This window comes from Carassius gibelio, chromosome A20 (genome assembly GCF_023724105.1).
Source record: "Carassius gibelio isolate Cgi1373 ecotype wild population from Czech Republic chromosome A20, carGib1.2-hapl.c, whole genome shotgun sequence".
Taxonomy (NCBI): domain Eukaryota; kingdom Metazoa; phylum Chordata; class Actinopteri; order Cypriniformes; family Cyprinidae; genus Carassius; species Carassius gibelio.
Genome location: NC_068390.1, coordinates 13,577,279 through 13,865,636, shown reverse-complemented (window position 1 = coordinate 13,865,636; position 288,358 = coordinate 13,577,279). Strand labels below are relative to the sequence as shown.

The following is a 288,358-nucleotide window of genomic DNA, read 5'->3' as shown; positions in this document are numbered from 1 at the left end:
CTTTCAAACCATCCAAACACACACTCACAACCCCAAAAGGCAGGTGATTATCCCCGAACCCTGACAGTGATCAAGTCGATTCCATATTATTGCATATAACAGATTGGCCTATTAACATACGGCTCGACACTTTCAGCCTTTTATAGCTTTACTTTTTGATACAGGCAGTGTCAAAATGTGTTTTTGATGGATCTACAGTACGATCAGCTAGTAAGATTCATTTATCACAGTTGATCACACAAGTGAGAGACTGGTCTGAGTCTGTTCACACTGAAGCTGGATTGATGGGTTTAATGACAGACTGAGTGTCTATGTCCTCATTATAAGTATGGTTAGAAACAAACTGACAAATGCTAATCCTCTGATATCATCAGACCAGCCCCAGGGCAGTATGATTTTGCATAGAGTCAAGATGGGCTCTAATGCACTTATGCCTCCAAAGCCCATCTTGCCTCTGGGTATTTTGCTCCTCTATTACTGCAGCCATCAGTCAAACCTGTTCTGAACCACCTGAACCAATTTCTTCATCTAGCACTGCTGGCACATATAGTAAAAATATACACCTTAACCAAACATATTGAGTTCTGAAGAAGAAAGTATCAGGCTAGTAATGTATATATCGCAGAAGATGTATCTAATGTAACATATTGTGCACCACCTGTTTTTCAGAGCAAACCAAACTGTATTCCAATTATCACACTTTAAAGGGGTCATACGAAGAGGTTTAAATTTTTCCTTTCTCTTTGGAGGTTTACAAGCTCTTGGTGCATAAAGAAGATCTGTGAAGTTGCAAAGACTAAAGTCTCAAACCTTTATATTCTTTATGAAAGTTAAAACTCGTCCACACCCCCCTAAACCGGCTCATTTTAACACGCCCCCACATGTCTAAGTCACTGTGTGGAAATATTTGTATAACGCCACCCAAATGTTCATGCAAAGAAAGAAGGTGTACCTTTTATTCTCTCTGTTGCCACCGCTGCCATGTCATGGAGTCGCTGTGTGTTTCGTTGTGAGAGTGAAACTACGTGTTTGGCCCTTCCAAAAGATGGCACAACTAGAAATCAGTGGATAAGTTGTATTTCAACACTGTTCCAGAACACTCCAACCTAAATATTCAGATGTGTGCAGAGCATTTTATGGAGGATGAGGACTGTTTCCTGAACCAGTAGCCTGCAATCTATCTGTGGCACAACAGCTGTTTCTATAAAGTTGGCCAGTTCAAACATAGCAAGGACAGTCTGGCGCTTCTGACTCACAGCTTGTAAATACATTATTTATATTTAAATAATTTGCCAATAATGATTCAAATGTGAGTTTTAAGCAGTGTAGAGTAGGCTTGTTTGTTGTTTCTCAGATCACAAATGCAGACATGGTTTTATGTTGACGCAGCGGGATACTCAACGCAACATGTAAAAAGATTGTATAAATCATTATAATCAGTAATTATGTCCCACCTGGATGCAACAAATGCCTTGTTTGTAATGGGTTTTATTCGTTTTGTCTCGTCTAGTGATGTCCGGATCGCGAATGAATCTTTCTATTTAACTGGATCTTCTTAGTGAATCGGTTAAACCAGTTCACCAAATCGAACTGAATCATAACGTTTCACATTTCCAGTACGCACTAATTCACAAATTACATAAAGTATTTTGTTTAAAAACATGCCTGACACTCCCTCTAACATCAAATAAACCAATATCCTGAGTTATTCAAATACTCTTAACAGTACATTGACTGAACTGCTAAAAGAGAACCGATGAAGGGATGTGCTCGATCAGAGCAGCTAGACTGATCTCGTGCTACTTGGAGACGGCATAGAATATTAAGGGGCATAACATTTACATCACACGCTTGAAGATTTCGGCGAATCACAATGCACTGGATAGTTGAAAAAATCTATGCGTTTCAGAAGGCAGGGCATAGAGGAGAAACAATAATGTGCATTATATGGAAAATAATTAAACTGCATACTGTCCAAACAACAAGGCTAAAACTATGAGTGATCTGGCTTTTTCTTCTTTGGCTCCTAAATTGTGGAATTCCCTGCCCTCCGAGATTAGGAATGCAGAATCCCTTAGTGTTTTAAAATCGTCCCTTAAAACTTACTTTTTTAGGGTAGCTTTTATGTGATTCATGTGATTACTTTGTTTGTTATTATATTGGCTTTTTATTTTATTGTTTGGTTAGTTTTTTACGGCCTGCACTGTTATGTGTATCTTTTAATTTCATATTTTTTATATTTAAATGCTTGTAGATGCTCTTTTAATGGCGCTATATAAAAAAAAAAGTGTATTATTATTATAGACACATTGGATTACACCAAATACACAAAATAATTTTCTTTTTAGCAGCATCATATGACCCCTTTTATGTTACACAAAGCCGAGCTACAATCACATCGTCTAGGTCTGTTAATCTCCAAAATCCAGACTGATATGACTGATATAATAAACAGAATCCAGACTGATATTATTTCAGTTGAAATAAAGGGCTTTTGTGAAACAGTTCTGAAGCTGACCTTTTAAAATATCTGTAAACTTTACTGAAACAGTGAACTGGTGTTAAACATAACAAATTAAGGTGCTGAGTAATCAAAATTTCAGCGCTATTTTGTAGGCATCGTGCAGCAAATTATATGAAGCACAGCTCACACAGAAGTCACTTTCTAAACCAACAAGCTGCATTCTGGAACCCATTTAGCAATCTGCATAAATCAACAAATTTTGATTATAGTTCAGTCTAGTCTGGTTTATCTACAACCCTGCCAACTTCCATGTAACATGGATGCTTTTAAACCAACAGAAACTTATCACAAGCTATGTTTTCATCCACATATTTTTAAGCACATTTTGAGAGATTGCAAAAAAATAAAAATACTAGATGGAAACTTCAAGATGTGCATAAAATCTCAGCACAGTTGAGGAGGAAAGATGTTTTTTTTTTTTTTTTTGCTGGTAAGAAAGCTTACTTTATAAATTTTCTCTGAACAATATGAGTGCCTCAACAGATCATGTGATTGGTCAACTGTACTGACCAGCAAACCATTCACATTGCACACCATCTCAAACAGTGTTTTAATCATTCTGAAATAGAAAAGAGAACTACATTCTTCGCCGTTTGCACTACACTCTTAAAAAAAAATTCTAAACAGTACCAGAAAAGGGTTCTTCAGCTTGTAACACTAGCAGAACACCTTTTATTGCTAAATATAACCCTTTTTATAGGGTTCCATAAAGAACCATGCTTTGAAAATGTTATAGGACCTTAATGGTGTTATAAATAACATTTTTAATGATAGTTCATTTACATTAATATTAGTATATTAACATACTTATATCATTATTAGTATTATTTGTATATATTATTTATTAATATAGTTTTTTACTCCTCTAGCTACCTGATATTACAATATCCTGCAGTGTCTGTTTTCTTACTTATTGGTGAAGTGGATAGAAGTATCCTTAACTGAACAGGGCTGGTCACACTTGCATGTTCTCTTAAATTAAAAAGAGAAAAATACATGATTTGCAAGAAACTAGTTAAAATTTGAAAGTTAAAAATTATAGACATTTAAAAAAATAATAATAATATACCTGCTGAGAGTGTGTTGACAGTCTGTGTAGTTGGATAGCTGAAAAATCTGTATCCAGAAACTCCAGAAAATACAATCTTTTTTTAGATTGTAACCTATGTTAGTAATAAATAAATGTAAATTTGCAACTTTGGATTTAAACATAGCTATGGTCAGTTCTTTCATGGTACAGTGCATTTCGAAACTACTGACTGATCAACTGGCATGTACTGTACATTTCAAATATAATTCTCACCAATGAATATGTTCACAAAAGAAAAAGTGATAGAGACTTTTAAGAGTAAGAATACCAAATGGGCTCCTCAACTTCTGGAGCTGCAGTGTTTCACCACCTTCCAGAGGCTCAGCAGATTCATCGGATTCAAGCTGTGATTATGAGCACATCATGGGAAACAGAAGCAATGCTTTTATTTTGGGGACACTTAAGAGAAAAGAAGCATGATAAAGAGATAAAAAACACAAACGCAGCGTTATTGAGATATTTTCTTTGTCATTTAGAGATTTAATGAATGTTACACAACATTTGGCCACAGAGATTTATGGAGAGCATCTGCTTTGATGCATCTGAGTAATCTGTTTAAATAAGCCTTCATTTATTTTATGCAAAAGTAAGTGTTGCTTGACCCATAAAAACAGACAAAGCAATCAAGGTAGTTAAAAGCAGTCAGATCTCCCATGAATCATACTAGACAACCCAATTAATAAGGTAAAAAAAGGATGCTTTATAAAAAAAAAAAAACAAAAAAAAAAAAACAAGAAGAATACACTGCAGACAGATAGCATTAAATCAGTTTTGTGAAACAACGAGGCCTCTTTCTACCTTTAGGTTTTAAATTTAATTTTTTTTACATATTAATATACCCAGGGCTGGAAATGGGTGGTAGGGTGCAGGAGGAAAAAGTCAATTTCAAAGGGGATGGCATTTCATTTCCAGCTGGTTAGGTTTATTTAGATATTAAACTGATTTCTATATTTCATCCATTTAAAATACTATGAAAGCGATGCCAGTGCTGCAAATAAATCTAGCATTATGTATTTGTGTCTATGGTTTGCTGTGCAATGCTGTCTTTTGTGAGTTGCCATAATTCCTGCAGACAGCAGGATATTTTTACTGGAAAACAACAAAAATAGAAAGAAAATATGTTTGCAGTGTATATGACACAGGCAAATCTGCAGAACATTTCCAGCTCCAGCAAGAACATACTTTATATTGAGATCAACATTTCCATTCAGTAAACTTAGAATTATATTTTCTTTTCTTTTTTTTGTGCATTATTAATTATTCAGCATAGTTTCTCAGCTTGTAAAATAAGATGCCACTCATCAAAACTTCTACACACACACGAGTCTCTGCAGGGTCCATCTCACACTCTGTCATCTGTCCTATAAGGCTGCCTGGGTTACTCTTCTCTCTCCATCCTCAGAGCCGTAGGGGGAACAGTGGACGTCTTAGCTCAGGCGTATCATGGTTAATGCCACATGTTGTGATGCGGTAGCCCTTGCTGAATTGAGAAAGGAGAGAGAGAGAGAGAGAACGAGATGGAGAGAGAGGTTGAGTTCTGGTTTAGTGGAGCCCGGGGAGCTCTGGCATCCCCATCATGGGCAAGTCTCCCTGTACCTGACAGCTTGCCTGCACTGCTTCAACATAACTTTAGCAGCTTTACTGAGATTTGCTCTCCTCAGGGTTCAGCTCATTCATGCCCAAGAATCCAACACCCCTCTAGTTCTGCTGCAATGTCAAGAGGCTGGGACAGAAAATTGGCTTGTGGTGAGAGACTCTGGGGTTTTGCCACGAATTCTTAGAGATACTTTTGTGAGACGAATGATCCCTTCATCATGGAGACTTAAGCAACTCAGAGTTTCTAGGCTCACAGTGTGGACTTTCTGGATCAGAGATACCCAAACCAGGGACTGCTGGCCAAAGTCCTAATTTTTTTTTTTTTTTTTTTTTTTTTTTACATTGAAATGTAGAGACTTTAATATTTTTTATATATAGTTGGATGTAATACAACATTTATTTTTTAGCCAAAAGCCATTCAATATATTTTATTTTTAGCCCTTCTGAGTAAAAAATATGATCAACTTTGTTCCACATCATAAGGACCCAAGTCATTACTATTACTGCAAAACTTGCCTTTGTTCTGATTGGTCAGTCTGCAGTCAAGTTGTTTTCCCCAAAGTTAGAATCTTGAGAAATATTGAATGTATAAATTGAATAAAGAAATATTCAATTAGAAATAACTAAATAAATAATCTAGCATGAATGTGCCTCCATTTTTAGGGGTTGTTCACACAGGATATGCTTTTGAATTCCATGGTGCTACTTTTCCATTGTTTTTCTATGTAAACATGTGCCAGACAGACATCTTTGACTATCACATCTTTTGTCGTCTAGCACATGACATGGTGTTCCAAAAACACGGTGCTCAAGTTCAGCTTTTCAAAAAATGTGTCAGAGCCTTGCAGTTTTTAATTCTAATTCAATTTTTAATTCTACTGCCCTACAGTATATCTGTTGTTTTTATATGCAAAAATGTGTGATTGGCTCCTTACACTGTGCATCGTTTGAAATCCGCTAAGCTATCCGGTCAGTAAAAATTAATTCTAGGCGCATTTATAGAGGTTCTATTTTTTGTTTGTTTTAGAAACATTTAAGATTTGTTCTTGATTTTTTTTTTTTGCCCAGTTGTGTCTAATGACCAATGCTGAAAACAAGTAATTAAACTGTGTGATCATAGTTTTGTCCATAGAAAGTTAAATAAGACAGATCTCCTTCCTCTAAAACCATGCTCTTGATCTAAATCCCCTGTAACAAGAAAGCAAACAAATTCCACAAGCTGAATAAATAATGTGTTGCCATTAAGTGAGGAAATCTGTTGTTTAACCTAAGGAAGAGTTAGCTTGAACCAACTTCTTATCATGGTGATCTTGCCCACTCAGGCAATTCAGCTTTCCTGCAGGCTGTGCACAAGGTGGCAGCCAGGAGGCTGTGTGAGGAGGAGGCACTGGAGGGCACTGCTGGCATTAGAGCCAGGCAGATTCAAGTCTTCAGGGCCCAGTGCCCAAATGTCGCCCCATATTGGTGTCTGGCAGTGGAGTGGCAGCAGGAGGTGGCATGTGAAAGGCAAGCATGTTTGTCGCCACTCTGCTCCACACAACGCAGACAGATGTCTTCATTATCGTAAGGAATAATTATGAAGGGTTTGGATTATGATTTGGCAAATAAATGGGAAAAATACAGATGGATACGAGCAGGAAACTGAAACACACATGCTCTCCGTGGTGTGCACAGACCTCCGGAGGGACAGGGGAGAAGTGGCGTAATTAGGGCACTATCGCGGTCCTTTAGCATTGGCGATTAAAGGGGCACCCCTGACACCCTTGACATACACTGATGGTCACAATCTTTCTCCTGTGCTTCAGTGTTTCGCGACCTTTATATCTGGGCGCCTGACAACCTTACCAAAATGATGTCCCTTTTCTGAATCTATGCCATTTTTAAAGCAAAAATAGTGTGATTAGTGTGTTCACACAAAAAAAAATCCTAAAAAGTCAAATTGCACTTCAAATACCCAAATGCACTTATTTAGTAAAAAAAAAAAAGACATGTGAAATATTGGACTCTTCATGAACTCAGCTATCACAGATTTAAGTACATACTTGAAGGTTCTATCAGATGCTGATGTTAGATGACAAAATAAACGTATATAATTCGTAAACTAGACCGTAGAGTACATTGTGCTTTTAGTAAGAATGTATAGTATGTCATTTGGGGACAAAATAAGGCTGCATCTTAAATCAGCTCCTATTATACCCCCAATACCTGTTACATTAGTCCACTAATAAGGTCTGCCGAATGAGTAAATTCAGACACTGTGGGAGCCTGAAGTGCTGCAGATGTCATCTTCTGGCAAGACGGCAGGAATTCAGTTGATGTGATGCTCACAGTGTATCATTATTCTCTAGCTAGCAGCTAGGTGTTCAGTGTACATCGGTTGTGTTTTGAGGTGCAATGTAGGACTGAATGAGTGCACTACACTATGGACACTATTTCAACTAAAACACATTTCCATTCTTGTCTCATTGCCTTTATCAAAGACCCTTTCACGGATAGTTCAGCTACAAAATGCAACTCATTTACTCATACTCGCTCTCATGTTATTCCAAACTTAGGTTTTTTTTTCCCTCTCCATACAGTGCAATCATTGGGGTTCAGTGTTGGTCTGGACAATCTTAAGGTGAGTAAATGTTGGCAAAATATAAATTTTTGAGTGAACTGTCCTTATACATTAAGACAGTTTACTTGGCAGCCATCTTGATTTTCCCATTTAAGTAGTGATTACCTATAGAAAATAGTTTAGCATTTGGCTACACAATGAACTGACCTGGAGTGAAATTAGTTAAATACTAAACCATTTTCTTTGGATAATTGCTACTATAATGGGAAGAAAAAAAATCCACTACCGTTTGTCACGATTGTTTCAATAGAATATTGCAAATCATCAATAAAATCTCAAACGTTGCTTCTTTTGCTCAAAACAAACTAATCTAGTACATCCTGGAGGCTATTTTAACTAAAAGGCGGGATTTCCATTTCTCCTCTTTGTTTTTCTATGAGTGGTTTGTCTTCTCCGTCTTATAGACTCTCTTGTTCCAACTGTAGACAGCATCCGTTTCCACAGTGTAATGTAAAAGTGTGTCAGGAGGAGACCCACAGAAGGCAGTATGAGGAGAAGCCATCTGCCGCTCTGCACCGTCTCTCCATCCTCAATTAAACACTCACCAATACAGGCACATTTACAGATACCCGGTGAAATCTGAAACACCCTGACCTTAGTCGGGATGCCATTCAGCACAATTAGCAATGCCAGTTAGTCTGATTCCATGTGTTCCCCATGAGTCAACTCAGTTAATAATGAGCCATATCATTTGGCAGCAAAGTGACTTTTGCTGAATACCAAAAAGACCTCTGTGACCCTGGATATTCATATTCGACACCAATTATGCGGTCCAAAGTGTATTGGAGCACTGGTGTCCCTCATAAATGGATAGATCACCCAAAAATATAGTTTCATTACCATCATTTATCCACTGTCATGCTGAACCAAACCTGTATGGCCTTCTTTTTCTGTGGAACAAAAAAATTATTGGAGTGCCTGGACATGGATTATTTTTGTTTCTTGCAATGGGATTCACTTTTGTTAAAAAAAAAAACAATAATATTTTTCAAAAAATGTCTTCTGGTTTTTAATATGTTTGTTTATTTTGCCCATTCAAGTCATTGGAGAATATCATTGTATGGACAGAATATATTCAAAATATCTTCTATTTTATCTATCCCTTTAAGGGACGTAGACACAATGCAGTGTCAACAAATCATTAACTTTCAATGTGAATTTGTGATTGATGAGTAGAAATGATATAAAATATTATAGAAGTACTTCCCTTTGTTTGTGTTTTCAGCCTTCAGCAGCTTTTAGCTTAGCATAGCATAAATTATCAAAAGTTATTTTGATTAGCTAAAGCAAGTCATCACAATAACACTGTTTCTGATCAGGCAGAACCAGAGGGGATATGATTTGCCTACTTGCAACCAACAGCGATCTTGCCATCTTCAGCAATTAAATCATTGTCAGTGTAAACAGGGCATTACAGTGAGCGAGTGCTTCTCTCTCCAAATTTCTTTCCTTCTTTCTTTACATATACTGTTAACAAAGAACAGCAGATGGTGGCAGAGAACTAGGCTGACAGCTGGTTCTGTACATTACATCATACTCTTAAATAACAAATATAATCATGTCAGCACTGAGGAAAATGTTAACCGTGCATACAGAGAACAGAGAGCCCCTGTCCATGAGTAAAAAAAAAAAAAAAAATTATCATAGAGAATAATATGACATAAAATCTGCCAGTGCCATGCTTGAAATTGTCAATTAACCTGCAAGTCTTATACAGGTCTTGCGTTCCTTAGTTATCCTTAGACCGGGGGAACTGACTGGGGATCAAAATACAACACCACATACCAGGTGGAAAACACAAGAAAAACCCTTCATATAATGAGCCGCCATATATCAGGGACATAATCAGGAGTTAATTTGAGATTTGGGGTGTGTTTACTCAGAATTGTCTGAATTGTGAGATTTAAAGTCACCATTACCTTTTTTTTATCCCACTGCAGAAACAAGGTTACATTATATACAATACATATATTTAAGGGGGTAAATAAATAAAATAAATGATCTGTCAAAAAATGAAACAAATTGTTTTTTCTTTTGACATGAGCAGTCCTGGGTTCAAGACCCTTTTACAGTAATAAACCAAACAAAATTTCTACTACATACTGTATAATTAGATATAGAAACTAAGTGCATTTGAACTTTAAAGGAACATACAGTAGATGAAATGGCATAACAAACATGCCATAATATTTATGACTATTTATTTTATATAATAAATATTATTACATATTAGAATATTTAATATGTGTCATACATATAATAATAATGAATAATTCCTTACATTTATATAGTGCTTTTCCAGGCACTCAAAGCACTTTACATTGTCAGGAGGTATCTCTTCATCCACCACCAGTGTGCAGCATAAATAAATAAATATGTCATACATACAGTTGTTATACATTACATAAATGAATTATATACATGTGCACAAAGCTTTGTTCAAACGCTTTGTGCAGACTTTCTATAAAAAAAAACTACATCTAGCATTTGTGCCACACTATCTGCTCGTTCATTATATATGAAATTACTCAAATGTGATCCATGCATTCTTCTGCTAAGATAATTGGTTGGTATCTCAATAATTAAAGAGCCATTAAAGGTGCAACAGTCCTTGCTCTCCTCATTAAATGACACAGTAAAGTAATGATGTAGGTGATGTATGCATGACTCAGACGGTTGTGTAAAAATATGAATGGTTATATGGAGAGTGCAAATTGTGGTGAGGATTGCGTATTCACAGCCTGTCAGCTATGATACAAAATGAGCACCTGATTATATGGCCTAGTTATGATTATCATAAACTGTAATTGTAATTATTTGTGATATGCTTGAATAAGTAGGCCTGTAACCAGCAACAGTCAGATGGGCCTGTTTGAATTTAGATTTTTTTTCTGTGCATAAAATAAAAATAAAAAAATCTATTACTGTACTTTTATAAATGTATATATTGATTTTTTTTCATGACTGCGTATATTAAATAAAATACACAACAAAACATTTGAATACACAAAACTCAACACTGTAAAAAACAACATTTTGAAGTACATTTTAAAAGAAAATACTGTCTGGTGACACATATCTTTCTACTTCAAAATGTCATGTTTAATTTAGTGTTACTTGGCAATTATGTAATTATTGGTGGAATTTACCAGCAATTGATTAATACATTTATTTCAGAATAAATCCTACAAATGTTTAGTTTGTTTAAATAAGTGAACTGTTCACATAACATTTGGCTCATTGCCAATTTAGCCCGTGATGGTACTGTAGATGTTTTAACTACACATTATGGGGAAAAGCATCTTTCCCCATCTCAACTGAAGGCCATTCATAAGTAATCATTTATTCTGACTACATTCATTTTTGCAGTCAATATGTAAATCACATATATTTCATTGTAGCGGATGTTTTGGAGGGCAGCTGAGCTACTGTCATTGAGATTAATAAAATGCGAGGATAGCTTTCTCCATGTATCACAGACCTCCTTACGTACCCGGAGCAACTCAAGCATTTTAATGCAACAATCAAAGTTCAAACAATTTCAACTTTGACCCCATTTGCTGCTGACCTATTAAAGCGTGTCCAGTGATTATCAGAGAATACGCAAGATGTATGAAACCTCCTTGAAGTGACTGCTTCCACCTTCCCTCTAGAGCAAAAGCATTAGTAAATATTTTAAAACAGTAAATATCCATGAAGAGATTTCAAATACCTCATAATGTTTTTTTTTTTTTTTTTTTTTTAGTTCAGAAACTAATTTAAATTCAATAGAATCCTGCATAGTTTTGGCTTGTGATACCATTTATTTTTAAATTCAAATACATGTTTTCTCTGCTAACTGGTTAGCAACACTTCCTGCTTTCCAGCTATTTAGAAAAATAGTAAGCTGTCTGCTATGCTTTTCATAAGGAAGTAAAAGCACTACAAGTTGTTTGAAAGGGCCTTAAAAGTACATAAAAGGTGTGTATGCTGAAAATAAACTGCAAATTGTATACACTGACACTTTATGAAATCTCAGCATGTTTAGGGCATTTTAATTTTCCCTCGCTTCCCTGTAATTTACACCAGTGTGATTGTGTTATACAATCGAAGCTTCCCTCTGTGACTGATTCAAAGTGGATTTTAAAAAAATAATTTGTTTTTAATTTTTTATTGTATTTTCTTTTATTAGATATTTACAGTAGCCTATGTTTCCAAAACAACATCAGAGGGAATTAATGTAGACAGTCCACAGAATCTATCTTTTACATATAGTCGGCCAAATGTTTGGAATAAATACAATTTTATAATGTTTTTATGTCTTATGTTTACAGAGGCTGCATTTATTTAATCAAAAATACAATAAAAACAGTAATATTGTGAAATATTATTACAGTTTTAAACAACTGCTCTTTAGTTATATATACTTTAAACTGTTTAATTGTAGTGTAGTGCTGTAGACTATATATAATGCAAAATCTAATTAGTAAACCTTTATTAAAAAAGAATGCAACCTGATTGTTAAACCAACAGGTTGCAGACACTAGAGATTAAGGCTTATAAAGTTTTACATATGGATATTTTTCTTACACAAATGTGTCACTTCACTTCAGAAGGCTTGTATTAACCCCTTGGAGTCATGTGGCCATGTGCAAACTTTTTGTGATGGATGGATGCACTTTTTTGGCCTTCAAAATCTCGGCCATTATAAAGCTTGGAAGAGCCAGGCCATGTTATAATATAACTCAGATTGCAATCGACTGAAAGAAGAAAGTCATATACACCTAGGATGGCTTGAGTGTGAGTAAATCATGGGGTAATTTTCATTTTAGTAAGTGCAACTGCAGTCAATGCTTTTTAAGCCACACAGCCTCATATATGGTGTCCAGCAGAACCCCTGTATAGAGTGTGCCCATCTGTTGCATCCCGCCCTCTCTGGTCTGTGCAGGGCTCACCTCTCCACCTGCACTTCATAAAAACACTCAATATGACCTCTATTGTTCACTTCATGTCAACACAGGGCTGAAGGTCAAAGTTGGGCCTAGGTCACTAAACCCTGCTCTCAGGAGACATCTGAGAGGCCCCACATGGAGTTGCCATGGAGCTAGACTGATCAGAAGTGAACAAAACAGACACGGTGTGTCTATGAGGGTGTATGATTAGAGTTTAGTGTCTGGATCTGAGGATTTACCCAATCTAGGATCTGGCGACCAAAAGGGACACAGTGAAGTCAATGGCCTCAGGGGGCATTTAAGCTCCGGGGCGCTTAATCTATTAATGAATTCAATAATAACACCCACAGCTTGGCACAAATGGCTGAGAGATGTCTAACTGGCCCAGAACTTTACCACAGAGATTGATGCATACGCAGGATTCTCTTTCCCCAACAACCAACATGAAGGGCAACATCAAAGATTAGCGTTAAATAGTATATCTAAAACACACACACACACACACACACACACACACAAACTTTATATATATATATATATATATATATATATATATATATATATATATATATATATATATATATATATATATATATATATATATATATATATATTATATATAGTTGGGACACTGTACAAATTGTGAATAAAAACAGAATGCAATGATGTGGAAGTTTCAAATTTCAATATTTGATTCAGAATACATCATAGATGACATATCAAATGTTTAAACTGAGAAAATATAATTTTAAGGGAAAAATAAGTTGATTTTAAATTTCATGGCATCAACACCTCTCAAAAAAGTTGGGACAAGGCCATGTTTACCACTGTGTGGCATCCCCTCTTCTTTTTATAACAGTCTGCGAACATCTGGGGACTGAGGAGACAAGTTGCTCAAGTTTAGGAAAAGGAATGTTGTCCCATTCTTGTCCAATACAGGCTTCTACTTGCTCAACTGTCTTAGGTCTTCTTTGTCGCATCTTCCTCTTTATGATGCATCAAATGTTTTCTATAGGTCAAAGATCTGGACTGCAGACTTGCCATTTCAGTACCTGGATCCTTCTTCTATGCAGCCATGATGTTGTTATTGATGGAGTATGTTGCCTGGCATTGTCATGTTGGAAAATGCAAGGTCTTCCCTGAAAGAGACGAAGTCTGGATGGGAGCATATATTGTTCTAGAACTTTGTTTTACCTTTCAGCATTGATGGTGCCTCTCCAGATGTGTGAGCTGCCCATGCCACATGCACTCATGCAACCCCATACCATCAGAGATGCAGGCTTCTGAACTGAGCGCTGATAACAACTTGGCTTGTACTTGTCTTCTTTAGTCCGGATGACATGGTGTCCCAGTTTTCCATAAAGAACTTCAAATTTTGATTTGTCTGACCACAGAACAGTTTTCCACTTTGCCAGAGTCCATTTTAAATGAGCCTTGGCCCAGAGGAAATCCCTGCGCTTCTGGATCATGTTTATGGCTTCTTTTTTGACCTAAAGAGTTTTAGCCGACAACGGCGAATGGCACGGTGGATTGTGTTCACCGACAATGTTTTCTGGAAGTATTCCTGAGCTCATGTTGTGATTTCCATCACAGTAGCATTCCTGTATGTGATGCAGTGCCGTCTAAGGACCTGAAGATCACGGGCATCCAGTATAGTTTTCTGGGCTTGACCCTTACACACAGAGATTGTTCCAGATTCTCTGAATCTTTAGATGATATTGTGCACTGTAAATGATGATAACTTCAAACTCTTTGCAATTTTTCTTTCTGATATTGCTCCACCATTTTTTGCCGCAGCATTGGGGGAATTGGTGATCCTCTGCCCATCTTGACTTCTGAGAGACACTGCCAGTCTGAGAGACTCTTTTTATACCCAGTCATGTTGCCAGTTGACCTAATAAGTTGCGAGTTGGTCCTCCAGCTGTTCCTTATATGTACATTTAACTTTTCCGGCCTCTTATTGCTACCTGTCCCAACTTTTTTGTAATGTGTATCTCTCATTAAATCCAAAATGATCCAATATTTGGCATAACATTTCAAAATGTCTCACTTTCAACATTTGATATGTTATCTATGTTCTATTGTGAATAAAATATAGGATTCATAAATTATTCCATTACTTTTTTACTCACAATTTGTACAGTGTCCCAACTTTTTTGGAATCAGACTTGTATATAGTAAAATTAAAGCGTACAAATAATAATAAAAATACTATAGTATCTCAATGACATTGAAATAACTCTGCTATGGGTGTGGCACTAGTACTGTTTTTTGCACCTGCGTGGCTAAGCTAGATTGCATGTAGCTAATGAAAAAGATGCAGGTTTTTGCAATGAAATAGTGCACAAAAAGAAACATAACTGTTTCTGAATTCACACTTGAATAGTAATAAGCAAACATCACTCAGCTCAGCCTTTTTCAGCTTAAGAGAACATCTTGTTATCTTAAAAAACAGCTGACAGAAAACACATGAACCCCACAGGAAGGGCAATTTTTGCACAAAATCTGCCAACACAGAATTCATTCTCTTGGAAATTACTCTCAGACCATAGGGTGGTGTTGAGAGAAAGGGTAATTTAATAGTGACAGTGCAAAAAGGATGAGAGCTGATCCAGGCAAAGATGGAGGCACTGATTTATGAGACCTGAGGGGGGAATCAATGCTAACCTCTGCCAAACCTCACTACTGACACCACAACCATCCAAGCGTTCCTGAGCCCTAACACTGAGGTTAAGAAAGGGATGAGGGGAAAGTGAAAGTCAATGCTGAGTGAAAGTCAATCGATGGAGGAGCCAGTGCCGATCCAGAAGAGATGTCTCTTTCATCTGCTTCTCCTCTCATATTATTCAATCTCTGTTTCCAAACACTCACACACACAAGCTGGAATGCATTTCCAACATGCACATATGCTGTTATAAACATGCTTAATATGCAGTGACTATAAAACAGTCTGTTTAGTGTCTCCTTTGGTCTCTAGCATTAGTCCTCCAAGGAAAGTCATTGGAATCCTGGCAGCTGATTTATTGGCCCTGCGCAAGATGGAAAAAACAGCAAATTCATTTTCAAATGGACAACAACAACATTTAAGCTATGGTCTGCCTGTTGTTTGAGAGGTGGTGAAAAAATGCATATTTTAGTAGTGGGTTATGTAATGTTAGGTGCATCAATACATGACTAAAATGTAACATTTTGAGTCTACACATCATAGCATCCAATTCCATCATACAGACAACAAGAATATGTTGCAACAAAAAGCCCGGAAATTTTCCATGAAAGCCAATCAATTTCTCAGCACACGTCTGTTCATGTTGTATAGTGGCTTTATTACATTTAATGCAGGAAGGTTGTTAACATTTTAAGTTTTAAAGTACACCATGTATCAAAAACTAAAAATAATTATCATTTGTTTTGTTTTAATTATATTATATTATATTATATTATATTATATTATATTATATTATATTATATTATATTATATTATATTATATTATATTATATTATATTATATTATATTATATTAATAGGGTTTTCTGAGAAGCAAAGTAAGTTAGGGTTAGGGTTATAATTATACAACACTTTGCTCAGTCTGTACGCCATATCATATCATTTTTCTACAGATTTTTTTTTCTTGCACTGACACATGCTTTTATTATATGGAGAAGAGCAGGGTGAACATCCATTAAAATATCTCCTTTTTGTTTTCCACGGAAGAAAGTCACACCTGTATGAAACAAGTGCAAATTACAAAATTGAAGAGGGTGAATTGTGCTTTAACTGTATCCTTCTACTGCTATTCGACCACTAACTGCTTTGATATATAACTAATTTCCATGGAAAAAGGTTTTTATTCACACCCAATGATGCAGGTGAATTTGGACTAGAAGAGGATGATAATTAAGTATTTTTGTTCCTTGTATCTGAGTAGATCTTCAGCTCAAAGAATAACCCAAATCAAAAACAACTATTTTATATCTCCCAAAAATGAAGTCAAAACGAAGCACTTTTACCACATGTTAGAAATGTTTCTTTCCACACACAAAATGAAAAGGCCATGGATGTGTTGTTTCTATCTGATTAGACTCTTTAGGAACAGAGGAGACAGTAATAAATAACTATGATGAAAAACAGCATCAATCATGTTTAACCATATGTACAGATAAAAGCTGCACACTTGTTGCCATCATTTACATCAGTTTATCAGCACTTGGGACTTTATTTGCTAGCGTGTATATATATAGATGTGTGTGTGCGTGTTTGCACTTTTGTGACTGAAGGGTGATGATGTGTTATGACTGAAGTGATGAATTGCCTTAAAATTGACCCTGATTCTGATTATCACATGGAGCCACATGCAGCTGAGCTCCTATTAACTAAATTAATGGTGTTCTGGGTGGGCTGTGTCTCTAACAGTGCTGTTGAGGTATCTCAAAGGAACATAAGAGATAAGTATTGGTAGGCATATGTGCAATCCACCAGAGAGTCCGAACACAATGAATATTAGTAGAAAAATAAAGCCATCCACAAGAACTCCATACCAAAGACTGATACACGGTGGGACATGAAGTGATAAGTATAAACACAAGAACCAATGTCTGATGAAGAAAAACAGACAAAAAGGAACAAAACAAAAGATAAACAAACAAGATTTGATATGAAATTCTGCAGTTAGTAAACAATTTCATGCATCCAGGCAAATACATTTCAGCCCAAAAACGACTAAATTCTTCAAATATTTATATGGGAGAGGTAGTCTGTCTTTTTTTTTTAAAAAAACTGTTTGGAAACATTTGTAACTTGAATGTGTGAGTCTTCCGATGATGGCAGCTTCCAGTTATTTAAGCTGTACAAAAACTGTTCATTTTACTGCTTGATGTTGTAAATTGTTTTTTCTTACCATATTATTTTGATTTATTATCATAATCATGAACACTAGTTTGTAATGCAATAGTTTAAATGTTTACTGCACTAAATTATTCTAGTTATTTACCTAGGGCCTAATGAATTGAAAGTCTTGCACATTTAAAGGAAATAGCTATCTGCGTTAAAAATAAGGTACAGTAGATAATATATCAGTTTCTAATTTAACATAAAATCACATTTCACTGCTGTTAGTCTTGCAGAGGCTAAGGACCAGTCTGTTTCACATTCAAATTCAGATTGTTTTATTCAATTGTAATGTTAGGAGTCAACAATACTCGAGTATCCTACCGAGTGCTGAGCATGACTGTAGCTGTGAGTGGGTGAGACAATTAAGTCTGCTCAGAAGTGCGCCGAACAATTCAAAGTCAGGTTAAATGAAGTGTGCTACAGTCTAAATTGAATAGCCAGAATGAAACACATGACTTCCTAAGAACTTTCAGTAAGTTTAATATCAGCCGAACATTTGATAAGTTTATCAGCTTCCCCCTGTGGTCCTACTTTAGTTAGGACACTCAGGCATCTCTGTTCAGCTCTGAAATAAAGCATACTGTACCTTTAGGCTTTCTTTAACTAAAACAAATAACTTGATCCAACAAAACATGTTCTCAGTTTAGCGTGTCAGGCATATATTGCCTGTCTCGTCATGGTTACCTTGTCTTGATGATAAAGAAACCGCTGTATCATTTACAGGCTGAAGAGTCTGATGGTGAAGAGGTTGCTGTAGGCTTTGATGATCAAAAGCAACATTGTGTCATGATATTATAACAGATGAATGGGACTTTCCCAAAGTGTTTCCCAGATGCTGCTGTTAGACATACTGTATGACAAGGAAGAGCACTAAGACGAAGCCAAGGTAGCCGAATTGCATAGTTTTTATACTATAACGAAAGGTTAACCATCATGTTCTGTTTTTGCCAGAGACACCAAGTTCATTCTGATCTAAAATATACTTCGAAAAGGATATCCCTCCCAAAATGTAAATTTTGTCAACATTTACTCAGTGTTACTTATTTTGGTTAAAACTGGAAAAAATAATTGGACAATGGGAACTAAGAGTGTTTGGCTACCAAAATTCTTCAAAATATCTTCTTTTGTGTTCAACAGAAGAAAGAAAGGCAGGTTAGGATCAACATAAGGTTCAGTAAACAACGACAGAGACTGATTATACACATAATTTCAATACAATAGCAAGTTATAAAAAATACTCAATTTGGGGTCTCAGATACTCTAGTTATGAAACATAATATGAAAGATTCTCTGATAAATATCCTTTTATTTATTTATTTTTTATACAAACTATTTGTGGTTGGGTCAAAATGACCAGAAAAAAGAAACAATTGCTGAAATGCATACCAGCTGCAATTTAGAAAAAAAGGTGCAGTATGTCTACATTGTGGTAAACCAAAATATAAAAAAGTAAAATATTAATATAATCATAAATTTATTATGATAAATTAATTTAAATAAAATATTAATATATTAAATACAAATATAAAAAGAACTTGAATACTAAATGTTAATCATGACATTACTATTATTATTTAATATTTTCACAACTGTGGGACCCCAAACATAAAAAGAGTCAATTCTTTCTCAACAGAACACGAAGCTTAATCTTCGTTCAACAGACTGAAAGGCTAAAAATGATTTCACCAGAAAAACCAAGTCCACCCTTAATGAGCATGAAATGCACATTATGAGAGAAACCAACCAAGATATAATTTGATGTAACAGATGTAAAAATAGATGTGGAAACATTGCTGATTTAATTTGCAGTCTTTTCATTTACAGACTGCTGTAGCAAATTACATATGCAAACCGTTTTGACATTTACATATTTTTAGAGAAGTATTTTTATTTAATAACATTAAATGATGTAACCATGTACAATTGTGCAGTGACACTGCAGCTAATATCACATGTTGTCCACCGGTGTGTTATTACACTGCTTAATGTGCATGTAACATTTTATTGTCCACACTTTTGGGCTTTTGTACATCATTAAGAGGCCTCCCTTAGTGAACAGCTGAGCAGTTAAGGGATGCATGGAGCACTGCCCCATCACCAGAGCGTGTTAAATTTAGCAGAAAACAGCACAAGACAGCTCTGCAGGGAATAATAGTGCAGAAGATGTTTTCTACATAGTGTACCATTACAAGACGGTGATCATTTGGAGACGTGACAGCATCTCTGTGTGTCGGTGTGGGACAACCTCTGAACAGTTACATAATTGGTGCACTTCAGGAAAATAGAGATAGGTTGCATATTTCTCTATTTCAGGCTGCAATAACTCAGAGATGTAGAGAGACATGAAGAGTATGGCAGAGCTAAGGCAAATGAGAGGATGAAAGGAAGGAAATTCAGAGACTTACTATTAGAAATGGTAAACATGACAAAAATACTGATTAATTAGGGGTCGTTCATATAGAAAATGTGAGATGCAGTGAAGAACAGTAAAAAACATAAAGTATGAGATATGCTAAGGCAAAAAAAAAAAAAAGAATATAATGGAAAGAGAAGAACAGGAGCTATTTCCACACATGCTGGGGACGGTTGCCCCACCCTGGACTTTTGAAACTGACAATGATTAGTGCACAGTTGAACTTTTAGCTTTGTAAATTTACAATATTAACATGATACCACAAGAAAAAATTAAAAACTTAAAACACTAAAAAGTCAAAATATGTCAGCATTTAAAAAAAGATACAACACCCCCATTGATAATGTATTTTTGTAGACCAAACCTTAAAGTTAGCATTAACCTGATTCCCTTGACAAAAAACCTAATAGGATTTCCCAGTGCCTTTTGGATTATTAAATCATATCAGCTATTACAACAAACCAACAAAAGTTTGATTCTTACACATTTCTTTCATCATGATCTTCCCAGCTGAACACAATGTTTATGAATTGTAAATCCTATAACGTCCAGAAGAGAAATGTCTTTTTTTTTTTTTTTTTTTTTTTGAAGGTGTCCTTGTTACAATGTAATTATACATATAAGTACTGAGTAATATTAATTAACTACATGTACTTACTGTATGGTTAGGGTTAGGATTTGGGTTTGGCTTAGGGTTACTCACAAGTACTATAATTATACATAATTAATTCTTATTATAATAGTAATTACATGTTACGTGTTACAAGGGCACCTTAACATAAAGTGTTAACGAAAGAAGCCATAGGCTATAACTGAACTTCACCAGTTGCATGACTTCATTGTCACAATCATATAGCCTTCAACATCTCTTACACCCTTCATATTTTCCAAGAGTGATTATAACAATTTATGAAGGACTGCTGACTTGTTAAAAAAAAAATTCTCAGACTCCTATTAGCACATTACCACCCACGGCCCAAAATAATTTATTCCTACATATCAAACTTATAAGTTCAGACGTTTTGCAAGCATGCATGAAGTTTCTAGACTATTTTTTAGTTTATGTGGAATTTAGTATCAATAATTGTGCAAGATTGGTGTGTGTGTGTCTGTGCGAGCTTTCCTTTCATATCCCATGATTTTTATTTGATTTATTTATTTTTGGAGCTGTACTGTATATGCTTATGATAAGTTTATATGTAGGCATGGCCTGAAGAAACATAGTGAAGATCAGTGAGGTCATGTTTACTCTCACCTGAGACCAATGGAGTGACTACAGTCAGAAGAGACAGATGAGCTATCTGCCAGCACACAGAACACAGGAGAAGCGTCATATTATATAAATCACACAGCCCTCTACCCTCAACCAGGACACAGCTGGCCTGTGGCTCACAAGAAAATAAATATGCACGATCTACAGACTTTACCGTAGCTCGAGGCAAAGAGCAACTCAAAACAGCATGTGTCTAGGAAGGGTGCAAACAGCATAAAACGTTGCATTTGCTGTGAATTCTTTAGGGACTGTATTAATCACTTACTGTATTCATCACAATTATCATCACCATCATTGTATTTAATGAGTGTCGGAAGACATTATCATCCATTATTTTCCACTTAATGTCTACAAGAAGCATCTGTGGCATGATGTCAATTACCAAAAAGAGTCATTTCAATTCATCCCTCAGCTGTAGTGAAGGACAAAAAGAAGCACATGAATTCTTAATGGGATAGTTCACTTAAAAAATTTACTTTTGTCATCATTTACTCACACTCATGTTGTTCCAATCCTGTATGACATTGTTTCTTCTGTGAAGCGAAAAATAAGATATTTTAAGGTATGTTGGTAAACAAACAGTTTTGGTTCTCATTGACTTCAGTTACATGAACAAAAACAATGCAATGCAATTAAAGTCAATGGGAACCAAAATAGTTTTGTTATCAACATACTTTAAACATCTTCTTTTATATAACGGGAAAAAAGGAAGTTATACAGGTTTGGAATGACATCAATAGCCTCATAAAATAACACATATATAAAATTCTAATAAAAAAAAATGTTGCTCTCACAGAATAAATTAATCCTAACCTAAAATGAATGAATAGGGTGTTTATGTAATGGTAATTGAAAATGATGATACATCCACACCACTAGGTGTCAGTATAACTGATGTGTCATTCACCAAAACATAGTAAACAGAGTGCACCGTTAATTAAAAACATGTTGCTTATTCAAAGTTACCTAAATCGCCTTTTTAAGTGGCACTACCTAGGGACAAAGTCAAACCTACAAGAAATTTAACGAAGAAAATGCACACCAACATCATACTAGAGAGTTGTGGGTGGTTTCCTGGGTAGATGTTTAATAGCCCAAGTCAAAATACCCTACTTTCTGTTCAACATATCGCTCGCAATTATGAAGCACAGTCCAGTGATAACTTGCGGTTATCTATGGGATGTTAAAATCACAATGTTGACCTTGCTCTGAGAGGACTGTGTGAGTAATATACCAGCCTGACCCTAACCAAAGTCGGTCTGCAGCCAGACAGAGTGGGAAGCTATTTGAACACAATGCTTTGAAGAACTGAACCCGATACAGCTGTAGTACGAGGGCATCCTGAGCCTGCATCTGTGGATAAATCAAATCAGATGAGTGACAGGCTGCAGTACTGCAGAAGCAGACATTATAGTGTCTTTTACCTTTCAGTCTGATCAGCAGAGCGGGTTAAATGGGCTGCAGTCTCTCCGTACTCTCGAAAGCAAACACATCTTAAATCTCCAGGTAGCTGCATGATGCTTTGCCGTGTATGAATACGGCCTTTCACACAGAGAGGCTGATGGTGGTTTAGGGGTAAATGGTTCAACTTGATCTCTCTCTGTCATTCTAATGATTTATCTGATGATGAGCTCTGTCAGGGTATATGAGCCACAGGCAAAGGCCATCGCATTCATCTGACCGCAGACTCATAAAATACATATATCATTAGCCATTACAGTACTCACAATGAAAACCGGTTTTGTATGTTGCAGCTTTTGTGGTTCTTGAATGCTCGGATCATAGTCACACAAAGACATTAAGCTTGATTCCTCTAATGTAATTCAGGAAACACTGATGAATCGAAGTCTTAAACCACCTTGACCATGACTCCTGAACAAATCTGATTTGAGATATTAGCAATTGTATCACAGACGTGTAGCATGTGGGAAGTGAGTCAAACTAGGGTTTGTGAAGGAACTGCAGGTGGTTTTTGAGTTAAAGAAAAGCTAATACTTAATTCATTTAGTTATAAAAATTACAATCAATTAAAAAATCTAAATAAAAAATGCATTAGTTTACCTGCATGTCATGTGACCATTAACCAACATCAGAGAACTGTAAACATGAGAACGTGTTGTTTAATTATTTAAATATAAAATCTTGGGGTACAAGCTTCAAGTAAATATTTCAGGTCAAAGGTGTTTGGCTGGCAAAGAACAGTGAAGAATTTCAGCTCTAAGGAACTACTGTACAGTACTTGCTTGACATGAAAAATATAAAAAGAAACAAGAAAGGAAATATTCCGTAGGAAAAACATCTGAAGAAATGAACTGAATTCACAATTTAAATGATTAGTGCTACCACAAATTTACAATTCTGTTGTCATTTACTAATTTGCTGTCATGTCGTTCAAAATCTGTAGGACTTTCCTTCTTTCTTCAGTGGAACCTAAATGGAGAATTTACTGATGTCATTCTTGTCCATTGAACTACAATGAATTTTAAACTTCAAAATGAAAGCAAAGGCAACAGAAAAACATAATTAAAACATCCTAAACATACATTAATTTATTTACATACACATTAAAATGAGTTCTTAGTTGTGTACTATGGAATCCACATCTGATGAAAACGGTTCAAATGAGGGTCATAACATTGCTGTAAAATACATGAATATTTATCATAATCCAATACAGATGAACATTACTTTTTCATGGAATTAGGAAATATAACAGTTCATCTAACAAAATACTATTACATGTACATATATACAGACATAAAATTGTTAAAAATAAAAAGTTAAAACACTAAAAGTGACAATTTCACAGCTTCCTACTGTTTATGTACAGTACAATCCTGTACAACAAGTGTAAATTTACAACAGATCACTATTACATTTTGCCAAAATGCATTCAATATTATCAGCAAGCTAAGCAGACATCAATATGCTCACCTTTGAGGAATTACCAACAGGTTCAAATCCTGCACCCATGAAACAAATTCTCTGAGACATTTGGGAAACTCCTATAAAGTTTCCAGTCTCTTGAACTTTTAGTGGAACACGAACAAAGAGCTAAACTGGTTTTATGTTCTTCAGTCTAAAGCTGCCAGCCACCTTCTTCCATTGTAGCTCATTCATCACACAGATGCTGCAGTTTAACCAGTCATATAAAGCACTGTCAGGGAGAATGACCCTTCATAAACGTGCAGCGTATTATAGGTGTCTCAAATGTGCCTTAATTTCTCCTCTCCTCACTATACCGGGTGGATAGTGGATAGGAGGATGAGAAGAACAGTCTAAAATACCTCCTCTTCTTCAGCCTCACATCCGTAGTCTGTAAAGAGAAAGGTTGTCATGAATAGTGTTGTTTATGGATACATGTTGAAAAAAAGAGAACGGTAAAGATTAGATATAAATTATATTGGTAGACTGCTGCTAGGACACTACTGTGATAAGCAACTATTTGTAGATGTATGACTTGCAGAGGAGAAGAGATAGGAGCAGTTTATCAAGATGATAAACACTTCAAATGTAGTCTGCCACGAATGCTAGAGTTACAGCACACTTAGCATTACACAATTTGTCAAAATGAAGAGTCAGACCTTGGAACTAATCTAGGAAGCTCTTGATCACTGAACCCTTGAGCCGTGACTTTCATTATCCTTCTCAGCGACATGACTACAAATTCGCTGTGACATACTGACCATTTCCACCTATCAGCTCCATGGCGCTAATGCAAGACACCTCTGCCTCTTCCTCATTCTCCTCTTCCTCCTCAGCGGGTTCATCATATGCCACAGGCCCACTTTCCAACACGAGGGGAGGGGTGGGGGCTGGAGGGGGCTCTGGGGCTGCAGGGGGCAACATCAGGGTGATGCTGGGAGTGACCTGAAATAGATAATGTTTTAGAACAGGACAACATATTAGTTTATAAACGAACAATGCTTCCGTGAAATTTTACTGTCAGATATAAAATGTGCTTGCGTTGGTGATTCCAGTTCGAATCTGGTCTGCAATCTGTCTTTATCCCATCTAACACGTTGAATTGTGCTGCTCATGTGGGTAATGCAGATTTGAATCTGGCTTGCAACAAGTCCCGATCCTATTTGCTCAAAATAATTTCCATAATAATGTTCAATATACGGATTCTTAGTTAGCACCATAGTGTGGAGACTAGAAAATATGCCTCTGACGTTTGAAATCATGTTCATGTGGGAAATGCAAGTTTGAATCTGGCCTGCAACACATTCCAAGCCCATTTCCTGTTTTTCCCAAGTAGTTTACATAATAATGTTTAAAAAAGGATTGTTAGTCAGCACCACAGTAGCTACAATTTGTGCACATAACATAATAAATCTGCTCATATGGGCAATTCAGGTTTGAATCTGGCCTGCAACAAGTTTTTGTTTAATTTCCATTTTCCACAATCCAATTTCAGATTCCAATTTCCACAATCCAATTTAAATGCTATTTTAGTTAGCATCATAGTGTAGTGGCTAGCATACATGCATCTGACATGTTGAATCATGGTGCTTATGTGGGAAATTAAGGTTTGAATCTGGCCTGCAACGCGTTTTTGTTTAATTTCCATTTTCCACAATCCAAATTCCGATTCCATTTTAAATGCTATGTTAGCTAGCATCATAGTGTAGTGGCTAGCATACATGCATCTGACATGTTGAATCATGGTGCTCATGTGGGAAATTAAGGTTTGAATCTGGCCTGCAACAAATCCTGATGCCACCCCACCCCCCCTCTTTTTACAAATATTTTCTATAGTAATGCTCAATGCTGATTCTTACTCTGCACTATAGTGTAGTAGCCTGCATAAATGCATCTGACATGTTGAATCAAGCTTATGTTGGAAATGCAGGTTTGATTCTGGCTTGCAATGTGTGCTGATTCGAAAAAGAACGAGCCTAAGTGAATCAGGGCTACATTTCCCAGCAGGCATCTGTGTAAGGAAATACAGCTCAGGGGAAGCAGAGGCCTAAATCAATTATCATGTTGTGAAAACGAGGAAGAGCATGAAAGTCTCGGTGGTAATTATAGCACAGACTTGCCGCTGTACCGTGAGGCCACTCTTCAGGCAGTGCCAGTTAAGGGGAAATGAGCAGCAGTGGGGTTCTTGTAATAGGGGCTGCAAACGCCTAGAAGACTCCCTGCAGCTCACCTGTAGGTTATACCCAGAGTGAGTAACCCAGGCTGGAATCACAGACAAGCAGAGGCCTAATGGCTATAGAATCTAGGCTGGGGCATTAAGGATCTCATTAGGAACAAGAAAATTAAGGAAAAGATAACATAATATTCCAGCACTTTTCTGTGTAATGCTGTATAATTTCATTCTACGATTCATTAGTAATATTCATGACATCTGAACTAAGACCCCTTACGCATGTCTAAAGCACTGCAAAACAACAAAGGGAACAAAGGGAGAATGGCTAATGTTTCTTTGTTAAAAATGACTCTCTTCTGAATCACTGAATCAATATATAACACTGATTTATTTCAGAACATATTGGCAGCAACCTGGATGGGGCAGAGAGCAAAGTTGACCCATGCAATCATGTTGTGCGTGATTTTTCCCCAACAGCTATTTTGTCTGTTTGTACACACACTTCATTATGGTTGACTTAAGGCCAAATTGGTGCTTGATCAAGCCTTGAAGAGAGACACTAAGATCCAGCAACCACAGAGGCAATCCATCAACTTGGCTTGAACATTATCACAAATATTGACTTTCAATTAAATGTATATGCCATATTAACCCTGTATTGTGAAATATGCTGGTTCGCTATTTACTGCCGTGACATTTAGCTATGAAGTATTTGATTATCATGATGGATTTAACACTGAAGTCAAGCAGGGTTAATCAAGTGAATTTAAGCTGATATTTATGAATTATTGTTCATTAGGTCAACAAGAAAACAGAACACAAACAATTCTGCACTGAGATGCCATTCAGTAATCACATTAGATCTTGGGTTTTGAAATAAGGTGCAGAGTTCAAAAACATAAGAGAACATTTTTGCTATGTATTTAGTTTTTAATGTCCAGGGCTATAGGTCCAATCAAACTGGTTGCAACAAGAATAACCATAGTAATGTACCAATGTAAAACAAACTTTAAAATTGAAAATAAAACATTAACAGTAATAATACAGGGCTCTCATTCAACCTACCGGTTTGGCTGCTGTCCTCTTCTTCTTGGGAACGGATGATATTAAGGGGCGGAGTCTAAAGAAAGCAAGGCAGAAATGTAAAATAATTGTTTAGTGAATCTTCAGTGGCATCCAGCTTCTTCAGAGAAGCTTACACATTGACATGAGCTCAAGAACTCATAACCAGACTAATTTTTCTTCTAATAATATGAAAATATGAAGCATACTTCCTGCCCCCCTCTTTTACTCCCACCCCACAGCAGATTACTGAGGCATACAGTATCTAAAGCAATAGATTTACACTGAGACCTGCGCTATTGGGGCTAAAGAAGCCCTGTGGTGCTGATGAAATCCTTAGCTTACACTTCCCAGCAACTGGATTTAAACATCAAACACCAGCACTATTTTGGGCTAATATTAAAGAGACCAGTATAAAGCATTAATTAGTTTGATGGGGGGAGGAGAGCGAGGAGGAAGGCCACTTTCTGAAATGAGAATGACCTTGATCTGGCTTCATGTTAGTCCAGTGTAAACTGTGGAGAGAGACTGTTATTTATGTCACAATTATGATAAGCTGGTTTAGAGCTTAAAGTGGTACAATTGCAGCTAAATGTTTAGTTTACTTCACGACTGTGCATTTTTATACATATAAGAGAGAAAAAGAATATGAAGGCAAGTTAGTGGAGTACAAAATAAGTATATGCATAGATAATTAATTATACATTTAATTTGTATAGCACCGTTCGTAAATAAAAGTATAAAGCAAGAGGAAATAATGTTAATATAGTAATATGTCAATGTATTAATAATTATGATAATTTTATAATTCATTTGTACGGCACCTTTAACACATAAAATGCAACTCAAAGTGGAGAAAAATATTTAATAATTAATAACAATAATACTCTTATCAAAAGCTAACAAAAAGATTTGTTTTCACCTACTTTTTGTAAATGTGAATGCTTGGAGCTGGCCTAATTTCAATTCCAATCAATTCATTTCAAAAGTTTTAGATTTGGAGGCATAATGTCTAAAAGCAGTTCTACCTGATCTTATATGGTTCACATTACAGTACGCCATAAATCAGCAAAAACAGACTTTGATGTTCAAGGTATCTGTAAATGCCAAAAGGTTCACCTGAATGTGCTAGAATGGCAATGCATAAAAAACATCATTAAACTGGGCACTCACTTATATAATGTACAAAACAGCACTGACTGTTGATAGAAAGTTGCCTCCAAAAGATTAAAGGTGAGTGAGTTCCACTGAAATTGTAAGCAAAAAAATCCACAAATTTTGGAAAGATTTACTAAGACAGACATGATTCATTCTGTTATGTTGCAAATACATTCTTATGTTTACATTTCTGGTGTACTTGTAAAAGTATTGTTGAACGCTGCATATGCAAATACAGCTTTCACATAGAATCTCAATATTGTCTGAATACACAGAACAACCCACATAAACACAGACACTCACACAGGCATATAGACACAAAGTAAAGTCCAAAAAAAATCTGGGCAGTGACTGCGCCTCCCTGGTGAGATCTCCCCAAGGACTTAGTGAGAGCACTTTGTTGGCCGATAAGGCAAAGTACTGCTAATTAATCTGCTTAAGGAAAAGAGGAGAAGGAGGAGGAGGAGAGAAAGAGTGAGTGAGAAAAAGAACATACTGAGAAAGGGGCTTCCTTTGTTGTATCTCATTAGGAGTGCTGGCCTACATTAGCCATCTGCAGCATGCTGGCCAGACAGAGCCCAGTCGAGTCTGTTCTGGCCAGATCTGCTCCATGCACCAGTGTCCTGGCCCTGGCACGCATCCTCAACATAACTCCAGCATTAGGATTATCCAACACATTACTGGAAAACACAATCACCCCCAAGCGGCCTCGCAGAGTGAATAGTCTTGGGAAGAGGCGCAGATCTACAACCCCAGTGTGACTAATACACTTACAAATCTCCAGCCATGGAAGTGAAATGGCCTCCAGTTAAATCTAGAGCTCATATTGTGCATCGGATCCCTCTGCTTGTGGGGACTGAGAAACATTGATAATCTTACAATACTGAACGCACAAGCTCAGCTGAAGTGAGTGAGGATGCTGCTAAAAATGAGCCAAGAAGAAAACCCTGAGCAGAGAGTTCAGAAAGGTTGTTTTTCTTTCTTCACAGGCAAGTCAAAAGTCCCAAAAATCCTCTCATTTTGCTATCCAGATATCTATAAAACAAGAAATATTAATTTGAGAAGCAAATTATGTAAAATAAGACTTTTTTTCAAAGAATATATATTAAACTAACTTCCACCACTGAATTAGACCACCCATCTGTACAAAGTCCTGTCCTCCAAACCCAATGTCAGCTAACCTGGCTTGAGTATTTATTACACAGCGGAGTGCCAACAAATTTGGAATTTGCTCTCTTCTGACCAATGTAATCAATCTCTCAATATTTCTTCCTATTTTGAAAAGTCATAGATATGCTATCATGGACTTATTCCTTTCCTATTAGTGCAAAATGGGAATGTAAAAAATACATTTATTGTAGTTTCTATTCCATGATGACTTCTGCTTCTAAGAAATGTGAAATGGGTCTGTTGTGGGTCAAATCTTGCTGTGCAAATAATCGTTATAAATCAGGATGTTGCCTAACATGTACTAAACAGATGTGATACAACAAATAACTGGCCAAATAGCCAACTGGAATATATTTAATGCGTAATGTGCAGTTACGTGATCATTGTGATTTCACAGTCAGTGGTGTAGAACAGTGGTTTTCAACCTGCGATGATATTGCAGGTGGGCCGCCAATTACTAATGAAAGAAATAATAATATTGTTCATATATGTTAAAAAGTCTAAGTCATAACATAATAACATCATTTCATATATATAATTAAATAAGAAAACATTTATCTGATATTTTTGCTGCATATGCTACAGAACAACAGCAGTTGTGCCAAGTGGTGCCAGCCCGAGTTATTTTCAGTTCATAGCCAGATCATTCAATAAAGACAGTTACTAATCTAGCTTCTGAGTACAAAGTTATTAACCCAACAATAGCGGGGCCAGTTAATTTTTTTGCAGTGGGCCGCGCAATCAAACGTGTTTGGTTGTGTGGGCCGTGAGTTGAAAAAGGTTGGGAACCACCTGTGTAGAAAAAAAAAATCGTGGCATGCCCTGGTTGAAACAAAACTTAGAGTTAAGATGCTATAACATTTACATGATTACAGTGAAATTGCACGTCATTGTAATAGGAATCCACAGGATTTAGATTTTTTTGAACTATTAAAATGTTAATTTATTGTTTTCACCAACAGAATGCTTTTTGGTGTGGAAGTAAGTGAAGTAAGCAGTGTTTAATGCATCACTACACCACAGACCATGTAACTACCTGTGTCTACAAAATTTCACTGCAGTTTCGCTAATGTGATGGCGCTATTACATGAAAGAGATTAGAACACTGTGTTTTTGAAAGCAGCAGCCTATGAAGACAGCAGACAGCCAGGCAGCTCATCAAGATTTGGATCCGAGCCATTAGCTCACAATCTGATGCACATGTCAGACATTCCCACTCGAACACAGACATACACTGGCTCCTGAGTACAGTGAACGCTGACCCTCCCATGGCCGCCGCTATAAATCACTGTTGCAATTTATGACAGACCGTCTGCTCTTCTCCAAACAATCAGCCGGCTAGGCACACAGACAGCACGAGGCCTTTTACCCGGGCAGAATTAACAGCCACAACTCCAGTGTCAGATGGGCAAAACACTGTAAACACATCCAATTATTTTTCAAGAGCTCATTTTTGCCTTTAATAGCGGGCATCTGCAGCCTGGTGATGTCAGATCAGTGAGTGGCAGAGAGAGAGAGAGAGAGAGAGAAAATACAAGATGCAGACAGAGAACCGTTCAGATGTGTATCTCGAGGACAAGCTCTAAATATGACCGTTGAACTCTGGTCTTCTCTATCTCTGTTTCCACAGCACTGCTCCTTTATGCCCGGCAGGGGATGACCACATCACAAGCCAATCCCCCATAAGCCTCCTGGGCGCCACACTCACATATTACACACATGACTGAGAGTGACACTGAGCTGAACGGCCTCTGGCATGTGACCTGGGCCACTGGGTCCTGTGGGGGCCCTGCATGCATTTGGAGGTTAGATGTCAAAAAGGGTCCTGTATAACCACACATTCAGTATTGTGTGTGTGTGTACTCTGAAAAGTGAGGGGTATGTGAGCGATGATGTCAGTAGGTGTATGTTTGCACTGTGAGCTAAGTGTGATTTACAGTGGAGTGTGATGCAGTGGTGTTTACTAATGCCCCTTGCTGGGCAGCTGGTCTGCCAAAAGCAGGGGTCACATTAAGGCCACAAACCATGTATGACATGAGATTAAGAACTAGATTGATTGAATTTACAGAGTCTTTTAATTTAAATTAAATTCCAGTTTTTGTATGCTAGGTCTCATTATTTACCTATGAATTAGAGTATTGTGCATACCAATTTGGGTCCAGGCAAGGGTCATGATTCTCTGTACACTGAGACCCTGTTGACATGAAAATGTTACCGTCACTTATCAGCAACATCACTGTAAACCACTGTTCAAAGGATTGGGTTCGGGAAGATTTTTTCGTTTTTCTTTAGTCTGTTACGCTCAGCAAGGCTCTCAGCCTTCATGTCTGTTGGTTTGAGGCTGAATAAACATGATGGCAGTTCCAGTTGGTGAACATATGCATACTGAGTATTTTTTAGGAGTGAACAGGCTGTGAGATCTTCTTAGCTAAGACTTTGGTCATGACTGACAGCACCGACTGGTACAGTATTTAAAGTCTTTAGAGTCAGTGTTCATTCTGACATCCTTACAAAATTGAGATGATGACTGTGATATTGTTAAAACTTCATCTAACTGTGACTAAGATATTGTGAAGGTGATTAATCAATTTGCATATGTGAACCAAAGCTTTCAATTCTGTCCTAAGGCAAAATGAATCTTTTATGATCTCCGAAATGTCCCTTATTCCACAATCGTGGCAAAAATCCCATTGAGCACCCAACTCAAAGGATTAGTTCACTTCCAGAATAAAATTTTCTGAAAATGTTAACATATAAATATGCATATAAAAGAAATATATGTATATAAATATATATATATATATATATATATATATATATATATATATATATGTATGTATACTTTTTAACCACAGTTCAACCCGTTGGCCACCATTAAAGAGCATTACATGGAGAAAAATTCAGTAATGTTTTCCTCAAAAACCTTACCTTACAGAAAGACAACATCCAACATCTTGTATGGAATGGGGATGAGTAAATTATCAGGAAATGTTTATTCTGGAAGTGAACTAATCATTTAAAGAAAGAATGATCTTTCAGCAGGACCTAAACAGCTGAATCTGAATTAAATATGACAGAACAGAAGGTTCTATTTAATACACTGGGAAATTAATTTAATTACACTGAGATAAGCCTACACTGTAAAAAAAAATCCCGTAAAAAAACGGTAAAATTCCGGCAGCTGGGGTGCCGGAAAAATACCGTAAAATAACAGGCACATTACATAACAGTAATTTTCCGTAATTCAAAAATACAGTTTTTTGCTGTAATTTTACATGAGATTTTCTGTATTTTCTTCACTTTTAATGTTCAATAAGATGTTTTACATGAATTTTGTGGAAACCATTAAATTATCATGAAGTTATTTTTTTAATCAAAATTATTTAACACTGCTTTAATTTAAATAATCAGACATAGGTGCAAGATAGTGTTTTAATAATTTATTGCCCTATCTGCAAGTACATACCAATACATTTTGTTCAAAACTGCAATTTACTCTTAATATTCTATATTCAAGACTGCAACAATATACAAGTATAAAGATTATTATAGCACAAGTTCAATGATTTTCCAATAATCATAACTTCAACAATATTACAATTCATTTTGTTCATGGCCAAAACAGAATAAAAATATTAAAAAAAAAATCATAAACGCAACAGCACACAGTAAAAACAATTTTGGTAAACACAACAATTTATACTAAAATTGTCCTTTAATTTAACTGAACCACCTGTGAAGAAATTATTCACCTCGACAACAGATATATGCTCTAATAGTGTAGAGATGATAGTAAAGTAACACTCTGACGCTCACAACTCAATCCTCAGACTGATCCTCAGTGCACTAATAACATCAGTCAGATGTGTATGTGTAGCTGTAGAGTTCAGGAAGCATCCGTTCTACACAGAACAGAAAGAGACGACTCCCAGACAAATGGCATCTTAACATCAGGGATCTCAACCATGTGCTGTCATATGAGTGTGTGTGTGTGTGTAGGTGTGTGTGTGTGTGTGTGTGTGTGTACAGACAGCAACAAATAATTCAACCACGAAAGAAAATTATCAGTATTTTAAGTCAATGGAAGATCTGACACTTAAAGTTTTTAATCCATCCATTCATAGTCTGCAATTTTGCTAATCAGTGAAAGAACCTTTGGACTGACTGCTGATTGCTTTCTTGATGTTGTCTTCTCCACTTTTGATCCCTTCTCGGGGTTCATCTTAAAAAGGCATCTGTTGAATGGAAAAAAAAATTACTTAGTAATATAACATGGACTGTAACATATGCTGTGAATATATTAAAAATAAAAGTAGAATAATAAGAACTTGCCAAGGGCCTGCTTGTGGTGGATTTTTGCTATAAAGACGTGAGAGGTTGTGTGTGAGGCAGACTGAGAGTGTTATGACTATGTAAGAGAGTGTGTTGTGTGGCGATGTGAGTGAGGATGCATTTAGGGCTTTACAATTAATCGCATGCAATTGTCAGATGCATCTGCAGATGAATCGCATTCGATTATGAACTTGATCATTCTCCATTTGAAAACAAGTGATGGATATGTACTACTAATCACAGGACCGGCTTTACTAATGAGACAGGCATTACAAATGCATGCAATTAATCATGCAGCCCTAGATGCATGTGTGACAATGTGTATGTGAGTGTGTGTGAGGATAAGTTTGAGAGAGTGTGTGAGTGTGAGGATGCACGCGTGACTGTATGTGTGAGTGTGTATGTTAGGATGTTTGCATGAGGATGTGTGTGAGTGTGCGAGGGTGATGATGCATTTGTGGGAGTGTATGTGAAAATGTCTAAGTGTGTGTGTTTGTGTGAGAGAGTATGCTTGTGAGAGTGTGAGGATGCGTTTTTGAGAGTGTATGTGAAAGTGTTTGAGTGTGCGGATGCATGTGTGAGTGTGAGGATGTGTGTATGAGAATGTGTATGTGAGAGTGCGAGTGTAAGGATGCATTTGTGAGAGTGTGTATGTTCACTGACAAGCTATGCAATATCACATTCATAATCATTTAGTATATGTGAAAGTGTGTGTGTGTGTGTGTGTTTGACTGCATGTGAGAGTGTGCTAGTGTGATGATGTGTGTGTGTACTTGTGTATGTGAGTGCATGTGTGACAGAGTATGCATGTGAGAGTGCGTGTATGTGAGTGTGCGAGTGTGAGTTTGCGTTTGAGAGTGTGTGTATGTGAGTGTGAGGATGTGTGTGAGAGTGTGTGTGTGTGTATGTATCTGAAAGTGAGTGTGAGGATGCCTGTGTGAGTGTGTATATGTGAGAGTGTGTGAGTGTGAAGATGCCTGTGAGTGTGAGGATACCTGTGTGAGTGTGAGGATGCCTGTGTGAGTGTGTATATGTGAGAGTGTGAGTGTGAGGATGTGTGTGAGAGTGTGTATGTATCTGAGAGTGAGTGTGAGGATGCGTTTGAGAGAGTGTTTGTGTGAGTGTGAAAATGTGTGTGAGAGTGTGTGTGTATCTGAGAGTGAGTGTGAGGATGCGTTTGAGAGAGTGTGTGTGTGTGAGTGTGAGGATGTGTGTGAGAGAGTGTGTGTGTATGTATCTGAGAGTGAGTGTGAGGATGCCTGTGTGAGTGTGTGTATGTGAGAGTGTGTGAGTGTGAGGATGCATTTAAGAGTGTGTGTATGTGAGTGTGAGGATGCCTGTGTGTGTGTGTGTGAGTGTGAGGATGCCTGTGTGAGTGTGAGGATGCCTGTGTGAGTGTGTATATGTGAGAGTGTGAGTGTGAGGATGTGTGTGAGAGTGTGTATGTATCTGAGAGTGAGTGTGAGGATGCGTTTGAGAGAGTGTGTGTGTGAGTGTGAAAATGTGTGTGAGAGTGTGTGTGTATCTGAGAGTGAGTGTGAGGATGCGTTTGAGAGAGTGTGTGTGTGTGAGTGTGAGGATGTGTGTGAGAGAGTGTGTGTGTATGTATCTGAGAGTGAGTGTGAGGATGCCTGTGTGAGTGTGTGTATGTGAGAGTGTGTGAGTGTGAGGATGCGTTTGACAGAGTGTGTGTATGTGAGTGTGAGGATGTGTGTGAGAGTGTGTGTGTATCTGAGAGTGAGTGTGAGGATGCCTGTGTAAGTGTGTATATGTGAGAGTGTGAGTGTGAGGATGGGTGTGAGAGTGTGTATGTATCTGAGAGTGAGTGTGAGGATGCGTTTGAGAGAGTGTGTGTGTGAGGATGTGTGTGAGAGAGTGTGTTTGTATGTATCTGAGAGTGAGTGTGAGGATGCCTGTGTGAGTGTGAGGATGCGTTTGACAGAGTGTGTGTATGTGAGTGTGAGGATGTGTGTGAGAGTGTGTGTGTGTATCTGAGAGTGAGTGTGAGGATGCCTGTGTGAGTGTGTATATGTGAGAGTGTGCGAGTGTGAGTTTGCGTTTAAGAGTGTGTGTATGTGAGTGTGAGGATGCCTGTGTGTGTGTGTGTGAGTGTGAGGATGCCTGTGTGAGTGTGAAGATGCCTGTGTGAGTGTGTATATGTGAGAGTGTGAGTGTGAGGATGTGTGTGAGAGTGTGTATGTATCTGAGAGTGAGTGTGAGGATGCGTTTGAGAGAGTGTGTGTGTGAGGGTGAGGATGTGTGTGAGAGAGTGTGTGTGTATGTATCTGAGAGTGAGTGTGAGGATGCCTGTGTGAGTGTGTGTATGTGAGAGTGTGTGAGTGTGAGGATGCATTTGAGAGTGTGTGTGTATCTGAGAGTGAGTGTGAGGATGCCTGTGTGAGTGTGTATATGTGAGAGTGTGTGAGTGTGAGTTTGCGTTTAAGAGTGTGTGTATGTGAGTGTGAGGATGTGTGTGTGTGTGTGTGTGTGTGAGTGTGAGGATGCCTGTGTGAGTGTGTATATGTGAGAGTGTGCGAGTGTGAGTTTGCGTTTGAGAGTGTGTGTATGTGAGTGTGAGGATGTGTGTGAGAGTGTGAGGATACCTGTGTGAGTGTGTATATGTGAGAGTGTGTGAGTGTGAAGATGCCTGTGTGAGTGTGAGGATACCTGTGTGAGTGTGTATATGTGTGAGTGTGAGGATGTGTGTGAGAGAGTGTGTGTGTGAGTGTGAGGATGTGTGTGAGAGAGTGTGTGTGTATGTATCTGAGAGTGAGTGTGAGGATGCCTGTGTGAGTGTGTATATGTGAGAGTGTGTGAGTGTGAGGATGCGTTTGACAGAGTGTGTGTATGTGAGTGTGAGGATGTGTGCGAGAGTGTGTGTGTATCTGAGAGTGAGTGTGAGGATGCCTGTGTGAGTGTGTATATGTGAGAGTGTGCGAGTGTGAGTTTGCGTTTAAGAGTGTGTATGTGAGTGTGAGGATGCCTGTGTGTGTGTGTATATGTGAGAGTGTGCGAGTGTGCGAGTGTGAGTTTGCGTTTGAGAGTGTGTGTATGTGAGTCTGAGGATGTGTGTGAGAGTGTGTGTGTATGTATCTGAGAGTGAGTGTGAGGATGCCTGTGTGAGTGTGTATATGTGAGAGTGTGTGAGTGTGAGGATGCCTGTGTGAGTGTGTGTATGTGAGAGTGTGAGGATGCCTGTGTGTCTATGAGGATGCGTTTGAGAGAGTGTGTGTATGTGAGTGTGAGGATGTGTGTGAGAGTGTGTGTGTATCTGAGAGTGAGTGTGAGGATGCATTTGAGAGTGTGTGAGTGTGCCTGTGTGAGTGTGTATGTGAGAGTGTGTAAGTGTGCCTGTGTGAGTGTGTATGTGAGAGTGTGTGAGTGTGAGGATACGTTTGAGAGAGTGTGTGTATTTGAGTGTGAGGATGCGTGAGGATGTGTGTGAGAGTGTGTGTGTGTGAGGATGCCTGTGTGAGAGAGTGTGTGTGAGTGTGAGGATGTGTGTGAGAGAGTGTGTGTATGTATCTGAGAGTGAGTGTGAAGATGCCTGTGTGAGTGTGTATGGGAGAGTGTGAGGATGTGTGTGACAGTGTGTATATGTGAGGGTGTGAGGATGCATGTGTGACTGTATGCGAGTGTGTGAGAATGCATGTGAGAGAATGTGTATGTGATAGTGTGTGAGTGTAAGGATGTGTGTGTGTGTGTGTGTGAGAGTGTGAGGATGCATATGTGACTGTGTGTGTGTGTGTGTGTATGTAAGAATGTGTGAGTCAGTGCGTGTTGAAAAAAGTGTTTTGTGTGAGTGTGTGTGTAAGGACACAAGTGTGAGTGTGATTGTATGAGTGTGTGTTTTTACCTTTGCACAAACTCTAGCGTTCCTCCTTGGTCTACTGGGTATGAAATGTTCAAACAGTAATATGAAGCAAACATCAACTTCAGAGCATCACAGAAGATGGTGATGTGGCCGTTAACGACGACTTGGTCAACAGAAAACATGAAGTTCTCTGCGGTCAAAGGTGAACTTCCTGTTGTTATGCATAAGAAAAAGAAGAGATCAGTAACACTGTGATAAACTTACTGCAAATATTAAATAGTTTTTCTTTAAAAATATTCAAACATACCACACACAATTATGCAGGGTGTACTCGGAAGTTTGGCACAGTCTACTTCAGATGGCAAGGTTGTTTGATCCACTTTATGGAACATCTGGTCCTCTCTCTCGCTGAAGTACTTGAGAAGTAGCTGAAGAAATCCAGCAGCGTTGATATCATCCAAGTTCTTGCTTGATTTTTCCATTTCCCTGAAGATGGTCTGCATCTTTGCTGTCTTGTCAGTACATCTGAAGTATGAAACAACTCTAGCACACTTACTTGCTATAGTTTTGTCTTCAAAGTCTATCGCAGTTAGCTCTTTAAAGTGAGTCATCATGCCAGATGTTTTAAACAAATATGGCCATTCGTGCAACAGATCAGAGGTTTCAACCCCATTTATGATGTCTTTTCGCTGAGTAAAGAAGGTGGCCCTCATCATATTCTCAACAATTTTGGCATCATGGAACTGTTCTTTTTTCATTTTTTTTTCATTTCCTGCTTTACAGATATCTGGGTGTCAGGCGTTTCATTAGCTGGTAGCTGCACTGGTTGCCAGTTTTTACACCCGTAGCTATCTAGTCTCTTCTTTCTACACAAAGTATCTTCTTCACTGTTGCCAGCTGCTTGTCTCTTTAAAGAAAGTGATGTCTTTCCTCTCCTCACATTGTCCAGCCTGTTAATCAGCTGTTTGATGACTGAATCATACCCACTTCCAACAACTTCCCCTTCAATAATATCTTTGAATGCTTCAGGATAAGCCATGGCCATCTTCCATGCAATCTCAGTGATGTGTTTTTTAACAGGTGTTGGACATACTGTTAATATTTCACTCACTACCAGTCTTACAGAAGTTATCTGTAAGGAGAAAAAAAAGCATGTAAATATATGAAATTTTAGCCAATCTACAAAAATACAAAAAAAAATATTGACAAATGTATTATATCTATAGTTCTGAACCCTGTCTGTGTCACCTGTGAATTCCTATCAGCGAGTCCCTATCAATAATCCCTATCAGCTTCAATAACAGTGCTTTAATATAGAAGGTTGATTAAAAGTGTCTTAAAACAGAAGCTGCTCGAAGAGGGAAAAGTGCCTAAGAACATAACATTACTAACGCTTCATATCGTCCTCGGAGGAGTTCAGTCACTTTAAGCGCTTGTTCTCATGAATCTGATTTTGAATTCAGAATTTTCATCCAATCTCGCCTAGGAAAATAAAATATTTTGAGCTTTTAGACGACGCCTACGATTATGAATCGTAACTTAACAGTTAAAGACTTAATTTTCCTCAAAGCCATCCAGTTTTCCCTCAGGGACAATATAGCTTAACAAAACCTACAACTACAAAAAGTATGTGGTAAGATTCGGATAAATTCTAGCAAAAAATAATAATAATAAAAAAAAAAAAAAAAAAACGACACAATACCCAACGTTATATTTGAAACTTTTGAAGATTTTAAATGACTAATAAGGGCACTGGTCAAAGCGCCAAAGTTTGAAACGCTGGTTTAAAGATTCAAAAGGGTAAACATTCTAAATGCTAGAACTCCGATATAGTAAAAATAACATATAATAATGACAAAAATGATAAAACATGAACTTTACCTGCTTATTTTCATCTCACATCGAAGATTGACCGTTGCGTGAAACTGAAGGTCGAGTGATTCCTTTGGCGCGCGCAGCAGCCCCACTGCGTGCTTAGATGAGAATGTATCCTTGCGCTAGGGCGGGAATTCCTTCAGTTCGAATATTTAAAATATATATATATATATATTTTACAATTAAATATCAGCTTATTATATTATTATATCACATTATGAAACGATACTGTGAGAATAAATGCGTAAAACACTAAACTGAGCAGAACTACTTTGACAAGTGGAAGAAGATGTGTTCAGTCAGTTGACAGAAGTATGGAAATACGATTCTTTGATCGAATTGATTCCTTTGGGAAGTAAGTTTTCAACAACTATGAGTTGTATAACTATAAGTTTCATAAACTATGAAAACACGTTAAGAAGATGACAAATCCTAGGTTAACGAGTTATTGAGACTCTGCTTAGAATAAGCTGACAAAAGAAAAACCTGTGTTGGCTTGAGACAAATAATGGAAATTCAAGGCGTAATTTGAGAGTGTGATGACATGCCTGCACTGCCTTTTGCCAGGATCCATACTTTTGCAATCAATTTGGAAACATCTCACACCACAGACGTATATTTACATTTCAACAGGGACAGTTTGGTTCCTTTGTGTTAAAAACGCGACAATCCAGCGTTGCAATGTCCTTTTTTTTAATTTATTTTTTTATAAAGATTAAATAAAAAATAGACCTTCGGCTACATATAAATGTGCTGATCTGTTTATTTATAAAGAAATGTCTTCATTAAGACATGCTTTATTACAGTAAATAGTACTAAATACAGTACCTCCTGATAAGCTCAGTGAACCTTTGTACAGCTGTTATATATATTTTCTAATAAATATGAAATTATATTATTAATGTCACACACACAAATAAAAATATATATAGCACACTGATTTTGGTGTGTTATGTGGAAAAAATCATCAAAAAATATTTTTGGGCCATTATGCACATTTACATGTTTTTCATTTTACATGGGATATGTACATTTACAGTCTTTTTCTGTAATTTTACAATTTTAAACTGTATTTCAAAATTACGTGAAAAAACTGTAAAATAAAACAGTAAAATTCCGTAAATTAACAGTTTTTTTTTACAGTGTAGCAAAATTAAAGTAAACACTGCATTATCTTCAGATATACTGTACACAGGAGGTCTGAGGTACATTCACACACTACTCCATCAGGAAGCATCAGTGCATTGATTCCCCCTAACAGGATTTTCACAGGTGCCTGGAGCCAGGCAAAAGTGTGAAGTCAAGATCGGTGCATCTGCAGGACAGAACTGTGACATCTTAACTGAAAATAAATAACCAGAACCAGATGGATGACCTGCATTATTGAACAGAGTGCTACATTTTGGGTGTCCCTCTTGTGACCTCTCAGGAGGAGATAAAAATGGGCGAATCTACAGGTCAGAAGGGGTGCCCTCAGGGCTGAATGGGTGAGCCTGGTGTAGATGCCCAGTCCTTATGCCAGGCTTCACACTCCCCCCGGCAGCCTGCTCCCGCCCTGGGCCAGATGGTGAATGAACTGGCTAATGGAGCGAATTCATGCCAGACAAATTTGCCCACTTAACAATCAATCCTAACACTGCTCTGTCATCAATAATTTCCTAGGATCTCCCAGGACTCTTTCAAAGGCAGAATGAAGCACTGATGTAAACACCATCAGGTCTATGAGAGATAAAGCTTTGAATAAACTAGCAAGCAAACAGCTTATACAATTGTACAATATGCTGTCCAAGAAATGTTTTCAATAATATATAAACATAGTTGAACCTGGATGGATTTATTAGTTTAATGTATTAAATTATAGATAGATTATTATTATAATTGTAAACAATTTCATTTGGTGTAAGATTTCTATAATCATACCACAGAACCATCTACTCAAGCTAAAATCTCTCATGGCTTTTTGCTTTAATAACATAGGATAAAAGCTATGGTACTAATTTACACAGTTGCTTCCTCGTCCTACAGCCACAGATTAAGCATTTATGTAATTCTAGTAACAATGTAGAAGTATTTGAGTACCCAAGCTAACAGTCTATTCACATATAACACGTTGAAGGCTGTATGGCAGAAATCAAACACTTCCACTATTACTGGTGTGTTCTTATGTGCTTTGTAGCTAAGCAACATATTTAAATGGCTCTTAGTGTGATCTCATTAAAAAAAAAAAAAAAAAAAAAAGAGGCTGGCCCATTTCAGAGGGAGCACTTCTGTTCTGTCGGGCCCATATGCCAGTCTGTCAATAATGCATGTAGATGAAATCTGACAGGGGGAAGTAATATTTCTGTTGAGCCAATATCATATAACAGCTGGCTTTCTGTAAATAAATCTAAGGGGGGAGAGATATGTAATGGGTGGAGGCTCTCCACCAGCTTCGGGTGCCACTACGCAGCTGTAATCCCTGCTCTCCATCTGGGGGTAGAAGCATTTAAGTTTAAATTTAAGTTGTGAATTTTTACTGTAGGGGCAGTCAGAGAGCAGATTGAGTGGTAGGTCTAAACATAAAATTCAAATATTCATAAATAATTCAAAATTAATGAGCTAAAATATACATTTGTCAGGGCTCTGTAATGGCGCTAGAATGAAAATAAAAAGCCGTAAAAAATAATACACACCAGCATTTTGAACACGACATGAGCCATAATGTCCGATTCACAAAAATGCCCGTAATGAACCAGTTCTTTTAATTAGTTGGTTTAAAGGAGCAGGCAAAAAAGGTACATTGTGTGTCCTTTAAAGAAAGAAGCTATACACACGATCTTTATAAGGGAATTCTGTAATTCTTTGACTTAAGAGTCATATGGCGGTTTCATTTTAAAAGCCAAATGCTTCATCGTCATTCAACAGCATTTATGATGCTCGAAACAAATACAAACCAAACGTTAAACCTTTATTTGATAAATAGCTTCTAGCAGAAACACAAGAAATGTTCCCATAAAAAAGGTGAAAAGGTGAAGGATAGAAGGCATGTAAACAAAACCAAACCATCAGGAAATGGAGTTCAAATCACCGTCTAAACTACTTTACAGCTGGTCTCCAATGACCTATAATAGCCAAACCCACTATTACTCCTTTAGGAGTGAACCTCATTCCTCCTCAAAGTGGTTGCACAGCTAGAAAAATATCAGTTGTAACCATTAAATATCACTGAACTCATATAAATCAGTGGGGAAGCGTGCAGTGGGGAAGCGTGAGAACAGCAGCAACACATTCCAAAAAAAGCTTCCCCTAAAAATACTTACAAAGCATCCTCTTTCTGAAGGACAAAGCCATTATGCATTCAGCTCCTTCTATCAGATCTAGGATGAGGGAGGAGAGACAAAGGAAAGACATGCAATCTGACCCTGGAGGAGGCAACAATTAGGGCCCAGTGGATTCTACACCTCGTGGTGACAAGGCATCTTATCACACTTCCTGCAGGCCACTGAGGAAGGCCCCCAGGGGTCTGACTCGGGGACAAGGCTTTGAGAGAAATAAAGATCCATGGAGGAGAAGAAAGGTGTGATTATCCTACTTATAACTCACCCTCCAGCAGTCCAGAGCAACAGAGGGGAGGTGGGATTTGTCCCTGATTTCACTATTGTGACTTTGTTCAGCATTGTGAGTGATTCCACCATGTCACACAGGCACATGAATAGAAAGTTCAAAACAAGTGTTACTTTTCATTCATCAAAGTTCTTACTGTTTTCTGTTCAAATAAATCCTGCCTTGGATTCTGACCCTACACTTTTTAAAAGTAGTCTATACATTTTCAACAGACACCCAAAAATGACTTGCAATAACTTGCAATTACTGCAATAACTGTACACTCAAATGTGCATTACACTAAAAGTATCCTGTAAACTGCCTCCAACACTCATATTATTCACAGTCACCAGCCATGGCACTGTTGAAGCGACTTCTTGATCATTGCCTACCACAAAACAGTGTGTGGGATTGAGAACGCCCTGAACCGAAAACACACGAAGAATGTGACATGGAGGGAAGCCTACATGGAACAAGTAGCAATTTTCTTCTCATCAAAGGGACCGCTGCTTAGAAACAGCTTTCGCCCAGAACCTGTAGCGCTTTGTGTATGACTAGGTGATCAAAACCTGGCAGTGGCAAGGAAAGTGCACAGGAGGTTCTATCACCTGCAATCACAATAACACCTGTGCATGCATATCTGCCCCATGGCACCAAGAGAGAAAAGTTTCCATTAATGGCTTCCAGTCAGTCACAGGATGAAAAGTGTGCTGTGACTGTGTCAGTCTCCCTCTGTGACTCTAGTGCACACGGAAGGGAATAGTAAGAGAGCTCGCAGCGTTTTTAACATGGCCTCTCTGCATCACCTGCAGATCTCTGGCCTTGTAACATCTGCTGAAGTGAGTGATGGGTGTGGAGGAGAGTCGGCGGGAGGCCCATAGAGCACAACAGGCAAGTTTTGAAAGGAAAAAACTCATACATTTTCTACATATTTTAACAGAAACGTATAAACCTTTCAAGACATGAGATATGAGATTATTAAGATTATATATACACTACCGTTCAACAGTTTGGGGTCAAATAAATTAAATTATCTTTTAAAATATACAGTATTCATAAAGAAAAGTTATTTTCAATTGCAATAATAACTTTTGAACGGTAGATGGAAAGAGTTTTTTTTAAATACTGTGGATAATATTATGGATAATGTGTTTATTTTCTATGATAGTCTAAGAATTATGAATTTCCCTCCCTTATTATTGCGATTTCATTAGAGCCACTCTAAAATCCAGAGTTATTTTTATTTTAAATGAAACAATCCAGCTGTTTCGCCTCGACCAAACAAAATTCCCATCAGCAGGATGTGGCTCCATTACTCCCACAACCAGACATCCTCAGGACTAACAGATCTTAAACCACTGATGAATGGCATCCTCAAACAATGGAGAACTCCATGCTGAGAGACCCGGCCCAAAACCCTTTGACCAAGCTCAGAGGTTGAGAAAGAGGCACAAGATGAAACTAGGAGGTCCTTCCTACCGTCTTATCTCACTTAAGCCTATGAGTACAACCACAAAGTCTTTAGAGAATAATTTTTCTATACAGCCAGACGGTTCCACGCTGGTCCTGTGTCAACGTGACCATGCTAGGAACAAACAAAATGACTCATTCTGATGTTTTTGTTGCTAGGGGGTGGTGAAGGGTTTATGGCGACAAGGAGCTCCATTGAGACGGACCAAATGACACTCCACAGTCGGTTGCCTTGGTTTCCTGCCCTCTAGAACACAAGTCGATAGGGACAATTGACAATCGAAGCCTTCTCCTTAACAATGAGCGAAAAGCCATACTGCTGGAAGTGGACTAACGTCAGGATGGAAACAATGACATTTTCATTTTGGAAACTGAGTTGGGTCATACAGAATGGGAGGATCTGCAAAATGCATCAGGGCACCCAGGCTCATAGGCTATTTCCGATTGTGCCAGGCAAAGTAAATGAGAGGCGCTGTGAACTTTACTCAGTGTAGGCCTGGTGGAAAGCACATCTCAGGAACAACTCTAACTCATACAGTCTGACCTTAAGCTAACATTTACAAATCAATCTCCACTCATGTTGTCAAGGGGCTAAAAAAAACAGCCTGGACCTGGTAGACAGCACAGATATTTATACTTCTACACTCCCAAATCCTCAGGGTCGATGCTGCTCCTCAAATGATGTGTCTGATTTCAAAGCGGTAGCTGTTACTGTAAAATGGGGATCAGAAACAGGATCAAGCAGCACGTTCTGTCGGGCTTTCACTTTTTCTGAGGTATGCCGAGAAGGGAATCATAGACAGGTCATCCTCAAGCAACAAGATCAGATTTACACTTCAAAAAGCAAATTCCAGCAGTTTTAAGAATGGCAAGCCTTTACCAAAAGACAAGGATATAAAAGGAAAAGGTACAGGTTAACACGTAAAAAAAGGGGGGGGGGGGGGGAAGAAATGACAGAACTTGAAAGCAATTATGTTCGTATCTTATAGGAGGAGTGCTTCACTGTTTCTGTTAGTTTGGAGGTCGTGCAGAGGTTCAATCTGGCAGCTGGTGTGTGAGGCTGGTAAAGGGGGAGGGGAGTTATCAAACTCTACCTGGTTAGCAGAGCGTCTAGAAGGGGTCTGTTAGCTCGTCAAGGCAGTGAAGAAGAGCAACAACAGCACCCATATAGACAAATATGAAAATATGTTTGAAGAAATGTGCTTTGATCAGTTGGAGTGCGAGTTTTCTGACAGAGAGCACTGCATGCATTGTGAACTATAGTATGAGCAATTGGGCAATTGTAGACATTTATTTCTACAAACTTAGTCCACCCAGTAGAGAAAAGGGGCTACTGGCTCTATTAAACCGTTTATCTCTAAGAGTACGGTGTAAAAAAACTTAGACAGTTGCTATTCATGTTGCAAGTCATGGAAACAAAACTAAAACTCTTTGCCCCCCCATGACAGCTCATTACAAATGTTCCCATGTTTCAACAGGAGTGGGAGCAAGCTCTTTCAACTGAAGCTGGAAGTTTATCGTCCAATTTGTTCCACAGTGTCAGCAAGCTATGATGATTTAATATTTTTACACTGGCCTCTGCTAGTCTGCCTGCTGATGGTGCGAACAACAGTTCAAAAAAAGACTACAACACTAGAGGATTTACCGGAATTTACTGACAAATACTGGCATTGAATGAAGTAAAAAAATAAATAAAAAAAAAAGACTTAGAACTATAAGCCTAACATATTGTCTTCAACTCGGAATTCCTGAATAAAATAGGGAAAAAAACCATCATTACCGTTATATTTGCCACACAAATATAACACAGCAGAAATCTTTTTAGTATTGATAATAATAAGAAATCAGCTTATTAGAATTATTTCTGAAAGACCCTGGAGAAAATTCAGCTTCTGAAGATTCATCACAGGATTAAATTACACTTTAAAAGATATTCAAATAGAAAATTATTATTTTAACTATTATTATATATTATTATTTAACTATTATTTATATATATATATATATATATATATATATATATATATATATATATATATATATATATATATATATATATATATATATATATATATATATATATATATATATATATATATATATATAAGTATGCATTATATTATATAATTTATATAACAATTTAAATAAAAAATTCAGTTCCACCAGACAAAGCGAGGGATAACACGAGCCGACTAAGTTTTTATATCTTCAGTAAATCTCAAAGGTAATAAAAGAAATGTGAGAGTTGTATAGTTTGTTTCAAACACATTCATGATTATACGATCGAAAAGAAAGGGGTCAGTAAATTGCCTTTTGGAAGCTTGAGGATATGAGGTCTCCGACAGCGTTCATATGTCTGGTTCATCATCATCTCACCATTCAGTATGAAATTAGTAATTATCATTAACGAAATGGACTGGAGGAAAGACATCACACAATGAGAAATGATCTTTCAGTGACAAAGTGTAGAAGTCATGATCTTTCGCTCCGTCTGTCGTATATTCATTACTTCTCTCACAGGGACGTTTGGAGCCCCAGAGGACTATTAATCGGACAAGGGGCAGGCTCCCAGCATGCACTACAGGGTGCCAGGTGATGGTAGACAGACAGTCCTGGCACCGAATTGATGACAAGCTTTCTCCTGATGGAAAAGACTGTGAAGGTCAGCCAAAGGAGCAAAGCAAAGTCCGACAAGAAGAAAAATGTAGTCCTCCAAGGGCAAAGGAACAGCCTTTTTGATCATATCCTTTGTCTGAGGAACAAAAGAGTCTCTATGCCACTTGGAGCAGTTCTCTGTTACTACATAAAGACAGACTTGGAGGTTTCACAAAGTGAAAAAGTAAAAAAAGTTGAAAGCGCACTGTGAGCCAACAGTAACCAAGTGAAAAAGAAAAAATAAACAACAGATTCACTCTTCACTAAATCCTCACCTCTTGCCCATGAGGCTTGCAGGTTTAGCGAGGCCAAGATTGCTCTTGTTTGGCTGCTTCTTGCGGCGGGTCAGCTTCTTGCGGCCAGAGCCACTGGCAGGCACATCCTCAGCTTGCTGGGTGGTGCTGCTCCCGCTGCCTTTGCTGTTGAGGTCCCGCAAAACATCATAATTGATCTTACTGGAGATCTTTTTCTGCTCCAGCATCTTCTCAATGGCCTCTCCCGCAGTGCTGGCCAGGATCGGTTCTCGCTTCTTGGATGACTTCTTTGGCTAGACAAATGAGAATAGGAGTTGTTCACAGTAAAAAACAAACATTGGAGTCAGAGCTTGGATGGCTCTTATTTATAGAGAAGAGTCCTTTGGCTTTCTAAAAACATTTCTGAAGGGTAAAAACAAACTGGTAATCACACAGCATCTGGGTATCATTTAAACAGTGCGTTTTCCTCACTAGGCCTTGATATACTGATGTCAGGCTAACAGCTGTCAACAATAAAATGACAGAATCCCATTAGTAGCCTGGGAAAGCTATCGAGTCCATCTGATCTGGTCACTGCTGACCATGTAGAAAAGAGGAACAAGTCTCTTCACAGTCAGCAAGTGGACTAGTTTACCTGAAATTGCTATCAGGCTCAAGGCAGCTCATTAGAGGTGCAGAGCAGGACAGGGCCAGTTAATCTAACCCCGACTGGGAGTCACGGTGCAGATGTCAGACAGCAGACAGGTTAAGGACAGGCAACACTGAGAGCCCGGGGTGAAACCAGAGGAGCAAATGAAGTTAAAATGGAAAGTATGCGGTCACTTAGGACATGCAGCTGCCGAGTGTCTGAAGACCCAGGCATGGGAGGAAAGCTCTTGTTGACAACATAAGAAAAAGGCAGATGTGCATTTACACACACACACACACACAACTTACTCACCTTCTCCTTATAGGTCCCTTCCTCCTTCTCTTTAGCTATTCTCTCCTCTTTTTCTGAAAAAAAAGTAACAAAATTTGAAAACACAATGGCTTTATCAAATGGAGTGTTTTAGTCTAGACACAAAAAGCATCTAAAAAAAATAAAGGGCTTTTTAAAAACTCAGAACACTTGCTGAGCAGATTAACTTTAGGAGGTGAATCTTTTATTTTTAATTTTTTATTATCTTTTTTATTTTTTTATTTTAATTTAGCAAAGTTCAATCATGGGATGAAATTGCAGTAAGTAGTTCACTGTGCCAGTATTAAAATAATAATAATAATAATAATAATCCTTCCTTACACTTAATTTTGTATATTTGTGGCTGAGCAGTCTCTTGGTAGGACACATGCCTCTGACATCAGCACAGATCACGTGGATGAGCTTGTGTTAATAAACGCATTAATCTCTTCTTCTCCTATTCGCTTACCTTTCTGTTCCTTCAAATACTCCTCGTTCTGTTTCATCCACAGCTCTGTCTTGGCCTTCACCTCGATCTCGTTCAAAATGTACTGCAGAGAAGATAACAGGCCCATGCTGATAAGTAAGGCTAATAGGTGATCATTTGTAAATCTGGGATGCAGAACATCAGACAGTTTTTTGAACTTCACATACGGTGGTAACCTGCTGAAGTTCAACCGAAGTTTCAAGCTCCATTTTCAGAAAACAACGCCGTAATGTGTTAAACTGCAAAAACTTTCTTTCTTTCCATAAGTATGTTTGCCTTGTTTTTCCACAAAAAAAGACTTACTTGAAAAGCTACATAAGACATAACACATGCTTTCAGAGATTATTAAACAAGCAAAAATTTAAGCACAAATCCAACATTTTGTGAGATTTATGTCTTATTACCTAACAGAAAGTTAACCCACAAATCCATTATTAACTTACATACATACTGTACCTTTTCAATCTCTTCTTCATCAATCCCATCCAGATCTAGTTCCCCATTTTTTGATTTATCTTCCACTACAAAAAGACACAAAAATTAATAAAGTAAGAAAAACATATTAACAAAAGAGTCTCATTTTGGGGGGAATAAATAGCATGCAAGCTTTTCCGGTAAATTTCCTGCATGACTGGAGTCTACAGATGTCTGATGGTGCACTACACAGGAAGTACTTTGGTGGTGTTCTCTCAATAAGGCACGCACTGGCAGCTCTTTGTTGTGTAATTGCCATTAATAGGCTTAGCGGTGATGTGAAAGGATTTTGTGTTCCTCAAATACTTTCCCAAATTGTCTTAAAATCCACAGTGTCATATTTACTAATCCCTAAATTAAAATCTCATATCGAGGTAAATATGAAGAGCAATGCTACTGTATGCTAATACAATGGCCTGATGTAACCTCAGATTCACATGTGTGTTATAAACACCACCATATGTCTGTAGGAATATATAAATATAAATAAGATCAGGGAAAGACGAGATAGACATGATGAAGGAAAACAATCACAAAACAAAGCGCATCTCTGCCTGTAAATGGGAATCTAATGGGTAGAGAATTGAAAACATATGTACATTTGGAATGCAATAATCAATAGTGTTTACTCATGATGGATCAAGAATAAACTATCTAGATAACACAAAAGAAACACTCTGATGCTGATTATCATTTGTATCATCTGATTATCATCAGTTTTGCGTGATATGCATGCTAACATTTTCAAAAACCTAGCCAAAGGATTGAACTAAAGCAAACAATGACACACACGCAAACCTTTCTCTGTAAGCGACTTGAAAGATGGTTTTAGTATGAAGACAATGCTTTCAAATGTATAGAGCTGAAAAAGACAGCCTGGGAAAAGTGTGATTGGATTGGTGGAGCCTCTGTGGATCAAGACCAGATGTTCATTGACTGAACATAGAGAGATCTGAATGCCTTCTCTACTGTAGCCATCCGACTCGCATTCACACGCTTTGACGTTCTCACAGCGAGACTGGCCAGGGAGAACGGATTTAAATATCTGAACTGAGACAAGAAAATAGGTCACAATCTGTCCCCATCTCAGATTCTTACACTTGCATGTGTGAGGTTTAAGACACTTCACACTACTTCAAAAGCTGTAGTGTCCAGTATCATTTGAGTTGGAGACATCAGAGGCACCTTCTAAAATTTATAAATCTAACATTACTTCAATAATAAAATATGATCACTTTAAAAAAAATTATATAGTATTATGTAGAATATAAAACCATGTCTTTATAAACAGTGTGTTGTCTTGTTATAATATCATTATTAATTTCTTACATTGATCATTATACATGAAAATATGCAGTTGCCTTTATGTTTTAGTTAGTGGGTACTTCATTAAAGGAGCACATCTGTAGGTTCTGGGTAAAAACAAGTTTATAGACCCATTAAAAAGATTAAACTGTTGACAAATTTATAGCTAGTTTCCTAAATAACAACACATCCAGTTTAACATCGGAAGGTATATCTGTCCTCCCAATGTTGGTCAAGCAAATGTGTACATATGTACTTATGTACATGTTTTTGTCCTAACTCAAAATTTCAGTAAAAGGCCAGTTACTCATATAAAATGTTTGTGTTTTTTCTTGCTGCTTTCTTCATACCATGTATTACATCTTCTACTATCTCCAACAGCCCGCTCCTCTAATACCTGGTTTTCAACTGGGAGGTGAATTCGAAATCTTTAGCAGGACTTTAATTGAATCCAGGTATCTCTTCCATAAGACGGAAATAGGTACTTGCTCAGGCATGGACCAACATGGGCATACTGGTCTAAAAGGGAATCATGCTTGTTTGCAGGCAGCTTGGAGTGGCTGTCACATATCAAACCCAGTGGAGCAAATCACAGAGTTTCCCCAGAGCGACTGCACAGCCGGCTTGGATAGAAGAGAGAAAGAAAAACAACATGGCGAGATCAAGTTTCTGCTCTTTGGAAGGTTGGAGTATGGCTGATTGCGATTGAATAGATGATGGTAGCCTCTTACAAAGAGCTCCAATTTCAAAGGAGTTGAAAACCGTGAAAGGAGTCACCCAAAGGTCACACAGGCAACCAGGAGGGAATGGTTATACAGCCTCAAGTCACCAATTTTAGTAAAATTATGCAGCCCAAAAATTAAATAAATCAATCACATTGTCAAAAAAATTGTCTGCAGAATACAGAAATACAGAATGTAGCACTGTTCAGTCACACAGAAGTTACTTTCGAACTAAGCAGCTTTCTGTTTGTAATTGTTGAATTTGCGTGACCAACTGAACTCAAAACAAAATCGAATGCTCATAATTAGAGTTTGGAACCGAGAACTGTGAGCAATTTCTACATTTAGTTTCTAAAAAAGGTTTTGGTGTGACACGTGACTAAGCACTGTGAGCAGTCTTGCGCTGGTGTTCTGATGATTCAGCGTTTCCCCTAAAAGATGTCACAAACTGAATAAAAGAAAAGTCAACCAGCCTGCGTCTTTAACTGCCGAACACGTTTTTTGTGAACTGTAATATATGTTGAATTTGCCAACCTTTAAATTAAGTTGACAGTAAGTAATAAACAGCATTGAGCATTGAGTAGGTGAGTATTGTGCATTTTTCTTTACCACTATTTTTTAATAGTTGTTTAATGATTTTAATGGAACCGGAACCGGAATCAGAATCGGAACCGGAACCGTTAGGTGGAACTGGAACCAGAATTTTTTTTACAATTCCAAACCCTACTCATAATGCAATATGCTCCAACATATTTCAATGAGAAACGAGCCTCTAACATGAGAATGCACTTGACTGAACATAATCCAGATTACATAATGAATCATATGAATCATTATGCAAATGAACAGATCAGCTTGATGCTCCACTGTGAAATGCCACAGAGATGAATGAATACTGGGAGCAACATTTGCATTTTGAGTTTGAAAGGATGAATGTTTGTAGATTATTTTAGAAGTCATTATATTATAAACTACAACCTGTGAATTGCTGCAATAAATAATAATACTGATTATTAAAATAATCTATTTTTTTCCATTTAATCAAATTTATTTAAAGTACAACTATTGTTTTAATTGAAAGGATGAATTATTAGATTTCTTACAATGCCAAAAAAAGACGACTATGTTATGAAGACCCACTGAGATTTACTCTAGATCTAAACTAACTTCTTTTGCTCAAAGCTTGAAAAAGAATTGAAAAATCTTGTGGACTGAACATGTTTCAAGCTCATACAAAAACCAGGACAAGGTGGAAAAAAACCCTCTTGCAATATGGCAAGATAACCTCTGAGGGCCTTTTCCAACCTCACCACCTGCTCACTCTGACTGTGCCATGGGCAAGCAGCCCAAGAAGAGAAGAATATATGTGTCTGTGTGTGTATTATTGTCTTTGGGTCAGCTACACTATCTTTTAAATCAGACTCTATATCTGCCCTAACACATTGACATTCTGCACATGCCGTTAACTACAGATGTGGATAGACTACAAAAGAGCCTTTTGCTCTCTGCTATCCCTCAGCGTGTTTTGATCATGTCAGACACATCTGCTTGAAAGGTTAAATGCTGTATTTGCCAGCAGAAGCTGTGCTTTCCCATGTGTCATTCAGTGAATGTCCTCCTAGACTAACTGTCATCTCCATCTACTCTCATCCCCCAAGCCATTGGTCAATCTAAATCAAGCACAACTGTCTGACTGCATGCAGGCCATTAGATCGATACTTTACACATGCAAGCAGGAGTGGTATTAACAGCAGAGAGAGGAAGGGACAGCACTCAGAGCGCACTGGACCATAAGGCAGCATCATCACAGCCAAAGCTCAGTGCAAAACAGGAAATGCAGTGAAGCAATGCAGTATGGGACAAGTTGCAAGCAGGTGTAATAAATCAGTGTCCCTGCTGCAGTAAACTCATGGCATGCCCCTCAATAAATACAGACAGGAGAATTTCACTTTTTTTACCCCAGGAATAGCCGCTTTAAACTGTGAACTTTAGGGGCCATTTACTTTATCTGTTTATGCTGTTTTTTAATGCTGGTTTTTCAGGGACTCAAAGCATGAGCTCTGAAATAAATAAATGCCGTGTCTATTAAATGCCATCTATAATGTCCCTTTTTACAAGATGTAATATTAATCTTATGGCTCTCCTGAATGTGCATGTGAAGTTTCAGCTCAAAATACCATACAGATTGTTTATAATAACGTGTTGAAAAATGTCTTTTTTGGGGTGGGTCTAAAAATGGCTGTTTCGGGGGTGTGTTCCTTTAAATGAAAATGAGCTGCAACTTCCTGCCCGACTCCAGAAGGGGGCGTAGCCAAGCAGTCTCTACTTTGCATATGGCAGTAAACAGAGAGGAAAAGCAACATGAGTGAGAGTGAGACAACCGGTATTCAGCCGTAGATGTACGAACTGGACTCAGACCCAGAATAAGAGGAGACTACAGCAGAAGAAACAATGCGAATGAACCAGAATGTCTCAGAATGTTAGTTTGAATCATTTGTGTACTTGTAGTTTTTCACAGCCGCCCTGTAACGATGGATGCGACACAGCCTATTGCACACAGACAAAATAGAGGACATGGCACAACACACTGAGAACTGAGGTTATATTAACACACACCTGTCAGTCAATAGCGGTGGGCTATTCTCAATATGATGTCATATCGCAGACAGGGTCCAAATAGCTTGGTTTTTGATCTTGGTTTGGTTTTATGAAGATTAAAAAAAATAAAATTTTCATTCTAAGATAAAATTTGTACACACAATACATACATTTCTGTCCAAACTACTTGTAAAGGTAAAATGCAAAATAGGGCCCTTTAAAAGAAGTTAGAAAATTATCACAGCATTTTAATTTAAAGTATGAAAAATGGTTATTCATTTTGATATTTCCTAAGATTTTACATTGAACAAGTGTTTATAAAGATAAATTAGTGTTAAATGACGACAAAGCAGTGCTATTTTAGTGTTAGTTATCTATTGTTATAGCACTTACTATTTTGAATAAACTTACATTTTTCCATTTAGTAAATATGCTTTAGTCATTTTAGTTTTTAATTATTAATATTTAGCTTTAATCTATTCTATAACAGTTTTAGTCATTTTCATCTAATATTTATATTTCATTTTATTTCAGCTTTATTTAAACAAACTAAAACTATTTTTATTAATAGTTTTAGTTTAACTTAACAATGATAATACAGTAAAAAGGCAATATAAATGTACAGATTGTACAACACTTAATAAAATAGATAGATATTGGCTGATACAGTGGAAACAACTCTAATATTGTCTGATAACTACTATGGTTTCTGTTATATTATAAATCCCTAGTAAAAATGCATTGTGTGTGAAGAGCCTGCTGTAAGTCCACGAGGGGCTGAGGAAACTCATTAGTATGCTTATTATAACGCCATTAGTGTACCACATACTAATTAGGTTTAAACCAAAAGAGTCACATAACTGTCTTCAGTTAGATCAATATGTGTCTTTATTTTTCCAAATTTTATACTAGCCTTTTTTTCCACTTACACTGAGGGAAAAGAGAAATGGGGAACAGGATTGTTAAATGTCACAAGCTGGATACAAACTGTTTCGCCTACATGAGCACCATAGGTCAGCATATGAGCATGTCTGCTAACTGCTTGGTTCCAAAACAGTAACAGTAGTCATTGATGATTCAGAGAAATGTAGAAAACTTGATGAAAAACACATGTTGTCCGTGCAGGGGAAATTAAGATTCTTTTGAAGCCAGAGCGTTCAATTCTCTTGGTAAAGCTGCCGTTACTGAGATTCTCAATGCTCCAAGATTGCAAAATAACCTGGATCCAGGAAAGCTTTGTAAAAACAGGAAGGCTTCTCGTTTGAGGAAAGTTCCTCTCTCCTCTCAAGACATGTTGGATAATGCCTGGCATTTGAAATGGCAAAGTTTAAACAAGGTTCATAAAACCACAGCAACCCCAAGGGAAAATCTTTCCCGTATTTTTATCTTTTCTTTCTTTCTCTCTCTCACGCAAACGGAGTCAATCTGAAATGCATTACCCAAGATCTGGTGGCCAGCTCTGTATGGGGCTGCAATATACTAAATAATGAAAAACAAAAATTGATAATAGACTCCCAAACCCCTTTATCATCATCAGAATAAAATTCATATTTCACTGCCCTTGCTGCTCTGGAAAATATATATGAATTAAATAAGCGGCACTCCTCAGATGACTTTGGAGGGAGATTTCTGGGTTAAAATGCCAGTGGGAAGTGAACCTGTGTGGAACAGATGCTATTGATGGAAAGGAGGCTGTGGAATTGGCCAGTCGCTCTCTTCACTTCACTGACAGTTAGAGAGTGAAAATCTCATGTATCCCCAGAGAACTGAGGAGACAGACAGTCTGAAAGAGTGAGACACTTCAGTACCAACAGCCTGTCAGAGTGAGAGAGGCATCTGCCAGACCTCACACACACACACACACACACACACACACATTCTTGGTCACTTGTTTTCTACCTCTCTCACTCACTTTGTCTCTGTCTGTCTCATGTTCCCTATTTAGAGAACACAAAATGTATACAGACCTGTATATTACAGCAGTTACTGCTGCATTTCAGTTCCTACTACACTGGAATATGCCTACTCATAATACGATTATAAATACTTAAATAAGCGACTTACAAAGTAAATTTAAATAAAATACAATAAAAATAGTATTGGCTAACTATCCATGGTGTTACCCTGCCTGGGGCCACAAATGCTTAGATATACAAAGCTTAAAATTTTTTTTTTTTTACAGTTTTTCTGTATCCTTGCGTTCGCACACAAAAAAAAACATATTCACAACCCAATATTCAGAGTGGCCAGCAGTGCATCTTTGGCCTTCATTGTCTGCTGTGTATTGTTGTGAGTACTGAGAGTCACTCATGTTGAGTGGAACCCCATAAAGCCGTCTTTATGAGCGACTAAGAGGCTTTCACTCCTGCAGAATCATCACCTTCTCCTGCAAAAGGACAATGATGATGAGGGAAATGTATCAGCAAACTGCCATAGCAGAATTAGAAGACAGAAAGCCGCTCAGACAGCATATCACATTCTAAACTGCTTTAAAATGAAGCAGCTCGGCTCCAATCTCCTAGGCTGGCCGGGTGAGACACATGCTGCATTCAGATAAACCACCGCTGCTTGTCATTTTGAGCTGCAGGGAACACCTAGGTCGAGGAGTCGTCAGGGGTCAGAGGTCAAAGGTTAAAAGGGAATGGCCCGAGTTCAGCTAGCGAGCAGGTGCTGAGGTCAGAGGAGTATTGCTGAGCCGATCTTGTGATATTCTGTTGGGTCCTGTGACATTTTATTTTCAGAGTTGTCTTTCAATAATCTAAAGCTTTTTGCAAATAAAGTGATCTGCTGCAGACAGCTGCAGCCATTGATTGAATGCATCCTGACCAAAAGATGTTCTTAACAATGGGCTCAATGTCATCAATACTTTGAATATTAATACTGCTTAACCTCACTAACATAAAAAAAAATAATAACAATTAAGAAATTAATACTTTCATTCAGCAAGAATGAATAACTGACACTGAATATGAATACATAACATTGATAACAATAATAAATATTTCTTGAGCAGCATATCAGATCATGTGACACTGAAAACTGAAGTAAGGGCTTCTAAAAATCACAGGAATACCTTTCATTTTAAAATATATTAAAATAGAAATCAGTCATTTTAAATTTTAAGAATATTTCACAATATCACAGTTTTTTTTAGATCGAATAAATGCAGCCTTGGTGCATGAGCATGGAAAACATTACTGTAGTACAGGCATTATTTTTGTTTAAATGAGCCCTCTCATATTGCTTTAACTGAATGACAATTAAATAAGGAATACAGTCATCTGTGCAAGTAAAACAGGACAGCATTTAATAACCTTGGAGTAAAGCTCCATACGTTTCTGCCTCTGAAATCATATGCTCTCTATAAACTGAAATGAGATCAGCATAAAAACACTATAATGAGAAAGTACATCTGTGGCTTTTGCTCTGCCATACAGCATGAAGCGGACAGATTGGAGCAGCTCTTATAAAATGTCTTAAAAGGATTTCAAAAAGCTCTAAGTGATTATGTCTGGCAGACCCTCCATCGGAGCGCTGACTTTCACAATAGGAAAGGGTTAAAGCTTTCCTAAAGATTAAACATTCACCACATTTCCTACAGTCATCTATCTTATTACAAAGAAACCCAGTGACTTTGAAGACTAACTTGAACTAATTCTGCTTGATATAATCAGGAAACATTTTGCTTCATCAGACAAATGGATCACAAGAGTTTGGACCTTTATAAAAATGGGATAAAATATTATTCATAATATAATATTGTTATGAAATAGTATTTCAAGCAATTCAAATCATTCATAAGACTAACGGACCCATACGTTTTATGTATTTATTTCTTAATATTTAAGTCAACGTGAAATGGAAACTGAAACATTTTAGCCCCCATTGTGAGACGTATATCCAAATGAAAAGGCTTCTCAAATGAGAAAAATAATGTAAGATAGGACTTAATTTAGTCCATCAGGAATTAATTTGGACAGCGATCATTTCATGTGAGTGGCAGGTTGCTGGAGGGGAGGGATGGAAACTTGGCTGGCTTAGTGAGCCACTATTGGCCACTCATCTTGGCTATTGATTATTGTTTTTGATGTAAAATTACAGTTGGTACTTTTTTTTTTTTTTTTACTCATGATATATATGCAATGATGAATTCTTTAGAATAAATGCTGCAAATTCCATAAAAAGAAGAACTGTCAGTTTTACTTTCATGATGAATTTAAATAATGTTGCTAATCTGATGACCAATAATCCTACATGATTCCTGAACCCTAAATATCCATTAATTCTTCAGTCGTCTGTGACCAGAATTCATTTAGTCTATTTTCAAGATTTTTTCACGACCCTTTGAGAATTTAATAATTGCTGTGTGCTAGGCCAAACCAAGTCAAACTCATATTCCTGATATTTCCACGTTTCCCAGTACTGTGGGAACCCTGGTAGACCTTTGAGCCATAATCAACACCTTTTACTATGTTTTCCCTTAAAATGCTAAAAGAAAATGTGAAAAAGGTTTGCAGATTTCATTTAGAACTTTGGTTCTAGACTTTCAGAGGGTCCCGCCAATCATTTCAGTCATAGAAGTGGAAGAAAAATTTATATATATATTAAATTATTCTTAATTAATTTTGCCAAAAGCACTATACATAAAGATGTACAAGATTAAACTGACAGCCTATTTTTCAGTTTTTTTTTATTTTATTTGTATTAATAATTTAATACTAAAATAATATAATCAGTTTAGATAATTGTAAGTAATAATGTATTGTCTTGGGAGTCTCTGAGTCAAAACGGTTAAGCTACTGTACTATTGACTAAACTTATTTTTTCACAAAAAAGCATTATTAGAAAAACAGGAAATGCTGAAAGTTGAGTGTATACAGTACATAACTCATAATTTATCATATAAAACAGCAAAGAAAGACACAGTATGTTATAATGAATGCTTTGTTTGGCCAAAGAGAACATCATACTGTGCTGAGGAAGTGGCACACTCACTGTTTGTTGTGTCTTCTTCTGTGATGCATTCCCGAATGGAGTCTGTTAGACCAAGGCTGGCCGCACTGGGCAGAGGGCCGAGGAGGGCTGTCATTGGCACGTGTGTGGCTTGACTGGAGAGCGGTACTGTATTCCTGCTCCCCTCCTGATCCTCCGTTCCTCCCTGGTCCCCCTGCTCAAGCACCTGACTGAAGAACTCGTGGCTGAGATGTTGGGCTGCTGCCTCCATTTCCTCATCCTCTATGTCTTCATCTCCAGTCATCCCAGAGTCCAAAGACACACAGTCATCATCTGAAAGGATGTTACAGCATGAAACAAAAAGCTATATCTACACGTGAATCAGCATAAAACTACACAATCCTCTCCATTAAGAACAAAAGGCATCAGCAAACAGTGCTCAGATGAGCCTAGGGGTAATAAATGATGCAGAGCACTTGATTTGATCTACCTTCTCTTGCGTAGGAGGCATAAATCCCTCTCAGTTTGGTTCTGCTGCTCGCTGCCAGCTGTGTCTCAATCTCATCGCGGTATGAGTTGATCTCACCTGCAGACAACGTACACACACATACACATTAGCTTGATGTCTGATAGACAGTTTGATTTCTTGTCTGAAATATATTCAGCATTCAACATTGATTCCTTGGTAGAGTGTGTTCAATGTTCAGATCATGTATGCTAATGGCACGTCAAGTAATGATGTATAGTCCTTAAATATGGAGGTGTTTATGGAAACAGCTGCTGTCGGTAAGGTGGACAAGATAAGCCAAGATAACCGCACTACAGAGAGCATTCAGATGCCATGTTGAGTCAATAGCGAGAATCAATATCTCATTCCAGGAGGACAGACTAACCTTGGTATTCCTCAAGTTTCTTGGTCAGCTCCTGCTCCAGCTGAAACAATGGCATTTCAATTAAGAGAACCATTTATCCAGAGTCTCATATGGCTGAATCTTATATTCATAGCTTCATATCATGTCACACACACACCATTGTATTGGGTAAGTAAGATTTTGTAATGTTTCTGAAAGAAATTTCTTATGCGTACCAAGGCTGCATTTATTTAATAAAAATTTTAAGTAAAAGCAGTCATATTTAAAATAGCATTTTTTTGTATATTTGATTTTAAAAAAGTAATTTATTCTTTTGACGGTTAAGCTGAATTTTCAGCATTATTACCCCAATCTTCAGTGTCACATGACTCTTCAGAAATCATTCTAAGAGTTTACTTCTGAAGAAAAATGTCTTATTATTATCAATGTTGAAAACAGTTGTGCTGCTTAATATTTTTGTGGAAACGGTGAAATATTTTTTCAGGATTCTTTGAATAGGAAGTTCAAAAGGTCAGCATTTATTTAAAATAGAAGACTTTTGTACATTTATTTATAAATGGCTTTTACTTTTGATCAGTTTAATGTGTCCTTGCTAAATATAAGAATAAGTTTCTTTCAAAAATAAATAAATAAATATCTAAACAGCAATGTGTCCCCCATGTGTACCTGCTGCATCTTGAGTTTTTTCTTTCCTGCAACAAAAGACGGAGGATCACATTCTTTCTCAAGGTCCACTCGCATGAACTCATCGATGGTCAGAGCACTGGTGGGGGTCTCCTCAAACTCTGTCAGCCTGGTTGACACAGTTATTCAATTATATTTAATAAAATTGACAAGATATATCTAATATTGACTGATACCAATATTGCACCACTATATATAATCTACTGTGACATTAAATGTGAGGTATTTAAACATTATGTATCAAACATTGGTTGGGACACTATTTGTCCTTGGGTGACAAAAGCAGTTAATTTCTCTAAAAATCTGCTCAGATCAGCCATGATATTCACCTTTTCCTCAGCGTGGCCTCACACACCTTGACGACAGATATCACCTCCTTCACCGTACGACGGAATTCATGCATACGAGCAGCTACGAGCAGAGCTGGGAGGACATGGGAGAGGAAATGAGGATAAATGTCCATGGACAAATGTTGCAAAATGTCCCAAACAGTATTGTTCTCAATTTGCATGACATTTCACCACTGTGCAAAATATACAGTGTATCTACCATACAGAAGTGTTGAGAGTGCATTTTCTATAGTAAGGGAGCATTTGTAAAAAGAATCTCTGAAGATACTGAGGTGTGTTGTGCAATATAATAACCTGGTTAGTAGGCATTATGTAAATTGTGCTGCGGAGTTGTGTTTAAGAGAAAAAAAACAAAACAAGACTATACAATCCTATTTGCATTCACTGTCAACATAAAACCAAATGCCCATCCAATATATTTAGACAATATTTCTATAAGCAAACAATATATTAATTTACTAACACTTGTGTGGGTTTTTTCTTTTTTAATCCTAAAGCACAAAAAAAAAAAAAATTCAGATCACTTATTAAAATGTTTACTAACATGAATTAAATTAAAAATAAATGTATGCATTTAGCAGACGTTTTTATCTGAAGCGACTTACAGTGTTATTAAATTATTACAATTTAAAATGTGATTTTATTTGAATAGATTTCAAAATTGTAATTTATTCCTGTAATGCAAAGCCGAATTTTCAGGAGCCATCACTTCAGTCTTCAGTGTCACATGATCTTTTAGAAATTATTCTGATATGCTGATTTGCTGATCAAGTAACATGTGGAAATGGTGATACATATTCAGGATTTTTTGATAAACAGAAAGAGAATGGCATGTATTTGAAATTGAATATTTTGTAAAAGTTTGTACTGTCAAATGAATCAATTAAATGAATTAAAATTAACTGTATCAGGGGTTAAAGCAAAAAAAAAAAACTTTAACATTTGAAAGGATACTATGGCAAAGTTATTGCTTTATTTATTCAAACTGACTTTCTTTTTCACGAATATATGATTGACCTGCAGAAAGAAAGCTGTATCATACACTTGAAAAATTATGAGCTATATTACCTCTTATCGACACTAGGGGTGTGGTGTGACAATACACTTAGCTCACGAGATGAGACAAAATACAGATACTTATTTTGCACTATTTTTAAGAATTCTTCAGTGACAAAATACTTATCTTTTAATTGCAAAAAGTAAATATTTAATATTTAATTTAGAAATATTTTTACTAATCTAGGGCTGTAACTAATGATTATTTTGGTAATCAAGTAATCTACTGAATATTTTAACAATCTGATTTTTTAACAAACCAACCTAAGTGAAAAACAGGCTTTAGTATGACTATTTATATATAAGCTAATGATGAGGCAATAATAATTGGCTTAAATAAAATATAAAAAACAAAAAAAATTACATGATTACACTGAACAAAACTGATAATATACATAATTTGGTATGCCTACACATAATATCAACATAACTTAAGTACATTATCTATTAAAACAAATACCTGCAGAGAGCATCAACAGCCTGGTGACGTTTCACTTTCAGCGTGATTAAATGATGTTTAAATCCATTACATTTTAATGTTTGGCCACATGTAGAAACTTTTCATTTTAAATAGCGATGTACAATACATGGCAGATTTAGACATACAGGAGGTTGATGTATTCTCCTGTGTTGGCAAGGGTTTTTAATTATTTACTTAACAAATCTAGTGAAATAATGCACACAGTTTTCCCAGAAGAATTTTTTTGAATGAAATTCAAATGAAGGGTTTAGACCCTGTCACACCTACAGTCTTCACTGGTAAATTACCGGTAAGTTACTTTTAATGGATCATGTGTGAACAGGACCTTTTCAAAAATCATGTTAAATATGTTCTGCCAATAATATCATTTTAATGTAGATGACAAGATTACTTTGAGCTGTTTACAAAGATTTGCTTCTTTTTAATTAGTTATTATATGTAAATATGCACTTTATGAACATCTTTGACCATTGCGCCTCATAGCTTTTTGTCGAGCTTCTCCATTCATCAGGGCTGCAATTGGATACTATTATGCGTGTCTCGTTTTTATAAGAGCAAAACATTCTGATTGGCTAGTAATGTTGGGTGGGTTGAGAGTGAAAGCTGCCCCTCTCATACCATTTGTAGGCGAACTCATGGACTCAACGTGATAATCAACAAGTTTTTTTTGCATTTTTTTAAATGTAGCTTTATTTTTTTCACGCAGCCAAACTAAGCGGCAACCTCCAGCTCTCTCTTGTGAAGCCAACAAGGAAGTGACTAAAACTGCAATTCATCGACTGGCCGCTTGAGGCTGGCTGCAAAAGAGAGTCCGACCCATAGACTCCCCATATTAAAATGGCCAACTTTACAGCAGAAAAAAACATGTTTACAGCCTGGTGCAAAAAACGAGTTTGGTCTATATAGCTAATTTTGCCCTTCATGACAACTGTGAGGGGGGTGAATTTTTTTTATAACTCATCCGTTTAAATTATATTAAGCCTTACATTTCCGCATAATTAAGGGCGTGGTCACTTGAGTGACAGGTGGATTGCCGCTGCAGCTGACACTGCCGTCGCGCTAGCTGGGCATGGCTTCAGCAACCAGGTCCCACCTTTTTGGCCATTTTGGATTGTCCAGGAGAGTCACGTGGTGGCGACGGCTTGCTTTACAAAGTTTAAGCTTCAAAAACGCTCTTCAGGAGTCTACGGGTGATGTCACAGACACTACGTCCATGTTTTTATACAGTCTATGAGCCAAACACAGTGCCAGAGAGCTTTAAGCCCTGTTGTATACTAAATTCAGCAAAAATCGAAGTGCAGACTTACTGATGAATAATAATTTCTGAGTGAAAGCATTCACACAAACACAAGTGCAAGAAGGCCTTTTGCTTTTATCTTTGTTTTTGCAGAATTCACACTTAGCCAGAAGGTGAAGTGTAGTTATGTTTACTCTCCTCGCTCTAAAACAATCAACCTCAATGCAGAAAACTGACATTTACACTAACCATATTCCCCTGAACACTGTGAATGATTAATGATGAATTTTCAATTATTCAGATATTGCAGCAGCGGATGTTAGATGGGAAAAATGAGACGGTGAGAGAGGGCTGAACTAGAGATGCAGTAAGGAAGTTTGCCTTCTATTCCTGAGCAATCAAGGGATCTTTCTGACGACAGAGCGCAGAGTCCAATGTGTTCTGCTTCAGATCGAGGGCACTGGTGGTAAAGCACTTGCCATGATCTTGTTTTTATCCTTGTTCTGGAACTCACTGCTCCAGTTCCCAAGTCAAACTTTTAGCACATTAAGGGATTTGCTTTATGATCTGACAGATGTGCAAAACTGATGACTGAAAAAACACATAGACTATTTTCATTTTGAGCTGACAAAGATGGCTTAGTGAATCTTTTATCAACTCAGAGATTAATCCGAAACAGAGGACTGAGGTTTAAACAAAAAAAAAATGAAGATTGTGTTATGATTTACGGTTCATGATGGTTTGTTTCAAGTTTTCTCAATTTGATTTAAACCCTGCATTCATCAGAAGATGAACAAGGATTTCACTAGGACCTCACAGACTTTTATTGCATGGATATAAACAGTTGAAACATTCTTCAAATAACTTCTTTTGTGTTTCCCAGATAAAAAAAAAAGAAAATTGTACAGGTTTGCAATGCCATAAGGGGGGGGGGGGGGTATGGATGGAATTCTAATTTCTGGATCAACAAAATGTTCAAGAGACCTCCAAAAACAATAGTGTTTATCATTAGAACAGTAGACAATTTACCTGCACCACACAAGCCTGATGGTCGCCGTCCTGTGTGCATCCAGTCTCTTTTCATCCTCTGCAGCAGTCTGAGAGCAGTCATCGAAACCTCATGAGTCTTTTCACCGAACTCCAACATGTGGGCGAATCGTGGAATGTACAGACATGGATCTATAAATAAAAAAAAAAATCAACAGATCTGTAATCAGTGACTGGACACGAACCTGAGAACATAACCTAAATTTGTAACTCCAATTTGAAAACTGAGTTTGAGTTTATTACAAATCAAGGCTTTTCATCTCTGTGCACCTTGTTTAGATGATGCCCTTTCAAAAGATTTTAAAAAACATAATTTTTTGGTTGTTCTCCGTGACTCGATGTTGAATCTAGAATACAGTCCTCCTATGGGAACCTTTAAAAGAGGCCTGACTTAGAGTCACTCTGTGGGAGCAAATATCCCTCACTTCCACCTACTTCTAAGTCCTTGGGTAAACTCATTCTGCTGGCCCAATAAAGCCCAAACATCACTGCTGTCCTAATAAGAAGGAAATGAGCTCAGCTAAGGAAAGGGACATCTCCAATCCTATCTAAGTCTACACTAAAGGACTGCACCTGCACTTATGAGACATAGTAGACACTGTGTCAGTCACTGGCCTTTTTATACTGCTAGGCAGTTTTATTATAAATTATCATATTTGTTGATGCAATACTAGAGCAGAGCAGATGACAGAACAAATATTCAGTGCTGTCTGTGAAACAGGAAATACTTTAAGTCGTTTAAGAACAATTTAATTTTCTCATGTAATATTCTTTGGAATTATCCATACTGCTCTGAAAAATAAATTGATTTTCAGACTTCTATTTCAGTCGTGGCTGTAAAATGATCTGATTTGTGAGACTGTGGCTGTCAGAGCTTGATTAAGGGAAAAGTGACAAATGAATACAGGGAGAAATAATCAATTAGATCTGTGAGAATTGTTGGTGGGGATGGGAAACGTGGCTTTGCAGAAAAATATGCCTCTTGGTGAGGATTGTAGACAGCAGTAAATTGAGGAAAAATCCTTGAGAAAGCCACATTCTGCATATTCCAACAACAGAGACCCTATTTATGGAGGATGCTTGGTGCTAAAATAGGTTCTGATCTAGGTTGAACAATCACATCCCTTAGAAAGTGCATTGAGGGATCAGACGTCTCAAACTCATTCTCTGACCTTGTCTTTCACTTGTCTGATGTGTCTGTAATTGTTAAATCATCATTTGCTTGGGGGAAGCTTGATTCTGACACAGTGGGAGTGCTAAATTGAAAGCGCTAATCAAGATCTTTTGAAAGTAGCACATGGCAGAAGTGGTATTTTCAATACAGTTAGTTCTGCAGTCCAAAGTGGAAATGTATAAAAACCCACATAAAACTATAGAAATGCAGAGAACAAAATTGAATGAATACTACACAACAAAAAAAACAATGACTATGAAAAAACGATCATCTAATGGTAAACTGACAGTATTGTACTGTTAAACTTGAAATAGTTTTTATATCATATACACTAGAGACATGTGTATACAGTATGTGAACAGAGTAATGTCCAAATTCATAGTATTTACAAAAGAGTAGGCGAAACGTTCAGGATGACTTACTACTTCCTGTGAGAGTTACAGAACTTCTCGTTCATTTCTATAGTATCTGACAACAGTAATAAACTGTCACATTAATGACTGTTGCTGCTACACAGCTGCCTATTATGCTTCTTTTTTGACTAATTTGGTTTGAGTTTTGTTCACTTTGAGCGTTTGCTAAAAGCGTTATATCCACCTAATATTTAATCTAAGGCCTGGTTCACACGGGACGATTTTAAAATTGTCGGCTGATTTTCCAAATATGAGAGAACCCACACACAGCGATAGAAAATCACGGGTCTAACAGTTTTGGTCGTTCTGTGTGTGGTGTGCAGCCACACGGCAATATCAACACATCACACACAAACCGATTTGACTCCCGAGCATTCCCAGGTCAGACGGGAAATCTTGCAAAATCCTTTGAGATCAAACGTGACTTCAGAGTAAACAATCATGGCGGATAAAGAGGATGCAGTGGCCATAGTTTGTGCTTTGTTTTTAATGGAAAAAACGTAAGAAAAACAAGAAAAGGCGATGGTCAAAGAGGTGGAGACAACGCGAGCATGGACTATACTTGCTATATCATAAGATGGAGATAAGTTGTTGTTTTATCTCATAGAAATGTTGTAACATACTACAGAGATTAATAACCGTTGAAATAAACGTTCATATATTCGTTTCCATGTACTCTGGTGGACTGCAGTTGTGGATGTAGTTATGCCCATCAACTTTATTTGTATTTGTTATATTATATACGCCAGCTGTTTTGATTTTGTTTCCCGGTACTATCACTGCCTCGTCACCTCGCTTTCTGATTGGCTACATGCCACAGTCCACATGCTGCGTGATTGTTTGTCCTCGGGGGACACCACACACGAGAAGAAATCGGGCAAAATAAATCCAACATGTTTGATATCCCCGATTTGAGATCGGAGCGGTCTCGAAGTTCTTCCGAGCAGAGGAGAGCAGTCTTAACACACCACACACGGCAGGAATATTTGATCAGATTATTTTACGATAATCGGAGCATCCTAAGATTGTCGGAAGGGGTGAATCGGGGCTAAATCGGCCTAATTATCCTGCCGTGTGAACACGCCTTAAGAGTGGGTGCAGCCATTAGTAAATTGAATGTGCAAGGCTTCTGGTGTCTACTTTTTTTTTTTTTAGCTGTACAAAAACAGCTGTTAATGTTTCTTGATAATGCAAACAATTTCTTATCATATTATTTTAATCTATTATCGTAATCATAAACACAATGTTTTTGTGCAAATGGTTTTAACATGTAATGCTCTGTTTTGTTCTTCAAGTTATTTCCCTTTACCAGTATATACTGCCATACACAACTAACACAGCCGTGTCCATGAGTGGACAACTACTTCATGTAGAATAAACACAGCTTTTTATAAAATATGGATATGATTGGAGCTGTCATCTTATGTGAGTTTATGTCATTTCAATCATACTTTCTCAAAGAGGTTATTAAATTCTCTTAATGATAAAACTTTTTAATTAGCAATACATTACTCAGTGCACCTTTAAAACCTAAACCAGCCTCTCTGACCCAAAGTGACTTACTGGAAGTAATTTACATGTTTCACGCACTTTGTCTTGCCAAAAAAAAAAAAAAAAAAACTTAATTGTATAAATTGTGAGAGATAGATAAGCCGCTTATCTTAGGCGAGGGATCTAGTTTCCAGCGCCGGAGCCCTCTGTTGGAGATCCGGGAAAGCTGTGCAAGCCCAACCCCTTCTCTCTCTCTCTCTCTCTCTCTCTCTCTCTCAATGCACACTGTAGATTTAGATTAACATGGCTCCTGGCTGCCAGCGAGCCTTCAAACATCAAACCTGAATGTATTTTCCTGGCAGCTGCTCTTCGGTCGGCTCAGTAAGGTAAAGAACGAGTAATGGTGTGCTATTTAAGTTCCTCTCTGGTTACTGTTGTAATGAATCGCGAAATAATGATTCATCTTACTTCGACTAAAGAGTCCGTTTCGGTGGACAAATCACTGCTGACGGTAGCTCTGCTCTGCTGCTACTTTATCTCTTTAAAACGGTTTGTACAGATCGCTCGCGCCATTGATCGGACATGTTAATTGTGGACGCGGACGATATTTCTACCGACCACATCAAAGATTTGCTTAGTAGGTTGAGCACTTGGTTGCAGATGTTTATCCCCTAATGAGACATTAAGGCTGCATCAGCAAATTGACCGATCCTATGAAGTTGAAACACTGCAACTGAAGCTGATGGTTGTAAAGCGTTGTTGAGTTCTGTATTGTGCGTTGGTGGAAAAAGTTACTTTATGAAATTAAAAAACAAAATCCATTCAAACCTTTGCGTGAGATTTCATATTAAGCTGATCAAATCTGGCCTCAGGTCATGATGATATGTGACGTTATATAGCACTGGAATGCGATACATTTTGATTTTTTTAGTGTTGGTGGAAGTCGTGACATGAAAATACATTGTAAACAATATCGTGAATTAAACGACTCTGGCTATTAGGTCAGATTCAACTAAACATAAATAAATTAAATAGCCTACAAAAATAGTTCCTAACCCTAAAAACAATGATAAAAAAGGGTTAATTCATCGAGAGGGGGCCTGGCGGCTCGGCTGTGGGAGGCGCCTTTGGGCCACTGACGTCCGATTTACTCGTAGTTTGATTTGTCAACAGAGAGCTGGGCGTCGTCGCCCGTCACACAAAACGGGCTTTACAACACAGGGTAGAGACGCTTGAGAGGGGATACACCACAGATATTTAGAATGACAAGGACCACGTAGCATTTTCCGTGGTCGATTCCGGACCTCTTGATTTATTTAACCGACCGTAGTTTGCTTTAGTGCATCCTGTTACATTCACTGTACAAAGTCCGAGATGAAGGATCGCGAGGATGCGATGAGAAAGAGGAAAAAGGCTTCGAGCTGGAATATTTCTGCTGGACGGTTATGTTTGTTTTTTGTGAATGTGTCGAAAATGGAAAATATGCTCAGGAAGCGCGTGTAACTTACTTATGACTGAGGCTTCTAATTTCTAATTAAATTAAAGGGAGCTGTTTTTTTCCCCGCTACACCTGCTTTTTAATTAACGTTACTCTGCAGACTGGTGGATAGACTTGCTGATGCCAACAACGCCAGATTGCCTATATGGCAGGATCATGAAGTTTTTGACGTTTTTCCTTTTGCTTCCAGAAACCATAAAAAGGACAAGAAAGAGTGGGAAACAGCTCAGCAAGCTGCCAGCATGCTATGAAATTGTGACTTTGTCCTTGAGGAAGAAGATGGCTGCAGAACTCTATCCTGCCAGCATAAATACCAACCTTCCCAACACTAACAGCACAGCAGTCACCGCTGCCAGCAAAAAGACCATCGTCCAAGTCACTCAAACGGTGACAACGCCGACTACAACTGCCACTCAGCAGAACATCAACAATAATAACGTCGAGACTGCCAGCTGGCATTCCACTCACCCGACGCTACGAGAGAGGTAAGGGCGCTTTCGGCTTGCTTTTCGAAGCATCTACGCTGTTAAAGGTCCATAAACGAAATATTCTGTTGCATTTTGTTCTCTTCAGGAATGCTTTGATGTTCAATAACGAACTCATGGCAGATGTTCATTTCGTTGTGGGTCCGCCTGGCGCAGCCCAAAAAGTTCCAGCACACAAGGTGAGCGAATCCTACCGAGTCAAACGCATCTCCAGTGCCTCTTTCATGAAGCGTCTCCTTGACCGCTTTTCTTTGGCTTTGTGCTTCCAGTATGTGCTGGCAGTGGGGAGTTCTGTTTTCGGTGCCATGTTTTATGGAGATCTAGCAGAAGGAGAATCTGAGATTCATATTCCTGACGTGGAGCCTGCTGCTTTTTTAATTCTTTTGAAGTAAGTTCTGCACTTAATTTATGTGTCATTAATGTGACACTCAGTTTCTTCCTCTTATTAATTCCTGAAATTTCAAAATCATGGATTTTTTTTTTTTTTTTTTTTACAAATGCAAATTAATATTTGGGAAACTTTTGTCCAGCAAAAGTCATTTGGTGAAACCAATGTGGAAGAGAAAAATGTTAAATAGTCCCTCCTCAGGACGATAATTATGAATCCGTAATATGATGTTTTCTTTCTTTTATTTAAAAATCAACAAAAAAAGTGTTTTTCAAATGTAGTCGAGGTGTAATGCAAAATGTTATTTTTACTTTGTTACAGCACATGACATTTTTCAGAATTAACACAACATTTTCTTGACTGTTGGATTTATATGGTTTAATATGAATACAAATAGCAGATTTCTAAGATGCATTTCATCTTTCCTCATTTTTTAATCATGTATTGTTGACCCATGACCCCATGTAACTATACACTCAATCACTGCAAAGCTTAATGCTTGTATAACAGCTATTAAAAAAGACATTGTTGATTTCTAAGTCCTTTTTCTATTCACTTTCAGGTACATGTACAGCGATGAGATTGAACTTGAAGCGGACACAGTGCTGGCCACTCTGTACGCTGCAAAAAAGTATATAGTGCCTGCACTGGCCAAGGCCTGTGTCACCTTTCTGGAGACAAGCCTGGAGGCCAAAAATGCCTGTGTGTTGTTATCCCAGAGTCGACTGTTTGAGGAGCCTGAGCTGACCCAGCGGTGTTGGGAGGTCATTGATGCTCAGGCTGAGCTGGCGCTTTGCTCTGAGGGTTTTTGTGAGATTGATCTTCAAACGTTGGCGATCATACTAAAGCGAGAGACTCTCAACACCCGGGAGGCGGTGGTCTTCCAGGCGGCTCTCGATTGGGCTATTGCTGAATGCAAAAGGCAGGGACTGGGACCAACCTCTTGTAATAAAAGGGCAGTGCTGGGCAAGGCTCTCTACTTGGTTCGTATCCCAACCATGACCCTGGAGGAGTTCGCCAATGGAGCTGCACAGTCAGACATTTTAACACTGGAAGAGACTCATGACGTCTTCCTGTGGTACACGGCTGCCAATAAGCCTAAGCTGGAATTCCCACTGCAGAAAAGAAAGGGTCTGACGCCACAGCGCTGCCATCGTTTCCAGTCCTCTGCTTACCGTAGTAACCAATGGCGCTATCGCGGACGCTGTGATAGCATCCAGTTTGCGGTGGACAAGAGGATCTTCATTGCAGGGCTTGGCTTGTACGGTTCCAGTGGTGGAAAGGCAGAGTACAGCGTCAAAATTGAACTCAAGCGCCAAGGAGTGATACTGGCCCAGAACCTAACAAAATTTGTTTCGGACGGATCTAGCAACACCTTCGCTGTATGGTTCGAACACCCTGTCCAAGTGGAGCAGGACACCTTCTACACAGTCAGTGCCATATTAGATGGGAATGAACTTAGTTACTTTGGACAGGAGGGTATGACGGAAGTGCAATGTGGAAAGGTGACCTTCCAGTTCCAGTGTTCCTCGGACAGTACCAACGGAACTGGAGTACAGGGGGGTCAGATCCCAGAGCTGGTCTTCTATGCCTGAAAATGTCAGGACGTCCATATTGCAGTGCATTCCAGTCACTGGAATTAAGATTGATTGAATACAGGGTCTCGTGAGGCTCTTGCCTTTTATTATGTAGCAGCAGTGAACTTGATGGTAATGGCGCTTTAGAACCACAGTGGACTCAGATGGAAGGAATGTTCTTCAGCTTTATTTATTGCAAAAATTCTATATTTGATTTAATTATTGATGCTGCAGCAAGCAGATCTCTATATATATATAAATGAAGAAAGTTGAACTGCTCTGATAGTTGATGGAAGCCACTAGTGTGTCATGTTTTGTACATAACCTATTTGTTTTCAGCTTGACGCTGACTGACAAATAAAATGTCTTGTATTAGTGATCAGCTTCCAGAACTGCAGATTATAAATGTTTTTGTGACTCAAATCCAAAGTTTGTTTTCAATAATTTTTCATGGACTTTTATGAAATGCATCAAAGAATGTAATGATGTCGTTCTGTGCAATCCCAACTTCAGAAACGAGGGAAGTTGAACTGAATTGAAATTTTTGATTTATATACATTTAAGTGTCTTATATACACTTTAAAATAAAACAATTTAAATGAGGTAATATAAGCAAATGAGCTATGTAATAAGATTAATTATGTTCAAACTGAAATCCAAAAACACCACAACAGCAGTGGTGTAAATGAGACCGTTATTGTTAAATGTGGATGAAATATTCATCTTGAAAGGTCACAAAAAGAACCTATTATATCCCCAGCGGGCTGCATGAGGAACTGAAAAGGGAGTCTGTTTGAATTGAGCCCATAGTATCTGCTGCTCTACCATTTGCATTCTAATTGAGGGTTTAGTAAACATGGAGCAGATGCAGTTTGGTAAAACAGCAGATTTTTGACCTAAAAAACCCCCACACAAAAACAGATGAATGTGGAATTATGACACATGGAGAGCTGCTAATCAGACTGCATTCTTGGATTATGCCCAGTACGTTAACATTGGGATGCTCCCTGGTGTATGCTTGAACCATTTTGTCTCTGATTCGTCTAATTAGATGAGTCTTTAAAAAAAAATTGCAGACCTGTTCTGTCCTCACAGTGTGCACAGAAGGTGGAAAAGAGTTGTGGTGTATATGATGGACCATAATGGATTTTTGGACATGTAGCAGTGCCTCCTAGTTACATCTGGCTAGACTGCAACTCACTATGAATACAATTTCCAGATGGGTGGAAACATTATGAACCTGTGCCTGAAATATCTTAAATTACAGACTACTGCAGGAAATGTAGCTCAATGTGTGGATGAGGGTACGATAACAGCAAATCTTCTTCCTTCTGATGCAACCAGGAATCCATAGGCCAAATCAAATGAACAGAATGAGTATACTTGTATTGATCTAACCGCAGTGTATTATCGATAACTAATTTAGCAAATGAATTGTTTTGAGAGATCCTGCCTGTTTTATTAATGAGGTTCATTCAAAAGCAATGTTCCGGTCAGCTGAATTACATTAGAGATGTCATGGAGAGGTCATGAGGGAGACTTACCGACGGCTGGAGCGTTGATACAGAGCTCTCTAGCCAACAGCAGGAAGGTCTTTCCCAGAATGTAAACATTAACCTACAACCATAAGAAATAGAACGAAAAGCTCTGAATTATTCAATGGGAACAGTTTTCGATGTTAACAAAAGCTGATTAAACATGTTCCATAATTAGTCTTTAAAACAAAGTCGGTTTGCGGCCTCTTATGCGCACAAAGGCATAAACAAAAATACAGTAAAAAAAAAAAAAAAAAACATCAACATCTTCCCCAAAATATTTGAACAGTAGTATGTGTATATATGTACACATATATTTACAAATACACACACACACACTAAAAACACAGTAACCTGTTAATATGTGAACTTCAGGCACCCCTAATAATGACGAGGTGTTATGACTTGAGCACTTGGTCCCTAGTTAGCCTGGCATCCAGGTGGGATAAATTGGGGTCTCGTCAGATTTGGGTGTAGCAACACTTGCTAAAAGATTCATGACATATTTGAGCCTCTGCCCCAACCATCTAGTGTCTGTTCTATAGCAGTTCTAGCTCAGTGGAAAGCTGGGGAGTAAAAATAACATTACACCAGTGCTTAAGCACATACATATCTGGCCATAAAATTACTACTTGTAAAACTATAGAGTCATAAAGACAGGATTGTGTATTGTTTCACAAACAAAATGTAGCCTAATATTACCTACTTGCTGTGTTAAAAGATGTGCATTGCAGAAGTTTTATGCTCTTGATGTAAAATCACTGTTCCGTAGCCTTGAATGTCTTAGTGATTTATTAAATAATTATAAAAAACATAATTCTATATGTCGTTAAGTGTTAGCATAATAGAATTGTACATTAATTATCCAATCAGATTTAAAACATTTTATAAATCACAACTTCCAGCATTTATATCTGTATAAATCCCTTAAATGTTAGAGAATTATAGAGAATCTATGCTAGTATATGAGATGAACTAAAGCTGGAACTATAACAGAATTTCTCATATTATTACCCAACATTGACATCTGCTTACCTGGTATGTCATATGCAATACCTCATACAGTATTTCTTCCATATGGTCATATGGAGGGTATAAAATATTATTTCAAGGTTTAACATCATGTGAGTTAGCACAGCCGCTTAAGTTGCATCATGTTATTCAGAGTAAGTATTGTGGAAAAAAAAAAATATGAAAGGAACTGAAATGAAAGAAAGCCAACCTGTAAAAGATCGCTAAGGTCCAGGAGCATGTCTGTACATCAAGTTAAGGGAAGAATACAAAACAGCTAGATTTAAAAAAGTGTGATAAAGATCTAAACATCTTTTTCTAACCATACAGCTAACAGTAATAAATCAATCTAGCTCATAAATCAATCCCGGTCACAGTGATTCATTTAACACGGACAGCTCAGTAACTGTTACTGATCATCTTCACATCAACGGGCTTCGGCATGCAGGATCTCCTCATCTCTGCAAGAGATTCACCCTGACAATCTGTCATTGCTCACCACAGCAGCACACACACACCTGAGGCATGTGTCTCCACAGTGACTAATGCCCCCTTTAGCAAAGAGATTAGCATCACTACAAGACAAGCTAACCCCACTTTATCAGGAGTCTGACGGCCTTAATTACGGCCTGCCGTGAAAGACAGAGAGTATTTATACTTATATGACTGACATCAATCTTTAACTTTTAAATGCTACAAGAACAGATATGAACCACTGTCAAAAACTGCTGATATACTTTAATTCAATAAAATTATACTGATAACAGCATCCTTAAAAAAAAGTAATACAAAACATTATATATATATATATATATATATATATATATATATATATATATATATATATATATATATATATATTCTATCTTTATGTAATTTATTTTTAGTACATTTCTTTAAAGTTCTTTATGAACTGAATTTGATGTGATTGCACCTTATTCCTGATTAATGCTGTTGCACTTAACACATTGTTCAAAACCTATGAAATTATGAAAAGCTTTTATCATGCTTATGCACATGGTACTATGTTTGTAAGATGCATGCATTTGAAGGGATCCCTGTTTTTAGAACTGGGCATTTATGTAAGAAATGTACCACTAAGCAAAAACACTAAACAAAAACCAAGAATCTGATGATGAGCATCTGAAATCATAACCTGTCTACCCAACAATTGTCAGATCAGGTCAGTGAAGCTCGCTGAATCAATGTTTGCAGAACAACAGCCAATTTTCACCTTAAAGGACCGGTATAAACAAGCTGTGAGGCTGCTAGAAACACTCCAAAAGTATGGAAACACTGGTAAATGGCTAGACTGAACAAGAAAATTCAGAAATTTGAGAATGCGGAGATATTTTAATAATGCTCAAATTAAATAATTCCAATATTTAAAAGAACAAGTCAAGATACTATCTATAAATACTTTAGGAAATAAGAATTATTTTAAAATACTTAATTTAGTTGAGCACTAAAAATTATATAGTTGTCCAAAAAATTGTGTTTATTACATCACAACGATATGATAAATGCATGGATGTTTGATGAGGCAAAGATGAACAGTGCACGTTTCAAAACAGGACAATATTTGGAATGGGTGTGGCGGTCTGTAAAGTAGTGGACTGTAAGCGCATCAGGACTTTTTGTGTCTGCTCTTCAGTGTGAAGTACCGTATCTTAGCATGCATCTGAAAGAGCCCCATTCAGAGACAGGTAACAATTCTCCTTTGGTAACTCTAAACGGCACACCAGGTACCCGGGCAGGCCTGACGCTACACAAAAGCAGAGTGGAGATCTGGGTGTGACCCAAAAAGACACATAGGATGGTTCATGTCGTGTGTTTGTGAGAGTGAACGCAGTGCTGTAACACTATCCAGACGCTCAGATGTTGTAACACAGGTGTGGCGAGTCTCAAACACACATAATCTGAGGACAGAATTATGACAGGTTGGAGGAAAAACTCAAATGTGGGACAGGGGAGTGATATTTCCTTCAACTATCACTTAGAATTTTACTTCAGTCTCTCAAACAAGTTTCACATTTTCACAACAGTATTCACAAGGAAGGGTCAAATAAATGTCACTTCAGTAGCTGTTGTACACAACCAGGACAGAGACTGAAAATCTGGGCTGTTTTCCATGATTTACTCCAGGGAACATCCTCTGAGATTCAGAAAGGTGGAGTAAACACTCTTCCCCTTCCTCTCTTTCTTCTCTCACAGCATATTGCAGCACTATTGTTTTTACATCCTGACACGTCCCTTCAGACACTAAACCAGGTTTTCCCTAGGGATAGTATGGACTGATAAAAAAATATATATATATATCTTAGACCAGCATGAATTTTTATGCTGGTCCAGGTTGGTTTATGCTGGTTTGGTTCTGGTCCAACTTCTGATGAAACTGGCTAACCAAAGAAATCTTGCTTAATAATTTAGTTGCTTTTAACAGTAACCAAAACATTTTATTACATACACACAAATACATATATAAAGGTATATATATAAATTTCACATTTTATTTACATACATTGACCCCATGATTACAAGATTGAGCTAAAGGATTCTTGCTGTTAAAGACTTGAGATTTACTCTTATTTTGGATAAAGTGCCTAACCCTATTTCAATTGTGCACACTTTCTTCCATGGATTATCATTCACAAAGTGTTTAACTTGGGTTTCACACCCTAGGGATCATTGTGGAAGGATACGTGGCGTTCCCTCTGTCCTGCAGACCAGGTAGAGGCAGGCGGCTATGACATGTGTCATCTTTCGCCCTCTTGTCAAGTGCTTGCTCACCACCATCTTGAAGAAATTAAAGGCTGTGTCCAGACAGTGCTGGTTCAGCTGCAGCTGGCTGCCGAGGTTGTGTATCTGTCGTTTCCCTAGAGACAGGACACACATATGCATCAGATTGAGCAAACATACACAGATCCACACTTGCACGCTCACGCACGGAGGCATGACTTCACACACAGGTGTTTGGTTTTCCAGTAGCACTGATGTCATGAGAACGGCGCACAGCCAGACAGGCTTTTAATGGAGCCTGGAGGTGAAAACGGGAAGAAAGACAGCTGTTTACCGTCCCATATGAGGCCACGTCCCTCTCTTCCCTTCTTTTACAGTCACTCATACATTTACTCCTTCGCAGAGGATCTCAAAACAGGTCCAGTTATAATTCATTGGACACAGAATAAATCAGTCTGCCCTGAAATCCCACGTTGGGCTAGGATGTGTTTAACATATTCAAATCCACAGTCCAGTGTGCTATCTGGCAGATTTAACACATCACTTAGCAAAAGACCTTGTTCACCCACACAGTGGAAGTTTCCCACATTGTAAACAATGAGAATGATTTAGACTGCTTTACCATTTTATACATGCAAAGTTGTTGTGCTGTGCAGAAAGGGTACAGATGTGATGGAGTTGATGAGTTTGGCATGTTCCAGTCATTCATTATGCTTGAAACAGCTGCTTTCATCAATCTGTCCTCTAAATGTGCACATTTGTGATAATGAGTTTAGCAGATGCATAGGTGCATTAAACTTTTTACTTAGCCCAGGGATTTTCAAACTGGGACCCAATGATACCCAGCCGGGGTGACAAAGAGGTCCTTGAAAACCTATTTGCCTTATTTTGCTTTTATAGATAACGTTTAGGAATGAATTTAATTCATTTAATTGGTAAACAACAGTCTTTATAATCACACTTGAACAAACTATTGCTTTGCTTTGCTTTTTACCAATGGTATAAACAGAAACACACATGTTAAATTGGATGTTTGACTTTTTTGTTCCCCAACTGCGGAGCCCAGAAGCTGCAGTGTCAAGTGTCATGTTGGCAGGCCAAAAATAACTCTAAAAGCTTTTAAGAGCATAATCCTTCTATTCTGTCTAATACCAGAGGTTTTTTTTTCTTAGAGCACATGCCATTGGAGTATCAGCCAGGTCACTGAATGACAGCAGAATTACATAACGACCACCACACTGCAGGGACATGGGACACCTTATTTAATGAATGAAATCTTGTGTTTGTGACCACAGGGACACTTTCATAAATCAGAAATCTCTATCAAAATCATTTAAAACTAAAACTACCTGCCAGACAAATTCATAAGCACTATTATGTGTCACTCATTTCAAAAGTTTTTGATCTGTTTTTGATGAGAAGCTTCTGTGAGTCTGAAATTGAATCATGTGTTTATACAATTGGTGACCTTGATTCTAGAAGCTAAAATAAAGCCCAGAAAATGCATCAGGACAGAGAGCTGTAATTGAGCAATGTATAATATAATGCTACAAAACTCATTGCTCTCACAGCCCCTCTGATTCATATACACAAGTACATATTTATTCAGTGCTATGTGTTATATTTGCTAAATCAACACACCTGGAAACCAAAGACATTTATCAGGCAGCTCAATGAAAGTGCAGATGCATATTATGTAAATTTAATTAGCACTTGAGTTGTAACTAGGTCAGAAATTAATGTAAATAATTAACTAAAACATAATATTAAAGGAATATTCACCCACAAGAATAATATAGCCTCTGTAATGCATCTAATGGTACTATATATGATGCTAATTTAAATGATAGTCCATCATATGGTTTTGTTCCAGAAGATAAAGAATTTAGTGCAAGAGCAATATGGGCTATTTTATTTTACACTTATGGTCCTTTATTCATTTTTGGTGCTTGCCAGTTCCCATCCTCATTCACTTTTATTGTATAGAAAAGAGTGGACATGATATTCTTTACAAATTCACCTATTTTGAGTTTAACATAAGAAAAAAAGACCTTTCAATTTAAGATGAACTGTGATCTGCAAGTTTTATAAACCATGATCATTCAGTGACTAATGTGACTAATATAAACCAGTGCCTACCGTTCTGGAGTGTCTGAGCTCGTGATTCTTTTCCCAGACTTGTGTGGAACCCACTGCCTAAAACCGGAGCTTTGGAAGTACCTAAAAAAGAAACAAAAAATACTATTTATTGTGTTAAAGATGAAGGCCAATCTGAAATAAGACAAATACATTAAATATGAATAGTTTTGGTTTATAGTATATACACAGGTGTATAAATAAAAGCCTGTAATTTACCAACGACATTTTGAGGCTTTAAATACAGCTCTAGCGCACCCCAGAGGATGTCTGTGTAAAAACAGCATTATCATTGTATGGTTACTCCAGTGACACCTATCGGGTGCCAATATCTCTACACAAGTGTTCCTATAGCAACCAATAGAGATTGATTGACACACCTGAGACTGATAATCAAGTCAGGGAGCTCGGAGGAGAGTGACAGGACGATACAAATAAACCACAACACTGCTGGCTTTCCTCTTAGTAGCATATTGCTCAATTATATATATAAAAAAAATAGTGTTTTGTCAAATCATGGATGTTATCTTCTGCTTTGGGTAACTTTCTATGACCAATTTACTGCACATTAATATGCAAAGATGTAAAACAAGATTTTGAATCTCAAAAACTGACATGCAGAACTGATATATCACAGGCTTCTCTTCCTGTGCTTCCAACTGTGCCAGATGAATGGAAGTTATATTACCACTGATCCAAAAGGTCTGTTTATAGTGACATTTTAACATATTGTGGTACATCTTGTTAAATCCAGAACCTTAATGAATTTTAATGCTTCAGGTGCCATTGAGACCGACTGTCGTGATCGATATTTCTGGGTGTCTGTTGATGTGGGCTTTACAGGCCATGTCCCAAGATTTGAGGCTGTAGGTATGGTGCTGTAGATTGACCATGATCTCTACCATAAATGATCACATTAGATTTTAATTCTCATATCAGCACATATTTTTTTAAGTTGAAAATGGGGTGCAAATTATTAATGAGGATCATGCATCCATGTGTGGCTACACGTTGAACAACTTGAATGGCCTGGCATCTCTGAGAGCTTCCTATTTCTCCTGCCACACCGAAAACAAGGCAAGAGTTTCTTTTAAAAAAAGTCCTAAGACAAAACTGCATTGATTAGTTCTAGAACCATCAGATCCATGAGTCTTGATTATGACTTTGAGAACATTGTTTTCTGTTGTATGATGTCTTGTAGAATGACAGCAACTTCCTTTTCAAGCTGAATGTTGTTTTGACTGACCAAACGGGGAGAGAGAAGAAATACTCTCTCACAGAGAACTGCACACTGCCGGTTGACTGGTCCTCAAAAGAGATCCTCTGTGAAGAAAACTACATCGAGGTAGGACTGTGCAAAGCGGTGTTGTTATTGTTAATTAAAACTATTATGATTTCTGTTCATTTTTAAATAAAGCTGGAATAAGATAAATATATATTTGATGAAAAACATAAAGAGAATTTTGAAGAAAAAAAAGGTTCAAGTTAAAATACTAAAATTACTTAAACTCAAAAAGGTAAACATGGGTATTAAAAAATAAGCACACAGGAAAATGACAATCTTAAATTGAAATGAACTGAAAATATGTAAATAAAAGCTCATTTAAAATATTAATAAATACTACAGTTGTACATGAATAATATTAAAGCTGGTCAACAATATCTGGTTTTCTCTAATCTAGGTGACTGTGGCGAGAGATGCACCCTGCAGATCTGATAAACACAGCACTCCCTGGCTGTCTGCTCTTGCTTTCGTAAAATCTTGACGCTTTATTTATATTTATTTAATACGTTTTTTTTTTTTTATCGACACTTTACTTGCGTGTGAACTTCTGCGAATTTGAATTTTTTTATTGCCAGCTCTGCATCTCCACATTTAGGCCCAGAGATCTGCCATCTCCGAGTGGCAGATAATGTTCATGAATCAGGACTTGCAGAGCTTGGATGCGATGTCTATCTCTGACGCCAGGCGAATGGGATACATGCTGGATTCCACTCCAAACAGGGTGGTCTTTCGTTCTGCCTACAATCAGACACATTCAACGATCACAGAGGCAGGTGAAACTAAAAGAGATAGTTGACATCGAAACATTCTGTTACTATTTACACACCCTTAAGTCATTCTAAACCAGAATGACTGAAGCTCTTAATGGAATACAAAAAATATTCTGAAAAATGCCTGAGTGTGTGTTGTATATTCTACCGTTCAAAGGTTTGGGGTCGTTAAGATTTTAAGTTTGTGTACTGTCCCTTTAAATGTTCATTGTGCAGGTTACCTCCATGATAGTATTTGGGTATTTTTAACATGTAAGCTGAAACCAGCCTTGTTTCCTTAGATTGATGGCATTGCTGTAGAGGAGATTCACGCAACAGTGTTTTTCAGGCAGAAATGGGCTGTAGTGATGCTTGACACATCTGCGGCATGTACGATAGGTAACTCACTGGCCATGTTCAATTTCTGATACATTCTAGAAATAATTGTTAGTAAAGTAATTGCACATATAATATCTTTATTGTAAATAACAATTCAGGCTGTCATAGAGAATCCTTTTCTCTCAGTGTTGCATATTTATCAGCCCCTAGCTCATTTGATGGAGTGATTTTGCACTGGAGGACTCCTAAATTCATGAGCCCACTGGTGCAGGACTTCTCTAAGTTTGTAAGCAGGAGTATTGAGCTGGGTGTGCATGCTCAGCTCTTGGACGAGGCCACCAGGAAAACCATGGGTTACGTACTTGGAGAGGATGGGCAGGTGGTGCACATTTCAGTGCCTTTTGGTGCACCAGGAGGTTACAGAATGGTATGTTGTACTGGACAAACCAATAACTAATGTGTATTTATGCAAACGAGAAATAAAGAATCAATATTTTGTCATGTTTGTTGCAGAGCTTAGTCGAAAATAATGTCTATAAAGAGAGTTACAAGGCTTTCCCGTGCTATGAGCACATCTATTCGCATGTGTTTCTGGATGATACTGAAATAGAGATCAGACATCGCCAGCTACGAGTTATGAAGACACCACTAGTTCCTCGCATTCCTTTCACTATAGATGGTGAGATTATCATCATACCATTATAGAATAGACTGATATTGATTTTATGACCGATGCAGATAATTCTGATAACCAATAACAGCTTAGTGACATAACTAAATGACTTATAACATACAAAAAATTTCATGTGTGTGTGATTTAAGAACACCTTTTTATGTTTTTTTTCTGATTATTTGATCTAGATGATTGCAAGTGTATTTTAGGTGTTATTTTAATTTTGTTTTTTTTTCCCCTCTAATAGAAACTTTGCCTCATGAAGAAATGTTCACTGTATATCTTGGTAGTTTTGCTTCGGATGTGGAGCTCCTTGCAATCAAGCTGAATGAGAACTGTCTGTCAGTAGCAGATGCCATTCAACAGCATTACTCCATCACAAAAATCCCCCACATCAATGGGACCCACGGCTTCATCGTTAAGGTTCCTTTTGAAGATAAATCCGTTAACAAAGTGGTGAGGGTTTTTCTTTTATTTATCATTCCCACTGTACTACTGTATATTTATCCTATTATTAAAAAAAATCTCATTTCTAATTGACAGTATTTGGGTGAAGGACTTCTCCAGTACTCTGTAGAAATTAACTACACTCTAAATATCATCGAGCGAAACGACACATTTTTCCACAATGTTTCAGTTGTGGCAGATGTTAATGATGCTTGTAAGCCTTAAAGAGTTAATGACCTTAAATTACATTTTTTTAAAAATGCAAGTGACCGACAATCTAAGTTTTATTTGTTTCCCTCTCCTTCAGTCCCTCCTGATGTCAGTGCTGTCTGTACTGCACAGAGCATAATATTCAGAATAAATCATCCGAAGCAGGCTGGACTTTGGGAGGTCTGTGTGGGGCATCAAGCCCTCACATCTGACTTATCCAGACAGGAGGGATACATACTGAAAAACGACAGTCAGAGTATGACTCTGGAGGTCCCACTCTACACATCGGGCTACATTTATGAGGTAAAGAAAAACTCGCCGTTCAAATAATATGTTGACTTTCATAATGTCATGGCAGTCTTCATTCAGATCTCCTTTTGTACTTAACATAAGTATAATAAATTTGAGCTATAACAGCATCTGAAAATAATTTTGTGTGGGGGAAAAAACGTAAATGCATTAAAAATTGAAGTTTAAAAAGGGTTAAATATTAAATAAGTGCTTCAAAAATGATTATTTAAAACCTAGAACATATTTTTAAAGCTAACATTTTAGGTTCCTGTTTTTCCAGAACATCACATTGAGAAACTTTGTTGGCTCTTTTGAAATTCTTATAAGAGACTCAAAGACTCTGGAGATTCACAAGAGAATGACAAAGCGCTGTTACTTTCAGAGTGAAGAACTAACAGGCAAGACACCATAAAAAGCCAACAGGGTTTATAAGCTTTAAGATGGTATCTCACTAATAAACAATCATTTCTATTGTTCTAGTGTGTTCCACAGATGGACTGATGACTGTGGTGGCAACTACTACAAAAACCTGGCCAACAGTGCCACCTAACAGCACAACCCTTCTAGACAGAAGCTGCACACCCAAGGCAACCGATGAGACACGGGTCATCTTCTCTTTTGGTGTGGACACATGTGGAACTAGATTATTGGTAAATGCATAAATTGACATATATAACCAACATATAAATATCTATACCTGTACATATATTTAAAATTGCATTTTATTCCTATGATGGCCACAAAAAGTTCAAAAGGACAACATTTAATTATAAATGTCTTTTGATCAGTTTAACGTGTCCTTGCTGAAAAGTATGAATAATAAAAAAAACTTGCTGACTTTGAAGCAGTAGTGCTTATCTGTTCACTGATGAATATGTAATCTGCATCCTTGTGTAGTTTGGTGATGGCTACATTGTGTATGAAAACGAGGTCATTTCTGATGGAGGTGTCATAATTGACCAGGAATCAGCCATTACAAGGGAATCAAAATTTAGGTATTTGTCAATATATGAACATTTTAATTGGGCTAAATACGATTGATCTTTGAAAACAAAAAAATTCTGATCGGCTCATCTTTTCCTTCTGAATATTTCAGGCTCACTGTGAGATGCTTCTATGCACTTGACTCTGTTAAGAAGATTTTTACATCCAGATTGTTTGAAGGACGTGAATTTGCTACGGTCAAAATCACAGACACTGCAGGTGTAAATGGTTAGTACTAACACTTTCTATTACAGGAAAATTCACCAAAAGAATTGCTTTAACTTTTTCTTTTTGTATCGCTGTGTGACCTACAAGGAAACCTTAGCAGCTCTCACACGGCCTCTGTTTTTGACCCTAAACCGTGGCCAAACAACCTTCCTTCTGAGCCTGTCAGAGACTGCTGTTCTACAGATAAGACACCATTTCTGCAAAGAGGACTTCCACACCGTGCAGATCCCTCATCAAACCAAGGCAGAAAGACATCAGAACAGAGACCCCACGCCAGCAATATTCCCGATCCACACCAACCTGGTGCCGGATTTAACCCTCAAACGATTCTCAAACCCACTCCATCTGTGACACCTGCAGCAGGCCAGCAGAACTCTGTTGATGGCTTGTTTAAAGACTACAAATCTTTCCTGGTTGGCATCCCACAGAAAACTCCTAAGAAAAGGAGTGGTCAAAAACAAGACCATTTTGTGATGATTGCTGACGACGGTTCTGCTTCAGCTTTCTACAGAGGATCAAAAAATGCATCACTCGTCATGAATGAAACCTTGCCTTCCATTTTATATTCTCTCATTGCCATCAGTAATCCAACAAACTACAATCCAAATAGCAATGAAGTGAGTGACCAGCTTTTCCTGAAAGACTACATGGACAATTGCAGTCCTGATGATGATTTTCAACACTCCCCTGATCATCTGAATGAGTTGATTAACAATCCATCTACAAAAGATTCTTCTCTCTACACCGAAAATATTATTTCTAAAAAACTTGAAGCAAGTAGAAGTGAATGGGGCCAAAAACATTTGCAAAGTCACATACTTGCCACTGAAAGCAGTGCTCAGCCATTTAAAAAGCACGGATTGGAAAAAGTAGGCTTTTTAAATGTAGTAGGCGAGCAGAACAATTTAATGTGTGAGGATTACAACGATAATTCAAAGAAATTATCTTTTTTGCATACACAACAGCAAAAAGAAGTTGATGATGGCCGTATTCTTTGTGATCACAAGCTTTTGGCGGTAAAATCATCATATGACAAATTGAGAGGGACCCTGTTCTTCCCTGGTAGCAGAAGCCGTTATGGTTCCAGCATTCATAAAGGAATAATAAAAGGTAATTTTCCATTGCTAAATTATGTACAGTTAAGGAACATGATACTACATTAAATAAGCAATTTGTTAACAATATGTCATTTTAAAAAGTTGACATTCTAATACTGAAACCACACATTCTTTTCTAGGATGACCATGGACGCTGTAAAAGAAAATCGATGATAAATGGTGAATCCAAATGATTCACATTGTTTCTTGTCATGATGAGGAAAGTGCAATGAGATTTGACAAATAACATGATGGGGCCAGGTGGAAAAATCCAAGCCCATTCAATCTGCAGGAGTCCTGGCATACTGCTTTTGCAAATAAAATGCATTGTGATCACTAACTGTCAAATAAATTTGCTTTTATTTTTCCTTAATTAACAAAACAACAACAACAAACTTTAAAGATCAGATTAGTACAAATGCATGCTTAACCAAAATGCTCATTTTACACTTAAAGCTGCGGTAGGGAACTTTTGACGCTCTAGCGGTTAATAAACAGAACTGCTTGCGTCTTGCGGAAGAACATCATAGCCGGAGCTACTTCTCTCTGTTTATGTCTATGAAGAATCACAAAGGTACTGGGTTACTCCGCCGCGGTATCCCCGAAGCAATCTAAAATAGTCCGAATATAAACACTTATTATAGGTGCACCCTAGTGATTCAGGACAAGCTAAAAACACGGTTTGGAAATGGATTAATGGTGTACTTGCTTATTATATACATTTTTCTACATTTAGAATACAAACAAAGTTACGTATCGGACCTCTGATTGGTTGTTTCTTACAGGGAGCGGATGAATTTCTGCAAATGGCAATAGGACCACTGGGAGGAGCCAGAGGAGATTGATTTTTTTTCACAGATTATCTCTCTCATATTCTACTGTCAGGACATAATGACAGGTTTAACAAATATATAAAAAAAATTTTTTTTTACAAAAGTTACCTACTGCAGCTTTAAAGGACGAACTTCTAAATAATATTGACATAATTTACAGCCTTGGAACTAACCAACCTGGTGCTGACCTGGAAAAGTATCACATGAAAAAGTTTTTGGGGATTTGTCCATTTAATAAACTACTTTTTACTAAATAACATTTAAAAAAAATATATATTTTTTATTAAATTATTTGAAGTGTAATTGATCGTGAGTTTGCAATGTATTAGAAGGATGTGGTACTGGCCTCTGCTAACTATGATCAATCTGAAAAAGAACATTTTTACATAATGTGACCCTGTTGCTTGTCAAATTTCACAGATATTTTTTATTTATTTTTTTTGTGAAAGAAATTAATAATATATTACATCAGTCAAATTGGCTAGCAAACTTTTTTTTAAGATCATTACCACTGGTGCCCCTCAAAAGGTGAATGATGTGATCCCAACTGTGTTTAGGTTAAAGAGAACAGCTCTTACCATCAGCGGACACGAACTGGCCAACGGCTGAAGACACCCCTCCACTGTTTTCCACAAACTGAACCTCAGATACGATGATATTATCCTCCAGAACCGAGCCACAGGCTGTGCAGACCGCACTCCCCCGGGCCGGGTCTGTGTCGATGTCTGCTCCACCACAGCTCTTACACTGACGACTCATGCTGGCAGCAAGATTCAGACCTGAGGAAGACGACATGAGCACCTTTACTGAACAAGAAACATTTGAATAAACACACATTTCCTTTTTTTAACGTCAGTTTATTATTATTACGATATTACATGAAGATACTTAATAAAATCGAAGAGAAACTGGTAACAAATTCGTAAACCATTTAGTAAACAACACAAAGCGTCGAGAGCGGGATTTGAACCCGGGTCTCCAGATCATAACACTCCCAAACATGCAGCTTCGCCATAGAACGATACACTCGCCATTCAACACAACGCCGACTTGAGCCTGTCGTTCACGTATTATTTTTGTTTTGACGTTACATATTAGGATTATTTTTATATTAAAATGATCTCTATTGTATATGTCTAGTGTTTATAAACCTTGCTATGCTAACGTAATGTTTTGATATGTGCAAATATGCTACCAAATGAGAAGCTAGCTTGCATAAGATCTGTGATACAAATGTAAATATAATGCAAACAGTCCGTTTTATACTTTTATTCTTTATTTCATATCATAAAGACGCGCATACATGTAACGTTAACTTTAAGAGATTAACGCTAAACCTTCAATAGCAAACCACTCACCGGTCAAAGGAAGTAACGACTTTAGATCAAACACTATCAAGCAGCATATAGTGTACCCAATCCAATTTATTCACAGTTTTTCACAAACTGCATTCATTGAGCAACATGTTTAAAAAGTACTAAACTTATTTTTCTTATGATAATATATTTCATTTCATTCGTAACACCTTACTGTCTTGACTGTCTATCAAACTGCGAAATAACATTGCGGGCTGCTCTAGAAACTGAATATAGAGGGGTGGCCGTTACGCCACAGCTCTTCTTTTAATTGTTTTAGCTTAGTCTGTTCGTCTAATATGTGTCCTTTATGGCAAAACACAGGTTTTGTGAAATAGTTATGATAAATGTATATTTTATAATCCCAGTTATTCGACTTCTTTAAAACACTTTCATTAATGGCACCCCCATTTTGATAATGAACTGGGCCGGTGGCAGACAAGCGGGTTTAAAGCGCGGTTATATGAAGGGAGTGTGTTTAGCCTTTGGTTTAGCCTATACGCTATCGCCCTCTTTCTTTTATTGGCTTGATAAAATAAAGTATTGTTCGTAATATTTGCAGTCGCTTATCTGTCCTTAAAATATAAACAGCACTAGGTTAAAAATAATAAAATCGTTAATCGATTAAATTTAAGACTTTGATTTTGGCAGAGTTGCTGACCGGGAAGTAAATGTTGTGCAGTTCAAAATGTGTGAAGATAGTTTTAGTGAGTTAAAATAACACTAAAAGTTAATTTATTAACGTTTCGCTAATAAAATCTTGTGTAATATCATTTTATTTTTCAGCCAGTGAGCTCCTCTGTCTTTGGTCCAGATTTGCAGAGGCTGACGCGCTTGTCAAAGGCTAATGTTCAAGTATTTGTAGCAAAACTGTTGCAGAATACTAACCAATTCCAATGGGTTCACATACTAGTTCCTGCCACTGTATAAAAGCTCAGCTCATTTAAGAAGGTTTGGTGTTATTACAAAACTGAACCAATCATATTTTGAGCTTCTGAAGCTCTATAATAAGTTTTTTTTTTTTTACTTCTTAAACACAGGTTGGTGGGCAGGAAGGTCCTTCCTGCATTGGGCATTGCTTGGGCCAGGGGTAGGCAAGTTCAGTCCTAGAGAGCCGCAGTCCTGCGCCTGTACCGTAGTTATCCTGAGTGGATTGATAAACTTGTTCAAGTGTGTTTGATTAAGGATGAAGCTGAACTCTGGTCTGCAGCTCTCTAGGACCGAACTTGCCTACCCCTGGCTTGGGCCAATCAGGTAATGGTGAGACTCATGCTCAGGAGACTGGCGGGGCAAGCACAATCAGACAGCTGTAGCAGTGCTCCTCAAATTGTAAGTGGTTAAATGCTAAATGCTTTTGAGAAATGCAGCCCAGGTTGTATTGTTCTCCCATATCAGTAAACAAAGCAAATTCCGTGTTTTCTATAACTTTCTGGAGCCCAGACACTCTTTCTCTCAACACCTACAGTATAACACACATAAAAACAAGGACAGATAGCATTAGTGCAGACTAGGCTATTATAACCTTAAAGGCAAATACTGCATTTTCTTTCTTTATTTCCTAGACAAATGGACTGAACATTGTTTTCATGCCATGGTGTGCCCCAGGGGTAAATGCTAAGAGTGTGGCAAAAAGGGTCATGTGACAATGGAAAACTCTAATTTTGTCACATCAGTTTATTTATTGTTGCACATGATCCTGCTTAAGTTGTTAGCAGTCACTTGTGACTATTTATGTTGTGTTGAAAGCCGTTCCCACCAGCAGAGGGGGCTGAAATCCAACAAAACCCCCTGTGCACATGCCACATGGGATTACCCTAACACAGGGTTTCTCAAATCCTCACTCCATTAGCTATGTTAACCTATTAAACCAATTAACACTGACTGCCATTAAAAGTTCACATGTATTCATATAAAATACACTACCATTCAAAAGTTTGAGGTCTTGTTTTTTTTAACTCCCCAATGCTCACCAAAAAACAGTAAAAACAGTAATATTGTGGATTATTATTATAATTTAATATAACTGTTTTCTATTTTAATATATTTCCAAATGTACTTCATTCATGTGATGCATTGCAAAAATTGAATTTACAGCCTCATTACTCCATTCAAAATTGTCAAAAGATACTTATTCTAATTTGCTAGAAACATTTATTATTATTATTGTCATGAATATTATTATTATCTATATTAAATTTAATTGAAATGTATTGTCATTCCACTATATGCCAGATCTGTGAAAACCCGAGTCATCCAACTCCTGGTACATTTCACACTACTTTTCACAGTGCATTTAAAACAGGATTTTGCAATGTACATCCTCTTCAGTTGGTCATTTCAAGATGCTTCTAAAAGCGTAAGTGCAAACAAGCAAAAATGCTTGGCAGTGATTAAAGTCCATCTACACAGAAAGGGTTTTTTGAATAGGCTATAAGCTACATAACACACACACACACACACACACACACACGTTGAGCTAGTCTCTTTATCAACATCAGAAAATAATGAATGTTGGTACACATAAACAAACACACTCGTATGCAACTAAATGCTGTGAGCAAATACACTGCCTTTGAGCTCATCCTGTCACCATGGTGACAATCACATGGGCTGTGTGTCCCAGATTATTTGACCACCCCCACCCTCGACAAGACAAGCTCAATCTATCGCACTGCAACCTCAACTAAACCCCCCTCCATCCCCTGCTGCAAACACACACACACACACACACACTTTCCTCCTTACACTCAGCTGTTTACTGCTGCGCTGATGAAAACCTTGTTGTGTAACTCTGCTGGTCTTAACGGGCTACACACACACAGGCTTTCAGAATACATAACCACATCTGCCACCATCTTCAAAAAAATTACGGCCAGGCTTCGAGAGCTCCTCACATATCAAGCAGTCTTAACCCGGACTCTGGTTTGTCAGGCAGGCAGGCGTCTGTTAGTATGCATCCCACGTCTACTCGTCTCAGCCAGGACATCAGAGAGATGGATGCAGTGACTGCAGGCTGCAAGGCTCTCTCTCTTTCTGTCATACAAAACATGCATATACGGCCATCTTGAGGAACAGGAGAAAAATGGATTCTTGTATTGGCCTGAGGAGAAATGTGGGGCATAGGAACACAGCTGCAAAAACATAACACATACCTCTTAGGTTGCATACCATGACATTACACCCCCAGCCCCCCTTTTTTATGAATATATATATATATATATATATATATATATATATATATATATATATATATATATATATATATAAACATGCCTCATGGAATATATTTTTAGGGGAATATTTACAAGTCTTTTTTCTGTTTTGTATCAAGTTTTTTCTTGTACCAATTCTCTCTGTTACCTACAAAATCCAAACAATAATATCTTTCATTCTTTCTTTCTTTTATTAAATTATTATATTTTTTTTTATAATAACTTTCACTGTTTAAAAGGGGTCATCGGACACCCATTTTCCACAAGTTGATATGATTCTTTAGGGTCTTAATGAAAACATAGTTTGTTTGATATTTCTCAATGGTAGTGTAAAAAATTCCTTTTTCACCCTGTCAAAAACAGCTGTTATCAGAGCACGCAGTTTTGTAGCATTTTCATTTATATGTTTATGAGCACTGCTGACCCCGCCCCTCTCTTTCAAGCCGTTCTCAGAGAGACTGTTTACTTAAAGCCCCGTTCACACCTAGCACGATAACTATAAAGATAACGATAAAGATATTGTTCTAAAATCGTTCTCAATATTAAAGAATAGCCGAGTCCACACTACAACTATAACGATAAAGGCATAGAGAAACGGTATCGTTGGAATCATTTTCAGAATGATTTTTTTCCAGCTGATGAACGATACAAACATTCACATCCAATCAGAATCCATCCTGCTATAACGAGCTCGAGGATTTAAAGCGGTAGAAGGCATGTGGGCTCAGAATAAACAGACGATATCGTTCGCTGGTTTGGATGCCAATATCGTTATCTTTATAGTTATCGTTCTTGGTGTGATGGTGGCTTTAGCCGCATTCATTCTAAAACTTGCTAATTAGCACACTATTAGGAAAGGTGATATGCAAAGATTCATTAAAAAAAGAACCTTATACTCTTATACTTTTTCTGTTGGTGACGCTGGATCACAAATGACTCGTGCAAACATAGACACATTAAGATAGGGGGCGCATTCCTTTCAAAAACAAACATAATCCATATGTCTTCAGCGGCTCAGATGTCGGAGGTAAATGACGACTGCTATGTCATTATTACATCCAACAACAAAACTACTCAATTGCTTAGGAGACATTCTTGTCTACATCTGCTCCAGCAGTGAAAAAATGGCACACTGATGATGACAGCTCACTCAGGGCGGGTCTAACGTAAGACGCCAGTCCAGTCTGTGCTGAAACACCACTGTCAATCAAACTATCATGGGAGGGGCCTGTCTGTGTGACGTCACAAAGACAGGCATCTGTGATCGGCTTGATTAGAGAAAGGGGTAAAGATTTAAAGAGTTAAAAAAAAAAACTGGGTGGATTTTTATCATTATAGGGTGGTTGTGAACACACACTGCCAACACACATTTCAGTTCAAACAGATTGTAAAAGTGCACGTAGCATCTGACAAGCCATATAAGAAGTTGATTGTGCACACATTTAGTGCTTTAGAAGATATTTTTTTAATTATATATATATTAGTTATAGAATAAAGTATGCACCGTTATGTGGATGAATATGAAAGACAGTGATTAGTACAAAAGACAAAAAGAATAACGAGAGTCTGAATGGCTTTTATGGCAGGAGACAGGCAGCAGCTGGTCGGTTGCTAAGACAACCAAGATTAGTGCTGCGTCACAGACTCTTTCTCCAGGAGGTCTGAACTCCATCTCACCTGGATAACAATACTTCTGCCTCAAATCAACATTTATATCATTTTTGTCAAAATATACACATTTCATGTAACAATTATTGTGATGCATACTGTACCTAAGCACAACTTGATAACAATATTGATCTACAGAAACAGAGAACCGATAACAACTCAGTGTCTGGCATAAGAGAGAAAAAAATGCTTGCTGGTTCAACATATTAGTCATTTATGACACTGTAATAGAGAAAAGCAAATGTAAACAACCCGAGAGCGAAGGACACGAGAGTATGACATCATCAGCAGTGATGCAGCAGGGTGCAGTAGCAGAACGTCACCACAGGGGGAGCAGTGGGTTCAAATTGATAGTGATGACGATACAAGTTACACAATTCAAAATAAAGAGAATTTTCACAGTAATGCCATAGAAGAACCTTTTTGGATTCCCCAAATAACCACTCAGTGTGCAGTTCTTAAAAAAAATCTTTAATTTAGATGCCCAAAAAGCCTTCTTTTTTAAACATGCTAAACATTTAATCTTTTTCTTTTGTTTCTTGTTAGAGGCTTTAAAGTGCTGTAAAGTTGCCTACATAGAGTATCTGCCACTGAAACAGCACAAAAAGCATAGCTAACACATTTATGACACAACAAACAAGTAATTCCAGCCTACTGTGTCAATCCAGACAAGATTCAGGCAGACTAAAAGAAGTCCACATTAAAACTGACCTCTTCTGTTGCTTTCTTTTTTTTTCATATTAAAAAGCTAAACTGGTTCCAGCATGTGAACAGGCATATGAACTACTGACTGAGAGTATTGTCCAGTGGCAGATGAAACAGTTTCAGATACACAGTAGTTTAATTCAGAAAAGCATGCTGGGTTGACCCATTATGCAGATTTTGTAGAACGAGGGGGTTGCACTCCGAGACCCTCGTTACTGAACTAGGTCACACTTTGTCATAAAAGCAAAGAATTTCATTGAAAAGAAAATAGAAATTAACAAACAACACTGTCTGCAACTTGTGCATGTTGGACAAATATTTGATTGAGTTGATACTGACTATGCACTGCTTGATAGTCCAAAATATATTGAATCCTCTCTCTCTGTCACACACTCACATTTTCAGGCAAGACCAGACTTCACTTCCAGGACATTTTGGGAAGAATCTGTAATGAGACGGAGGCATTGTGGAAAGGAGGCATCTCCATGGTGACAGGAAGCCAAGCTGGAAAAGGCACACAATAGTCAGCAGCAGTGGGAGGTAAACCTGAGAATACACAGAGAGGGGTTTGTTGGTGCGTGAACAATAAGTAAAACCGATGCTGAGCTTCAGAATATCTTACATTATGAAATAATAATGACGGCAAATGGTTTTAACATGATGGTCCAGGACATAACGCTCACTTTTTTGTTGTTCGGATCATAAATACATTAAAAAAGGCATTTCACATATAATTACTTTCCCCCAGAACACCTCTTCAGTGATGTTTTTATGTTTTTTTATACGCTTTCAATTTCTGAATTCACCAAAGAATGAAATACATTCTGCATTATAGTCTAATTCTCAAGTTTCCGAATTAAATTATTTTAGATATTTTGGGGGGTCATAAAGTAAAATGTAAGGATGATATAACTGTCTTGGTATCATGGTGTAGAAAAAAAAGTCTTAAGAAACATTAAAAGAATGACATTCTTGAAAATAACATTTTATTCTATTATTTGGCATAATCATTGTAATAATAAAACCTTCCTAAGGTAAAAGTACATTTCAGATCAGTGCCTGCTTTTAGCAACGCCAGGATTATGACTGACTCCCTCCTGCCTGTTCCCAATAGTGTTATGTAATGTAATAATTTACCATTTTTATTAGACGTACATATCAAAACGGCATTAGGAGGGAGGGATGTCAGTGATCCTGACATTTAAATATTTGGAGATATAGGGTAGTATGTTTTTTGTATTTAATTATCATATATAATTACACTGACTGTAGTGCACAGGCCATTTCAGTGTCACAAAGGTCATTTCATTACTGAAAAGCAATCACAGGGGTGCCATAAACTACAACATGATGACTGATGTACTGCATGAGCTAAAAAGGGCTCCAAATTAAACGTCTAGCATCTTTTGTGTTTTTAATATATTGAAGTGTCCATGATTGATTAGTTCTCTGTGGATCCTGACAAACCCATCATGCTTTATATGAATTTGACCTGAGGAAACCTTGGAGTATCTGCTCCAGTGTTATATATTTTATTTAATTTTTTTTTATTTTATATTTGTACACATTTTGTCCTTCTTCTGTTCTCTCTTCCTTAGCCTGTTAACTGTCATCCCTACGTTTACTTCTCTATATTACAATTAAATCCTAATCTAATCATGACAGGTCTAAGACACCTAAATAGATATTTTACTATTTTTTTATTATTATTTATTTTGTTAAAAATTATGCAGGAAAAGTAATAGATTAATTTAGTGCACCTCAAAAACCTCCATAATAACAGGAGTTCTGACCTTTGCAAAAAGTCTTCTTTGTTGCCTTTTTCTCCATCACACTTTAGATATCATCAGAAATGATATATCACTTAAAAACTTAAAATCTTAAAATTCATCCTTAGAAACCCATTTTACATTTAAACATTGCATCACCATGAAAATGGTACATCAAATTCATGTTACAAAATGTTTTCAGTCATGAATTATAAAAATGTAGGTTTGGATCATGCATTTTCAAGTCTATGTTCAAAGACGTGAGTGACAGTTAACAGGTTAGATAATACCTTCTGTTTTAAATGACCTGGGGACAGAGTACGAAAATTGTACACAGAGACCATCTGTGATATCTGAGTCCTTTTTATACTATTATGCGTGGTGAAGGTTATACCTGGAGGATAGGGTCCTATTAAAGGAATAGTTATCTCAAAAATGAAAACTCTGTCATCATGTATTCACCATCATTTGAAAACCTTCCTTTATTACATTTTTAAAAAGAAAGTTTACAAAAGTAGTTTTTTTTTCACAGCGATTCCATTTATGAACCACTCTGAGTTCCCCAAACAAGCTTTCAGTAAAGAAAAGAACCATTTTTAAAAGAACCTCATTGGCACAAAAGCAGCTGTTTAGTGGAACACCAAAGCTGCTCTTTTCCATACGGCGAAAGTAAAAGGTGACCGCAGCTCAGACATTCTGCTAAACATTTTTTTATGTGTTCTGTGAAAGTACTGAATTTGATTACGTAACTCTACGCTGAATCGATGTGCCACCTGCCAGACGAGAAAGATTTACTGCTGCAGTAAAACACTTCCAAACCTAATTACTACTATTTGACATTGATTCAGGCTTAACTCCCCAAATAGAATGACGTGCAACCAAACTAACTGCAAAGACTAAGTACATCTGACCATCAGCCGGATGTTTTCAAGGACTAGCCATGACTGTAAGAAATCCGCCCCGTAATTACGCTCCCATTGAGAGTGAGTGTTTCTCATAATCCTAATTACACACAATTACAAACAGATACATCACTGCAGTCTGTTACAGTATGAGAGATGACCACAGTGATTACTGCGAGTCCTGACTCAGGAATAAACTACCAGACAACAATTCTCCACTAGCAGCATTTCTGTTTGCCCTAATGGGTTAAAGTGATATTTAGGTATCAGGCTCCAAAATTAGTACTTGCCCAGCTTCCAACGAAAACCCATGGTTTCCATAAAATAAATGTATATATCGGCAGAATATTAGAATGATTTATGAAGGATCATGTGACACTAAACAGTAATGGCTACTGAAAATTCAGCTTTGAAATCACAAGAATAATTCACATCACATAGAAAACAGTTATTTTAAATTGAAATGCATCCTTGATGAACATATGGGAGATCAGATATTTAAAACACTTTAAAAAAAAACTCACCTACCTATTGAATAAAATATATATTCTTCTATTTAATTATGTTAATTAATGTCAATTACAGTCCGGGTAGTGTTGACAGAGTACCAGTTTCACATTGTCATAGCACATTTAGCAGGGGCCAAATGAGGGTGTTTTCTAACAGTGTGACCGTTTCTCACAGGACCAAATGCAGGTTAGGAAGAAGTTAAACTATTTGAGAGCAACTAGTCATTGACTGAATACTAAGAGTGTTAAGCACATAGAATAAATGTTCAGGCGAAAAAAACCTGCCTTTCATTTACAACCATTTTTGTTCCCCATCACACAGTGTTCACACACTCACAGGCTCAGAATCTGTCCTTCAGCTCACATCTATCAGTTTATTCATGCATGTGAAGGGGTATCAAAAAGCTGTTAGAAAAAGTGAGAGAAATCCTTTGTGTCTGGAGTGAGAGTCACGGGGGGGAGTGAAGCAGACAGTCTGGACATCCCAATCAGGAACAGACTGGGCTGCTTTGCATCTTAAATATACTCCAATAACCTACAATAGGTTAAAATTAGAAAGACATCTATTCCACCAAAGGGCATTTTGAAAATATTCATAAGTCTGGTCTACAATCACAAGACTGACTTCTAAGAACACAGACTTGACTGAGTAAGATGGTTTTAAGGCAAACCTACACTAGACTGTCCGTTAATTTCTATAAAGAGTTAATAGAATCAGTGGTTTATTTTTTACCACAATGCACTGGGATTAAGAAATATTGGAGACATTTAGAAGGAAAGTAAAAGGGGAGGGAATTGAATAAAAAAAGCGGATGTTGAGGTACTGTGTGCATCTTTAACATGAGTGTGTTTGTGTGGGTATGTGGGTCGGATTGAACTTCTCACCTCCTCAAGTGTTAAACACCCCAGGAAGGCTCTGCTATAGGATACTGAATATAAAACAAATTCATATTTTCAGATATAGGACATAACCTGTTGGGGGTGGCGGGGGGGTCTGTGAGTAGATAAAACATCTTTTTGTAGGTAGTTTGTAGGTGGATTGACAAAAAATATTGTTATTATTATAACACTGCTATACTTCGATGATTATAAATAAAAGAAAATGTCATTACATTTTAGTAGTATGAGAATAATGATTTAATGTTGTGCGTACTCGTCTACACATTTGGGTACCATCCACATTTGCAAAGAATTAATGTAGTTGACATTTACAAAAAATATAGATTATATATTTCTGATGTCTAAATGGACCATGGAGTCTTACCTCTATCTGTGAGGAAGGAAAGGTGTTTGGAGGAGAACTGTGGCTCTGTACTGACCCCTGAGACTGATAAACACAGTCCAGATGGGGACAGAGGGGCCGCCCAGCAGGACTGACCCGCACCCCACAGTCAGGGCTCCATCCTTCCCCCTACAGATACCTCTCAAGTGTCCTCTATAAACTCTCTCCATTTTCCTCCCACAAAGTCCATATGCATAAAGGTTTGCAAAGCATGAAAACATAAAAAAAAACTATTTAAAAAAATTGTTCACATCTCAAAAAGAGAAGGTTCTGAAGGTTTCAGAGAAGTGTGCAGATGGAAAGCCGCAGCTATCAGCATGGTCATGATAAAGACTATACACAGTGGCAGGCGAGAAGAGATTAGAGCTCTTTAGAAGGGTGATAAAAAGCTCTCTTTGTTTGAGAAGTATGTGATGAGTGCTAACTGTGTGCAGCCATCAGAGCATTCAAAGCCAAGTGTGCGGTTTACATGTATTTTTCTTGAACTTCCATGAAATGCAATTGTACAAAAAAAAAAAAAAAAAAATAATAATAATAATAATAATAATAATAAAGTGAGAGTTTGGATGAAAAAAGAATCACAAAAATAAAGAAAGAAAATCATGATCAATAAAATTCTGTGCTTTTAATTTTGATATCTGGTTATGGATATTAGGCTTAAGAAATGTATTGAATGTTATTGACACTCAAACCAGCTTAAGCTATAATAATAATAGACCATGGCAGTGTCTGCATTAGTGCATCCTGGTGTGATGATTTATGAATAATGTAATGTCAAACTGACAAACCACCCCACTGCCAGTCCATCTGTACACACAACCACTGACACACATTCACATTGCATTAAAGCAGCTTTAATGTGATCTTTAGACATACACCGACCATCTGTCCATCATATACAGCCCATTTTCAATCTGCTTCCCCTTCGCTAAGACATGTGAAAGACTAAAAACACCCATTTTATGTGTGAAAGAGAGCTATAGTGTTACGTAAGCCCTTGAAGTCTTGACAAGCGTCTGTAGTATTCATCTGTGCCATCAAAGAAAAGTCCTCTCTCTCTGTGGATGCTTGTGCGGTTTCAGATGCCTGGAATCTAAGGCAAGCTCCACAGCGCTGCATCCAGGGAGCTATTTCTGGCATGCCTCGCTAACTCGCATCGCTGATGACTCTTTAATATGTTCAGTCACTAAGCTCTTTCCAGGAAGCTTTCTGAATCTTTAAAGTCTTTAAAGAGAGAAAAGGCAGATTTCACTATTCTATTATATTATCTGTCAAAGAACCTAAAGAATAGCTCAAAATAAACAACATACTTTTATAGCTCCATATTGTATAAATATTTGATACATATTATAGCTTGAACATGAGACATACTGGTTCATAATATCTCTTAAGAAATCTTTTATAACATGTGAGCCTGGACCACAAAACCAGTCATAAGGGTAAAGTTGTACCCTTTTTTTTTATATCTATATCTATGAAAATCCGGAATCTGAGGGTGAAAAAAATATCTAAACATTGAGAAAAATCACCCTTGAAGTTGCCCAAATACTAATAAAAAAATGTAAGTTTTAATATATTTAAAGTAAGACATTTACAAAATATTTTGATGGAGCATGATCTTTTCTTAATAACTTAATGATTTTTGACATAAAAGAAAAATCTATCATTTTGACCCATACAATGTATTCCTGGCTATTGCTACAAATATACCCCAGCGACTTAAGACTGGTTTTGTGGTCCAGGGTCACATATGTCTTTACTATCACTTTTGGTCAATTTAATGAATACTATGTTGAATCAAACAAAACATTTTTTTCTAAAGCAACAAGAAGCTGAGGATCTGGCATTGCTGGTGATTCTGTGAAAGCAATTATTATTATTATTTTAGGTAATTAATAACATTAATTTCAACATTGTGTAATTTATAGATACAGTGGGTACGGAAAGTATTCACACCCCCTTCAATTGTTCACTCTTTGTTAAATTGCAGCCATTTCCTAAAATAATTTAAGTTATTTGTTTTTCCTCATTAATGTACACACAGCACCCCATATTGACAGAAAACACAGAATTGGTGACATTTTTGCACATTTATTAAAATAGAAAAACTGAAATATCACATGGTCCTAAGTGACCCTTTGCTCAGTATTTAGTAGAAGCACACTTTTGATCTAATACAGCCAGGAGTCTTTTTGGGAAAGATGCAACAAGTTTTCACACCTGGATTTGGGGATCCTCTGCCATTCGTCCTTGCAGATCCTGTCCAGTTCTGTCAGGTTGGATGGTAAACGTAGGTGGACAGCCATTTTCAGGTCTCTCCAGAGATGCTCAATTGGGTTTAAGTCAGGGCTCTGGTCAGAAGAAATGGACTGCACATGAGTTACATATATATGAGTGTCACAGCAAAGGGTCTGAATACTTAGGACCATGTGATATTTCAGTTTTTCTTTTTTAATAAATCTGCAAAAATGTCAACAATTTTTGTGTCTTGCAGGCCAGAAAATAACCACAGTGATCAAGTCATCACTTGGCATGCATGTGAAAAATATGCCGTTTTCATATACTGCATGTTGTGCTGTTTAAGCGTTTGTGTGTCCACTGATGGAGCAAGGCTTTAGATAAGAAGATAAGGCGGGTGCAGAGCAGTCTGACAGACCAGTGTTTTGTCTCCTGTCTGCACTGCAGACATCCCAATCCACTTTACTCTCACCCGAACACTAATGTATTATAAGTCACTAAGATCAGGTGTGCCCAACTTGCTGCACGCCATCTGTGGATCAGCCATGATGTGTGACTGAGAGGTTGTTTACGTCGTTGAGAGGTAGTGTGTGTAGGAAATAGAAGTGGTGAGATTGCATTCCTTCTAATCCTATGATCCAAAAGCTTGATGCAAGCTAATCGTCAATTAAATACATAAAGAGATCCTTTCATTTAGCCAGGAATATAGCAATTAGTAAAAAAAAAAAAAAAACGTTTTAATCAGTTAGCATCAGTGCTAATCTGCATCCTACTGTAAAATCGACATTAAATAAAAATCTATTTTCTATATGCATATTATAGATCTTGTGAACAACTGATCTGCACATATTTTTTTCACTGACCCCTCTATCTGTCACGGATCGGTGTGTATAATAATCTGCAGGCAGGCATGATGATTCAAATGACAGGAGAACGCTACACATCCACGAATCCACAAACCGACGAGACCAGACGTACAACAGAAACAAGAGGGGAGTGTAAGTGCCCAGAAGGTAATAACTTAATTAAGCCAGGTGAAACAAATCAAATCACGACACATGAGGAGAAAACTAGGTCATAGAAGACACAAACACAACAAAACCGTGACGTCCTTGCACCAACAAAGAGTTTAGTGTGGAAGACATGAGTGTGCGAAGAGATGGTGACCAGTGACCGGAGACAGAGAAGACAGGATTGGGTGAAGAGAAGACAGGAGATGATGAGGATGGAGCAGCCAGGACATTAGTAATAGTAAACTTTTGTGTGATGCTGAATTCACAACTGATGATTGCAATGCTATTGATTATCTTTCTCTGGAAATGGATTATATGTTCATTTAGTGGGAAACACAAACACAATAGTCAATAAATCAAAGTTTTTGACAAAGCACTTTGAAAGTCTAGAAAGGAAATGAGTAGGCAGGAAATAAAACAGCAGGAGCCTTGATGAGATGATGTGAACATACCAGTGTTTACGGTAATGACATAAGAACATAATTACTGATTTGTCTTTTTTGGGCTATTTTTAAAGCAGATTACAGGCCTCACCTAGTTTACTTTCATTAGATTAATATTGTGAATTTTAATTATGTTTCACAGTAAAATCGTATTGGGATACGGGAGAGGATTAGGGCTAAAGAATAAAAAAAAATCTTGAGATTAAAGTAATTATAATGCAAGATTAAACTCACAGTTTTTCAAGAAAAAAAAGTTGAAATAAAATGTTAAGTATGTCAATGTTTTCACTTGGAGTAAATAGCATTTCACTTTCTCAAAACTGTCTTTTTTTCTCATAAATTCATGAGCTTTATTTTTAACATTCAACATTTTATTTAATGTAAATTAAGGGGATATTTCACTTTCAGTTGCTGGTCCCCATTGACTTCCATAATATAAAGAAGTAAAAAAAAACATGCCATGCAAGTCAATGGGGACCAGCAACTGAAGGTGAACTATCCCTTTAAAGAGTTTCTCTATAACAGACTTACAGCAGAGGAAACAAAACATCTTTAACTGCAGTAAGACCCACACAAACACTGGCCCATGAGTCCTCACAGCACAACACAATCTGTCTGGTGTTAAAGGCTGGAAGATGAGAGATGACGCTGATGTGGGACATGCTTCACTGTTTTCAGAGGCTGTGAAATCCTGAATGGCATTGATGGAGACACTGAGCCTGTTGCTGTGGTAACAGGGCAGCTTTTGAAAAAGGGACTGACAGCTTACTCAATTCAGCCATATAGCCATGCAATGGGCCCTAAATTCGGGGAGACCTGGCTAGACCCTGCGTTCTCTTCAGATACACCACTGTCTCAGCTAGAAGAGATTGCATTGGCATTGGAAAAGCATTGGAAAACATTCTCTAGGACTTTCAGATCAAGGCAGAAGCTCATTTACTTCCAAGAACAACAAATTAAAGCACCAAATCTAGCCTTTGTTTACACTTGCGTTTTAACAAAGACAATTGGAATTTTTTGGATTTTATTCCATGTCTGTGAGAGTATGTTTACACGGCAAGATCCGTTTTTCCGTTTTTGAGAAGTTTCACGCACAGAGGTTGTCAAAACAATCCCATTCACATGGATCCATCCATTTTCGCTAATTTGCATATTTGTGTTTAAACTGAGACGATAACGACATTGTTTTCAAAAACTTGCACTTTGAAACTCATTTGTAGTTGAAGACAGTGTCATGTAAACACCCCCTTGGTGTCATCTTCAAAATATTCACTTGTATTGAATATGTAATATGAAATGTACAGTCTTTTTCTTATGGGGAAAATTAATCACTCATCCGGCAATACACAGATTTTTGCCCAATCGGATGCCGACGAGACTGTCCCGCCCCCAACACCAGAAAATAGAGGAAAAATACAAAATTAGAAACTTTTACTGTATACTTTGACTTAAATTGCATTTAAATTACATTGTATGTAGTATTTTAAACACACACTCACACACACACATACACATATGCTGTACTAACAATATTATCACAATCTGTTTTGACAAGGCCAGTGAAGCTTCTCTGAGCACAAGCCATTTCTGTTCAAAAGGCAAAAATTCAGAGCAGTGGATGACCCTTTGACTGAGGTAAGGCAGTGTGGAGCACACACCCCTCCATCCACATGCCTCCATTTTGCTGCTGAGGCTGTTTCACATGAATGAATGAGTCTTGCAGAGCTGAAGTGAGACCACAATGTGCTGCAATGACACCTGCAATAACGTATAATGTAATATCAGCTGCTGTATAACGCCACATATGCTGTTGTGGGTTATTTTACACCTGCACCCAACTGTAAACCCGAAAAACTAAAAACCAGTTCAGAACCTCTATGACATTCTTTCTTCATGAACACAAACAAAGATATATTGGTAACCAGATAGTTTCAGTTCCCACTGACTTACACTGTGGACAAAAACACAATAGACGTCACTGGGAGCCAAAACTGTTAGGTTATCAACATTCTTCAAAATATCTTCTTCGGTGTTCAGCAGAAGATAGAAATCCATACAGATTTGGAACAACATAAGGGTGAGTAAATAAGGACAGAATTTCCCTTTAAAGGAATTGATCACCTGAAAACGCAAATAGGGAAAGAATATAAGACGAGAGCAAAAGATGTAGAGCAGACGTGAGTTGATGAAGAGCACCGCAGCAGGTGAGCAGAAGGGGAAGCTGGAGGAGGGTTTATATGTGTAACGGGAGAGTGGCTGCAGTACTTCTCTTGCTTGTCACTGCTATTAAACTTTAATGTAATCAGAGTTGCACGGCTGGCAGTGAATGGCCTTAGACCCAGGCATGCATCAGAGATGAGACTGGTAAAATGGAGTAATACAGGAACAGCTATAGCAGAAGAAATATGACACCATGTCTCCTCTTTCACTCTCTCTGACCCTCTGTAATGCTGACTTGTGTCAATAGCCTCCTTTGAATGTTACAAGGTTGTTTTGACCCTGAACTATTCAAATTGGAAAAAGCTTTCCGCTGCTAATAAAAGCTTTCCGCTGCTAATATCCTGAAAGTTGTGGTTCATCTCTTCTTTTATTTTAATCGTATAATTTCTGCACAACTAATCTCATCAACTGGAAATGAAAATCAGATTGAAAAAGAGCTGTTTTCAGACAGATTTTCTGAACACCCCTAACATCCTCATAGCATTCATCACGCCTTGTGTTATAAGTTGTTATTTATTTATATACATAGTTTATGAGCTGTTTATATATTATCATATTATTTATATTATTTTAATTGGTTATTTTATATTTCTAAAATGTACACAGCCTTAATTTATACTTAAATAGATGTGCATATATGTATGTATATATATATAGACATTTGCAATACTTTAATATATACTCTTGTAGTGAAATTTAACATACAATTCTTATATGAACATATATTAAAAAATAAAAAATACTAATAATTATCCAAAGCATGTCATATTAACCAGCTTGGTGGCAATGTTATATAAGGGCACCTTACATTAACCAGCATCTTCCTTCATCTGCAGTGGAACAGTGTGTGACTGAACTGTTTGAAGAAAGGACAAGTGAATTAAAGTCCTAACAGGAATGAAAGATGCCCAGGTGCATCATGGGAGACTGCAGCACTGCAGCGTTACCTGCAGTGACTCCTCCTCCTAGTGTTTTATACACACACACACACACACACACACACACACATCAACAGGAAAACAACACAGAAGGAGGAGTCTCGATAGGCACTTGGAACAGGTATGAGTGGACAGTGACACACTCTCTATGTACAAATCCCACATGCAGCCTAGTAGATGAGATGTTAAATCATTCATAGCTCAAGGCAGACTGTGCCTAATTGCTGTTTCTAACTTCTGCTCTGAAGAAAAAAGCCTTCTGTGTCCTGCAGTGCTTAAGCCTATTCAGCAAATAGAGCTATCAAGCATAAAACTTAATGAAAAAGAGAGCTTTAGCCTTTAGCTTGGTTCCAAAACTCTTTTGGTAACTGAAATAAAGCTGAAGTAAAACATTCTATACATTTTAGTTGAAAAACTAAAATGAACATTTGAAATTATTTCTTAAAACCTGTACAAAACAATACATTTATAAAAAATAAAGCTAAATAAATATGGAAACACACACACACACAGATATATATATATATATATATATATATATATATATATATATATATATATTACTATACTATATAAAAATTATATAATCTATGTAAAAATACTAAAAAAAACTATATATGCTAGCATTATTTTTTGGCTACTGTTTTTATATATTTTCAAATATATTATTAAATACATTTTGCCATATTGGCAAAAACATTTATGGTCGTTTGTTATTTGGATCAGTGTTTTACCCTGTTTTACCCTACATCTATGTAAGCAATAGACAAAAAGGCATTTCACTGTGTTTTAGAGTTAACAGAAATGTCCGTAAAATTAACGGATAATGCCCCAATAATGAGCTGCAGTAATTTTTCTGTTACTATACGGATTAAATTTTTACACTGCAGTAATGCGCTACACACAGTAGGCAATGCAGCAAAGCACAGTTTAAACTGTGAGAGTAGGTGGAAAATGAGCAAAGACACTCAATCTTTCAGACAGGTGGGCTGCAACCTCCCCTCCTCTGCCCCAGTTCCTCAGTTCCCTCCATCCTCATAGCCTTTTACCCATAGAGAGAGTGAAAAAAGTGTGTAGTGTGTAGGTTTGAGCACAAGCACCATACAGCTAAGACCAGGCGAGACTAAACTATAATTACAGTCAGCAGACAATTGCTCCCATCATGTCCCTGAAACACTTTAGCAAGCCTTTGTGAATGCATCTTGTCAACAGTGCTTTGAAATAGTGTCAGATGAGAAAGGTTTGAAGAGAATCTTGCTTTGAGAAAAACACAAAACAGCATTGCCACACAGCCTGTTCATGTGGGGATGAAAGCCACAGTACAGTGTTCCTGTGTTGAACAATCCCAAAAGGGGCAGCAGGAGCTCCAGAGGTCTCTGAAAAGTAAAGACAGGTGCCAAGCCAAACAATTACACCTGATCAGCATTGTTTGAACAGATGCTCTTTTACTCAAACATAAATCATGATCATTACCTCATCAAGGTGCTGCATTATGGTTGAGATGAAAAGTTAAGTGTGGATGTTAAATCAAAGTTGGATAACCTGAACACAGATCATTGTTAATTTTTCAGAAGAATCCATTTTAAAGGGTATGCAGGCATAACTCCAATATGAGAAGTTTAGGTCAATAAAAAAAACTACCATTCTGAATAAAAAGTATTTTAAAAGTCTTAGGTTAGATATATATATTTTATCATTATTATTTTTTTATTTATGATAAATTAAATTGATCACAGGTTATTGTAAAAATATTAGTTATTTCAAATCAGTGTCGTTATTGGAATGAGCATATTTCTGAAGGATCATGTGACTGAGTAAGACTGGACTATAGCCACTATAGGAATAAATTACATTTTAAAATATATAAAATAGAAAACAATTATTTTAAATTATAATATTTTTTCTGACTATTAGGTTTTTTACTGTATTTTTAATAGATATTCACAGTATTTTTTCTAGCATGAGAGACTTGCTGAGCTCAAACTTTTGAACAGTAGTTTAAGTCAACTTTTAGGTTTTGATTTGTTTTTCACAGAGACAAGATACATCATTCACACAGGCTGTACAAATAAATGAAGGTACACAGGAGAGCCAATCAACTTGTGTTTTTTAATAGGAAGATTCTTAGGAGGAGGATGCTTATGACAGTGAGCGATTCTGGGTAATAAATGTCCTAGAAGTTGTTAGACTAGAAAGATGAATGAAACTGAGGTGGGGGTGATGTTAGGGTTATGACATATTGTCAGGCCCTTCAGAAAGTACACAGAAATTCACATTAGGGTATCAAGAATGACCATTTAAATATTTTTTATAGATTCTGTACACCAGTGTATAATTATTTTTGGGGCTGTTTGCATGTTGTGCTCAAGCAGATTATCTGCTGTTAGCATTTTAGCATTGGGTCGGTTGTTTGGCAAAGAGCTCTTAGCTCAATCAGTATAGAGATGAAGGACACTGGCATTAAACATGATTATATAACACTCTTATGGAAGTGAAATTCACTGCATGGTGGGATGAGAGGGGAGAGTGGGGAGAATGACAGAATAAGTAAGAGATAAAGACAAGCTTTACACTACATATTCACTGATGTGGAATAAATCTGCGTGAAACTGCCCAAAGCCCCACAGATGTGTAAAGCCAGTTTTCTGCATCTAGAAATGCACCGATATCACAATTCTGTCTTATAAATATACTTAATGTCTGGTCAGTAAGTGATAATTAGCCATTATTAACATTCTATATTCAGTCTAAATCATGGGTTCCCAAACTTTTTTGTTAGGCAAGTCCCTTAAACATAAAACATTTACTTGAAGTTAATATTTAAGTAAATTGACAACACATTCTGATATTCACTGTTCTCTGATGACAGACAATGGCAAGATTATATGAAAGTAAAATGAAAATGTTTTAATATTTTTAAGTACGTGTTTTTATTAAAAACATTAAAGGAAATTCGTATTATTTCATTTTTAACTAATTATAAAAAATGAAGACAGAAATATATTGTACTGCACAATTGTACTGTAAAGTAAAAAATATATATTTAATATTAATTATAACGATAGTTAACTAAAAAGTAATGTTTGTCTTAAATTCTTCACTTTCAAACATTTAAAATCCTTGATTTTTTTGTTTGTTTGTTTTTTGGCACTACTCTGTAAACTTTGGTCTTCAGAAATTTTGAAAATTATGTTTATTAATTATGTAATAAATATGTGTTTATCCATTTTAATTTTACATTTGAATTAGCTTACAAATGCCCTCACAAACATCCTGGGTTTTATGTAAATACATCAATTTGCTAAAATATATTGAGCATCACTTGCCCCTCAATTGCATAAAGTTGCAACCTCCAACAACATTTCAGTCTTTTGCCACTGTAAGAAAACTCCATACAGAAATGAATCCAAGCAGGGCAATTAACAGGGCGACCAAGCCAAAACGATTCTATATTGCATGTTTTTTCAAAACCTTTTGAACAATGAACAATGACATGAATCGGTTTAATGAATGATGCTGAACGATGCTGAATGATTATGCGCTGGCATCCAGTCTGTGCAGATGCCTTCACTCATAATGAGCTGCTCCATGAGCCTGCTGTGTCCTCTCAGCTAATCTTCCAGTGTGAAAGGAGCACAACGACATCATCGCCACTTTTGTCTCATGGCAACAATGGAGGCAATGTTTCATTAATACAGTAGCCATGGCATTCATATGCAAAAAGGAGTCTGTGAATGAATGTCCAGCACAGTATCCAGCACTGGTCTAATGATAGCTGGTCTGCAGGAGCCAGTGAGAACCACAATGACATGTAGGCCACAAGCACAGAGTCCAATTTTGTCTCCTAGCCCAGAAATCAATTACAGCGCAGAGAACGGAGGAAAAATAACTCTACAGTCTTGACGGGGCCACACAGCCGCAGGGAGAACCAAACGAGGAACAAACAGATGAAGGTGACTGGGTTTTCCCCTCTCCATCATTGTCTCTAATAAGTGGTTGTGTGGAACAGCAGCAGAATGCATGAACACTTTTTAAAGATGCATAACAAGATAAATGAGACTTTCCCTTTCATCCAATCCAGATGAGACAAATCCACTGGAGCTGGAGGAGGAGGAAAGAGAGAGACGAGAGAAATATAAAGAAGGGCTCAATGTTAGCCATGTTCCATCACAATGAGGAGTGAACTGAAAACGCCAGAATTAAAACTTTAAAACCATTATAGAACAGAACAGAATATAATTAAGTAACAATAAAGATAAACTCATGTTGCTTATCAGATAGATTGCAAAAAATAAAATCCAATGTCATTTTGGTCTGAATGAATTCGGACATCACAACATTACATTGTACAGTATAATACTCATTTTTAGATTTAATAAAGTTTACATTTAATGGTGCTATTAAATGTTTGTTTCAGATAAACATTAAAATATATATTAATGACGCATTATTAGCTTTGTTAACATTAGTTAATAAAATTGGTTAATATCAACTAAAAATTTAAATTCTTCTAAAGTATTTATTCATCTTAGTTGTAGTTTTCAACATTTACTAATACATTATTAAAAATCATAAGTTACTTTTATTATTATTGCTAATATTACTGAATATTATTTAATGGACCTGAGCTAAAATGAAATATCTATGAACAGTCGTATATTTATTAAATTACATTAACAAAGATTTCAAAACACTGCAACAAATGCTCATTGTTATTGTTAATGCTAATGCATCAGACTTCTTTGTTGTTAAGTGTTACCAATTTATTTTTTATTAAGTGTTAGATGACAGTGGTCGTGTCATCAGACCTTCGGCCATATGTCTTGGATAATCGGGTGAAGAGAGGGGCGGAGCTGTCAACTGATCACCACCTGGTGGTGAGTTGGATCCGATGGCGGGGGAGGAAGCTGGACAGACTCGGCAGACCCAAACGTACTGTGAGGGTCTGTTGGGAACGTTTGGCCGAGCCCCCTGTCAGAGAGATCTTCAACTCGGCAGAGCTTCGACCGGATCCCGAGGGAGTCTGGAGATATTGAGTCAGAGTGGACCATGTTCTCCACCTCCATTGTCGCTGCGGCTGCTCGGAGCTGTGGCCGTAAGGTCTCCGGTGCCTGTCGAGGCGGCAATCCCCGTACCCGGTGGTGGACACCGGAAGTAAGGGATGCTGTCAAGCTGAAGAAGGAGTCCTATCGGGCCTGGATGGCTTGTGGGACTCCGGAGGCAGCTGACAGGTACCGGCAGGCCAAGCGGACTGCAGCCCGGGTAGTCGTGGAGGCAAAAACTCGGGCCTGGGAGGAGTTCGGTGAGGCCATGGAGAAAGACTATCGGTTGGCCTCGAAGAGATTCTGGCAAACTGTTCGACGCCTCAGGAGGGGGAAGCAGTGCCCTACCAACACTGTTTACAGTAGAGATGGGCACCTGTTGACCTCAACTGGGGATATCGTCGGGCGGTGGAAGGAATACTTCGAGGATCTTCTCAATCCCACCGACTTGTGTTCCATTGAGGAAGCAGTGGCTGGGGACTCGGAGGAGCACTCCATCACCCGGGCTGAAGTCATCGAGGTAGTTAAAAAGCTCCTCGGTGGCAAGGCACCGGGGGTGGACGAGATCCGCCCCGAGTACCTCAAGTCCCTGGATGTTGTGGGGCTGTCTTGGCTGGCACGCCTCTGCAACATCGCATGGCGGTTGGGGACAGTACCTCTGGACTGGCAGACCGGGGTGGTGGTCCCTCTTTTCAAGAAGGGGGACCGGAGAGTGTGTTCCAACTATAGGGGGATCACACTTCTCAGCCTCCCTGGGAAAGTCTATGCCAGGGTACTGGAGAGGAGAATTCGGCCGATAGTGGAACCTCATATTCAGGAGGAACAGTGTGGTTTTCGTCCCGGTCGTGGAACACTGGACCAGCTCTATACCCTTTCCAGGGTGCTGGAGGGTTCATGGGAGTTTGCCCTACCAGTCCACATGTGTTTTGTGGACTTGGAGAAGGCATTCGACCGTGTTGCTCGCGACATCCTGTGGAGGGTGCTCCGGGAGTATGGGCTCGGCGGCTCCCTACTTAGGGCTGTTCGGTCCCTGTACGACCGGAGCAAGAGCTTGGTTCGCATTGCCGGCAGTAAGTCAGACCTGTTCCCGGTGCATGTTGGACTCCGGCAGGGCTGCCCTTTGTCACCGGTTCTGTTCATAATTTTTATGGACAGAATTTCTAGGCGCAGCCAAGGGCCGGAGAGTGTCCGGTTTGGGGACCATACGATTTCGTCGCTGCTTTTTGCGGATGATGTTGTCGTGTTGGCATCCTCAGACCAGGACCTTCAGTGTGCATTGGGACGGTTTGCAGCCGAGTGTGAATCGGCTGGGATGAGAATCAGCACCTCCAAGTCCGAGGCCATGGTTCTCAGTCGGAAAAAGGTGGATTGCCCACTTCAGGTTGGTGGAGAGTTCCTGACTCAAGTGGAGGAGTTCAGGTATCTTGGAGTCTTGTTCACGAGTGAGGGAAGGATGGAGCGTGAGATTGACAGACGGATCGGTGCAGCTTCTGCAGTAATGCGGTCGCTGTACCGGTCTGTCGTGGTGAAGAAGGAGCTGAGCTGTAAGGCAAAGCTCTCGATTTACCGGTCAATCTACGTTCCTACTCTCACCTATGGTCACGAGCTGTGGGTCATGACCGAAAGGACAAGATCCCGGATACAGGCAGCCGAAATGAGCTTTCTCCGTCGGGTGGCTGGGCGCTCCCTTAGAGATAGGGTGAGAAGCTCGGTCACTCAGGAGGAGCTCAGAGTAGAGCCGTTGCTCCTCCACATCGAGAGGAGCCAGCTGAGGTGGCTCGGGCATCTATTTCGGATGCCTCCTGGACGCCTTCCCAGGGAGGTGTTCCAGGCACGTCTCACCGGGAGGAGGCCCCGGGGAAGACCTAGGACACGCTGGAGGGACTATGTCTCCCGGCTGGCCTGGGAACGCCTCGGGGTCCCCCCGGAAGAGCTGGAAGAAGTGGCTAGGGAGAGGGAAGTCTGGGCGTCTCTGCTTAGACTGTTGCCCCCGCGACCCGGCCCCGGATAAGCGGAAGATGATGGATGGATGGATGGATGGATGACAGCAAAAAAAAGCATTTACAAAAAAATATATAAATTAAAAAAAAAAAAACTATTTAAAATAATTTTAAAAAAAAACATAACAAAACAATGAAATGTCAACAAAAAAGTAACACTAACTTCACAAATTTAGCTTTACTTCTTTAAAAACAATGATGTCCCAGCCAACCTCAAGGCATTAGTTAAAAAAAAAAAAAATCTCCTACACGTTTTTTGTGATGAACAGTCACACACAAAACGTAGATTGTTCCAAAACATTCACAGCATTAGATGAGGTCTGCTGTATACAATGGGAAAACTAAATGCTACGCCTTCAAGCAAGTAAGCTGAGCTGTCATGCAGCATCATATGCATGCCTCCACATGTGACCAGCACAGACACAAGCAGAAAACAGAGAGACAAAGACCCCACCCACTACACTCCTTATGAAATTCAGATCATATTTCACATCTCACAGCAAGACACGATTATCGTCATCAATACTGATTTAGAGGAGAGCGGGCGTTCTCCTTCCTCGGTGTATAAATATGCTACACACATGATATTCTCTGATACACAAACCTATCCTGCTGCATAGCTCATGCACGAATATCCCTGTGATGCTGCATGCTGTGTGACTCAGTGAGAAACAGTGTGTGTGTGTGTGTGTGTGTGTGTAATGTCAGCGAATTAGACAATATGGGAGTGTGTTATTTAATGCAGTGTCTGATGCATGCTCCATCCCATCTGCAGCTGAGAGCTGTTTTTCGGTCAGCTAAGTGCACTGCATTAAACAAATCATGTCTTTCTATAACACTAAACAACGTACTGTACATGTTATGGACTCGGAAACAGGTTACTTTTACTGCAGAGCTCTTCACAAGCACTAAGCTTAATCCCTCTCAAAGTCTTACATTCACTTGTGATCCATTATAAGAGGGGGTCTGAGTACTTCACGGTTTAATATGTACATCTGGTACTAAAGAGACCAGCAAAGCATGTTGTTGCACGGTGCTTTAATCAGTCCTGGCGTCTACAAGGAATATTTCAGGTCAATTTTCAGGTTGTAAACAAACTAAAAGTATTTTTTTTTTTTCAAAACAAAAGGGAAAATGATGTTAAAGAGATAATTATGATATTAAAAAGTCAAAATGACAAAAAGTCATAATTTTTACAAAAATAAATTAATTATGAGATATAAAGTCAGAGATAAAAATCTAAAAATCTATATATAAAAAAATCATAAGTATGACACATAAATTATGAGATGCAATATGACAATTATGAGTTATAAACGAAATAATGACTAAATAAATCATAACTACGACAAGTCAAAATTATGAGATACTCAAATGTATAAATCATGATTATGACAAAGTAAAGATTATGACAACAAATAAATATGAGATTAAATATAGAAAATGATAATCATTTCATCATGACAAAATAGTCAAATTAGATAAAAGTCTCATTTTTATCATAACATGACTTTATCTTTTGTTATACTTCTATTGCTAATATTTAAATACAGTCAGTAGAGCTTAACTTGTGCATAGTCATGAATACTCCTTCAAGATCACACCAACATGTGTGTTAACCCCCATGAGGAAGTTTGGTGCTTAACTCTACAGTGTGCTCTTGTCCAGCTTCAGTCTCTCAGCTGAATACACAGTTGTTTGGCGCAGCAACTGAAGGGCAGGCTCTCAGTCTCCACTCAAGGGTGGGCTCGGTCACAGCAGGAGGGACGGCAGTCTAGATTTATTACTCAAGATAATTGACCTCTTATGAAAGCCGATGCTGAACTAAATTCATTTGGCTGGTTAAAATGTAAATGGCCTCTACCACTGCCAGCCTCTGTGATCACATTAGGCCAAGAGCAAAGGCGAAGCCAATTTTTACTGGGCACTGAATGGAGGAGCTGGAAAATTGGCTGCTGGTACAATAATGCTTGCCATTTTGCTCGAAAGACTTGGGCAATCTGCCATGGGTGTACAGTTGTTTTTCAGTATTACATTATTTCATGTACTAGAACTGCAAATCTTTATTATCTTAGCTGTTTATTATTCCATATATACAATGTATTTTTATTGTGAAGTAGTTCTGCTTAACAGGAGTCCCTAAAAGTGCTCTATTCGTATGAATGCGACTAACAACTATAATATGAATGAGCTTTCTATTTATTCTAGTGCAATTTTTCAACCACTGTAATGCTGCAAACACCCTTATCTTTATATTAAGGGACTTTTATAGTCACAAATTATGCTCATTGGTTCAAAAACTATGTGCCATAGTTGGTGCTGCTGGATTGGGCAATAGAGAACATATGGCTGCTGAGTGGTCAGTGTAAGTGTAAGTGTAAGTCAATGGAAAGCAATATAATCAGGGGTTTTTATCCCTAATCAGATTAGCTGCTATAGATATCTTTAATCTACCTGGCTGGGATGCATGAATTTAAAGTGTGGAAAACAGCCAAGCTGAGGAATCCTGTTGACCTTCAGCTCAATGTCACTGCACACATGAGCATTCTGAGGCAGGCCAGATAGAAATGGCTTGACTATCATTTGAAGGCGATATGTAATATATGATGTGCTACATTGACTTATCTCACTCCTGTGAATTTAATTAGTCCTGGTGGTGTGTATATGCAAACAATTATGCAAAATAGCCTTTGACAGACATTAAAATTAAATAAAGATTATTAAAGTAGTCATATGATGTTTTCCTTTCTCTTTGGAGTGTTACAAGCTGTTCGTGCGAAGATAAGATCACTCAAGTTGCAAAGACTAAAGTCTCAAACCCAAAGAAATATTATTAGTAGACGGCGATAATAGAACTGGCCCCGATGTCACAAGCCAAAAACAACAGTTTCGCGGTCTACACGACAACACTGCAGCAGGATTTTTTGAAAATCCTCACCCTGCCATGCGTTTCCAAAAATTTTTCGTTTCAGTAATCTGGTGCTGCGTTTGCGTGTGAACGAATGGCCAAACCGTGTAGAAAAAGCTGTGGTTTTAAAAATAAATGCGTTCATGTGGACAGGGCATACAACTCGTCCACACCATCCTAAAATGCCTTGTTTAAACACGCCCCCACATGTCTACATCACTGTGTGGGAAGATTTCCATAACACCGCCCAAATGTTCATGCAAATAGGAAGGCATAACTTTGATTCTTGCTGTATTGTTACCGCTCCCGCCATGTCAAGGAGACGCTGTGTGTTTCATTTTGAAAGCAAAACTACTTTGTACCTATAAAGGCTGTTTCTTTGTGAAAGTGGGGCAATTTAAATTTTGCAAGGACAGTCTGGCACTTTTGACCCACAGCCTGTAATTTGCCAATGATGATTCAAACGCTCAGACTTTTGAGCAGTGTAGAGTAGTGCTTGCTGCTTGACGTTTCTCCAATTACAAATGCAGACATGGTTTTATGTTTATGCAGTGCGATACGCAACATAAAAAAAGACATTATAAGTCATTATAATCTGAATCATGTCACCACTGGATGCAACAAATGCCTTATTTGTAATGGGTTTTATTGGTGTTGTCTTGTCGCGCCAGGACAAGGCATCACAGTTTGTTAAGGGGCGTAACATTTCTGTCACACGCTTGAGGTATTCGATAGCTGACCAATCAGCGTACACCTCGCTTTTCAGAGCGATGAGCTTTGTAAAAATCGACGTGCTTCAGAAGGCGGGGCATAGAGGAGAAATGTACAGTATATGGAAAATAATGTGTTTTTTTTTTTTTTTTACTTTAAACAGCATACACATTACATTTCACCAAATACACAAAATAATGTTATTTTTAGCAATGTTATATGACCCCTTTAAATATTGTCATCTTTATCCAACAAACCTCCATATTGCATGCAAAAGTTGTATGTTTTAATGCATGCAAGTCCCTTACGCTTAAAGGTTTTTTGTTTGATAAAAAATAAAGTAAACTGTAATATTGTAAAATATTACATTTTAAAATAGCTGTTTTCTATTTGAATATATTTTAAAATGTTATTTATTCCTTTGATGGCAAAATTGATTTTACTTACTCTTTAGTATCCTTTGGTAATCTTTCTAATTTGCTGATTTAGTGCTGAAGTGTTGCAAATAGCTGTGCTGCTTAACATTTTTGTGGAAACCATGATACATTTCTTTTCCAAAACATATTTTGTAACAAATGGCTTTAATGTGTTATTGCAGTATAAAATAATTATTTGAAAAAAAGAAATCTTACGGATCCCATCTTTTGAATGGTAGTGTAAATAAGCTACGCACTGAGGTGTGATAATATTAAAAACACTTTGCAAAAGAGTTTTGAACGAGTACTAGATTTGATTACATTTGAATACGTTTTGGTTTTCTGTCTGCGCTCATTAAATAGTGCTTATTTGGCCTCTACACAGAGCTTCAAAAAGGCAATTGAGGAGGAGGGAAGAAAGAAAGGATTAAATGCTCCCAAGAGCAATGCAAATGAAACATTTGAAGAGAGGGAAGAGGTGATTTTGACAGCTCCCTGTCAGGAGGGCTTGACAGATAACACTTCTATGGAGATAGACTTACTGTATATAGGCTGTTAGCTCTTCTGAGTAAAACAAAATGATCCCTGAAAAGGACTTCATTGTTCTAGTAGTGTTTTGTGAACTTCTCAATGTGACAATTAGCATTACTTGCTGTTATAGCTGCTGCTTTGTTCTGGTTTGGCATACATGCAGTGCTGTTTTTATCTATCAGTATTCTGCCCAATTCTTTGTATCTATAAAAACGAGTGAGCTAAGGGCAAAATATTCTGCCCTAGAACCTCTATGACATCAGCGTTTGTCTCATCATGTCAAAATGTGTTTGGGGCACACTACGTTGCACTCCTTGAACCGGGGAGAAAAAAAAAGAAAGTCTGCAGGGTTGAGGGGGAAAAACACCCCCATCATGATATTCATCAGATGCATACTGAAACGAATTCTCTCTTACCTCAAATCATTTTTTGTAAAAGAATTTGTAAAATATTTAAAATAATATTTCAATGTGAAAACTCATACCGGTTATTCAATGTGAAAACATACCAGTTGTTACGCTAATGCTAATGCTAAATTGAACACAAAACATCGTGCAAAATCTGTGTCGTACCTTCAATGAGAGTCAATCAATCACAAAAAAGGGTTCAGTCGGGCTGAGCCTTCTGAGATACTAGAGAGAAACAGAAAGATACAGGTTAGCAAGCACACATACAGCAATACGTCATGTGATTTCTGACAAAGCAAGAGGTAGAGGCAGCACAAACAGCATTGAAGAACACTAGAAGTCAAGCAGTGTGGAGATGACATTATCTTCTCAGCATGGATGTCTCTCCTTGAGCCCAAAGTTAAGCTCCAAGGTGAGCTTACTGTACACAGAAGACTACAGTTAAAGCTGTGTTTCTAGTAAAAACATAGCTCAGACTAACAACGGAAACAACCTCACACTTACAGGAGCAGTATATCATTTCCTTCACAGCAGGTGGTCCTTTAAATCCAGGAAATCCAGAAGGTTATCATTAGCAATATATAGAGAAGCCTGTCTAAAACAAGCTGCAAAGGTCCAAATTCTGGTAACATCTTCATGCTAAATTCTTACACAATACTACAGCTATACTGCAGATAACAAAGTGTGGGAACAGTATGATTTTCTTTATGTTTTTGAAAGAAGTAGTTATAGAAATAATTATATTTGCTAAATACAAAATACCAAAAGTAAAGACATTTGGTGGACAGGTGAGACATATGATTATTATATTTCTGGACAGCAGAATGAACATCAGTTCCCAGCATTTAAGGGCTGATTAATATTAATATTCCCTAGAAACAAAGACCATAGTCAATGTAAAAAAAATAAAATCATAATGAACTGAACAGAACATTATGTTACTGAAAGATTTGATTTAGGGTTGAGTTACACTGCAATCTAAAACAGCAGATTTCTTTACTTTGTTTAAAGACTGAAGCATTTTTATAATTCATATTCATTTGTATATGGATAATGCCAAATGTATCACATAACAGAGCAAAGAGATTGCTTTAAAAGAGACAGTAAAAAGAAACACTTGCATAAACAGTGTTTTGTTTCAAGGCAATCTACAGGAAGACAAAATTAAGCCAGAAATAAATGAATAATAAATTATTCAAATTCGCATTATTCGGCCAGAACAATAAGCCATAGATTATGGGGGCCCCTCAAAGTAATCCAGGGGGTCTGTGAAGACAGGCTATAACACTAATAATATAAATAAAATAAACTGACTTTAAATCTTACTGACTTATTCTTGTTTCGTTCAGGTTGGTGCTAGACAAGAGTCCGATAAATGCAGGTGATCGAATTCAACATTGTTAAATTTTGTTGTCAATCATGACAAGGAGAGCCATCAAGGAAAAATGATCATGTGATCAATGTAAGCAAATACTGGATGCTGTGGATGTGATGCGACGCCCTGTCCAATAGAATGAATGGACTCAAATAGCGTCCAATCAGAGGAGGGCTCGGGCTTGATATAAAAACCCCAAACAAAGCCGCTTATTTCTGGACACCATTATCAGTCTTTTGTGTGAGTTCTGGTGGACTTTAGGAAGGATTAATCCCGCTTTCCCAAAGAAAATCAGTATAAGGTATGGATTTTGTTTGAGATTATTAAATCAAGCCTTTATTATTATAATAGTCGGAAAATATCATCTGAGGACACTACCAGGTCAATTTACAAAATCATACATTTGTGTGGTGTATTAATGATTAAAGTATGATCAGGAATGCATCGACATTCAAACATAAATTGCGTATTTAAACTCCGATGGCAATCTGCAATGCGCTGTTTGTTTACCTGAACTATTTAAACGTGTCGTGATCTTATGTCAATACAAAGACATTTAAACGCTTTAAATGATGTGCTGGCCAAAAGATCGCGAATACGTGTATGACAAGGTGCTTTTGTCCCAAACATCAGCAACGACCTTCCAGTCAGCCTCCTTTTCTGCAAGGTCTTCGGAGAGGTTGCGCATTACGCATTCGCATGCTTCAGAGAATAAATGATTCCCATACAAGACCTTGCGTAACGTGCATAATAATCTGCATGTTTGCATGCATCTGAACGCATTTTGCAATGACGCGTCATTTATCGGACGCGCGCTCCACATTCCATCATCTTTACTGCCAGCATGACATCATCGAGAACATGTCGTCATACCACGACCGTTTAGTTTGTGGTTGTAACGGATCAAGAATTGAAGAAAGAATTCCTCTGCTGTGGAAAAGTAGCTTTAATGTCATACGTCGTGCTTGAATCGGATTTGAACTTGCCTTTAATGTGTCCTTGTTTGCAAATATCTGCACCAGGTTGTCTCAATCATGCCTTTCGGTAACACTCACAATCAGCTGAAGATGAACTACACCGCGGAGCAGGAGTATCCCGACCTCAGCAAGCACAACAACCACATGGCGAAGGTGCTGACGCTCGAGATGTACGAAAACCTGCGGGACAAACAGACCCCGAGCGGATTTACCGTGGATGACGTCATTCAGACCGGAGTGGACAACCCAGGTAAGTGACCGATGTTCAGGGTGCAGGGTGATGAAATATCCAAGGATTTGATTTGCAAATTTGAGGTTCTCGGCTTTTAGTTCATGTGTCCTGTTAGCGCTGAGTTCTTCTAAATGCTAGTTTACTTTTGAATGTCAGTGTGTCCAAATGACTCATCCTGCACTAGCCTACTCTATATTTTTGACCAATCATATGCACTCTAGACCGAGAATGCCCCTCCCCCTAAAACCACCTGCAGCCAACTACCAAGATCTACCATGAATAAAGAACAAATGCACATTTTCAGACTCCAATATAGTAGAAATAATTGGCACATTTACGAATTCTAAAACAAATTGCATGTTGACAAAGTACAAGTTGAATTAATTTCTAGTTGGCTGGTCTTTGGAAAAATAAATTGAGCAAGTAATATCATGGTTCCTGGCTGTGCTGTAATTAAAGCAGTTAATTGAGCCCAAATAAGCTTTCCATTTCCAAGTCTCCATTCTGCATCTCTACTATGGAGTATGGGGACTCTTGTACAGATATAGGTGCTTCCAAAAAGCGTGCACTGACCGTTCTAAGCATTCTTGGGCCTGATGGGTGCAAAACGAGGTCCTGAACCTAATTGCACTCTGCTTCTGAATTCTGATTTGCATCCATGATTTGCATCACTTGCTTCCTCGTGACTGCTGATGTAATCTTGCTGGATAATGCATGTGATGCAGGCGACGTCTAAAAAATTTGCATCGGACGATGTCTACAGTGAAATATTGAGATGGACGATGACATCGCAGTGGGGTGGGTGGGTTTGTACTGGGTGAATGTTGAGGCTGAGTGACTCAAGTAGCTGACACTGCGTATGTCACGCTCGTCTGTCCGTGCTCAACATTGTGATGTCTGTCAGCCATTGGTTCTGAACTATGGCATCGTCTACTGGCCCAACCCCATTACACTATTTTCCCTCATGCATTTGACTCCACAAAAACTGAGAGAAAGCTGCAACAACAATCTAAGGTGTAATATTGGTGAAGCCCAACAGAGGAGGAATTGTGTTCTTTAATCTCATGATTACTGCAAGACCAACCATGCGATAAACATGACGTGTGGCTATATTAAGCAGTTGCTTGTGACCATCTGTTTTCAATGAATGGATCACTTATATAGTGCTTTGTGTATAATCATGAGGGCCATTAGCATTAAAGTTTCCAAATATTCTTTGTATTGTCACCACCACGGCATATCGAAGAACTGCTGATCTTTTGTGTTCCAGGTCATCCTTTCATCATGACAGTGGGCTGTGTTGCTGGAGATGAGGAAACGTATGAAGTGTTCAAAGATCTTCTGGACCCCATCATTGAGGACCGCCACGGGGGATACAAACCCACAGACAAGCACAAGACCGACCTGAACCCAGACAACCTTCAGGTACACCTCGACTGTCTGGTGCATCTAATTGGGTTTAACCTTTTAAAATGGTCTGCTGTTAATTTGGTGGTGTTTTTTTAATAGGGTGGAGATGACCTTGACCCCAACTACGTTTTGAGCTCCAGAGTGCGAACTGGCAGGAGCATCCGTGGTTTCTGCCTCCCTCCGCACTGCAGCCGTGGAGAGAGACGGGCCATCGAGGGTCTGTCTGTTGAGGGTACGCTCATCTAGGCCCTTGTTTTCATAGGATGTACATGAATCATGATTGGTCGTTCAAGAGAAGTGGGTGGAAACGAGTGAAGCATCCACTCTGTAATGATGCAGTTGTGTTGTGATCTATCCTGTGGTTTTCACAGCATTGGGAGCCCTTGATGGTGATCTTAAAGGAAAGTACTATGCCCTCAAGGACATGACAGACGAGGAGCAGCAGCAGCTGATTGATGACCACTTCCTGTTTGATAAGCCTGTGTCCCCACTGCTGCTGGCCTCTGGGATGGCACGTGACTGGCCCGATGCCAGAGGGATCTGGTGAGTGAGAGCAGCCTTTTGTAGAGCTGCTCCGATCATGTTCGGCCGATCGTTAATGCGCATCTCGTCAGTAAAGCCGGTTCTCTAATCAGCGGTTAATTCCATCAGTTGCGTGATGTCACATAGACAACTGTTACTACACAGAGCTATTGTTAACTGAGAAGATGCTCAATTATGCTCAAAAATTCTCAATTAACAATGGCTCTATATAACGATCGGCCAAACGTGATCGGAGCACCCCTAGCCTTTTGGGTCAATTACTCTTCGGTTCATATAAAGAGGTTTTTTTTTTTTTTTTTTTTTTTATCTCTCTCTCTATGGATATTATTATTATTTTAATAGTAATTTCAACTTGAAAAGTCATGTTTCTTTTTAAGGTGTGTGTTGTTGTTTATTATTATTATTATTATTATTATTATTATATATATATTTTTTTTTTTCTTTTTTTTTTTAATAGTTGTAGTAGCAATACTATTTTACATTTGAGTATTACAACTTTAGATGAAAATATCCATGTTGATGCTACTCTATAGATTTGTATTTGATTACAAAGTGGATACATTGGGTGCCATCATAACTAATATTAGTTTAAGTGTTTGTGCTGATTTTATATTAAAGGGATATAGTCCACCCAAAAATGAAAATGGTCATTTATTCACCCATGTAATTCCAAACCCATTAGACCTTCATTAATTTTTTTGAACACATTAAGGTGTGTGTGTATGTACAGTATTTTTTATATATATATATATATATATAAATTTTATTTTAAATCTGAGAGCTTTCTGACCATGCATAGATGTCAATGGAACTACAATGTTCTAGGCCCAGAAAGATCGTAAGGATATTGTAAAAAAAAAAGGCATCAGTGGTTCAACTGTAATTTTATAAAGCTACAAGATTACTTGTTGTGCGCAAAGAAAACAAAAGTGACTTTATTCAAAAATTTCTTCTCTTCAGTGTCCGTCAATACAAATTCACAAGAGGTGTTCTGACATGGAACCCCTTGTTTGCAAGCAGAGGAATGAACGTGTGCGTTGTGGTACTCTAGTGAGACTAAAACAGGAGCGACAAAATTGTTCTTGAAGCTTAAAATGATGGTCGAACCACTGATGTCGCATGGCTTATTTTAACAATGTCCATACTACCTTTCTGTACCTTGAACGTGGTAGTTCCTTTGTATGTGTAGGGTCAGAAAGCTTTCGGATTTCATCTTAATCTGTGTTCTGAAGATGAACAAAGGTCTTGTGCCTTGGAATGACATGAGGGTAAGTAATGTCAATTTTCCTTTTTTGGTGAACTATCCCTTTTTAATGTTTATTCCCCTCCTCGTCTTGATCCTCTTAATAGGCACAACGACAACAAGACATTCCTGGTCTGGGTGAATGAGGAAGACCACCTTCGGGTTATTTCCATGCAGAAAGGTGGCAACATGAAGGAAGTCTTCACTCGCTTCTGCACAGGCCTCACAAAGGTCTTTACTTTTTTTTTTTTTTTTTTTTTTTTTTAAAGCAATCTGAGACCTTCCACATTGCCAGTAGCCCAAGTGTTGGCACACCGTTAAATCCGAACCTGTTTCTTTCAGATTGAGGAGTTGTTCAAAGAGAAGGGCCATGCGTTCATGTGGAACGAGCACTTGGGCTACGTCCTAACCTGCCCCTCCAACCTTGGCACAGGGTTGCGTGGTGGCGTTCATGTCAAACTTCCTAACCTCAGCAAGCATGAGAAGTTTGGGGAGGTCCTCAAGCGACTGAGGCTCCAAAAGCGTGGAACAGGTATATAGTCACCATAGCCATAACTTGTTACCTGTACAGAATGTCATCTCAAATCCTAAACTTGCTCTCGTGTCCAGGTGGAGTTGACACCGCTGCAGTAGGTGGTGTCTTTGACATCTCCAACGCAGACCGTCTGGGCTTCTCTGAGGTTGAGCTGGTTCAGATGGTGGTGGATGGAGTTAAGCTGCTTGTAGAAATGGAGAAACGCTTGGAGGCAGGCCAGTCGATCGATGACCTTATGCCTGAGCAGAAGTGAACACTTCATGACTCCTAACTTAACTCCGTCCCTGCCTCCACCAGTCCTCCCTTCCTCCAGTATCTTCACTACATCAAGGAACATGCACTCCACCCAAACGGTAGTGGCACTAAAGTTAGACGAGTCTTCCATCAGTGTGAAGGATTTTGTATCTCAAACGTCCTGCAATGTTGAAGATGGAGCTTAACATCAGAAATAAAGTATCTTTGGCCCATGGATTTTCCTGTGTGCATGTTATTTCCAAAAGGTCAACTAAATTTGCTTGCTGTAGTCTTGAATCACTTCATTTACTACTGTTCCGCAGCATGTGACCTTTCTGATGTCTTTTGATTTGGTGGTGTTTGTAATCTGTAGGATAATTCCTGTGCTTGAAGATTATTTTATAGGTGGACAAACAAGGTCATTACTTGCCATCTCAAGGGCTTTTTTTTTCTCTCTCTCTCTCTCAAGAGACCATACTGTACGTCTAACCGGTTTGAAGTAAACGGACAAATCGGTCTTTATACTGCCACCTAGTGGCCATAATGATATTTACTTCCAAAAATACTGTTCTTGTATATTATATGCGCTTGTTTTGATCGCTTTTCCCTTAATCCTGGAAACCATGAATTAAACGTTCCTTACAGAAATCAACTGCAGTAGTTTACAGGTCTTTAGCCAAACGCTGAACTTGTAGGAAATTCGGTAATTGTCTCAGACGTGAGTACAACTAAGATGAACTCTTTTAACCATTTTATATTTTAAGCAGAAAGGTAACACTTCCAACATTGAAACATCCCAACAAACTCTAAAATTAAGAACTCTTATCTAGTTATAACGAACGACTGTGATCGGTCAAGCCTGGCAGCGCAGAGAAAAGTAACGCACACCATGTGACCATTTCTTTTTCTGAATAACAAAATCTTTGGTTATTCAATTTGAAATGCACTATTAAGAAGCTATATAGTATAACTTCGACCCTCAAACAAGATTAGATGGATACTAGTTAAAGTGGACTCTTTCATTCCAATTCCAGTAAAGTTCTAATCTTGGGTCTTTGCCAAGCAAGTAAATTTAATATTTGCTCTAAATCTCTCTCTATTTAAATCTCCCTATATATTTAGAAATGTATATCTATTCTCTATGCAATCATAATAGTTAGAACTGGAGTGCAAGGCTGAATTTGATGTGCCCTAGATACAGTGCTTTAGAACTTTTATCTAATCTTCAATATAATTTATCAGCTATCAGTGGGTTTTGTCAACTGGCTTTTTAAGGCCTCTAAAAAAGACATTGAACCAGATGTAAAAATCAATTTATCAAGCAAAAACAGAGGGAGAGACTGAGCAATAAGCATAACACAAAGCAGACATGATTTCTTGCTAAGACTCATTTCTTTTTATTGTGCACATGTAAAGAACACAAGGTGCGAGTCACTGTATTTCACAGAAGCCCACACGGGCAGTTTAGTCTAACAGCATCGAGTCAAGCATGTCTCCTCTCCCGTCCTCATCACAGTATTTACAAGGTTAAACTCCACAATAAAGCTCTTCACTGCCTCAACGGCAGAATATAAAAATCATTTCACATGACTAAAAACTGGAGTGGAGAGGAATGGGCTGGTATGATAAAGAAACATGAAAAAAAGTGTAAAATATATGTTAATGCAGAGAAAATTTTCAACTGGATTCATCAGACAAAAACGTATAGCATCAGTCCCTGTAGGCTAAATGCTTACTGATTTATAATGATGCTTCTGATGGTTCATCTTAATCTTTCTACACACTCTCTTCAAAACACTCTTATGCTATGAAAAACACTTCTTCATGATGCTCACTGCAGTTTAAAAGAAAAATCACACTCATACATAAATCCCACACGCAACACATACGCTCTCACTTATTTGCGCCTTTATGAATCATATACATGCCCATTAGTATACGGGATTTCTCAGTCATAGACCAGAATAATCGTTTTAGGCAAACTATGTATATTTTGTTCTCTGCTCTCAGATACTTCCAGTTTATACACTCGTTTCTGTAGAAGAACTATAAAATTCAAGCACAAGTCTTTTGTTTTAAACTGACATAACGGTTCTCATTCATCCAGTTCGATTTAAAGTATACAGAATCTCTCTCTGACAAAGCGCACTGTCTGCCCTGGTCTTCTCGGCAAAGCATCATGGGTAAGCAACTACAAATAAAGGAAAGCTCATCAAAGCGATTGATCCCCAAGGTGTGATGTACAGCTATAATACATTTGAGATGACACGAGAGCGTGTGAGGAGTGGAGCGGGAGATCCGGAGGCCTGGGAGCAGAGCTGATGGGGGCAGACCGAGAAACCTGAGGCTGCTTGTTTGGCCTGGTGTTCACTGGAGAGTGTGTAGTGCGGGGTAAATTGTGCCTCCAGGTTCAGGGTTTAGCAGCTTCACCCCTTCTATGGTCCAAGTGGCACAAAGAGGTGAAAAATGGAGGTTCAACACCTCGAGACATCAGTTCAGGCGGTCACCCACGAGAGGGTTACGCCAGAGACCTCTGACGTGGTTTTATTCTGGGGTAAAGCTACGGAGAAACAAAAACACACAACTATTAACACATCATTTCTTTACCATGCACAACCTTTCAAATGTTTTTTTTTTTTTTTTTTTTTGATAGGAAATTAGCACTTTTATTCAAGAAAGATTAATTAAACTGATCGAATGTGAAATATTTATGACGTTTGGAAGGAATTAGGACTCTGCTGTTATATTGTGTGTGTGCACCTACCCCTAATAGGTTACGTGGCACATAGCCCTCTTTGTCATTGAGTTTACTCCACCACCACTCGGTCTCGGTGTCGTCCTTCCTGCGTAGGACAGTAATGGCGTCACCCTCCTGAAAAGAAAGCTCATCTGCACTCTGAGCCTCATACTCCCACAGTGCGTACACGACTCCCTTATTCATCACTCCCAGCTTCTCCTGCACTCCTGTAAACACACACAGAGAAAATGCTCTTTAGGCATGGAAATATCGCATTTGGTATAATATTATGGCATTAACATGAGCAACACACAAAAAATAGTTACATTTTATTATATTGGTGAGTATTGAGTAATACTATTGATTAACATACATTACTGTTTAAAAGTTTGGGTCAGTACGATTTTTTATATATTTATACAAAAGTATCTTATCCTCACCAAGTCTGCATTTATCCAATAACAAATACAGAAAAAAATGTAATATAGAGAAATATTGACTGCTTTTTATCTTAATGTATTTTTAAAAGTAATGAATTCCCGCAATGGTAAATTTTAATCGTAAAAATGTTTCAGAGTCACATGATCCCTCAGAAATAATTTCTAATACGCTGATTTGCTGCTTAAGAAACAATTCTTATCATCAGTGAAAACAGTTGTGCTGCTAATTATTCATGTCGAAAATCTGATACTTTTTTCAGAATATAAAGTTCAAAGGAGCAGCCTTCATCTGAAATGGAAATCTTTTGTAATATGCCTTCACTGTCACTTTTTATACATTTAATGTGTCCTTGCTGACATACATACATACATACATACAAAACTTTTGAATGGTAGTTAATGGGACTTCTGGATATGTAGTGATGGGAGAAGTGATTCGTTTCTAAGAGCTCTAAACTCTGTATTTTGGGGACATCTGCTGGTTAAAGCAGTGTACATGCACTGAGAACTCAGATTAAAGGTCCCATAACATGGATCATTTCCTTATCTTTAAATGCTTTTTAATGTTCTCTTAGGTGTACTTATATTGTTAGTATAATTTTTACATTTAAAATTTAGAAATAAAAGGCATTTTTAGATCCTGATATTAGCCCTCTGGCTTGAATGCTCTGTTTGAAGGGGCATGTCTGCTGTGAGACTCCAAACCACAACTGTTGTGATTGGCTAACATCGTTGCATTCGAAATGCGTTCATGTGAAACCCCTCTCAAATATAACGTTATATATATATTTTTTTTTTTTACTATTACAGCTGTCGAGATTAACGAATCGTGGAAGTGTGGATTATATAAAAAATTTTTTCGATCTTTTCCCATCACATGAAAGGCTGCAGTGATGAGCATTGAGTAGACAGAGTCTGTTTATCGCGTGGATGCAGTGATCTCGTCATTATTGCAACACGTTTTTTCACAAAATGCTTTCACCACAGCTAACAGCAAATACATGAATACAGTAAGAGCTCCGTTGTGCAGCATAACAGCGTCATTCATTGTAACGCCAGTTTGGGCAAGAGTGCAGATATACTCGCGATGTGTAACAGCTCCGGAAAAAAGGGAGCTTTCTTTGATCGCTCTCTGTAGTTAAATCACAATTTAAATAACAGATTTGTTTCATGCTACTAAGAGAAACAACGCAAAGTTGATCGTTTAGTCACTGGCTTGATTCACTGATGCATCAGTATTAAACGATTTAGAAAGAAAGTCTGTGTGAGCTTGAATGATTAGCTACCCATCAGAAATCACTGATCACAGATCAGGCATTAATGAACACTGTTACTCACTGCTTGTGCCAGTGCCGTCGAATCCATATCATAAAAGTCTGTTTGTAACACCTGTCGCCTGTGCTGACATTGCGACTGAATTATATGTAAATATTTGGGCAGGCAAAGCAGAGAAAGGGGAGGTAACAATTCTCGTTGCAACGTCACAACGAGGATATTCAAGATCAGCCCGTTTGAGCTTCCATGTTCTCAAAGGCAGAGAAAGATAGAAAAATCTCAATTTACACTGATTCAAATTTCTAGAAACTTGGGGACCATATACAGGCTAGGGAAACTCATATTAATCTTAAAAAACCTCAGAAAGTGAAATTTACATGTCATAGGACCTTTAAAACGTTCATTCAATGACATTTTCTACCAAGAAATCTATAATATCACTATCAGTGGAAAATGATCTGTATATGTGTGTTTGGAAATGAGCTATTTAGTTTGATACGGTCATCTTACACATATTTTCATATATTATTGAGATTAAAGTCACACAAAATTTTATGGAGTAATTTACATTTAGATCTGATCCTAAAAATCGCCTTTACTTTTTTTCCAAATGGATGGTATGAGAGGACTAATAGTTATTCTGAGCCCCACCGAGGAAAAGAAAGGCACTCTTACCGTAGAGAAACTGTGAGCACTGTATGTAACCCTCCTCCATCTGCTCACATTTGTCCGCTGCCGTCTCCACATCACTGATAGTGGTGGCGAAGATGGCAGCACCAGACTCCACCAGCAGCTTACACAGGTGCACGCTGTTACAGGAGGCGGCACAATGCAAGGGCGTCCTACACACACAAACACACGTCTGCTCAACACCTGCTAGACTGAATATATCTTTCACACTGACAGAGCCAACAAAGTGTCCTCACCAGCCATCACTGTCTGCTGCATTCACATTAACACCAAAGTCCAGCAGGAACTTGACGATGGGATGGTGCCCGGCACAGACTGCGTTATGGAGGGGTGTGATGCCCTCATCATTAGGGGTGCTGGGATTGTTAACCTATGAAACGAGAGGAGAATTCGTTAATGAAAATGTGCAAAAAGCAGTGTGTAAAGTGTCCTCATGGCATACATGTTATCATACACACCTCATAGATTATCCTTTGTACAAGGTCAAACTCGCCCTCCAGTGAGGCATCCAGCAGCAGAGCGAGGGGGTTGAACTTCACTCTGAGGCCGTGACCCGTCCGCTCTGAGTCGGGTTTCTTTAGGTTGGTGCGTTTGCCCTGTTGAGGACATATGGATCATTAGGCTTCGTTCACACAGCACACAATCTGATTTGCTTTTCAGATCTAGTGTTTAGGACTGATTGTCCGCACTGTTGCAAGCTATATATTCTGACTTCTTTGTTCAGTCGATATCTGGTGTAACTATAACAGCAAGTAATGATGTAAACGCATTAAAACTGTCAACTTAATGTGACTTTCCAATATAGCAAATGAGAGCAGATGTCAGTTTAAGAGGAGACAGAAACTAGAAAGGAAAATGTGAACATTAGTGACATTTCATATATTTATACCGTTGTGTTTGGATAGACGATGTTGCACACTTATACCACGTTCAAAAGTATAGGGTGAATTCATTCATGTTTTTGAAAGAAGGCTAATGATAACCAAGGCTGCATTTATTTGATCAAAAATACAGTACTACAGTGAAATATTATTAAAATTTAAAATAACTGTTTTCTATTTTATATATATTTTCAAATATAATTTATTCCTGTGATGGCAAATCTGAATTATCTGAAATCAATTCTAATATGCTGATTTGCTGCTCAAGTATTATTTATTATTACTATAATTTCTCATTATTATTATAGTTTTGCTGCTTAATATTGTGAAAGCCATTTTATTCAGGATTCTTTGATTAAAAAAAAAGTTTAAAAGAGCAACATTTATTTGAAATAGAAATGTGCTGACCCCAGACTTTTGAAGAGTAGTGTAGTTTGTGCATTACCTATGCACTGTTACCCAAGTTATGAGAAAACTACTAAAGAATGTGACTGAAATAAACATTAATAAATCTCAAAGAAATATCTGTTTAATCAAATACTTTCTCATTTGTACTATTGTTCTTTTTTCCCTTCTTTTTTTGCTTTTCAGAGTACAAAAGAAAAATTACCTGAAGTCATAACTGCAGACATTTGAGATATGAAATGAGATATGAACGCTCACCACTTGCAATTAATAACTAATCTTTTATTGCAGATGCATAATTTATTGTTTAATTACCTATTATAATATAACCTAAAAATATATAATATGAAACTTTTTGACTATTGTAACATACTATCTAAATTACAATATATTAATATCTGATAACATATTGATGATGATAATGGTTATATTCAAAACAGTAAAATACTAGGTAACAACTGCAGCGCTGGAAATGAAACCTAAATGGATCAGGATCTAAAAAATGATTCATATACAAGGCTTGAGTTTGTGTATCAGTAGACTGACCGTGGGCTGGGATGAGGGACAGGTGTCTGCTTCTTCAGGTGTGCTGGCCTCAGCCACAGGGCTCGGCAAAATCGCTAATGGTTCTGCAGGATTATTGTTACGGTCTTCTGCCGGTTCTGGTTCTGGAGGGGTTAATGCCTCAGCTGCTTGCTCTGGGGGCTCATTATCATTGGCATCACTTAGCGGGACATCATCCTCAGCAACAGCACCCCCCAAGGGCACGATGGGTGTTTCTGAAGGTGCATTCCCATTGTCTGCATCAAAGAGAATTTCACCTGTGGCCACGGAGGGCTGGTAGAATGGAGGCACACCTCCACTTCCACTCACACCACCCATTCCTCCTTCCATCCCTCCAGCCAGGGTGTTGAACCGCTGATAGAGAAGTTTCTGGATGTTGGGCCCATTAGGACCCTCTGGTTCTGTAATCGAGCCGCGTTTCTTAAGCGGTCGTGGAGCATTGGCCAGTTTTTTGCGCAAGGTCTCCAGCTCAGCATCGCTCTGGTAGCGCATAGGGGAGTGCACCATGGGTGTGAGTTTAGTGGGGCTGAGAGGTCGCGGGATGTGGTCCACGTTGGGTGGGGGTGGCTCAGGAACACCCATGATTTGGCCGTCAAGGTCCAGCTCAAAATCCAACATGTCTCCTCCAGGACCCTGCAGGGCAGGAAAGGCGCCAGAGCCCCCGAAAGGTAAGGGAGAAGGTGGCATAGAGCTGGGAGGCAAGACTGGCTTACCATATACTACAGAGAAAAAGAAGAAAATACTCAATTATACTGTACTAATAAAACACAATCAAGAAATAAACCACACGATTCACATAAATGCATCGGCCTGTTTTTTAAATAATTTTTTGCTGCAAAAGTTAAAAAGCACCGTAAGGCACCAGCATTCTTTTGCACTGTATCTTGCTGTTTTTAAAAATAAGCAGCATCCTGTACAAACATGGACTATAAAAATACAGATTTTTAGAATCCCAAGAGCGATCTTTTATTCTATGCACATTTATTTTGTAGGTACATATTTTTTAAGGCACATCCAGACTTTTTTTCTACACTATAGTTGTCATGGGTGTTTACTAAGTGCTCATTAATTTCTAATGTTATAATATATTTATAGATTATTATAATAACAGTTTTTAACACAAAATTACATTTAAAGCTGACTTCAGCTGGTATTTCACAATAAAAAACTGCATTAACGCGCGATACAATAATTGCCAGCATTAATCAATGAATGCGTTAACGTGATAATAACGTGTTAACTTGCCAAGCATACATATACATTTTTTATATATATATATATATACACATACAAAACACAATTATATATTTTTAATGATACATATAAGTATATAATTTTAAAATATTTTCATATATAAATACAAATATTTTATAATAAAAACTAAAAAAAATATTAATTTTATAAATATATTTTTTATAGTCTCCCTTTAAAATTTTACACACTTATTTCAGCATCAATACATGTACCTGATGTGAACACCTCGTAACACATGTTAAAAGTCTGTCCTATAGGGGAGCACAAACTGTCAGTGTAAGTAGTAAATTGTTGAAGTTCAATATTGTTTATACAATATTGGTATGTTCTGTTGTGTACCTGCTTTGACGGCGGGTTTGGCGTTCAGAGGGTAGTTCTTAGGGGCTGCTTGTTGTAGGTACATATGGTAGATGGAGCTTGAGTTCATGGAGGCTGGGCCTTTTCTGGGTGACTGTGGTCTGGAGCCCCTATCAGGGATGAACGGCCTTACCGCCACAGCCAGAGGAGGGTCTGGCCTCTCACCGGGAGGGAAAAAGGGTGGGCTGGGCTGGAAGGTGGGACTGGGGGGCACAGAAATGCGCTGCTGGATCTGCTGAGAGGAAGAGCCGGTAGGTGCTGGGGGGACACGGGGCCAGGCCGGCTGTGGGTTCGTAGGTAAGCTTGGCGCCAGCCGGAGAGGAACATCCTTGCGTCGGTCCAAAGAGCTGGTCGAACCCAAGTTGACCGATGAGAGGGGGTGGTTGCTGGTATGGGCTCCGTATGGGGGGGGATGGGGCTTACTGAGAGGAGGAGCTGAGCCCATTTTACTGGAATCCTGAATTTAAAAAGGATATTGTAAAATACCAGGACTGCAATTCATTTGTGAGCACAGCTGTAAGACAGAAATACCTTATCTCCAGGAGTTCCTGCAGGTGATGCCGTTTTACCGGTCGTGTCCGTTCCAGACTCCTTCCAGTCAGATTGTTTAACTGATGTGTTGCTCTTGTTAAGGGTAGGCCAACTGGTGTCATTTGCTGAACATGGAAGAAAGGGAGAATAAGTACAAGATCAGATATGACAGGACCCCTCACATGCACATTCATTATTAGAACAGTATGACGAACTGCATTGCTAATATACTAGACATGACTTCTAAAGATGTCTAGGTACGTTCTTGAGTTAGGAGACATGGAGTATACTGGAAAAGAGAGGGGGGCTCCTCACATCTACAAGAACAGCTCAGATGACCCTAAATTTCAAGAAGATGCTGTTGTCGAAATGTAGTCAACTGCATGATATCTTGACATATCCAACAGAGCTTAAAGGTCAGTCATTATGAAACTCAAGCCAAATAAAGAGGAAAACTGATTTAAGTTAGAAAAAGCAAACTGACAGAGCCACCAGTCTTACACACTTAACTGTTCTGTCTATTATGCATGTACTGTATAATTAGCTGAATGTTAGAGAATGGTGAAATGGAGCCAGCAATTTAGTGAACTTAAATGTAGAGAGGAAGAGAGCCCAGTGAACCTTATCAAGGTAGATTTTCACATCCCAGCCAGCATGAGTCCTCACACAATCTATTCTTATACACACATACTCTCAAAAGACAGGATCAGCAGCTTTCGACCCATACTAAATTTCAGTAAAGAGCAAATAAACAAGGGCAAATTTAATTGACCAGACAGAGGGATCTAGTTTATCATTAAGGTACTGATGCTCATGAAAAACATGTTATTTTGACTTCTGCCTTAAGCCATGTTTTGTCTGGAAAATTGCACCTCTGCAGTTTTTAAAAGTGGATATGAAATTGAGATACAGTGGAGTCCAAAATCTGTGGATCAGTGGAAAACAGAATTAATTTGAGAATTTAGTTTTTTTTTTATTACACTACTGCTCAAAGTTTTTTTTTTTTTTTTTTTAAGAAATTCATATTAATTCAGCAAGCATATATTACATCGAAAAAGTGACAGTAAAGACTTTTATAATTTTACAAAAGATTTATCAACGAAACCTGGAAAAAGTATGATTTCCACAAAAATATTACAAAAAATTAAAAGTTAATAATAATATTTCTTGAGCACCATACCAGCATTTCAGAATGATTTCTGAAGGATCATGTAACACTGAAGACTGGAGTAATGGCTGCTGAAAATTCAGCTTTGCCACAGAAATAAATTACATTTGAAAAAAAAAAAATTAATAGAAAACAGTTATATAAATGTTTTTACAATATGACTGGTTTTGTTCATCAAATACAATTTTGAGCAAATAAATGCCACATGGGTAAGCATTCAAATTGTATTTAATTTTTAAAAGTATCTTTATAAAATCTTACCAAACCAAAATTCTGAACAGTAGTCCCTTTTTTAAGCTTAACAATGGAGTTACATTTATTTAAAAAAAGAAAAAGAAAAAAAAAAACGTATTTGGTTTGTCCAAATACTTGGTTTGTGTGTAACAAGTCTCTAAGACTTGGTCGACTGCTTTGATCCTGCTAACCACACTGAATAAGGTTCACAGGCCATTCCTCCTGCCCTCTATCAGACACCTTCCCACTCACGAGAAGCGCCGTCCGACCCTGCCGCAGAGCCGGTGACTGGGGGTGGAGCCCCAGGGCCTGGGCAGGACTCTGGAGGGGGCGGAGCAATCTGGTCCACTATGATGTCTAAATCAGAGACCTTCCACGGGACAGGAGGCTTTCTCAATCCATCTAATCCCCCCCACAAATCCCACAAGATCAAAGTACAGCGACACCAAAGAGAAAAGAGAAACACACACATAAACATATGCACAGCACAGAGCAGAAACGACACAAGAGGTTAGAAGTGAAGAAAATGAAAAATCAACTTCATAAACAAACAGTAATTGAAGAGAGGGAACTCAAGGAAGGAAGTGATCGGATACATGCTGTGGGGTCTCTAAAAGAAGTACCAAATCACTTTATTTACATTTACACATTCAGCGTATGCTTTTATCCCAAGCAGCTTTCTTTCTAGCTATATATTTAATTAGGTTATAGATTCCCTGGGAATCAAAACCATGATCTTGACATTGCTAGCAGCATTCCCTACTGTTTGAGCTACAGGAATGCTGTAGAACTTAATGTTAGAGCTAGTTTCAGCCTTATTTAGCCCAAAGTATACTTTGGTTTTAAATCCTACACCAGGGAGAGCGTATGATGTAAATATCGTTTGGTCCACAAGGTGGCAACACTAGCCCTGGCCGTTGTTTCACAGTCGAAACAGAAACTAAAGAATCAGGACAACAGCAGAGTACAAAGACATTTTCTCAGGCAATACTTCTAGAGAGACAAAGGGCAGACAAAGGACAAAAGATGAAACTTTCTAGTGTGCGTGTGTCGAGTGCCTATGTTTTTACAAGCTATCAAATGGAGTATACTTTGAAAGGGTTTGTGTTGGGCTGTATGCATACACTAGGCTAATACATACACTACGAAAATCTTCTTAAGAAATAAATTAAGACATTTCTTCAGATAAATTCCACAAATTTCATAAGAATGTTCTTAAGTGCAATTATTGAAAAATTCTTCAGAAGTTCTCAAATATATTCTTAAGAACATCTTAATTTTTTTCTTAAGAAGAAAATAACAGCCGTTATCTGAATGAATACATGATGCACATTACATTGTACATTACCCCGATAATCATAATTAGCACGCACCATAGACTGTATATTTTCATTGTGACTTTGACTAGCGCTCAGCTTCACGGTTTTTAAATGCGGCCTGTTTTTGAACAGTTACTTTTGAAATAGCCTGTCTAAAGCTGCAGCGATATGTTTCATTCATTTTTGTGCCATGTTTTTGTGCTCTCTCCTGAGTTAACTATTCCGGTACGTGAGTCTTCACTTCTACAGCAAATGCGTCCTGCGCATTCATATGTGCTGAATACTGCCAAAGATGATGTATTTATAACTCAAATTAACGGCATTCATTTAAAGCTCCCTATCTGACTGGTTTTAGAGTTGCTAATGAGTTTTGAATTCAGCAAAAAGCAGCGTCACGCATGGCTAATCATGACCAATCATGTTTACATTAACAGTTATCGCTGTCCCTTCAGAAAACTCGTGCACATCCCTAGTTGTCCTGTGTATTATATGTAGCTGTTGTTGTAATGCTTAAATATAACAATTCATTTGAAACAACCCAATAAATTCATTAAATAATTATTATGGTTTCGGATTTAAGACAAGTCTGGGGCTGTCCTAAATTTAAGAAGTTATTTATGATGATTTTCAAGATTCTTTTCAAGAAGATTCTTTTTTTAAGAATTTGAATTCTTCTTAGGTTTTGTCTTAAGAACAATCTTAAGAAAAAAGATAAGAATATTTGGGAATACAGAATATTCGTAACTTTTTACTAAAGTTAAAAAAATTAGAAGAAAACGGCAGTTGCGAAGAAATTTCTTCTTAAGAATGTTTCGTGAATCCAGCCCCTGATCCTCCAAAAAGTGTTTTGTTTGAGGCAAATGAAGGCAGTGAAGTAGATATACACAATTATTGTTTTATGAGTGGTGTCTGTCAAATAACTGATGCTTATTACTTTTAGGTGGTCAAATGCTCTAAGATATTGTTGCATCATTATTGAAAACACTTCATTGATCAAAAACTACCACTGATCAAAACTGACCAAAGCAGTGATCATTTTCAACCCCATGTGGATAAAGAGTTAATATTGTATGCTGATTCACAATGTACTATTCAAATACACAGACAAAAATGGTACCCTTTTTTTGGCACCATTTCATTCCAAATAAACATTTGATGTTATCATGCAGATGTTGGTGTTTGAGGACTGACCTGATTTGGAGCGGGCAGGGTTGGCTGGGGTGTTTACACCCAGTGACTGAGGTTTGAGAGGTTCAGGGGGCACTACATAACCCTCCTGTCTGCCTGGCACCGGGACCTGGATGTAGGGTCCCACAGCTGCCACACGGCCGGTGTTTCCAGAAGCCGGCTGCGGAGAGGGAGGACCATTTATTCTATTCAGCTGCAGGAAGGGGAAAAGGGAAAAATTTTTTTTAAATAGGTTGAAATTCGAAATCTTCCACAAGCTCCAGATTTGGTCTCTAGATGTCTGAATGGTTTCTGAACAAGATCGCTAAATTAATTAAACTAAAAAGCTTGGGTGATGCACACTCCTGGCCTTACTGGAAGATTTTCTTTTTGACGTGCCTCAGCTTTTCTCTTGTACAGTCGATCTCGGAGCTCATTGATGCGCTTGTCCATCAGTGTTACCTCCATGTTTCTCTTATTCAACAGCTCTTTCTGCTGCTGAAGTTTACTGTTCTGCTCCTGATTCAACTTATTGCGTATCTGATTGGGGAAAAAACAGTATTATCACTGATAGAAATGACAGGGACATACACCGAGTTACGATCGATGGATATGGCAGATTCCATGTTTCTATACAACTAATGTCATAAATTCAACAATTGTGAATTGACATACAAATAACTGTAATAAAAGCAATGTAGATTTCTCTTCATTTTTTTACATTTGTAGAAATTTTCACACCCTATTTGTTGAAAGTGCCCAATTAAACATTTTTGCAATATACAACATATTTAAAAAACTGCATTATTAAAGGTGGTCAACGTTCTTTTATGGTGAAAAATCACCACAATAAATCTTGAAACAAAGCAACCTTAATTCGAGTGTGTTCTCGTACCTGTAACTCCTGGTAGAGTTTGCGGAGCTCCAGGGCAGCGGTGCCGGTGACCTGACCCCCGAGGGTCTGCAGGCCGTTCAGTTTGCCTCTCCTCAGGTCCTCCAGCTGCTGGCTGAGCTGATCCACCCTCAAGACGGCTGCCTGCAGCTCTGCCTGCTTCTCCTGGAACAGCCCGCTGATGTGCTCGATCTCTGAGGCTAACAGACCACAGCAGAGTAACACACATGCAAACTTGCGTGCAAACACAGGCATACATGTGGCGACATACTTTCTCCATTACTATAGGATTATTATTTAATGTTCAATAAAAATGTAATGTCATGCACATGTTGTATAGGAGCTATTGCAAAATGCAAAACTAGCAGGCGGAACAGATCTATTCTATTCAGTACAATCGACTTTTATTGTTCTCAGTTTTTCAACAATACAATATAGCCTAAATGCTGGCACAACACGAGCAAACCACCCAGCTGAGGGTTAAAACTGAAGGAAAAGTACTGAAAACAAAAATAAAATGTTAAACTCCTAAAAAGACTCCTCTCCAGCAGAAAGGACAATCCCATCTGGAGTTGCGTGTGTGGGAAAATTTGGCATTATGTGAGATCATTACAATTTACAAACTGGCACAGTGCAAATTCTGACCTTATGGCATGTGTTTTTATGTGTGCATGTGATCACAGTTGCAGTTGGAAGCTCAGTGCCCTCTCACGCAACGGCTTACATGAAGCAATCTGGCTTAATACAGCCATGCAAAAAAGTGGCATCACAATCGCCAGCAGTTAGCGATGGTGTTGGCTGAATGCTGAAGTCTGTGGTCAAACAAGTACTGTACATACACAGGTTGCCATTGATGACTTTGCTGTAGTCCACTTGGCCCCTCATGGCACGGATCTTCTTGAGTTTGGTTTCCTGACTCTCCACCCTCTCCTTTAACCTCTGTAGTTTCTCAGTCTCAGACACAGCCTGCTGCTGCCGTCGCTCCTGCTGCTTCAAATAGCGCAACCGTTGCTCCTACAGACAGAATACATACATGAGCATGCAATAGGAACTGGGGAAAACAAATAAAACAATAACAGTAAATTGTCAGGGACATGTAAAGTATCTACTGGACCACTAAGCCTTGTTGTCATTCCCCATTTTCTGTCCATCAAACTTTCGAAACACAAAAAAAACTCCTTTTTGGCAAATTCCCAACATTATGGTAAGACAGTGTTTCTATGGTACATGTATTTCCAACCGTAGGGATCCAAAGAGGCTAGTCAAAGGAGTTTTGTTTGTTCTGTTTTCGAAACCATATATATATATACAGTATTGTTCAAAATAATAGCAGTACAATGTGACTAACCAGAATAATCAAGGTTTTTAGTATATTTTTTATTGCTACGTGGCAAACAAGTTACCAGTAGGTTCAGTAGATTGTCAGAAAACAAACAAGACCCAGCATTCATGATATGCACGCTCTTAAGGCTGTGCAATTGGGCAATTAGTTGAAAGGGGTGTGTTCAAAAAAATAGCAGTGTCTACCTTTGACTGTACAAACTCAAAACTATTTTGTACAAACATTTTTTTTTTTCTGGGATTTAGCAATCCTGTGAATCACTAAACTAATATTTAGTTGTATGACCACAGTTTTTTAAAACTGCTTGATATCTGTGTGGCATGGAGTCAACCAACTTGTGGCACCTCTCAGCTGTTATTCCACTCCATGATTCTTTTACAACATTCCACAATTCATTCACATTTCTTGGTTTTGCTTCAGAAACAGCATTTTTGATATCACCCCACAAGTTCTCAATTGGATTAAGGTCTGGAGATTGGGCTGGCCACTCCATAACATTAATTTTGTTGGTTTGGAACCAAGACTTTGCCCGTTTACTAGTGTGTTTTGGGTCATTGTCTTGTTGAAACAACCATTTCAAGGGCATGTCCTCTTCAGCATAGGGCAACATGACCTCTTCAAGTATTTTAACATATGCAAACTGATCCATGATCCCTGGTATGCGATAAATAGGCCCAACACCATAGTAGGAGAAACATGCCCATATCATGATGCTTGCACCTCCATGCTTCACTGTCTTCACTGTGTACTGTGGCTTGAATTCAGAGTTTGGGGGTCGTCTCACAAACTGCCTGTGGCCCTTGGACCCAAAAAGAACAATTTTACTCTCATCAGTCCACAAAATGTTCCTCCATTTCTCTTTAGGCCAGTTGATGTGTTCTTTGGCAAATTGTAACCTCTTCTGCACATGCCTTTTTTTTAACAGAGGGACTTTGCGGGGGATTCTTGAAAATAGATTAGCTTCACACAGACGTCTTCTAACTGTCACAGTACTTACAGGTAACTCCAGACTGTCTTTGATCATCCTGGAGGTGATCATTGGCTGAGCCTTTGCCATTCTGATTATTCTTCTATCCATTTTGATGGTTGTCTTCCGTTTTCTTCCACGTCTCTCTGGTTTTGCTCTCCATTTTAAGGCATTGGAGATCATTTTAGCTGAACAGCCTATCATTTTTTGCACCTCTTTATAGGTTTTCCCCTCTCTAATCAACTTTTTAATCAAAGTACGCTGTTCTTCTGAACAATGTCTTGAACGACCCATTTTCCTCAGCTTTCAAATGCATGTTCAACAAGTGTTGGCTTCATCCTTAAATAGGGGCCACCTGATTCACACCTGTTTCTTCACAAAATTGATGACCTCAGTGATTGAATGCCACACTGCTATTTTTTTGAACACACCCCTTTCAACTAATTCAACTAATTGCCCAATTGCACAGCCTTAAGAGCGTGCATATCATGAATGCTGGGTCTCATTTGTTTTCTGAGAATCTACTGAACCTACTGGTAACTTGTTTGCCACGTAGCAATAAAAAAATATACGAAAAACCTTGATTATTCTGGTTAGTCACATTGTACTGCTATTATTTTGAACAATACTGTATATATATATATATATATATATATATATATATATATATATATATATATATATATATATATATATATATATATATATATATATAAATATAAATGGTAAAGTCAATGCCACCAAATTCCCAGTTCATCTTACTGGGCTCCCAGTTCATCTTACTGGGCTTATGTATAAAGGGCCTTTAGGAGCAGTGCCATTATATGAAGCATGGCCTGTTTAAGCCTGGAGCATGTGCAGTACCCCAAACAGAGCAAAGTGTGTTCAGGACAACATGATACAATCCTGTCTTTTAGCTGAAATACAGTACTTAAACAAGATACACAACCTAGTGATTTACTGTCAAATGTCAGGCATGGAGGCATTTGCTATTAAGAACAACCATATTACCTTTGGAAAAAGATGGTACTTCCAGTGCTGACTTATTGAGTAACTAAGTGAAAATAAAAGCAATTAGGCTCTTTTTTTAAAATCATTTCTTTCTCTATCTTCAGGGAACACAAACAGACGCAGTGAAATGGAAACAGTGTCTGAGTGAGTGAGAAAACTAAAAATAGCACACGGTGGACTTTCAATGACTGGAGGCTCAGAGTCATCACAGCACACTGAATCACAGCAATATTAATCCAAATAACTCTGAGATCAGTGTTCTCATTGGGTCTGATCCTGGAACAGTCTAAGTGCAGTCACTTCTAGATTCCACACTTTGTTGAAGAAAGAAACAAAGCTAGTATGGATGAAAAATGCCTTTAATGGCATACAAAGCATGTCAGAGTTGTCTGCTACATAATTGGCATTTTTGGTTTCATTCAGCTTCCCGGCTCAACCTGTGGTTCCCGTGACTAACACCCCTATAATAGTCAGAACAACCTGCTGTAATGACCTATAAATGGCGCTGAGGAAAACAAAGATGAGGTCAGTAACTTTAAACCACTAATAACATAAGTGCACAATGGTAATAAAGAGCTTAAGCTGCTTCGTAAACAAAGTTGGAGGTTACCCAACAAGCAGCTGTGTTTTGAATAATTACAGGGATACTAAACCCATTAATACCCAATTTTTTTTTCTCAGAAAATGACTTAATTACGGTTATTTGCATAACATATGAACAAACAGTGCAGTTTGACTTGCAATGCTGAAGTGTTTTATTTTTCCCACATACAGGTAATTTACATTGGGCTAGGTAAAGTAAACTGTAAGAAATAAGAAAATGAGTGTTTTTCCCAGGTGCAATTATGAGTAAACACCCAGAAATTGCAATATGACTTAAATCAATTGTTTTTATAACACCTAGAGTCATGTTCACAGAATGAACAATGGAAGACCCTTCCGCATCTTCAGTTGCCTGCATGCTTAAACTTACCGGTAAACCATTTTAACAGCAAAAAGAAGCATGCTATCTGAAAAACAACATTAATGGTACTCAAGCGCATTTCCTAAAGATACAACCCTTGGTTCTAGCAAGGACAAATGTAGATGGTTAAATTAAAAAAAAAAACTCAAATTATTTGCCAATTTTGGGCAAATGCTACCATGCAATGATTGTCGGCTTAAAGGCTAAAGAAAATGATGCTCAACATCCACAATGTTAGGTACATCATGCCAAAAAATATTTAGAAAACAGTGGAGTACAAAAGCCTGAGACAACCAGTGAAAATGATTTTGCAACATTTTCTAATAGTAATAATAATAATAATAATACTAAATAATGAAGTTACAAATTAACCAACTTTTGATTAACAACCTAGTCACACTTACATAATTATTTTACATTCTATCTGAAAAATAAAGCCAAAGCGTACAATTACACATGGTACTCAAGAGCCTTTTTCCAAAGATATGATCCTACCGTTCACCATTGCACAACTGCAAGTTCAGTTCTATCCAGGATAAATGTAGACCACTAAACAATGAAACTAAAAAGTTACATTTATCTGCCAGTTCCTGGTAAATGCCACCACATAGTCAAAACAAATAGTCATGGAAAACACCCATAATAGCAATACAATTTAAACCGAAACCATGCCATTTCAAAGTCAGTGAATTATTCATCACCAATCTTTGATTCAGCAGAAAATTCTAACTGAAGGAAATACTTGTGTCTAGTCCCCACACAGATGACAACAATGATCATGAAAAAGACGCCCATCAAAGGACACATCTGAGCGTGTTACCTTTGCGACAAGCATCTGTTGCTGGGCCTCAATTTGCTGCTGCTGACGAGTGGCCATCTCCTGCAGCTCTGAGAGAGTGAGCTCCACGCGAGGGTTTCCCACCTACACACGGAGAGAGAGAGAGAGAGAGAGAGAGAGAGAGAGAGAGAGAGAGAGAGTAGGAGAGAGTGAGGGAGGTAGAGAAAAAAAAAAGGAGGGGCAGTCAGACCAAAAATGAAATATATGCACACAAACAAGAATCCAAAGATGACTGGTTTAATTCTACAGCCATAAATGACACCGCAGACTTGAGAAACGGACACGACCGTGTATCTGCAGGGCTCATTGTAGGGAGAGCTGGGTGTGAAACGTCCCGTGGCCAAGTAAACACTCAGAGCTTAATTATAACAGGAGCGCTAATCTTAGCGTAGGCCTGCTGAGCTCACTGAGAAGAGGAATGATGACGCTTTTAGCCGAAAGGGTCTAAAACAGGCCTGTGCCAGAAACGCATCCCAGAATCCAACTTTGTCACTCTGCATTCTGGAAGATAAGAGCAAGTTGTCCGTCACTGCGGATGTTGCCAGGGTGTCACCATGGCAGCAGAGCAGAACTGTCGTGTAGCGAAGATTAAAGGCACTAAAGCACTCAGATGGCAACTGCCATACAGTTATAGACTGCCATTTAGAGCAATCAAGCAGAGCTGAGGTCAATTCAAGGCAGCACGGTACATGAACGTAGTTCTGAAATAAAGAGAAGCCGTGTAAGATGACTCACATAATCCTGAAGCAGAACACCATTAACAACCTGGTTCATGCTGTGCAAAAGTTCCCCTTGAATTCCAAATCTTCTATTGTCTGTGGCAATATAGCAATCGTTCCATTTCCTAAAAAGCCAGCAGTCTGTTTTGACTCTGGGCTGTCCGAAGCGAGAGCCAAACAAGTGCACTCGCACAGTGTTTCAGGTTGAAGCTAGGTCAGTCATTATGGTTATGTAAGGACTAGGGGCAATCAGGCATATCAGTTGGAGTTAAATACATCCATCAATTCTGCCAATTTTTAACTATTACATGTCAAATAGTCAACGTCATGTGATCCTTCAGAAATCATTCGAATATGCTAATTTGCTTTTCATTATTATCTACATTGAAAACAGTTGCACAGTTGGAAACCATGCTACATTTTTTTTCTGGATCCTTCGATGCATAGAAAGTTCAACAGAACAGTAAAAGGTTTGCTACAGCAACACTTTGTCTTCAATAGCTAGCTTTTCTCACTGACAAAATTTGCTACCCACATCGATTCATCATGGAACAGAATTCAATGGCCATCTATCAACATTAATACTAATATTAACATGAATGAGCACACAGCATGAGAAAGATACTGTGGTGATGTTTGTGTCGTGGTATTGCCAGGTCACCTACAGCCTATGGCTACATCTATTCTTATCCAAGTTAATACCATGATCTATTTCCATAATTCATGGTTAGTATTTCTCCGACCACGATGTGATGGATGAAAACATGTCTGTAATTATCTCATAGTCCATCAATGCTCATGTCTCACAATTTCTTGTTTTTGTTGATCTCCAGGCTTTAAATCACTACATGTGAAAATTGCTTTCTAAATCAACCTGTGTGTTTTTACAGTCACATATAAACACAAGAAGGGTTAAGATAATAGTGGTTTTAGCTAGAGGTTAGAAAAAAAAATAGTGTAACTACAGTAACATCTGACATCACAAAAAACGTTTAAGAAGAAGAAGAACCTCGACAGAGTGCATTAAAATCATTTAATGCACAGCTAGCAGTGTATTATCAAAATTATTCCATGTCATTTACCAGCATTGACTAGTTAAAGCGGTTAATGATGTTTGCAGCACAATATTTGACTGAAAATAACTTGATGGTTATTTTAGCTTCAAATCAGACACAGATGAAATAGTGTGGTAAGAGCACATTTATTTAAAGGATTAGTTCATTTTCAAATTTAAATTTCACCCTCATGTCATCCAAGATGTTTACATCTTTCTTTCTTCGGTTTGAAATGAATTGAGGTATTTGATGAAAACATTCCAGGGTTATTCTCCTTACAGTGGACTTCAATGGTTACCAAACGGCTGAAGGTCAATACGATACCAGACAAGGAATAAGGGTCCTTTCTAGTGAAACAATCTGCCATTTTCTTAAGAAAAAAAAAAAATTCACATAATATGTAATTACGTTGAAAAGGTCACGCTTGATGCAGGTGGAAGCAGCGATTCAATGACCAATCGTTTCGCTAGATAAGAACACATCATCTTAACTGTTTTATTAATAAAAGTCACAGGACTGCATTGACAACAGTTTTCTGTATGCCTGTTTCTGTGCGAGTGACGTGTGTGTCCGTATGTGTGTGAAATCAGCGCATAAATATAGAAAAGTGATTCAACTGACTTGGAACTACCTCTGCATTTAAATAATATAATATATTTCTGAAGGACTGTAGGATCACATGACACTTAAGAATAAAGTAACAGCTGCTCAAAATTCAGTTTTCCTATTACAGGAATAAATTAAATTTGAACAGAAAACAGTTATTTTTAATTGAAATGTTTTCTAATAAAATATTTTTACTGTTTTCAACCAAATAATAATGCTTGCAAATATTATGCACATAAAATATTTTATTTATTTAATAGATAAAACACTTTTAAATGGTAGCACATATTTTTATATATTTGTCTGGGTTATTTTGCCATGTTTACCTTTGGCTTTGTAATTACATGCTTTTTAATCTCACAAAATAAGAGGCAAACTAATGGCTCTGTGTCACGGGAATTGTGTTCCCCTCTTTCAAATTCAGAGATTGTTCTCATGCTCTGTGTTAATACAAAACTGTTCTTTCCATTCAATTAATTATTAGCAACTGCTGAGAAAAAAAAGAAGTGTGCTTTGCCTGGAGCAGAAGGCCAAATCACGCCTGGATCATTTCACATCCGAATGAGGGAATTAACTTTTTCCCAACTGCCATCGCTTTTCTTGAGACTAAAACAGGCTATATGTCAAACACACTTAATAACAGTACAAACAATGGCTATACTTACAGTTCAAATGTTATTGAAGACACCGGTTTAGAAACAGCATCATTTCAGTACTTTAAACGATCAACTCAAAAATAGCGCTTTATAACAAGAAAGCATTACATATCTTAGCTCAACACCCCGTGATTTATTTTTTATTTCTTCAGTTCAGCTTCCGTTAGCACAGAATAATCCAGACTTGATCAAGAACGATGCAGAATTGTGTGCAGTTCCCATACGCACGAGCTCCATTAAAGTTGAAAGGACTTGACTCAGTTTGCTAGGGAATGATTCATGGCTTAAAGGCCAATTGTGTCAGGCTCTGTTAACCCACACAGGCTCCGTATGGCCACATCACATGGGTTATAAAGAGCCCATCTCCATGGCAATGTGGCACAAGGAATGACATACAACAGACTGACTTGATTATCAGTTTCTGAGGTGGTACAGTGGAGGGGAAAAAACTGCCCTGTTTCCTCTGACATTCAGCAGAGGGAGTTGTCGGCCACCATTCAGACCACATAGCATGAGCTTCCCTGCTCTTATCCTTTTGTATAATCTTTTTACAAGGCACAGTTGTACAAATATCGCCATGGACCTCTAAAGAAGGTGTAAGAGATCATTCAACTGTGTGGCGAAACTCAAATGATTGTTAAAACAATAATCGGTCCTGAGTCAATTAAGTAAAGATGGTTTTTATTTAAAGAGCAGGCTTCATATTTCCTGGAGCCAAGCTGAAGAAAGGGATGCAGTTTCTTTATTTAACTGATAAAATTATTACCAAGAGAGCAAGACTGATGACCGCTGTTTTCTTGCTTTGAAGGTAGACAAAACAACAATTTCTGTGAAGCAGATCATTCAGTACAAGAGAAAAGAAGCAGGTCAGTGGGTAATAACTTGGACTCTAGGGCCTTGTACTATTATAGATCATGAGCTAAAAAGCTGCTCCAGCTTGGATCTTCCAGACGTTTCAAATTCTGGAGTGATGGAAGCCTGGGACAGTCCCTTTTTCTTTTTGTTAACTTAAACCCCACACTGGTCTCTTCAATATATGCCTGCATAAAAACGAAAAAGAAAGTGCTAAATAATTGGCAAGCAAAGAGTGTTTCTGCCGGACACTTTTTAATCTTTATTTTATTGTTGTTGAAGTGACTAGGGTTTTTACAGAAAAAGGTGTATTTTCCATTTCGGTTGGGCCTGTCATGCATTTGGGGACATTTTATGCATGCTTAAAAAAAAATAAAAAATAAACCCTGTTGCTGTGATTCCATACACCCCAAACTAGAATCGCAGGACAAACTCTGGCATTAAAAACTGCATCTCTGCAGGGCAGCGTTTCCCAATCAAAGCAGCTCTGGATGCAATGTTCCAAACTGCCAAAGCACATTAGCCAAAGCTGGCTGATGAAATATCACAAAGTTAAGCTCGTCTTTTGACAGAAATATTATTTTGATATGATTGTATGGTGCACAACCAAAGAGTTTTATATCAAGTCAAGCGATACAAGTATCCATCCTTCATCACTTCATAGACTGAACCCACATGGACAGGATGTTCAGCTGTGACTCTTGGCATGGAGGAAACACACAATGGGTCTCATTCATGAAACATGCGTAAATATACGAGTAAATATCTGAGGGATTTGCGCGTAAAGAGAACTTCCCGAAAACTCTTCTCCTGATTCACAAAAACTTCGGAAACGTCAGATGTGATAGTGAAATGTGTGTGTGTGTGTTAATGAATTCCAATCAGTCGTAAATGGGACGCGCGTGCACGCTCACTCTCAATTACCATAAATCCCGCCTATTAAATCCGACTGACAACTATATATGAGCATATTATGACACCAAACTAAATATTTCAACATGTCTTCTCAAAAGCGACTGAAAAAGAAATATTTCTCAGCTGCAGAAATTGAAGTGTTATTATCAGAAGTTCATTTAAAACACCACATTTTATTTTCAAGCGTACTAGTGGCGTATCAGGTCCTAAAAAAGGTAGTTTGGCAGCATATTACAGATCCTATTACTGGCAATCATAATAAAAGTTAAAAGAAAAACCGTATGTAATTAATATATATAATATTTTTTTCAAAATGCTGTGTAAATATGTACCCGATTAAGGTGAATTAAAATGCAGCCGTATTAATGAGCAAAACGTTCAGACATTAAACGCACTATTTACGCGTGGCTGGGAGCAGGTGTAGATTTCTTTCGTACCAACTAACATTTGGAAAATACGAACGTTTTAATGAATATGAAAATTTACGCCAAAACCACTTTACACGCGATTTACACAAAAATTAGTTCTGCTCGTGTTTCATGAATGAGACCCACTGTGTTTTCCACACTAAGATTTAGACCGGCGCTCATTTATTGGCACTGGTCTGAAAGCTGATCTTAGAGAGGATGTAAAAGTCATTCAAACAATGTTAACTTTCTAACTTTGTACATTATAAACATTAATAACAAACGGGGCACAAATTATACAGTAATTTATTTAACAGCTACAATAAATCAGCGTTTGACAGTTCTTAAAAGATTCACTTGAGGATGACTGACTTGTGGCGCAGTTTTTGCCACAGTAGTAATTAAAAAAAAAAAAAAAAAAAAAAAAAAAAGTAAAACAAAAAACCTTTACACCATAATGCATGATGGTTTCAACAGAAAAAAATGAGGTAGAAAATAAAAGATCAGGAGACTATTTTAAATACTTAAATTCATGACGTGAAGCATGAAAGGGAGTGAAGAAACAGCAAAACCTGGAAAATGTGAAGCCCTGGAGAGAGCCTCATCCCACACACAGGAGCAGCTTCAACTTTATAAAACATGATCTGCCCACACAGTTCACTGTTCTGGAGCTCATAACTGCATGCGTGATGGACAGACATGGTCTTCCTCTATAAGCAGCAGCTCTAGTGCCAATACATACCATAGAGCAGCCTATTACACACTTAATCTATAAAAAAGACTCAAAACAAGAGAAAGACTGACAGCTCATATTACTTTCCAAGTACTATGGACCACACACACTGAGTCAACAACAGCTGGTTTAAACCATTAACAGCCTACGAATGTTCAGAAATGTATTATTGAAAAGAGATCTTGCGTAGGATGGTCACATTCTGCATGGAGAGCAGAGGCAGCCTTACCTTTTAGACTCTGCCTGGGGGCACAAAGTCAATCCGGGCCGTGTAGATGAACGAAGTGTGCAGGGATGGTGTGATGGAATGAAAGAGGAGACAAAATGATGGACAAAAAGGACTAATGATGCAGTGCAACGCTTCACTGTGGACAGGGCCAGGTTGACCCTCTGCCACACGTTTAGAAAGGAGACTCTCGCTTAAGAAAACAGATGGAGAAACAGCGAGAGGAAATGAGAGAAAGGGGGCCACCCACTATTTCATTAGGAGAAAAATGTTCCCTTTTACAGGCTGGCCACACATTCAGGGATTTACCCTACTGTGAACGCTGGGCGTGGTTGTGTGTATGTGTGTGTTTATGTGTGTGTGTGAGAGAGAGAAATATCTTCAGAGAGACAGAGAAGTCAAAGCAGAGAAAACGGCCCTGCGGTAAAACCACAGGGATAATCCTCTTAAAAGCGGTTATGTCACGAAACGGCGTGTAATCCACAAAATAATATAGACATAACAGGAGAAGAACAACACAACAGAACGTGTTATGAGGGTTCAAAGAATTTCACTCTGACACACACAGATATACAGATGTCATGCTGTTGAATCAGCACAGTGTTTGTGTGCCAGTAATGACTTGCCTAGAATCCTGGGTAGGGAGAGATATTACTTTGAGTTCAGGGATGGGCTTCTTCTTTGGGATTGTTCATGTCTAGAAGTAAACAGGCTAAGATGAGGCCAGAGGGAGAAATCCGATTAAACAACAGGACGTCATCACATACGAGGAGAGTTATCATTAGCTATGCACAACAGGTACCACATACTATGCAAAACGACCCAGCAAAAGTGGATCTTTATTTAAGCTTTGATGCTAATTTACAAATCTCCACCCAAAAATTTGTCACTGCCAAAACAAGAGGCTCGTTATAGGTTGGTGCTGCAAATTTTGCACGCTCAGAGTCTAATACAATCGTGGCTTTAAGTCGTAATTTCCTCAACTTCCATAAACTGTCAATTATCCAATTCATTATTCATCTCTTTATTACAAGAGTCACAGTACAAGGGTCAAGATGAAATTTATTAATATTCTTTAATGTAAGCATTTCTGCCTGTGCAAGCTTAATTGTGTCCCTGGAACAGAAAACCAATCTAAAGTCACTGAGGTATTTGTAGTAATAGGCAAAAGAACATTGTATGGGTCACAATTATAGATTTTTCTTTTATGCCATTTAATCAAACTGTTCCAAGAGCATTCAGGATCATGGGCCAAACTAGCCAAATGCCATAGCTATATAAGTTAACCCTCTTGATTCCCCTTAAACTACCTGACAAGACAGGCAGACATGTGTAACAGTCTGTTGTGTAACAGTCCCTACAGTAAGACAGCACCTGTCAGAAATAAGTGTGCGCTAAAGACTGTGAGACTGGAAAGACTTCATGCCTGTGTAGCAACAGCATTACTAATCAGCTCCCACACCGACCAACTACCTGTGCCTTTACTCCATCTCTGAAGACTGGGATGGCAGTACCCAAAAAGAAAAATATGTTTCATATCTTTTCTGGTGGTCTACTGTCATCTTTCTCCCTAAAGGTGGAATTAGTTGAGCTTTCTAGAGCCTGGCTTTTCCCCTGTTGGAGTCTGGGCCAGATAGTTGGAGGAGACGAGCGCAGTGGACCACTCTTTGCAGGAACAGATCACAAAAAGAATGAGTGATGTGACAAATGCTTATATGAAAGAAAATGGTGAGTGACTCAGTGACGTGACAGGTCTGGCTGCGTTTGGCTCGGGTTAAGAGAGAAGAACTGAATAAACATGACGCGTTCGAAACGCTTCGGTACTGAAGAGTGTCAATTTCAGCCAGAACTTTGCAGCTGCTACTTTGCATTACAGTAATCAGAAAAGCACAAGCTGAAATGACCATGTGGAATTCAACCCCCTAGGATGCATTTGGAATAACCACAATGCTAAGATTAGAAAAGGCAGCACACATTTTGATGAGGATGTGATATGAACTAACCCCATTCTCGTTGTGCGTGTCTGAGCTGCTTCCTCCTCTCCTGCTGGGCTGCTCCTGAGACTGCAGGCTCCCTAAGAGCCAAGAAAAAATATATAATGAGTCCGTCAACAAAAAACACATTCTTTTGAAACATAATCATGAATGAACACAAAAAGCATCTATATACACACACTGCAGAACTTTAAATGGGGGGGTGAAATGCTATTTCATGCATACTGAGTTTTTTACACTGTTAAAGAGTTGGATTCCCATGCTCCTTCCGGTTTGTCACAAGTTTCGGAAAGTTTTTTTTCGAGTATGGCTCTGTGTGACGTTAGATGGAGCGGAATTTCCTTATATGGATCCTGAGGGCACGTCTGCCGGAAGAGCGCGCACTCCCGTAGAACAGAGCAGAGATGAGACATTCACTGATCAGAGCGAGAGCGTCGCGAACTGTCACAAAAGAAGTGTATTTTTGGTTGTACGGAGTTGTGCAAGTGTTTTTGTTTGTTCCCTGCATTTCGAAGATGCTTGTTTTACAAACAAGGCCCAGTTTGAAGACGGATTTGCGTATTGTTTATTTCTTAAGGATGATGCAATCCCAACGAAAAATGGTCACGACCGTGTGTTGGCAGTGAGTAAAACTGCTTAAAATATCTCTGCCTCCTTGTTAGTGCGTCCACCTCCCATGCCGGAGACCCGGGTTCGAGCCCCGCTCGGAGCAAGTCGTTGCTGCTGCTGCTCTCGTTCAGTTTCAGCCTCTGGATCTGATTTTGGATCATAAATAAACGGCTGAATCTGACTGTTAACCATGGTTTGTTTTGGATGATGGTTTTTTCCTCACAGTAATGTCACAACTTCCAAACGCTCTCAACGCAAAAGCTTACTCGCGCTCGTGATTCTTAAGCTCCGCCCACATGTCACGCCTCCAGCCGGTCGTGTTTTTCCGGGAAAAATCGGTACAGACTATCTTTCTCTTATGAATATAATAAAACTAAAGACTTTTTGGAGTTATGAAGGATGCAGTACTACTCTATAGGTACTCAAGATTAACAGGATATTGAGTGAAAACGAGCATTTCACCCCCCCTTTAATAAACCAAACATTGTTGGCTGAACCGAGGGGGAATCATCACAAGACTGTGGAGGAAAAGTTTAAAGGCCCGTTTGTTATTCCCATGTGACACACTGGGAACAGAACTTATGCTTTTAGTGGATTACTGCCACTTTTTCCCCTCCCACACATAGGGGTTTCAGGTTTATACCTTAATCCATGCAGACGCTCACTACAAGCTAATCCTGTCTATGATTAGTGATAGGACAAACCTCACTGGGATGTGAACAGAAAGGGTCAAAACAAACAAATGATAGGATAAAGAAAGGGAGAAAAGACTAGCAGTGCTGAAACGGATCGCGTACATGAGGCAGCATTACACGGTGTTCAGTGGTGATGCGTGCCACCCAAAAATTCAGCTTTATAAAACTGTATAATAAGGTTTTATCTGTCTAACATCATGGCAATAAAAGAGTTTTACCAGTAAATTCTTTTTAATCTGTCCCTCTGCTTTAGTGGATAAACATATAAAAACAAAACTTTTTAAAATGTATTTATATTTTAAACAATGTACAACAGCATAACCTGCATTCATCTATCTATTTTTGGTCTTTTTTTTTTTAATCCAATTAATCAAATACATTGGCAGATTATGAAAAATAAGCTTGAAATATTACACAAAGATTACCATTTTGCAATAGTTTCACTATTTTATAAGTCTCAATTTGAAAGCAGTCACGTGACAAGCTGTTAATGTCCAGTAAAGGCAAGTGCAAACAAGCATGGAGCTTGATTATAGAACCAGTAACATACTTAATCACCGCAGCAGTAATGCCAAGGTTGTGCATTTTTGCTTCCAGTAATATCCCTTCATCTTAAATTTTGACATGAATTTACTGTGGTAGTCTTTCCTCAAGTCACAATGCCTTGCTCACTGTAATTTTAATGCACTGAAACTTTCAAAGCTACTTTGAGATCATTCATTTTGTGTAAAGCACAACAGAACTGAATCAGGAACAGAACCCTGTATTGTTCGGTCGGGATGTGCTTGTCTCTTCTTTTCACATGTTGGAGGCCACTGAAAAGGGAATGCAAAACATTCAGCCACTGTCAGCCAATGAGAGGGGAGTGGTAGTGGGCGAGACGTGGCCTGTAGCCAGTCAAGGGGAAGCGTTCTCACCCTGATCGCTGCTTTCAGTGGGCGAGTCTTCGTGACGCAAGTAGAACTTCACCTCCTGCTTTCTGGGGCCCCATTTCTGCAGGTGCTCGTACATCATGTGGTCAAAAGGTATGGCTCGCTCTGGACAGGGGAAACCACAAGACATGGCATTAAAACAACAACAACCCATTCTATTTTAAAAAGCTCACAAACATAATTTTTTGTTCCTCAGGAAAAAAAAAGAAAGTAGGTATAAAGATAGAGATAATATGTTCACACCAAAAAGAGAGCAGGAGATAGATCCTCTCATGCTGAGGAGCATTTCATTCCAATGTTACACACTTAAACCCACGCCTGAAGAGAAAGAACTGAGGAACAGACACAGTGGGATCAAAAGAACAAAGACGACGTGAAATTGAATCCAACGTGGCGTCCAGCCAGAGGAATGTGGTGGGACTGGTTGAGCAACATAGTATTGGATGTGGAAAAACAACATTTTGGACATTGCTAACAGGTGGAGGGACATCTGGAAGTCAGACGACACGGAAAAACAGAAGAAAATATGAAAGTGGGAGAATAACAGAAAAGCACACAGGCTCTGGGATGTTAAGAAAGAAAGTGAGTGCAGACAAATTTAACCTAAAAAAAAAACGTGGAGCCAAAAGCTTTAGCAAAATGTTAGAACATACACTCTCTCACACACACACATACAAGAACATTATATGAAGAATATGTTATTCAGTTTGACAATCAGCCTTTTAAAACATGAACTACTTTAGAAGATTTTTTTGACTCAGCAATGATGTCACTTCAAGATGAAAGGACGCAGGGCTTATGGAAGTCCGTTTGAAAGGAGGCTCCAAAAGCAAAGATAACATTTCTGGCACACAGCTGTTTATACAAATCACTACCACCAAAGGAAATGGAAAAATGAAAAGAACAAATATTGACCCATCTGTCAGAACAGAAGTAGCATTTATGTCTGCAAGGACTAAGTGAGTGTGTTTTTCATTGCAGCAAGATTCTTCAAAGTGTGGAGCGAGAGCGTCTTTAAGAGGATAAAAGCACTGAATGTTTTTATTGAAAGAAAGGGCTAGGTTGGGAATGCTGAGTGCTTTCTCATGGTCAATATTTTTTTACATTCAAATCCTGCGACAGGCATTACCTACAATTACTCTGCCTTCACTTGCTATGAACGGCAAGAGGGATGGGGTTACAGACATTTTTGTTATGTGGCAACTCAGAGAATCTCACCATTTCCGCGCCAAACCTCGGCCAGGTGGCAGCCGCTCTCTCCTGGCTCCTTACAGAACTCCACCACATCACGACACGTCGTCTCTGGAGTGATGGGCACCTCCGTCAGCGCCTGCTCCCCATCACTCAAATACACCGTTAAAATCATCTGAGAGAGAAAACGAGACAATATTTTAAATATTTTATACCAAAGATAGAAAAGCAGGCATTCCCACTCACCCACGAGACCACTAGGGGGCAGTGTCATTGCTCAAAAACAACTCTATCTGCATTAGCAATGGTTTAATTTGCTATTCAGATTTTACCACACAACATCATGCTGTGTGTCTTTATTTAAAGCATTGTTTTTAAGAGCTTTACCTCTTAAATAGTTGCATACAGGAAGACAAAGCACAACAATACAGCACAGTGAGTATGTTGATGAGATTTCGAGCCTCTCCCCTCAAGCTATAACTCACTCTGAATGAGGGAGTAGTCTGGGCCTGTCAGCTTGTCAGGTTAGTGCTGCTCTAAGTGCAGTGTGACACGGGAGAGATGGGTGGTTTGGTGCAAAACAGAGAGAGAGTGCGATAAATACAGAGAGGAAGACCAAAAAAAGTGGTGATGTAAACATTACCTCCCTAACGAGGAGATGAGAGCATGATTGTCTACATGGTACTGCACTGACACTTTCTTGTAAGTATTTAAACAAGAACACTATTCCAAAAAGTGTCCTTTTACCATCCTTGATATTAGGAGTATGGAGTAAAAAAGGATACTTCACGAATTGTGTCACTGTGCAGCTTAGCAGAGAGTAGAAAACCAATTCTTTACGTCAGCCATCACGCAATCATCCTGACTGGTCACAACAGAGGTCTGTGATATTACCAGTAACGACACGCGTGATATTTATCAAGGTTGACATTTATCAGGATTACGAAGCTGGGGAAACCTTTATATCTGTTATATAAGTCCCAAGTATCACATTACTCGACATAATTCCAAATGAGAAGTAAGCCTGACCTTTGTGTGGTGCAGAGTCTTAAGTGAAAGTGAAAGTGAAGTGACATTCAGCCAAGTATGGTGACCCATACTCAGAATTTGTGCTCTGCATTTAACCCATCCGAAATGCACACACACACAGAGCAGTGAACACACACACACTGTGAGCACACACCCGGAGCAGTGGGCAGCCATTTATGCTGCGGCGCCCGGGGAGCAGTTGGGGGTTCGATGCCTTGCTCAAGGGCACCTAAGTCGTTGTATTGAAGGTGGAGAGAGAACTGTACATGCACTCCCCCCACCCACAATTCCGTCCAGCCCGAGACTAGAACCCACAACCCTTCGATTGGGAGTCCAACCCTCTAACCATTAGGCCACGACTTCCCCTAAAGGACACGCCCAACGTGAGAGAGAAGTATGAGAGAAGTATGCCCGAGACAACTTTGGACAAAATAAATTGGGTGTTTTTGTTTTTTTTTTACTATGGGCACTGTTAACCCTGAGGACTGGAATAGTGTGAGAGTGAAAAATGTGTTTTAAGAGAGTTTACTTTATTCTAGGGATACACTGATATGAATTTAAAAAATTGTAAAATTCTCCATATCGTCTGATTCCGATACGATACCGATCCAGATTTTTTTTTTTTTTTTAAATCAATCAACAAAGTTTCTATACAGTCTGTGCGATGACCTGATCATCACTTTTGTGTGTGTTAGACTCAACTACTAGAAAAATAACAAATGAAAAATATATATAATATTAAACTTATGACGAAAACACTATTCGAAACTAGATTAGTGGATAATTCATCAGCAAAAGTTATTCTTGAAAAATCATGATGGACAGAAAAAAAAAAATTATTGAGTGGGGAGCAAATAAGTGAATAAGTGTAGGACTAAACCTGGTAAAATGTTACACATTTTTCCTTTGTAATGTTGTGAAATATAAATAAAAGTAAATATTTATTGTATATATAAATATATACTATAACATTAAAAGGCATTTCTTTCAAATGTATAGTTCAGTAATGAGGCAGCAACATATGACAGATAGGATAGAACAAGAAAAGGTTTTAATAATCTTTCATTGCGCAAAAATATTATAATATGAAAGGCTCCAATACAGAGCGGCACAAAGTGCTCCGCATAGAACAGTTCAAAGCACAAAGGAAAGAGATATGGATGCGTAGTGTATTAGTATGCTGTGCTTTATCCATTTGTCCACTGCTATATTTATGTAATTTTTACTATGTGCTGTGTGTAAAATGAGTGTTACCCTTACTTTATTTGGAAAAATATGATTCCCAATGCACACAAGCTTCCCAGAATACTGAATGCCCTGATGGTTACAGTGTTTACTTCCTTTTTAATTACCTTTTGATTAAATATTTATTACTGGAAAATACAAGGGTGTTTATTCTACACATTTATTTTTTAATCCATTTGTCAAATGATTTCAAATATTAATTCAAATAAAATACAAAATTATATTGGCTTTATATCAGCATATTAGATTGATCATGCAACACTGAAGACTGGAGTAATAGTTGTTGAAAATTGAGCTTTGCCATTACAGAAAAGACTCAGAAGTTTGATTTATTCTCAACGATGGCTAGTTGGGCGGGATAAAAACACTCTTAGCAGTATTAGTGCACTAATGAATACTCCAATACGTCATACCCAATTCTTAAAAAACCCATGTAAATCCCCTCTTCCCTTAGAGCATCCAGGAAGGCCAAACCTGCATTATTTTCTCTTGAATGGAGGGCAGTTCAAAACACAGGTGTGTAGGAGAAGAAAGAGCTCTTACGCTGAAGCAAACCTGTCAAATGTAGTAACACCATACTGACATTCTTTTGAAAGCAACAATTGGATCAGGTCAGTTTCAATTAACTCTTTGTGAAGCAACACTAGGACTGAAATATTTAGGCCACACAAGGTTTTTCGAAACACCAAAAATGACTCTTTTGTGCATTCACCCAACAACGGATTTTTGTGTGCAGCTACACTAGAATGGAAATATGTAGGCTGTGCACATATAATGTGTGTGTGAAGGACAAAGAGAGGTGCAAACTAAAACTGCAGGGAGAACAAAACACACAAGTGCAAGTGTGTCCAAGTGACCTGCTGAAAAGCTGGATAATCTGAGGAAAGTCCCTCGGAGAAGATTTTGTGTCTGTCACAAATTGGCACAAAGACAAATACATGACCATTGCATTTTTCTCACAGACTGCATGAAAAATAAGCAGATAAACAAGCAATAAATTAATAAATATATAAACACCCAAATTAATAAAGTACATAGTAAATGACCAATAGGAGAAAGAGGGTGCAGGTGCTACAAAAACAATTCTGTAGAAAACACCTGTCAGCAATGAGTCGGTATTACAAAAGCTTGTGTGGGAGAGAAACACACTTTTGTTCAGCTTATTTATAAATGCACCATGCCTGACAGATAGCGTAAGGTTTGTCATTATGTCAAGGTCTCAAGCAGTGCAGAGAAGCACAAGAGAAACACACAGGGTTGCATTTTTGTATTCAGCGTATGCAATGTCACTGCATCAAACAGAACAACACATTTATCTGAGCCCCGGCCCCGATCGCAGCTAACTTCTGCTGAAGTTACGCGCACAGAGTGCTCAAGTCTTAATGAGTTATATTGTCATGTGAGAAAGATATGAAAAGGATTTTAGTAAAGAATGTTCTGAGGTTTGTTTGTTCTTCTAAATTCCACAGTCCTCTGATCTAAAGTAATGCCATTAAGATCAAGTTGTGTTTTAAAAAATAATTTGCTATTTATGAGAATAAAGACAATTAAAGAAAGAAATAAGTCATGATGAAATGGATAAGATTCAGGAAGCTATAGCAAAAAAAAAAAAAACAGGATTTCCGCAGGATTTAAATGGACACAATTTTCTACACATTCCCCGTTCCACATGCGTCTATTAAATATTTATTTGGTCCAATACAGACAATAGTGTAGCCCTCAATCAACTTTTACTTGACCTTTTTATATAAAAGAGATCATCGTAACAAAAGAATATCTTATAAGTATAAGATATATAAGTTTCAGAACTGAAAACATCCTTCTTACTTAAAAGCTTTTATTGACACCAGATGACATGAGGGTGAGTAAATGATGACAGAATTTTCATTTTTTACGTGAAATATCCCTTTAAAGCAGTGGTCTCAAACTCAATTCCTGGAGGGCCACAGCTCTGCAGAGTTTAGCTCCAACCAGCTCCAAATCACACCTGCTTGGAAGTTTCTAGTAATCCTGAAGACCTTGATTAGCGTTGGAGCAAAACTGTGCAGAGCTGTGGCCCTCCAGGAATGGAGTTTGAGACCAATGCTTTAAAGTGATGTGGTTTTCTAGTAAAAATAACAATCAGTTGAGTTTTGAAATCTGATCTTTCCAGCTAAGTGATCTGTTGCCCAGTTGAGATCAATAGAGATGCAGAAACCCCCATCTCAGTCAATGTGAAGAAGAGCATCAGTTCTTGGCTGTTGACTATTTGACACACAAAAGAAAGTTAGAGCATTTTGCCCTCACACCAACTCGGGTTTCTTCTTTTCATCATAGGAGAAAAAAGTTGTCTCCTTCTTGATCATACTGCTTTTACAGGATTACGCCTGCTTTAAATTCTGTAACCGTTCGCACCTCACTGAAAATAAATGGTGTCCTAGAAGGTAACTTTTACCAAGCAGGTCGAAGTGATATTGCAACAGAGACGGGAAAAATGTTATTGTTTTGTCACACAGCAAACCATGCTTAATTTTAAAGGAAGATGTTTTTTCTCCAAAAAGCATGATATATACACTGACTTAGCAGCATCCAAATGTAAAAATCCTCTTGGTGCCATCAAGTGATCAAAACCTTAAATCAGAGAAATGCGGCGAGATATGCACCAAAGTACATTTGAGGTAATTTTAGTAAAAAACATTAATATGGACCATCAATATCCTTTTTTTAAGCTATGCACAGTACATCAACTTTCAAGCTCCAGGCTACATCTAAACTATCTTCAAACCCTTCATCTGTGAGTATCTGTAAGAACCAAGTCCTGCAACATTATCGTCAGCCGCCTTTTTTGCAAATGGAGAGATCTGCCTGAGTAAACATCAGTTTTAGTGCTCAAAATTTAAATACATTTTATATGAGATTTGAAACCAGTATCTCATTTAAAATGTCTTCAAATGTTGAATGCTAAAGCTGATTTCACCTGAAATACTCAAGCAGGTCAAAAATAATCACAACACTTCAGCACTCCAGCAAATAAAGCAAAAACCTGCATGTCACAGTTCATAATTTCAATCTCTTGAAAAGTTCATAATTGTTACCTCAGAAAACTGAATTCTTCCTTTCAGCACAGGAAAGGGGCATAAATAATTCAGATGTCCAGACAGTCAACTCTGACTTGATTAATCACCGCTTCTGGCAGCAGAGATGAGAACATCTAGATCCCCAAATCTTTGCAGGCCCCACAACTCCCCTCCCTTGTCGCTATCTTAATATATCCAATCAAGATCCATAACACTAAAGCAATTCTATTAAGGGCAATATGACAAAGCCTAGCAGACATAGATGGAGAACTGAATCCAATGACTGTCTTGGCACAGGCTGTATGAAACCATGCAAGAGATTGGTTACTTTTTGGCAGAAGAACTAGACTACATTTTATGATTAGAGTTATAGTCTCATTGAAAGGCTGTACTATATACACTTTACAATACTGTCAGCAACAATTTTGGATGAATAAAGTAGCTCATATGGTCATCACTTCTGAGAAGAATTAACAAATTGCTCACTAAATTAATATATAGACAATGCAATGTGAAATGTTACTAGCACTGGCTTACTACCTGAACTACTTGTGATGAAAATTTCATGAAAACACCAAAAAGAGTTTTCTGTCCAGCCGTAATAGAGAGGCACAGGTAAGTATTGTCATGCTCCGCCTCTCATCTCTAAGCAGGACATCTATTTGTATCACCTTTCCCCACTTAGATGCTGTCCATCGTCTCCTGGCCTCTCTCTTCAGCTGCCGGGCATGCTCCTTCCTCCAGGTTTTATCTTCAGGTTTGATAGACAAGCTGACCAGGCCTCGAAGAACAATAGTCACAAACTTCTTCATGTTGCAGGAATCGCTCGTAGCGCTACAGCAAACACATCCTTTGTATGGGTCTCGTTTGAACCCACTCAGCAAACAGCAGCAGGCAAGGGTCCTGCAGCGAAAAGCCTTCAGTAGTCAAGCAAGCTGTGTGACTGCTGAGAGCAAGAGAGCGTGTGAGTGAGAGAAAAAGAAAATCAGAGGAAGCCAAAGGAGGGAGGGTGCTTCTCTCATCAGAATCATGAAGGGTGCGTCACCAGGTCCCCTCCAGAATAAGGCTCCCTTGAGAAAGCGGATGGCTGCACCCCAGACAAGAGCCAGCTGATGTTTTGCATGAGGTAAAGGATGGGACAAATATCAGATGATCATACTCGGTACATTACAAAGGATGTTTTTTTATAATCATGACCTTTAAGAACCATGAGTGAGAGAATCAACAAAACAGCTTAGAACACACATAATTCAGTGACTAAACTAGAGATTTTGTGAGTTTTTAAGATATTACATTTGCCCAGTTTGATAAAGTTTGAGCCAATTACAAAATTGCCAGACTCAATTATACTGCAAGAAAAAAAATGTTTTGAAAACCATATAAAGTCTTTTTAAAATTGGACCACTGTGTGTTGCACTGACACAACCTTCTACTCTCAAAAACGGGTAAAAAAAAATAAATAAATTGCATTTATGTATTATTGATGCTGCCATGATAAAAGGCCAAGAAAAGATGGAATACTTGAATCATTAAGATAAAAATAATGGAAACCAAATGAGAGACGAATTTTAATAATACATGATAAAGTGGATTTTAGTACCTGGAATTATCCTCTTTCGAGAATAAAATCAGTGAAACTCAAAAGCCATATGAAGCCCTCGAAAGACAAACCCTAAAAAGACTGGCTTAACTTCATTTTTATACTGGCAGAGACCTCAGTGAAATACACACAAACACACACGATACATATACATATAGTCAACATTTGAAGTGGATCAAAAAAGTTCAAAGTTGTCCTAAGACAAGAATAGGTATTGTTTTGGTTTTAGGACAACTTTGATGAAAGGTTTTGATCCACTACACATGTTGATTACTTATACAGGTGCTTCTCAATGAATTAGAATTTAGTGAAAAATGTCATTTATTTCAGTAATTCAACTCAAATTGTGAAACTCATGTATTAAATAAATTCAATGCACACAGACTGAAGTAGTTTAAGTCTTTGGTTCTTTTAATTGTGATGATTGTGGCTCACATTTAAACAAAAACCCACCAAATCACAATCTCAACAAATTAGAATACTTCATAAGACCAATAAAACATTTTTTTAGTGAATTGTTGGCCTTCTGGAAAGTATGTTAATTTACTGTACATGTATTCAATACTTGGTACAGGCTCCTTTTGTTTTAATTACTCATCTGCATTGTTTGGTCTCTCGTTTCTCATTTTCCTCTTGACAATACTTGACAATAATTTATTATGGGCAAAAATTGTTAAAACATTTTTCAAAAATATCTACTTCCGTGTCCATAAAGATTTGGAACAAAATAAGGGTGAATAAATGATTAGAGAAAGTTTATTTTAGGGGTGGACTGCTGCTTTAAGAACCAAAAATGTATTTGTCTGCATGTGCATGTTTAATACAACCTTTACCACGTTCAGTAATCTGAATGGCCCTCAGAAGAAGAAAAGTGGACAATGCATAAAGCACGATGACATCATACTAGAGCTGCAACTAACGATAATTTTTTTCTGTCGACTACTCTAACGATTATTTTTATTACAATAAATAATTAATCTAATGTTCTTTTTTGATTAGCTACTGAATCCTTTGGATAACTTTACAAAAACATATAAGTACAACTTCTAATATAATATTTCAACCTTTATTCATTTTCAACCAATGTGGCTGAAGTTTTTACAGTATACAAAAATACATAAAGAAAATTATTTTACTATGGTAAACAAGTTTATGATAGCGCTTATAATTAAACCACAGTAGCCACAAATTTACAGTTGTCTGAGACGTCATGAAATGTTCTTTAGCATCACAAACCATAAAATGTAGTCAGGGTTCTGCTATGGTTTAGCATGGTTTCCAGAGATCTGGAGCTGATTCGGGGTAGCTCGATGGTTTGTGACTGTTGTCTCGCGGCGCGCTGTCTTTTAAGGGGCCGTTCACATCACGTCTTTTGCGCGCTCAAGTTCGTTATTTCCAATGTAGGCTCATGATTATCGGTCATAATGGAAGTGACGCAGTGCGACGCACTCGTTTTTTCCAGGCGAAGCGAGGTATGTTCTGAAATTTGTGCGTCTTCATGGATTGAGCACGTCATGGTTGCCTAGCAATGGCATACGCCCCAGGGGCGTAACTGCCCGAGCACTTTGGAAAGAAGGAATAAGCGGCGTGACTAGCGTTTTCAGGCGTGATATGTGAACGGCCCCTAACGCGTGTTCGAAACCTGCGCCAACACAGACTTTTTTTTTTTTATCCTTACTTCAGCCGCTACAGGTGATCATACCAATAACTTGTAATCTTTACAAGAATATCAGAATCATGCAATGAGCAAGTTTATTAGACACTTAATAATATCACACCAGTTTGTTCCATCACAATCCGCAGCAGAGACCAGAACCAGGAAATTGGTCGCCAGAACACACGGTAACCAGTTAAACTGTAACACCGGAGAGTGCCAGGATGTTTTCCTCTGAGATGCTCGTGCATCGCAGTTGTGCTGCTGTGGTTTTACAAAGGGAACAAAGGGCCATTTTATTTGGCCTCTGTTTAAAGTATTCCCATACTTTTGATAACAGTGGTCTCTGTTTTTGTAATAGAATGCAATTTTCTCCATTCCCAGTATGCCATTAAGCGATATGTAAACAGTGTGACACGTCGACGCATTTCACGCACGTCGACATATTTTTGTAGTCGATGTAATCGATGATGTCGACGCGTCATTGCAACACTAATATACACACACACACACACACACACACTGGCCAATCAGAGCACACCTCGCTTTTTGCTTTGTAAAAATCAACGCATTTCAGAAGGCGGGGCATAGAAGAACAATTATGTGCATTATATGGAAAATGTGTTTTTTGAACCTTAAACATCATAAACACATTGCATTTACAACCAATACACAAAATTATGTTCTATTTAGCAGCATCATAAGACTCCTTTAAATGTATTCTAAGCAGTGATAACGGCTATGTCGATTAGCATTTCATTACAGATATACTTTATTATGATGAAAATTATAATAATAAGAACTTCGATAAACCATATACTGCCGTAGTCGTGTGTTTGTTAGTCACATTGAATCAATGAAAGCAGTTAAATCTTCTGTTTATTCAGCTGCAGCGCCAGGATTTCTTCTTCAGGGCATATCTGGATTTTCAGCACAAGACTGCTCTCTGGCCTACGAATGGAGATTTACTGCTGATCACAGAACTGTGTTTCGCTGAAAAATACACACAACAATCGCAGCTTCTGCCTAATCATGATTTATTGCCTTTGCAATTTAATTTCGATTAATTGTGCAGCTCTAATGCCAGCTCAGCTATTCGACAGTGTATTCAGGAGATGTTGTTCTATGCTCGGACCGCCGTAGAATGAGAATCAACCTGGGGAAAATTAAATCAATAAAAATCGCATGTCAAAGAAGTTTCCGAACAAATCCACCGATTACATAAACGCCACAGACCAATGGAAGCTCAAAGGTGTTCAGGAGCCAAACCCAACTTGCCCAGAATGTTTGCTTTGGTGAGCTGTTGCAAAACAATTTTGTTCAAAATTACATATCAGTTCGTTCTTCGCTTCTGTTTGAAGTATATCAGGGCCTTTACTCACTGTAAGGTCAAGATTATGCCTGTAGGCCTAATTATACTTAAATAATTCAAGTTTTTTTTTTACTTAAGTAAAGTAAGTGTATTGTTTGGTGCATATCTTAACATAGAAAAAAAAGATTTAATTTTATGCAAGATGAAATGGGTTCCATGAGAGCTTTAAGAAAGTCAGCCTCTCTAGAGAAAGTGCTTGATAAATCATAGACAGCCCCCTAAAAAAAAAAAGAAAAGTTTTTTTAAAAGCACAGGAGTGTAGTAGGTTTTTCTTCAAGAGGTTTAAGTAGGACTGTCTCGAGATATAGTACGTAGCTCCTCAGTCCTCCTGGATTCAAACCCCTTGTGACAGACACCATTCATATTTCAGGAGCTTCTCTATGCAAAGAATGACAGTTAAGCAGGAATCATCAAGGAAAATAATGCATTTGTAATGTGTTTAATGGCAAAACAAGAGGGAGTAGAAAGAGAGACAAAAAAAAAGGATGACATGAAACAGCAACAACAGCTTTTGAATAATTACAGACGGATTGTTTTATCTTCTTTTTAAAGCCAGACCTGTCAAGTTCCACACTGTATGTCAGGCCTAGGCACCTGTAGCCAAATTAATGGTAACACTGAAATGAACTGATTTGAAAAGAACCGTTTCATTTCTATACATAGTGTAGTTGTTAACGAAAATAATTTTTGATTTAAAACCGTTTGTAGATGTAAATTGTAAAACGTAAAAATAAAAATTAGAAGTAGAAATTCTTCCCTGAAATAAAACAAGTTTGAGTTGAGACACTAAAATGACTAAACATAAAACTGAAGTAAAATTACAGATAAACAAAAATATTTCAAATAAAACTACAAACGCACATAAAATTACTAAAGTTTAAAGCAAAATTTAAATAAATATGAATTCAAACTATTATAAATTACTACAAAAGCATATAAATAATACTAAAATATCATCAACATGTAACAGGAACTGAAGGATCAGTCCACCAATGAGAAAAAAAAGACATTTCTGGAAACCAGAAGCAGAAGATGATTGTAAAAATGCGCTATAAAACAGCATTAGAAAAAAAAAAAAATTCCACATCAACTTAGAAGAACGGCTTATTTGATATGACATTTCATAACTCAAAACATCAGTGTAAGTGCACAGTTTCCTGCATTTCTAAAACATTCAACACATGATTCTGGGGGTTATTAATACTCTTAGCGCACACTTGTCTTTCAAAAAATAAAGTGAAAAACTACAGAAAAGAGAGCGGAAGATGAGGCGGTGTCTACTAGTTCAAATTGCCCCAACAACAGCGTGTTAGCAGCTCAATACACTGGTCTTCATTGGCTGCCAGAGTCACATGCACAGAGAGGAAGAGATGAGACGAGAAGGAAACGCTCTCTCGCTTACTGAGGATGGGACACTGATGCCATTACAGAGCTGTGGGGCAACCCGCCACGCAGGGTAACCTCACATTTCTGACAGCACATTCATGTGCCACTAACACAAAGGCTTATAAAAGGACAGTTCCTCTGTTTGATCAGCACTGGTTACTCCAGCTCAAGGAAAAGTCTAGAAATATAAACCTGAATGTGTCCACATGTCCCAACAGAAAGTGTCAAAACAGTTCTAAGAGCCTCTAAACACCAGATTTAATAAGACACTATATATCAACTACTGGTATCAACTACTAGATACCAGAACACAAAACCAAATTTCAAAAAGTTAAATAGTGGGTGATAATGTGGCTGACAACTGACGATTCAAATCCTTGATTTTGTAACTCACAGGCAACATGACCAAACGGCACAATATTCATAATCATTATAATGAACATGATCAGAATTCATTTTACAGCTTGGAAACTCCCAGTTCAAAGTTAAAAGAAAACGAACAGCTGCATCTGAGAGCAGTAAATGAGCATGCATCGGGATCGGGATCGGGATCATGATCAATATGCCCTAATTAAAGCAAACACCTAGGTCCTACTTTGTGAAACACTCCAGATTAGATGTCAAACCCCCAGTAAACACACATCCATGACATGTGAACACACACACGGGCAGAATGGCAGACTGAGGGACTGTGGATCAGCCCAATGCGTTGAATTCATAGTGAAGAGCATTGAGGTGACGCGTTATGAATCTTTCTCCAAACAGGAATGCTATCTAGCAGAACAGACACAGTGGGTTCAGCTGAGGTTTGTCCATGGACAACAAGGCCATCAATTCAAATAGAAAAATAAGTTTCTAGAATGATGTAAGCTTGGTCAATGAGCTTGCCGTTTTGATCCACCAATACTTTTTTAACTTTAGGAAAAAATGTCTTGAGACGCCTCTTCTTTTGTATAACATTAACATACATTTTGACATAATACTGATTATTATGTAAAACAGATCATTAGTTAAAACACATACACTCTAAAAAAAACTAGTTCTTTTTTTTAAACCCAGTAGCTGGGTTGAGCCTGTTGGGTTGTTTCTTCCAGTGCTGGGAGGTTTTTATTTTATCCAGCCGTTGGATTAGTGGCTGGGTCAAGCTCACTGACAGCTGAAACTATACACCCCTCCCCTCCCTCCGACGAAACAACCCAGCGCAGGTATTTGCGTCCTCTTCAGGAGAGAGCGATTCTCAGCTCCACCGAACTGGAGCACTTCTTCAGTCAGCTAAACGCTTCAGCAACGGTCGTAGCGAATGATGGAAATTTCTTTTGCGGTGCATAACAAACTGATTGTATTCGTTATAATACTGAATTTTATTTGTTTCGATGATGAAACACGTTCTCTAATCTCAGTACTGTTTGTTTATGGGCAGGCTATGGAGTCAGTCATGGCATCTTTCAGTTACGATTTAAACGCAAGGCGGCGCTCTGAGGTTCGCAGTTCCTCCACCGAAAAGCCTCTCATTGCTGGGTCAGATTTCGGAGACACACCAGCATGAGAATCAGCACAATTTTGATGAAAAGGGATTACAGAGAATGGTTGAATACGCTTGAATTAAACAACAGTTGAGTTAAATAAAACAACCCAGCATGTTGGGTAATATTTAACCCAAACAGCTTGGACAAAATAACCCAGCATGTGTTCAGTCCAACATTTACCTAGCACTGGGTTGCCAAATAACCCAGCAAATCTGATTTTTAACCCAGCATTTTTTAGAGTGTTTGTGAGTTTAAGCTATAGGCATAATTGACAAAAACCAAGGATTTCAAAACCCCATTTAAAAAGCTGAGCAATAAGCAGCAGTCTTTAAAACAAACTTCTAAGTCTGCTTATGTCAGTTATTTCCTCATGCTAGTGGGGAGCTCAACACTACAAATGATCAAAATAAGCCTATAAAATTGCTGTCTTTAATTAAATTAAACTATAAATTAAAATGTTTATGGGGCAGAAAAAAATATATATTTTAATATTTCAAATATTAAAAATAAACTTATAATAATCTGAGAAACAGGTTTATAAACAAAGTGTTCATTTATTTAGAATTAATTTAATACTGTTTGTTACCTATTTTTTTCATAAAAGAATTTCCTCTGCAGAGGGTGTTCGGTCATACCTGAAAGAATAGAGATGAGTGCAGAATGACATTAACTTTAAGGATTTTATCTTTGATTATGCAACATACTGCTGCAATAACAGACTATCCTCATTCCTTTCCTTTCAGACACACCCATTTACACTCCCTTATCTTCAACAATACTGTACGTACTATTTACAGTAATTGTGAGTGAAACTGACAGAAGAAAAAAAAATTCCAGGTGAATTTTTTCTATACTTATTAAAGGTATGTGTCATCTTATGTTGAATTCTTAAATGTATTGTTACATCACATTAAAATAATAAGATATTATAGGAACGTTACCTATCACATAATACCATAGCCAACAAAAGACATATTTGTACTGCATCTGAAGTGTCATTTAGAAGCATTTTATCTGTTTAATGCAGCTCAGAGGTCCTGAAATAATACTATGAGACTAAGTTTTAAAAATCCTTTTAAATAATAAAATACTGAATGATATTTTTAAAGATGAAACTAAATCTTCCAGCAAACAGTGGCAAGTTTCTGTCAGTGAGTCATTGAATCATTCCTTCTAATGATTCATTCAAATCAGCTGACTCATTCAGAAATTAAGTGTGACTGTCTTGATGGTTCATTGAATCATTCACTCAATGATTTGTTCAAAACTGCAGATTCATTCAGTAACAAAACACAGCATTATGTTGCGCTGAGATGCACAATGGTTCGGTTTCTCTTTATTTGGAACCATTTTCACAGGCAGTGACAATGTCCTCTCACACATCACAATATTATCGCAGACTATCACACACCCCCAATTGACAACAAGATCAATGAGCACTAAAAAATAGTGCTACTGATCTGCACTCTCTCTTTCTCTCAGAAAATCCCTCTACCAAACCTTATATCATCGAACTAAAGCATCAGATCTGCTGTGTGTGTGTGTGTTCGCTATATTAATATCTAGCACTGCACCGATGTATCAGAGCTTGCTAAATTTACCCACAGGGGTTATTAACTAGCGTGGCAGGCAAAGGGAGTAAACAAACTCATCACTTATCCACAAGGCCAACCAGCACTCTTCCTGCACTCTTAGACAATCCATAGAGACTGTGGCGCAGGTTCAGAATGCATCAGTGCTTTTGACTGGGACTAAAAAGTATGAGCACATTAGCCCTGTCCTAGCTTCACTACACTGGCTTCCTGTCCGCTTCAGGATTGATTTTAAGATTTTATTGTTTGTTTTTAAGATCTTAAATGGGTTGGCGCCTGCGTATTTATCAGAGCTTTTACATGTCCATGCCCCCGTTAAAGCATTGAGGTCATCCAGTCAGGTGCTCCTCAGTGTTCCAAGAACTAAGTTAAAAAATAAAGGTGACCGGGCTTTTTCAGTGGTGGCACCTAATTTGTGGAATAGTTTACCTTTACACATAAGAACTGCTCAGACTGTTGGAATTTTTAAGTCATTTCTTAAGACACACTTGTATTCCTTGGCTTTTATATCAAGCTGAGCTGTGACATTGGTATGTTTTTACTGTATTTGTTTTATTTGTATGTGACTCTCTAGTTTTCTTTTCTAGACATTGTTAAGCACTTTGGTCAACCATGGTTGTTTTTAAATGTGCTATATAAATAAACTGAACTGAACTGAACTGAACAGTGACCCTGTTTTCAGCGCACCAGTGTATGGCACTCTTCAGTAAACAGTAGACAAATTAAGCACTTTATTATATACACCACAGGAGCGTGTGGGGATGTGTCTCTAGAGTCTGTGTGTCTTTGACCTCTACTGAGGTTTGATGAAGTATGCTCTTAGATCTTCTCATCTACTCGGATTCTTGGCTTACAAGTTGCTCTAGTTCTCAGATACAAATAGCCACTAGGCAGTACATATGTAGGCATTTCCCATCATGCATCTGCATTCCCAGCAGGATACAGTAATCTAGGTCATGGAGGAGGTCTCTTGTGATCTAAACGACATGTAGGCTCTTCATCGCAGTCTTAAACGAAGAGTCCTATACAGTTTCTAAGAGGCTGACTATGGAAAAAACTGCTTTCTCATAGTTCATTTATGCAGACTGAAGATGTCTTTAGTATTCTAGAGAAACCAAAGAATAAAAACACATTCCATTCTTCATCACTCATTCGGATGTAGCAGTTATATGCACACCTGTGTAGCCCCTGAGGTGCAGTCTAGATGGTTTTACAAAAAGTACATTTACAAAATAAGACCATAATATAATGCACAGCTCTAACCTTATGTTGAACTCAACCACACCCTGCTGTGAGTTTGCCGTTTACCCCTCGTTTGGTTGTTTCCATGGCTCTCAGCCAATTGCAGCACAGGCAGCTTAGACGCTGTAGCTACACTACATTACATTGCCAACATCAGCAAAGGGAGAAACTTCGGCAAACTAACAGGAAACTGAACCTAACATCCTTTGTTTGAAAGCTGCTGCCGATAATCAACAGTCAACAATTAAGCCTATAGTTTGAATCAATAAGAGAAAACGAATGGTGTGGTAAAAGCTGTTTTGCAATTAAGCTAAAAGCAAACAAATCAAACATTCTAACAACTAGCTTGTAAAAAGTCAATTATCAGCAGTTGACTTTGTATGTTACATTGTTAAGGCGGAGTCTCGTTTACCATCCTGATTGTTGCATAACTACAATAATGAAAATGGACCTTTGTCCGCAAAATTTTGTCCAAATTGATGCAACCTCACCTTTATATTGTTGCAACTTGCATCTTTCCCTTTTAAACATCTTGGAAAAGATCTGGGACAACGTGTGCAGTTCAAGAACATTACAATAGTTGCAAAAACTAAACTTCTGGCTAAAACAATGTTATAAACACAAACCACCCACAAAAGAACAGTGTTACTGTCCCTGAAGACCAAAGTCTTTTCTACATTCTGCTCCAGATTGCTGACAGTCCGAGTTTCAACACACAGCCCAATTTTTGGGTAAGCAACTGAAAAGAATGGTCCACTAGAATAGATCATCCATATGTTGTCACAGTTAGAATGTACTTTGAAAGGCTTGCATGCTCAATTGAGACATAACATGAAAAATGAAATATATGGTACCTCATAGTCCTCCTACCTGCTGCCTACTGCTGAATAAAATGTGTTTGCTCTTTTCACTTTATAAACAGGAAAGATACCGAAATTAGGCTCTAATCCAACAACAATGACAATAATAAAAATAAAAAAATTATTTATTTTTTTTACCTACAAGTGTGGAACTGGACTTTTTCTCCATAATCCATATTAGTACAATCACATTTTACTCGATTCATTTATAACCAATCAGATCCCTTCAACACTACAGAAAAACAGGATATTAATCAGATGTCAAAGGACGGTCGGTAATCATGACTAACAATCTGCTTTCTGCTGAAAAATTCAGTTTGGGGACACATTAGATTTGTATTACAGAAGAAAACTGAAATATGAGAATACATATACAGTTTAACAAGGTGATTGAGTTACTAGGTTCTTGCAATGATTTTATATTAATTTATCATGAATTAGGGGGGGGGGTACAATGGTGTTTGGTGTATTGAGAGTTGTTCACAGTGTTAAAGAGATGGATTCTCGTGCTAAATATGGTCAAAATTTAAAAAATATATAATAATTTGGAAGAATGACAGAGAATTTCTGTGCCGAGAATCTTACTTCCAGGTTGGTACAAGTTTTTTTGATCCTGGATTTAATGATGTAGACTATGGTGGAACTCCTTATATGAGCATTTCTCCCGGAAAAGCACGCCCATGTGTTCAGTTTACCATGTTCAGCTTCCCCAAGAACCAAGCGTTACATGAACAGTGGATGCAGTTTGTTTTTCCGGGGCAGCAACGGAGTGTATCAAGTGCCTTTGTGTGTTCTGGTCATTTGAGTGAAGAAAAAAAAAACTGATTCTTAAAAGCACAAAACTATTTTTTTTTTTAAATGACCTGATGTACTGCAGTTTTTGCAAACAATTGTTTACTCAAAAATGTTGACTAAAACCAATTCTCAATATCTCATATTTAGATGGATGTGCATCCTTCCCTTCTTTAATTCCTGCAAATATGGAATGGTGTTCAAAACTGAAAGTAAAAAAAGAGCAATAAAAACATGAACGAACAACTGCAGCATTTGTATGTTTTCAGTGTTGCCAAGCATCAAATACCAAAACCCTTTGAGATCTGAGGGAGGGACACAAAGCTGTCAATAATGATTTAGCATTACTGAAACTATTAAGCCATTAGGCTGAAGAAAAAAAAAACACTCTCTTAACAAGCAAAAGCACATTAGCATCATAAAACTCACAGTTGCCATTAGTATCATAGAGAAAAAAGAAGCTCCTCAACAGAGGGTTGACAAAAGACTAGTCACACAATAACGTTCTGTTTTGATACTGTTCTGTAATGAAAACTGGTTGTTTGCCATCTCAAACAGAGGTATTGTACTTAAAAAGCGTAATGATGAGTGAAACCACAAACAGCACAGCATGAGGTACAGACAGTGAATCTGCACTCTGGATATTCCCATCCACAGCTTTCCGAAAATTAACCCCATTATGGATCCCCCGCAAGGATCTAGGCAGACCACAATTCCTCTCTCTCAGAAATGAACAAATCAAAGACTTTCACACTAACAGTGTGAAACCAAACCAAGATACTGTGTACTTTCCAAATGAGTAGGTTGTTTAAAAAAATACTATAATCACACAGAATCTATAAGAATCAAACTGATGCATAACTATGTTAGCAATAAAGACACAATATGCATTGTTTTGGTTCGAATGAATACTTACAGGCATCATTTTTGCTTGTGTCAGAGGAACATCTGGTCTTCAGCTTCACTTTTTGCCTTTCATGACATCCACCCGAGATCACAGCCCTCTGTACATCAGGAAGACAACTTCATTTGCTCAATCACTGACACATGAAATAAATGTCCACAACACCTACAAACACAGGCCCAATCAGGCCACGACTCCGTGAATCCTGTTATTTTACTGTAATCAAACGCTTTATCGTTACAAGCAACGTGTCCTTTAGTTGACCAGAATTAAAGAGAAGCTTTAAAAGACTCGCTAAACTGGAATAACAACTGTCTGTGAAATGGCAGATGTTGGATGTTTCTAAACACCCGCTGAGATGCCGTAACTCATTCTCTCCTCACTATAAATCGCTTATATACATCGTGTTTTGAATCCAAACTGAGAGCTTTAAACGTTTGTCACATTTAAAGCCGTTGGTTTTAACATCTATCCGTCCTGTTCGTTTCAACACGACTCTCACATCAGTTAGCCAGTTAGCACGAACAGAAAAACATATATCTCTTTGCAGTAACGTAAATGTTAACAAACATTGAGACTGCACATCGTCGATGGATAAAACTACTTATACTCACTTGTCACGTGTAGATATATGCCATAATGTTTTAGAAAAGACACATGAAGTATTCCTCGTATCCTTGTGTAGTGAAAGCAGCGGAGTATCGATTAACTCGCCAGATAGCTAAATGAGTTAGCCTGCTTAGCCGAAGCCAGGTAAAACACTACGATACACGAAGCGAATGGAAGAAAACGAAATCAGAACTCGCGTATTCCTCTAAATGTAGTAGGATACTGGTGTAATAGCTTTTAAAGCACCAGAATAAAAGCAATACAAGTATAGCGAAACAGCCCGATCTGGCTGAGGCGAATTCTTGTGTTGTGTTTGATGGCAGGCGCAGACCTGGAATGACAGGAATGTGGAGCTTAGTGGCTTATGGATGTTTGCATGTGTAGTCATTAAAGTCACGAAGTGATGAAAATCAGCTAGGTATAACGCCCTTAGTTTGACGATGAATCACATTATTTCTTAGGAAGCTTTAAAGTGTTTATATTTTAGGAATCGCGTTAATTGCAGGTGTTCAATGATGGTAACATGGACCATGTATTACACGCTTATGTTTCAGATGTTCAACATTGCGACACTTTCACTCAGTAGTTTCCAATTATATATAGTTATAGTTTTGTATTATTTCAAATTGTATGTTTAGAGCTTTTAAGTATTTGTAAAAGAGTTAAATCTAAAGGACAGTTCTTCATCACCCACTACTGATCAATAACATGAACTGCATGCATTAACTAATCATTAAATTTGTCTAGAATAAAAATTAATAAAGCAATCAAATCAAATGAACATTTGGAGTGGAAATTTAACATCTGCTCAGAAAAAAAACACTGATTTGTGTCCTATAAACGATTGTATCTGATATTCAAGTACTGAAGGAATTTGAACACTTTTGGCAGGACTGCTTTAATAGTTTAATTCCATAAGTTAATATGAAACAGTTTCATGTTTGCTGATATTCATTTCCTGTAAGACAGCATGAAAGACTACAAAGCAGTGAATTTTCCATAGTGTGATCCAAATCAAGCAGTTTATTGCTCAGATAAAACACAATACAGATATCCATGTGAAGTTCTTCAGGGGAAGATTTACAGAGAGGACATGGGGAATGACGCTCCGGTGGACCAATCAGTGAGCAGGCTCTGTGAGAAAAGGGAAGTCACATTGGATACAGAAAGATTCTTTATATGTCCCATAGATTAGCATTTTTTCAACAATGCCTTATACTATCTTTTAGACCAAGGACTTTCAAACCCCCATTATGACCTGATGGCGATATCTATAGACTAAAACCTCTTATACTTACTTGACTGCACTGCTTTCTTCTTTCCTGCAAAACAGCAATATTATTATTAATATTTTAAAAATAACATTAGTGGCAAGCTCCAAAAAATAAAAAATAAAAATGTGCTGCCTTGTACACAACACAAAAAGTTTTGGTTTTCTAAAATATTGTATAACAAATGGTCTATGAATATGGGCAATGCCCAGAAGATGTACATCATTTTGACAGTCACCACTGACAAGCTACTACTAAATATATTGTAGAAACGTAATTTCCTGTGATGCTTCTTTTAAAACGACTTGTATCTTGAAAGGCGCTATACAAGTAAACTTTTGTATATTGAATTGAAAAATGTTCAACTGTACACTATAAAATGAATATGGGTTTATGACATTTAGACGGCTTGCACACTTCTAAAGAGCTCTTAAACGTGACCTCTCACCTCCATATGACAGTTTGTAGTACATAAAAGTCATGATTCCTACACCAACCCACATCTCCTGGTAAGCTTTGGTGTAGTATGGGGCCACCTTAGTCCACCAACCAGCGAAAGCACCACCTGCCATCTAGTGATCACAGCATAAAGATGCATGAACGTGTCTAAAAGCTTTTAAAAATAAACCATGTAACATGAATTTACCACACACGTTTAAACACAACTGTTATTATGTTTCACGTTATGAGAATAACCTAATAGCAACACGACACAAACAGTAGTTTCAATGACATTACTCAAACATTCAAGGACCAGTTCAGGAATAAAATAAATAAATAACACGATTAGACTTGAATATAAGGAGTCTTTAAGACAGTGACCAGAAAAAAAGTGCAAAAACATTCTCAGTAACGTTAGAGTATAAGAAAAATACTCTAACACAGTTTAATATAGAAACAAAATTATAGAAGAGGCTATGAAAAAAGCGTCAAGCTTGAGACATGAAAGATGTTGATTCATTGAAGTCGCTCAGCAAGGCCTTGTCATTTATGATTCAATGACCGAAACACAATGATTTAAAAGACAGGGAATCTTCTTGAAACAGTCAGCGATTATTTAAAACAAGCCAACTGAAAACATATACAATTTACCATAAGAAAACATCTTTACCTCTAGTATGTAAGTGCACTGAACCACTCGGAGAAGGTCACTGTTCAGCGCGAGATCAGTCGGGAGACAGCGGAAGATCTGTGTAGGTTTCCGCTATGTAATTAAAAGCACCGGCACCAAAATAAAAGTCTGTTAGGATGTTAGGAATGTATATTTGTAACCCTTTAATTTATTTTTCATTGTCCTCATTGTGTCTCCATTAGACAAGCTTATTTAAATAAATATATATATTAGCATTTAATGAAAACATTAGCACCACACAGTCTCTTACTTTGTTCTAAAGGTAGACATACAGACAGACAGACAAACAGATAGATAGATAGATAGATAGATAGATAGATAGATAGATAGATAGATAGATAGATAGATAGATAGATAGATAGATAGATAGATAGATAGACAGATAGATAGACAGACACAGACAGACAGTTAGATAGATAGATAGTTTTCTTTGTATGTAATGTATTTATTAAAAAAAAAAAAGTACAAAAAAAAGTTTTGAAAACCAAAGCATGTGAGATGCTAGAAGCAACCTGGTCAGAAAAACAAGACCAAAAATCACTTTTAAAAATGGACTTGGCAACACTGGTGTGAGAAATAATCAGGCTACAATAAAAATACAAATTAGGTTTTGTTCAAATTTAATTTTCACTTACAATTGACATGAAGAGAACAATAAAACTTGCAGGGTTCACAGAAGCAAATTAAACATGTTACATAAATTATTATATTCTGTAGAAGAGGTAACAGCAAAAGTATAGGCAGAAAATGTGATGACTATATTTATGCTACATACTGTATTTGATTTTGTGGTAACAAACACTCTACAGAAGAGAACTTCACTTTGTCTGGCCACACAGTTATTCAGCAGTCAAGAGATAACTACAAAACCTACACTTTCAGTCCATGCTACATGACAAACACTATAATATTCTGACACTTTATGATAAAAGACAAGAAAGGATTTTAACTGTTATCTAAAAAGCATGGGAGAGGTGAGAGTGTTATCGTTGGTAGTTCATGGGTACATGCAGCAAGCAGGACCACTGATGCACAAAGGCATTGGTGCAATCTTCTCCCCTCAGGCTAAACTCTGCTCTGTAATCCGGAAATATAACTCTGAAAAAGAATGATAGATTAGGTTGGATATCTGGGTTGACTGCTCAGGGTGTATCTGCTTATGTGTGTGTGCTACTTTTAGTTTGATCAGTCATTAGCTGTAGACTCTGGAAAGCTAAAGCACAATAATATTATTATTAATTATAATAATTAATAAATTAATTAATAAAAATGTAATTGTAATTAGAAACAAATGGGTACAAATGCAAAAAAGGCAATTGTTAGTTTAGACAATAACATCAAAGCAATAGTTCTAAAGACATTCAACTATTAGAATGAAAATTCTGTCAGTATTTACTATTGTAACTTTTATTTTGTCTATAAAACACAAAAGTATTTTTATTTTTATTTATTTGTTTTTTTGAAGAATCATTATGCAGTTTTTGTCATCAGTTCATATAACCAGGAGTTGTCAAGCTCCAAAAACTAGACACAACTTATTATTAATAATAATAATAACAATATTTATATAATAATTTTTTAAAAATTATTATTATAATGTAACAAATCTTTTATCGAAAAAGTAGCTACTTCTTGTCATTAAAATCTTTTTTTTTTTTTTCATTTTATCGATCAATTGCAAAAAGATTATGGCTCATCTTCCAAGTTTTAACATAACATAACACATCTTCATGTTACTTACTTTTAATTATTCTAATTAACTGGAGCAGAGGATTCGATTTTTCAGACTGGAAAGACATAAAATGGTTGCGTTGAATTTTCAAGCCAATCTCATGAGGAAACAATTATTTTACAAGGTGGCGATTTCATATGAACTTATTGGTGTTAATTTGTATGAAAATGCAATATTAGTATGAAAATGCAATATTAGTAGTACATTAAAGTATTACTATGAAAGTAACCATCTATGGGATGCAAGCCAGTCATACAAAAACATACCAATCAGATTGTACAAATTCTTACTAATTAGCCACCAATTTGACAAAACATAAAATTGTTATGAACTGCCATTAATAGTTGTTGGACTTCTATAATTAAGTGTCTCACAATGTGGTGCCATAGGCCTCATAAGCAAATGGATGACAGAAGGGCAGACTCCAATCTCTATGGATAGAGTAGGGGCAGGCGGCACGCAAATGTTTATCCACATAACTAGAAATCGTAGGAATTTCTTCCCTGTGCTTTCCAGACTCCTCTGATAAAGAATTAGATGCAGTTTCAACAATGTGGTTTCTGTCATTACTCTCTGTAGGTGGACTCGGAGCAGAAAGAATTGTTGATGGAGCTGAAGGGGCTGGACGTTTCCGAATGCCGTCTTCCTGTCTCCTCAGGAAGTCTCTAAGGACTTGTTTGAAGACTCCCACCAGTTCCCAGGGAGGAATGTCATTGTGGGCCATAAGATCATGAAGCCTTGAAGAAGCACAATACAATGTTTAATAAAATATTAAAGCAATATAACGCAAGCACAGTGGTGCTTATATTTAGTTTAACAGAATAATTGTGAGTGAGTGATGTTTCATGCAGAGCTCTGCACATGATGTATGAAAATCGTATTAATTTGTTCCCTCATTTTAGTTAAATCCTGAACGTCGCTTGTCACCACTTACTGACATAATCATGTTACATGCACAAAGTGTCGCGGAAAAATCCCTACATCTGTCTAGAGCACACAAAAAAGACAAAATCATGAAACTATTCAGCAAACGTTTTTTGGCTTCTAAAATCAGCTGTCATATTCTATTGTATACAGTTAAAAATTAATGCTCATTTAAAAATTCTGTCATTATTACTCACCCTCAAAATAGTGAATGACATCCATTAAAGATAGATTTGTATATACTATATGTGATTTCTTAGAGCATTTGAACACCATTTTGTAGCATTTATAAAGGATTTAAAGAACATTTGAACAATCTTTTTCTCTTTTACCTGGAAAGTACAATGGCAGTGTGTGAGGGTGGGATGCGACCACACAGGCGCTCTAGCTGGCGGTGTTCAGCAGCAGGTATAAGGGCAAGCAGGCTTGGGTATGCTGGGGGGTGACGGTATCCCAGAATGCCACGAGAAATGCAGTACTGAAACTCCTCCTCCTGAACCTGAAGTGCTCTTTGCTCCAGCTGCCAAAGCATCTCACGTAGCAACATCCGTCCCGGGCCTCCACATCCATTTGTGTGGGGACAACCTACGAAAGGCATGGCTGGACTGCAGTGTAGGAGCAATAAGAAAGCGTGTCGGTGTAACAAGTGGATAAAGTGCTGTATCCTGAAGTGACTTTCTTCTTTATGACCATCCTCTATAAATGAAATGTGACTTTTCATAAAGAGCTTGGTCTTCAGTAGACAGTCTTTCATACTGTATTACATCAAGCTGTGTAGTCCACATCCTGAACTGGCAGTGAAGTTAATTCATCACCATAGAGTTCCCCCTTTTCTAGCTAATGCTAGCATCTGCAGGACAGTCATGTTTGTTTTATTTTAAAAATAATTTTGTCAACCAGCACATAAGTTTGATTATGATGTGTAATTATTTGAATAAGCAGTGGGAAACAACTGAGTCATGTTGAGAAAGCACTTATGTTTGAAAAGGCATGTTAAAATCAAGCTAGCCTCTTTGATGGTGAAGGAGTGGATGCCGAGTTGCCATATCCTTCATACCAGAGATGGGACCAAGTCCCCATGTCTGCTTCATACTGATATTATATTATATTATTACATGATTTCTTGTTTGACTATTAATCAAGTTATAGCAAGAGTGAAATGTGTAACCTTATGTGTGCTGTATTTCTTTTCCTCAAGATTAATGTCCACATATTATGTGTGTGTATCCAACCGTAATGATAAGACACTTGCCAGTAGTAGAAAGCCTTGAATTTTAGATAAGTTCTCTGTGTATGTGTGTTAGTATCTGTCTGTACAGGGAGAAGCTCAGACAGTCCCAGGACAAACAATCAACTGCCAGTGTCCAGCGTATCAGATCTACGTCTTTGGAGAGTTTTATCTAGGTTTTGGAACCAATCAGAATTTTGTTGACTCATGTATTGACGCAATTAGTATCCTCTGTCAGGGTATAACTGTGCTTGATTTTGTATTGTACTGGGGGGCGGCCTGCGAACTCCTTCGAGAGTGTTGAAGCTGACTTCTGCTGATGAAATTGCAAACTATTTTCTTCAAGTAAAATTATTATTATTAATTGAACTCATCTCTGAGTCCTGGTCTTCATTGCGACATATCTGGTCCTTGGGTTTTAACTGTAAATTCCCCTACAGTTAATGGTGGAGGATCGGCGGGCAATAGTTCTTTGGTGACATCCCTGATCAATCATCAAACCAAGGTAGGAAAGATTTTAGATTTAATATTATTGGTTAGGGACTGTCTGTAAGTGGAGGGGGTCGAGAGAAGGAGGAACGATAGACTCACTCAGACGTGAGGGGGTAGACACCAGCTCCAGGGTGGAGTAAGGTAAATTGGTGTCACAATATACCTGTAAATAAGTAACCTTGTGAGTATAAGGGGTACAAGTACACATCGGTAGGTCTTGATATAAGATATTTAGAGATGTGTACAGTTACAGAGGGAACAGGTGCACACCTATAGGTCTTAGAGAGAGACGTAAAAATTTTCTAGGTGTGCACAGTCCAGGGGGGGACAAAAACGCATTCTTAACAGGCATGTGAACCCGTAAAGGGCAGTGCTGGGTCAAGCACCGAGGGACAAGGGACACATAGAGCCGTAAATAGGCAGTGCTGGGTCAAGCACAGAAAGCCGAAAAGCACGAGAGGCCATAAAGGGCAGTGCATTTACGGCCAGGGAAGCCAAAGTAGGGGTATGGGAAATCCCGAGAAGAATGTAAGACGCTAGACGGGGGTTCTAGTCGTATCTCGCTCTTCCAACTCTCGATCACCCACCATTACAGACAGGGGCGCCCCGAGCTTAGAAATAGGCCAGGTCAGTGGTTAGGGAAAAGAGTATCCAACATTAGTGTTTAAAAATAAATAGTGATAATTCATATGTGCACCTATAAAAATATAGGGATATATGCAAAGGGAAAGTATTGATTGATCTGGGATGCCTCAGGAACAACCCCAAAAGAGCTAAAATGTAGTTTTCATGACCCTGATTGGATTGGACCAGTATATGGAAATTCTGGAATATACTTTGTAATTTCATCACGCAGAAGTCAAGTGCTGTTGGTAAGATCGCCGCCTCAATATGTATTTGGTTTATGATAGAAATATGACTGACAAATTAGGTAACCTGGTAAGCCCTGATAGAAATAATGAAACAGAAGAGAGCAAATGCTGTAAACAGTTTGGCTCTGAAGCTCTGACTTTAAAAAAATATATATATTCTCTGAATTCATTTAAAGAATGATCAGTCTGAGCTTTAATTCTGATTGTAATGTTAAAACAAAAACTTGATTGGCTTTAAACTTAGAAAGAACCTGAGAAATAAACATTTATAAATGTATGTGCCGATTTGTTAAAAATAATCCCAGAAGTAACTGAGTGATGATTTAATCTGATTCTCTGTGCATAGAAGGTTTAAATGACAAAGAATGATATCATAAGATCTGTTCCAGTTCTTATATAATTGTTGAAAGTCCTGACAAGGAATACTGAACAGAATTCTGGGTTAGTGAAAAAAAAAAAACTGTAGGCACACAAATTGGCAGTGGCATTTTGGAAAAACTTAGAAGCTTATGTTTTGCTTTTAAAAAGATAAAATTACTTTGACTACAATGAAGCCGTTGTTTTATCTCATGCTGGCCCCCACCATGATTCTGGCTTAAGCTTTAAAAGTACCAGAGACATGTTCTGAGTAAAAAAAAAAATGTAATTCCTATATTTACTAATGTTTGGCCAAAAGAGTAATTTTATTGTTGGATTGCAAAATTGTAGTCACGCAGCATCATAAAAAAAGAAGAGAAAAGAAAATTATTTTTTGTTTATGAGATGATAAAGTTGTAAACAAGTAACATAAACGGGGGTTTCAAAGTAACTTTGAAGACAGCATGCTAGCAAGACCCAAAGTAATATACCTGGGTCAGATAACCTCTGACAGATTTAAAACCAATGTTGAAATTCAGAAGCCATGGCCAGAATTAAGTGAATGAATAAATACAAGTTGATGTAAAAGTAATGACAATGACTGCAAAGAACTTTGAGAAACATTTGAGTTGCGAAAATAGAGTAAAAATACAAATATAAAGATGTTTATTTTTAAAATGCATATAATTTCTGACAAGTTTTAAACTGGGCTAGAGTAAAATGATAGTACGATGAAATTAGGTTAAAAATGAATGATAATGCATTGTTACGAGTCCTGAATCCCTCAGAGTTCTCCCTCTCTCATTCAAAGTAAGCTAAAATGCCATTATCTGAGCTTGTGTTTAAGTGATAAGATATTTATAGTACAGCACAGTGTTTCAATCAAATCATAGGCAGAGATGCTAAAGGACATGCTAAAAAGAGTTCAGATTTAATGCATTAAGAGGGCAATTGGTAGTTAAATGTTCAACTGCCCAATGCATGTAAGAAATAAGAGATTATAAAAATAATGAATAACAATTTAGGAGCAATTGTTGAAGAGACATGAGGTCTTTAAAATCATAATACAGACCCTGAGCTATAGATGTAATAATTTTGAATAGTTAAACAGTTGTATTGCTATTTGTTCTATGACCAGTAACTTATCTGTCTTATTTTTAGTCTTCACCATCATACAGGGCCTGATGGCTGCAGCTACAGAAGCAACAGAAAATTACAATGAATGGACGGGTGTGAAAAATAAATTGACTGAGTAATCTCAGCATGATAGTTTGGAGGTATCCAATTGAGTTTAGCGATTAAATATTAGTTTGATTAACCTTTTCCAATGTTTTAACACTAGTAGGTGCTGTCAATGGCTCTCATGGTTCTTGAGTGCACCTTTCCTAAGCTGCAGGAAATACTGGATTCTGGAAGAAGACTGTCGAGGATGTTGCAACGGGAAAAAGTGGTTACCAGTGTGCATGAGGTGATTTCTCAATGACGGGTAAGATCCTCTTCTGGCCAATAGGGGACAACCTAAGGCAGGGGGTCACCGCCACTGGGCACCTGCCCTGAAGGGAGGTGTTATATGTGAGATGGTAGTGGAGTTGAGCAGATGCTTGATAGGCCTAGAGCATCATTAAGAGGGGAACTGTATGAAGTACAGCAATCTGCCTCAAAATGTGAGCTCCTCCAGACCTGATCACCAGCAACCGCATTCCTTGACTGATTGTTGTGACAAGCGTCCACAACTTGATGCAACTATGCCAGTGGATCAAACCCTGAGGAAAAGAGGCTTATTTATAAAGAGTTAATGGCAATGGGCTGTCAAGAACCATCTGAGACCATGTGATGACAGACATTATTTTGAGACAAAATTTCTTATGAGGCTAAAATGATATTGAACTAATATGTCTATATCATAGTCTTTACTCATGCAGGTCATTAGGCATGGCATAAGATGATTACAAGATATGGTGGTGGCTAAAAATGAAGACTGCTTCTGCTTAATCAAGAGATGGTTTAGATAACACAGGTTAAGGGAATTAAGCATGTAAGTTAAAAATAATTTTAAAGAAATTTTCCTAGCATTATGTATTTTAAACAGTTTAAACTGAGATTTGAGATATAGAAACTTTGACATTTTTAACCTATTTGAATGATTTAGGGTTATATGTTGTAATGAATTTGATATTATAGTCTAAGTTAAAGTTTGGCAAAAATTGTCTAAATAAATAAATAATATTTTGCACAGTAAGAGAGAGAGAGAGTGCTTGAGTGGAGGCAGGGATGGTGCTCTTCTTCTTTTATTGGCCTGCTAAGTCAGAGTAACCAAAACAGAGCAATGATTTGAAGACCAAAACAACCAAGCTGATTTTACTCAAAATAAAAATCATTAATGAACAGGCAAACTTTGAGATTAGATAAGAGACTAGGTTCAAACTAGGTAAAATGCACAGACAATGTTTAAGTTTAAATCCTTCTGATTTAATTCCAAAAGCAAACCTTAAATATGAGCTGTTAAAATATTAATGTGTTAAGTATGTGCATGCACGAGGATGGCTACTATAAATTTTTGGGGGACAATTCTGTTCCTGTTTTGTTTCAATTGAGTCACTAACCTCTGGAATGAGTGTTTTATCATTACAGATGTGTTGAGTGAAATTAATTTACAGAAGTCGATAATTCTGAGTGAAACTAATGAAAAGACTATGCCGAACATGGGACAAGCTTTAAGAGGATTGGTTATCCAGCTCTGTCTGCTACTGGTAATAATGACTTATTTTGTCTTTTATAACGCTGATTTAAATCACTCTCTGGATTAATATGTTAAGGAGTGTTTATATGATTGGATTTGTGAAATTTAAGTTTGCCGTCCAAAATGGGTTTAAAATCCATGCCTAAATTTAAGTGAGGGTCTAAATTTTAACAAGTTAACACTTTGTTGTTTGAATGGTAAAGGTAAATATTTTAGACTTGACGGCAGAAAAACAGTGACAGATTGGCTACGTCACTAACCAAATTATCCAGAGAGCACCCTCACATAAAGAAGCCTGGTGGGAAAACAAAGGAGTGAATCCTGCTTGTGTACTATAGTGCAAAAGCTTTATGTAGTGGTTTATGTAGAACAGAGATAAGTTGAACAAAAACGTGTGGATAGCCCCTTAATGGAGCAAATCCATAACAAGAGGTTTGAATTAATTGAAATAGCACAGCAAAAAAAAAAATAATAATAATAAATTTTGTTTAAACAACACAATTGTAATAGGCTCTATGGAGCTGCTTATGAACACTTGTCAAGTCAAATTAATATTGTGAACACTGACAGGTCTTTTTGATAATGTATACTGTTTCAATACAGATTTACAGAAACTGAGGATGTCTCTTTAATAAATATTTGGCCGTTTAGCACTTAGTAATAGTATTGTTCATTTAGTAATAATATTGGGAAATCTGTCTGCTCTTTTTCAGTTTATAATAATTTTGAGTAAATTAATATCACTGCCAAATGACAAACATGAACGAGGGTTTTTAAGACATTGATCAGGTAGCGGACCTGTAAGCATTTATCACTGACAAAACAGTGAGAACTAAATTGACTTTATACTAAGTATTGAGGATTTGCTTCTGAATGTGTCGTTAATATAGTCTGAGTACAGTAATATGGTATGATAATTGACAAGATTTTTTTTTTTTTTTTTTTTTTTTTAAAAAGGGTAATAATAAGGCAATGAGTATGGTTAACAGTAATGTCCTGGTATAAAATACATGCATGACAATAAGTGGATAGGTTAGTTGTATTTTTGAAGTTAGACACTTCGATACTTAAAATGTAATTTTGATCAAATGTTGTTAACAATGACAAGTTTGAGTTAATGGTTAATGTATGTTTAAACAGCATGTGAACTATGATGACTGCAAATGGATTCGTGGTGAAAGTAAAACTTAATAAAAGGGCTATTAAGTAATAAACTAGGAACTGCTCTAGGTTTTCGAGGAAATAATGATTATGATTATTTTTATTTTTATTTTTTTTAAGATGGCTCAATATTGATCTTACTTATTTTTGGTTTGTTTATTTTTGTGTTTTTAACACCAAGTTTGGAATGAAAGGGTAAAATAGATAATCAATCTCTATAATTGTACCATTGATGGGGAAAATTATAGATTTTCATAAAATAAGGCTATCTTTACTGGGATTTAGGTTATAAGCAATGTCTATATTTGGTATCTGTGAGGTGACTGAGGGTCTGACATATGTCAGGAATGCAATAACAGTGGTTATTCATTTAGCCCGGCTTCCAGAGAATAATATATATATATTTATTGTAATGAGTTTATTTTAAGATATGACCAAATTAACTAAAATTCATCATGGTTGTATAAAACATGTTAAAAGAAAACAAATAAGACAAATATCCTTCTTAAGGGTTAAAATTTTTTTTGAATTGGTTATAGTGTATGCGTTTTTCTTTAATGATTTGTTAAATCTGGTTAATGAATATGCAAATTTAGTCTTAAGGCTGTTGGATAAATGTTTGGTTTTAGAGGGTAAGTGTGAAGTAGCTGTAGTAGGAAGAGAGGTATTTACAAAGATATGTTGATGAAAGTGAGGACACTTTTCCAGGTAGAGGGACACACAGAATGATTCACTGGAAAAGACATTATGTGAAGAAAGACTAGTGCAAGTGCCGATATTGTGGGATTAAGTAAGAAGATTAATGTATATGGGAAATAAGAATGTATATGGGAAGTATTTTGTACAAAATAATGTGTTTATTACTAGAAATGTCAGCCAGTACCAGAGATTTTAAGTATGCACATGTTTAAGTTGACCAACAGTCTGCATTCTTAGCATGCATCACAACGACACCTGACCTCATTTATTAGACCAGATGTGGGGTATTAGACCCCACATTGATCTAAAACGGGGGACTGAAGGAGTGGATGCCGAGTTGCCATATCCTTCATACCAGAGATGGGACCAAGTCCCCATGTCTGCTTCATACTGATATTATATTATATTATTACATGATTTCTTGTTTGACTATTAATCAAGTTATAGCAAGAGTGAAATGTGTAACCTTATGTGTGCTGTATTTCTTTTCCTCAAGATTAATGTCCACATATTATGTGTGTGTATCCAACCGTAATGATAAGACACTTGCCAGTAGTAGAAAGCCTTGAATTTTAGATAAGTTCTCTGTGTATGTGTGTTAGTATCTGTCTGTACAGGGAGAAGCTCAGACAGTCCCAGGACAAACAATCAACTGCCAGTGTCCAGCGTATCAGATCTACGTCTTTGGAGAGTTTTATCTAGGTTTTGGAACCAATCAGAATTTTGTTGACTCATGTATTGACGCAATTAGTATCCTCTGTCAGGGTATAACTGTGCTTGATTTTGTATTGTACTGGGGGGCGGCCTGCGAACTCCTTCGAGAGTGTTGAAGCTGACTTCTGCTGATGAAATTGCAAACTATTTTCTTCAAGTAAAATTATTATTATTAATTGAACTCATCTCTGAGTCCTGGTCTTCATTGCGACATATCTGGTCCTTGGGTTTTAACTGTAAATTCCCCTACAATGGTCAGGCATAAAATGCACTTCACATCAATTTAGCATGGTATTACAAAGCACTTGACATTTGCAGGCATATTTCAAATCATGCTCTGATAGGCTTAAACATGTTAGTAAAGTTGCTGATTGTGTTTCTGAAAATGGTAGCTGGTGGTCCAAGCTGTTCATTTAAAGGTTAGCTAATAGATTGTCTAAAAAACAAACATAGACAAGCTGGTTTGACTAAGATGGTTTGTCGGTGGTCCGAGATGGGCTATCAGCTTGAACAAGCCAGCTAATCACCATCATGTGCCAGTTAATTAGCTTGGACCAGCTACCAGCTAGTTTAAACCAACTGCAAATAAATGTGCCATAAATAAAATGAGAAAAGTCCAAATGGGATAGACAGAGATATATACAAATGGTGTTCTGAGACAGACTGTTGAGGAGACAGATATACATGAACTGAATAGACAGGTACAGAAGAAGACAAAAAGTCAGGCAAATAGAAACAGGAGGACGCAGACAGAAAGGTGATGGCTGGAGCAGAATTTAAAGGAAAAGATTCACCACAAAGGATATAGGTTAATTTAGCAACAGAGGTGAAGAATACAATGGAAATTACAAACATTAACATTGAAAAGGACATTTTTACCTTGTGGGTCTTAGAGGTCGAGGTCCATGATGCTTTGACTCCATCTGGTACCACCAAATTGCATTAGGTTATGCAAATAAAATATGTAAATGAGGCCAGATATTGAATGAATGGATACAGTCAAAAATTGGAAAGATGGACAGTTAATATGAGAAAAGCAACCTAAAGAAATAACTCTTCTGGTAGAAGATACTAAGAGAAACTAAAATGAAGTGTTTGATCAAGAAGAATGGCAATCATGCAAAATCAGAGTAAAAGCAAAGAAAGAAAGTAAGAAAGAAAGAGTATGCCCAGCAATGTCCAGACGACTGCGACAAGCAAAGTTGAGATGAAGAATGTGAATTTCTCTCCTGTCCACTGCAAACTGCCTTCTTTCTCTCTGCTCTGATAACCCAGCCCACTCTGACTCGCATGCCCTCAAACATGCATTAATACACACACATTCACACAGACCGTTTTGATTCATATAACAGAAATAACTTGACACAAACACTGACAGATTTGGTTTGAAATGTGCATCCTGCTTTTCATCTTTCACACATCTTGGGGTCTTAAATTCAGCTTGAATTTCATGCCTCAAAATCTGCGCAGGGTAAGTCAGTCTGAGGTTCTTGTTTTCTACAGTAAAATGGTTAATGCAGTGTGACAGTCTGAGTAAAATTATCTGAAAAAATGAACCCGGTGTCAGCATGTACCGTGACCCAGTGCCAAGGGGAATTATGTCAGTATACAAGGGAACAAAATTAGAGTTCCTGCTCTCGTACTTTACATTTGTTTGGGAAACATGATCATGCAAATCTTAATTAGGCATACAAATACATAAATAAGCATATGAACCCATTCTTCATTTACTACATGTGGATGAAAAGCGCTTGTGCTCATAAGAGTTCATCACATATAACAGTTGGTGTCCATATGGTGGATTCGGGGAAGGCTGGAGGCTGGATGGCCTTCTGAGACTCATAATCACAGCCCCAGCACCTGGTTCTGGTTCTGGGTCAGGTCAGGTCAGGGTAAAGCTCCAGACTGCTGGCCATGCCACCTGCCCTATGCACATGCCATAATCCCAAAACACAACTAGATTACATGTGTGCATACTTGTGTGCATACTTGATGTGTGCATACTTAATACTAAAGCAGCGCAAACTGAAAAACAGCAAAAAGTACATCAACATGGTTGGCAACATGTACAATCACAGACATTCTAACATAATACATATTTAAATAGGATATCAAAAGTGTTTTGACAATGCATATGAGAAATTATTCCAGTGTTTTCCAATAGAAAATAACTAAACAATGACATCATGGTTACTATAATTCTGTATATACCCTATGTTCCTTTGTACATTCCTTTGTTCCTTAACATTCCTATGTTCCTTTAATTATAAATAAATAATACATAGTTTTATTTTATTTTTTGCAGGGGGAATATGCAAGAAAAATCATCGTTACCATCATCATCATTTACATTGATAATATGTATGGCAGCAATAACTATATGTGCTTTAATTTTCTTAAAATGAATAGATTAATCAATCAATTAAATAGTTTTAGAAAGATTATTTATTTATTTATTTGTTTATTTATGTTAAGTAAAAAAAAAGTTAAGCAAAAAGCTGTCCCTTAAACACTTTCTTGAGGTCATTCAACATATTGTCTGTAATATTCCATTCCCGCTCCCTAAATGTGAGAGATGAGATCATATGTACATATGTGAGTAGCAATGCAATTTGTAGTTCTCCTTCACAGCTTAAGTATGAAAAGGTAGACCATGTCGGCAAAACACTTCATATCAGATCATTGTCGAATTATTCCTCTTCTGCAGACTCTGACCTTAAGACATGACATCACCAATTATTTCTGTCTACTGTGTCATGTTGTATTATTTTCAAGGAGTGTTATGTCTCACAGTCTTTCTTTAGCTGACTTTGCTCCTCTTTCTAGCAACAAAACACTTGGGCCAAGGTTTGGAATAGCTGGGAACTTGCTGTTCATGAACTTTCGAACACAAAATCTTTAATTATGAGCTGTGTACCTTTACAAAGGAAGAAAGAAATTCTCTGGAAATGGCACAGGACCTTTGACTGCCCTCTCTAAAAACCCTCTGTACCCAGAGGAGATTCGGTCGGTCTCAAGTGGTAAGACAGAGTGAATGTAGCAGCCCTGTCACACATACCTACACAGAGCAAGGCTAACTGTGAGTGTCAGGCTGTGTTCTGAGGTGAGTGATGCCATTGCCACTGGCAGGGTGCCTGTTCAGGGGCAGTGATGATTTGGGACATGGCTGGTGTGCACACACACTGATACACCAGAGGATGGTGGGAATGCTTTCATAAAAATGCATTTATTATATATAAAATAAAAAATAAATTAATGAAATTTTCTTTACTTCATAATGTGCATGCATTATTCATCGAAAACACATCAAACATGCATATATAAACCACAATATAGTATAAATATTAATTATAACTACAGTATTTAACATATAAATGATACTAGAAAGTTTGAAGTTTGGGTTCAGCCTAATGATTTTGGTCTATATAGCTTATTTTGCCCTTCATGACAAATGTGAGGGGGGTGATTTAATTATTATTATTTTTTTTATATAACTCATCTGATTTTTATAACTCATCCGTATTAAATTTATTTAATACACAAGTTTTGAGTTGAATAACTGAAATAAATGAACTTTTCCACCACATTATAACTTATTGAGATATATATTAATTTTTTCAAATAAATGCTCTTCTTTTGAACATTCATTAAAAAATCCGAACAAAAATCACAGCTTCATCAATGAATATTAAGCAGCACAACTGTTTTCAGCATTGACAGTAATAAGAAATGTTTCTTGAGGATCAAATCAACATATCAGAATGATTTCTGAAGGATCATGTAACTCTGAAGACTGGAGGAATGATGCTGAAAATTCAGCTTTGCCATCACAGGAATAATTACATTTGAAAATATATTAAGAGCTTTTTTTTTTTTTTTTTTTACAGCTATTTTCACAATATTACTGTTTTCACTGTATAATAAATGCAGCCTCTGTGAGCATAAGATACTTCTTTTAAAATCATTCAAATCTTACAGTAGTATACACTTTTCTCTTTTGTAGGCTAAACAAAACCGTCTCTTCCTTCATCTCAATCTTATCAGTGTATAGACAGTCAGAACTTAAAACTATCAGAACTATCTATCAGAAGTCATGTAGTACAGTGTGTACAACAGGTTTTTCGGCAAAGTTTTGATCATGTTGATAATTTGGAAGCCTTAAAAATGTTGAAATTCTGATGCTTTTTGAGATCTTTTGGGTTGTGAAAGGCACAAAAGAAAGCAAATCTATTCTGTCTGTTATTGGAATGGGCAGTGGTCTGTTAGACAGAGAGAGCCAGAGGGAGTGAATGTGTGTATGTGTGTGTGAGGGAGACAGAGTGAATCCATTAGGCCGGTCTGACTGACTGACAGCCGCATGTCCTCAGGTGAACAGAGAGGTACGAGTGTGCATTAAGAGTTTTATCTCTGACATCTCCGCCAGCCCTTTTATGATTACCAACCATTATGCCCAACAATCTTTAAAAGTCTATTTCACTTCAAAGTTTTTATTTTTAACAGCCCTTTATTTCCACCCTCTTCTTGGTTTTTCATTCTGAATCTAATTGAAACTAACCAATCAACCCGAAATATAGTGTTTGCTCTCATACTGTGGTGGTGACACAGTCATTTGTGAGGTGTTTCATGAATGTTAAATACTGTACCCTGTACTTTTTTTTTTTTTTTTTTTTTACATGGTTTTGGGCACTGCAAGCTTTTTCACACTGTCATGAGGTGTATTTGACAAGGTGACATTGGTCAGTCAGGCCTTTGGCAGTTTGTGTTTATGAGGGCACATTTGACATTTGCTCAGGTACAGTGAGTTCTCAACATACAGGCGGGAACCTCAAGGCCATCTTGCCAAATGTCACACAGTTTAGGCAAGGTGAGAGAAAGGTCATGAGATGTTAGAGACATGAAAATAAAGTAAAATCTATGGATTATTTATTTATATTTTTACCAAATACAGTAGCACCAAAGGCTTCACAAAATTCCAGTACTTGTCAACTTGACATTTGGTTAATTCTCTGAAATCACATTGTTGAATGTAATGTGATTTTTTTTTTTTTACCAAGTTGCATTTTGACAATAACAGAAACATTAACAACAGCAATTTAAGACTTTGATTAATTCTATTAGAAAATGTTTGAACACTAAAATCAACATATTAAAATGATTTCTGAAGGATCACGTGACACTGAAGACTGGAGTAATTCTTTCAAATCGGCTTTGTATCACAGGAATAAATTACATGATAAACATTTTCAAACAGAAAACAGTTCATTTAAATCGTAATAATATTTGACAATTTTAATGTTTGTATTGTTTGTATTTGATCAAATAAGTGCAGCCTTGGTGAACACAAGATAATTAAAAAAAAACTTTTTAAAACATGGAATTTTTTATACTTTAACTTGTCAACTTGACATTTGGCTAACTCTCTGAAAACATGCTGTTGAATGTAATGTAATGTATGTGAATTTCTTTTAAAACATTTTTATTTTATTTTATTTTTTTTACCATTTTGAAACTACTTAAATGAAGGCCAGCCAATAATTTGACTTATTATTAACAGGTAAATATCATTTTCACATATTTGGCAGCAGAGGGCACCCCTTGCTCACATTAGCTTTTTCATTTCTCTAATGTGAGCATCAACAAGACATATGAAATCTTGATTTAATAATGTTTAGATAGTTCCTTTTGTGGCTTAATGAAAAAATAATAATGGAAACAGAATTACACATATCCTTACAAACATTACATAGCCTACCACCAACTATTAATCATAAAAAAGAAAATGTTTGTAGTGTGTATAGCAAATCAGCTCAAAGGGGAAATATGAATAATCAATCGTAACTAGTTATGATTAATTATAAATGTTTAGATCCGCTCTGAGTATTTACTTGACCTCTCAGTGTCAACTGTCTGTCAATTCTATGAATGTTAATTTCCTGGTTAAGGAAATTAACTTTCTTACAGTACAAAACTACTCAGAGCATGACAAGCTAAAATCTGCATGACTAGGGACTTCAGTTATGAGCAAACAATGAATAACCTCAAGTGTGATACAAATAAGACTTTATAAACTACATAAACATTTAAACTAGTCCAACACACACACGTGCGCGCGCACGCATACAGTTGGCATAGGAAAAGGGTTAAAGCTTAAGCAGTAAAGAGATATTCAGCCTGAAGGAAACATCAGTTTCTTAGTTCAAACACACATTTGTAAAAGGTATCAGATTAATATATCAATTAATAAGACTAAGTTTGATACTTGCACGTCTCGCCTGTTTGAAAAAGAGTCCTGATGCACTTTGGGGCTCCAGTTGGTCTCTGCTGAAGTAAACAGATGAGACCAGTTTGAATCAGAGGATCTTGATGAATGGAAAGTTTAGGTCGAAGGCCTGGGACAAGCTTGGTTTTTAATGCTCTCGGCTCAGCATCTTCTCCTGGAATTCCTGAATCTAAAAAGATCCTCCCAGGATTCGAGTGAGCCAATGAGAAATGGTACCTTTTGGAGGGAAGTTTTACAACCTTTTGTCCTCAGGCATATGTTTAACTTCTGGTCTTTGATTGGATGTTGATAAAGAACTATTAAAGATTCTGGTAACACAAATACCTTCCATATGTTCCAACATATGATACACAGTAAATGGCCATTTAGACCATTGAAAATGCAGTTGAAAGATACCAAACATGGCATACCTGTGACCTCTGCTAACAATAGAATGCAATTCTAAAATGTTCATTTAAAAGAGTTTGTATCAATACAGACGGAAAAAGCAACACTTTAAGAGGAAAAATAATGAAATGGGGAAACTGGGTACATGTTCCTACATTTATCAAGTGGTTATATCCAGAGGGAGATATACTGTATAGGGCAAGGGTACATTTGTCTGTTTCAAAGTGAATTTAGAGTGACAACCCTACATTACTTCGAGTTGAGAAACAATCTTATCTTGATGTGTGTCCTTTTACCATGGTAACCAAATGCCTTTTCTGCTTTTTTTGAGCTCATAGTTGCATTTCGGGGGAAGGGTCCATAGACCCTTTAGATGAGGGGACGTTAGATATTATTTGTTAAATATAACAAACAGTTGTGTATCTGATTGGTCCAACTGCTACAAGTGTGTTTTGGGACATATTCCATTAGGATTTAGTGGCTAGGCTACAACAAGCCACTAAGGTGACCAATTACCAATAGATACCCACAGGGACCACTGCAGTTTTTATTAAAACCAGTACGATTCCCATTACAACCAGCATACATAAAAGCAGCATACCTTTTGCAGAATATTGAACTTGTGTCTGCTTTATAAAACTAGTGTACAGGCACTGAAATGTATTACTAACGTTATCTGATAATATGCATACCATTAAGAGGTGGTATCAAATTTGTTTGGACATTATTTACAAATAAGAACACACAGCCTGGGGTGTAACAATCGTTTCCTGTTTTGGGGATCACAACTCTTTTCGGATGCATTGCTTAGCACCACGCTCACTGTCAGCAAATTCCCTTTTGTCCCTCCACAATGATGCCACTACTGTACCCCACTCTCCCGTTTCGCCTCTTTTTCAGAGTGCGACACTGCCTTTCTCTGAGGTGCAGCTGTCTGTCTCACCAGCAGAGGACGAGGCGAGCTCGCGCATATCAACAGAGACTGCTTTATCCTTTTCTATACTGCATCAGCTGTTATTGTTCTCCTGGGTAATACAGAATTAACCACACAAGACACAATTTGAAATAAAAAAATCCATTATAGTAGTGACTGTACTGTAGAAGTGAACCAGGAGTCACCATTTGTAAAAACAAGTCAAATATTAAAATAAAGTAAATACTGAATTTTATGTTAGTGTTAGCTTACTGTATTTAACTTACAATAGACGTCTACGCAGTGTCTCCAGTTAGATAGATAAACAAATGTGTGTTGCGACTTGCAAGTCATGTCTGCGAGCGGAAACAGCACTGTTGTCCATGTCTGTTCCACCTGTTCCCGGGGCGAAAGTGCAGCTTTTGGACAATAGACAGGTACTGGGCACACCCAACAGTGCCTGCTGACAGATGGGGAGCGTCCTAACTCAAGAGATTCATTATTCATATAGCTAACACAACAAACATCACTAACAGGCAGCCTACATTTTGTAATTCTTGAAGCTACAGTAATGTTTTTCCCCCACATCCTTTGCGTTATATGTTCTGCTGTCCATCTGTCAAGCAGTCATCATATTTTAACTGATTTTATTTTAGCATGAAAAGTAAACCTTAGAAGGGACAAAATGCATGAGCAGTCCTCATATTGTTAGGCTACTGTAGGCCAGTGGGGATCAGTTCCAGTCCTGGCGACCCCCTGCTCTGCATACTTTGCATGTCTCTCTTTATTTAACAAATCTGATTCAGAGAACCAGCTCGTGGTGGTTCTTTGAGAAACAAAAAAAGGGGTAAATAATGGGTTTATGTTACGATTGTTGTAAGCTATACTTAAAATAAAAGTTTGATTTACATGATTTAACAAAAACAATTAAAGTTTGGTCATTTAAGTTTAAAACAGTTATCCTTATATATCCAGAGTACTGGTATCCGTAGTAGTATCGATAATGTCGATATGATAAAAATTAGTAAAAAGATGCTATTAAATACTATTTACAAATTCAGAGTCATAGTATTTTCTAATGCCATTAGCGTCACTGGTTACGAAAACATTAAAATATGAAAGATGAGCCATGAAGAAGTACATTTAAGAACATTTATTTTCGCATTCAATATTGAGTACATCTTAAGTGCAAATAGTTAAGAGTCAATGGCTAGAAGAATGAACAACACTTAACAGTACAAAGATTGACAGATTCTACCTGGCAATCACTCACTGAAGCTTCCTTCTCCTCCCTCTCTTTTATTTTGTATCATTTTCAAAAAAAAAAAAAAAGATTAATGACAGCATCTAAAAACATTAATCTCTGTAGCGGACTCCTACGAAAAAGAAACGTACTGTACTGCTACTAGTGAGCTGACCATATCTAATTAGAACATTTCTAAATAGTTGCATTTGTGCCCAGATATCATGAATCTCATCAGATCCATGCGTCTAGCTGACAATGATGGTTATGTTAATCATGTTTACAGATATAGTGATGGAAGAGGAAAAGCCCCACCCAACGCACAAGACACAAAAAAGCTTTTTTTTCAAGAAGAGAGTGTCACTGGAGAGCAATAAAGCTGCAGAGATCTTTCACATACTAGAGTTTTGCCAACAAAGCACACAAACTTAAAATATAAAAAGAGAATTCATCAGCACTTAAGACTCTTGACTTCATGCACTTGATAAGCAACAAAAAAAAATTACTTCTACAATTCATTAAGTAGTTGTAATTCTGACTAGATCTTGATTTGAGAGAAAGCACACTTCGTTTTTTTTTTCTATAGTTACAAAGCGAGGATGGGACTTCTCCTGCACAGCTCAGCCTTTGTGCTAGACGTCACAATGTGTACAAAGTAGAACTATGTTCCAGTGATGTTGATTTGTGTCTGATGTGTGTTTGTACAAAGAGGAACCCTTCAGGTGCTCACAGCCTCCTCCAGATAGCCCTGTGGGGTCTATTCAGCCTTTCGTTTGGCCCCAGGAATCTTCTCCTGGATCCTGGATCCAAAACAAACATTCAGATTATTATAATAAATTATATTATATTATATTATTTTTATTTACCAAGGATGCATTAAATTGACCAAAAGGGACACTTAAAGACATTTATAATGTTACACAAAATTCTATTTCAAATTAATTCTATTCTTTGAATTTTCAATTTAGTAAAGAAGATTTGTTTGATTTGTTTTCACAAAAAAAAAAAAAACCATCTTTCACTACTGACAATGAAAAGAAACATTTCTTGAGCACCAAATCAGCATATTAGCATGATATTGGAATGATTAGATCATGTGACACTGATCATGTGATCAGTGATTCAAATGCAACTTTGCCATCACAGGAATTAATTACATTTTAAATTAAAATAGAAAACAGTTATTTTAAACTGCCATAATATAACTATATGGATCAAATAGATGCAGCCTTGGTGAGCATATGAGACTTGATTAAAAAACATATAGTATACTATATCATATTATATTATATTCTTAAAGAATATTCTTACTTACTTCCCTACCACAGAGTTGACTTGGGTTCTTATTAGGGCCATATACTGATCAATCTGTGCCTAGAGACAGAGAAAGATTAAAAAAGTGAGACATTGTAATCATAGTGCTTATGAATTATACACTATTCTGTAGTCATGGTAACAATGGTGCCACTCTGACCTGGTATTTCTCATAGACCACAGGCATCGAGAACATGGACACCACCGCTGAAGCACGATGTAAACAGGACAAGAGCACATAATCAGTAAATGCAGTACTATGGCATTCAAAAAGCATACTTTCATCTATATTGCAAATTGCAGGTGCATATGGAGCCGAAAAAGATGCTCACCCATAATAAAAAGAGTGAGTCCATTGAAGAGGGCTCCCACATAGGTCAGCAACCACATCAGCACTGCAAACTTGAGTCAAACAAACACAACTAACAGTTCATTGACACACATACTCAATGCAGGTATCATATGATTTATGATGCATTTATGTGCCAGTGCTGTGAAAAGCTGAACTGAAGCATTGTAGAAGTTCTTAAAGAGTGAAACTGCCCTAATATTCTGTATAATAATTACTGCTACCATGATTTATGTAGATCAGAGGTCACCGATTTGCAAACCATGATTAGATTTCTTTCTTGAAAAATGTTTGTTACTGATAACCTGAAAATGTACAATAAATATAGGTGAAATGCATACATACACTGAAGTTTAAATTTGGGGAAAGTAAGAGTTAAAAAAAAAGAAATTAATATAATATAATATTAAATGTAAATTAAATTTAAATTTAAATTTAAATTTGTGCATTTAGCAGACGCTTTTATCCAAAGCGACTTACAGTGCATTCAGGCTATACATTTTTTTACCTATCATGTGTTCCTGGGGAATCGAACCCCCAACCTTGCACTAGCTTGCTTGCTAATGCAACGCTCTACCAGTTGAGCTACAGGAACACTATATATATTAATATATATATTAATAGTGTTCCTGTAGCTCAGTTGGTAGAGCATTGCGCTATCAAGTGCAAGGTTGGGGGTTCGATTCCCCAGGAACACATGAAAGGTTAAAATTGATAGCCTGAATGCACTGTAAGTCGCTTTGGATAAAAGCGTCTGCTAAATGCATACATTTAATATAATTTAATATTTTTATTTAGCAAGGATACATTAAAATTGATGGTAAAGACAAAAAAAAACTAATCTTACCAACTGCAAACTCTTTTATGGTAGTGTACAGGCTGGAAAGTACTGTAAATACTTTGAAGTGTCCTTGCATTTATGTGAGAGCAAGCGGTTTAAATCCAGTTCAGGTCATTTCCTGATCACCTCCCATCTTTTCTATACTTTCCTATTAATTATCACTTTCAACAAAAATGTATAACTAAATATATCCCCCAATGTAGATTCAATTGAACAGAGGGTCACCTTCAGTGAGTCCACCAGATCCTGCACCAAAAACAGCCTGCGCAGTTCTCTCAGTGTGCTGTTGATACAGTACTGGGCGTTTTCTGCGTACTTCTGCATCTGATCATGGGACAGTGACATCTCCACCTCCAGATATGCTCTGCATCCATAATAAAACATTGTTAGTAATTCGTTGAAGGACACTGAGCACACACAGAGCAGGCTTACTTGAAGGGATGTCCCTCGTCTGTTTTCTGCACAGCCTGCAGCACAGACTTGTAAATTCTGAAGCTGATGGTGGCAGAGAGGGCGGCCAGAGCCAGATAGGCCACCACGCTGACCACACTGAACTGCGTCAGAGAGAAAAGCAGCAGCAGTAAACTGCCAAACACCAGCCCGCTCTGCTTCAGGTTCCGCCAGTACAGCAACTCCATCACTGGAGAGAAAGAGAGAGAGAAAGAAGTTCAGCTGGGGTCAGAATCACAGATGGGATGGGTGGCAGTTTACAGTATGCCATAAATCTGTTTGTCATTGATTGTTTTAGGATTCACAATTCAGCATCCACTGAATGGCATGACCTACAATGATTTAACAACCATTAAATCACCCTGCATTAGAGCTGAGTCAGAGATAACACAGTTAATAACGATTACACAAATAGACAGGAGTGCATTCAAAATCAGAATTAGACAGAAGGCCTATGTACAAATATGGGTACATTCCTGCTTCATAATATGCAGAAAGTAGTCAAATTAACAGAATGTCGGATTATGAGTATGACAGAACAGGCAAAAATATAGTACATGCTTCAGATTCTGAAGTGTAAACCATTGAATACTTTGTTATCCCGTGAGGCCATGGGAGCAGAGGTGATTATAGGGGTAGACCACCCAAAAAATGTATTTACCCTCCTGTCATTCTGATGTGACATTCTTTCTTCTGTAAAAAAAAATAAAAATAAAAAATGTAAAGATTGCTTAAACTTAATGTACACAAATCCACAAAAGCCACTGTCCATGCCTTTTCATCCCTGACTTTCTCTGCATGTCTTTAGTCAATCTTGACAACAGTTTACAAGCGGTTATTAGATCTGGCCCTAAGATTCACATTTCTGCTCGTCACTCTTCCAAATACTGGCCCTTTTTAAATATAAGTGCCTCTAAGTAAACTCAGTTTATTCATCATCTACTGTCAGAACGATGCATGTCTTTCCATGTCCCTCGATGTCTCTGTGGCCTTCTCACAAATTCTCGCAAACATTACATTCTGGCCAAGTGACAGCGTGGTGGCCATGACAACAGACTGAACCCAGGTGCACAAATCTGGCAGTGCATGGTGCCTCTGTGAAACTGTTGTATAATTTGATGTCCATCTTTAATCTCCCAGACCAAATGTGACAGTAATGCTATAATTGTGTCTGAAGCCTAATGTCTGCATGGCACTAATCATTTCATATTACACCAAATACGCCAAATTTTCAAAGCATCTCCTTTTGTATTTCGCAGAAGTTTGGAACAAAATCTTGGTGAATAAATGATGACAGAATATTAATTTTTTTGGTCACAGGGAGAGCGCATACAGTAAATGTGTTTTTTTTAGTGCTGTCAAAATTAGCGCGTTAACGCATTCGATTAATTTGAAATATTTAACGCGTTAAAATAAAATAACGCAATTAACGCGGTTGCAGTTTTTTTTATTTCCAGTTGTGGCCTATTTGTGTTCAACGTGCAAAGAAATATGGATAAGACCAAGGAAGGACTTTTAGACGGAAAGTTTCAGTATAAAACTCTGCCGGATTACTCTTCAGTCTGCCACAAGAAACATTACTCTTCAGTCTGCCACAAGAAACAGCAACATTAAAATCATGAACTCAAATGTCATTGTTTAAAAAAAAAAAAAAAAAACAATGACTGTAACAGTGCGTAAATCAGACCTTTCTGTAACGCTAACGTTAATAAGCTTAAACGAAAATAACGAAATAATTGTGTAGCGGAGTATTTTTTGTACACAGTGCCGCGAACTGTCAATCACTCCTGTGCGCGTGCATCACTGCCCTCCTCAGCTGCAGCAACTTGCGCTCTCTCTCTTCATCAAGCTTTAAAACAAAAAGGGGACAAAAAGATCATATTGTCTTTGTGCATAGGCTATAGATTAATTAGATAAATGAATATCTAAATTTGTGCCTTGCCGTCTACGGTATTTTTTTAGAACTTAGAAAAAAGATGTTGCAGCCAATGAGCAGCCAGCGGGGGCTGCAGGACGACTCAACCTCCGCAGACAGTTTTTAATGTTTATCAGACAATAAATACTCAAGATTTTGCTTTAGTATAACTCACAACGAGTTTCACACACCTTCTCCGGCCACGTTGAGTTGTTGACACTTAACAGTGGGAAAAGCGACACATGCGCTATTCACTTGTATAACTTAAGGGTGAATGGGTAATGTAGTTTCTGCTCTCGGTGGGATGAATTAGGAAGCTTGCATTGTGAAGGGCGCTCTGAAAATCGGCAGTGCAGGTAAAAGATTAAAACTCTATTAAAACAGATGTCCAAATGAGCGTACCGGTACGCTACAAGCACGTTCTGGGCGCACGGAGAGGTGGCGGTACACTCAAGAGCTATATTTGGAAGTGGCGGTACTGAGTACTGGTGCCTACAGGCCCACTTAAAGCACTGGCAATGACTATACTTTGGAATTTTTTTGCAGTCCACTTAGAATTCAACATGGAAATCATTTTTGTTTTTTATTGGCATTGATTGTTTTGAAATTCAAATGGTACTTACATGCCTGTGTTTTTATTTCTGTAATAAATATGGCTTTCAAGCCAACAGTTAATTTGGAGGATATTGATGGTTTATTGCAGGTTTGTTGTTTACATGAGAAAATCTGTTACAAGTTAAACAAAAATTCCAATAAACAATCATATTTTGAATTTAAATAGTTTCTTTGTCTTGAGTTTACATTAATTATTTACATTTTACATTTACATATCCAAAAAGTTTCAGTCTTTTAATTGCGATTAATCGCGATTAATCGCGATTAATTTTAAAAAAAATGTGCGATTAATTAGTTAATTTTTTTTAATCGATTGACAGCACTAGTTTTTTTTAATAGGTCTTAAAACAGTTTAAGCTAAACACAGTGATTTACAATGTGTGATTTAATTAATTTGTAATATCTAACTGACATGTCAATAAACAACAGGGGGCAAGGATTCTGTCATAGTCGTATAGCATCAGTCCACTGTTTTACCACACCCTTTCCAAAGCTCTTCCCTCTGGTCTTTGTTTTCCACCCAATTTAAGATGTTGCAACATCTCAAGAGATTACAAATTAAGCCGCGTATCTAGCTCATAATTATAACCCGATAGCGGCTTTTCACTCTAATCACACTTATCTGAGCTAAGTGGATCTTCAGGGTCTAGACAGAGTTCTGTGATCATTTCCTTGGATGGCTGCCTGTCGTACTCAACACCTGGGTGAGATTCTTTGCCTGCATTATAAAGGTGTGGTGAGGACACTCTTTTATGATTCATGTATAATTCATAGGCACTATAATTCTACAGCTCATTATAGCCAATGATAAATATTCAGTCATTTTCTATGTATCAGAGTGGAATAACAAACATATTTCCGTTTATTTTCAGGTGGAAACCAACACACAATAGGGTGCTCATTGCACCCACTCTTTCCCAGCAAACACTGACGCAACACGCTTGTTTATGGGGTCATTACGGTGAGCTTCGTACAAAATGTGTCGGCGTAAAGTTCTGAGCTCTGAGATGAAGGGAGCGCGGTCGCCACGGAAACAGGAGAGATGGGCGCAGTGGAGTGAGCAGTGATGCAGTTTCCATAGCAATGGAGCCCCCCTCCCCTCACTGAGCGCTGCCTGCCAGACAGAGTAATAAGGTGCTGATGAAATGATGGGGGAGGGGAACTGGGGTAACACTGCTACAGACACACATGCAAAGACCCCCTTGCTACAACACCCCACTGCTGACTACAACATGCTCCTCGTTAATGCAAGACCTTTGCTTTTTATCAAGCTAAAGGACAACAACCGCTAACAACCGTCCGGTCCTCGGGAGCAAGAATAGCTAAAAATAGCTATCACTGCGTGACTGCACTGCAAATCATATTCTTAATCGTTTTTGTCTTGTTTTCCAGTGTGTACTTGAGAAGTACAATTGTGTAAGATATTAAGACTTTAATATCTCTATTTCTTATCATTTCTTTTAGAATATATCCTGAATTCGGTTCATATTTTATTAATTTATTATTTTGCATTAAAGTTTTAACTGTAATTCAATGTAAGTAAATTTACAGTAAATTAAAATTGGCTTTTAATTTATATAAAATCAGGTTTATGCTCAAAACAAATCTTAGCATCTTACTATTATGCTTCTGAAGTAAATTTGTCTTATTTCAAGGATGTTTGGGTATTTTACAGGAAAAAAAAGATGAAAACTGATTATTATTATCATTATTATTTAATGAATCTAATTTACATTCATTCATAAATAGATTCAAGTTGTTTTAAGGATGCTTACATATTTGTGGTGCAAAACAAGACAAAAATACTGATTAAGAAAATTATTTTTAGTATTATGTAATGTGGTAAATAAATTTAATTAGTTAAGTAATACAAATAAATTAAGTATTTTTTACAGGAAATAAAAGACAATGATATGTTCTTTTTTTTCTTTTGCAGTGTATGGATAACTGTGACCCACATTGTGTTATCTCGTATATCTTATCACAAATAGAACTACACAACAGACCATGCTGTATATTCACAGACATAAACAAGGCATAAACAATCGGATTGTGTGTGTATCCTACAAGCCTGAATGCAGACTGTATAGTTCTTTTAGAGTCATGCTCCACTATAGACACAACCTGCTCTTGACATCAGTGGATCATACTCATAAAGCAAAGAGATCACTTTAGACAGCCTACGACTAACATTATTACACACTAGACACTAATCTGGATGACAACAATCTTGGCATGGGACACACAGCTCCATAAAGGCAGAAGGCAAGTAACATCTCTCTACTAGAAATAATGAAAGGTCACATTCTGTGACATCCCAAACAACCCCCAGATAAACATAAAAACGGGTCTGCAATGAAGAAAACAATATGGATGCCATATTCAAAATCCAGCAGTAATTAATGGCTGTGTTTAATCACTCCTCTAGACTGGTTCATCATACTGCCCTATATGGGCCAGCACAAGTCTAGGGCATACATGTATACTCTTAAAATTATAAAAATTTTAATAAGAAATATTAGGCAAACTTAGGGATGTAATATATATTCTTGTTTGAGCAACTGTTGACTAGCATGATAAAACTCTGCTGCATAGGGTCCGGTCCCAAATGGTGCCCTAAGCCTTATTGGCCACTTCTGAATCCACTTCATTGATGTCACGTTGCATAGATTATCGGGTAGTATAGAGCAAGCATCAAAAAAAGTGCACATCAAGGGCACAACAACAACATAAGTATATGTTAATATATATTATATATATATATATATATATATATATATATATATATATATATATACACACACACACACACACACTTGTATATACTATATATATTAATATATATAAACTTATGTTTATATAGCACTCACTATTCTAATTCTATTATTTAAAAAATAAATTCTAACTACATTTCTAATCTTTTTTCTACTTTCTTTTGATTTATTATGCCATTATGTGTGTGTGTGTGTGTGTGTGTATAAGACCTTGCTCTATTCTTTTTCTATTCTATCTGTTTTCTTTTTTATTTCTAATATTATTTAAAAAAGCCCATGCTATGTGTACTGTGTTAAGCTAACTGAGACTTTTTATAGCACTTGTATATCATTGCTCCTTTTGTTGTTTTTGATTGCTTCCACTGTCCTCATTTGTAAGTCGCTTTGGATAAAAGCGTCTGCTAAATAAATAAATGTAAATGTATATGTCATTTAGGATGTGGATATGATATTATGAACTGGTTTATTCAAAAATTAAAATGATGTTACATTTACTGGCTTTCATGTTGTTTTCAAACCTTTATCACTTTCTTCTGTAGAAAATAAAAAGATATTTTGATAAGAAAATATTTTTTTTTCACTAAAAAATGTGGACCCCACTGACATTCATTATAAGGTCAAAAACATTCTTCAAAATAAATTAAAAAAAAAAATATTTTTCACAGACAAAAGAAAGGTAAACGTGTTTGAAAACCACATGAGGGTGAGTAAAAGATGACAGAATTTTCATTATGAGTGAACTATGACCTTTAAGTACTGTTGCTAAGAGACAAAGTACCACACAAGTATATTGAACTTGATGAGCTTCTTTATTATTATGGGATTTACTATGATTTTTGTGAGGATATTCTGATCCACAGCAAGAATCACGAGAAACAACTGAAGAATCAACTCCTACCATCTTTCAGAAAATTAATAACCACATACTGTCATCTCACCAAGCAAATTGGGTTAAAAGGGGATGGATACTCAAAAATAGACCTTTGACCTACATAACACTGTCGTTGAGGTGACACCTTACAAAAATGGCTGCTAAATAGGATGTCCTGCAACATCCTGCTCTGATCACAATCTAAAAGCTGATATGGATCCAGGATCGGTAAGATCATATGACTCTGTGCTAAGCCTGGCTGTCAAACGCCTTTTAGATCCTCTACTGAATAACCGCTAGTATTTACCACATCTTGAACTCTAGGTTCAATATTTCCAGAGTAGGACTATTCTAAATCAGAGATCCAAAATTAGGACTATAAAGAATTTGTATGAGTTTGGGGATGTGAGCTGGATCATTCCATTCTTCCCAGTTTTTATTATTAAGAATGGCGCTATAACTTATAAACACCTTTGTCAGTGTGAAGTGATGAAATCGGTTTAATGATTTGTAATAGAAGAACTGGCAGAGATCATTTTGGCCTAGTACCAAATGGCTATCAAGACTAATTTGGCCACTCACGCCACAGTTCTGACTAAACCGCATACTGTGAAGAGAAACAGAAACTGCTGACTTAAGAAAAGCCAGCACCTGCGGTTTGACTTTACAGCATTGAATCAATACCTAGGGGACACAGATATTAGCAATCTTGAGCCAGCGGGCATGACTAAACGAAGAGATGGCAACAAAATACAACCCTGTGCTGACACAGGCACATCGTCATCCAGCAGTGCAACATATTTGGCATTTATGGCATTTGAAAAGCTAGAGGCCTTTGTTTTTATCATCTTCATATCTGTTTTCATTTTTGTAATGGCTGCGCCTACAGAGCACTTTACCAGAAACTGCACAGAGTCTTCTCCACTATTACCATGCAATAAATCCTAAATGAATCCTAACTGAAAGGGCTCAATGAATCTTAAGTCAGGTGTGTATTAATGACAAGAAGTAATTAAATGATACAATATATATTAATGACAATGGACAGACAGACATATAGACAGACAGATGATAGATAGATAGATAGATAGATAGATAGATAGATAGATAGATAGATAGATAGATAGACAGACATATAATTTATAAACTTGCTACATGATGTTTTATGAGTGAAGATGAATTAAAAATGAACAATAGTAAATTTATAAATTACTAACACTACCCTACATTAATAAAGGCTGTAAACATGTTTTCATTGTTAGTTCATGATACCTAATGTGTTAAAGAATCAAACCTTTTTAAGATATGAATAAAACAAAGACCAAATGCCATGAATATTTAAATACTCTCACACAAGGAAGCATAACATTCATTGAAATAGATCTATTTGTGTTTATAAGCCCTTGAACAGTCAGAGATGCTAAATGTTCAATATATAAATAGCCACTACCAGAAACCCTCCCTCTTAAATCGTTCTAGTTTTCTTCCTCCTGCATGAGTCCCTCTAATAAGATCTAGGCATCGGATTGATTAAAAGGACGGATGCACGGCTGTCTTCCAGTGGATAATAAATAAACTCACTCTGAAACAATACATATGTACCCACATCCATTTTTTCACAGAAAAAACTATTTTCAGGATAAACAGATAGCACTCTGAGCTCACTATACAATCAGGTAGCCACACCCCACACATCTCTCTTTCTTCTTTTCTTCTGTCGCTTTCTGTTCCCAATGAGGCCTGAAGGCTTTTATGATCAACACAAGCAAGCCAGACGTGAAGACACTTGAAAAGGCATTTGACAGCCCTTTATGGAACTATCCACATCCAAATGCGCATCTGACCTGAAAATGATGCAGTCATGCACATCAATGCCTATTAATTCTAATAAAACACACCCAGGGTCTATGAATTCAGGATGGACCCCCTAAGTACAACGAGGAGGGAGGAGAGGAAGGGCGTGCCCAGTGGTCTCAAATCCCCCCAGTCTGGTGCTCATACACGCATGATGGTGGTGACCTCGATTGACAGAAGAAAAAAAAATGCGGGTGTGTGTCTGAGCATCTTCCAGAATCCAGCAGCCTCAATAAATCAATCCCGGACATGCACATGCATCCTCTCCGTCCCACCACATTCAACCTCATCTTGCATCCCTTGTACCCCACGGACCCCCTTCCTCCTACCCTGGCACTTCCAGTTGCTCCAGAAACCTTCCTTCTTGGTCGAGTCTGCGGCTGCCATGGTGCTGGCCTGCATGCTAGGCTGGGTGAGGGGAAGGACTGCGAATCGCTATCTACTAATGCTACTGTTACAGCCTCTTCACTGCTTGTGCTCTATGTCGATTTCCCTTTTTGTCTTTCTCTCTCGCTCACCGGTTCACACCAGTGCATGAATGACCCATAGGAGGAGGAGACAGATAGGGGAGGGGAGGCAGGGATGAAGGAGAGGAGGACTTACAGAGGTGGTGACAGTGCTGCCCACTGGTGGAGCAATTGAGAACTGATTTTGTTAAAGGCAGACGTTTGGGGGAGGGGAAGCATCATGATTGACAACTTTAAAGGATGTTAAATAAAACACACACAGATTTGACATTTTTCGAGTCTGGCAGTCCATTCACTTTCATTGTTTGGAAAAGAGCAGCGTGGACATACGGCTAAACATCTCTTTTGGTGTTTTACATTAAAAAGTAAGCCATACAGGTTTGAAATGGCATGAGGCAAAATTTTATTTTTTCGAGTTAACTGTGTCTTTAAAAACCCTGCAGATAGACTCTAAAGTGGGAGGATGAAATATTTGTTTTCCTTTTTCATTTTAAATGGGAGACTAATCCTAACTAATCCTTTTGAGGAGGCTTAAATCTGGTGGTAAACATTGCTGCAGACTCAGTTTGCTCATTCAGTGCAAAGGCTCATTCTGTACTCGATGCATCATCTCTGACAAATTTCACTCTAGACTGCTATAAGAGTGAGTGTGAGTGTGTGTATATGTATGTGTGTGAGGAAGGAGACTCATGGGATATGCAGAATGACTCAGCGCTCTCGGTTAAAAGAAATGGGATGAGCTCAGAAGCAAGCAGACAGTCCTGTCCCATAGTCAGGGATGGACTGGACGTATGAAAGTCAATGGGACTTTTTCTGACCAGGCAAACCTGTGGGCACGCTGTCAAAACTAAATCTATGTAAAAAGAAAACATTATTAAATGTAAAGATATAAAGTTACAATTTCATCAGGCCTGCCCCATAAAAGTGTCATATATATAACACATACACTACAGTTCACTAAGGTTTTCCAAATTTTCCTATGCCACATCTCTGAATTTGGAATAAATTACATTGGAAATATACCAACACTTCTACACATTTTAATGATCTGCCCCACAACAATATGATAGTAGGTATTATATTATATACAAATTTTATATTCATTTTAATATTACCAATGTAATGTTAAAATCTTACACTACAATCTATCAGCTATAAATCGCCTAATCATAGTCTCTAATTCTAGTCATTGTGTGAAGACAGACTGTAATGAGACAATTCAGTGCTTAGAAATCCTCCACCATGATCCCATATATCATGTAAAAGATAACAGTAACCTCAACCAATCAATTTATCATGCAAAAGAAAAGGAAAGCACATGCAGGTGCACATCCAAATAATGGCAATTAGCATGTGTGTAATGTCTATGACTCAGCTTCCAGTGAATTCTTGACACATGAAATGCAAAGGGCCTTTAAAAGATAAATAATTGATAGAGAGTTGATAGAAGATTAATACAAACATTTTGATAGAAGCATAATAGAAACAAGAGCGCCATAAATGAATATATGTTTGTGTTTGCCATTCTAAATGTAATGATTAATGATGGGTTTACCTAAAAAATGTGGAATGACCTTGCTACAGGTTGAACGGTTAATTGACCCCCTCCAATAATTGTTTTTAGTGTGGGTACAGAACCCTATAATAAAACCGAATCCCACATTGCATAAAACTAATACAATGTTTGTTAAAGAATTTAAGGGAAACTGCTTTTTCATGAAAAAGCTGCAGAGGAAATTGGAACATTTATATTTTTCCAAAAGTCATGCATAAAATCAAGAAGTCTAAATAAAAAAAAAAATTCATCAAAGAATCTTGAAAATATATAGATATATTTGTAGGTGTACACAAAAAAATCAAGTAGAACAAAATTTCTGAAGAATCATGCAACAGCTAAGACTGGAGTAATTGCTGCTGAAAATTCAGCTTTGCCATTACAGAAATAAATTATATATATATATATATATATATATATATATATATATATATATATATATATATATATATTACGTTATATGTTGGATAGAAAATATTTTACTAAATTATTTTAATTTTTGATCATATGCAGCTTTGGTGAGTATAAGAGATTTCAAAAACATTAAAAGCATCTTACTAACCCCAAACGTGTAAGCAGTAGTAATAACACAATGAATTACCACAGGAACACATACAAACAAGAAAACACAGTTTTTGCCCTTCACAGCTCAGTCAGAAATCTCTAATTTATACAAATGCACACAAACTGATAATGCATGACAACCCCTGACAGCAAGACAAAGACAGCATGTGGTAAACTGAGCCCTCTGCTGGAAGAAAATTGCATTTTTCTTGATACCCATCTTCAGCATGTGTAAATACAAAAGCCATCTCATTTCTAGAGGATTCTGTGAGACACTGAGCTCAAGAAAGGAGGGACGGTGGGGGGGGGGGTGTATCCAGACAGACTGTGGCACCTTACCTAATTTAACAGAACGCCGCAGACACCCGCATAGATTGGTCAGCAAGCACCAACAGTAAAACCGATCTGTTTTTACAAACAGTTATCCGAGGTTCAAGGTTATAAAGAGAAATACATTGACTGAGAAGCACCATACAAAACAATGATTGTATTAGAAAAGGAATTGATTAAAAGACAAACATGATTTGAAATAAGACTTTCAAATTTTCAGTTACATTAATACTGAAAGAGGATTTAGAGCTATCTGCAGCCACTTGCCAAGAAGATATACATAAACTATATGTTTATCTGTTAAGAACGGAGTGGGCTATTTTATCTCACTATGATTTGTGCAATTCTTTGTCCTGCCATTTTGCAGTGTCACAAGAAGGCAGCACTCACTGGTCACAAATGCAGCAGACAGAAACTGACCTGAACCACAGGGGGATGCTTTGTTCTGAAATCTTCAAACAACAGTCCAGCCTGAAGCTAGAGCATTAATAAAAGAAGGCTACTGCCTTCAAAAGACACAAACAAATGACCTAGCCATCTACTAATACCAAATGCAGTCTAATTATTCATTTAGACAAAACTATCATTAATAATTGAAATTATTTAAGAAAGAATTTAAAAATTAATTAATTTAAAAAATAATAATAATTTAAAACTATATTCACACACACATATATATACACACATATATACGTATATGTGTGTGTGTGTGTGTGTGTGTCTCCTATGTGTGTCTCCTGCCTACCCTGTGTAACCCCCGGTTTTTTTCTGTTAAAGACTGTGTTTCCTGCAACTACTTCGTCTCTGCATTCATTGCTCCTACACAGTAGACATTCTTACAATATTTGTGTGTGTGTATATTGTAAAATTAAATGTTAAAGCATTTTTTTTTTTGTTAAAATACAGCAAAATAGTGATTAGGTCCATATAAACATAGTAACACGCTCATATAATATATAAATATATATATATATATATATATATATATATATATATATATATATATATATATATATATATATATATATATATATATATTTTTTTTTTTTTTTTTTTATCCTTTACTCACTATACTGTGATATGTTCCCATCACTGAAAGAATGAAAATGTTTTCCATAAATCATAGGGTTTTACAGTGCACAGACTGCTGTAGGCCAGCCAGATCTTCCATGGTTTTTCACAGTTTCACACATGATATTTCCACTGTTCTCTGCTCAATCCCGAAGACACAAACAACAGATGCAGGGAGCAGTCAGGTGTGAAATAAAATCTAAAACATTAGCCGTCCATCTAATGGCTCAGGGCATTGTGTGAAAAATGTGTCTTTTAAAATTTATATTTCATTTGCATGACCTTCTGGAGCTCTGGTAATGATTAGAAACGTCATCTAACAATGTGCTGTATTTCTCTGTTCCACTGCTGTTTGATGAGGAAGAAAAACAATGACAAATGTTTTGTATAAAACATAATTTGTATAAAGTCTCATTATCTAGATAAGTTAACTTCAAAGTGCATGCAAACACACTGATATCTAAAAGAAATTGTATTAAATTCCACATTACCAAATACCCTGCCTTTATATTTTATTAGGAAAATATTAGATGGAAGCTAGCCTGAGCATGCTCAGTACTGACGGATTCTCAAGAGACTGATGCATTGAAATGTTTTTCTTTTTTTCCTGCTGTTAAAGTCAAAGGGAGTTTCCAGGGTGATGCCAATGAGTCGGTTTTTATTTTAATTTCAGTGTATTTAAGCTTCTCATCTTACAGGGATAATTCACCTCACAATCTTCAGAACATCATATTTTATGTTTCGCCGAAAAAAAAGGATAGCAAACAGGTTTGTAATGACATGAGGGTAAGTAAATGATGACAGAATTTACATTTTTGGTTGAACTGTCCCTTTAAGATAAATATTTCCTGATAGTGAGACTTGAATTACTAAGAAAGAATGGTTCCTATTTAAGTACCAGTACTGGAGACGGTAATGTTTTATCTTGGTTCTTGGTTCTAAATAAATGCGACTTATAGTCCAGTGAGACTTATATATGTTTTTTTCCTCATCATGACATATTTTTGGACTGATGCGACTTATACTCAGGGGCAACTTATAGTCCATAAAAATAGGGTAGTTTTAAATTTGACAGTTTATATTTATATAACATTTATATAAAAGACCTAGATATTGTGATTGTAGTTTGGCATCATCTAGTATGTTCACACGTTAATCGGGCAACAACTGGCTCTGAAAGGTGATGATGATGTCTAATTAATGCTTCAAATTTTCGATTACGCACTGAGTCAGGCAGCTCAACAGTAACTGTGCTCAAATGGAGTAACTCAAGATAGTGACTGTAAGAACTTGTGTCTTGAAGTGATTATTAGCTTTTGGGGAACGTGTTTACCTTTCTCCCTGGTTAGACCCTGGAAGATGTTGGGTGGTGCAGTCGTTCCCTCAGAGCCCCTGCAGACTTGACTGGACCGTCTCCTTTCTTTCTGGTGCACCTCTCCAGCAGGATGCTCCACCTTCAGCTCCGCCAGGCCCGGGCTGAGGGTTGTGCTGCAGGGTTTGGGCTTCTCCTCCATGGTGGATGTCATCTCTTTAGGAGCACTGGTTGGGGCTGGAATGGTTGGAGGAGGTGCAGTGGGAGTCATGATTGGTTCTTTAGTTGGTGAAGTCGGGGTTGTGGTTTTTTTGGCTGGCTGTTGGGTCTCCTTGAGACCATTTGTGGAGTCGTGGGTCAATCTTTTGGGACTTTCCTCTCCACAGGACTCCAGAGCCAGTTCACTGTCCAGCTCTGCTTCACGTTCCTCCCTCAAGATGCTGTACTGCATTGCAGTGCTTAGGGCAAATGCAGGGGTAGATGATGGGATGGGTGCTGTGGAAGGTACTGTGGTAGATGAGGTTGTGCTGGGACTCTTATTGAAGCTCATGTAGCCAGTGCTGGGAGATCGTGGACTAGGCTCTTCAGACACCATCTCAATCTCAGAGTCGCCAGATTCGGTACTGCTACCCTCAACATCCTGGGGGGAAGGAGGCAAGGTGGGTTTTGGGGCAGAAGACTTCACCTCCACTTGGGAACTCTCCTGCTTGGAAGTAGGTTGAGAGGGTGTGATGGGAGATGTTTGAGTCTTGTCTTGGGTGAAGCTCATTATTTTAGTTTCACCAGGCTGGATGTTTGGATCCAAAGGAGAGTCAGACTCATCTTAAAAGAAAGAGAAGGAGAAATAAAGGACAAGGAGTAATGTAAGGTGTCTTGTGGCCATCAACTATGGGCACCTCTGACCTGGTTGATTTCTACAAGATTAACTCTGTCCAAACGCACTTTGGGCCTGGAATTAAATTACAACAATAAAATCTAAACATAAAAGTAATTTGAAAGTTGCAAAATAAATGATAAAGGCATAGAAAAAAAGCTTCCAAGACAGTTTTAATGTCACAAATAAAAAGGCTGCATTCTGTTTGTTTTAATTAAACTCCTTAATCCCCAAGACATAAAGAAGAACCTGAAGTTGAAAAATCATTAATTTATTGATTTTTCTGAACATTCACTTTCATTCACGCTACCTCAATGACTTAAAGTTGGTTTGTCTTGTCGTGGTTGAGCTTTTGAATGGTGCTCTAACATTTACTAAACTGATGTTTTACCCATTTCTGTCCTAACTTGAAATTTTCCAAAATGTTTGGAACTTGTTCTGCTGCTTTATCCACCAGATCTGTCTTTTTTATATCATAGATCTGCTCATTTTTCAGTCACTTTACATAAAAATGAAGCAAATAAATCCATTTAAATGTAAGGAAGTTCCCAGATTGACAAATACACCTACACGGGAGCAAAGGGTCAGCTAGCAGAGGAATTTTAAGTGGTGAAATGGATAAATTACAGTGAAGTGCTTGTGTGGGATGGTGATGCCCACCTGTAGGGGGTGTGGATGACTCAGGGCTTTCATCTTCAGGCTCTGAGAGGGTGACGGTTGGCACTCCCTCCAGCCCCAGACTCAGAATACTCTCCTTCTCCGACGCTGTTAACGTAGGGCTGTGCTGGACTGTGGTGGGCGATACAGATGTAGGTGAAATTTCTGTCAGGGTGATTTTTACTGGGCTCGAACTACTGCCGGTACATGGAGACCGATAGGGCTGGTAATCAGACAGCTCTTCATCAGATGGTTCCTCTACATATGGGAAGGTCTGAGAGTCCAGGATTGCAGCAGAGCCGATGTCTTCAATGTCCACTTCTACTGGGGATGGGCTCTTCTCCAGTTTAGTGTACTGGGTGGGCTCTGAGAGGCCGCTCATCCTCCACTCCTCAAAGGGGCGCTGTGAGCTACAGGAGTCCTCTTTACGACTGATGTCCATGTAGTTGTAGGAAGAGTCGAAAGTTTTCTCAGAGTCATGTATCTTGTGAGAGCTGTCAGTCTGGTCTGCACTGGGGTTTACATTGATGCCGGGATCTGAGGTCAACTGGGAATGGGATCCAGGGGTGAAGTCTTCCCTGCTGGATGTATTTTTGTCACCAGATCTGCCCAGGCTGCCAGAAAAGTAGGAGGTGTCTTCATGTGAGGCATAGGTTTGATTGGACAAGAGAGAGGTGTACAGGTCAACCCTGTCATCAGTGGATGACTTCTGGAAGATTAAATTTGACTTATCTGCATGAGAAAAGAGGAACATGAGCAAGAATTATAACTTATTTTAACATACTTAAAGTGACAATGTTTAAACAATGATTATTCTATAAAATTAGTGTTAATCTAGCCAAATCAAACAAAAAACCCTATTGTTTTACACCCTTTTCCAATATCACACTATGGAGCCCATAAAGGGACGTAGTGATGAAAAAAAAAAGATTGTATCAAAAACTAGTATAACACTCACAAAACTGTTGCGTTTCCAAGAAAAACTTAGCATTTGATCACAAAATGTTTCGCACTCTTTCGAATGCGATTATTTTTTTTTCGCAAACATTTTATGTTCGTACGCAAAACTTTTGCTTTCGTGTGCTTCACATATGCGTTCACTAGCAAAATCTTTGCATTCACATACCTGGAGAACTAATGGGTAAAAATGGAAACAAAAGCATAGTTTCTCTGGGAATTCAATATTTTTCGGATAGAAAAGCTTTTGCAAAAAGAATGCAAAATTTGTTGTTAAAATATTTTGAGAAGGAACACAAAAGCAATAAAACAAATGTTCTTCCCATCTCATATTTTTACATGACCATGTAAAGGGAGGTTTTTGTTGAGCTTAATTAATACTTAATTTAATTGTTGTCTTTTTATTTAAATGTCCCTCTTAAATGTATGTCATATTACTTGTCTCAAATACAGTGGATTTCATATTTTTATTTGTTTGCATATTTTTATAAGACATATGTTATGTCTCTACTAATATGATTATATATTACTGTACTGTGCTTTTGCCATTGTATTATATTGTTAAATAAATGCAGTATCCTAGAAGAGAGATGCACAGCAGAGCAGCAGTTTGATCTTATCTATAACGGCATGCTCTGTACGTCACAATGAATTCGACAGTGTGCATGTGTTGTTCAGTTTGAAATTCAGATGCTAGAAAGACAATAGCATATGTGTGTGTGTATGTGATTCAGGTGGTAATTTTTCTGAAGTGTCCTCAAGAGGGCTTTATTGGGGAATGGCAGTGACCGCTCTCTCATCACATTGGACACACCTCCTTGTCTCTCTGCCCTTCTCTCTATTACTGCAGCTATTTGTGGCAAATGACAGTTTTCCAGTTTAATGTTTATATGAAGGTCGACTGCAGTGGTGTCACAAAAGGGCTCGAGAAGCACAAACACACACACACTCACACAGGGATCGGAAAATGAGCAAACTATTGGTGACACCCGAGTATCTCCCTGCCTCAGCATACGAAACAAGAAAACGTGATAATTTCTGTAAAAACTGGAGCCTCTCCAATATGTTAATCTTTCCTTAAATGTGAAGTTTTATCTTGTAAATGTTAAAATACAGCATAAAATCTTTTTAAAAATCCCTATCGTATGTTTTATGCGCAGAGCCCAGGGTCAGAAATGATCCAGGCTTGAGGCAAAAATTCTACTAAAAGTGATAATTATTCCCCAGATATCTAAAATGTGTAAAAAAAAAAAAAAAGTCTAGTTTTTTTGTTGTTGTATATATTATTACCATATTTTTCTGACTAAAGTCGCACTGGACTATAAGTCGCATTTATTTAGAACCAAGAGAAAACATTACGGTCTACAGTCACGAGAGGGCACTCTACGCTGCTCAGTGTAGACTACAGGAGCACTGAGCAGCATAGAGCGCCCTCTGTGGCTGGATAAGGTAATGTTTTCTCTTGGTTCATTTCTCTTGGTTCATGTCAAATTAATTTTGATAAATAAGTCGCACCTGACTATTCTCTAAGTCGCAGGACCAACCAAAAAGTGTGACTTATATTCCGGAAAATACAGTATATATAATATTATTACTTAGAATATTCCATTCTAGCCTTTACTCAACTTGACTTAACTGCTATGTGAATAAGTGAATGGCTGAGAATGAGAGAGGTCAGGAGATGAATGGATGAGCAGGTAAGTGTGTATTATTTTGTTTTCAATATCTATCTTATTTCAGTTTGTTTAAATCCAATTGTTTTTTTTCTGAAAATGGCTTTCATTTCATTCAAAAGAAACTGCTGCCCAGACTTAAATAACATTAACAAACTACCTTCAAAGTTTAGTTTTATTTCAGTATTTCAGTTTTTAGCTCAAACTCCCAATTTTATTTTATACAATAATTAGTTTTTTTCACTTTCAGTATCAGGTGTGTTTCCCACCGCACCATAGATGCTTAACTGTGGATATTTGCATGAGTTGTTTAAATCGCCATACTAACATGACCCCACTCAATCTCTTTCTCTGTGCTGCCCTACATTCACTGGGCAAACAGACTCCACTGGGACTCTATTTTTAACCATCAGTAGCTAAGAAGTGTGAGGATCTATGAAAAAAGTGCAGATATAGAAGAGTCACTGACACTTCAAAAACAAAAACCACATCAACTCAAACCCTTCTTTATTACACTGCTAACTGATAACCTTGAGTACCTGCACCCATATAGTGGCGGACAATCCTGCATGTGCATCACTGTTTGCACCACACATTCTCCAGCCCACACCTCTCACTGTCAACAGTTAAGCAACGTGCGAGCTATGACTCAGCCTCTCAAAAACACAGCGATAACGATAGCGATAGTGAGAACTCATGGTGGCCTTAAGTGCTGATCTTTCATTTAGAGTCCATTACTACATTGTCTTTCACCTGAAAAAAAACAGTGCTTAGTGAAATATTATTACAACATAAAATTAACTGTTTTCGAATTTTCAACATAATTACTTCAAACTTCAGTGTCACACGATCCTTCAGAAATAATTCTAATATTCTGATTTACTGCTTGAAAACATTTCTTATTATCAATATTGAAAAAAGTTGTGCTGATTAATATTTTTATGGAAACTATTCTAATTTTTTCAGGATATTTTTTTTTATGTAAGTTCAAAAGACATCATTTATTCAAAATAGAAATCTTTTGTAATAATGTACAAGCCTTTATTCACATATAAATTCACATAATGAAAAATAAAGTCACCTTCCTGTTTTAAATATGTCAAAAAAAAGGAAAGAAAGCTGGATTCAAGCCATTGTAATTGGGTATATATTTACTAAGCCACACTGTAAAAAAATGTAATTGTAATTTAAAAAATTAAGGTGATAATTAAAAAATAGTGTGTATATTTTATGAGTGCTGCTTTATATGTTTTTGTGGGAAGGTTTGTCTTTTGAAAGCGTTTCTGTTGTGTTAAAATCATGGAATAAATAATTTTGGTGATTTTAATTGATTTATTCAGGTATAGATTGCATTAAAGAAACCAAGCTTTAAAAACTACTCAAAAATAGTATTGTAAGTTACCATATTTTTGTTCTCCATATTTCACAGTTTATACAGTGCAAGGGCAGAAAAACATACTACTTGAACAACTTAGATTTGCACAGCAAGCATTCAGTACAAAATATGGATGATGTGAAAACCACACCTGGGTCAGGTGTATTGTTAAGCCTTTCATAAAACAAGCTTTTGTTTTTGGTGTCAACAAACAGCTCAGAAGGCCACAGAAAATGAACAAAAACATTTAAAACATAACCCGTTGGTTACCGAATGAAATGAAAAAGACAGACAACATTTGTCTACTTATATTTCATTGTTGGCGCTGGCTCTGGAGCTCAGAGTAAAGCTCATTTCCTGGCAATGTGTTAGGTAAGAGTTAGGCATTAGCCATGGCGCTAACACTAATGCGCTAAAGCTAATCACTCCTCTGCTTAAACCTAAAGAACTTAGAGGAGAATTAGCAGGATCCACAGTATGAGTTAATCAATAGATCTAAGACCTACAAAACAGCAGACTTGTCACCATTGCACAGATGTAACATGCCTATTGTTGCATGTAGCTAATAGATTTACTAAGTAGAAGAAAGAAAGAAAAGTCAGCTAACGGGTCAATAAATAACGCTAAGAGCAAGGCTACTGACATTCTTCACAGGAAGACACTGATGAAGCAGCACTGCAACAGAAACAAGAGCATAATTATGTCCCAAAATGTCCTATTTATTTATTTTTCTTACAAAAAAATCTCTCTAAGCCACTAAGATGGGCTTTATTTTAAATATCCATCTCTGTTATGCCACCACCAGCATACATCTCTGCAGAACAATACATCTGACAGATAAGTTGAAGAGAAGCGCAGGATGCCACTGACAGGTTTGTGATTAGGACTTGGTACCAGCTTCAAGTCACTGCAGGCACTGTTTGAATGCACCAGATTTACTTCTTCATCAAAACAGATGCAGAAGGCGAGCCAGAAGCAGCTGTTGGAGGTACTTCTCTTGTACCTGAAAACCGACTGTTCCAGCATGCCAATGTCTGTTGTAGAAAAATCTAATCTGAAATTTGATAAATAAAGAGCATGGTAATGTTTGTGAACTAACTTATTATTTATGGAACAATGTATTAATTGTATATCATTTAATGCAAAATATAGCGAGATTCATTCATCACAACATTAGGTTTGTTTCTAGTATTTTTGTTAAAACTACATGTTAAAATGATCCCACAATGCTTGGTGAAAGATAAAAACAAAAGTAAAGAATACATATGAAAACTAGACAAACAATATTGTATTTAAACATGGTTGGGGACTCTTTTCTTTCTAGACTCAAGTACCATTTATTTATGATTTAAAATATTTAAAATCCTGGCAATGTTTTTTTCTTTCTTTCTTGTTTTAAGTATATTACAATGATTATATACACATTTTTCAAATGATATATAATGTGGTTTAATAACTTTATTATAAAATATCAGTATATTATAGAAAGCAGTTTCTGAACTATACAAGCATTTTTAATTCATGGCAGCAAGTGCTGAGTCAGGGCTAATGAGGTGAATGTGCTACTGCAAAGGGAAACTGATTCTTTTAATCTTGTTATGTTCCTTAGTACTTTTTGATGCCTATGAGATATTCTGCAACCAACAACACTTTCTGTATGTGTAAAGAAGAAAGTAAACTTGCGTTCCAGAGTCCCTAAAGAATCACGCTTCACTGAAGCGAAGACACTGTATACACCGTATACAACTAAAAAGGCTTTCTGATAAAATGCTTTACTAAAGACAACACAGTGGGGTCTTTCCAGCACCCAACCTATACATGATATATAATTATTTATTATATGCCTTAAATCAAACAGTGTTTCCAGAAAGCCAAGGGACGTGCACAATGTTTGTAGAGAAATATATTATATGAGGAAACTATCAGATGTAGCTAAACTCCAACCTAAAATGGTCTTATTAAAAGTCAAAGGAGTAATGGAGTTACTACTATGTGATCTCTCCTAAATAAATTCATGTTAATATCAACATTAAAAATGAGTTTATCAGTGTGCTGTAAATGTGATCCAATAACTGGTTATTAAAATGCCAAATATCACATCCTCTCTGAGTCAGTATTGTGGTTCAGTAAACATTGGAGTATAGGCTGTCAATCAGCTAATGAGAGATTCAGTCTGATAAGAGGATTTTACTCTGAATTTCATTCGCTTGCCAACGTCAGCCTGGTGATTAAGACACCCACAAAACTTCTACAAATTTTCTCTGACTTATGATGCACCTTTAAACTTACCAAGTTATTAATTTGAGCTAATTTATAAGTGCTTTAGTGTTAACAGGCATCAGAGTGGTCACAAGAAACATCACTGAACCTCACGTTCAGCAGTCCTGAATCTGCACAAGAAGTCTTATATTAAAAAAGGTTTTGAAAATGTTCCAAATGTTTTTCCCCTCAACACCTAATACCATTTCAACATTCGCTCATAGTTAGGTTATTTGTTTGTTACTCAATGATAACCTCTCTTTCTTATTGATATGTGTAAGACTATTATATAATATCGCTCTCAATCACACGTTTATAGCATTAAGATTAATCAAAAACCAAAAAGCATACCGGTCTAAAGATGCAACTGAAAAAGAAAAGCCTTTTTCTAGTTTCATAACAAACATCTGAATGTTTAAGAGACATGCAAACATAAAAAAGCTTATTTTTGCATTTAGTATTACCATTACTTATCTCTTATATTTTTGTCTGGTTGTAAAAACTAATTTTGGACTGGTGCTTTATAGAAATCGAGCTACAATCTCATCCCACAAAGAGAAGAAAATGACTACTTGACGAAAGACTATAGTTTGAATGGCTCTGACGGTCCTTCATAGGGCTTCTATTCTACCTAGCAGCATAATGTCATAAAACTCAGAGTTTCGATCCAAGCCTGTGAGATGTTCAAATGGCAATGTCAAGTATTGATCCCTATGCAGTAAAAGACCTGTAAAGGTTACTGTAAAGTGTCTGGTCTGAAAAGCAGCTGAGGCACAACGAAACAATGACAACAAAGATAAATAAAGGGGAAAGAGAGTGAGTTATACAACAACATCTCACTAACACAGTAATATAGCACTTGTCGTTTTTTATGTTATGTTGTAATGTATAATTCTATAAACCATATTAAATTAAATCATTTTTTTTAGATAGCGTTTAAAGAAAGGTCTCAGATGTGAATATAAACTATAGATTTATGGAAAACAAATTAATTTTGTGATATTGGATGAATATAGTACTTACATCAATTATACTAATGTGAATATTTGGCACATAATTTTGGTGAATAAATGCATACATTTTATAAATATATAAATATAATACAATTTTTATTTACAAAAATAATTTATTTTTATCTTTTTTTTTATAAGAAGTGATCAGTGTTTATTATTTTATTAGAATATATATTTAGAAAATAACCTTTATGCCACCTCTAATAAGTCTGTGTAAACACTTTGTAAATAAAGACATGTATTTCCTTACTGTTACAACTGTACTAAATTTGAATTACATTTCTTACGATGTCCATCCCATATTTTTTTATTAAAAACTTCCTTTAGAGACAGGGCGACCCAGTAAGCCAGGGTTACTGCTGCCTGATGACGAGGCCCCGGTCCACAGAGAAGTTAAAGCGTCGAGGTATTTCAACGCATTGCATTTATGACGACATACATCAAAATCACCGTACCTGTGGAAGCAGTTTCCATGACAACAGGGAGCGGTTGACGCTCGCTGGAAAACTGTTTCTCTTCACTTGACTCGTCCTCCCAGTTCTTCATTTGCCGCTCCACTCCCAAATCGTCACGCCTGGTGGTGGAGGTGCTCCCAAAGCGGTCAATCTTCTCAAAATCGACCTCGTACCAGCTGCCCTCCGAATCTGCCTCCGGCTTCATAGACATGTTGAGCGTTGCGTCTGTGTGCGATGCTCTTCAGAGAGACGCGGGCACTGACAGAAGGAGAGCAGGCAAAGCACTGGTCAAGTCCTCGGATCAAACGCTTGGTAACTATCAGAAGTGTTTTGGGCACTAGCCGGGTGCTCCGGCAGAGGCGCACGCGGCTGAAAAGCGTTCGTTTAGTTTTGTGTTTCGACGCTGACGTCACCGTGTCTGGAGCTCACGCACGCAGTATTTAAACTCACAGAGCTGGAAGTGGGCATGCAATAAGACTGTCGGCACCTGATTACAAATGAAGATGGGAATGTTTAGAATCGTTTGAGGGGAATAAACTCACTCTTTGGATTGAATCGAGATTCAATTTAAAATTAATTTCAGCACAAAGTTGGCTAGCTAACACAGCGCGACACCTAGTCTATTGTATAATTCACTAAAGGTGGATCTCAGCATTGTCCTGAAAGTTACTCTCGACTCTAGTGCGTGGTCATGGGTCGTTTTCGTTTTTAAGGAAATAGTGTCATCTTGTGGTTTCAGAGGTAATTACAGCAGGGGCTGTAGACATGTCAGGTTAAAAAATATTATAGGTTGTATCCTATAAAACCGAGTTCTACAGTGCTTAATTAAATAAATCACATGGATACTTACAATACCGAAGTTCTTTATATTTACTCTTTTATTTAGTTTATGACTTTCATCTAGTTGCTTAGTCCACAGACTGCATGCACTAATCCATAAGTTGTCTGTTCATACATGATATATTGATGTTGCATTTCATTTACTGTGCAAATATAAGTGAAAGGCAATTCAATTAGAAGAAAAACTTAAAAAAAAAAAAAAAACAATTTCTGCCTAATTCCAAAGTTATCATATATATTTTGAAATTAGAAAACAGCTCTGTCTTCTTCAGTGACAAATCTGTAATTATTGTGGAGTATGAGGATATTTCTCATCAATAGAAATTATCCCTTAAAGAGAGATATTTTTGGTTTTCTTAGTTTTTGCTATCACATAATTATTTTAGTTCTTCTTTGTGTCACACTGCATTTTACACACAGTCACAGTTCAGAGCACTTGAAGTTATGTTTTATTAACAAAGTTCAGGAACTAAATCAGCTCAGGTGGAGCACTTACAGATCATTAGCATGATAGTGAATAATTTGCATGATAGTAAATATATATACAGCTAACTTACCTCTGTCCCACAACATTTTTTTCTGGCATCCCTCCTCTGTCCTAACTCCTCACTATTCAGACAACATGCCAAACATGTTTATTATATGTAATTGATAGCCTGAATGCACTGTAAGTCGCTTTGGATAAAAGCGTCTGCCAAATTCATTAATTTAATTTAATTTAATTTAATTTAATTTAATTTAATTTAATTTAATTTAATAGGTTGTTATTAGTACAGTGCAGATTTAACTTATGAAGGAAATCAGAAAAAAATGTCCTCATGTCATTAAATGATGTAAATGAACTTTTTGGATTGCATTCTTTTTATAGGTGTATATTAAAAGGTATATTAATTTATTTTTTTATTTTTGTTTTTAGTTTGTTTATTTCATTTTTTTCATTTAGAAATCATGCATTTCATATAATTTATTATTAGAAAAATTATAATTCTACATAATGAAATAAATTGTATAAAAAAACGTTTAGAGACATAGTATTTAGTATTTTCAATACATTGTCACTAGGTGGCATCAGATAACATTTGAAATAAAATCGTGATAAGGCCTCATGATCAGTGTAGTAAAAATAATAATTACTAAAATAGATGGATTTCCACATTTGTTCTACTATTTAATTAAAGTGCAATGTCATGGATGTACTTAATAATGCAAAATGCATTGACAGAAATACAGCATCTGTCAATTGTAATAAACACAAATAGCACTGGGGCTGTCAGCCATACAGTATGCATCAGTAATAATTTCACTTTAATTTTCAGTAATAAGTGCACTTTCATTTTTCATTATAGTGGGTGTGTGCCTATGGAAAATGGGAACTCAGGAGTCAAGCCCCCTGATTTGTTCACCATTCTGATTATGCAGCCTCACATCAATGGAAGCAGATTGCCAGCCAAGTGAGAGAGTCCAAAATTAATTCACATATGCATGCCTGCACATATGCAGTGCCAAGCAGACTATATAAACACACAAACACATTAGTTTGTCACTAAGTTATTCAGTTGGATAGAATATGATGTGTGAACATTACATTTATTATATGTAGGCCTATATAAAAGAAACATGAAAAGGGAAATGAAAAAATTAAGAGTTAGAACATTGTTACCATTACAATATAGTACTTCTCAGCAAAAGATATTTATTTGATAAAACTCTGATGTACTATAAAACAGACATTTCATGTAGATAAAAATACACAACATAATGTTAAAGTGGGAGTTTGTCATGAATGATAAATTATTCTAAGGTGCCATTAACAATTAGTTAAATCATTATTTATAAGTAAATAAATACGTTTTTTTTGTGTGTGCCTATTGCATTTTTCACTCATGTGGTCTAAGCTATAGATTATTTCAAACGCATCTATTTATTAAAATATATAAATTTAAATAAAAAATTGAATAACATATCCTACTATTAGCATTTTAGTGAAATTAAAGTAATATGTGATTCATGAAAGACACCTTTAAAAACCACAGCACAGTCCAGCAGAAAAAAGGGAAGCTAAGAAGGCAAGACAAGAACAAAGGGTATTAATCCAAAGAATGTATTGTTTTGTTGTTATCATCTTCACATAGAAGTAAACTCAGCTGCTCAAAGCACAAACCATCAGAGCGCTCTGCATCAGATTAGAATTACAGCAAATAAGCAAGTGTAAAAATTAGGCCATGGATTTGTGTGTGCCATTTCACTTGGACAGTATTACAGCAGAGCTCAATTGGTATTGATAATCCACAGTCTCTTTAGATTGTAATCTCTTGTTGGAATTAGGGACACTGGAAAGGATTTTTACACAGGAATAAGACCAAAAATGACTTTATATCATTAAGTCTTCTAGATCTAATATTGTAGTTGTTCATTTGGGCAATGTCCATTTGGTCGGTCTCGCCAGGGTTCAACAACAAAAAGAGCTTAGATGTCTCCTTTTGTTGTTTAAACATTGTGGAGCAATAGTGTGGGGTCATGAGAAGATTGAATATGGAACATTAATCTCTAATCTTAATGTTAGTTTTGCAATATTAGCAAAACACTTTAAAATAATTGTTTTTGTGGTTTTTTTCATCACTGATCATCAGGATTTTGTATTTTTTAATAAAATAAAGCATCTTATGCATACTGATCCTAAATACAGACTGAGCAATATGTGTTGCGAATTTATGAAGAGTGAAAAGACAGACAATTTAATAATAATAAATAATACATAACACAAAAACAATAAAGGTTAATCATGCAAAAACATGGCCATGAGGCAGAAACTTTTTTGTTTGCTTGTCACACAAAGCAATAACAGTATCTTTATTGAGGGCTTTTCAGAGCGTAACTGGACAGCAATGTGGCTCCTTTGTCCTTGAGAGAAGGTGGAGAGAAGAAAAGATGAAAGGGCGAGATTGGCAATGACATTTAAATTACTGCTTGGCAAAGAATATGGCAACATCCCAACACAGGTGCACTTTCCATGATCTAAGTGAAAAGCAGAGCTTGGAAGAACAAGACTCAGAAGACAGAGATAAACTGTGTTATTCAACAGTACTGAAAATGACCTGGACTTCAGTTTTAATTTTATATATAACTGTTTATTTGTATTTGTAAGAGTGGTGGCTCAGTTGGTTTGCCTCACACATTGCCACTTTCACTGCTGCTGTTGTTGTTATTGCTTTAGACTAAAGAGTCCAAATACACTGTCTGGAATTTGGAAAGAGGGCGTCATTGTTGTGGCATGTTACTTTGGATACTTCACCTGTGGTTGGCAATTCGGCAAGCAGTCTGACAATTCAGTGTTTGGTTCCTAAATCCCTTCTTCTGTCATTCATTCAAATCATTCTGTACATAACCTTCATACTTGCTTCATATCTGACATGCTTCAAATGGTCAGAGAATCAAGAAGAGTGACATTTTTATAGCTCATTCCAGTGGATCTTTACCGGTCGGTTGCAACACAAAACTGGTCTTTTCTGATAAAATACAGCTAAACATTGTTAAGAAAGCAACAAAAAAAATATTTTTGTGTTGTGAATAATTGGCTGCCAAGAGCATGAAACATTTAGAAATTCAATGGATGTTTAGAAACCGAATTTGTCACTTCTCCTGTTCATCATATATTATATTAATAATTTCACATATTGTTGGTCTGATACAATTTATGGTCAAATCAATTACTCAGTTTAATTTTAAGTGCATTTTTTGCATTGTAAACAATTTTGGCACTGTGTTGTTGTCAAATGTAAAATATCAGTGCTGAAGTAAAAACAGTTAAGAACCACTGCATTATTCTATAGCCATAAAATAATAGAACGGCATAACCATTAACAGAGAGTACAGTGCAAAAGGTTTAGGGTATTTTTTTTTTTTTTTTTTTTTTTTTGTATTGATATATTATAAACAGTGCAATTCAGCCTCCAGGTGGCAGTCTAACTGGAGGTTACCTCATTCAGGTCTAATGCTTTTGGCTTTTAGAGCAAGAGGCTACTTACCCTAAGTGCATTGCATTCTGAGCAACACACTTAAGTCACCCTGCAGACAGCATATATTTAATTTAAGAAGCTTTTAATTTGGATTACATTAATTATTTACCTCTGGTCATTAGAATTACTGTGAGTGCAGCCTTGTATATATCATGATACGAAAACATGGTGACACTTACAGCAACTATACATTCTGTGGAATCCTATTTATTGTTCATGGGTAGCCACAAATGACCTAAAAATTGCCGCATTCCCTTTTCTATTTTAGACATGCCATTAACTGCAGATAGCCAAATGAAGGGCTTATTATAGCCCTGTTTATTAATGTCTATGATTATGACGTGCACACCTGTATTAAACCTGAATAGTCCACAAGCAATATCATTTCTGTGAAAAACATGTAGGAAATTGTACACAGCAGCGTGAGTAGTTTACTTCTGGTGACTTCAATCACAGTGTTTAACAGCAAAAAAGGAAAAAAGAGGCCACATACAAAATGCTAATGTATATAATTGTCTTTGCATTGCATGTAAACAGCACAATCTGCCTTATTTTAAGTGTGAAGCCATTTCCTGTGACATTCAATTAATTAGCCACTATAAATGTAAATAGAGCAAATAAACTGTAAATAAAGCCTGGATTATAGGCCTAATTGATCTTATTGTTTGTGTCAAACTTTAATAGATTTACTTTTTATGCTTTTTTTAGTTCCATCATATATTTGTCACATTTTCAAAAATCATACAGGTCAAACTCGATGATAATCAATAAATTGTTTAAATGCACTTATAAAAGCCATTATTTCTGTCGGGTAACGACCCTTTGGATTTACACGACAATGAGCTTTTTGGAAAACTTATAATCATCTGAAGAAAAAACTGCTAAGCACAGTTAAAGCTGCGGTAGGGAACTTTTGACGCTCTAGCGGTTAATAAACAGAACTTCTTGCGTTTTGCGGAAGAACATCGTAGCGGGAACTACTTCTCTCTGTTTATGTCTATGAAGAATCACAAAGGTACTGGGTTACTCCGCCGCGGTACCCCCGAAGCAATCTAAAATAGTCCGAATATAAACACTTATTATAGGTGCACCCTAGTGATCCAGGACAAGCCAAAAACACGGTTTGGAAAATGGATTCATGGTATACTAGCTTATTATATACATTGTTCTACATTTTGAACACAAACAAAGTAACGGACCGCAGCTCTGATTGGTTATTTTTTACCGGGAGCGATGGAGTTTCTGCAAATGGCAATAGGACCACTGGGAGGAGCCAGAGGAGCTTGATTTTTTTCACAGATTATTTGTCTCATATTATACTGTCAGGACATAATGACAGGTTTAATAAATATGTAAAAAAAATTTTTTTTTTTTACAAAAGTTCCCTACAGCACCTTTAAACAGCGAGAGCTTCTGCTGTCATTCTCATCAATGGATCTATTTCCAGGTGGCACTGGCAGTGACGTAATAGCGAGAGCGGGACGCGCATTATCCGCTGCAGCATCCGGGTCCCTAACAAACCAATCCGCGCGGAGAGAGAGGTTTGCTGAGCGCGACGCAAGGCAGTAGCCCCCCCTTCGGGAAAACAAAACAACCGGAGCCAGAAATGCCCCACCACCCAGCTGCTGACTGCCTTAACGGGCTTATGTGATGCATGTCATATATTTTCATAAAACATTTTTTTTCATAATCGATTTCTGGCTGTTTTGAAGTTAGTTTACTTGCTAATTGGCTAGCCATCGATCGATTGATGGGTGTTGTGGCTGTCAGCGCTGGTTTATAGTGTTTACTATCTAGCTTATCATACTGATATTAAGGCTCTTACCCGCGGCTTTGGTGCCTCGGTGTTTCTTCATTCAGCAAAAAACACGAAGAAGCTGGGTAAGTGGTATTATTTCCCTCTGACGTACGTTAAAGCTAGCCTAAGAGCTAGCCTCTTAATGCTATCTAGTTGTGCAGCGGTTCGCATCTGCTGCTAAGGGCAGTGGCTTCACTAGTAAACGCATCACAGTTGCTTTAACGTCATTTAGGTTTGTTAATTTTGCTACGTCAGCATCTAAAATGCTTTTAAAAGAAAGTTAATATCTAAACAATAATAAGTTTGTAGGCAAAGAAGTTTACTCTGTTGACGTAATAACATAAGCATTTATCTAAACCGTTCACTTGCATCCTAGGAATCCTACTGCACTTGTGGCTTAAAAATACCCATACCATATCCATCATATGTGTGAACATGTTATCATTTTGTCAGTTTTGAGAGAATGAGAGTCACTTAGGTTATAATAGAGCATTTTTACTCACTTAGTTTTTGTGGTTATATTTGTGTCAGAGCAAAATAAGAATGGGTGCGTTCCTAGACAAGCCAAAGATGGAGAAGCACAATTCTCATGGTGAGGGGAACGGCCTGCGCTACGGACTCAGCAGCATGCAGGGCTGGCGTGTGGAGATGGAGGACGCACACACGGCTGTGACAGGGCTGCCTTACGGCCTCGGCCTGTGGTCTTTTTTTGCCGTCTATGATGGGCATGCAGGCTCTCAGGTTGCTCGTTACTGCTGTGAGCATCTGCTGGATCACATCACCAGCAACCCGGACTTCAGGAGAGGCTGCTCAGGAGGTGGGGATTTAATTAATGCTGAGCCCTCCGTGGAGGGTGTGAAATGTGGAATCCGCACAGGCTTCCTGCAGATCGACGAGCACATGCGGGCCATGTCCGAACGCAAGCACGGGGCAGACCGCAGTGGTTCCACTGCAGTGGGTGTGATGATTTCTCCTCATCACTTTTATTTCATCAATTGTGGTGACTCCAGAGCCTTGCTGAGCCGCAAGGGTCAAGTTCACTTCTTCACCCAGGACCACAAGCCGAGTAACCCCCTGGAAAAGGAGAGGATCCAGAACGCAGGTGGTTCTGTTATGATCCAGAGGGTCAACGGCTCCCTCGCTGTCTCCCGTGCTCTCGGCGACTTCGACTATAAGTGTGTGCATGGGAAAGGCCCCACTGAGCAGCTGGTGTCCCCGGAGCCAGAAGTGTATGAGATCGAGCGCTCTGAGACTGAGGATGAATTTGTGGTACTGGCCTGCGATGGCATTTGGGACGTCATGGCCAATGAAGAACTGTGTGATTTCGTGCGCTCACGCCTGGAAGTGACAGAAGACCTGGAGAGAGTGTGTAATGAGATCGTGGACACGTGTTTGTACAAGGTAATGTCACATTTAGATGCAAATGGGCCATTTTTACCTGCATCTATTAATAATAATAATTAAAATAAAACACATTAAAAGCGCGATTCAAACATAAAATTACTTAAATATACACAATTATGGGAATTATTTTAATTATTATAATATATGGAACAATTATTTTTAAATTTTATTGATTTTGGAAAGAAACATTAAATTAATAAAATTGGCATCATTTTTAATATTTCTCAGGGTAAAACATCCTGCGTCACTGCTTATTAATATTTCAAAGCTTTTGTCCACCAAATCAAATTCATGTGGTGCAACCAACATGCAGAAGCATACACAGAAAAAAGAAAAAGAAAAAAAAACCTTAAAAAAGGAAATATCTGACCCCTGTAGACACTCATATAAAAATATCAGAATCATTGACCTGTTAATTTCTATAAAAGTAATTTTTTTAATAAATTGTTATTTTATAAAAAGTATTGTTTACATTATTAAAATCATATTTGTATTATATTATAAATGTTTATACTTAATGGTTATGATATTTTAGAAGTGGTTCTAACGTTGCATCCTGTTATTAATCTAACTTGAGCATACTATCTGTGTTTATTTGTTTATCAACAGGGTAGTCGTGACAACATGAGTGTGGTGCTTGTATGTTTTCCTGGGGCCCCAAAAATCAACCCAGAAGTGGTGAAGCGAGAGGCGGAGCTAGATAAGTACCTGCAGAACAGAGAGGGTGGAGCATGTAAAAAGACGAATAAATAACATGTATTCCAAATACGAAGGGAGAGTTCTAGAAAGTGAGCATTCTTACTTAATTAGGTGAGTTTGTTAGATGGCAGTTTACACTTACCAATTAAGAATATTTTACCGCTAACGTAAAGTTTCCAATTAACGAATCCCCATATTGGAGAGGAAAGACTCACTGGTACTGTATTAGCACAGTTAGGACTAATAAGAATCAATTTTAACCAGAGAGAAATACCACAGTGTGAATTTATTTGAGCTTATATTGCCAATTAGAGGCCTTTATTTATTGCCAATATGGAAAAGCTCTTAGACAATTTAGAGGTAACCTGTAGCTTTACCAGAGGTTTTATTTTAGTGCATCCGAGGATCCTCCAAACCAGTGCATATTACTTGGTATATTATTAGCTGCTAAGTGATGGTGAGTAAGTGCAATTGTAGTCGAGGAAAAAGGAGTGATGAAAACCCAACATTTGGCTCTGCACTTTTTCATTAAGCGCTGCTATTCTTAAAGGCATCTTCTATTAATAAGAGAGAGACCAAATTTGAGATCTCAGTTAGAGTACAATATGTTCATGTGTTCGAGCAGAATTAATACAAAGTGTAGTTTTGCATTCTGTTTGTGACCGTGCGTTCTTGAGATAGTTGTTTTCATCCACTTATACAAGCATGTGTTTAAGTCTGGCAATCCGTTTCATTTGCATCTTTCTGAAAAGTCGATCTAAATGAGAGTGAATGTCAGGCCTCCACTGCTGATTACCTGAAATTGTAGCTGACACTTCTGTTCATGGCCTGATGATGCAGTTTCTTGTCTGTAGTAGTGGCCACGAGCATTTTAATCTGCATGATTCCTGTCATGTAATATGGAACATTGTTGCCTTAGGCCTTATTTACAGTGACTACCTTGTTTAGAATCGATAGGTTAGAATTAGGTATCAACCCCAACTGCTTGGAAGAGTCAAATGAAATCCAATGGACACATGGTACTGAAAGCATGCACTGTACCGATAGCACGATAAGTTGTGTACACCTCTTGCATGTAAGCTACATTAAGAAAAAACAGGGATAGGTCTTAGAGTTAGGTTGGTCTGACAGAAGTCTTGTACTTTGTACAGTATACATCTGTAACCCCTGAGCAACCGCTTCCGTGTGAACTCAACAGAGTGTTTGAAAGATTGTGTCAATGTTTTACAATCCTCTCCGAGTTGTTTACTACTTGTTGCCTCAAACTGACACTATGTCAATCCTCTGGTTTATTTATAAATATTAAGAAAAATCATTTAGTTAGGGAATTCTTGGTGCATAGAGTGGTATTCAGTCTGTTTGCACTGTTTGAGATGTAGATCCTTGTTGGTACAATGATTGCACATTTATAGTACAATGGTACACTGCTTTTGTGTCTGTAAAACCAACAAGATTTGGCTTTTTTCCCCCCTTACCTACAATTTTGAAAGTTTCTCATTTAAATTTCTTATTTTTGACCCCCAGTACCCCATGGACTTGTCCTAACATGGCGCGACTCAACAAAATTTTAGCGACAAGCAATTTGTCTAATGGTTACGGTAGTTCACCTAAAAATGAAAATCATTTACTCACCCTCATGTCGTTCATTAAAAACTTTGGATCCCATTAACTTTCATAATATGGACAGAAAAAAGTAAAAGTATAAAGTATCTTCTTACATAGAAGAAAGAAAAAAAAACATCACTTTGAGATTACATTAGAGGTCATTTATTTAATTTGTTGGGGAGAACTATCACTAATGTAAATGTGACGTGACTCAGTGCAATCAATCACAAAACCTGGCCAATCAGAACAGCTCCCACTGTTTCAGAATGTGTGAATCCATTCCTCCTTGTCCATGTTTGATGTTTAATATATATGAAATCAATATACTTGAGCAGTACTTCAGTCTAGTGAATTTTCATTTTGGACAGGTCTACCAGTGCTCAACAAGTGAAAAAGAAACCATGGTACCGACAAAATAATAAGGTGCAATTTGTTTTATCAAATTGCACCTTATTACAGAAACTGATTTTTTTTTTTTTTTTTTTTGCCTGCAGTAGTAAAGCATAGTTCTTTTTATTTAGCAAAATTTCCCCTTAGAACCAAAAGATCCCACATGTTCTTTGTTTTACCAGGAAAAGTTTTTTAGCGTTAAGATGTGTTTAACTTGATGAAAAACATAGTGTGCCTGCTCAAGAGAACTCTTGAGATTAAAAAGATTGTAGGTTGTTCCTGTACCATATTAGTTTCATTTTGCTTGGGTTTGCTGTTGTATCTCCTCCTCACTGTGTGACATCTTGATAATCCACTGTTTATTAAATTAGCCTTAAATATTTTCTTCCATAATAGCACACCTGAGATCTGTATGCTTTGATGAGACTTCATGTGTTTGTATACCTACAAAGAGTGACCAGGTTCTTCTGGGAGAGCCTTTAATTGTGCCTATGAGTGAGTCAATGGCCAGTTGTAGCATTCAGATGAACTTTCTAAATCTTTTGTGGTGATTTCTGTTATTTTTGTAACATTATTCTACTCGAGCATAATTTTTGCTTGTGCATTCGGTAGCATTTGGCCCCTTACAGAAAGTGCCATGCGAGGGATTTGAAAACAATTCACTTGTGATCATTGCTGCACATACCACAACCTAACCTAGTGACTCAAACATTGGGTGGAAATATTGCCTTACTGACAAACAAAGCAGGCATTATATGGTCCATAAAGTATTGTAGGAGATCACCTTGATTTCTAACTGTAGCCCCATGAAATTGAGATGTACAGGGAAAGAAAATGTCAACTACAATTCTGTCCTTATACAAAGTTCATTGCATTTCAAGTGAAGCAAGCAACTGCAAATAAAACAGGCCTTTGTAACATTGGATAATTTCAAAATGTATCTTCTGAAACATTAATCAGTAGGGCAAATAGAAGCCCACTTATTGTCATATACCCGCGCTGTGTTGTGATATTGGTCCCTGTGTGTCACTTCTGTCTTTATCTCTCAGGTCCAAACTGACAAGCAACAGAGGACACTATTTATTTAAATTATTTATTGTCTTTATAGTATTTTGCCTCTTTTGATTGAAACTGTCCATGCATTCCATTTTCTTTAGCCAAATAAGCACTACTAATGCAATGAAAATCTTCTATTCTTTTCTCCTTGTATTTATTGTTATATATCTGTCATGAATAGTCCATGTGAAGTGAAAGCTATGCCAGTTAAATATGCATCATGTCTTGGTTTCATCTACACACAGTAGTTTCTTCACTTGCTGTTCACGCTTTTCACTGTTCTGTCAGAGTAGATCGGTCCGAGGTTGACGATGTGTAAGGGTTATAATCTATGATCAGCCCTTTCTTAACCCAGCAGACTGTTTGTGTCTGTGTTTGTTCAATTTTACCTCTCAGAAGGTAACCGTTTTATAAAGCTCATTTTGAAAGATTTTTCGAATACAATTTCATAGAAAAGTATTTCAATATTAGAGGGTGAGCACGCAATATTTTCTTTCTTTAGTTTTTATTTTTGTACGTTAGCACCCGGGTATTAGCAAAGTAGACAAACTGTGATCTTGTTATTCTTGACTGTCAAAGATGATTTAAATAAAATTATTTACGGAAAAACCTTTGGTTTTGTGATTTCTTTTCTTTTCTTTTTTTTTTCTTTTTCTTTTTTTCAGTTAAATTGAAATGAATGTGGTACATATATATTCAAAAAATATATGTTAATATGTTACCATAACTTTACCATAAAGATTGTGGTAGCAATATATATATATTTTTTTATAGTTTTACAAATGTACAATAAAATTGTATTTCATTACCTAATTTAATTAGCTGAAACTGTATAAATATACCTTTTAATAAACCAAATTACCTTTATAATATACTAACAGCCACCGTTACAACACAGGTGGGTAAAAATAAAACCGCATGATGAATCAAAGTTCATCACAAGTAGCTTTTCCTCAAGCTGAGCTAAATACTAAAGGTGGACAGTGTCGTATGTACAAACACAAATCACCATTGTGTTAACACACATGATCCTAAAATACTGCAATAAACATTAATTTATCAAAAGATGTAACATGAAACACTAATGCACATGACTAATAAGAAAAAAGAACATCAAATGTGAGCTGTCAGGGAATTCTGGGAATATCAGTTATGATTTAAAATTACATTAAATGTCTTATTACATACAGTTTTTCCCTGTATATAAAGGAACTTGGCATTAACCAGTTAACAGGTTTTTAATGTTGTTGTTTTGTATAGACTTTTACCATTCAAATTATGATTCTTTTTTTAAAAGACCAACAGAATCTGAATGAAAAACTTGCTTTATTTTTGGCACAGAGTATGAGTCATGGAGGATGTTTAATAGGCTTCCTGCAGTGAAGAAGCAGTGACTCACATATTGGCTGCTGTTTTTTTGGCACTTTTCAGCATGTCAGTATCTCTCCAGCTAACTTCTAAAATTAGCCAAATGCAGTTCTTTTTTTTTCATTTTCTGTGTTTCTTGTTTTCACTATTAAAACCTAATGTCAACACCTTAAGAAGTGTTTAAAACTAAAAACCTTTACATGTGGTCTTTCATAAATAAGGTTGGAGATCTCTATTCAGCACTGTTTGTGTTGAGATAAAGACAAAACTGGGAATGCAAAGACTGTCTCCTGGTCTTGCTCTTATTGTCTGACCTTCCAGAGACCAATTATGCAGTGATTTATAACCAGAGATTGAATAATATGAATGAATGACTATCTTTAGACCTGCCTATTTCATGTCTGATGGTTAATAATGCAGCACTTTGTGACCGACTGAATCATTTTAACTTTGACCCTCTTATTTAAACATGGTGATATTAATCTATAGCCATAACATCCTTTGAGTCCTGCCTGTCTTCCTGGTGTCCCTATGTATTATTTTGCACCTTCTGAATAGGATTTTGTCTGCATTGTGGGAATGTAAAAGTAAAATTCTTAAGCCAAGACATGTATTCATTCCCATGAAGGTCTCAGTGTGAATTAGTGGATGGTATTCATAAACCTGTCTATGAGTGCCTTATTGTGAGATGTTTCTGCTGAGTTGGAACCCTTTTCTTGCACAATATTTTTGTTTTTACATATAATGGAAACTTTTCAAGAGGTCAGATACAAGTGACTTTGAGTGAGTTTTTTTACTTTCAAAAATTCATTTAAAATTTTAAAACATTATATTATATTTTGACCTGTCTGTGGCTTATCCTCTATGCAAAAACATATAATAATTTTTTTTCTGTGAAATCAATAATTTTGTTGCATCCGTTTCTAGATTCAACAGAACTCTTCCTATTGTTTGTGAGTTATATTGATCAGGAACTGTCAGATTTACTGAGAGCTGGTCAGTTCAGAGGATCATAGGAATCATCCTGGATCTGTTTGCCGACCCTTTTGCTTTGAAGATCAAAAGAAGGGTCCCTGATACAGAGAGCATCAAATAGAAACAGCTTTGCTTTGAATGTGTCTGGAGATGTCTGTCTGAGGCTTAAAACTGTAGACCGCTTTTGCTTAAAATTATTTTTAATTACATAATAATAATATACATTTCTACTAAACGTTTGTAAAATACATATACATGAAAAAGGTGAATAATTACGTAAAAATTATGAATTTGTACAATAATTTACAAAAAAAAAAATAAAAAAAAATAAGTATAGGAAAATTTTGTGTATGTGTGTGTGTGTGTGTGTGTAATATTAATTCCCTGCAGGTGCACTGTCTAAACATCATCAGTATTTGGCATTGCCTGTTGAATTGTAGACCAAAGATTGTTTTGGCATGCTCTTGCTCTCATTTGGCTGTCTGTGAAAAGTACACAGATACACAACGAAGCTCTGATTCAGAGCCTGACACTAGGGAACAAGTATCAGTCAATCAGCTGTGTCCTTGAATAAAATAGTTTTATCTGTCAAGCATATTTTCAGCATTGCATGTACACTCATGTTTCATATAACCAACCAAGAGAACTGTGAGAATTCAAAGCTTTTCTGGTGTCCATTCATGTTATATTTTTTTTATATGTAATTAATGAACATTACATTATATTTATGTAGGATAAAAATGTATGATCTCTGTTTATTTGTAGCCGATGTACTTATTTGTCTTTTATTATTAACGGATCATTTTTAGTTTAGGCTGTATTAGCTATTTTTGCACCAGACCAGTCTTCATTCCCATAATGTTCTGAATGAAATACATTGTATTTTTAATCAGCTTTACAACATCTCTTTTTTTATTGTTGATGCTCAAGTGTTTGTTACGAAAGTACTATGTAGTTTGTCAATGGACAATTGTTTCAGTTGTTTTCCCAATATCATCTATTCCTGTAACATCATGTAAAATGTTAAAATCTGACTGGAAAGGTTAAATAACAATGAGATAAGACCTGATGTAATGCATTGCTCCATGCTTCTGCCTAGTGTCTACTGTCATGTTTCATCAGCACAAAGCCAACTGGACGTCCAGTAAAAATGTAACTGTTTAACTGTTAGTTAAATTGACATTATTGACCTTCCATTATATTCAATTTGCCGTCTTGAGTATGTAAATGGGCCCCCTGGGTTAATATATGTGTGGTGCTGTTCTCTGAGGACCCCTTTGTTTTCAGTATCACTAATGAGGATAGGATCATCAGGAGTCTCAACCATGCGGATCAGCTGACTAGCTTCACCGATCGCTCGTGCATGATACCCCATGCTATCTGGAGTTCTGAGCTCCTGCAGCCATATGGCGTCCTAGTGAGGGGTGGTTAGCTCAACTTGGCTCTCTCCTGGAGCGATCGGAGAGAAAGCATGTGCAAACAAACTTGCACAAACTCATCTGGTGGCATTGAAGAATGTAAGTAGGCCTTGAGATTTTATTACCACATCTCACCAGATTTTCAGTTAATGGGGGTATGAACAGAACGGAAATCTATTTTTCATTATTTCAGCCTTCATTATTTGTATCCACCTTATTTTTGACCTGAAGGGCAGATGAAGCCATTTTGAATGTGGTTCCAGTGTCATGGCTTTCAAATATTTTCAGTCTGTTATTCTGCTTGATATTGTAAACTGGTATTTTTTTTTTTTAACCATATTATTTTAATTCATTATCGTAATCATAAACATGCAGGTTTGTAGTGCAAAATAGTTTTGCCGTTTACTGCACTTTGTTATACTTCTAGCGATTTAAAACAGTGACTTATGCAAAGGAAGTCTCACACATTCAAAGAAAATAGATATGTTGCAGAATAAGATGGATAGAATAAAATAAAGTGAATGAAATATAGTGTGTTCCGTAAAGAAACGGTCATAATAATAATAATTATTTTTATTATCATTTATAAATGTCTTATAGTATGCATTTAAGCCATAAATTAGGCAGAAATGCACATTTCTCCTCCCACATGTGTAGGAGCTGTCAGACATCACTATCATCTTCTGTGGCCAGAGGGCGCCAGAGATTTTCTCATCCTTGGCCTGTCTTTATCTTTTCACCTGTATTCCTGCTTATTAAACTGATATTTGCCTCTTTATGTGTCACTGCTCCGATTTATTTTGCCTTCTCCTTGACGCGTGTAAGTGTTTTATTTTACAATAGCCTCTGGAGTACCACTGAGAACACAACCACGCTTTTCCCTTCTCTCTTTCGTTTACTTTCCTGCGTAAATAAGATAGGCCTCCTTTCATGGCTTCGTGTGATTCAGTATAGGTGGGTTTTATGTGCTTGTATAGATATGTTCAGCCTTGTTTAACCAAAAAGCACATATTTGAAGACTGTACAATAACACCTCAATGCCTTCTATTCAAATATTTGTCAAGAGTCAGATGGTTGACTGTAACCTACACTGAGACAGGATGAAGTCAATAAAAGGATGTCCAATTCACATTTCACATAAAGCACAGACAGAGGGAGAGAGACATTAGATTAGTTAAGGCTAGCACTCTCATCAAGCTGAACTGCTGAGAGTGGGCGAGAGAGGCTAATGCCTTATAATTGATGTTTACTCTACACTGTTGCTGTTATATACAGACCACATAGGTCCTTCATTAGCTGCAATGCATTTTGGGAAAATGGAAGTTGGAATTCCCTTATCTTCGCCATTGGATGTATGGAACGGAAGTTACTACACATTTCTTTCCAGCAGAATGTTTAGTTGTTTTTTCAGTGCCATGCTTTGCACTAAAAGTACCATATCAGTTGGTTTAACCCTTTAGATGTCTGTCTAATCACTGTATAACTGCATTCAACCCTTTTAATCTCAGATTTTTCCCAGCTTAATGAAAAGCAGAGAAAAGTTATTATATTGCCTACTATACATCTTTCCCTGTAGGAAGCACATTTTTATATGGGCTACATCACTAATTTCTACTTGTTCAAATTAGTTTATAAACACAACACAGATTTAATGTAGCTAAATGAAATTGTCACTTCCTTAAATGTATTTAATATATATAATATATAATTGTAATTATAGAATGAGATAAATGAATTTATCTGCAGTGTCAGTTCGGTTTATTGTTACTCCCATTTATAACTGAAATATGTGTGAACACAGCCCACATTAAACCGTGTCAAACAGAATTGATAACTTTAATTGGTTGATTGATGTTAGAACTTAGTCATAGTAACTTTATCAAACAACAACAGGAATTTGAATTCATTTTTCTTTTTTTTTTTATGAATCTCAATTATTCATTTGAATCACCCTCTAGATTAAGTGGGGTGAACCTTCTAATACTGTCTATTATTTTGGTATTGTAGTCAAAAAGGAAAATAACTGCTCTGCACTCACAAATTAAGATTCTTTATATCTCAAAGAAGCTTCAGAGCAGTTTATAAATCCTGCAGTGATTGACAGGCACTGGATCTTATCATTCATTTCAATCCATTAGATGAAATCTAAATACATTTTCTTTTCAATTGCACATCAACAAACCCTTGCTCTGTGGCTGCACTTCTGCTTGGAAAAGTCAACGTTTGGTGGGGTTATACTCCCCTGCACCTCGCTCTTTAAAACCAGCCGTATCAGAAGAGCATTGGCCCTTGCTGTGGCTGCATGTGTTATTTATCCCATGTCATCATGCTCTGTTTATCTCACTGAGGCCATTAAGTGTGACTAACACGGCCGTGCAGCAGTTAGCCTGCTCCACCCCGAGGCCCAGGGATCTGATGTCAGTCCTCTCTCCTGCTGTTTACTTCCAGTCTAGGGACACATTATACCATTGTAATGAAGGATGGGATGAATCTGTATGTGTTTGCGTGTTATTTACAGTGTATTTTGCCTATATATGTGCCTGCGTGGCTATTGACTGACAGTCAACTGCCACCCGCCTAAAATCAGATTCAAGGTCAACAATGAAAATGTTACGACTGCACCCAAATATGACCTTTTTCACGGTGGTGACCAGCAGCTTACTTTGCTGAACAAAACTTGTATGTATATCCACATGAAATGCCTTCAAAAATGTGATACAGTCGAACTGTAGCTGGTGGGAATTGTTGCATCTCTCTCTATTTCTGCTAATGTTTTTCATTTATAGGCATTTTTATGAAACTGCCACATCCCAGCCTGCAGCTCCACCCAGATTATTTAAATTACCTAGTTCATATTTAATGTCAGTTGACCTCATTTTGCTTAGGATAAACATAGGCTGCATCTCTTAAAATCTTCTCTGTGATCATTTACATCCACTTCGGCTTCCTCCGCTCATAATTTCTCTATTTAATATTTGACTTTAGGCTAGCAACAGCCATTGTTCCGGATGATGGCCCATGTTACACATCGCTGAATGAAGTCAAGCACATTGTTTCCACTTTGACTTCAATTCTTAGTCTATTCTAGCTTTCCTGTGAACGAATGTGATGAAATAATCCTGACAGCGACGTGACTTTTGTTCATTGTGTTGGTGAAAAAACAATTCAGGTGCTTTCGAGCCTCTTGTCGTCCTCTCGATGGGTTATTTGGTGAATATGGAGGCGTCTGCTACAGTGCTTGCCAGGTAAAAGAGCTTGCTCTATGTTTCCCCTGAGTCACTGATTTGCCATTAAGAGCCCTCCTCTCACATGAGATATATGGAGAGAGAGCGACTTGCGTAACATGCAGCATAGCTGCAATGCAGGCAGCTGACGAGGGCAGTTTGTCCACGCTCCATTGAACCACAGCTGCGGTCCATCTGGAGCTGGACTGGCATTGTCTGCTCTGCCTGCATGGGCCCGCTTGAGCCTGGCTGTGACTGACAGGCCACGAAAGGGTTAAAGGCCACCTTATCCAGCTGGAGACGAGCAACACATATTGCTGTTAGCTGCAGGTCCTGCTGAGTAACATATATGGGGCACATAACATGTTGGCATTCTTTTGGAGGAACTTTTTAAAGACTTTTTAAATTTTTTGGCTTCATTTCAAATTTAATAAAAAAAAATGCAGTTCAGTGATAAAATCAGCATATTTCTAATTTCTGAATTAAAATTAATTTTGATATTCTTTGGGTGTATAAAGTAAAATAAATAATAAGTAAGCTGTCTTGATATCAAAATGAAGAAAGTAGCCTAATTGAAAGAATCAAAATTCATAAAACGAAAGTTGATTGGCATAATATTTTCTTTCTTATAAAACTAATGGCAATCAGTGAAGCAGTTTTGTTAAAAAAGTCATGTGGTGCAAAAATTACATCTATTAATTATTAAGTGAATATATTTATTTTTAAAAATTCTTATTTTGAAAAATATATTTAAAAGACAAGTGATCCTGGTGGAGCCAACGCCAGAGGTCCCATATTTTATGGTCTGGATGTCCTGGAGGACCTGACTGTAGTGGTCCCAAGTCTAGTGGTCCTAGAGGTCCTTAAGCAATCTTCACAGCCACAGAGGCTGCCAAAGAGCCACCTTCTAGAGCCTGCTCCATTCCAGGGGCCCTCGGAGTCCACTTCAGAGTCCGCTCCAGCCCAGGAGCCCACTTCAGAGTCTGCTTCAGCCCTAGAGACCCTCAAGTCTGTTCCAGTATCCGCAGCAGATCCAAAGCCTCAAGTTCCTGCCTGGTCTATCTCTCTGGCTCTGCCCTAGCTCTCAGCCATGACTCCAGATACGTCTGAGCCTTCCTGGTCTATCTCTCTGGCTCTGCCCTAGCTCTCAGCCAGGACTCCAGCCACACATTTGAGACTTCCTGGTCTCTCCCTCCGTCTCCACACTGGTTATCCTCCACGATTTCTGATTCGCCGGATCCCCCCTGGCTCAATGCTCCCATCCCTCTATGGTCATCCGCATTAATCCTGAACCATCCTAAGACTTCCTGGGCTGTTCCTCAAGCACTGCCTGGGTTGCCCTTCCTCCACTTCTTGTATTTGTTGTCTGACTCCTGTCTTTTGTTGTCATGTTTTGATTTCTGTGTCCCTCGTTGCGGACGCAAGGGGGTAGTGTCAGGGTTCTATCACATTGTTTTAGTTCATCCTATGTGCGGAGCACTTATATCTTGTCTTTAGTTGATCATGTAGTCCGAATCTGTTTGGGCCATGCACTCTGTTGTCTTTGTTGTGTGCGCACTTGTTTAGTGTTCATTTCCTCACTGTGTGATCTTGTCTTGTGTCTTCGTTCGTTGTTCTGTTGTCATGTTTTAGTTGTAGTATACAGCTTGTGAGTTCTCATTTGCCATGTGCTAATGTCTTGCTAACCACTAGTAACTAACAAAAAGTGTAAAAAAAAAAAATACATTTTTTAGCATATCTTAAGAATAAAAATCAGCACAATAAAGAATGGTGGCCTTGATATTTTCATAGTAATTGTAATATCTTGCAATTCAATGAGGGAGGTATTCATTGAATTTCTGCACAAGAACTGTTTGACTGAAGATGACTTCTACAGAGATGCTTTTGTGAAGTTGAAATAGAACAAATTCGTTAAAACGTACAAAATCGTCAATTTGTGCAAAAATTATACCATTCTTAGTATAATGTTTGTAAACTTCCTCACCACGCAAAGTGCTTAGGCACACTCAAATCAGTGTTTTAATGATTCCAAGTGGGTTCTGAATTCATGATTTAGAAAAATAATCTGCTAGCCATTGTTACACAAATGTTTTTTTTTTTTAACTATTACTCTGCTCTCTGGAATACTTGATTGTGATTTGTCAATTGCGATATTTCTTAATATTTATCATTGTCATGGGAATTTTAGCTATCAGTCTGCTTACTTTGAAAATGAGAATCACTGTAGTTTAAAACAACATGCTTGCCATCTCACTTTTCGACGTAAAAATTTAAATACACTGTAAGACTATTTTTACCTAGCTAAAGCTTTAAGATAATAATTTCAACCAAAATTAAATGTATTATGCCACATTCATTCATGAATAAATGTACGCATGCATGTTTAGTTGTGTTACAGGTGGGGAAAAGGCAAGGCAAATTTTTTTGCTAAATAATTCCCTGCATTGTCTAATAATTCCCTGCATTGTCAATAAAATATGATAAATATATGTTGTCCTTGAACTGGACCACATCACTGCATTCTTTTGGTTGCATTTGAATTGGTGTCCTTGTCAAAATGTGTCTCTGTGTGGAAAATTGCTGCCACTCCATGTCATGCTCTCTTTTCTTTATGTATCATACAGCACTATTGATTTCTGGAATCTGGCTTTTACTTTGCAATCAATTCTCTTCAACAATTAGATTTGTCATGCCATTCCACTGGTGTTTGTTTTTTAAAAGCTGACTTTTCCCCCTCACTAACCTTCAAATATATATCTGTACTGTAAGTACAAAATCTTTGTTTCATGGTTGTATTGAGAGTTCAGGCTCAACAGAGGTACTTTTACTCTCAAGGCCCTAAACTGTGGCTTCACATCCTCTGTTCTCAGAGCTTTGTTTTTTTCCCTTTTTTATATCTGAGGGAATGTGTGACCGCCATCTGACAATATAACGTTATGTTTAAATGCCTGAACTGATAAAGAGTAGCAACAAGTCTGAAAGACACAAAGATGACACCATAATCCTCTTTAATACTGAACAAATATATATTTTATTATTTTAAGATATGTTTCTCTTCAAGGAATACATAAGTGAACAAAGTAGTCTATGAGATAGCTGATGTGATTTATTTTATTTACCTTATTTTCAAGGATGGCCTACTCATGGGCCTAATATGTATACAGTACTTACATATGAGGTGCTGATTTTTGTTTTTATGGTTGTTTACAGTTGTTTACATGAACATAAAAAAATTCAAATGAATCTTCTTTACAGTCGAATGTATTAGATGAGACCCTTTATGAAGACATGCATCAACCCATCAACACACACGCATACATTGACAGACAGGACGCAGCTGTGCAAGAGTGTGTTCCCATTCAGCGTAATTCTAAAAAGAAACATAGTGTTTGGAAGCAAAGCCTTGGTGAATGTTTTATTTAAATCCACAATGGGGGCTGGCTGATTGGACAGACTCTTGCAATTTTTATGGAAAGCACTGCTTTTTTGGCAAGGGTCCCTAAAAGCATTAATGAGATGACTTTAAAAAAAAAAAAAAGATTTCTTTTTTTCTTTCATGGGTGATTAAAAAGTAACCAAATTAATGTGATGTGATTCCTTTCATATTGGTGCAACAAGGTCAGTAATAGTTCTTACCTCTTCTGCACTTTGTTGGAGAGATTTAGATATTTGCCTCAGCTGTGATTCTAACACGCTCTGTGACCTTGGATGTACACATGAACAAAATGACCATGATCTTATTTAATAGAAACTGATTCTTGCTAGTTTGAATGTAAAGACCCCCAAATATACTACAGCCTATCCTGTATTTTCCTCACATTTACTATTAATATGCCCAGAAAATTCTAAATATATATATATAATTTATTATCTTTTTATTCAATACTTTCATCCAACAATAAACTAAATACTTCTATGTCTACAAGTATCAAATAATAATATTAAATATCTTACTAGTAATTTCAAAATCATTAATCTAAAGAAATACATAATCACATTATGATGAGAGCAATCAGTGCAGTAATTCGCCATACAGCACAAAGTTCAGTGACATCACAGGCCTAATATTTTGTTTAACATTGGTTTTGTCTCTACTTAAAAGCAACATTTTTTCATTTTGACTGATTTTATTTTCACCCACTGCAATGAAATCTCAAAGTCTGTTGAAAGCAATGACTGTAAGTTGCTTATTTTTCCAAGCACTGCAAAGAGTGGGAAAATGCCTACTTCAGTCCGTAATTGGAAAATAAATGATGGTCTGTTGAATACGCACACATATTTCCACCAACTTCACTTGAACTAGTTTTGCAATCCAATTTTCTTGCAAAAATTCGACATAATACTTTTCACACAAGCAGAACAGGATTTAAGCCTGCACAAATTCAGCTTTTATGGAGTTGGTAACCGTCAACCTTTTTCATATAGAGACATCAAATCAGTAGGCTACTGTGAAAGCAAAGCATGAGTTCCTCTGCACCTGTTCCTCACACGTTCACATGCACATACACGCACACACAGAGAAACCTCCTCTGCACCTGCTTCTCATGCGATCTGAGCATCAGCATGATTCCGGTGGTACAGCAGAAAAACTCTTCACTCTATGATTGGGGAAAAGGGGTTGGTGGGTGGGCTTGACTTCTGCAGCTGGTCAGATACTCTTCAGTGAAGGGCAGTAAGACAGACAAAGAGCTGAGCTGCCTCAAACAGCCAAACAAATCAGCAGCATCCTCTGAATTCTCATGTAAAACAATAAGAAGTCTTCTCTGCCTTTTCAACTAAAGCATCAGGCTTTCACTCACTGACCATTTTATTCTCCCCTGGTTCCTGATTTTAGAAATTTCCTGACCTTCTTTTTTCAGTCATGAAAAAAAGTGTTTGACATTCCTCTGAAAAAACCCTTGCTATTAAGATCTAGTCTCTTCCGTGGCTTTCAGTTTGTTGAAATGAGATCAGTGTGACTGAATCTGATGGAACTTTTTGGAATATATATATATATATATATATATATATATATAAATTGCAGCAGATTCACAGGAACAGTTTCTGTAAAAGGTGGGGCGACAGTGTTAAACAAAAATATGTTAAGTTAAAATAAAATTAGACAATTTACTCAAAAATGTACATTTTGTCATCATTCTGACCAGACTTGTATGAAACACAACATAAGCAGAATGTCCTTTCTTCTGTTTTCCATACAATAAATGTGTTTTATGATTTATATTGCCAGGGGTGTAAACTGGACAAATTTCCATTGTTGAGTGAACTCCATTAAGTATGTTAAATCCAATGTGAAATTTGTTTTCATGTTGTACAATGCCAATTATAAGGCAACTGAATTTATGTTGTTGCCATTTTGTTTAATGGCAGAAAAAAATGATCAGTTGAAATGACTTGTTGAACAGTAAACATATTGGGAAAGTATTAGCTACATACTGTAATACCACCTGACACTTCCTAAATGCGGTCCTTCAAAACTCTCTCAAGTGTCCTGAGTGAGGTCACAGGACCTCACTCAACCTCACTCAATGTAAATAGTATATTTCAGCTATTTTTCTTATAGAAAACTCTATGCACAGAAAACGTTCTGTATATGTTAAAATGTCTTTCAAATAAACAATCAAAGAGACTAAATTTCCCAAAGACAGGATTGATTAAGGGTCTGTATACTTTTATAAGGCACTGAATTTACCAACACTTTTTTCTAGATTTCTGATAATTATTATGTAGTTTCAAAAATGTGTTGATGGTAAAAGTATATACCATCAACACAAACCAGAAACGTATTTTGATGCTGGTTTCATGTGACAGAAAATAAATGTATACCACCACAAGTGACATTCACACATGCAAAATGTTCTGTCTCAGATGTAATTCAGACACTGGCCTGTGGGTGCTGACGTTCTGAATGGTGAAAATGCTCTTAAGAGGCCACTTGAAAGCCTTGGAGGTCATGCCCTCCCTTGCCTGGCATCTGGTAACCTTGTCAGAAAAGATCACCAGCGTGGAGGACTTCAGCTTTCCTGAGAAACTGAGATGTAATCTCTTTAATTGGTGTCAGCTTAGAGTCTCTGCAGCTGAGAGACACATCTAGGAGCTCTGAGAGGACAGCCAGTCTTCATGACATTTTTCAACCCACTTTTGCAAAGGGGGCATCCATGACTGAGCCTTACTTTCTTGAATTTGCATTGGATGATGAGTCCCTGCTCTTTGTCATGTAATTGAAAAATGCAAACTGAGGGCTTCAAACTAGATTGTTGGAAAACACAGTCATAAGCAAACTCAAGTGTACTATTTCAAGACAGATCGCTTACAGTCACAAATGGGCTACAATCCTTATATACACCCATGAAGCACTTGAAAAGTTATACTCTCTGTGCAAAGGGATACAAAAATAACTCATTTTGTTTGGTTTAATTAAATATGATGAACGGCATATAAGGTTGTTAAATTACTTTGTCAGATTTTTGCAAGTGCAAGAATGGACCTCACACAAAGTGTGATTTTGATATTGCAGTTGCAGGGTCAATCTGAGGAAACAGTGCCATTTGTGCGCTGTTTCTCCATCTCCAGGACTTACAGCTATATACATAATAATATAGGGCACTACAGTTCATTTATTTGAGAGATTTACCTAAAAAAGGAAAAAACAACAAATCAGCATTTGTCTTAACATGTTAACAGAGATAAGATACAAGTATTTCTTATTTCTTACTTAACCTTTAATGTTTAAAAGTTTTTTTGTTTTACATGTATTATTTCTATTTTATTGTGATTACACCAATATTTTCCAAATTCAACTGAAGTTTCCCTAATTCAACTGTCTAATTCAACTGATGTTCTTGGCAAAAAGCACAAGCATCTTTAATGTAAATAGGGTTAGGTGCAACATCAGACAGTTGTTCACCTTTAAATCGAAATAACGTTGACCTTTTAATGAAACCATGAATATATGCAAAATATAATTTTTTATTTTAGTATTGTAACTTTTTTCTATATTTTTTCTCTATATTTATTCAACTCTAACAGCTTTCAAAATTATGATCCTTGGTGCACATTTGCCTAAATAACTACATCTGCCTAATCAAGAGAGATTTGTAACCTTGTTAAATATATCATCTCTTTATACAAACATACAAAAGATATATATTAAAATGATTATTTAGAAAAACTTAGGAGCTCGATACATAAACGCTTTACTGTGCATTTTCTGAATGATTCCCTATTGGACTCCCACATGTTTGCCACTCTCCTGTCTGTTTCTTTTACAGCGCATGACCCAGTATGTACCCGCTGAGCCAGGAGACAAAGAGAAGAGATAGCACAGGCAAGCCACTGATGGAGGTGAGGGGACAATGGTCACCAAGGTGATACTGAAATTCAAAAGCAATGAAAACAGGTTGATCTTTTGGGGGGTGTTTGAATGTATCTATTGTGGCACCCCGGGTGGGACCTCTGATGACAAATGCCCTGCAATTTGCCTGTGTGCAATGTGGCTTTTCTGATGACAGTAACCATCTTGTATTTGCTGCGTTATCAACATACTACATGCTACACATGCAGGATCTACAAATTAGTGATGCTTTAGGCAACTTCTTCATAAAATAAAGTCCCAAAAGGAGGTTTTCACTGTGATGTCATAGAAGAACGATTTTGGGTTCCTCAAAAAAACTTTTGTTGAACAGTTCTTAAACAAACCATGTTTTTGGGTGTGTGTGTGTGTGTTTGTCCACTATATAAAGAAGCTTTCATGCAATGAACTGTGTCCAGGGTTGTTAAAGGTTCTTCATGGAACTAGACATATTTTTAAGAAAGCAGAGCTAATGTATTGTTTATCTGTGAGTTATCTGTGTGGCTCCTGAAATACGGGTCTAACAGTGTGCACATGTGTGCGACTCCAGCGCTTTTCTGTCCTCATTGTTGAAGGAGCACACTTGAAGAGGCGCTCTGAGTTGTTCCAGGCGCAATCTCAATATTTGCCTACTCTACCTAGCAGGAATGCTTTCTCCTCATTACTTGGTGACAAAGTGCTGGCTTTAACAAGCATCCTTCTGCCCCTCCTCGGCATTTAGAGACCCCCCCCCCCCCACACACACACACACAAAAAGAACATCATTTTAATTATGCAGTCAATCACAATTAGAAGCAAATGTTTTCCCTGTTGGGCCTGCCCCTCTTTTCAGGGCTTTGTGCCTTGCCCCTTTGTGCTCCGGGAGAAAAGCCTCAACTGTCAATGGGGTGGCTGAGTGGATGTGTGTGAGGTGGAGGCTCGCGTCCTTCAACGTACCTCGGAACGTGCTTTGTGGGGTTAAGGGGAAGCAGGGGCGAAGGGAGGAGTTGGAGTACATCCGTAGCACATTTGCTGAATTAAGGAGCACAGTTGGAAGACTGTGGACGAGAGGCTGAGGGAACGAGGGGGGTGTTGATGGAAGACTTGTTGCTAGGTGACTAACAACCACTGCGTGTCCGTCTTTTTCTTCTCATTTATGCACTGTTCAATTCTCTGTTCTGCTTCCAGATAGTCACATTGCTTCCCCCCCCCCATTCCTTGCCGTATCCTGTCCACTTACTCTGAAATAAAGAGTTCCCAGAGAGGGAAAAAATTACCTTGCGCTATTTGCGCCCTATAGAGTGATTCTCAGAAGGCTATTGAACAAAAACTCTGTCTATACAGCTAACTAACAGAACACAATATTTCAGCACAATGAAGAACCAAACGCTTGCTTTAACTGTGCGTTGAACGCTCTGCAAGTTTATTTTTATTTTTATATTCACTATAATCTATCTTTTCACATCGTATTATCATTTTATAAATTGACGATCTTTTATTTCACGTGTTAAAATACTTTTTGTTTACGTCTGAAACATTTTTACGTTTCACAGTTTAATGAATGGAAACACTGACTGCTGCACAATACTGTATATCTTCTGTTTATTTGTAAAATCATTTTTTCCATTTATTGAAATACTAATATCATGCATTTTACTCTATATAATCTTTATTAAAATGTTTTGTCCATTTACCGATTTTTCTTAAATAATATGCATTCACTCATTTATTCAGTTATTGATTAATAGTGTGGGAGAAATGCAATGAATCAGAGTTAAAAAATGTATTATGATTTATGATCTCAATTCTTTAAATAAGAAAGGAACGAATTAACAAATAAATAAATGTTTTTATAAGCATTTGACCATTTTTGACAGATTATATGATTTGTTTTCATCCAAAATTTTTCTTTCCGTCTTTCTTTCTTTTTGTCAGATTAAACAAGGGTTCATGCTTCTGCAATGTCTTTGCATGATTAATTATGAATGCTTTTCTTTTGCATGCTTTGATTGCAAATGTGTCATTGAGTTTTGATTAAAGGTCATATGCATAAAGCAACTGCCAGCTCCCATTTTCCATTTTCCACATCTGAATGTGATTTTTGACATCTGATTTCATGTCATCTCTCCTTATTTTGAAACAGTGAAAAGAAACAGTGTCTGTTGTCACTAGTTGGATGACATCACGTTCTTCAGTGTGGAGCCGTCGCCGAGCTCATGGCATGATATCACATTCTTAAGGCTTGCATTGTTTGAGGTCTCAGAGCACTACTGTCATCTACAGAGTATCAGTTCTGCCCTGTCCATCTAGTGCATAAATCAGACATCATTTTCAGTCAAATCACACTATAACCTGCAATATGGTGTAACATCCTGAGGATACATCAAGGATTACTGATGGTCACAGAGGTCAAGATGATACCTTTGCCCCCTTAGGATTGCATATCACTGTCTTTGAGCCTTCATATTTGCATGTGGACAGTAGTGCTCGCCACTGGCTCCATTTACTGTTACACATGCATGTTAAGACAGGTTCCAGAGGGACTCTAAGCTCCTCCACACGGCCTGGTGACAGCAAGCATCTGACCAGCTAAATCAACCTTAACATGCCACCCAGCAACACAAGACTGGATCAGTGCCCATAAGTGACCTGATATGATGAAGGCTGCTGTGACATCTGTCCTTGCCATGCGCAGAAAACCCCTGCCTACTGTGACAGGCATTTTAACACATACTTCAGGATTTCCGTCCACTGTTAAGCTTGTGATATCTTACACAGATCATCAACGTGACCTCCTAGTTGAATGAAAAGCAATTTATATTATAAATAAATAACCTATTTAAGACATATGCGCAAAGAAGAAAGGCCACACATGAATCACAGATATTTTTCTTGACGTGCAATTTAGTTTTATTTTACTATTTCAAATTTTAAGTAATTTGTTTGATATTTATTTATAGAATTATATGTGGTAGGGTATGACCATATCCAGGGTTTTAACATTATTTTCAAACTGTAATTTTAGCTGGTGTGGATTACAGGTCCCTTTCTGATTCCCATCTCACCCCTAGCCTGAACTTTATGAGTTTATAAGAGGCTCAGCAGCACTTAGATGGCATTACTGTAGTCCGCCTGGACATGTGTCATGAGGTCAATCGGTGCAGTGGTAACAGAAGGGCAGCCAGCCACCCAAAACAACTGATTAAACACTTGCTCGGCCTCTGGAACAGCAGATTATTTCATTTTTTATTTTAGTTTATTATGACACACACCTGAATGGAATGACACAATTATCTCAAACAACAGAAACGATGCAAAAGGGAAACAAAGTCCAAGCTGAATGATGCATTGACAGTAAATTCTTGACTGAATGCAGTTCTCAGGCTTTCACATACTGGTTTAGTCAGAGGTCACCTGATAGCTATTTGCAGAAACAGATACTGTATATTTCTATTCCCTGAGAGACTTAAGATAATATCTACTCCTAAGACACTGGGTATACAGTACAGATTACACAGATCATCGGCGGATTACTAATGTAAGTAAAACAAAGTTAAAACAAGCTGACAAGGGGACTCTGGGAAAAGGTCAATATTGTGGTTGTCTATATTTGTGACTCTGTATGTGTCTTACTTAAAGATATGACTAAATATGTTGATGGGAATTAAAATAATAATAATAATTTTAACACAAATACTCATTTTTATAACTTTTTTCATCACTTAAATAGAGAAATCTGAGCCAATGCATGTATAACCTACATGCATTTGATGTATTAATAAATGTCTCACTTGTTTACATTAATACATTAACTAGCTTGAACTAAAAGCATCTTTCAATCTTTGTTTATGTGAATTAAAATGTTTATTGTCTTACTAATGTTAACAAATATCACTTTTTGTATTCCAAACGTATTAGTAAATGTTGAGGTTATAACATTACGATTCATAAATGCAGAACTCTTGTTCATCGTTACCAAATTAATTTGTACATTATGGCTATAAATGAGGGAAATCACGCATATAGATCTTTGTAGATTTTTTGTCTCCTGTGTGTTTGATGTTCTAGCATCCTTATTATTCTTATTTCTTATAAAGTATTAATAATAAAACAAAATAATGAATTTATATTATAAAAATAATCTTTATGTGCATCCTCGGTCTAGGCAAATACAAACCAAGCTTGAGTTTTCATAGGTTGCCTATAAAAGATCCATTCGATGTTCTTACTCGCTTCATTCATAAGTCTGAGCTCATTAAGACTGACACACAGCAGAAAAAAAAAGAGCCAAGCAAGCGCATATGTAATGTGGAAACAGGTAGAGAGTGTAGTAAAGTGGTGTGTGTTTGGGGGGGGGGGGGGGGGTATGGAGAGAGATTATTTGGGGGCAGAAAGAGAGAGAGAGTTTTGCTCACTGAGGCAGAAAAAGCGGACAAGCTGACACCCACGAGATGCTCTTGATGCTCCCTGTGCACGGACATGGAGAGCAGGCATCATGAAAGTTGCATGGGTGCCATTGGCCTTCTTCATAATTCAACGGCTTCATATCCACACACAGCACCTCGGTGACAGCACTTTCTCTTTTGTATTAAACATGTACACCAGATCACTGCATGGGCAGAGTTGAAACTATCACAGGACAACCACCGCTTCCAGTGCTGCTGAGAAAAGGACATCTGAGTCTATTTGAGTCTATTGATATTCCAAACTATGACACCAGATTCATTTGGATTTATTCTACAATGCCATAAACCCATGTAAATGCAGTGTATATATGTATGTTGTCTTAAAGTGTTATGTTGTGGTTCAAATATGTCCCATGGCAGGCAAGTCATTGCTTCCTAAAATAGATGAGTTGAATCTTACTAGCTGGCTCCTAAATCCTGACCTATACTTGGGTTTATAGAAGCAGTGTTATTCTACCATTGATTTATAATTCATGCTATGCATTTACAATATAGCAAACACTGGTAAATAATTCTGTAGCAAATATTTCATTAAATTTAAAAGCTTGCTTAATAACAAAAGCTGAACAAAACAAGCTAAAACTTTGAATGTTTGAAATCACTTTATTACTAAAAATTAAAACAAGTGTGCACTGTATAAAATATAAATATAAATGTTTTCCTTGAGAATCCACTTAGGTCACTAAACTTGTTTAATAACAAATCAAATTAAAAAATGCTATTTTTTTGTTTGTTTTTTACAAAAAAAAATGAAATAGTAAATTTGTACTGTATGTAAAATGAAAATAAAAAATGTAGCTTTTTTAAATATATATATTTTACTTATTACAAATGTTTTGAAAATCCAGGCAAGCTAATAAACTTGTTTAATAACTAACTAAAATACAAACTTTTTTTTTTACTAAAACTAAAACATTAAGTATGTACTGTATATAACATGTAAATCTTGAACAAATATTCACAGTTTTTTAAAATATAAATTAAACATACTTTCCTTGAGAGCCTACTTAAGCTGCTATGCTAATAATTCTTTCTATATTTGAAATGTGGTGATATTTGTGGTCAAGTGCAGCAAACTTTTTCCAGACATTATTTATAGCACCTTCTTGGAATCCCCATGGGCTCGTCATAACCTTAATTAATCCCATCACTTCTTTTATAGGCACCAGATTGGGAAACAAGGCCGTCTTTAGAACATACACCTGAGGAGTTCAAAATAGAGCATGATCTACTTTGGTGAACACTTTTAGACTCTCAGGATGAGTGGGCTGTGTGCGGACACTGAGATGTGTGTGTTTGGGTGTAAAGAGTAGTGGTCTGTAAAGCTCAAGGTCAAGCGAGCATGTCATTCAACTTGAGGGCAGCTTTGTACAGCTTGAGTGTATTAAACTTTTACAACTACAACATCAATTAAGTGCTGGTCTTTGAGCAATGAATTTGGATTTTTTTTCGGGGTGTAACGGAAGATAATTTGTGGTTCTAACACTTTGAGGTCAGAATATTTTTAAAAATGCTCTTTTCATCTTAATATTAATAAATTAAAAAAAATGTAAAACAAAATGCAAAATATATCCGTGACTATATCAGACCTGTTCCATGCCCTCACTGTCACCTTTGCTTGACCTTCTACACTCTGCTGTCCTATAAATAATGGCAAAAGTAATAAATAAATAAATAAATAACAACAACTTAACTGAATCGACTAACATGCAATCCTTGTGTGACAATACAAAGAATGAATCATCAGAAAGAGAGCAATGAATATAAACATAGAAAGGACAGATTGTAAAACTAAGCCATTATAGCCTTATGCAAAAGAGCATCCTTCCTTTTTCCAACTAATCCAATCACCACTTCTTCAGAACCTCTACTAGGGAATCACAAAATCTCTCCCGCACAGAGCGATAGCTTGACCCTCCAGCCAAACAAGTCATATTTACAACTGCGCCTTCTGAGCCGATTTACATTCGTTCCCAATAAGCCGATTAGCCAGAGGAAGCTTGGAGCTCTCTTGTGCCGTATCATAATGTTAAACATGGTTTAGTCATCATGCACAGACTGCTGGGAACTCCAGTCTTCCTCACACACATTCCTCCCACCCTCTGGGCTCCTCCTAATAAGGCCTGCTTCTGAACAGACTGAAAGTGCACTCACTCTCACCTTGGGCTGTTTGTTTGTGTATGTGTGTGCAGGCTGCATAGGTTATATATAGCAGTGTGTTCATGTGGACAGATTTATGCAATACATGATATCAAAGCTTACAGTCATTTTAGCAGTAGCAGTTAAACCAAGCCAACACAACCACCTCAACGTCTAGCTACTACATATTTATGGAACATGGAATGTTTTTTTTATGTTATGTATTAATCTATAGTTCTTCAAAGAAATTAGATGCAAACAAAACAAATACTAAATACTATAAAAGTAAGTTTACTAGAAAAAAGCACTAGGCTATTTCAGTCGTTTTACATCACATGCAGTTTCACATTTAATTCAAATTTGCTACTTGCCATTTCTTTGTAATTAATTCTGAAATTTACTAGCAATATCTGAGTGAAAAATATAGTTTCTACATCAACAGTTTTTCAGTGTGCAGGCTTAGGATATATACTGAGTGTATTTGATTAAAATATTTAAATTAAATCATTATAATATTTATTATTAAATACATATTCAGTGGCTGATACAATCTTTGTAAATGGAATACACTTGTTTATGTACATTTTATTTACATTTTATGTTCACAATCGTCAATTAAACGATTTCTTTATCATTATTATAGTACAAAATCTCCTCAGTGTGACAGCCTGAAACAAACTAACAAACGAATAAATAGGCCTAATTGTATACTTAACACTTCGTATTTATGTACCTAGATTTTTCAGCCATTTTCAAAAACATATTTAATAACTCAAAAAAGTGTATGACACCTTAATTACTAAATGTATATACGTCTATAGGCTATATTATATATTATACAATGTGAATCCTGCATTAACCTGTGTCAGGGAGGCTATATTTGGTAGGACTAACATACTTTTGCTTTCCGTTATTTTTATCCTCTATACTTTTTTTATCCGCCCGAGATGTTAAAACCTTAATTGTTTTGAAATAATAATAATAAATAATAATAATAAAAATGCCTCAGTGCCACTTTCTCAAAGCGCTCGTGGAGTTTGCGCTCCAGTCTGCCGATGCTAAGCAATCATGAGCCACGTTCTCCATGAAGGCGAAGAAGTTACAGCTAACGATAAATGGATTTCCAGCCACATTCAAAACTGTATTTTTTTCTAAAACTGTATTTCCTACAGATTCTCTGTAACCAGCAGATGGCAGAAGTCTTACACTAACACCTAGATCAATATCAATCAACAACCTAAATATTTTATTTTGTTAATCATTTAAGTATATATATATATATATATATATATATATACACATACATCAATAAGTGCAAATATTTGTAAAAATCACAAATTATACATGTAGCTGACCATTTTTGTGTAGTGTAGGTTTTCAACGCAGCTACCACCATAAGTACATTTTCAAACCTGTGGGAAGCACAATAGGATATTTTTTTTTTTTAAGGAAAAAATTATCTTTCCACAAACATCATGATTTATTAATTCAAAAATTATTTGCCTCTTTTAGGAGTTGCATCACATGACATTTTACAATCTAAAAAAGTATCTGATATTTTCGATGAGGCTTTTTTATTGACATGATGATTTCTTCATTTTGATTTTGACAGTTGCATCACATTGATTTTAAATAATAATAGTAATAATAATAATAATAATAAAGAAATCGCATTTTATTGCATATTTAATTTTAAAATTAGCATCGCAACCCCTATGAGGACTGAGCATGCAGGATGATCATGAATTTGTAAGTGTGAACCTGAGTGTAGCTGTCTGCTTATAAAGATTTGTCTGCTTTTCTATGGATATTAGATATTCTCTGTTATAGATTATGGTTTATACAAAGTCAGCTCTTCTAATGCTGTATGGCACCATCCAAGCAGCAGATTTATCCACTGCATTATCCTCAGCTGCAAAAATGATCCTGGGATCCCTGTCACTCTAAATGCCCATTTATGGCTTAACCATTGCATATTTAGAACACCAGAGGGGTTGTTAATATGACTACTGGCATGATACCTTAATTACAATATAATCCAGCGGGAGCAATTGCTCTCTGGCCTCTGAGATTGTAGCAATGCTTTCTGAAAATTCAATCTAATGGTCATTGATCCAACATGCTTGATGAAGGATAATCCTTAGTTTGGCTAAACAAAGTCAGATGTGTACTCTAGGCCATTTGGACAACAAAAGCATGATACTGTGATACTAGCTGGAGGCATGTATAGACAGTGTATATTAACAAGTGTTAGTGAAAGAAATGTTTATGGTGGATTTAGAAAGAGGGAAACAGAGGTAGAGATAACAGAGAGAGAGAGAGAGAGAGAGAGAGAGAGACATGAGAGCAGCCTGCTCTTATACAGTCTGTATAGGCAGCACAGCACATCCAGAGGAATCTGGGGCATCTAATGGCCCCTCACCCACTATTCCTTTTTTTTTTTTTTTTTTTTTTTTTTTTGGTGGGACATGCTGTGACCCCACACCGTGGGAATCTGTGGTCCACAACGGATGACTTTAACTGTCTCACAAGAAAAAGGTGGATTAAAGAGCAATGATCTTTCCTTTATTATACCTTAGTTATAAAAAAAAAAAAAAAGGAGCAGAGCAAAACTTAAAAAAGATACTCTAATAATGAGAAATTTTTGATTATTTCAGTGTTATCATTTTCTTCTAATCATTATTATGACTAAATGAATAGAAAACAGTGATCATAAACATCATAAACTATATAGAAAATACTTTCAAAAGTACACAATACATGAATAAATTACTGGAAAGCCAAGAGGAGAGTTAATGCCTAAAATAATAATTTATTGTTGCTTGCATTTAGTATATATGCAAAATTCGTCACCACAATGAAACACGTTATCAATGACAATCAATCATTTTGTTCTACTCAGTTGTATGAAAGCATACTATATATAAATTTATGTCTACATGAATCACTCTATATAAATGTATTACATTTTTCCCGTTGATTAGAATGATACACTTAATAACAGAAATGTAAACACTTAATAGAAATGTAAACCCTTAAAAAGCTGTTTAAATAATGAGCTTATGCATTTGACTGCAAATTACACTCATTTAGTTTAATCACTTAAATCCATCAATATTTCAACACTGAAAAAATACTCAATCACTCGAAATGTCAATTGAAAATATTATCAAATCTGTAATTGCAGGAACGTCTGTCACTTCTTTACACAGCTGAACCTATAGGCAGTGACGCTTTTTGGAGCAACACAAAAGCAATTGTTTGGCTATTTCAAAATAACAAGAAATACCATTAAATATGAATGGGCCTTTAAATGTTTAAAGGCTTAAACTTGTCAGGCCACTAAAACAACGTTTTTCCTATTTCATATACTCGTACGGCCCCACGGTGTGGAGTACGGGCCAATTCAAACCCTATAACCAACATATCTCTGATGAAACCTTCAATGTTTTCCAGACAAATATAGCCTACTGAAATGTAAAATGAAGGGGCTTCTCTTATCTATTTTCTCTTATTTTAAAAGTTTCTGTTGCTTTAAATTAGTTAAATATTAAATATTAAATATTAATGAAACTATTAAGTAATTAATAAATGCATCCGAGGTCCATAGATTTGATTATATTTTAGCTTTTTATGCTATTTATGCCTCTTTTATTATGAAATATTTAAATAATAAATAAATAGTATTTTGTTATTGCTTTAGCTGAATTAATTTTATGATCAGTTTTACAGATATTTGTTTCGAATGTAACTTGTTGGTAATGGTGTGCAGGTTAAATTGTGCTAATCTTGATGGTGTAAAGAAGAATCCGTCTCCATGTCGGGACTACAGTGCATGAAAATGAGCAGCTTCTGTACACATTCTAAAATCAGAGATACGGGCAGCTCATACATCATGCAAAAAGGGCCCGAAGGATTTTCTTCAAATGAAATGTGTGGGTCTGTGAAAATAATATCAGGGGCTTTCCGTCAGAATGAACTGTTCCACTGTAGCCAGCCGTGAAATAATCTGACCCGACACTTCAAACCATCTGCGCTATCCATGCGTTTTCTTATTTAATGCGAGCTGCAGCTGATATGATAGCCTACCACATTTTTTATGATATTGCAAATCCTGATTAATCCCCAAATTAACTCAGAATATTTCATTGATGCAAAGTGTTGTGATATAAGAACAGTTTAGATTAATCAAAATATATGTCAATTAAAAAAGCAATTAAAATACCTAGGACGAAATTATTTGCTTAAAATAGGCCTAGTTTTTGCTGAAATGGTCGATTATAACTGCTTATGTAAGCTGTTAATAGTCTTTAGCGTAGCCACTGGTTAGCAGAGATCAGCAGACTCGTGTCCACGTGCAGCTGGAAGGCGGGATGGTTTGTCCAGTTAAGACTCGTTTCATCCTAAACAGCGCGATATTAAATTTGACAGGCCTGTGACTGTTGCGCTGAGCTGTCAGATGTCTACGAACTCATATCATTGACTGCGTAACTGAACGAATCTTTCCTAATTTGTTTCCTTTTTGTGTCAGCGGCCATAATTCTTCACAAGCGAGACTCCGGGGTGGACGACTGACTTCTTTTCGGAAAATCAACACGACTAATGGATGATCTCATTTAATGTTATTTGTCATTTCAATCCGAACATTCGCGCGTCGGAAACGCCTGTGCTCGCCTGTTCAGAACGATAAAAAGCCAATCATGTCCTCCCCTGTGTTAAGACTATAAAAAGGCCAACGAGTGACAGCTTAAATATAACATATTGTGCTAGATGAGACAACACTGTACCTTCCATTAGGTTTTAAAATTCTCAGAAAGTACGCTAGTTAACGTCGCATAAACTTAACTTAAAATCTGCGTAAAATACGCAATCGAGTACAGGCTAATTAACTCGCGGGGACTCGGTAAAAGCAGAGGTCGCTGATGTTTACATTCTGAAAGGCGCTGTCGAGGTCTGGGAGGTGCTGAAATCTACTCAAGCTCAGTTCCGCGTGATTGCCCCCCTTTGACAGTGATTGACAGGCGAAACCACGCAACCAAACTGCCAAGTCCAATAGAAAATCAGAAGCGGACTGCACGTCTTTTCCCTCCTCAAAAACATCATTCTTGTGCTATAAGCTCGTGCCCTCGAACTCTCGAGGAAGCCTCAGACCGTCCGAGCGACCGATATCTATTTCTTTACATCATCTAACGTTCATCAGCTGATTTTGGAATTGCCTTTTTGTCTGGATTCGACCGTGGGAGAAAGAGAAAAGCCGCATAAAGCACGGAACTGTGCTTGATGTAGAGAGGACTGCGAGGGGGAAACAGAAGCCTTCATGTTTCAGTTGCCAATTTTGAATTTCAGTCCCCAGCAGGTAGCGGGGGTATGCGAGACTTTGGAAGAGAGCGGAGACATCGAGCGTCTCGGCAGATTCCTCTGGTCGCTGCCCGTGGCACCCGCTGCCTGCGAGGTGCTCAACAGAAATGAATCTGTGCTGCGAGCTCGGGCTATCGTAGCCTTCCACACTGGGAATTTCCGCGATCTTTACCACATTCTGGAGAACCACAAGTTCACCAAAGAGTCTCATTCCAAACTGCAAGCACTTTGGCTGGAGTCACACTACCAGGAGGCAGAGAAGCTCCGAGGCCGCCCGCTAGGACCAGTGGACAAATATCGGGTACGGAAGAAGTTCCCTCTGCCTAAAACAATTTGGGATGGAGAACAAAAGACGCACTGCTTTAAAGAAAGGACCCGGCATTTACTTCGAGAATGGTACCTCCAGGATCCTTATCCGAATCCGAGTAAAAAGAGAGAGCTTGCACAAGCTACGGGACTCACTCCCACTCAAGTGGGGAATTGGTTTAAAAATCGAAGACAAAGGGACAGAGCCGCAGCCGCTAAAAACAGGTGTGTTTCCCATTTCAATCATGGGGCCCATATTGAGCAAATATTTCATATTCTAGCTATAAAATGGATATAAACTAAAATATATAATTTAAACGAAATATACACATTTAATAAAGGAAAGGCTATAGGCTAAAGCATAACATTGCCTACTGTCACTTGTCAACAATAAACCAACACCCTATACCAAAAAATAATATTAATAATAAAATAAAAGATCGATATACTCACCAAATATTAGTATGTACTTTAGCTGTATGTTTTTGTTTTTGTTTGTTTGTTTTAAATCCGACATTTCCTGGACTTATTTTTTGTTTATATTATTATTATTATTTACATTATTACTGAAAAATAATAATAATAATAAGTGCCGTCACATGTTGCAACAAAATGTTGTTACTTGTCACTTACGACTAAAACTCATTGGCTAGCTTTTGTGTGTGTAATTATGGTTTGGGCCTAGTCTACATCACTGGGTAAAAGTCCTTTTTGATATGCGAAATAACAATTAACGAGAGAATAAGAAATGCAGCCTAGATTAAACGATACTTACTTTCATTTTAGGCCAATAACTAATCTTGATTTCGACAGTTCAGCTGTGAATTGAAGAACTTCTACCGTGATGTCAATAAGCTTTTTGTTTTTTTTTTGTGCAAGGTGCTCGCTGTAGTAGCTAAAGCGAATAAGGAACGTTTCTCACTAATTTACCTCTGACAAATTGTGTTCTGTATTTTGTTTTAAGTTTACATTTATAAGCGGATATGCTATTAACAACGTTAAATTGGGTAATATTGAATCACAACTGTTAAAAATGTAGGCCTATAGATTGTTTTAACATCCGCCTATTTATGGTTAAAATGTGTTTAGACCAATAAAATGTTTTTTTTTTTTTTTTACATTGCCATTCATTTTATTAAACGAAGCCATATAACAGATTTCTAGACAACAGCTGCGCGCATTGGCTGTAGCATCCCTATCGTGTTCTTCCGGGGCATTCCGTTAGTAGCCTAGGCTAAACCTGGAGCCGGGAATAAGCAGAACATCATTTCATAATAAACGAGTTTTAATAGAAAATCCTTCATCTGAACACCATCCTTTTTCCTTTTTTTAAAGGTTCCAGCAGCAGGTGTTGTCTAATGGCTCGGTTCGGTCCCTAACTGGAGAGGATGGTGCTGTAGACCGACTGGGGAACGCGTCGAGCCCAGAAGCGAGCCTGTCGAGCAAAGCCGCTGCGTCGGCCATCTCCATCACTTCAAGTGACAGCGAATGTGACATCTAACATCGCACCGAACCGGCCCGAGGGGCTATAAGGGAAGACTATGAAAAAATTAACACATACGATGGAAATCGAGACAGACAATCAGCAAGATAAACAAGCACATTAGTGCCTGCCTTAACGTATCAAAGGCCGTGTTTTTTATTGCATTTCATTTAATTTATTCATTTTTTAAGGCTGTTACACCAGCCTGGAATCTTGGGATTCACGGAATGCTTTATCATCAAAATGTATTTATCTTTTTGTGAGAGCAAAGTGGGGGCAAACGCGGGAAAAAAAAATCTATCTACTTTTGTAATCGATTGCCTCAAACAAATAGCCTATGTGCCCCTACAGAAATGATATTTAACACTTTTGGTTAATTTTGAAAAGGACTTCATGGTGAAACATTTGACCTCCCGGGTTTTCTAAGGTGTTTACGCATTAAATTGTTACTCTTATAGAATCTCATTTTTATTTGCTTGGTCATTTCAATTCTGGTCATTTTCGATGTTAGACGATCGCGTTTTAGAGCATGTACGCCCATAGTGAAGATTTTAGTGAATAAAGGACTTATTATAATAAAACTTTGATGCTCAAAGTAACCATACAGACTTATTCTCATCAATTACTACCAATATTAAACTAAATTCATGTTTTGTTTTGTTTTTCCCCGACAACCATTTTGTTGATAAGTTACAAATTATTATTATTACCAGTATTCGGTAAATGTAGGCTACAGTGGTGTGTTTAACCTGATAGCTAACTGCGTGTCCAGACGCGTTAACCGCCCCGTGTGATTGGTTTTGCCGTCCCGTAATGTTTTCTGACAGGAGAAGGTCAACGAGAGGGCGAAGCGCCTCGGTTTCAAAACGAGCAAGCCAGAGATCAAAAGCATCGAAAACTTCGAAAATGCACAACCGAATGCTATAATTTATTTACTGATTTACTTATTTGTTTGTGCTTTGATTGCTTACAGAAAAACTGAATTACTGTATTACTTATAGATTCCTTCAATGCCACTTTTGTTGTGAGAAGGAAGGACAAACAGGCTATGTTTAAAGTCTGTCAATCCTTGGCTTACAGATTTTAATTGAAGGAAAAAGAGGCATAAATATGGTTGGGGAATGGAGAGCACACTATTGAGTGTGCAAAGGGACAAAAGCGGAAAGATTAGGAGAAAAGAGTGTTTTTGACAGTCAATAAGGTTGTCAAACTCTTCAGCGCTAATCAGCGGTAATGACCGGTTCTCAAACCCAACTGGAACAATAGTGAGCTCTTCAAAGCTCTGTTGGGGTTAAGGGGTGCTCTCTTCATATACGTGCTTCAAGAATACTTTTTCAGTGCATATTTATTACAATAGGATATCGAAAAATATATGCTGTAATTAATGTGTGTGTATGTGGGAAAAGTATGAGGAATGTGTATTCCTCATATCATTAGCTGCCACAAAGACTCCACCGACAAAAGTAGTATTTTTTTAATAAATATGCCTAATTATTATTATTATTGTTATTATTTTTTATTTTTTATTTTTTAACTTAAAAATATTCGCTTCTAGCTGGCTTCAATTAAATTTTTCTTCTAAATATCAATATTTAAATTGAGCAGGGACTTGCATTCACTAAAACTAAATGAGGTATTTGAGGATTCCTGGTGTTTAACAATTTCCATGTGTTTTTGTGAACTTAACACTATGCAGATTTGTCGTGCTCAAGGCCAGAAAGCATGCAATTGATTGCCTTTACTAAAATGAAGTGTGGAAGAGCCAAAGTATCTTTTATATAAATACCATCACATTCTCCATGTGCTCTTGTCCCGTCTTAATACATTAACAGAACGATTATCGTTGCAAGTCCCCAAACAATGGACTAATTACAACTCAAATGGCTTAATGAAGCTGGGTGGTGTGATGCATCAAAGCAAGCATCCCTACATTGTCCGAGTAAAATAAGGAAAAACATGCTGTATACGATTGTTAACGATCCTTCTGTTGACTAAAAGACAAAGATGTATTTCACATTGATATAGCTGCTTTAATACTCGGTTTTACATTGATTTAAAGAACAACATACGGTGTTATTATGATTTTTACAGTTGAAGTGGCTCGGGTGTTTTTGTGGAAAAATAATTACTTTGCAATTATTTATCAGAAAATGCCCTTCGTTTGCCCTTTTTGCGTCGAAAATCTACCACTGTGTGCAGCGAATTTGCACAGAATTAATCAATTTGAACATTCTCTTTATTGCTTTTTGGAAGAGAGAAATAGCACAATGCAAATTAAAAAATACAATAGGCTATCAGGGTAAACTCTGTAATGCAAAAAAAAAAAAAAAAAAAAAAAAAAAAAAGTGCAGGTGCTTTGAGAGGGAATATAGGCCTGTTATGTTTTCTCTTAAACACGGAGACAATAAAGACGTTATGTTTGTCTTTGTTAGAGCTTAGCGCCCTCTGCTGTTCAATCTTGTTTTTAATCTGCCCTCACTATTGCTCGGATTCCTAAAGAAGCTATTGGAAAGAAACTCTGGGTTCAAAAGTAGCTCAATTAGAGCAGAACCAGTATGAACACATTTTAGTTTTTGCTGATTTGATTAGCCTTTAGCGCAAACAACAACAAAACAATAATATACATAAATATGTTATCGAGTCATTTACGAGTAATATGAATTTATTTTTGTAAAACGGTTTCAGGGTTTAATGTTTTTGTGAAATTAACCTAATTTAGATTATATATTAACTAAACCAGAACCAACTAAACGTAAGCAAAAACTTAAACTTTGCAACTGTCGATTCAGAGATTGGATTTATAGTGAAACACTTCCCATTTGTCTGATGACTGGATGGATTAGCCTACTGGATTTTTAAATAAATTTTGTAATTTTAGGATAGTGATTAATTTTAGTGTTATCATTTGTAATTAGCAGCAGATTTACCACTGCAGATGGCAGCCCAAAACTGTCATTGGTCAACGGGAGTGCGTGGATTTCAACGAGCTCTAGAGCTGCAGTATATGTTGCTAAATTGAGAAAGCAAGGTGGGCTGTGTGGTTTATACTCTTTATGTTCCGTGTTTTTTTTTTATTTAAATGCACATTCGTTGTGTGTGTATATATATATATATATATATATATATATATATATATATATATATATATATATATATATATATATATATATATATATATATATATATATATATATACTATATACAGTCATGGGCAAAAGTTTTGGCAGTGACATAAAGGTTGTGTCTTGCAAAGTTTGCCTTTTAAGCTGTTGTGTTTATTCTCATTGTTTCTAGATTATTGTGTAGAGTGATCAGATGCATTTTAAATAATTGTTAAAAGATTCATTGGCCAAAAAAGAGAACTTTTCACAAAAAACTAAACAAATTTGACTGTTTTTTGATCCTGACACAAAATGACCAGCTATCATTAACTGACCAATCATACCAGCAGAACATACAAAAGTGTGAATGAGTAGGTGAAATCACTAGCATACTAATTAGATTGTAAGAGCAGACTGTTTGCTAAAAGGAGGGAAGAAGCGCTTCCAATCATTGTGTTCTTGTTAACAATATTACCTCCAAAGAAACACATACAGCCATCATCGCTTTGCATCTAAATGGCCTCACAAAGAACCATTTACCGGATCATCAAGAACTTCAAGGAGAGAGGTTCAACTGCAGTGTAGAAGTCTTCAGGATGTCCCAGTGTCCAGTGACACCAGGACGTCTCCTTCTGAGGAGTCAGCTACAGAATTGTGTCTCCAGCAGTGCAGAGCTTGCTCAGGAATGAAAGCAGGTCGGTGTGAGAGCATCTGTACAGTGAGGCCAAGACTTTTGGACAACGGCCTGGTGTCAAGCAGGTCAGCAAAGAAGCCACTTATCTCCAAGAAAATAGTTAAGGATAGACTGAAATTCTGCAGGAAGTACAAGAATTGGACCGCAGAAGACTGGTGTAAAGTTATTGAAGCTTCCTTCTGACTGTTTGGGACATCTGCAAAATAAATTTTTGCAAAAGACAAGGTGAACGCTACCATGAGTCCTGTGTTTTGCCAACAGTGAAGCATCCTGAGACCATCCATGCGTGAAGTTGCTCTCTCGTGATTCTGCCCAAAAACACTGCCATGAATAAAGAATGGTATTAAAAGATCCTGCAAGATCGACTTCTTCCAACGATCCATGAGCAATTTGGTGATGAACCGTGCATTTTCCAGCATGATGAAGCACCATGTCACAAACCAAAAGCGATAAAGAAGTGGCTCGAAGATTATTACATTCACATTTTGAATCTGTGGCCAGGGAATTCCCCAGATCTCAATCTCAACCTTTGGTCAGTCCTCAAAAGGCGAGTGTACAAGCAGAAGCCCACAAATTGTGATCAACTTCAAGGACTAATAAGGCAAGAATGGATCGCCATCAGCCAGGATTTGGCCCATAAACTAATATTCAGCATGCCAGAGCAAAGTGCAGAGGTTATGAAGAACAAGGGTCAACACTATCAATATTGACACATATTATTTTGCAAATAAAAGCATTCAAAACTTATTATATGCTTATCATTGTTTTTCAGTATACAATAGAAACATGTGGAAAAATAATATACAAATACCAAAGCAAACTTTGCAAAACAAAATTTATGTCACTGCCAAAACATTTGTCCATGACTTGTATATGTAGGCTTTTTTTTATAATACTCCCCCTGGTGCAAGACGTCCTCCTCATATTTAATTTTCGTTTTGGCCATAGATGGCAATAAATCGAAATAAACACGTTTAGTGAATTGCTTTGCTCCTCTTATTTTTGACTTTTCGTCTAAGCAGTAATTGTTACATTTATTCCATTGGACATATATTAATTTAGATAAAAAATTTATATATATATATATATATATATATATATATATATATATATATATATATATATATATATATATATATATATATATATATATATATATATATATATATATATATATATATATATATAAATGGGCATAAAAATGAAATCTTAATTTAAAAAAATCACATTAACAACTGTTGCAAAATGAAAAATTTTACATATATGAACATTATGGGTTCAGATGTCGGATAAGTTTGCCTCAGAATGTATGAATTTCCATTCCTTATGTCATTTTCAGTTTTATGTTATGATTAAAATAGCAATTCATTTCAATTAATACTATGATGGCCTTGTCCTCTCAGTGCTATAGCTCTCATCTCATGAAGAAAGGCAAGGTTATCTTAAGAATCACAAATGTAGTTTTAGAACATTATTTATGTGGCTAAAAAGTAACAAACTCTTGTAGTTCCAGATATATTACATATATGTATCGATTATCCTGATACTGCAAGGCAGAATCACATTGTTCTTTTTTATTTCACCATAGGCTATTTGTGAATGACAGTTGCTTTCCTGTAAATCTATTCTCCCCATTGTTGTAGCTCATTAGTCTTGTACAATTTCACAATTTCAGCACCATGGCCAGTGCCTGTGCAATCTTCATATGATTTTTTGCAATGATTTGCATTTGTCTGAAGGCCTGTTCACACAAAGAACGACAGCAACTACATCGATAAAGATTAAAAATCGTTCTAAATTTAAAAGAATAGGAGTGTTCACATTACAAGTATAACTATAAAGGCACAACATGTGTTGATTTAGAATGATTAAAACTCTTACAGCCAATCAGAATCCATCCTGCTGTAGAGGGCTCGAGCATTTCAAGCGGCAGACGACATAATTACAGCACGTGCACAGTAGCCTACATTATTGTGCCTTGATGTAGTCGATAACATAAGTATTGTTAGTAACCGTTCTTGTTGTAGTGTACCATTCTTTTCATCCGACAGGGATCAATGGAACTAGAAAGTTACAGTCTCCAGCATTCATCTGCAGAACAGACTTACCTACTGTGAAAATGAATTTTTTTAAAGGTACAGTTACTAAATAAGTAGGCCTATGTGCTCTTTATCGAACAAAGAAAAAGGCATTATTTTTCTATTTTACGTTATATATTTATTTAAAATAAAAGTAATTATGATGTAATTCGTGAATATAAAATGGATGTTCTTATTTTTTTGTATATAATTGGAGTTCGTTTTATCAGATCTTGCTTGTGTTGTTTCATGATGCATCAGTAATGAACTTTTTCCACAGTTGCGAATGGACTGTTATACAAACTCTGTCCACTAGAGAGCGGCAAATATAGCAGAATGCTGCAATTTCTTAAACAAACCTGGTCCTTGCTTGCGTTATTTCACTTTTATCCCACAATTAAGTTCTCAGTCTGGACACTTTATAAACTACATGATTTGTGCGTCACTTTGATCACACACTGCATCTTAAATTCGTCACTTTGATCATACCTAGAATAATCCAATATAAGAAACTCCAAGCTCTGACTTTCTTGTGTAATGCACAGTTATGACCAAAAGATGGAGATCTACTAATGAACTATTGACTTATGGAAATGTAGCGTCCTGGATGGACTTGGTGTGCGAATGGAAGCTTGGATCACTTTGCATCCATATTTTTAATCAATTTTTTATGATATTTGAACAGTTTTTCACATACTGACTGTATGGACTAGCAACTACATCTACTGTCAGTCAGATAGTCCTATGAAAATTAAAAGGCCTGAATGAAAATGAAAAAACAACAAATGAAAAACACAATGGGTGGGTTGTGACTAAAAAACCCATAAGAAACAAGTGATGCACAGATCTAGATAATCCCATGACTCCCTTAAACAATCATATATAGCCCACTTATGCATTTTAATGGAAATCTGTAAAATGAGTTTCAGAAGTTTTTTTGTTGTTGTTGTTGTTGTTGTTGTTTTGCATAGAGACTCACCTCAAACCTGCAGCCCAGATGGCATGTGACTTTAGTGCTGCTTGTTAGTATGACAGCACATAAATCCCACTACAGATGCAGTGATGGGAAATGAGGCAATAAGTAATCTTTTTGTCTTGTTTCCTATATTATTGATTAATGGATTTTTTATTTTATTTTTTATTTTGCTTGTGCACAGTCTCTTTTTTGCCAGATACTTTATTTGAAAATATACTAATACAATACAAATTTTCATGCATGCTCAGGATTGTTTTTCTCTTGGCAAAATGCATAGATTCCTCACATGATGAGTGGCACCAGTTAATAAGTGCACTTGTCTGAGGAGGGATGCTGACTTGAAATGTTACAGTAGGGGTTTTATAAATAACTCTGGTCTCTGGTTTCTGCAGCTGTCACCGTACTTAATTCTTGCTCCTTGTATCTCTCCGAGGACGGTCTATGAACCCTAACAAGTCCTGGTGTAGCGCTTGTAGATTCATTCAAGACCAGAAAACCTCTGTTGTAAAGGAAAGACCACTGAGAAGCATAAAGTCTCTCATGGACTGTGCATTAGGACAATTTGTTGTGGGTTTTCTACTTTTATATATTCAAAGATTCTTATCAATGGAATCTATTCTTTAAATAGAACATTTCTACATCATCCTGCTTTCAAATTATGAATATATTCAAAGGAGATTCAAATTATGGTTCATCATAGAAAAACATGATACTAGTTTTTCTTTACAGTCTCTGTAAATATAGTGTGAAACAGCTAATTCCTCATGCAGCCCAATAATTTTGGTTGAGGAGCAGCGGATGCAGACTGAGCCGCTGAAACTCTGTCCTCTTCATTATCATCCCCGTCCCACACACTGAACCCGGCGGGCCTTTAGTTGAGAGCGGGTGATAATGAGGCTAAAGCGGCCTCTTCCGTGGGGATATGAGTGAAGAACACTCACTAGGGCAGGAAGGCTTTGTCTAATTCTCCTGACATCGCAGTGAAATGGCTCAATAAATTCAGTCCCTGGATGTTAAAGGACATAAAAGGAACCAAAGATCAGTTGAGGAAGTTTTGCACAAAATTATTTGTAATCATTCAATACTATTACAACAATATATTTAATTTAAATTTTATATAATTTAATTTTCTGTATTAAATTAGAGTTAATACAAACTTCAAGTATTGAAAGTATGAATACATAAACTTTGTGGTGTCTTGAATAGTCGATATATAATCAATAATTTTCCTGAGGTCGAAAATGCTATTGTTGTGACAGAATAATAGATACTTGCTTTTGAGCATAGGATACTGATAAACTCAGGATAGTGGTTGATCCGTTAAATTCTTTATCATGTTTGCTAGCATGAAGTGGAGAGATGATGGAGCACTGATTTAATTTCTCACACAGAGGCGCCCGGGCTTGTCTCAGTGAACGAGACGTGGAGGACTTCAAAGGTGTTTCCAGTTTGTCTCACCTTATGAGTTTATGCTTTGTTACTCATTTAACTCTCAGGATAAGCTTCAGTGAAGCATGACCAGTTCTGCAATAAGCAGTGACAGACAGCACTAAACATTCCGAGCATAGAGAAACGGGACAGCTGCGTGGACTAGAACTGAAAGAAAAAGAGAACTCGCTTGGTTTTGCGACTGCTATGTGACTGCTAAAATATTTGACTTTTATTGCATGAAATCATCTAAATGCATAGCTTTTACTTCTTCACTTTGTCACCTTCTCCTTGAGTCACCTCTCTGGCATCCTTCTTTTTTTCCACCTCTCTCTCCCTCATCTCACTCTTCCCTCCATCTTCTGTTAGGTGCACAGTATCCGCCAGGTTTTGTGAGCCTCTTTTGTCTCGGAGCAGGAGATGTTGGCGCAGCCGGATCATGTTTCAAACTTTCATTTCCTGAAATGTTTGAGGGAACATCCAGGGTTTTATCAGTGCCCGTTACACTGAGCGAGGGGAGTGGAGGAAGGGGGAAGGAGCTCGAGTTACCTGGCCACTCACTTATCCATCAATGAACAAACAACTCTCTTTTTGAGCTGAGATCTTGGGGCTCATACAGTCCTCCTCCATGACCATTCAGTTTTGCTCAGCGCTCACTCGGACACACACATGCAAAATATATAGTGCTCATGCTGTATTAACAGTATGCTTGAGTCAGAGCTTTCAGAAAATCTGTTTTTCCAGATCAAAACGAATGTGTTTAATATTGTATGTAAACCCAGTTTAGACTAGCAAGAAGCCACATGATATCTTAAAGGGATAGTTCACCCAAACATGTCAAATCTGTCATCATTATTCACTGTCATGTTGTTACCAAACCTGTTTGACATTTTTTCTTTTTTCTGTGAAACACAAAAGAAGATGTTTTGAAAGGGCTGTTTTTTCATCACTATGAAAGTCAGTGGGGTCACATATATACTCTTTTTTTTTTTTTTTTGGTGAACTATTCCTTTAAATTCAGTGCAAATTGAAATGACTGACCTTCTCTCCTGAAAGCAGATCAAGATGTTATGACAGAGTGTCTGTCAGCGTTGGTCACCTGTGAGTCTCCTCCCACAATGCCCCTCTTCACCTCTGTAATTGTGCATGTCTTCACCTCTGCACTCCACAGGAAGGATCTCCTTTCTGTGTTTGTCAAGTTTACTTAAAAAAAAAACCCAGTGTGAAAATGTCTCATGTGAAAAAATTTGCTGGTTTTGTTCGAACAGTTATTCTCCCTCACCTTGAATGATCTCAGTCTTCGTTAGACGTCCTGAGATCACTGTTTATATCTCTGCCTTTCGTTTCATTTCAACTAGGAATGCACAAAAATTATTTTCACATTATCGCTGACAGGATAAAGTTTACACAGCAAATATTCTAGTATAGTGTATTCTTATACTATAGTTCAATATATTAAAGTTAAAACACTAAAAGCTAAAAACAAAATAGATTTTCAATTTGTGATTTGCAAAAAAATTTATTTAACAATGTTTTAACGTTTAATATGCCAATAAATTATTTATTCTAAATATATAAATATGTTTTTTTTTTTTGCTTTTTAATGCCTCGTATGTGCATCAAGGCTGCATTTATTTGATTATTATTATATTTTTTTTATATTATTAAATGTTTTTTTGTTTTTGTTTTTTTTTTTACTCTGAATTGGTGCTCAATAAACATTTATTATTATTATTATTATTATTATTATTATTATTATTATACAAACCTTTAAACAGTGGTTTGTGTATATTATAATTTCTAGATTATTCCTCCCTTTATTCCTGTTTATTACCATCCAAGTTTAGCAACTGTTATTTTTTTATTTTATTCTGTGCCATATAAGCCAGGCCTTCCATAGTCTGGAAAGCTTGAGAAAGCGAATGAGTGTGGTTTGTATGTGTGAATGTGACACATTCACAGTGTGTACACGAGGCTGTGCTTTCTCCACGTGGGCTTCTCTATGGTCATCACCCTTAAATAGCTGCTCTGTGAATCCTGGAGCGACTGACGCCAGGCTTGCAGCGAGTCTGTGAAGAAACCCCTGCCCTCTTACTCTTCAGACACTGCTGATGGAGGGCTCCCTGCCTGGGTGACAACTGCCTCCACTCGTTTATCAGCGAGGCTTGGCTTTGAAACCTGAGCCTCTGTGACCGTTTGAAAGTAATCCGTTACCCAGCTCTGCAGAACAGGCCATGACCATCGAGGGTACTGGGAAAGCGTGTGACCCTCGACTTTTTACAGATAAAAGTGTGAAGTAATGCCAAATTGATGGAGTAATATTGCTGTCATTTTGACAAATCTATAAAATGCAAAATCTTCCCCAGAGAGGAAGCTCATCTGAAATCAGCTGTATGTAATTTTGCTGTACAGAGAGATGACGCACAAGCAGGTGTGCAGCACAGGCTTTAGTCCGCCTTTTATGACATGTGTTTGCTCGAGTGCTTGTCAATGCATAAGGGAACATGGCATTTGTTTGTTCACAAGTGATGCCTTTTTTCTGACCTCCTACGTTGAAAATTAGTTCTCTGTATTGTACAATGTGACACCCTGTGAGGATACAGAAGGCTGATGTTTTGATTGTCTTTTTTTTCAGACCTTCCTACATGAGATAATTGCAACAATTATAATTGTGTTGTTAATCTAAACGTTGATGCCATTTTGTAATGAAAAACAATGCTGGTCAGTAGACAGTCAGAGAAACGCGCAGTCACTGTGGTGATGCCATTAGTCATAACTTCCCGTAAGGTGATACAGCGTACTGCACTGGGCATCGCACTTATTCTTTGTTTAGTTTGTTTCGGGAGGAACAAACAAAACCACAATGAAACAAAAATCTTCTAAAAGCTGTCCACTTATTCTGAACAAGTGAATTTGCCAAACAAGTTTAGACAGCATTTGTGAAATATTTGTTTTTTTCTGTGGAACACAAAAAAAGATATTTCCAAAAAGAATAATAAAGAAAGGAAAAAATGTATATATTATAATATTATATAATATAATAATTATATATAATATTAAAATATATATATAATGGGTTCCAAACAACATTGCATAGACAATGTTTTATATATATAATTTTATATATATATATTTATATATAATTTTTCCACTTTACCTTTAATAATGGAATAGAAAAATAGGGTAACATGTTATTTTAGTGTTTTTGTTACACATGTACTTACTATAGTTATAAAAATGATTTTCTTATTTTTCTTATTTTATTTTCTTATTTTAATAACCATTATAAAATTATGCATAGTTACTAACCCTAAACCAAACCCTAATCCTATCCCAATAGTATGTTAATTAATATTACCCAGTTCTTAAATTTATAATTACACTGTAACAGGGACACCTTAAAATAAAGTGTAAGCGGAAATAGAATATTATGAAATAATATTGATAGTTTATATTTATCTTCTTTCATTTATGATTCATTGAATTGTAATGAATTCTCCATTGAGTTTTCAGAGTCCACTTCAGTTAATAAAGGATTCTCAGCATCTCTCCAAGGCCGTATTCTTAGATGACACAACCATATGGAAAACTGCTTTCACGTAGTATTGCAAATGCCCGACCGTTCCTGAGCACTTCAGTGATTTATTATAAACTGTTAACAAAAATTAACATTTGCCTCCGACACAGAACGGTCTTAATCTTCGAAATTCTAAGGTTCATTTAAACAGTTTATGTCTATCTTTTCTCAACCATCTTCATGTTAATTTGTCAAATATGTGCTATAGCCACACAGATTTCTCTACTTGATATTTCAAAAACTTTTCGGTCTGTACAGGTTCCAAACATTTCGTCTTGTTTGCATGTTGTTTGTTTGTCCCGTCCTGTAATCCCATGATGCCTCACTGAGCCGAACCTCGAGGCAAGGGATGACCTGAGCTCAGGTGACAAAAGGTAGAGAGGGAAGGGCAGGGAGCCATGAAGCCCACCTGTTCTCCCTTTACATCCCCCCACCCCCTTAACAACTCCCAGAAGTCTCAACTTTTATCTGTGAAGAAAATGGCACTCAGTCATTACCCCTCCTAAACCCCAGAAAGGCTGCTCACATTACAGCCGAACCCTTTTCTTCCCACATGAGAAACACTCTATTCGTCTCATTCACGTTAGGCACAGGCCTCTGCTTTGTGTGCTCACCTTGGTTTACAGTGCTGTAGAGCTCATGCTCCGACAGGGAATGAGGGACTGGAAACCTGAACCCTTTAAAAAACAGCTTTGGCTCACTAGTGCTCCAAACACTCTTTCCCAGCCTGCCCGCTTTTTTGGGTGGTGACAACATAACAGCAAACCTTGTTTTGAAGTTTACTAATGTGTCTTATTTTTCATTTACTATTATTTTTTATATTTTTCTTTTTGTGCTCATCTCTAAATGGTTATGGCATATTGAATAAAGCTGTACAGCGCACCAAGGTATCTTTGGTTTGCTCTTCTTCTGTTTGAGTTGAGCATTCTGTACTTTTATTAAAGGGATAGTTCACCCAAAATTGTCAATTTTGTCAATACTGACTCTCCCTCAAGTCATACAAACCTTTCTTGACTAAATTGGATCAAATGGATTTCATTGTATGGGTAAAAATAAAAGTATATAAAAAATATTGTCTTTTGTGTTTCTCAGAATGAGTAAAGTTATAGGTGTGGAACAACTGAAAGGTTAGTAAATTATGGCAGAATATTATTGGTTGGGTGAACTATCCAGCATTTTTAGAAATGTGAATTAGGATGTACTTGTTAAGAGCACAAGTAGCTATCACTTATGATGTTGTGTGTGTTTTCACATTTTTATATAGCCACAAATATGTGTTCTCGTGTTTCTTCAAATAACGTTTCGGTAAAATACATTTTGAACCATGTTAACATGTTCAATAACACTTACTGTGAATACACTCATGATTGAAATGAACTATTCTAAGTATGTAGCCTACTATTTCATTTTCTCTAAACCATTCATTTATTAATTTTAGAAATACGTTTATTAATACGAAATAATACATTTATTTTAGAAAGTCTGAGTAATTCGATGATTTGGTTATTTTAAAATGAAAACAAAATAAAGGGAATGTAGATAAGAAACGGGGAAAAAGTGGTACCCACGGCTGTCAACAAATGTTGCATTGAGCGTCAAAATTGCACGGTTTGTTACCCTTGGGGCAGAATTGAAGTTTCCCCTCTGTGGGCGGTTCTGGGCCTCCACTGCTCTACAATGCGAACCGAGCGCAAGCAACTGGTTCCGATTAGCGACCGGAAATCCTCGGTACTCTCTGCTAAAAACAATTACCCTGACATGTGTGCGTGGAAGATGGGTGGGAGGATGCCTGGTTACTCTACATTTAACTGGGATAACGATCAGGGGTCCTTATAAAGTCTTTCCTATATGTTCTGACCACATTTTCAATAAACTATTACGCAATGCCAAATAATGTAGTTAGTATTCTGTATTAGAGGAGGACATTTTTTTATTATTAGGCCTATTTGCTTTATTATAAATTTTGTTGTTGTTGTCTGAAGACCATTACGGCCATTAGATAGCAAGAACATCAGTCAGCTGGCCCCAAAACCCATGTTTGCGTTATTGCTCAAAAGAAACTTATGAATGAAGCCACGTGAGTTTGCCTCCTGCAGCTGGTAGGCTATGTCTTCTCTTTGGCCCAGAACCACCAGAACAAACATTGGGAGAGCGCAAAGTAAACACCCCACTACAAACCTGACGAAGCACTGCGACCACAAAAGCAACACGCGCCTCCTGAGGCTAAAGCAAAATCAACAACTCCCCGCTTTTGTTGACCCACACTACTAAGAGGACGTTTGTGACATGGGCAGGCCTACATTACACAGAGGTGAGCTGGATTAGTCTATAAGAAGAAGTGCTATTACTATACGATTTTTTTTTTTAAATGAGCGTCTTGAAAAAGGTAGGCAATTTAATCTTTTAATTGAGTTTTCTTTTTCTTTTTTACATTTTAATAATTCGTTATTTATAAGTTATTTAATAGGCCTAATTACTATTGGTCTGTGTATTTCATTTCTAAGCAAGCTAAGAAATTTAAAAACGAATTGATTGGTATTCGATTTAACATTTAAGTTTGATCTGGGATTAACAAAGGAGCGGGGGGAAAATTTAGTTTTATTATACAATGTTTGCCAATAGGATTTAGGATTAACAAACATACTTTTGTAGAATTGTATTTTTATATTTTCGCCTAATACATGAAGTGAATAGGCTACTCAAAAATCTTATTTTTATCCTTAAGTACCCTACAATTAACTATTTTTCTTATTTAAATAAAATGGTTTAAAATGTAATATTTTTAATTATTTACAGGTTAAAATAGAAAGGCCTAACGCTTCATCTGTAAATATTTTTCACCATATCTTGTCAAACAGATTTATGGCAAAAATTACCGCCCGGAAATTGTATTTAAATAGAATTATGAATTTTCCACTAATTCATCTCAGGATTTTATTGATGCAAAACAGAATGGTGAATGGCTAGACGAATGTCTTAATAGTTTTAAGAAAAGAATCGTTTTATTAACTGATTTTGGTTTGTCTTCTGACCAGTTTAACGACTTGGCAAATGTCAGTCCAATAGTCTACCACGGTAAAGCGTGCCACTGAGTATTTCTCTGAAAACCAGAGAACAATCAAGCATTTTTACTTAGATTTATACTGTTCATTTGCCCTTATATATATAGCTATACAGTAAAAGTGGCAGATCTCAGTCTATATTTGGTACAAAATAAAAATAAATAAAAGCTCAGTCGTAATCAGTTAAGAACCGAGGTCCACTAGGCTTGAAGTTAAAGGTCCCAGTAATGAATCCTGAAGCTGATGTGGGTGTCCTTGCATGCCGTGTACCGACTGTGCGGCTCCGAGGCCGGTCATGGAGTACGCGGACGCGCCGGGGTGGCTCATGTTTCCCTGGAGCAGGAGCACGGAGTTCTGGTCAGGACTCTGCGGGGGCGAGAATTCGTCCTCTGAGCTTGACATCAGGGACTTCCCTCCGTCCAGCGGTGACAGCTGGTTCTGTTTGTTGGCGCCCGTGTTGTTGTTCTCGCTGTTCTCTCTGTCACAGATAACGAGATCAGGGTCAACTTTAGCTATATAGTATATCAAATATGCTGTGTAAAATATAAAGTGGTAGTTTTCTTTAATAAAAATCTAAATCTTTCGGTCATAACGAATGATCATAAAATAAATTCTCACACATTCAAATTCGAACTAATTTAATATCTACTGAATGACAAATTGGCATTCGAAATAACGAATCATTTTATTTGGACTGATCTGTAAATATTAGTGTTCTATATTTAATCTTGCTTCACTGGAATTCTCTTTATTCTGACTGTTGACTAATTAGGCGCTCCATCTGATAACAAATTAATTACTTAACAAATAGGCCCATATATAAACTGAATCAACCTGATTTTATTGGTTACACTAATAAATAAAGCAGTCAGATAAGAAGAAATATATCCTTATAAGGGAAAAAAATTATGTTATTACAGACATTGACAGACATGTTGTCTCTATTTTTTTTTTTTTTTAAATAAAGCAGCGCCCTTGAAATCCAAGTAAATCTAGCATCTTCAGCACTGCAACAGCCGTCAGCTGTGTGTCTTGAGCAGCTGGGTGTATGAAACGCTTATTTATTTTGTTCTCAGGTGATTGAGCTTACCTTTCTTTTGCCTCCGCTGCGCGATCCCTCTGTCGTCTGTTTTTAAACCAGTTGCTCACTTGTGTGGTGGTCAGCCCTGTGGCCTCGGCCAGCTCCCTCTTTTCCCGAGGAGATGGATAGGGGTTGTGCGTGTACCACTCCCGCAGCACACCGCGGGATTTCTCCTTAAAACAGTAGCTGGTCTCCTCGCCGTCCCATATTGTGCGTGGCAGAGGAAATTTCCTCCGCACCCGATATTTCCCCACCGCTCCCAGCGGTCGCCCCCTCAGCTTCTCAGCCTCAACGTAATGGGCCTTAAGCCACAGCTGCTGCAGCTTCGGGTGGTTGTGCGGAGAGAACTGGTGACTCTCTAGTATCTTATAAAGTTCCCTGAAGTTTCCACGGTGGAAGGCAACGACAGCCTTGGCTTTGAGGACGCTCTCGTTCTTGTGGAGATGGTCGCAGGCCGGAAGAGACCACAGAAAACGGCCGAGACGCTCAAGGTTCCCCCCTTGCTGCAGCACCTCACAAACACACGCGACTTGCTCCTGAGTAAACCCGAAAGAAGGCAACATTGACATGACGTCTGACTCCCGCTACCAGACCGCTCTCCCCTAGATGCTGTGAAAGAAGCGGAATGGGAGACACCCCGTTCGCCTGCGTTTAATGAGAGCGATTATCTCGCTTGACAAGATATTTGGGTTGGAGATGTCCTCTGCGCGCGCCGTGAAGTTTCGGGTGTTTGTTGAAGACAGTTTGCTCGCAATAGACTGGTGTCGCGCTAAAAGAGCACTGCGCAACTGCTGATTGGCTCTCCAGCTGCCCTATCCCCAGCAGCAGCGCGGAGAAAACTCTGCTTCCATTTCCTCCCACGGGGACTCGGTGGTCTGAAACTGGATCCCCCGTCTCCAGTTCTACCTGAGGGAGCTGGGCACCTCGATACTAATCAATTATAGCAACTGTCTGAAGGCAGCGTTCACCCAGCATTGCACCCAAAGCTATTGCATGATTTTTTAGCACTTATTTTTTATTTTTTTTATCCAAACAAAATTTGAATGCACAATGTTTTGTAAGTTAAGCGAGTCAAATGAACTGCCTTATCTTCATTTATTAACTTACGAGAAAAGATGTTCCTAAATTGCAAATGCGTAGACAAGTCTCATATGTAACAAATAATCACACAGTTGAGTTATTTTCACTCTGCCTGGCTTGTGCCATTGTCAAGGGCACACGCTGTGCGCAAGGTCTAGATGCGCGCAGAGATATTTAGAGTTCCATTAAAAACAATCAGCCTCTCGAGATGGTAAGATAACCTAACTAGATAAGTAGCGCCCCTGGCTTTTCAAGCTGTTCCACCGAACGTGCAAGGCCGGTAGAATCTCTGAAATGGTGCTATAGTTACACAAAGACTGTGATGCATTTATTTACAAGAAAACCTGAGCCAAATACAAGTTAATATCGATAAATTATCCTCTTCAAGGGCTCATAATCTGCTGGTTATTGAGTTACACAACATCGGTAAAACATAAATTAGAAAAATAAATAAACTTTATTATAGAATAAAGCCTATAATAAGTAGGCATACTAATTTTTCTGTTTTGTTTCTACTTTTTAATAGTATTATTTATAATAAAAGCATAATAGCTTGAGGAAGCCTATTTCTATTCTATAGGCTCAGAAAAATGTTTTCCCCCCAGCTCTTTCTTTCTAGTCCTCTCTCCTCTCTCTCTCTCTCTTTCCTCTCTCTGTACAGTGAAATCTAAAACCGGTGCATTAGTAAATGAGTTCTGTGTTCGTCGAGGTCTTTGCCATCCAGACGCTGTTTTAAGGCATAGATCGCGTTTCTTTATCTTCGTCAAAATCTGCAACCTGACACCACGGCGACGCAAAACTCACAATCACTCACCCATAATGGAGCACCTCTTTTAATTTAATTTGAGACGCGGCGTTCATTTTTAAGACGCTCCTAAGGCATAGGGCCGTTAATGTGGACTATATTTAAGGAGCCTCCACTGTTCCCTCTATCTGGCGCTGACATGATCTTGCAAGCCTCGAGACATTAGCCGTGTTTCCACTATCGAGCTAGGACCGGGCGTGCTAGTGCGTGCCAGGGCCAGTCGCGTTTCCACTGTCACTTCCGGGGCTTGATCGTGCCTCGCCGGGGCTTCCTCGGGGCCAACGGCCAGGTTTTTTCGGCCCGACTAAATCCTTGGGCCAAAGCGGGCCAGCTGGGGCTAGAGGAGGAGTTATGAACAAAGGCGGAGTTTTTCCGCGTCTAGAGAGCGTTAGCGCGGATCATTTCAGAAAGATAACAGCTTTAACACGGGTATTAAAGACGTTTTAAAATAAGTTGAGCTCAAAACTCACTCTTAGTTAGCAGCAAGTGTTTGAAATAACTTGATCCGATGTGGATTATAATCATTAAACAAGGCAGAAATATTTATAAGCGATGTAAAAGACTATGCACGCTAAACATTAACGTTACTATAGTAAACATCCTAAATATGACCGCTTGGATAAATCAGACGTCAGCTTCTTATTCTCTATTATAATTGTGTATTTATTAAGTAACATTTTATCTGTCGTCTCGTTTCGTGAGTTTAGCTCCACGTTGCATATCATCAAAATATAATAATGATTTTTGTTTGGGAGATTTTATAAAAATAGAGAGTCTGCGCTGAGGATCATTTCAGAAAGATAACAGCTTTAACACCAGCATTAAACACTTTTTTTTTTTTTTTTTTTAAATAAGTCGAGCTCAAAACTCTCTTTCAGTCAGCAGCGAGTGTGTGAAATAACTTGATCTGATGTGGATTATAATCACTAAACAAGGCAGAAATATTTATAAGCGATGAAAAATATATGCACGCTAAACTTGTTACCATAGTAAAAATGGTAAAATATGACTGCTTGAAGAAATCAGACATCAGCTCTTTATTCTCTATCACAGTCGTGTATTTATTAAGTAACTTAATATTATATGTCACAAGCCTCGTCTCGAGAGTTTAGCTCACGTTGCTTATCATAAAAGAATATAGCCTAATAATGTTTTTTGTTCGGGAGCTTTTATAAAAATAGAGATATTATCATTCATTCTAAATATGACGGCTATACTGTGGCTATTAAACAGAAACAGACTTGACTGAATAAGCTGGCTATTTTCATGAGCGTTAAAAATAAATAAATAAAATAGAAATAAGTGTATTTATGTGTGAATAATTTTGAGTCCTAATAAATTAAAACAATATGATCAATGTATCACTTATTCTATAGTTAAAACATGGATGCTTTTGAATTTGAATATATAACAAAGCATGCAAACAAACGGCCGCTTTTATCATCTTCGTTTTGTGATCGCGCATGTTCCAGTGACTTATTTCTGATAACTTCTCTTTGATGGTGAAATTTTGAGGTTGCACGACGTTGTTCTGAGAGGCGTGTGAAGGGCGTGTTTTAGTGACGTGCAGCGGTGCTTCAAGCTCCACTGTGGAAACCCTGCGCTATTCTGGCCTCGTGCTGCTGGCCCGGGGCTATGAGCCCCGCCCGGCCCGCTTTAAGCCCTGGCTCGCACTGGCCCGACAGTGGAAATGCGGCTATTGACATAAAATGAGGACTTCATCGGTTTTAGCAGCCAATCCGTACACCTGTGAAAACAACGTTTTGCCCACTGTCTCTGAAGGGTCAGAGAGGAGCAAGGCTAATGAAAGCTGCCCCATCCATCTGTCCGGAAAGATCACCCAAGGCAAAAAAAAAAAAAAAATCTACCACAAATTATTTTATGTGCTACATTTTTTTTTAAATACAAAAAAAAAAAAAAAAAAGAAACGTTGTATTACACTTTGTAATTTTTAGAAAATTCGGAATTTTGTGTCATTTGTTCACTTTTAAGCTTTTAAAATTATGTTCCTCCTTTTACAAAATTACGTAAGCGCACATATCTTACAAAACGACATAGCCTGCAATGTAGTGTATTCTACTTATACTATATTTTCAACGTTCATGCGAATGTCTACGGTCTTATTATTTTGACTTATCTATCACTTTATTTCTTATTGGATTAAATTAAGTTTCTTAAGTTTGTAACGGTGGTTTCCCAAATCATAACCAAATTTCCATTGCTGTATGTGACTGTAGACTGTATTGAATTTAACGACATATTGGTGTATTCGTCAGTGGGGTCAAGTATCAGCCTCACTGTAACAGCACACGGGCCTGTGATTGACGGCGCTCGGGTTGTCGTAATGTCTCCAGCACATTGCGGCGCACCCCCTCCTTAAACCTCAGAAATCGAAAGGCCGTGCCCGTTCTCAGGCCTTGATCATTTCAAGATGTGCTCTTTTATGGCCTAAAGGCGAGGGTTGGCGAGGTCGACGCTAACTCCTGCACACATACCAATGGTAAACACACCATAAACTGCTTCCCTCAAAAAGACATCACGGTAGGCTATACATTGGACAACAATGAGGTCATTCTCTTGAAGTAGCTAGCCTTCATGTCCATAACTCTCCAGACATATTAAAGGAATAGCTGACATGCAAAATGCTATATTAAAGTAGCAATAAGGTCGTTCGTAAACACACAATTTTTATTTTTCCGCAGTTTGAGAAAACGATTTTAGACACGCATGTAAAGCGCCATTAGTAAACGTGCAGTGTGACAGATTGACGTCAAAGTAATCCGAAATTAGAAAAGAAACTTGATGGCCACTAAATAAATAGACTAAATGTAATAAATAAATAAATAAATAATTCGCAAATATAGTTTTGGTCATTTGTAAGAAGAGAACCAAAGAAGGTTGAAGCTAAAAATATTTTTACATTTAATTATTGAAGTCATAGGGTGAATTGAAGTAGTTTGGGTATAAAAAAAAAAAAAAGAAGAAAAAAAAAAAAACTTATACACCAATACTCTATACTCTGTATATTTTCTGTTCAGTTATAAAAAAAAACTGTAATTGATATGGTAGGTTATGATATGAAATTCTCCTTTGTTGGTCTGAAATATTGTGGGTTAAAATCCCTGAGTCAACTGCTAAAAAGTGGAAAACTGTCCTCATGATTACAAGTCTTTATTTTTATTATTATTATTTTTTTTTACATTTCCAATGGATCATGATATAATGGATTGTTTGAAATAACTGTGAAAGCCCATTAATATTATCTATTGGGCTATCAAAATTCACCATCAGTCAATTTATGATGCAAAAATTGCATTTTTGTTAGTTTAAGGTCTGTTCTCTTATTCTGCAGTCATTATTTATAATCTTAGCAATATCCTCCTGGGAACCAACAGATCTTAAGGACATGAGTTTTTGTGAATTTGTGTAGATTGTGTAGGCTTAAATGTGACTGCAAAATTCAGAGGTCATGACACCTTCCTCTTCATAATTTATAAAAATGAAAACCTGATACAGATAACCTGATTGTTATTTTATATGTGATCTAAGCATAGTTTAATTTACTGTACAAGAAGGACATTGATTTTTTTTTCTTGTGTCCTCAACAGAGGACATTAGGACTGTGTGTGTGTGTGTGTGTGTGTGTTTGTTCATCTCCTGGGGAGACACTACAGATTCATTACATACTGTTTAAAAATGTTTCTATGAAATATGACACTTCTATGAACTCATTTCAGTATTATTTGTGTTATCAGTTGCTGCTGAAAACATGCTATTATAAAGTAGACATTGTGTAAGGTTGGGAACACCAACCTTTTAATCAATGTCTTCACTAAGTGTGGATAAATCATAATACTATTATACATTTTATGCAGTACCATTATATGTAATTTCTTTTTTACAACAATTATTTTATCATACTTTTATTGTGCCCTTAAATAAATAAATAAATAAAATAATAAGAAGAAAGTGTTTTATGGTCTTAGTTATGGCATAATGGACACGTGATGTGAACATCATTCTTTAGCCACATTGTTATTGTTTTTCTAATTCTAATCATTTTAAATCACTGATACTGATCAGTTCCATGCAGTTATTTCAGAAATTTGCCTCTAGAAGTAGCTTGTAATAGGACTAGTTTTTTTTTCACTAGTATTTGTATAGTTCTTAAGTTTTAATGTGCGGTATCAAGTTCAATTGCATTCACTACACCGCAACCTTCATCAGCATTAATTTCTAAATTTTGCTTCTGAGATAAATTTTGTAAAGCCACTAAAGACCCAGACCGGAAAGCTCTCAAAACAGGTACAATCGAACCGGTTTATGGGCATCACTTATATTTAATGGGCTATTGACATTGAAGTCATGTGGCATTGCCCCCTGCTGGTATGGATCATCTAGAGACATGTCAAAAGTAGTTGTTAATAATAATGATATTAATAATTGTCAGCTTTTTTTCAATGACAATATAAATATTTTAAATATTTATATAACCCGTATTTTTACAATGAGTGCGATAATGGATGTGCACAAACATGTCTTACAAAAATGTTCATCCTCAGAAATAACAATGTTCACTCAGATTGTATTCTTGATTTCAGAGGGGATAATGTGGAAGGGCTGGGTCTCAGACCCAGTTGCCCCTTGACCCCACATCAGCACAATCTATAGTGCTGTGGCGCAGTGGGCACAAGGGTTCGGTTACATGTGCTTCACAGTCTACTGTGCTTCAGTAAATGTCACACTTTGAAACCTCCAGAAAAAGTCAGGGGTCAGGTTCTTTAATAAGCTCGCTTCTTCAGGGTTCCTCCTTTTTTATGGGCTGTCTTTCCCAGGATTTATGAACATCTTTGCTGTTTTTAATAACACACACTGAAAACTGCTGTCTTGTGGAGTGTGAATCTATTATTGCTTCCTTCATATCTGCTAAACATTAAAAACATATTATTTTGATAAACTTTTCTCATATGAATATATATATGTATTATTTGGTTGACTTCATTCTCACTGAAAGCCGGTTCCTTTTACTTTACATTCTTTTGGTGAAACTGGAGAGCGAATTCAAAGCAAGGTGTTTTTCTTCTCTTTGGTGCCTTTTGTTATAAAGGATGAAAAGTGCTTCAAGGTTGCCCAGTAAACCATCCCATTCACGATACAAGGAGATGGAGTGACGTATTTTGTATTTAAATAACACAAAAAAGCAACATAACACCGCTTCCCATGAAACACACAGTGACATATAGTCTGCGAAGGGGAAATAGGGGACATGAAACATGCATGTCCCTATTTCTTGCGCCCACCAGTTCTTTGCTCAAAGCCCCAGACAATAGTGCTTTCTTACCCTTCAGTATTCCAGGAGGCGCCATCTGATACCTGGCAATCAGCTAATCTTGTGCCCTAGGCGACAGGGTCACCTTTGGGCAGGTAACAATAGATTCTTTACCCAATGTGCTTTTTTGTCTCCTCCTTTGTGCGAGGGAGCAAATCCTACCTGGGCGCTATTCAATTAGCGCTTACTCACGCAGGCTGGTGCAGACAACTGTGCATCACGAAAAGGAAATGTTCCCACGGCAGTAAACTGACTTTGGACGGCCTGGCTCCTATTTTCACACTTTTATGAGCATTTCAAGTTTGCAAAAATACCTGTCTCATTTATTTAGTTATCTACTGTCTTATTGCATAATATCTTGATATAGAAGAGAATACAGAGAATGTCCTTATAAAATCATGTTAAGTATTACGAGTAAGAGAGTTTATATCTTTTATCACTCTTTCATAATCTACCAAATGATGAGCCTGCGTTTTTCCATGGAGTTGGAGCCAAAGGTCTATTTTTGCTAGATCATGTGAGGACGGTTCAGGAAATCTAATAAGGATATGTAACTTCTCCTCGTATACTCTGGCTTTTTGGACGACCTTTACTTTGAGTAATGTCATGACAGGTACCATATGACACTTTAAGGGTGAGCGGGGCTTATTCAGCTGCCAGGCTTTGGCTAGAGATCACAGAGGACGCCTCTGGTGAGAACACAAGCTTGATCTCCACCATGCTGCATATGTGTACGTCCATGCATTAATAATGTCTTAGATCACCGCCAGCCATCCAGGGGGTCCAAGCTGTAGCCTGATCTGGTTAAATGGATAGAATCTTGGGTGTCATTTGGACTGACATCACACCTGCCGTTGCTTGAAAACATATAGCTGACTTACCTGGTGCTTCTAATAAGAGATGATTCACTCAAAGTGATGTCATTCCCTGTACTTATTGAATTATCAGGCTTAGGAGTCTAATATGGAACGACGGTGTCAGTGACATAGACAACCCTCGGATCATTCATTATATATGTACAAATATAAATATTTAATAGGGTGGAAGGGTTTCGAAAAATAGGTTTCTTTCAAGCACGGCTGACGTTTTAAGCTTTCTTGTGGTTCTCGCAGTACGTACAGAGCTCATGTTTGTGTGGTCACATTAGCAAAATTTCACGGCTGAAAAGGTCCATGCCAAATCTGTAGTGATATTTCACAGCTCATGCAGAAGTCACTTTCAAACCAAGTGACATGCTGTCGGTAAACAAATTCTGCATCACTGACTTGAAGCCGTTGCGAAATCTGCATTTGGAATCGTTCTCCCACAAGTGAAAATTCCAATGGAGTGGATTCCTTTTGAAATTCCTACTGCATTTTGCTCGTGAACATTTGTCCAACTACGGTAAATGTGACCGCACCTCACGAATATTTATCTTGTCCTACGATGCTCACAGAATACAGCGCTGGGCATTTTCTAATGCTAAAGGAATTTACAAAACACGTCCCTATCATTGTAGAACAGTTGTCACAAGAATAAACAAAAACAAACACTCGTACTTCATACTAGCTTCTTAGTATATTAACAGTTTATGAGAAAGGCACATGTGACCAATTGTGCTAATGGTCATGATTATACACTTAAAAAGAACACTTACGAAGTCCACATTGGGATGCGTAATAAGAGACGTATGAGTATGAATCACTAATTCTGTAACATAAAATTCCTCCACAATCAAAGGAAACAAATAACATTTATCACATCTGCATCATCACACTCAAAGAATTTAAATACAAAAAAAAAAATAAACAACAGCAAAAAACACATCCGTGCTTCAATAAATTCTTGTTAAAAGAAAACAATCACTATAAAGCTGCATTTTTTTTGCTCCAGAGCACATTTGTGCTTTTTAACGGGTCTTTCCGTACATTTTTATGAGGTGAGAGTATAAAGACATTGCATCTAAATAATCTTCAGAAGGTCAGTGCATTGCCTGGTACAGTCTGCAGCCATCTTAGTGCAAGTCGGGATATCTGAGGACAGGAAGGCACTGTTCGTATTTTATATCCATCGTCAGGGTTCATTTGAAAATGATTTGTGCTTACTGGGTCCGTAAGGGCACAATGCGACGCAACAAAACCAGTCTAGCAAGAGTGAAATGCAGCTCTTTGTTGCTAATGACATCATCATAGGTCACTTCCATCATCGTCCATCTGTACAGTCTGCAGCTTGGCCAGCTCTTTCCCTTCCATGTCCAGATCCCCACAAACAACCCTAACTGCGCCTTCTCCTGCCCTAGAAGCAACTTGCAGGCTGTTGTGCAGCTGGACATCTTGAGACCGGTAGTCTATAGTCTCCTGGAGGCCACGTCCAGCTTGATTTAGAGCGTGGTGTACCTCGGTGCCGGAGAGGGCAGAAGTGACCGTGGCCGTGACAGTAGGGGGATGTGAACCACTGGTAGAAGAAGAAGAAAGGAAAAGGGATGCTGTATAGCCCAGGTTGCTGCCTTGGTCCATGGGCATTTCAGAAGGATAAGTGTAGCTTCCAGACACATCCAAAGGCTCCTGCTTCACGGTCTGGGTGTACAGCAGGGTTTGGCTTGAGTGTTGAGGAGAGTCACTGACCATGTTGCCTAAAGGAGCAGAGAATGGGGGATAAAAGAGAAGATGAAATCCAGTTCAGTAAAGGTAGCTCTCCATGTCTGGCAAGCTTAATAAATTACTGAATATATGTGATGCATCACACACACACACACACACACACGCACACATGTTCATGCTCATACTCTATCAATTTGATCCGGAAGTTGCAGGGAGTTCTTTGTGGAGAAACACAATGAAACACAATTCATTTTTTGTTTTAAATGTCCTATTTGATGCTCTTTAATGTGGTGTTACTGATCGCTGTATCCGCCTCATTTTAAACAAAGCGCACATAAACTGCTCTTCTGCTTTACTAAATGTTATAGCACTACATAAAAATATATGAACATCAGAAGGTGTGTTGAAACAACTTAGCTCAATCAGTGTTTCAACCAGGAAAAAGAGGTCAATAAAACATTTTGACAACCTCAGAAAAGCCATTCAGTGTCCATAGATAGTAGTTAGCAAGAAAAACATTATGGTAGCACTTTATTTTACAGTCCTGTTCCTCATGTAGATGCTATGTAATTATTATAGTAATTACAATAACTAGGTATTAACCCTGAACCTACCCCTAAACCTAACCCTACCTCATGTAGTTACCTTGTGTTACCAGAACTTTCTTAGATAAATACACTGTAAGTACACTGTTAGTACACGTTCTGTAAAATAAAGTGCAACTAACATTATTTTAGAGAACAGCAAAATATCACTTGAAAATTGTATTCAATATTATAAATGTATAATATTTTCCATAATGTTAATTTGATGTATTATTTGATGTAGTTTGAATACATCTAATTATGTAAAAAAAAAAAATACGTTTGAAGTTCAGAGGCTTTTTTCTCAGGAAGAGGACAGCTAATGAATTATATTTTATATTACGTAGAAGCAAAACAATTACATCATTAGAAAGCAGAGACTTTCCTTTTTGATTCATTGCTAAAAAAAAAAAAAACAGAATATTTCCAGTTCAAACCGACACGAAAATGATGACGCAGCTATACAGTGGTAACCCCAAACACTTGCCCGGGACATCAACCCTTCTGAGTTTATTTCAACGTTCTTTTTTTCCTTTACTTGGCAATTGGCTGCTCTTACAGCTCGTAAAAACTCAATTGAGAATGGATGAGAGAGAAAGGACAGAGCATGAAGGTGTGATCTGTTTATCCAGATGAGACTCCTTTGTTGTTTTCTCAAGAGGTTTGCTCCTGTCCCTCTCTTTTTCTTTTATTTCATTCTTTCGGTCAATATCTTTGTACCTCTCGTCATTCTTTTCTTCAGAACTTTTCTAGTGAACTGTAAAATGAAACACCTTTTTCATTTTCAGTTTGCGGTTAAACTCGCTATGATTTCCTTGTAACTCTAGAATGTGGTTCTTGGCACATGTCTCTTGCAGTGACAGCTGCTGGCTTTCGGCCAGACACTTTTCTTCCATTAGGCTTGCACAAATGTCTGATAAATAATCACTGCGCCCAGCCCCCCTCCCCCGCTTCAAACTCACTCACTTTCTGAAACTAGAACCAAGTTTTCTTAAGCTTCCCGCAGACATTGCTTGTGGGAAGAGGGTTGTTGTTTAAAGGGGGTCAGGAATATATTTTTCTTCCATCTGACTTATACGGTTTACTCAGCCCTCTTTTGTCATCTGGATGACTATGCAACAGAAAAATCTGAAACCGTATCTCACTAGTTTTGACTTCATAGACAAAAATGACATTGCAAGTACTTTTCTATTGTTCCTTTGTATTTGTGAGGCACTCTAGAGATCAGACTTTGTGTTTTTATGAAGACGTGGTTTATTGAATTGCCTTGAAAATTATGGGCACGAGGAAACAGGGTTTTGGCTAAACAATTTTAATATTGTCTTTTTCTTGCTGGATCGTTTGGGCTCGACGTTTTTCCTGCTAAATCAAAAGTTCAGCCAGGGGTGGGTTTGTTTTTATGTGGCTCGTAAACTGCATATTAAAGGATAAAACAGACTAGCAAGAGAGGAGCAGAATGCAGCTAGCCTTGCTGTTATTGATGTGGCCATAAAATATTCATGGAAAGAACCATTAGTGAGT

At 37.3% G+C, this 288,358-nt stretch overlaps 13 protein-coding genes across 23 annotated transcripts in view; 5 read left to right on the top strand and 8 right to left on the bottom strand.

Moving 5' to 3' along the window:
• Window positions 1-23,429: 23,429 nt before the first annotated feature.
• Window positions 23,430-88,153, bottom strand: LOC127938629 (transcription factor IIIB 90 kDa subunit). The gene is made up of 19 exons (XM_052535366.1): window positions 87,949-88,153; window positions 87,169-87,369; window positions 79,458-79,538; window positions 77,282-77,455; window positions 74,791-74,822; window positions 73,578-73,650; window positions 64,990-65,139; window positions 61,166-61,259; window positions 60,819-60,945; window positions 60,174-60,213; window positions 59,771-59,866; window positions 59,323-59,613; window positions 49,685-49,749; window positions 49,211-49,292; window positions 48,745-48,797; window positions 47,826-48,097; window positions 27,498-27,552; window positions 25,021-25,204; window positions 23,430-24,650 (listed from the first exon to the last, which is right to left on the bottom strand). The coding sequence occupies exons 2-19, from the start codon at window positions 87,347-87,349 to the stop codon at window positions 24,613-24,615; spliced, it is 2,088 nt and encodes a 695-aa protein (XP_052391326.1). The 5' UTR covers window positions 87,350-87,369; window positions 87,949-88,153; the 3' UTR covers window positions 23,430-24,612.
• Window positions 32,962-40,993, bottom strand: LOC127938633 (uncharacterized). Of its 2 annotated transcripts, XR_008148759.1 has the most exons (4): window positions 39,850-40,993; window positions 38,276-39,100; window positions 38,011-38,179; window positions 32,962-34,057 (listed from the first exon to the last, which is right to left on the bottom strand). XR_008148759.1 is itself a non-coding variant. In XM_052535372.1 (3 exons), exons 1-3 carry the CDS (start codon window positions 38,724-38,726, stop codon window positions 33,928-33,930), a joined length of 750 nt encoding a protein of 249 aa, XP_052391332.1. In that variant the 5' UTR covers window positions 38,727-39,638; the 3' UTR covers window positions 32,962-33,927. The 2 variants fall into 2 exon arrangements, 1 of the variants encoding a protein (XP_052391332.1); XM_052535372.1 differs by lacking the exon at window positions 39,850-40,993 and having other exon boundaries at window positions 38,276-39,638.
• LOC127938630 (BTB/POZ domain-containing protein 6-B) lies at window positions 68,258-72,456 on the top strand. Of its 2 annotated transcripts, XM_052535368.1 has the most exons (5): window positions 68,258-68,471; window positions 69,774-70,068; window positions 70,157-70,247; window positions 70,338-70,456; window positions 71,019-72,456. In XM_052535368.1, the coding sequence occupies exons 2-5, from the start codon at window positions 69,863-69,865 to the stop codon at window positions 72,049-72,051; spliced, it is 1,449 nt and encodes a 482-aa protein (XP_052391328.1). In that variant the 5' UTR covers window positions 68,258-68,471; window positions 69,774-69,862; the 3' UTR covers window positions 72,052-72,456. The 2 variants fall into 2 exon arrangements, with proteins under 2 accessions (XP_052391328.1, XP_052391327.1); XM_052535367.1 differs by lacking the exon at window positions 68,258-68,471 and having other exon boundaries at window positions 69,284-70,068.
• Window positions 79,859-86,097, top strand: LOC127938627 (uncharacterized). 3 transcript variants are annotated; one of them, XM_052535362.1, is made up of 20 exons: window positions 79,859-79,993; window positions 80,092-80,156; window positions 80,235-80,324; window positions 80,410-80,531; window positions 80,656-80,799; window positions 81,137-81,208; window positions 81,335-81,508; window positions 81,791-81,887; window positions 82,031-82,254; window positions 82,341-82,506; window positions 82,748-82,956; window positions 83,044-83,161; window positions 83,255-83,460; window positions 83,729-83,846; window positions 83,929-84,098; window positions 84,346-84,443; window positions 84,545-84,660; window positions 84,748-85,529; window positions 85,626-85,770; window positions 85,898-86,097. In XM_052535362.1, the coding sequence occupies exons 1-20, from the start codon at window positions 79,971-79,973 to the stop codon at window positions 85,900-85,902; spliced, it is 3,144 nt and encodes a 1,047-aa protein (XP_052391322.1). In that variant the 5' UTR covers window positions 79,859-79,970; the 3' UTR covers window positions 85,903-86,097. The 3 variants fall into 3 exon arrangements, with proteins under 3 accessions (XP_052391322.1, XP_052391323.1, XP_052391321.1); XM_052535363.1 differs by having other exon boundaries at window positions 84,748-85,595; window positions 85,729-85,770; XM_052535361.1 differs by having other exon boundaries at window positions 79,860-79,993; window positions 84,748-85,770.
• Window positions 88,154-118,396: 30,243 nt separating the features above from the next.
• On the top strand, window positions 118,397-123,645 carry LOC127938631 (creatine kinase B-type). Its single transcript, XM_052535370.1, has 8 exons — window positions 118,397-118,535; window positions 119,257-119,461; window positions 120,714-120,868; window positions 120,953-121,085; window positions 121,225-121,396; window positions 122,747-122,870; window positions 122,982-123,171; window positions 123,249-123,645. The coding sequence occupies exons 2-8, from the start codon at window positions 119,269-119,271 to the stop codon at window positions 123,425-123,427; spliced, it is 1,146 nt and encodes a 381-aa protein (XP_052391330.1). The 5' UTR covers window positions 118,397-118,535; window positions 119,257-119,268; the 3' UTR covers window positions 123,428-123,645.
• A 1,136-nt stretch (window positions 123,646-124,781) lies between these two features.
• On the bottom strand, window positions 124,782-173,290 carry LOC127938626 (apoptosis-stimulating of p53 protein 1). 4 transcript variants are annotated; one of them, XM_052535357.1, is made up of 19 exons: window positions 172,907-173,266; window positions 172,305-172,392; window positions 154,062-154,209; window positions 152,829-152,948; window positions 150,617-150,687; window positions 142,427-142,528; window positions 138,162-138,336; window positions 137,326-137,522; window positions 136,830-136,970; window positions 136,455-136,644; window positions 134,197-134,346; window positions 132,543-132,667; window positions 131,994-132,468; window positions 130,383-131,119; window positions 129,009-129,146; window positions 128,787-128,920; window positions 128,536-128,702; window positions 126,173-126,372; window positions 124,782-125,968 (listed from the first exon to the last, which is right to left on the bottom strand). In XM_052535357.1, the coding sequence occupies exons 2-19, from the start codon at window positions 172,311-172,313 to the stop codon at window positions 125,927-125,929; spliced, it is 3,321 nt and encodes a 1,106-aa protein (XP_052391317.1). In that variant the 5' UTR covers window positions 172,314-172,392; window positions 172,907-173,266; the 3' UTR covers window positions 124,782-125,926. The 4 variants fall into 4 exon arrangements, with proteins under 4 accessions (XP_052391317.1, XP_052391316.1, XP_052391318.1 ...); XM_052535356.1 differs by having other exon boundaries at window positions 136,806-136,970; window positions 172,907-173,264; XM_052535358.1 differs by lacking the exon at window positions 134,197-134,346 and having other exon boundaries at window positions 136,806-136,970; window positions 172,907-173,290.
• Window positions 173,291-173,890: 600 nt separating this feature from the next.
• Window positions 173,891-175,376, bottom strand: atp5mj (ATP synthase membrane subunit j). The gene is made up of 4 exons (XM_052535375.1): window positions 175,284-175,376; window positions 174,621-174,744; window positions 174,200-174,223; window positions 173,891-174,035 (listed from the first exon to the last, which is right to left on the bottom strand). Exons 2-4 carry the CDS (start codon window positions 174,742-174,744, stop codon window positions 174,022-174,024), a joined length of 162 nt encoding a protein of 53 aa, XP_052391335.1. The 5' UTR covers window positions 175,284-175,376; the 3' UTR covers window positions 173,891-174,021.
• Window positions 175,377-175,907: 531 nt separating this feature from the next.
• Window positions 175,908-187,546, bottom strand: LOC127938634 (protein RD3-like). Of its 3 annotated transcripts, none has more exons than XR_008148760.1 (4): window positions 187,103-187,546; window positions 178,293-178,565; window positions 177,046-177,773; window positions 175,908-176,402 (listed from the first exon to the last, which is right to left on the bottom strand). XR_008148760.1 is itself a non-coding variant. In XM_052535374.1 (4 exons), exons 1-4 carry the CDS (start codon window positions 187,144-187,146, stop codon window positions 176,365-176,367), a joined length of 522 nt encoding a protein of 173 aa, XP_052391334.1. In that variant the 5' UTR covers window positions 187,147-187,546; the 3' UTR covers window positions 175,908-176,364. The 3 variants fall into 3 exon arrangements, 2 of the variants coding, with proteins under 2 accessions (XP_052391334.1, XP_052391333.1); XM_052535374.1 differs by having other exon boundaries at window positions 177,607-177,773; XM_052535373.1 differs by having other exon boundaries at window positions 175,908-177,773.
• Window positions 187,547-194,941: 7,395 nt separating this feature from the next.
• Window positions 194,942-220,998, bottom strand: LOC127938628 (reticulon-1-A-like). Of its 2 annotated transcripts, XM_052535364.1 has the most exons (9): window positions 220,592-220,998; window positions 212,863-213,591; window positions 211,350-212,150; window positions 197,983-198,190; window positions 197,776-197,914; window positions 196,693-196,762; window positions 196,521-196,567; window positions 196,362-196,420; window positions 194,942-195,846 (listed from the first exon to the last, which is right to left on the bottom strand). In XM_052535364.1, the coding sequence occupies exons 1-9, from the start codon at window positions 220,800-220,802 to the stop codon at window positions 195,804-195,806; spliced, it is 2,307 nt and encodes a 768-aa protein (XP_052391324.1). In that variant the 5' UTR covers window positions 220,803-220,998; the 3' UTR covers window positions 194,942-195,803. The 2 variants fall into 2 exon arrangements, with proteins under 2 accessions (XP_052391324.1, XP_052391325.1); XM_052535365.1 differs by lacking the exons at window positions 211,350-212,150; window positions 212,863-213,591; window positions 220,592-220,998 and adding an exon at window positions 206,359-206,559.
• Window positions 220,999-226,905: 5,907 nt separating this feature from the next.
• On the top strand, window positions 226,906-233,008 carry LOC127938632 (protein phosphatase 1A). Its single transcript, XM_052535371.1, has 3 exons — window positions 226,906-227,328; window positions 227,777-228,646; window positions 229,259-233,008. Exons 2-3 carry the CDS (start codon window positions 227,789-227,791, stop codon window positions 229,400-229,402), a joined length of 1,002 nt encoding a protein of 333 aa, XP_052391331.1. The 5' UTR covers window positions 226,906-227,328; window positions 227,777-227,788; the 3' UTR covers window positions 229,403-233,008.
• Window positions 233,009-258,110: 25,102 nt separating this feature from the next.
• On the top strand, window positions 258,111-260,923 carry LOC127938170 (homeobox protein SIX6-like). Its single transcript, XM_052534608.1, has 2 exons — window positions 258,111-259,205; window positions 260,316-260,923. Exons 1-2 carry the CDS (start codon window positions 258,634-258,636, stop codon window positions 260,479-260,481), a joined length of 738 nt encoding a protein of 245 aa, XP_052390568.1. The 5' UTR covers window positions 258,111-258,633; the 3' UTR covers window positions 260,482-260,923.
• A 14,374-nt stretch (window positions 260,924-275,297) lies between these two features.
• Window positions 275,298-277,239, bottom strand: LOC127938104 (homeobox protein six1b). Its single transcript, XM_052534516.1, has 2 exons — window positions 276,470-277,239; window positions 275,298-275,857 (listed from the first exon to the last, which is right to left on the bottom strand). Exons 1-2 carry the CDS (start codon window positions 277,027-277,029, stop codon window positions 275,563-275,565), a joined length of 855 nt encoding a protein of 284 aa, XP_052390476.1. The 5' UTR covers window positions 277,030-277,239; the 3' UTR covers window positions 275,298-275,562.
• Window positions 277,240-285,209: 7,970 nt separating this feature from the next.
• Window positions 285,210-288,358, bottom strand: part of LOC127938105 (homeobox protein SIX4-like) — a 7,006-nt gene continuing 3,857 nt past the window's right edge. Inside the window, exon 3 of the mRNA XM_052534518.1 lies at window positions 285,210-286,285. Coding sequence (XP_052390478.1) covers window positions 285,840-286,285 — 446 coding nt within the window. The 3' untranslated portion in view covers window positions 285,210-285,839. The remainder of the gene's footprint in view (window positions 286,286-288,358) is intronic.

Bases quoted from the DNA above. Each gene is read 5' to 3' on its own strand.
- LOC127938629 (XM_052535366.1), bottom strand. From the start codon at position 87,349: ATGAGTCGTCAGTGTAAGAGCTGTGGTGGAGCAGACATCGACACAGAC. The intron at 77,456-79,457 runs GTAGGCACTGGT...TCCTGTCTCTAG, and splicing joins AGCTCAGACACTCCAGAACG to GGAAACGACAGATACACAAC. The intron at 27,553-47,825 runs GTGAGGATTTAG...TGCTTTCTTTAG, and splicing joins GCAAGCCTCATGGGCAAGAG to ACTCCGCCCCTTAATATCAT.
- LOC127938628 (XM_052535364.1), bottom strand. From the start codon at position 220,802: ATGTCTATGAAGCCGGAGGCAGATTCGGAGGGCAGCTGGTACGAGGTC. The intron at 212,151-212,862 runs GTGGGCATCACC...CTTTCTTTTAAG, and splicing joins GTCATCCACACCCCCTACAG to ATGAGTCTGACTCTCCTTTG. The intron at 198,191-211,349 runs GTAAACACGTTC...CTTTCTCTCCAG, and splicing joins GGGTCTAACCAGGGAGAAAG to TGATGGAGTTGCTGTACTGG.
- LOC127938632 (XM_052535371.1), top strand. From the start codon at position 227,789: ATGGGTGCGTTCCTAGACAAGCCAAAGATGGAGAAGCACAATTCTCAT. The intron at 228,647-229,258 runs GTAATGTCACAT...GTTTATCAACAG, and splicing joins TGGACACGTGTTTGTACAAG to GGTAGTCGTGACAACATGAG.
- LOC127938634 (XM_052535373.1), bottom strand. From the start codon at position 187,146: ATGGAGTCAAAGCATCATGGACCTCGACCTCTAAGACCCACAAG. The intron at 178,566-187,102 runs GTAAAAATGTCC...CCTACACTGCAG, and splicing joins CGACCTCTAAGACCCACAAG to TCCAGCCATGCCTTTCGTAG. The intron at 177,774-178,292 runs GTAAAAGAGAAA...TGCTTCTTCAAG, and splicing joins ACTGCCATTGTACTTTCCAG to GCTTCATGATCTTATGGCCC.
- atp5mj (XM_052535375.1), bottom strand. From the start codon at position 174,744: ATGGCAGGTGGTGCTTTCGCTGGTTGGTGGACTAAGGTGGCCCCATAC. The intron at 174,224-174,620 runs GTGAGAGGTCAC...GCTGTTTTGCAG, and splicing joins CTACAAACTGTCATATGGAG to GAAAGAAGAAAGCAGTGCAG.
- LOC127938627 (XM_052535361.1), top strand. From the start codon at position 79,971: ATGGATGTTATCTTCTGCTTTGG. The intron at 80,532-80,655 runs GCAAGAGTTTCT...GATGTCTTGTAG, and splicing joins CCTGCCACACCGAAAACAAG to AATGACAGCAACTTCCTTTT. The intron at 81,888-82,030 runs GTAACTCACTGG...CATATTTATCAG, and splicing joins ATCTGCGGCATGTACGATAG to CCCCTAGCTCATTTGATGGA.
- LOC127938631 (XM_052535370.1), top strand. From the start codon at position 119,269: ATGCCTTTCGGTAACACTCACAATCAGCTGAAGATGAACTACACCGCG. The intron at 119,462-120,713 runs GTAAGTGACCGA...TTTGTGTTCCAG, and splicing joins GACCGGAGTGGACAACCCAG to GTCATCCTTTCATCATGACA. The intron at 121,397-122,746 runs GTGAGTGAGAGC...TCCTCTTAATAG, and splicing joins CCCGATGCCAGAGGGATCTG to GCACAACGACAACAAGACAT.
- LOC127938633 (XM_052535372.1), bottom strand. From the start codon at position 38,726: ATGAAAAAAGAACAGTTCCATGATGCCAAAATTGTTGAGAATATGATG. The intron at 38,180-38,275 runs GTATGTTTGAAT...GCATAACAACAG, and splicing joins ACCCTGCATAATTGTGTGTG to GAAGTTCACCTTTGACCGCA. The intron at 34,058-38,010 runs GTAAAAACACAC...TCCATTCAACAG, and splicing joins ACGCTAGAGTTTGTGCAAAG to ATGCCTTTTTAAGATGAACC.
- LOC127938170 (XM_052534608.1), top strand. From the start codon at position 258,634: ATGTTTCAGTTGCCAATTTTGAATTTCAGTCCCCAGCAGGTAGCGGGG. The intron at 259,206-260,315 runs GTGTGTTTCCCA...CTTTTTTTAAAG, and splicing joins GCCGCAGCCGCTAAAAACAG to GTTCCAGCAGCAGGTGTTGT.
- LOC127938104 (XM_052534516.1), bottom strand. From the start codon at position 277,029: ATGTCAATGTTGCCTTCTTTCGGGTTTACTCAGGAGCAAGTCGCGTGT. The intron at 275,858-276,469 runs GTAAGCTCAATC...TATCTGTGACAG, and splicing joins GCAGCGGAGGCAAAAGAAAG to AGAGAACAGCGAGAACAACA.
- LOC127938626 (XM_052535356.1), bottom strand. The intron at 150,688-152,828 runs GTGAGAACGCTT...CTTGGCTCTTAG, and splicing joins CACTGAAAGCAGCGATCAGG to GGAGCCTGCAGTCTCAGGAG. The intron at 134,347-136,454 runs GTCAGTCCTCAA...GGGGGGGATTAG, and splicing joins CCCTGCCCGCTCCAAATCAG to ATGGATTGAGAAAGCCTCCT.
- LOC127938630 (XM_052535367.1), top strand. From the start codon at position 69,704: ATGCCAACAACGCCAGATTGCCTATATGGCAGGATCATGAAGTTTTTG. The intron at 70,248-70,337 runs GTGAGCGAATCC...TTGTGCTTCCAG, and splicing joins AAAAAGTTCCAGCACACAAG to TATGTGCTGGCAGTGGGGAG. The intron at 70,457-71,018 runs GTAAGTTCTGCA...ATTCACTTTCAG, and splicing joins GCTTTTTTAATTCTTTTGAA to GTACATGTACAGCGATGAGA.